We start from the raw sequence: 281,897 nt of genomic DNA, 5'->3' as shown, positions 1-281,897 counted from the left end.
TCTTACCAAAGCTAAATTACCTAGCATCATTTGCAGATTATTTTTTTTTGCAAGTCATTTCAATAACTGTTTCAATATATTTTATCTTAATGTGACGATTAAGGTAAAATATCTTGAAAAATATCTTGAAATAAGATACATTTTACGTTTCAAATAATTTAATATATCAGTTTTCATACAAAGAGACTGTATCAAGAGATAAAAAAAACACTGGATGATACTAAAGGAAATCATACTTTAGTAAACAGTCATTTTGTATGATGTCTTATATGGAACAGCTAGTCATATATGGAACAGCTAGTCGTATATGGAACAGCGAGTCGTATATTGAACAGCTAGTCGTATATGGAACAGCTAGTCGTATATGGAACAGCTAGTCGTATATGGAACAGCTATTTGTATATGGAACAGCTAGTCGTATATGGAACAGCTAGTTGTATATGAAACAGCTAGTCGTATATGGAACAGCTAGTCATATATGGAACAGCTAGTCGTATATGGATTTTGTCATTCTCTACAATATCAGCACAGGGCTTGTTGCTAATGCAGCATTTTCCGGGCCCAGTTTTTTAGTTATCTAATCGGATTTCAGCAATCAGATAGGATTAAATGCATAGAAATAAAATGAATATACCTTGGCATCATTCTCTTGAATGGGAACTCTGGTTCTTTTCATTTTATTTCTATGAATTTAATCCTATCCGAATGCCAAAATCTGATCAGATAACTTTTGAGAAACTGGGCACTGTTGATTGAAGATTGAATACCACAAAATAACTGTAGTTAGAAGCATGACTTCTCTGATTAATCACTGTTTTACTGTTTAAATGGCTATTATCATACGGTTTTACTGTTTAAATGGCTATTATCATACTGTTTTACTGTTTAAATGGCTATTATCATAGGGTTTTACTGTTTAAATGGCTATTATCATACGGTTTTACTGTTTAAATGGCTATTATCATACGGTTTTACTGTTTAAAAGGCTATTATCATACTGTTTTACTGTTTAAATGGCTATTATCATACTGTTTTACTGTTTAAATGACTTATCATAGGGTTTTACTGTTTAAATGGCTATTATCATACTGTTTTACTGTTTAAATGGCTATTATCATTCTGTTTTACTGTTTACATGGCTATTATCATAGGGTTTTACTGTTTACATGGCTATTATCATAGGGTTTTACTGTTTAAATGGCTATTATCATACAGTTTTACTGTTTAAATGACTATTATCATACGGTTTTACTGTTTAAATGGCTATTATCATAGGGTTTTACTGTTTAAATGGCGATTATCATAGGGTTTTACTGTTTAAATGGCTATTATCATAGGGTTTTACTGTTTAAATGACTATTATCATTCGGTTTTACTGTTTAAATGGCTATTATCATACTGTTTTACTGTTTAAATGGCTATTATCATACTGTTTTACTGTTTAAATGGCTATTATCATAGGGTTTTACTGTTTAAATGACTATTATCATTCTGTTTTACTGTTTAAATGGCTATTATCATAGGGTTTTACTGTTTAAATGGCTATTATCATAGGGTTTTACTGTTTAAATGGCTATTATCATACTGTTTTACTGTTTAAATGGCTATTATCATACTGTTTTACTGTTTAAATGGCTATTATCATAGGGTCTTACTGTTTAAATGGCTATTATCATACTGTTTTACTGTTTAAATGACTATTATCATACGGTTTTACTGTTTAAATGACTACTGTCATACTGTTTTACTGTTTAAATTGCCATTATCACAAGGTTATTCCTCATCACTGTCACGTTCGTCGTAAGGATGGGACCAAGGCGCAGCGGGAATGTGTGAACTCATCTTCTTTTATTGAAGGAACGTGAACACAAAACAAAATAACAAACAATGACGACGAAGACAGTCCTGTCAGGCTAAACACTAAACATGGAACAACTACCCACAAAAACCCATGAAAAAACACCCCTACTAAATAGGACCTTCAATTAGAGGCAGTGAGAAACAGCTGCCTCCAATTGAAGGTCAAACCAATAAACTAAGCATAGAAATAGATAAACTAGACACAGACACAGAAATACACTAACATAGAACATTGCCCAACAAACCCCGAAAACATTAAACAAACACCCCCTGCCACGTCCTGACCAAACTACAATAACAAATAGCCTCTTTACTGGTCAGGACGTGACAATCACTGTTTTACTGTTTAAATGGCTATTATCAGAAGGTTATTCCTCATCACTGTTTTACTGTTTAAATGGCTATTATCACAAGGTTATTCCTAATCACTGGTTTACTGTTTAAATGGCTATGATCACAAGGTTATTCCTAATCACTGGTTTACTGTTTAAATGGCTATGATCACAAGGTTATTCCTAATCACTGGTTTACTGTTTAAATGGCTATGATCACAAGGTTATTCCTAATCACTGGTTTACTGTTTAAATGGCTATTATCACAAGGTTATTCCTAATCACTGGTTTACTGTTTAAATGGCTATGATCACAAGGTTATTCCTAATCACTGGTTTACTGTTTAAATGGCTATGATCACAAGGCTCCTCGTTATGATCCCTTCCCTTCAATATGCCAATATCCAGATTGCACCAAGGATTGCAAAACCACCCAAATTGCAGGTTATCTCGCAGCTGTGTCCCAAATGGCAACCCTATTCCCCTATATAGCGGATAGCGGAATTGGAATTGCAGAATAGCAGAATTGACCAGGGCCCACTGCACTAGGCCTATAGGCCATTTGAATTGGGATGTAGCCAAGTGCTGTACATTTGAATTGATGTACTACTACATAAAGACACCTCTCCCGTGGCAATGGATCAGCCTCCCCAGTCTCCCACAGAGTCTAGCCTCACCATCTCTAATTAAAGCTACTTTTCATTCCGGGCACAGTGGAAGCGCAGGTCCCCATAACAATTAAGGGCAGGCTTCCTCCTCTAGTCCTCTGTGAGAAGAAAGGGGCCATCCAGAGCACTGATTATCCCTCCACTCTCCCCATTATTGGATTCACTTCTCTGACTGAATAGAATCCCATATATCGAGCACCAGCAGGGAGAGAGAGGCTGGCAGACCCACACACAACCAAGCATATATCAGACACAAGGAGATAGAGAGGACAAACACATACAGTGCCTTGCAAAAGTATTCATCCCCCTTGGCGTTTTAACAATTTTGTTGCATTACAACCTGTAATTTAAATGCATTTTTATTTGGATTTCATGTAATGGACATATACAAAATAGTCCAAATTGGTGAAGTGAAATTTAAAAAAATGACTTGTTTAAAACAATTTTAAAAAAAAGTAAAACGGAAAAGTGGTGCGTGCATATGTATTCACCCCTTTTGCTATGAAGCCCCTAAATAAGATCTGGTGCAACCAATTACCTTCAGAAGTCACACAATTAGTTAAATAAAGTCCACCTGTGTGCAATCTAAGTGTCACATGATCTGTTACATGATCTCAGTATATATACACCTGTTCTGAAAGGCCCCAGAGTCTGTAACACCACTAAGTAAGGGGCACCACCAGGCATGCGGCACCATGAAGACCAAGGATCTCTCCAAACAGGTCAGGGACAAAGTGTGGAGAAGTACAGATCAGGGTTGGCTTATAAAAAAATATCCGAAACTTTGAATATCCCATGGAGCACTATTAAATCCATTATTAAAAAAATGGAAAGTATATGGCACCACAACAAACCTGCCAAGAGAGGGCCGCCCACCAAAACTCATGGACCAGGCAAGGAGGGCATTAATCAGAGAGGCAACAAAGAGACCAAAGATAACCCTGAAGGATCTGCAAAGCTCCACAGCGGAGATTGGAGTATCTGTCCATAGGACCACTTTAATCCGTACACTCCACAGAGGTGGGCTTCACAGAAGAGTGGCCAGAAAAAAAGCCATTGCTTTTAGAAAACGATAAGCAAACACATTTGGTGTTTGCCAAAAGGCGTGTGGGAGACTACCCAAACATATGTAAGAAGGTACTCTGGTCAGACGAGAGTAAAGGGAAACGCTATGTCTGGTGCAAACCCAACACCTCTCATCACCCCGAGAACCCTATCCCCACAGTGAAGCATGGTGGTGGCAGCATTATGCTGTTGGGATGTTTTTCATCGGCAGGGACTGGAAAACTGGTCAGAATTGAAGGAATGATGGATGGCGCTAACTACAGGGAAACCTGTTTCAGTCTTCCAGAGATTTGAGACTGGGACGGAGGTTCACCTTCTAGCAGGACAATGACCCTAAGCATACTGCTAAAGCAACACTTGAGTGTTTTAATGGGAAACATTTAAATGTCTTGGAATGGCCTAGTTAAAGCCCAGACCTCAATCCAATTGAGAATCTGTGGTATGAATTAAAGATTGCTGTACACCAGCAGAACCCATCCTACTTGAAGGAGCTGGAGCATTTTTGCCTTGAAGAATGGGCTAAAATCCCAGCGGCTAGATGTGCCAAGCTTATAGAGACATACCCCAAGAGACTTGCAGCTGTAATTGCAAAAGGTGGCTCTACAAAGTATTGACTTGGGTGGTGAATAGTTATGCACGCTCAAGTTTTCTGTTTCTTTGGTCTTATTTCTTGTTTGTTTCACAATAAAAAATATTTTGCATCTTCAAAGTGTTAGGCATGTTGTGTAAATCAAATGATACAACCCCCCCCCTCAAAAAAAAAATCTATTTTAATTCCATGGTTATAAGGGGGAAAAAAAGGAAGAATGCCAAGGGTGGTGAATACTTTCGCAAGCCACTGTATTGGACTGTGGCCTTCCTCCCATGCATTAAATCGTGAGGATGTTTTTGTCTTACCATACAGTAGTCATTACACCCACTTGATACTCGGAAGAAAAGAAAATGAATCATGTGAATAGCGGCACGTGTTATAAAAAGAAGCAAGCATCTAGTTATTTATATGTGGGAAAGGGGATGGTGAATGTAGTAGTCAAGTGCTGTAGTAGCTAATACACTGCCCTTTCTTCGTACCCCTGCACATTGACTCGGTACTGGTACATACTTCCTGTACTGTATATACCCATGTTATTTTTAATCGTTATTTTTTTTCCTTATTCAATGTGTATTTATTCCTTGTGTCACTATTTCTTATTTTTTTTCTTTATCTCTGCATTGTTGGAAAAGGACCCGTAAGTAAGCATTTCATAGTTCGTCTACACCTGTTGTTTACGAAGCATGTGACAAATAACATTTGATTTGATTTTGATATGATTCAGGACACTGGATGTGAAATGTCTCTATAATCACAACCACGGAAGCTGGTGTATAACGGTCCATGAATCGTGTGAGTATTGAGGCTTTTCCAAAGCAGGTATGTCAGAATTGCACTCCTTTCTGTGTTACAGTGTGTCCCTGATGGTACAGGAGACAAACAGAAAAAGCGTTAAATCCATGGCTGTCTCCATGGTGAGGGGCACTGATCATGCAGTGGCTCCCGAGTGGTGCAGCGGTCTAAGGCACTGCATCTCAGTGCTAGAGGCATCATTACAGACCCTGGTTTGATCCCGGGCTGTATCATAACTGGTTGTGATCGCGAGTCCCATAAGGCGGTGCACAATTGGTCCGGGTTAGGGGAGGGTTTGGCCGGGGGTAGGCCATCATTGTAAAATAAGAATTTGTTCTTAACTGACTTGCCTAGTTAAATTAAGGTGAAATGAAAAATGCTCTACCTCTTAGAGCCACAGCAAGCCCAGTTAGATAACGTCTCCATTAGGCCATTATTTTAAACCATCTCACCCTGTAATGGACTGGCAGCCCTGGTCCCTGTGTGGCTATCTTATCCCCATATGTCCAGATCTGTCTGTCCAGGCCCTGCAACTGCTCAAAGGTGTGAGCCTGGCTGATTGCTGCTGGCTTAGTGTGCCTGCCTCAGAGTGCCTTGCTGCCTACCGCTGTGCAGAGGTGCTGAAGTGTTGCTCAGCCTAACTCAGATTGGGCCCCATGAGGAGTCGTTAATTACACTGGAGTGGTTGCCTTGGAGAGGTTTACAAATGTTTTTTTTTTTTTAACTCCCCTTCTCTGCTGTGGGCGGGGAAAATATAAATTATACAGTAAAGCAATTAAGTTATGGCATCGAAATGTTACGTTCAAATTGTGCAAATGGCCTTTGAGACAGTTATACAGCCATGTACGGCCTCTATAAACCAAATTAGTGTGAAATTGTTTGTTGTCAAGAGATTTGTTGTCCCGGCCCCATTCTTATCTGGACTTCGTCCATAGCCTAACCCCTAGCCCTGACCTAACACCTACAGTATAATGAGCCTATTACTGAGCCATGGTTAAAAGTGCTGCCAGCTTCCTAGTAGCAGATATTAGGGTTGAGTCCCAAATGGCACCCTATTCCCTATATAGTGCACTACTTTTGACCAGGACCTAGATTCCTATGGGCCCTGGTCAAATGTGGTGCACTATATAGGGAATAGGGTGCCATTTTGGATGCATTACCAGTAGATTAGAGATAAGAAGGAAGACACACTGGGGCCTTAAAAGTTTCAACAGAAAGGTTTAATCAACAACAAATGTATTGTTGTTCACAGTTTTATTCGTACGTACCATCACCAGTAACAAAATGCGTGATTCCATCTAGCCTTTTTTTAAACATTTTTTATTACAAAAATGTACAAACAGGTTACATACATCACTTTAGACCAATAAATGCACAGTGTAACAGTTCAAAGTTGAAACAATCTATAATACATTCCTATTGTAGTACCATGCACATAAATATAACCTACAGTAGGTCAAAATATAAACAATAAATATATATGAAGTTCATTCAATTCGAGTCTGAATGCCAAACAAACAATAGGCATAGATATGACAGTGTTCAAGCATTGATATAGTTTCAATATAAAAACAAATGAAAGAGTACTATCTCCCTCATGTACAGTGATGTCCATTAGGTCATTTGTGGGTTTGTGTTGATGGGAGAGCTGATGAACCTCATAAACCCCAAGAAAGCATTAACAGTGTTTCATTGATATTTCTGAACAGCGCAGAGCAATGCCTTAAAATACATAACCATGCCACGTTTTACATTTCAATGGGGCTTTGAAGTTTTACAGCATCTTAGAAAAATAATTGGTTCTGTACGTACAGTTACTATGACGATTGACAGCGTTAGTTATTTACACTACACGTCAGCTGATCCAGTTCGACAGTCCATTGAAGAACAAATAGTTGTTCCACTTTCTTAAAGGAGCTAACATGTTGACCAGATCAAGCCATTTTGAGTGCATCCCAAATGGCACCCTATTACCTATATAGTGCACTACTATGAGACCTGGCCAATAGTAGTGTGATATATAGGGAATAGGGTACAATTTAGGATACGTGTTTGACTGATGATCAAAACGGTACAGTAAAGTGGTTAAATAATATGATGAGTTTATATTCCATTATACTGTTGACATCGTTCATATTGATTTATTCACTAATGCTCGATGTTTCGGGGAGATTTTTAGACTAAATATTACTCATTTTCACAATAGCTTAATTCAATCAACTAGAAACTTGATATTCAGTCAACATTCTAAAAGAATTCACTACCTTTATATGTCTACGGATCCTTTTTGCTTTATGTTTAGATCGGGCAAAACATTTGTCATAAAGTATCGTGCTAATGATGAGTAAACTATGATAATAGTTGATGTATACGTGATGAACATGATGTATACGTTTAAGGAAACCTTAAAACAGACAAATGTATCCCAAATAAAATAGAACAAATAAATAATCCAACGTTTTGGGGAGTTAACAATGATACAGTGCAGTAGAAATATTTAGGAAAGAAATGATTTACATGTAAAAATGGTCAAAACAAATAACTGCATTCTGTGATAAATACTCCGGTTGACTTTCTGAGGCAAAGCAAACTGATTTTCTTGGCAGCTACATGCATCCGTACATGAGTTCTGTATCACCGCCAATCTTTTGAGTTTTTTCATCCTCTTAATGTACTCATCAACAACAACAAGGCATGTGCACAGATAGGGGTCTACCTATGTCAGACCCCCTGGGACTTTGCCCTTCAACTCAATATTGGGTGGTCACTCATTCTTTTTTTTGTATACAGTTCTTGTTGTTCTGAACCCACTGCCCCCAGGTTTCGCCACCCCCCACCCATCCGTTGGTCTGCCCTGTACGGAGCTCATGTGTCCCTGGTTGTGCATTTTACCCAGTCTACCCTGTACGGATATTGCGCACGCCCGGTATCCAAACATGCATGGCTTGTGATGCGGGTCACCAGTCGAGTGTGTGTGTAGCAAGCTATCTAGTTTAAATATCAACAGTACTGCCACACCATAGCAGCATGACATTTGATTAACACTTGATTTACATCATCATCAATATTCGGTCTGGTTGGCTGATATGCAGCAGCACTTCATTTATTTCCTTATAGAATCATAGCCACGGGAAGGGTGCTGGAGGTGCTGCAGGACACCTGATAAATTGAAATACATTTGGCAAAATTATAGAATTACTGCTGTCTGTTCAGAAATAAATGAAATAATTCAGAATAGCCTACTGCACCAAGAGTAGGCCTATAATTTAGCCACAAAGGATCAATAGCAAAAAAAAATGAAATTGCTTAGCTGTGGATTGTGTGTAACAAAAGTTGTTTTGTCGAGATCACGAGAAGGCATAGTCTACAGTCAGGAAAGCGCTGCAAATCTGTCTGTGAACAGCATATACAATTGCAGGAAACACAGGCTGGAAAGCAAATGGCTCCTGCTGAATAGAGAAGACTCGACTCTATCTGCTGTAGGCTACCACAACATTTTATTAACTTGCAAATAGGCCATTTGAGCGAACATTATTTACAAGAGAGAGATCAGCTTTTGGCACGAGTGCATCAGCCATCGCCGGTGAGTGAGTGGCGCATCATTGGGTGAGTCAGTGAAACTGGAAAGCTTTTTTAGGACTATAATGTCCTCCTCATATTGTAAATATGTGTGTCTCCACACACCTAGGCCCAGGCTATTGATGGATTCAAGACAAAGTTGTTTTTATTGAGCTCAGATTCACAGTTTGTCAGTGTCAAAGTAGCCTGCCATTTTGGTCATTTGTGCGGTATTAAAAAATATTCTGCCAAAGTCTCCAGTCATGTAAATTTACGTAGAGTTGCATGACATGCATTTATAAAAAGGCCCAAAATGTTCCCCACGTGTACAACTTCTGTAAGCACCTCTACTCTACTGCTCTATGCCACTAGGGAAATGTCCAGAGAGGACATATGAATAAAAAAACAATTCCCTCGTTATGTCGAGAGCTCAACTTATTTATCTCATGATCACTACATAACAAAAATCGTTTTTTCGAGATCACAAGATCATTTTCTCATGATCACGTCATAACAAAAGTTGTTTTGTCGAGATCACGAGAAACTTTGTAAATAGGAGTGGACGTATTGATGATAGATTGACAGTATGGCTGAGGCGTCAGAGCCCACGGTGGATCAGCGCATATGTTTTTATTGATTGCTACACTAAGGGATGGTACAATTCATGTTAACATCACGCTTTCATTTGTGTTTGGAGCTCATTATAAGTTTATAAGTTGGAATGCTAGTAAGCTCAATGTCCCTTACCTTGAGCTAAGCCCTCGTGGGGCATTTATGCCCTGAATGATGCCTGACAGGCAGCCCAGACCACTGCCAATCGCATGCAAGCAACAACGCTAATCTTGTGAGCGAGCTAGCTAGCTAGCTAGGTAGTGTTGTTAACTATGCTGGTTGTGAGTTTTCATAATTGATGTGTGTATATTTGTAAGGGACACGTATGGATAATATAGAAATGTACAGAGTGGATGAGCTCCATTCCTGACAGGCAATCAGATTCAATAGGCTGTTTCATCGGTAAAGCTCCTTGCAGGCAGATTAACAGTCAGTCCGTTATATATATGATTAAGAGCTTTGACAGCTAATCTGCCTGCACAAAGGCTTAACTATAAAACAGCCTACAAGGCAGCATTCTGATTTACCAGCCTCTGAAGCTGAATTATCTGGTCAGCCTGTCAGGAATGGAGCTCACCCACTGTTAATTGTAAAATTAAGTGACCCTTATAATTATATACATATCAGTTATGCAAGCTAACAACCAGCATAGATAACAAGCTAGCTTGCTAGCCAACAAGACTACCTAGCTAGCTCACAATTACTAGCCAAGTTAGCTGCGTTGGTCCTTGCATGCGATTGGCTGTGGCACACAGCCTAGGAGACAGTGCTGCCTGTCAGGCATCGTTCAGGGCTTAAATGCGATCAATGCAGCCATAGGGCTCCTTGGTGAGTTGGTTATTGTTTACAGTGGCACTGCCATGGGGTGGCCAGGGGGGACCACGGCCACCCTGATACAATTGCTGGCCCCCCAACTTGTCCCCCCTCGCGAGTCGCATATGCATAATATGCTTCTTTGTATGCATAATATGCTTCTATCTGATATTTTACATTAGGTACAATTCATATAAATCAATAATGTATATTTTTCATAATAGTTCATGTGAAAGAAAATAAATGCATAGCCAGTCAGCCGCTTTTGACCGTCCGTCACTGCGTCACACTTCGACCCCTGTCCCCCCTCCCAGGCCTCCTGCTGCACAGTGCACTGCCAGAAGACAGTCTGCCTCATGGACAGCAGCATCGGAGCTCAGCCTCGTGTCTCTGGTGGCATCATCACAAGCTAGCCTAGCTGGCAGCTGCCTGCAGAATTGAGTTGAGACCACCAGACTGCTAACGGGTAAGTAAGTCATACAATACTACTTATAGTAAAAATAAATTATGTATTCAGTAAACTGTTAGTTTTTTGACAGTGTCGAATTACCTTGCTAGCTTACATTAGTTAGTTAGCTAGCTAAGTTAGCTAGTTAAATTAGGTATTGGGGGGGTCTTAGCTAGCTAGTTTATACGTTAAGGTTACTCTGCAGCATAGAGAGAGAGTATTAACTCTATAGTTAGAGTTATCGTAGCTTTCTAGAATGATTTTCAAACCACTTGATGAACTTAGGACTGCCAGAGCATCTAGCTAGCTGACGTTATGGGCTGGTATAGCGTTAGCTACAGTGACTAATCGTAGCTTGTAAGCTATGTAAATTTGCAAACAATGAAAAAGTCCACAGATATCCCTTCTTTCTTTAAGAAGAAGAGTAGTACAGGGGAGACTCAGCCGACAGGGGAGCAGCAGCAGAGGGTTAACGTTAGTGAGGATGCAGTCGAAGATGATGATAACATCATTGAGCAAGCCAATGAACAGGCAGAGACAGCAAGAGAGCATGACAGAACAGAGGCAGAACATGACAGCGACGAACAGGCACAGGCAGCATCAGTGACAGAGCACAGTGAAGAACAACAGATAGCAGCATGGCATGAAAGTGCAGAACAGGCAGCAACAACAGTCACAGAGGTTGACAACCAAGCGAGGCAGGACTCAGCGAGAGCTATTCAACCCATTCCTGGACCAACAGGTGAAGTTTTGACGGTGTGACAGTGTCCCTGATAATGAAATGGATGGCTAGAGAGTAACGTTATCTGGATAAATGTATGGTTATAGCATTTCTACATTGAGTTATGAGTCATGACAATCACATAAAGCCTTCTGATTCATGTTTATTGGTAGTTGAGATGGAATAACCTGAATAGAATTGTCTATAGGCCGATATTACAAATGTAATCGGTAATTACTATGGAGAGGGGCTAGCTACTCATGTTATTATTATTTTAAAATCAGAATAACTGATTTTGCCTCTTGTTTCATCCTAGATATATCCCAGTCAAGAGCAGAGGGCCACATCTGAAGATTTTCCCTCGAACCCTTCAGGGGGATAGAAGATGGGGCTTCATGAAAGAGTGGTACAGTAAGCATACAGTGCCTTGAGAAAGTATTCACCACCCTTGGCATTTTTCCTATTTTGTTGCCTTACAACTTGTAATATAAATTGATTTTTGGGGGGTTTGTATCATTTGATTTACACAACAGGTCTACCACTTTGAAGATGCAAGATATTTTTGATTGTGAAACAAACAAGAAATAGGACAAAAAAAAATGAAAACTTGAGTGTGCATAACTATTCACCCCCCCCCCCAAGTCAATACTTTGTAGAGCCACCTTTTGCAATTACAGCTGCAAGTCTCTTGGGGTATGTCTCTATAAGCTTGGCACATCTAGCCGCTGGGATTTTTGCCCATTCTTCAAGGCAAAACTGCTCCAGCTCCTTCAAGTAGGATGGGTTCTGCTGGTGTACAGCAATCTTTAATTCATACCACAGATTCTCAATTGGATTGAGGTCTGGGCTTTAACTAGGCCATTCCAAGACATTTAAATGTTTCCCATTAAAACACTCAAGTGTTGCTTTAGCAGTATGCTTAGGGTCATTGTCCTGCTAGAAGGTGAACCTCCGTCCCAGTCTCAAATCTCTGGAAGACTGAAACAGGTTTCCCTGTAGTTAGCGCCATCCATCATTCCTTCAATTCTGACCAGTTTTCCAGTCCCTGCCGATGAAAAACATCCCATCAGCATAATGCTGCCACCACCATGCTTCACTGTGGGGATAGGGTTCTCGGGGTGATGAGAGGTGTTGGGTTTGCACCAGACATAGCGTTTCCCTTTACTCTCGTCTGACCAGAGTACCTTCTTACATATGTTTGGGTAGTCTCCCACACGCCTTTTGGCAAACACCAAATGTGTTTGCTTATCGTTTTCTTAAAGCAATGGCTTTTTTTCTGGCCACTCTTCTGTGAAGCCCACCTCTGTGGAGTGTACGGATTAAAGTGGTCCTATGGACAGATACTCCAATCTCCGCTGTGGAGCTTTGCAGATCCTTCAGGGTTATCTTTGGTCTCTTTGTTGCCTCTCTGATTAATGCCCTCCTTGCCTGGTCCATGAGTTTTGGTGGGTGGCCCTCTATTGGCAGGTTCATTGTGGTGCCATATTCTTTCAATCTTTTAATAATGGATTTAATAGTGCTCCGTGGGATGTTCAAAGTTTCAGATATTTTTTTTATAACCCAACCCTGATCTGTACTTCTCCACACTTTGTCCCTGACCTGTTTGGAGAGCTCCTTGGTCTTCATGGTGCCCCTTGCTTAGTGGTGTTACAGACTCTGGGGCCTTTCAGAACAGGTGTATATATATACTGAGATCATGTGACACATCATGTGACACTTAAATAAAGTCCACCTGTGTGCAATCTAACTAACTATGTGACTTCTGAAGGTAATTGGTTGCACCAGATCTTATTTAGGGGCTTCATAGCAAAGGGGGTGAATACATATGCACGCACCACTTTTCCGTTTTATATTTAGAATTTTTTGAAACAGGTTATTTTTTTCATTTCACTTTACCAATTTGGACTATTTTATGTATGTCCATTACATGAAATCCAAATAAAAATGCATTTAAAATACAGGTTGTAATGCAACAAAATAGTTAAAACACCAAGGGGGATGAATACTTTTGCAAGGCACTATAAATGGCTGAAATACTCTCAGAGTAAAGACTGTCTACTGCTCTGCCTGCCGGCACTTCAGTCTCCCCTCCTCAGGTGATTCAGTGTTTACATCTGAAGAGGGGTTAAGAAATTGGAAAAAAGCAACTTACAAAGATGGGGGATTTGTAGGCCATGCCAAATCAAAATCACATACTAATGCCATGTTAGCATGGGCAAAATATGAAAAGCCGACTGCAAGCAAATGCTCTCTCTCAGCCTCCTTAAATACAGAATATAATAAATTAGTGAGGGAAAATAGAGAGTACATAAAAACTGTTGGAGAAACCCTGTTCCTCACAGCTATGCAAAACTTGACCCAGAGAGCACACAAAGAAACGGAAGGTCAGAATAAAGGACATTCCCTCTCTATTATGGAACTGCTAGCCAAGCATGATCACACAGTCAAAAGAAAAATGAAAAGTCAAAGAAATGCAACATACTTTGGGCATAGTACACAAAACAAAATCATTGATTGCCTGGCTGAAATGGTCTGCACCTCAATAATTAGTGAAGTTGCACAAAGTGAGGCTTTCAGCAGTATGATTGATAAGACCAAAGACATTAGCAAGAAGGAACAATGGGTCAATATTACAATGGGTCAATATGTGAAAGTTTTCTCACCTTTGAAGCAGCAGAGCGCCTGGAGGCTGCAGCACTTTCACAGAAAATTTTACAAATACTGCAGAATGATGGCTTTGACTACAGAAACCACCTAGTAGGGCAAGCATATGATGGTGCCTCTGTCATGAGCGGAAACAACACAGGTGTGCCAGCACCCATTAAATCAATGGCCCCATGAGCTTTTTATGTTCACTGCACATTGCTTAACTGTAGTATTAGTTGACAGTGTGAAATGCATCCCTGAAGCATATTGTTTCTTTTCTCTTTTGCAGAAACTGTATGTCTTTGGGTCAGGATCATATGTGCACCAAATGTGGCAAGAGGTACAGAGGGAGATGTTTCAGGGGGCCCCGAGAGTTACAAAAGGCTGATAGAGACACGGTGGGCATGTAGGTACGATGCTTGCAAGACAGTGAGGGACTGACTACCAGCCATCATACGTCTACTGAATGAAAGAAATATCTGAAGAGAGAAATGGTGACAGAGCTGTAGAGGCAAGAGGTCTATTAGCCCAAATATATCTAGTTTGTTGGCCTCCTTGTAACATTCACCAATGTTTTTGGTGAGATTAAACATATGTCAGATATTTTACAGTCCCCACAACTCAATTTGGGCACGGCTGTTACCCTTGTTGATTCTCTTGTTGACACATTGAAACAACATCGGATGTTGCACATCCAGGGCGTCAGGTCACACCAAGCTCTAGGCTTGAAGGGTATTACATTTCAACTCCAATGGTTCAAAGACAGGTCAACACAGATAAGGAGTCATTGTTGATGTGCTTCTCTCTGAGGTGAAGAGAAGATTTTCTAAAGAAAATTGTGTCATAATGCAAGGGATACAAGCCTTGAAATCCCTGCAGTCCTACATTTTGTGAGAAAAATTGAGTGTTTCCATTTGCCTCACAATACACTGAGGATCTAGAATATGAGATCCCTCAGCTTAAGCGAATTCTTGATAGGAAGCAAACTAGTGGTATGGAAACACCAACCAGTTTAATAGAGCTCACAGTCTTCCTTGAGCCATATAGGGAGGTGTTCCACGAGATGTTTAAACTTAGCAAAATTACACTTGCATTACCTGTGAGCACTGTAGCATGTGAGCACAGTTTTTCAAGACTCTCTTGAGAAATACAATGAGTGACGAGCGATTGAGCAATTTGGCGGTGTTAAGTGCAGAGTCAAGAAGGGCTAGGGCCAAAAATCTTGAGGATTTTGTGGATGTGTTTGCCAAAAGACATAGCAACAGGTGAATAAAGATGTATGGAAAAGAATGTAGCCTAATAAAGCAGGGATATGAATAAGTTGTGAGTAGGCTATAGTAAAATGTATATTGTTGTCCACGATTATGCTTTTTTGTTTTGTTTTTCATTTTTGGACATATATAATATATTTTTGTTTATAACAAGACACAGCAACAGCTAAATAAAGCTGTATTGAAAATAATTGTAGGCGTCTGTGTGGTGTTTTTAAACTTGAGTAGGCTTGTTCCCAGTAAATGTTTCGTTCCTTACAATCAATGTACTAATTAAAATGAAAGCTGTATATTTGTCTTTTTAAGGAAAAGGACAACTAGCCTATTTGGAGAACAATGAATCGCCTAACACATGTATATACAGATACATAATACATTAAAACAGGATTGTTGTGGAACTCAAAATGTTAACTGAACCGGTATTAGTCTATGAACATCAGATAATTAGTAACAGTAACTGTAAAATAAGAAACCAAAGTATATCAGTATGCGATTCCTTAACTCAGGGTTCCTGCGGCTATGGAACCCTGACCTGTTCACCGGACGTGCTTGTTGCACCCTCGACAACTACTATGATTATAATTATTTGACCATGCTGGTCATTTATGAACATTTTAACATCTTGACCATGTTCTGTTATAATATCCACCCGGCACAGCCAGAAGAGGACTGGCCACCTCTCATAGCCTGGTTCCTCTCTAGGTTTCTTCCTAGGTTTTGGCCTTTCTAGGGAGTTTTTCCTAGGGAGTTTTTCCTAGCCACCGTGCTTCTTTCACATGCATTGCTTGCTGTTTGGGGTTTTAGGCTGGGTTTCTGTACAGCACTTTGAGATATCAGCTGATGTACGAAGGGCTATATAAATAAATTTGAACTCTTATATTGACATAGCTTTCAACTAGCCTATATACTACAACAGCATAATAGAATTCCTGAAATTCAGTTATGGCTTTTGGTTTTGGTGTACCACCCCAAGATTGTCAGTGGCCCCATCCGGCCACCCCTATGAACAATTTCTGGGGGCACCACTGATTGTGCATCTGAACAAATGAATGGGTGATGCGTGGTACTTCTGATTATCTCGTGATCTCGACAAATCAACTTTTGTTACATAGTGATCGTGAGATAAATAAGTTGTGATCGCGACATAACGAGGGAATTCTTTATATTTTTATTAGTATGTCCTCTCTTGACTTCCGTAATGCTATGCTTTACTATAAAGGTGATTTTTCTTCTCTCATGAGTTCCGGTACATCAGAGCTCCACTGTTCACCCCTCTCTCTCGCACTCACTTTTGCTCCGGCACCTCCAGATTTACAAATTAAGCACTGAACACAGGTAGTATAGAATCTGGCTAACCACCATATAGTAAAATATCCACACAAACCATCAGCCAGCCAGCCATACACTGAGTGTAGAAAACATTAGGAACACCTGTTCGTTCCATGACATAGACTGACCAGGTGAATCCAGATGAAAGCTATGATCCCTTATCGAGGTCACTTGTTAAATCCACCATCAGTGTAGATGAAGGGAAGGAGACAAGTTAAAGAAGGATTTTTAAGCCTTGAGACAATTGAGACATGGATTGTGTATGTGTGCCATTCAGAGGGTGAATGGGAAAGACAAAATATTTAAGTGCCTTTAAACGTGGAATGGTAGTAGGTGCCAGGCGCACCGGTTTGAGTGTGTCAAGAACTGCAACGCTGCTGTTTTTTTTTCACACTCAACAGTTTCCTGAGTGTGTCAAGAATGGTCCACCACCCAAAGGACATCCAGCCAACTCGACACAACTGTGGGAAGCATTGGAGTCAAAACGGGCCAGCATCCGTGTGGAACGCTTTCGGCACCATGTAGAGTCCATGCCCTGATGAATTGAGGCAAAAGGGGTGCAACTCAATATTAGTAAGGTGTTCCTAATATTTTGTACACTCAGTGTATATCATGAGTTAGATTATAAATATTATATTATGAAGTTATTATTTAAGAGCATGGAAGATAAATCACAAATCAGTAAAAAAAATGATTGAGTTCGCTAACTAGCAGATTTACAGCCATCATCAACATCCCTCTTTTCCCGATGTCAATCATGTCTTTTAGGAGGCACTGTAGCTAACTAGCTCGCTTACAATTTGTGATGAATGAGTGTGTTGTTGCAGAAATAAATAGGCCTATGCTCAAAAATGTATATTATGAATTTCGAGATCTGAATTGCGAAAGTCTTATTTTTGGGGTGAGAGGGGGTCGAGGGGGGGGGGCAGTGGGTGCCCTTTTTTCATTTTTAGCACCCGCTGAAACGTCTGTCCCCGGCCCTGACAACAACCCTTACCCTTAGACCCTTCATCCTCAGATTTACTGGTGGTTCCGACATAGATATGAATTGGGGGTGTACAATATCATAGAACAGAATAATCAACCTTGCAGGGTTGCACTTTAAACAAAACACTTATGTACAGAGCCAGAGTAGATCGTCTATGAGGCCCCACAGACGCATACCAAAACGCTCTGTCTAGGAAATGCTATCCTGCTATTGGTGCTTCTGCTGTACTAAAGTCTGAACTCTGACCTCACACATGACGACCCTGAGAGCCATCAGACATATACAGTATCACTGATTCCAGCTTCCTCCATGTGTAAAAGTGTTAGTCACTGTCACTACAGACCCGCCCAGATGATTCAACCATACAGAGAGCTCTGGCTGAGAGTGTGCCGGTCAACCTCTAGGCAACCACTTTGTGTAATATTGACTGAATGGGAGGAGCAGCATCTCAGATAAAGACCTTGCAGAGCCTCCGAAGCCCCATAATAAAATACTACAGGCTGCTGCCTGCCTGCTTCTTCCCCACCCGCGAGTGCTGAAGGAGGCAGGAACACGTGCATGACAAAAAACACCTGGTGGAGCGAGGTGAGGGAGTGGCCAGTTTAGGTGAGGGCGAGGCTGGCCGGTGTGGTGGTGAGTGAATGTGGAGGTCCTACTCCTGGGTCAGATCAGAGCGTCAGTGTCATGTTGCGGAGGAGCCACTGCTGGGAGCGGCTGCCTGTGCAGTCTCCCAGGGTGGGCACCATCTTGTCCTCCTCAGTAGGCATGTCCAGACATTGGTTACTGTTGACATGCAGCAAGGTCAGCCGCTGGGGAGAGAGGCGCAGGCAGACAGGCAGAAACAGGCACACACACGCACAGACACGCACACACACACACACGGGTGAATGAATATTACGCACTAAACACATGGCCACTGCAAAATGTGAGCCGAGATTCTGGCCTCTGCTCCACCTGCAGCCAGAGAGATGGTTTCTGGGTAGATTAGATTACAGATGAGCACCACTTCAACATATTTTAAAATGGATGTTTTCCACCCACTCATACAGATTTTGCAGTAATCTTCCCCAGCAGCTTGTATGTGGATTACATTTAATTTACAGAAACGTCATCATTGGGTATTGAAATGATGCTGACTTATGGTCGGCTAAATAAGTGTCAAACCTTTCAAAATAAATGTTGTGATAAAAAAATACGAATGCACCTGAATGTACCCGAGGACTTTCACCTCAGGAGGATTAGTTTGGTAGTAATCAATCTTTTGAGTGCCGTCACAACGATGGCTGTATTCCCCATGTCAATACCTAAGCCCCAAAACGAATGGCAAGGAGAGGAGACATAAAAGCTCTTAATTAACCACTTATGGCCACTCTCTCTCTCTCTCTCTCTCTCTCTCTCTCTCTCTCTCTCTCTCTCTCAGAGGTAATGTACTTAGCCAGTTTATACCTCCGTTGGCGGTCGTTACTCTTGTCATAATGACCATACAGAGTGCAGATGGCAGAATCCAATTCTTACCGTTATGGCCGTGTTTCACTTCTTAAGGAAGGAAAATGCAATTCTCTTTCAAGAGAGCCATGACATACATTGTAAAACGACATCAAAAAAGTATGTAGGTCTGTGGGGGGAAACAGCCCAGCCAGTAGTGTAACCTGTCAGAACAGATTTCCCCATTATGAATCTCCAGCTCATTGTGTGTTGTGTTTTCTTCTTGTTATCACCATTTCAATTAAATTCAGGTCAATTTCTCTCATGAGATGACCTATTGGTAACAGAGAGGGATTCCCCCCATTCACACCTTGTGTTCTGGCCTGTAAGCCCGTGGTATATGAGGCTGATTCTCTTGTTCTTCTCACATACTCAATTTCACACGGGCAGATTCTGTGAAAGGGGCTATTGATTTGAAAATCAATAGGTAGGCTACTGAGAGGAGATGGGAGGAAATGGTTGGGAATCAGACCGACTTTAACGGTGTCAAGGTGCTGCAGGTGTGTGTGTGTGTTAATGTGATACAGCTCTGTGTGCGTTGGGGACACCAGTCATCATGCAGAGCCATTGTAGAAGTACAGTACAGAATGCTCAACCTGCAATCTGTCCCTCCTTGTGTACCGTACAGTAGAATAGCAATCAGATGAGCTCGCAACTTTAAGGTAATAGAGTGTTTGGCATTAATAGCTACACTTTTAATATATATTATATAAATTGCAGAGGAAGACAGACTATTATATGTTCTTTTGGCACATCATTCACACATCCCAGAGGTGTTTTCCAAAACAATGTGTGACTGGTACACACTAAATCCAAGTGACACCTCAGACCAATGAGGATTGATTTTGTATTATAGGTTGACAGAATGCTAGAATCGTTATTCCCCATTCCTATTGCTTAAGGGTTTGATTAAATGCAATGCGTTTCCTTCTAGGCAGTTTTTCCTGGCCATTGTGCTCTCACCTCTGCTGTGCTCTTTGGGGTCTAGGCTGGGTTACTGTAAAGCACTGTGTGAAAACTTCTGATGTAAAAAGGGCTTTATAAAATCAATTTAATTCATTAATTAATACATTTTCCTGCAGTGTAACTTAGAGGCATAAGCATTGTTACCGTCAAGTTAAATGAAAAATCATTAGTAATATGAGGTTTTAGTAATAAATCAATAAATTAAACACAGCACATGACTAAGAACACACTGATTCAACAATAGAAAATGGTCCATATGTAGACTTTGCAGCAATGGATTGTCTTTGACTTTGAGGCAGTAGCAGTGTGTGGGTAAAATCACCAGGGAAGCTAATCCAGAAAAAAAGCCATATTAAAACCTGTGTGTTGTGATAACTGTGTTGTTTGCTCTATAATCTGTTAGTTCCTATACCTTAACACCGTGATATATATGCCGTAGGCCGAAACAATAAGAAGACGCAGTGGCAGAATAAATTCTAATAATACACATTTGTTTCATTACAAAAACTGGAGAGCAACATTTATCTGGTGAAGTCCACAAAACACATACAGCTCTTTGCCACCTTCTCCTCCCTCCTGAATCCTCCTCCCTGTCCCCCCCCTCTCTGCGGATGACTTCGTCAACCATTTTGAAAAGAAGGTTGACGACATCCGATCCTCGTTTGTTAAGTCAAACGACACCGCTGGTCCTGCTCACATTGCCCTACCCTATGCTTTGACCTCTTTCTCCCATCTCTCTCCAGATGAAATCTTGCGACTTGTGACGGCCGGCCGCCCAACAACCTGCCCGCTTGACCCTATCCCCTCCTCTCTTCTCCAGACCATTTCCGGAGACCTTCTCCCCTACCTCACCTCACTCATCAACTCATCCTTGACCGCTGGCTACGTCCCTTCCGTCTTCAAGAGAGCGAGAGTTGCACCCCTTCTCAAAAAACCTACACTCGATCCCTCCGATGTCAACAACTACAGACCAGTATCCCTTCTTTCTTTTCTCTCCAAAACTCTTGAGCGTGCCGTCCTTGGCCAGCTCTCTTGCTATCTCTCTCAGAATGACCTTCTTGATCCAAATCAGTCAGGTTTCAAGACTGGTCATTCAACTGAGACTGCTCTTCTCTGTGTCACGGAGGCTCTCCGCACTGCTAAAGCTAACTCTCTCTCCTCTGCTCTCATCCTTCTAGACCTATCTGCTGCCTTTGATACTGTGAACCATCAGATCCTCCTCTCCACCCTCTCCGAGTTGGGCATCTCCAGCGCGGCTCACTCTTGGCTTGCGTCCTACCTGACAGGTCGCTCCTACCAGGTGGCGTGGCGAAAATCCATCTCCGCACCACATGCTCTCACCACTGGTGTCCCCCAGGGCTCAGTTCTAGGCCCTCTCCTATTCTCGCTATACACCAAGTCACTTGGCTCTGTCATATCCTCACCTGGTCTCTCCTATCATTGCTACGCAGACGACACACAATTAATCTTCTCCTTTCCCCCTTCTGATAACCAGGTGGCGAATCGCATCTCTGCATGTCTGGCAGACATATCAGTGTGGATGACGGATCACCACCTCAAGCTGAACCTCGGCAAGACGGAGCTGCTCTTCCTCCCGGGGAAGGACTGCCCATTCCATGATCTCGCCATCACGGTTGACAACTCCATTGTGTCCTCCTCCCAGAGTGCTAAGAGCCTTGGCGTGACACTGGACAACACCCTGTCGTTCTCCGCTAACATCTAGGCGGTGACCTGATCCTGTAGATTCATGCTCTACAACATTCGCAGAGTACGACCTTGCCTTACACAGGAAGCGGCGCAGGTCCTAATCCAGGCACTTGTCATCTCCCGTCTGGATTACTGCAACTCGCTGTTAGCGGGGCTCCCTGCCTGTGCCGTTAAACCCCTACAACTCATCCACAACGCCGCAGCCCGTCTGGTGTTCAACCTTCCCAAGTTCTCTCACGTCACCCCGCTCCTCCGCACACCCACTGGCTTCCAGTTGAAGCTCGCATCTGCTACAAGACCATGGTGCTTGCCTATGGAGCTGTGAGGGGAACGGCACCTCCGTACCTTCAGGCTCTGATCAGTCCCTACACCCAAAGAAGGGCACTGCGTTCATCCACCTCTGGCCTGCTCGCATCCCTACCTCTGCGGAAGCACAGTTCCCACTCAGCCCAGTCAAAACTGTTCGCTGCTCTGGCACCCCAATGGTGGAACAAGCTCCCTCACGACACCAGGACAGCGGAGTCAATCACCACCTTCCGTAGACACCTGAAACCCCACCTCTTTAAGGAATACCTGGGATAAAGTAATCCTTCTAACCCCCCCCCCCCCCAAAAAAAAGATATAGATGTACTATTGTAAAGTGGTTGTTCCACTTGATATCATAATTTGTAAGTCGCTCTGGATAAGAGCGTCTGCTAAATGACGTAAATGTAAATTGCATGTAAAAAACAGTTACATGTCCTACAGCATTAAGCAAGTTAATGATTCCGCCATTTTCAGACTACTCAACAGCTATTGAGTTAGAGTTTACGGCTAGTTGCAAAGAAAACAGGAGCTGCCTCCACTACTCCAGCACCATTTTAACTTCAACATCATCGAATCACAGATGCTTAGTCTAATACAGTGACGACTAAAAGATACCAAAAACTATTCAGTCCAATCAACATAAGCTAAATATGATATGGCTGTCCATGGTACTGATTTTTGTGTGTGTGTGAGTGTGAGTGTGTGTTGTGTGTGTGTGCATGCAAGTAGAAAAAACATGTTGACTCACAGAGAAACGGCAATGCCATCCTCCTCTTTCATGTTGCCTAAACAGTCTATGACTCTGTCATACAGTACACGCTTTTAGTTTATGTTGTCCTAAGCTACCAGGCTAAAATACTTGCTCCCTAGCCTAACTTCCTTTCATGGTCAACGATACGCCAGGCCAGCTAGTTAACATTAGCCTACTACATCTAACTTCCATCTTCTCTGGCCAGGGGCACAATGTATTAATTTATGGTTGGATCAGAATTGCCATCATAATCATTGGCAGTATGAAGAATTAAGTAAAACCACAAGTCTCTATCTACAACGGTGGAGGAAAGGGATGATTTTAGTTAGCTAGCTAGCCACCAGAGGACAACAACACAACAAGATGTAACAATTTTTTTCTGTCAATAATGACGTTTGGCTTGTGATGTGATTGGTCTTAAACCAAATCCAAACTGGCTTCCCTTGACACTTTTTTTTTGGTGCACCAGGACCACACACAGCTGAACTCATGTAGTTTATCTCAATGTTGATTGGCTATTATTTTATATATTTTTATCAAGTGAGGCCAAATGCTCGCTGGCTTCCCTTGCATTCAATGCTACGGGTGGCAACAATGTCATACACTTTCTGACCAGACAGACATGCTACACATACTGAGACAGAGGGGTGCTGTTTCGTTCGATCGAATGCTTTCTCCAGTGAGATACATAGAGCCTCTTGTGAATTGAAGAACATTTATGAAAGACAGAGAAAGCCCAATTATTTTTTTAATACTTTTTGGGGGGTAGCCCGGCTTCCCTTGGTATCCATGAATACATCGCCACTGCTTTGAGGTAAGGTTGTCCTGAAGCTGTATAGGACATTTTCAGATCCATATACAGCCCTTATGTTTTGAATGGGTAGCACAAACCAAGATGGTTTGTATGTGATTGTGCATATTTGAGCTTGTGCTTCCTTCAATGCAAAAATACACAGAAGAGTCTCGCATTTACTCTACCTACAGTGCCTTTGGAAAGTATTCACACCCCTTGACTTTTCCAACATTTTGTTGTACACACAATACCCCATAATGTCAAAGTGGAATTATGTTTTTAGAAATGTTTACAAAAAAGCTGAAATGTCTTGAGTCAATAAGTATTCAACCCCTTTTTTATGGCAAGCCTAAATAAGCTCAAGTGTAAAATGTGCTTAACAAGTCACATAATAAGCTGCATGGACTCACTCTGTGCGCAACAATAGCTTAACATGAGTTTTGAATGACTACCTAATTTCTGAACCTCACACATACAGTTAAATGTAAGGTCCCTCAGTCGAGCAGTTCATTTGAAACACAGATTCAACCACAAAGACCAGGGAGTTTTTCCAATACCTAGCAAAGTATGGCACCTACTAGTAAGGTAAAAGGAGAAAAGGCAGACATTGAATATCCCTTTGAGCATGGTGAAGTTATTAATTACACTTTGGAAGATGTATCAATATACCCAGTCACTACAAAGATACAGGCGTCCTTCCATACTCAGTTACCAGAGAGGAAGGAAAACGCTTAGAGATTTAACCATGAGGCCAATGGTGACTTTAAAACAGTTACACAGTTTAATGGCTGTGATAAGACAAAACTGAGGATGGATCAACAACATTGTAGTTACTCCACAATACTAACCTAAATGACAGAGTGAAAAGAAGGAAGCTTGTACAGAATAAAATATTCCAAAACATGCATCCTGTTCGCAATAAGGCACTAAAGTAAAACTGCAAAAAATGTGGCATAGAAATTAACTTTTAAAACTAAAACCGCACTCAACGAGCTGTATACGGCTATAAGCAAACAAGAACATGCTCATCCAGAAGATCAGATCAGATCAGCTTGGCAAATGGTTGACAGATAGCCATACCCTACTCTCTCCCGCAGGAGAGGAGAGGGGGGCTGAGCCGGTTTTATGACACCTCACGCCAATTGTAAATCTTATTCAGCAGAGAACCCTCGCCTGCTCTTCAGTATCAACCAAAGGAATGCCTTTGTCTAGAGAGACTGTTACCCGCTCAAAAAGTGAATATTGGAACAATATTTCTAAGATAGGAATGTTAGGAATGGCCAGTGGGGATCTAAAGAATAATCATGTCATATTGTTGTTTATTTTGTGATGTCATTAAAAAACTGTATAACGTAAATACTGTAACTTGAAGAGCTTTCACACTGTGTATGTCAGGTTTACATCCTTTACGTTGTGTAGGAAATAAGAAGAACAATGAAACTGTTTTTGTTAAGATAGGAATGTGATTTTTGTTTTTTAACGAGATCATAGTTTTCATGTGTCTTGCACATTAACCAAGCCACGCCCCCGAATGAGGTCCAAAAAGCGTGTCAGTGTGATGGAAACGCCCTTTTTGACTAGAGTGCTTAAAAGGACTCGCTAAGAATTAACATATCAGACCAGCAGACGTGAAGTGTGAGCTAAACGTTACAAATGCTTGAAACTCCCAGACTAGAAAGTGTGCAGCTGTGGCTACACATTGAAATTGTTGGAAAGTCAAACTCAACACGAGGTGTAGAAGAGAAATTCACTTTACACGCAGCTGTGCACAAGGTGTGGGGGGGGTATACAGCCCTATTTGGTAAAAGACCAAGTCCATATTATGGCAAGAACATCTCAAATAGGCAAAGAAAAACAACAGTCCATCATTACTTTAAGGCATGAAGGTCAGTCAATGCTGAACATTTCAAGAACTTTGAAAGTTTCTTCAAGTGCAGTCGCAAAAACCATCAAGCGCTATGATGAAACTGGCTCTCATGAGTACCGCCACAAGAATGGAAGACCCAGAGTTACCTCTGCTGCAGAGGATAAGTTCATTAGAGTTACCAGCCTCAGAAATCACAGCCCAAATAACTGCTTCACAGAGTTCAAGTAACAGATACATCTCAACATCAACTGTTCAGAGGAGACTGTGAATCAGGCCTCATGGTCGAATTGCTGCAAAGAAACCACTACTAAAGGACACCAATAAGAAGAAGATACTTGCTTGAGCCAACAAAAATTCAAGCAATGGACATTAGACCTGTGGAAATGTGTCCTTTGGTCTGGAGTCCAAATTTCAGATATTTGGTTCCAACCGCCGTGTCTTTGTGAAACGCAGTGTGGGTGAATAGATGATCTCCTCCACATGTGTATTTCCCACCGTAAAGCATGGAGGAGGAGGTGTTATGGTGTGGGGGTGCTTTGCTGGTGACACTGTTGGTGATTTATTTAGAATTCAAGGCACACTTAACCAGCATAGCTACAGTACCACAGCATTCTGCAGCAATACAACATCCCATCTGGTTTGGGCTTAGTGGGACTGTCATTTGTTTTTCAACAGGACAATGACCCAACACACCTCCAAGCTGTGTAAGGGCTATTTTACCAAGAAGGAGAGTGATGGAGTGCTGCATCAGATGACCTGGCCTCCACAATCCCCCAACCTCAACCAAATTGAGATGGTTTAGGATGAGTCGGACCGCAGAGTGAAGGGAAACAAGTGCTCAGCATATGTGGGAACTCCTTCAAGACTGTTGGAAAAGCATTCCAGGTGAAGATGGTTAAGAGAATGCCATGAGTGTGCAAAGCTGTCATCAAGGCAAAGGGTGTCTATTTGAAGAATATAAAATATAGAATAAAAAATATTCATCAAATATCATCCAACTAGGAATTGTATATCCGGAACTCGGGCCACTTTCTAGAGCTACAACCTGAAGATCAATGACATCATCATGATTAGACCTTGTTTTTTTTCCAGAGTTCCCAGTTGTCTTGAAAGCACCAAAAATCCAGAGAATGCCAGACTTTGACAAAATTTGCCCACGAATGACCGCCGTGCCACCTTCCTGTTCAAGTGAGCACATCACAACAAGGTGAGTCCAAAAATGTATTGTATGCTGCTGCATAAATTATGTAATATGCCAGGGAGATATATATATATATATATACATACTGTAGCTAAGAAAGTAATAGTATGTTGTGTAGTAAGCTGTTAGTAAACCATGTGACTCACCCTAATAATTTGGTCTATTTACCCCTCTTAATTTCGCCTACTGTTCTGACTACTGTTCTGACTGTTCTGACTTGGTTGTGCACATGTAGCCAATAACCTGTTTTATAAATGTAATCATCGAACTTTGTAAGAGCTTTCATTGTCTGCTTATATGCACCCTTTATTTATCCAACGGTTCTGACTTGGTGTACAGGGAGAACACTGTAAGAAGGGTCCATGTTCTGAATTCTGTCACTGTACATTTCAAAGGTTCTTAACAAATAGTTACATTGACTACGTCCGCCGTCGCTCGCTCATTAATGTCTTAATCAAAATTTCGGATGGCCTCTTATAGTCCCCTTATGCCATAGTTTGTACATCTCAATTGTCAATAGAAACCACATTTGTTTAAGCAAGTCAGCCATATCAGCTATGTTTATTTTAAAGGCAGGAAATTAGGTTGAATGAACTGTTTCACTGCCAGACAATGCTTCGCTGATAGCATCTTACCGCTGGTAGCAGCGGTAAGATGTTGGGACTGTTGTTGGGACAGCTTTATGTAGGCCCTAACAGTTTGTGGGCACCGTTTGTCATCATTATAGTGCAATTAATGTATTGTTTAGTGTTGTGTAGTGGCTTTGCCGGAATGCATCCCACTTTTTTTTCTTTTTTTTGCCCCACCAAGATTTACATGCTAAAATTTCCACTGCCTTGGAGTGAGGGTAAACGGTAGGCATTTTCTCTGCTATCCACTTTATGTTTTAATTATTATTTTGGGTATAGGGGAGGGTCACTTGTTTGTTTTTTTCAAATGTTCAGGGAAGGTCGGTAAAAATGTATTTTACTGAAGGGAGGGCCACCCATTTTAATTTCAGAGAGGTAGGATTTTCTCCAGGTACAGTATCCCTCATTATAAATAACGTACAGTCCCTTATCCAGAAAGACTCACAGCTGTAATCACTGCCAAAGGTGATTCTAACATGTATTGACTCAGGGGTGTGAGTACTTATGTACACTGTAGGGGAAAAAGTATTTGATCCCCTGTTGATTTTGTACGTTTGCCCTCTGACAAAGAAATGATCAGTCTATAATTTTAATGGTAGGTTTATTTGAACAGTGAGAGACAGAATAACAATAAAAAAATCCTGAAAAACACATGTCAAAAATGTTATAAATTGATTTGCATTTTAATGCCCCAGGCATTTTTCTGTAAAGATTAGAAAATAAATTGTAAAAAAAAAAAAAATACAATTCCATGTACAGATAAATAGTTAAGCAGTTAGATTAAACAACTCTTTTGTAAGATAAATGTTTTAAAATGAAACGTGTATGGAAACAGGTGAATTAACCCTCCTCAGTTACCAGGCTCAATGTATTTCATTTTTAATACATTTTCAAAAATGTCTATGTTTTCACTTTGTCATTATGGGGTATTTGTGTGTAGATGGGTGAGAAAAAAAATATTTAATCAATTTTGAAATCGGGCTGTAACACAAAAAAAAGTTGGAATAAGTCAAGGCGGTATCAATACTTTTTAAAGGCATCACACAGAGCATCCCTCTCTCTCTCTCACCATTACTTCACTGGAGGGGGAGATGACCTGAGCATACTGTAAAACCAACCACTTAGGCAGGTTTTGGTGCAAAGGTTTAAAAAAGTAAATGTTCTGCTTTTAAAATGTATTAAACAAATTCATGTATTGATGTCCTCAAACCTGTCCAAATAGTATTACATTATCAAGCCAAAATTGTAGTATCTGCCATTATAGTACTGTACCTGTAAATAGGCCTATGAACCTCCATTACACTAAAGCCTATTTATTAATCATAAGAACATGTCTGGGGCAATAATGGAGATGCTATTTTTGCCAGCCCTGAAAGATCCCACCATACTTCAGTGCAGAAAAGTCAGCACGAAGAAAATATAAGAGAGGAGGAAAACCAATCCATATTTAATGAAAATATTAGACATGTGAGGGACGTGTCCTCTCTGCTCATAATTATTTCATTGCTCCTCAGTGGCAGTAAAAACTCCCATTACAGCTGTTGCAGTCCCAGAGAGTGGCTCATGAGCTCTGTGCCGTGTGTGTGCACAGCTGAGACCTGCTAATTAAATGAAGATGGTTTCCAAGAGCCTGCCCAGGGTGAAGAACATTTATCCCCTATGTCTCAAAGAGGAGTCGGCAACCCGACTTTCTGACAGATGTAGGATTCCTTTTAAATGTGTGTTTGTGCTGACACTAACAACGCTTAAAAACAGTCTGGCGTGTTTGTTACACGCCAGAGACTGGCGTGTAACAAAAAAATCTACACCGTACCAACAGATTCAATAGAAATGTGTTTCTTGGCATTCTGCCATTGGAGGGAGCCACGGCGGTTAGATAGTGTGGCTGTTCAGTACGGATTGGCCAAGTGTGTATCCCAAATGGCACCCTTATTGCCTTTATAGTGCTCAACTGTCAATCAGGGCCCATAGGGCTTTGGTAAAAAAAGGTTATGCACTATAAAGGGAATAGCGTGCCATTTGGGACACACCCGCTGTCTAATTGTGGTCCCAATATTGTCTGTTCAGAGAGCGTCGTGCAGTGTTAATCTCAAGGACAGAGACCACGGTAGGAACAGAACAGGGAATAAGGCCATCTGACAGCAGGCTGCTCTAGCACCGTCATGTTTACAAAGAACAATAACCCTGAACGCAACTCACCCAATTTAACGAACAGTAGTCCAAAAAGGAGAGCACACAGCAATGAATATGTTCTTTACCAGGCAGACGTCAACTGCTTAACAGACAAATAAATGCCAATGAATTACAGGAGGTACTGTAAAGAGGTAACTGGCTAAAGTGAAGGGAATGACAAATAGAAATACAGTCCATATATCAAACAGAAGCCGGTAGCTACTTGCAGCGAGCATCCAGACTAGATTTAGTAGATGTATATAGGTAAAATGGAAATGAGTGGCGATTGAAATTCAACCCTCAGACACTGAGAACACGCTGTGTGCTGAACACAGCTGTTATGAGGCCATAGGAGTGTGTTCAAAATGCAGCCCTCACTTTCCCAAGGCCAGAGCCGTGAAAGCACAGCTCACAATGAGGGATCACTTCAAAAGAGCTTGTAAACAAAGGCGAGCCAATTTCAATTTGCCCATCGCATAGATAATCAGCTAAACATAGAACCACCTCGTCTCCTCAGCTCCCATCCAATGAGGGCCTCCAGTGAATTTTCGCATCCAAATCAAATATTGATGTAGGAAAATAAATGTAAAATGAGATCTAATTTGGTGCGGAGGAAGGCTGGATACATTTCTTGCAGATAGCGTCGTGTATACAGCACCATCTGAAGCTGTCGATGGACGTTTATTATTGCCTTGTGTGCCTCTGTGTTCCTGTCGTTATGCATTCATGTCAAAAGGTCAGTGGTAATCGCTACTGAAACTTCTTTGCATGGCACACATTTACTAACGTTGGAAAAGTCCAGCATCGCAACACGCTGAAGCTCGAAAAACATCTCAATGCGGAGGTAAAAGAAACGAACACAAATATACTGTGAGGTAAGAAGCTACTTACTAAAGCAACGTGACAGCCTATTCCACCACAGTCATACAACTCCAGCTCTACAGACTAGACACTACACACTAGACGATTACACACTAGCCAACTACACCATTGGTTGCTGGTGAGCAGAGATATAGCAGGACGGGATCATTTTAAAGGCTGGAATTCCATTACAATAACCCCTTCCTCCGATATCTCCGACCACCAGCCACCACTGGACTACACACTAGACAACATACTACACACTAGACTACTAGACACTAGACTACTACACACTAGAACACTACACACTAGGACCTCCACAAGGTCTGGTTGTACAGTAAGTTACTGACCTGTGGTGGCCCATGCAGGAAGACAGCCCCTACAGAAAGTAATCAGTGGGGCTGTAGTACAGCTTCCTAAACACCTCCAGCCGGGTGAAGTTCCTCAGGACCCAGGCTTGCAAGGGGCTACTATTACAGTACTCCACCGTGGGGCGCCAGCTGCCGTCCTCCAGCCTGCTGATGGTCAGACACAACTGTGTGATGATGTGGAGGAACGTGTGCTTCTGTGGATGGACATCCGGATGGAGGATGTCATGCATGGACATGAGGAGATGGGAGTGGTGAGTGAGAAACGCTAGGACAGAGCCAGACTCAGGCCAGACAGGCCCAACAACAAGATCACCAACAGTACTGTATACTTATATTCCAAAAAAACACAATGCCACACAACCCATCTAAAGGGTAAATGGACTATGTTGGAGTGTTGCTCAGAATGGAACCACCTTTGCCTACAATCAGAAAATCTTCAACCAGATTTCGTAGTTTGATAAAAGTGGATGGGACTTGGTGGGATGATGGCACTGATATTCTATATCAGCACTGATATTCTATATCAGCACTGATATTCTATATCAGCACTGATATTCTATATCAGCACTGATATTCTATATCAGCACTGATATTCTATATCAGCACTGATATTCTATAGTCCTATGAAAGGATGAGCAGGGAGGGATTCAGAATAGGAGGTGAGTAGAGAGATTGCTCTGACCAGTGCTTGAATTGGACTGTTACACACTGGTACTGAATACCGGCACCTCGAATTTATTACTGCTTGAGTGCCAGTACCTCTTGAAGAAAATTGGCAGAAAAATATCGCAAAGTACCGGCACCTAAATATAAATGGGTACCCAAAATGACTACCGACAGCTATTTCAGTCCACTTCAAACCCAGGCTCTGACCACCTGGAATATGGAGATGATGTCAAAGTCAGGTATTTCTCTCTGTCTCTCAGATGCTGAAAATGATGGCCATATGAAATGTTAATGGTAGGGCTGGGATCAGCAGTATCGCCTGTCACACTGTTCCTAAAAATAATCAGGCCGTTGACAGTGGCATTGAAACCCCACCGCCGTATACGTCAGGGACATTTCCTAATGCATGAATTATTCACATTTTCATATTACATATTTAACTAAAGCACAAACTGTAATACCTAGATCTCTCCCAGGGTTTGTACAGGAATAGATGAGCCTGGGGGCTTTTTAAAGTTGACAGTGACATGAGTGATCTTAAATCAATGACAGGTGACACCATACTGGAGCAGATAGCAGGGGGCGCAATCGGCCATTTGCGTGGCTGAATTGTAAAGAACATTTTAGAGGCCCTCGTAGAGATATATATTTTTTCATGCCAATTTCCTGCAATTCTACACATTTTTCCGGTTTTAAAGCAAATTCCCTGCAGTTCTACACATTTTGCTATTAAGCTGAGAGAGAATGTTCCAGTTTCAAAGACAATTGAATGCGATTCGACATATTCTGCAATGGAGCTGAGAGAAAATGTTGCAGTTTTAAAGCAAATTTTCTGCAATTCTATGTATTTTGCCATGGCTAATTGTAATGAACACGAGGGGAGACAGAGAGCTGGTTTCAAGCGCAGGGCACAGCAGTTGTTTATTTGTAAAGGACCGCAGGAGGAGGCAGGTAGCTGGGTCCAGGGGCAGGGGCAGGCAGAAGGTCATACACAGGAGGAGGCAGGTAGCTGGGTCCAGGGGCAGGCAGAAGGTCATACACAGGGGTCCAAAAGTGCAACAGTACAGGCAGGGAAAAGGCTAGTAACATAGTTCGGGAGAGCAGGCAATAGGTAGATAACAGAAAATCCGATAGGCTAAAGTACAGGCAGGGAATAGGCAAAAACTATCATACACGAGAGGAGTAAATCATGGGAAAAACAGAGCTCTGAAAGACGTGTCACAAAACAAACAATACCTCACAGTGATGGGATGCACAGAACTGAATTAAATAGTGCATGATAATGACATACAGGTGTGTGAACAGGTAATTATAATTCAGGTGATTGGGATCTGGAGAGTGAGCTGCGTTCAGGGGATGTAGGTGTTTGAAAGTGTGAGCTGGAAAGTGGGCTGGAAAGTGAGCTGCGTTCAAGGGATCTACGTGTTTGAGAGTGTGAGCTGGAAAGTGGGCTAGAAAGTGAGCTGCGTTCAGGGGATCTACGTGTTTGAGAGTGTGAGCTGGAAAGTGGGCTGGAAAGTGAGCTGCGTTCAGGGGCTCTATGAGTTTGAGGGTGTGAGTTGGAAGCAGATGTTACACTAATGCAGTGTTATTTAGTAGTATATATTTTGTTATTATGCAAAGTTAATTGTTGTTGAATTTTAAATTCTCCCTGACTGTCTAGTTTTTATTTTGGTGATTGATATTTCTCAAAGACGATATTATAAAAAAATATATAGCATCATTTTTTACATTGTTTATATCTGGTTTTAGTTGTTTAATTTTACTCTGAAAGCGTTTTTCCATCACAAATTTTTGGGGAAAAAACGCTTAGACGTCCCGCCCAAGGACTCAAACATATGAATAGGTCCCAGTGGAAGAAATATAACGATATGAATTGTTAATATTAAGGCTGCTTTGAGAATACACAATTGTTGTATGCTACAGTTTCCCTGTGGGAATGTATATGCTTTATTGTATTTGCTGTGATAGTATCCTGTGATAGTATGCTGTGATAGTATGCTGTGATAGTATGCTGTGATAGTATGCTGTGATAGTATGCTGTGATAGTATGCTGTGATAGTATCCTGTGATAGTATGCTGTGATAGTATGCTGTGATAGTATCCTGTGATAGTATGCTGTGATAGTATGCTGTGATAGTATGCTGTGATAGTATGCTGTCATAGTATCCTGTGATAGTATCCTGTGATAGTATGCTGTGATAGTATGCTGTGATAGTATGCTGTGATAGTATGCTGTGATAGTATGCTGTGATAGTATGCTGTCATAGTATGCTGTCATAGTATCCTGTGATAGTATGCTGTGATAGTATGCTGTGATAGTATGCTGTGATAGTATGCTGTGATAGTATCCTGTGATAGTATGCTGTGATAGTATGCTGTGATAGTATGCTGTGATAGTATGCTGTGATAGTATGCTGTGCTTGTTTCAAAGTCTGATGCACTTTAAAATGGCACTTGTACTGGCATAGATGATTTGCATGATATAAATATTATGGAGATATCTAGAAGTGTACTCAATTCATCAAGTCCTGGATCACTGAAATGAAAACAAATCTGTTGTAATATCATGGACCATTCAGTAGTGTCTAATATGCTTGCAAAATTCCAGCAAACTTTCCATTAATCTTCCACCCAGGGAATTTTTGGAAAGTTACTGGAATTTTGCAACTCTATGTCTGAGTCGACATAGTGCAATGTGGGACACACGTCATTAGGCTCATAACTGGACAGTGGAGTCTGTTCAGTCCACAGGTCTGGCTAACGAGTCACATTCCCCAGAGCATTAACCTAAACTCTTCTATAAACTACTAACACAATTTCACAGAGGACTTTGTAGACTACTGGGGGAAAAAAACATACAGGCCTTACCACCACTAAGAACAAGATACTACTACCTACCAAAGACAGGACTTATACATTGTCTACATCGACTAGATGACAACATTCACGAGCACCAGGTCAGAAAGCTTATCTCAAAATCATATTCCCACTTGCCAACATACTACATGAGAGAAGAACATTTTAATAAATGGGGAATATTATGGGCTGCAATGTGCACTGAGCTACAGAATGATGGCTACTGTACAGGATTTGACAGGAAGCCTGACACCTGACATGTAGCACCATCTGGTGGCTTAAAATAATCCTACAATTTTTGAAGATTTATAGATGTATTTGTACAGGTGTGTCATTATACACATGAAATATCTTCCTATGTAATAGTGCAGAAATGACTCTGGACAATCAGTGTGTGGCATAGGTGTGTGGGCTCCCGAGTGGCGCAGCGGTCAAAAGGTGTCACTGCAGTCCCTGATTAGATTCCAGTCTGTATCACATCCGGCCATGATTGGGAGTTCCATAGGCCGTCATTGTAAATAAGAATGTGTTCTTAACTGACTTGCCTAGTTAAATAAAGGTTAAATAAAATAATCTAAAAAAAATCATAATCACAAGTTATCACACTCCTGTCATGACTCACACAGTACAGGAGGAGTCTTGAATTTGATCTTACCTCTGCATCATACTCAAACATCTGATTCCCCTTCATTTGATGACACTTCAGCATGACCACAGGGCCATGGGGACGAGACACGTCCAGACACAGGTCATCCGTCCGGATCTCCTTATCAGCTGTGTAGGAAAACACCTAGCAGAGAGAACAAGACATTTACTGTATCTACTAGTCCATAGCTCTCTCCTTGGGTTGCAAAAGTTTGGTAATTTTTTCAAAATCCTGGCTGGAGGATTCTGGATTTCCTGCTAATTCTCTCCATTCCAACCAGGATTTCTGGAAAACCTAGGAAATACGGGAAAGGTATTTTGCAACCAAGTTCATAGCTCTCTGCTCTTTCTGCTCTCTACTGCAGTCTCCTTACCTGGTTCCCACCCATGCCATGGCAGTTGAAGAAGCCAACTTTCTCGTTCTCCTTTCTGCCCATGTTGTCCACACACTGGTTCGTTTCAACATTTCTGATCTAGGGGTAGAAAGGAATAAAATGAGAGATTCAACATTGGATTCATACTTACTCATAATTACCATCCTTCAATCCAACTTGGCATATTTACAGCTAACAAAAGCTACTGCTTATAGAGGTGGAAGAAATTAAATCCCTCTCATCTAACACTGGCACATCATTTCCAGGTGACAAAATCTGTTGCCCAGATGTCAAATCGAATTCAATATTTACTATTCAATAAAACTAGCAATCTAAACTCATTACCTCACCGGTGATGTAACTCATAATGCGGGACCTTGCTTAGCAACGCAAATGACTGCATAAATCAGACCTGTTGTGATCCATGTTCCCAACCCAAATTCCTATTTAATGATTCCATAATCCAATGAGCCATCTAATGTCTAACTAATATACTCCTAGAGGCATGCTCTATGTGCTAGGTGTTGTATAACGTGCTTACTGTGCAGGAATGGTAGCGTTCATAATGAAATGATATAAAAGCTAATGACTGGAGCTGTTAAAAGTGGGATGTGTGCGGTGTGCTGTGGAGTGAGTTAATCATGGAACAGACGGGAGGCCAGGAAAGGGAAGACTGAGGGTACTGCTGCAGTTCCCTGCCATAGGCAGCTTTTACCGCAGTACATTGGATGTAGGCTGTAAAATCATGGCGCCTCAGCAGAATTAAACTTGGGGATTACAACCTCCTCTCCAAACTCTCCAACCCGTCACATAATTTAACATGCTCTCTATCAATCATGGCCTTCCTCTTTTATTGGCATATGTTATTAAGAACATTCCCATCTTTGCCTCATGCTAACCTGTTATCTAGAATGTTGTTAGCTAACTCTAGCCTATGCTTGGGTTTGGGTCAACAACTAAACCGATGAGTAGGGCAAATGGCACCCTATTCACTATGGGCCCTTGTTAGAGGTAGTACACTATATAGGGAATAGAGTACCATTCGGCCTGCATACACAGTCATGAGAGGTACATTGGGCTGTAGTATCTGAAATACTTCATACTTCACCAAGTGAGTAATATCGCCTGGGGATCTGAGAGTCGGGGTAGATGTTCTCCAGGTACCAGGAGAAGGGTTTGCACTGCAGAGCTTCACGCAAGGCCTTACGAGAGGACACATCTCCATAGCCCACCCGGGCCACACCTGCAACACAAACCAAGACCACGGAGACATGTGTATCGAGCATGTCAGACTAGTAGTGGATCAGTTTTTAAGCTAGGATCAGTTTTTACATTTGAGATTATGATGCATGGACAGAGGGGACCTGATCCTAGATAAGCCCGTTACTTTAAGATGATTGATACATACAGCACCTGGTGCAAGTACAGGGACACATGCATTGAAATATCAGCTAAAGACAACAAGAGCCCTTACTGCTTACAAGAAACAACATTTGGTTGGTGGGTGTGGCAGCTGTGGCTGAAACACCAATGACTTAGTACTCTGGCATCTATTGTCTGACTGCACTGCCAAAGCTGTACACTAGAGGGACCTATCCATCATTACATATTTAATGGCTGCCTCTAGTCTACACCACTGGAGGCTCCTCAGAGGAAGAAGGAGAGGATCATCCTCTTCTGTGAAATTTCATAAAAATAAAAATAGTGAAACATTAAAATGTTTTTTTTAGATAAAACTATACTAAATATATTAATGTCATCAAATAATTGATTAAAACACACTGTTTTGCAATAAAGGTCTATAGAAACTTCAACAACACTCTAGCTTCTGTCCTCCTCTTGGTACATTGACTTCAATACAAAACCTAGGAGGCTCGTAGGCCTCACCCCCTTCCATTGACCTACATGGTAATTATGACCACTTCTGGAAGACGACCTCCAACCAATCAAAGCTTTTGCAATATGAACTGACATGTTGTCCATCCAATCATAAGTTTAGGATCGGAGAATGAACCGAGTGTGTTGTATTGGAATTGTGCACCAGAGCATTATCAGGGGTTCTGTGTGTTGAGAAGCTTAGTTAGTTGGTGACATTAATGGATAGAGACTGAGAGTGAAAAGTGAGAGTTGAGCATTTTTAGGATATTATTCAATTCAAATTAGTTTCTTCAAATTACAGGAGACGGAGGAAGTAGATTATAAATACTTTTATATAAATAGTTTTCTTCTTTTCTTTCTTTTCTTGGCTTTATTTTTGTGTCCAGTTAGTCCAATTCATTTCAATTTGCCTTGCTAAATTCAGTAGCAAGTGGCAGTAGCTAGCTAGCCAACAACGTGAGTATGCAGTTCTCGCCGCCAGAATGGTAGAATGGTAGAATTTTGTTGACTTTTTGTTGAAGAACCCCTTTCATTCTCTGGGGTACACAGAAAAGGTTGGAATTAAAACCAAGGGTTGACCTCTGCCTGAGATCAGTTTCATGAAGAAGGATGAAAAGGTGAGGGCGTTCAATACCAACTGGTATCAAAAGGGTAGCTGGTTAACAGGGAGCCTTTCATCAAGCCACCTATATTGCTGGCCTTGCCTGCTTTTTGGAAAGTCTGAGTACAGTGACCTGAAGAACATCGATCTTTTAGCTAAACAGCAAAACAAAAGCTGGGAGCATATACAGTTCATTCTGAAAGTATTTAGACCCATTGAATTTTCCACCTTTTGTTACGTTCCAGCCTTATTCTAAAATGGATTAAATTAAATGTCTTCCTCATCAATCTACACACAATACCCCATAATGACAAAGTGAAAAAAGGTTTTTTGAATTTTTCGTAAATGTATTAAAAAAAAACAGAAATACCTTATTTATATAAGTATTCAGACCCTTTGCTATGAGAAATTGAGCTCAGGTGCATCCTGTTTCTATTGATCATCCTTGAGATGTATCTCCAACTTGATTGGAGTCCACCTGTGGTAAATTCAATTGATTGGATATGATTTGGAAAGCCACACACCTGTCTATATAAGGTCCCACAGTTGACAGTGCATGTCAGAGCAAAAACCAAGCCATGCGGTCGAGGGAACTGTCCGTAGAGCTCCGAGACAGGATTGGTCGAGGCATAGAAAATGTCTGCAGCATTGAAGGTCCCCAAGAACACAGTGGCCTCCATCATTCTTAAATGGAAGAAGTTTGGAACCACCAAGACTCTTCCTAGTGCTTTCCGCCCAGCCAAACTGAGCAATCGGGGGAGAAGGGCCTTGGTCAGGGAGGTGACCAAGAACCCCACAATCACTCTGACAGAGCTCCAGAGTTCCTCTGTGGAGTTGGGAGAACCTTCCAGAAGGACAACCATCTCTGCAGCACTCCATCAATCCGGCCTTTATGGTAGTGGCCAGACGGAAGCCACTCCTCAGTAAAAGGCACATGACAGCCCACTTGGACTTTGCCAAAAGGCACCTAAAAGGACTCTCAGACCATGAGAAACAATATTCTCTGGTCTGATGAAATCAAGATGGAACTCTTTGGCCTGAATGCCAAGCATCACATCTGGAGGAAACCTGGCACCATACCTATGGTGAAACATGGTGGGGGCAGCATCATGCTCTGGGGATGCTTTTCGGTGGCAGGGACTGGAAGACTAGTCAGGATCAAGGGAAAGATGAACGGAGCAAAGTACAGAGAGATCCTTGATGAAAACCTGCTCCAGAGCGCTCAGGACCTCAGACTAAGGGCGAAAGTTCACCTTCCAACAGGACAACGACCCTAAGCACACAGCCAAGACAACGCAGGAGTGGCTTCGGGACAAGTCTCTGAATGTCCTTGAGTGGCCCAGCCAGAGCCTGTACTAACATCTCTGGAGAAACCTGAAAATAGCTGTGCAGTGATGCTCCCCATCCAACCTGACAGAGCTTGAGAGCAAAGAAGAATGGGAGAAACTACCCAAATACAGGTGTGCCAAGCTTGTAGCGTCATACCCAAGAAGACTCGAGACTGTAATTGTTGCCAAGGGTGATTCAGCAAAGTACTAAGTAAAGGTTCTGACTACTTATGTAAATGTGATATTTCAGTTTGTGTTTTTGCATAATGTTCTAAAAATCTGTTTTTGCTTTGTCATTATGGGGTATTGTGTGTAGACTCACGAGGGGGAATGGGGGGACAATTTAATCCATTTTAGAATAAGGCTGTAACAAAACAAAATGTTGAGGGGGGGGACACAATTTAATCAATTTTAAAATACGGAGGGGGGGACAATTTAATCCATTTTAGAATAAGGCTGTAATAAAACAAGGGGTCTGAATACTTTCCCGAATGCACGGTAAATGCCCACATCAGATTCAAGCTTCTGGGAAAAAGCTGCTTCGATAATGCAACGGACGAAGATCTGCGTCTTCAAGTGAGAAAGTAAGAAAAACAGGGATGTTCTCAAGTGGTTTATCGACACCACTGTATTTTAGGGCATGCAAGAATTGGTTTTTAGAGGACACGACAAGAGGGAAAATTCTGCTAACAAGGAAAACTACAAGGAGCTTGCAGAGGTAATTGCACATCACGATGCTTTACTTGCTGAACATATGGAACTTTCGACTGTCTTTACTGGGATGTCGAAATCAATTCAGAATGATTTAATAGCTTCCATCGCATCATCCATTAAAAGTGAGATTACAGAGAGGTTGAGGCAACACATCTTTTCTCACGCGCTCAAGTAGGCTTTCCACATTCCTTCTGTATTTATTTAGCAAAGATGATAACACATAATCACTCCAAACAGACACAAGCAACAACTCATTGCATACAGTTGAAGTCGGACGTTTACATACACCTTAGCCAAATACATTTAAACTCTGTTTTTCACAATTCCTGACATTTAAAACTAGTAAATATTCCCTGTCTTAGGTCAGTTAGGATCACCACTTTATTTTAAGAATGTGACATGTCAGAATAATAGTAGAGAGAATGATTTATTTAAGCTTTTATTTCTTTCATCACATTCCCAGTGGGTCAGAAGTTTACATACACTCAATTAGTATTTAAATTGTTTAACTTGGGTCAAATGTTTCGGATACCCTTCCACAAGCTTCCCACAATAAGTTGGGTGAATTTTGGCCCATTCCTCCTGACAGAGCTGGTGTAACTGACTCAGGTTTGTAGGCCTCCTTGCTCGCACACACTTTTTCAGTTCTGCCCACAAATGTTCTATAGGATTGAGGTCAGGGCTTTGTGATGGCCACTCCAATACCTTGACTTTGTTGTCCTTAAGTCATTTTGCCACAACTTCGGAAGTATGCTTGGGGTCATTGTCCATTTGGAAGACCCATTTGCGACCAAGCTTTAACTTCCTGACTGATTTTCTTTCCTCATGATGCCATCTACTTTGTGAAGTGCACTAGTCCCTCCTGCAGCAAAGTACCCCCACAACATGATGCTGCCACCTCCGTGCTTCATGGATGGGATGGTGTTCTTCGGCTTATAAGCCTCCCCCTTTTTCCTCCAAACATAACAACGGTCATTATGGCCAAACAGTTCTATTGTTGTTTCATCCGACCAGAGGACATTTCTCCAAAAAGTACGATCTTTGTCCCCATGTGCAGTTACAAATCGTAGTCTGGCTTTTTTATGGCAGTTTTGGAGCAGTGGCTTCTTCCTTGCTGAGCGGCCTTTCAAGTTATGTCGATATAGGACTCGTTTTACTGTGGGTATAGATACTTTTGTACCCGTTTCCTCCAGCATCTTCACAAGGTCCAGCATCTTCACAAGGTCCTTTGCTGTTGTTCTGAGATTGAGTTGCACTTTTCGCACCAAAGTACGTTCATCTCTAGGAGACAGAATGAGTCTCCTTCCTGAGCGGTATGACAGCTGCATGGTCCCATGATGTTTATAGAGATTAACGTGGTACCTTCAGGCATTTGGAAATTGTCCCCAAGGATGAACCAGACTTGTGGAGGTCTACAATTTTTTTCTGAGGTCTTGGCTGATTTCTATTGATTTCTATTGAGTTTGAAGGTAGGCCTCAGATGATGTCAATTAGGCCTATCAGAAGCTTCTAGCTTCTACACACAGGAAACTGTTGACCGTGAAAAACCCAGGAGCGTTGCAGTTCTTGACACACTCAAACCGGTGCGCCTGGCATCTAGTAACATACCCCGTTCAAAGGCACTTAAATATTTTGTCTTGCCCATTTACCCTCTGAATGGCACACATACACAATCCATGTCTCAATTGTCTCAAGGCTTAAAAATACTTCTGATTGAAGTGGATTTAACAAGTGATATCAAACCAAATTGTATTTGTCACATGCTCCGAATACAACAGATGTAGACCTTACTGTGAAATTCTTACTTACAAGCCCTTAACTCTTTTTCTTGAACTGCATTGTTGGTTAAGAAAATATTTACTAAATAAACTAAGTAAAAAAGTAAAAAAAATTATAAAAAGAAGAAAATTATATAACAATAAGGCTATATACAGGGGGTACCGGTACCGAGTCAATGTGTAGGTAGGGGTAAAGTGACTATGCATAGATAATAAACAGCGAGTAGCAGCAGTGTAAAAACAAAGGGGGGGGTGTCAATGTAAATAGTCCGGGTGGCCATGTGATTAATTGTTCAGCAGTCTTATGGCTTGGGGGTAGAAGCTGTTAAGGAGCCTTTAGGACCTAGACTTGGCGCTCCGGTACCACTTGCCGTGCGGTAGCAGAGAGAACAGTCTATGACTAGGGTGACTGGAGTCTTTGACAATTTGTGGGGCCTTCCTCTGACACGCCTAGTATAGGGGTCCTGGATTGCAGAAAGCTTGGCCCCAGTGATGTACTGGGCCGTACTCACTATCCTCTGTAGTGCCTTTCGGTCAGATACAGAGCAGTTGCCATACCAGGCAGTGATGCAACCGGTCAGGATGCTCTCGATGGTGCAGCTGTAGAACTTTTTGAGAATCTGGGGACTCATGCCAAATCTTTTCAGTCTCCTGAGGGGGAAAAGGTGTTGTAGTGCATTCTTCACAACTGTCTTGGTGTGTTTGGACCATGATAGTTTGTTGGTGATGTTGACACCAAGGAACTTGAAACTCTCGACCCGCTCCTCTACAGCCCAGTTGATGTTAATGGGGGCCTGTTCGGCCCACCTTTTCCTGTAGTCCACAACCAGCTCCTTTGTCTTGCTCACATTGAGGGAGAGGTTGTTGTCCTGGCACCACACTGCCGGGTTTCTGACCTATTGCCAGTTGGTCCATGCATGCTTTGAGTACACGTCCTTGTGGCCTTGTGAATGTTGACCTGTTTTAAGGTCTTGCTTACATCAGCCATGGAGAGCGTGATGACACAGTCGTCCAGAACACCATGAAGTTAGCTCGTCTGGTAGGCTCGCGTCTCTGGGAAGCTTGCAGCTGGGTTTCCCTTTGTAATCCGTAATAGTTTGCAAGCCCTGCCACATCCGACGAGCGTCAGTAGGATTCAATCTTAGTCCTGTATTGACACTTTGCCTGTTTGATGGTTCGTCTGAGGGCATAGCGGGATTACTTTTGACCGTCCGGATTAGTGCTCTAGCCTTTAGCTCGGTGCGGATGTTGCCTGTCATCCATGACTTCTGGTTGGGATATGTACATACAGTCACTGTGGGGACGACGTCGTCGATGCACTTGTTGATGTAGCCGGTGACTGAGGTGGTATACTCCTCAATGCCATTGTATGAACCCTGGAACTTATTCCAGTCTGTGCTAGCAAAACAGTCCTGTAGTGTAGCATTGAGCGAGTTACTGCTACTTCCTGCTTTAGTTTTTGCTTGTAAGCAGGAATCAGGAGGATAGAATTATAGTCAGATTTGCCAAATGGAGGACGAGGGAAAGCTTTGCATGCGTCTCTGTGTGTGGAGTAAAGGTGGTCTACAGTTTTTTTTCCTCTGGTTGCACATGTGACATGCTGGTAGAAATTAGGTAAAACAGCTTTAATTTTCCCTGCATTAAAGTCCCAGGCCACTAGGAGCATCGCTTCTGGATGAACATTTTCTTGTTTTCTTATGGCCTTATACAATTCGTTGAGTGTATGTCAATAACGGATCATAGCTTTCACCTCGTTTGTCTGTCATTGAAAGAGCAGGTGTTCCTAATGTTTTGTGCACTCAGTGTACAGTATAGTCTTGTGAGCTTGCATAGAGTCAGTGCAAGATAGGGTCAGTGCAGATAGTTAATTAAATGGTTACCCGGACTATTTAGCAGTCTTATGGCTTGTGGGTAGAAGCTGTCTCGGAGCCTTTTGGTCCAAGAGCCGATGCTCCGGTACCGTTTGCTAGACGGCAGCAGAGTGAACAGTCTACGGCTTGGGTGGCTGGAGAATTTAGCAATTTCTCAGGCCTTCTTCTGACACCGCCTAATATAGAGGTCCTGGATGGTAGAGAGCTCGGCCCCAGTGATGTACTGGGCTGTCCGCACCACCATCTGTAGCACTTTGCGGTCGAGGGCGGTGCATTTGCCATACCAAGAGGTGATACAGCCAGTCAAGATGCTCTCGATGGTGCAGCTGTATAATTTTTTGAGGATCCTAGAACATTACTTGGCTCAGGCAGCCAAATTAATACTGAGCTGTGGTGACAGCATTGTTCCGAGTCTCCCGTGAGATCCTCAACCCATGTCAAACAACGTCTCGCATGAATATGTGAACGCAAGTTCAGAAAAGCACCAGTCTTGAAAGATACCTACAGTAGTACAACGCTTTCTAATGAATAAAAGATCAAATGCCTTGTTCTGCACATCAAGAGCAACATCAAAACTCAATGGAAGACGAATGCAAAGAACAGTAGAGTGAAGACATGAGACTCAGTGAGACAATGTACAGGTTGCTTCCCTTTGAAACCAATTTGTTACATATAATCTAGTTACAGAGCTCATGGCATACAGTACAGTCCAGAGGAGAAATGACCATATCCTGAAGAACATACAGTAATGAGGAAATGACTGTGGAATGAAGAATCTGGAGGATATTCCTATAAGACATAATGATAGGTCTTATGTTGACTTACACGCATAGTATTGGCATAGGAGGCTACACTAGCCAATATAGGCAAATATTTTGTATTCTGTGTGTGTAAGCAGGGGAATTAGTCATGTGGTGAATGCAAAACGGCATGAGCAGTCTCGTTTCAGAACCCACATAAATACGTGGGTATAATCATTTCCTTTAAAATTAAAGTAAAAAAAACAGTGTCAATAAACTATGTCTAAACAACTCAAAATGTTAAAATGGCTTAATGATTCCAAAATAAACAAGAAAAATATTTTGACTCATTATTTAGAGACTTGTGTCTTTAAATCATTGATCATATTCTTGCATTTCAAATGAAATACAATTTCCTTGTATAATGATGATAACTAAGTGTCTCACTATTACATTTTGGGTATGATTCACAGTAATTTCACTAAACCTAGATAAAAATAATATTTTTTCCCTTGCATTTGTTGGCGTCACCCCATAGGACATTATGTCATGCCGATGGACAATACACAACAGGCAGTCAAATTTTACTGTTAAAACATAATCAATGACACTTTCAGAAGTTTCTGACTAAAAATGCATCTAAACATTAGTTCTAAACATCAGCCTCATTAAAGTATTTTAAGTGTACTCCTTTTAATTACACAAACTTGAAATGTCCTGTATTATTATTTTTTAATCCCAGCCCCCGTCCCCACAGAAGGCCTTTTGCCTTTTGGTAGGCCATCATTGTAAACTGACTTGCCTCGTTAAATAATGGTTAAACAAAAAATACAGAATTTTTCAACACTATGAAATAACACATATGGAATCATGTAGTAACCAAAAAAGTGTTAAACAAATATTTTATATTTGAGATTCTTCAAAGTAGCCACCCTTTATGACAGCTTGCCACACTCTTGGCATTCTCTCAACCAGCTCCATGAAATAGGCACCTGGAATGCATTTCAAATAATTAACAGGTGTGCCTTGCTAAAAGTTAATTTGTGGAATTTCTTTCCTTCTTAATGCGTTCGAGCCAATCAGTTTGTGTGGTGACAAGGTATGGGTGGTATACAGAAGTTAGCCCTATTTGATAAAAGACCAAGTCCATATTATGGAAAAAGCAGCACAAATAAGAAAAGAGAAATGACAGTCCATCATTACTTTAAGACATGGTCAGTAAATCCGGATTATTACAATAACTTGCAAGTGCAGTCGCAAAAACCATCAAGCGCTATTAAGAAATGGCTCTCATGAGGACCGCCACAGGAAAGGAAGACCCAGAGTTACCTCTGCTGCAGAGGATAAGTTCATTAGAGTTACCAGCCTCATAAATTGCAGCCCAAATAAATGCTTCACAGAGTTCAAGTAACAGACACATCTCAGCATCAGCTGTTCAGAGGAGACTGCGTGAATCAGGCTTTCATGGTTGAATTGCTGCAAAGAAACCACAACTAAAGGAGAGAAATAATAAGAAGAGACATGCTTGGGCCAAGAAACACGAGCAATGGACATTAGACCTGTGGAAATCTGTCCTTTGGTCCAAATTTGAGATTTTTGGTTCCAACCGCCGTGTCTTTGTGAGACACAGAGTAGGTGAACGGATGATCTCTGGATGTGTGGTTCCCAGCATGAAGCATGGAGGAGGAGGTGTGATGGTGCTTTGCTGGTGACACTGTTGGTGATTTATTTATTTATTTACCTCGGCAAGACGGAGCTGCTCTTCCTCCCGGGGAAGGACTGCCCGTTCCATGATCTCGCCATCACGGTTGACAACTCCCTTGTGTCCTCCTCCCAGAGTGCTAAGAACCTTGGCGTGATCCTGGACAACACCCTGTCATTCTCCACTAACATCAAGGCGGTGACCCGATCCTGTAGGTTCATGCTCTACAACATTCGCAGAGTACGACCCTGCCTCACACAGGAAGCGGCGCAGGTCCTTATCCAGGCACTTGTTATCTCCCGTCTGGATTACTGCAACTCGCTGTTGGCTGGGCTCCCTGCCTGTGCCATTAAACCCCTACAACTCATCCAGAACGCCGCAGCCCGTCTGGTGTTCAACCTTCCCAAGTTCTCTCACGTCACCCCGCTCCTCCGCTCTCTCCACTGGCTTCCAGTAGAAGCTCGCATCCGCTACAAGACCATGGTGATTGCCTACGGAGCTGTGAAGGGAACGGCACCTCCATACCTTCAGGCTCTGATCAGGCCCTACACCCAAACAAGGGCACTGCGTTCATCCACCTCTGGCCTGCTGGCCCCCCTACCTCTGAGGAAGCACAGTTCCCGCTCAGCCCAGTCAAAACTGTTCGCTGCTCTGGCACCCCAATGGTGGAACAAGCTCCCTCACGACGCCAGGACAGCGGAGTCAATCACCACCTTCCGGAGACACCTGAAACCCCACCTCTTTAAGGAATACCTAGGATAGGATAAAGTAATCCTTCTAACCCCCCCCCCCTTAAAAGATTTAGATGCACTATTTTAAAGTGGTTGTTCCACTGGATATCATAAGGTGAATGCACCAATTTGTAAGTCGCTCTGGATAAGAGCGTCTGCTAAATGACTTAAATGTAAATGTAAATGTATTTAGAATTCAAGGCATACTTAGCCAGCATGGCAACCACAGAATTCTGTATTGATACGCCATCCCATCTGGTTTGCGCTTAGTGGAACTATCATTTGTTTTTCAATAGGACAATGACCCAACACACCTCCAGGCTGTGTAAGGGCTATTTGACCAAGAAGGAGAGTGATGGAGTGCTGCATCAGATTACCTGGCCTCCACATTCACCCAATCTCAACCTAATTGAGATGGTTTGGGATGAGTTGGACCGCAGAGTGAAGCAAAAGCACCCAACAAGTGCTCAGCATATGTGGGAATTCCTTCAAGACAATTGTAAAAGCATTCCAGGTGAAGCTGGTTGAGAGAATGCCAAGAGTGTACAAAGCTGTCATCAACGCAAAGGGTGGCTACTTAGAAGAATCTAAAATATATTTTCATTTGTTTAACGCTTTTTTGGTTACTACAAGATACCATGTATGTTATTTCATAGATATGTCTTCACTATAATTTAAATGTAGAAAATAGTAAAAAATTAAGAAAAACCCTTGAATGAGTAGGTGTGTCCAAACTTTTTACTGGTACTCTGGTGTGACACATCATGTCACACCAAGGGAAAAACGCTGTCACAGCATTGGAAATCTCAGGCAGTATGCTCCAATATGGGCCTCATTGTTAACAGTAAACATATATGATTTCACCACAACATGTTTTCATTGCTTTTTCTACTTTATAAGAAAAAATATATATGGATAAACAGTGCCTTCGGAAAGTATTGAGACCCCTTGACTTTTCCACATTCTGTTATGTTACAGCCTTATTCTAAAATGAACTTAATATTATTTTATTCTCAGCAATCTAAACACAATACCCCATAATAACAAAGCGAAAATCTGATTTTTTGAATTTTTAGCAAATGTATTAAAAATAAATCAACAGAAATACATTATTTACATAAGTATTCAGAACCTTTGCTATGAGACACAAAATTGAGCTCAGGTGCATCCTGTTTCCATTGATAATCCTTGAGATGTTTCTACAACTTGACTGGAGTCCACCTGTGGTAAATTCAATTTATTAGATATGATTTGGAAAGCCACACACTTGTCTATATAAGGTCCCACAGTTGACAGTGCATGTCAGAGCAAAAACCAAGCCATGAGGTCAAAGGAATTGTCTGTAGATCTCCGAGATTAGGATTGTGTTGAGGCAGGGGTACCAAAAAATGTCTGCAGCAGTGAAGGTCCCCAAGAACACAGTGGCCTCCATCATTCTTAAATGGAGGCAAAGATGAACGGAGCAAGGTACAGAGAGATACTTGATGAAAACCTGCTCCAGAGCGCTCAGGAATTCAGACTGGGGCGAAGGTTCACTTTCCAACAGGACAACGACCCTAAGAACACAGCCAAGACAATGCAGGAGTGGCTTCGGGACAAGTCTCTGAATGTCCATGAGTAGTCCAGCCAGAGCCCAGACTTGAACCCGATCTAACATCTCTGGGGAGACCTGAAAATAGCTGTACAGGACAACGCTCCCCATCCAACCTGACAGAGCTTGAGAGGATATGCAGAAAGGAATGGGAGAAACTCCACACATACAGGTTTGCCAAGCTTGTAGCGTTATATCCAAGACTCCAGGCAGTAATCTCTGCTTCAACAAAGTACTGAGTAAAGGGTCTGAATACTTATGTGAATATGATATTTCAGTTTTGCATTTTTAATACATTTGCAAAAATGTCTACAAACCTGTTTTTTCTTTTGTCATTATGGGGTATTGTGTGTAGATTGATGAGGGGGAAAAAAACAATTTAATCAATTTTAGAATAAGGCTGTAACGTAACAACATTTTGAAAATGTCAAGGGTTCTGAATACTTTCCGAGAGGCACTGTATACATTCAAAAGGCGTCACACCAAAGGACTAAGAAACTGACCCCATTTACGACAATGGCAGAGGTGCAATATATTGATAAAAAAATTCTGATAACGCTTACAATCTGTTCAGGCCATGTGCTCATTTCAAGAGAACCCTCCCCAGTGCCATGGTGCCCAAATGCTGGCTTGTTGTTTAATCACAGAATTATGTCACACCAAGTGGACATTGCTTTTAGGGACAACATGTAATCAATCAGAACTATTCGGAAATATCATTAATAGAATTGGGGACTATTGTTTCTTGAAATAAACTTCTGTGTTATAACTAAAAGAGTAGGCAAATGGAATTTTGTTCATTTGTTCATTAAATCACTTAAGTTCAAAGTTCCACAACCTTACCTGGGACAGTCACACCACTGGACAATTGCCACGTTTGGTTCAAAATCGTAAGAAAACAAATTATACACTGCATGAATTTACTCAAAAGATTTGACTATTATATCACAATTTTAGCCAATTTAAGGGAAGTTATATTTGTGTTAGACATCATGGACAAAAAACAGGGGCCTCACGTCAACTACCCACATGCCACTTATACCCAACATGATAGGCATGGACTGATTCCACACTTAAAGTACATCCTTTGAACTCAGCGATTTACACTGAGGCCATAGGCATTGCCACTCCATCAGATGTGTTGAACTACTATTTTAAATCTTTTAAATCCCTTTACCGTTTGCTTTAGTCTGCATGGAGTTCTATTGCATGGAGTTCTAATTCTATTGGTTCCATTGCGCCAAGAAACTCCATCAAACCCAGCTTTTGAAATGATTTCAAATAGTATTTGAACCCAGGTCTGCATTCCCAGACCAGTCCATATGCATTCCCACCCGCTGAGAGACAACAACAGATTAAAATGGAGGCGTGATAGCGTACCTGGTGATATGATATAGAAGAAGTCTTTGAAGCCGTCCATCCACACCTCGGCCAATCGCCTGTTGTTCTTGTTGATGACTTGACCCGTGCCACCAGGGAAGCTGTAAGGGGTGGCCTTTCGGAACACGTGACCCACATGGGAACAAGTGATAATCTCCAGAGAGCCGCCACACTGCCAGATCTGCACACACAACAGCAAGAGGTCACACACACACACACACACAACACACACAAACAAACATGCATGCAAGTACGCACACATGCACGCACAAACACACGCCACATTCATTGTGATAATAACCAAGCAGAGCTCAGCCCTCTATTATCAATCACTCACCCTGAAAGACATCTCCAAGTTCTCTCCGCCCCAAATGTCCATCCCTGGATCGTATGTGCCTATTTCTTCAAAATATGTCCGGTCAATAGAGAATAACCCTCCAGCCATAGTAGGGGTTCTGTAGGAGAAAAATGATGAGTGTGGATAAAGAAACACATCTTGCAAGAGACACATATCTTACAGTGAGAAACATGTCAGCTTGCAAATAATCAATAGCTATGGCATACAGTAATATTATATTAATATCATAATTTCTGGGGGGGAGGAGCTATGTTTTGATTAGCAAGGCCTGATTAATCACCTTGCTGCACAATTGTTTAAATGTTTTCATCAAACGAATGGGCAGTTTGGAAACTACTCTTTCACACGAACAAGCCTGACCTAGACTGGCCCATTTAAAAGACATGGATGCCATAGAACTGACAATCTCAGTGCAAAACTACTCATTGTTTGAACCACTCTCTGCCATTTTCATTCTGCTAAAGAAAAGCAAACAGACACAGCTAGGTCTTGGAGATAATCCTATCATTTAATGATAATAGAAATCAGATTTATGAAGAAGCATTGAGTGACACCATCATAACACCATGTTGTTGCTCTGTCCAATATAATATGATTGATGGAGCACTTTGTCAATATTTTGCAGCACCAGCTCCATTTAAGTCCTTCTTTAGTATTTTCGTATTTGAAAATGAAACTAGTTGCAACATGAAACCACAAATACAACTGTTGTATCAAATAATAAAACTAAAACAAATAGACAGAAATGCAAATGAAAAGTGCAGCTTTGATGGCTATCAGAAGAAAAGGCTTCTAAAGAAATCCACATCAATGATGTCAACTCTGCAGCTTCCCAGGCATTTCAAACAACCTATTCTCAGCTGAAATGACAACGCTAGAGCTAACATTTGTTTTGTCTGATGAGATTTTCAATAAACTGTTCTTTAATGTTACTGTCCTCTCCTTGCTGACAGTGATCCACCAGCCCCTGGCTTGGCTGCACTGTGATAACAAAGTATGCATCCCAAATGGTACCCGAATCCCTATATACTGTAGTGCACGACTTTTACAAAAGTAGTGCACTATAAAGTCAATAGGGTGCCATTTGGGACGTAGACAAATTCTTTCAGTACAAAGAAACACATTTCAACACGGGCACAGATAAAGGTATGTGTCTTGTGTGCACCTGAGAGGGAGTGTCCTGTCCCCTTTGCGCCTGTCCATCTCTCTCTGAGGCACGGGGTACCAACGGAAATTCAGCTTCCAGTTAAATCCTCCATAGGTCATGTCTGAGCCTGCCATATATTCAAACGTCTCGTCGCTGATCACATCGATTATAGGACACACCACCGATCTCCTAAACAACCATGGAGACCATAAGGCTTTCATTTAACAAGAAACACAGTGAGAGACTAAACAACCATGTAGAAATCAGAAGCGTTCGTTTTACAGGAAATAGTGGAAGAAAGCCCTTTGTAGAACTCTTATGCACTCTCCAAAATGTATTCCCTTTGTTCCCTTAAACCCTAAAACTTTGTGTTATTTCCGTTAATAACATTCCACATCTTATTATATTAAACCGATTGGCTGGCAGAGCCAACAGCATCCAAGCAATGAATAATAAATGAATAAATAATTTACAAAGGTAATGGTCCCATAACCGTTGTTTCTTCAGGTGAGCGCAGAGGAAAATGAAAGTAGCTAGCTAACTGCTGACCACACATTTCTACAGTGGTGGCATTATTCGTGGCTTCATTATGAGATTTTTTACCATTTTACATTTTAGCAGACGCTCTTATCCAGAGCGACTTACAGTAGTGAATGCATACATTTCATACATTTTTTTCTCCGTACTGGTCCCCCTGTGGGAATCGAACCCACAACCCAGGCGTTGCAAACACCATGCTCTACCAACTGAGCCACACGGGACCACGAGATGATTTCAATATTAGCCCATCATTGGCTGGTCCATACGCATTATAAACATATCCATTAGGTTAATAACAATGACCAGAGGTAACATATTGCATTAGTGAGAAGCTACTTACAGTCAAAGGAAATTGAAAATATCCATGTAGATTATGTTGACAATGACAATGTATGAATAACTGTCACGCCCTGATCTGTTTCACCTGTCTTTGTGATTGTCTCTACCCCCTTCCAGGTGTCGCCCATCTTCCTTGTTATCCTCTGCGTATTTATACCTGTGTTCTCTGTTTGTCTGTTGCCAGTTCGATAACCAGCGTTTTGTCTCAGCTCCTGCTTTTCCCCAGTTTCTCTTTTTCTCGCCCTCCTGGTTTGGACCGTTGCCTGTCCTGACTCTGAGCCCGCCTGCCTGACCACTCTGCCGGTCCCTGACCTTGAGTCTGCCTGCCGTCCTGTGCCTTTGCCCCACTACTCTGGATTACCGACCTCTGCCTGACCTGACCCTGAGCCTGCCTGCCGTCCTGTACCCTTGCCCCACTACTCTGGATTATCGACCTCTGCCTGTCTTGACCTTTCGTTTTGCCTGCCCCTGTAATAAACACTGTTACTTCAACACAGTCTGTATTTGGGTCTTACCTGAAACGTGATAGATAACCCTAAATTTGCATCCCAAATGGCACCCTATTTCCTAGTACACTACTTTTGACAAGGCCAATATAAGGTACTGCAGGGTGTCTGTGGCCAGATCCCAAAATATATATACAGTATGTTTTAAACTTAGTGTTTTTGTTTACATTACATTTTTTCAATGAATATAACTAACAACAGATTAAACACATTTTGGCCAAGGGATATGTGGTATAAGTTTAGAGGGTGTAATACAATAAAATGATATTAATCTACAATATTTTTTTTACATAAATGCACTGTCAATGCAGGATATTATCTTTAAAGCTGCAACAACAAGAAATCTCTCTGCCCCATGACAAAATGTGTTGAATTGCAGGAAATAAGCTTGAAAACTGCAACATTTTCTCTCCAATGCGCTTCCTTCCCAGGGCCGAGACTTGGTTCGTTCGGGCCATGCACTCCCGAAGTCATACTAAAACTCCTTGTAAACTATTTTTATCTCATTCGAGTTGTGTTCTGATTATGAAGGGGTCCCTGATGAATTTACTATCACAAAAGGGGTGATAGCAACAGTCCAAACCAGGCCCCAAAAGTTTTGATAACCCCTGACGTAGGGAATAGGGTGCCATTTGGGAGGCTCTATGTGCTGCAGGCAATTCATTCAACACATCCCCCTCACTCAGCATCCACTTTACTTCCTGGTCTAAATCAAATCAGTCTCCGTGCACTTTTATGCTCCTGCACATCCTTTTACACATCAATAAACGTGCAGGGGGCATAAAAGTGTAATGGCTCTATAATATAATCTCCTTGGTATTACAATATGAATTTCTGCCTGGCACCTGAGGCAAAATTAGTGAATGTCTGACCCCAGTTTTCAGAGATAATGGGGGAGAGGGTGCACTCATCTTTAGTCATCACCTGCAATTTCTCCCTTTTCTGTAGAAGGAACCCTTCACCCACCGAACAAGCAAGTGCAATCCTGAAACAGGATTAGAATTACCCCACCATTACAGGATAACAATTACCACAGATACCAGATAATAGATTTTAAACCCTGCGGTCACTTAAAATAGCCATCATTAAGTTATTCAGTGCAATCACATTCCACTGTATCTCCTACGGTATAAAGACATGACAGACAGCATCGTGACAAAACAAGCTGCAACATCTCCCATTCAGCTATGGCTGCCTTTGAAAAGGGGACACACAGCTGTCACTGGCATTGGTGTCGCTGTTTGCTATAAAGTCTAGCTAGCGTCTACCATTTCAGGAGAATTGTCCTATTTCTGAAGTAAATCTCGATTTTTGATGTTTATAGCATGTTATACAGTAGAAGGGTCTAGACACGTTTTTTTTTTGTAATTTGTCTTATTTTTGAGAAACATACTGTACCCCAATTTACCCCAGTCACTTTCTCATTGCTCGTTGTGCAGTATCAGGGCGTGCAAAATGCATGAACAAAATCTCCAAAAACACCCAAATACGTCCTTTTAGAAACAGAAACGCTGTCAGTATAGTGATGTAGGTCTTTAGATGTTGTACACATGAAATCTTGTCATTCCGAACGAGCCGTTTCTTTCACCGGCCATGCTGCGCGGGCTGTGTCCGTGTAGGGACACGCTTGGCCTGCAAAGCTGATTGGGGGAAACAGCGCGACTCGACCAACATGGATTATAACGTTGCAGATAAAGTTCTCAAAACCAAGCCAAATCACACAAAAAATGTTTGGACCCTTCTATAACATGCCGGCTTACATCAAAAATACATTTTTTTATTATTTTCCCTTTAACATCAGATCAGTTTTCAGATGACACAGAAAAATCGCATCCCACTGAGGCAGCAAGAGCAGAACAGAGCGGAGATGATTTGCGACAAGCATCAGCACCGCCATGTCTCTCCATTGCTGCCGGTTCCATTTACATTGAGGGGTGGTAGTGAAACGGAACTCCTTACCGGTCCTCTTTGATCCTGGCCAGCAGAGGCTCCAGCCAGCCCATGGTGCACTCACAGTGGGCATCCAGGAAGGTGATGACCTGCCCCCGTGTGGCCGCAGCTCCCCTCAGCCTGGCCCGGATCAGCCCCTGTCCGCTGCTCCATCCGCAGGACCCGCACGGGAACCTCCAGGGTCCGACCATAGTTCTCCAGCTTCTTTCCCAAGAAGTCTGACAGAAGAGGAGAGGACATGCTTCAAACTCCTGAAGAACTTCATTATTTGGTTATATTATGAACCAATACTAAGATCTACATGAACTCATCCTAGATTGCCCCTTTAAACCCAGTAAAGCTAGTGAGTTGATGGGTTTATTTTATTTATTTAACACTTATTTAACCTTTATTTTACTAGGTAAGTTGACTGAGAACACATTCTAATTTACAGCAATGACCTGTGGAATAGTTACAGAGGAGAGGAGGGGGGATGAATGAGCCAATTGGAAGCTGGAGATGATTAGGAGGCCATAACGAGGGCCAGATTGGGAATTTAGCCAGAACACCAGGGTTAACACCCCTACTCTTACGATGAATGCTATGGGATCTTTTAGCGACCACAGAGAGTCAGGAAACCCGTCTTAACGTCCCATCCGAAAGGTTTAAGTTTAGGCTGGACCCAGCTACAGTACCTCTCTCACTGGCGTCGTCCACCAGCAGGATCTCCTGCAGTAGGTGGCGTGGCGAGCGGTTGATGACACTGTGGACGGTGCGGAGCAGGGTGCTCCACGCCTCGTTGTGGAACACAATCACTATACTGGTGTTTGGGGAGATCGTCCGTGTACACCTTGGTCTTGCAACTGATGGACAGAGAACGAGAGCTCTGGTTAGGAGATCAAATGTGCTGCTATTCCTGATGCTTGTCTACAGTGGAATTCGATCAAGACTGAGCATAGTTGTGTGATATTTCTGTACATACAGTATAGCCTACTATACGTGGTTGAACATTAGAGCACCGGAACAAAACAAACCGCTTCGAAAAACAAAACCAACATTGACAAGACTTTATATGGTGTGCTCATCGGCATGCTGCTCCGCACACACAGGGTATATCCCAAATGGCACCCTATTCCTTCCATAGTGCACTACTTTTGACCAGGGATCATATAGGGAACTTCAGACAACAACCTTATATTCAATAGAATAAAACAAAAATAACAGGTGTCAGAATAAAAATTCCCAATAACAACAATACCGTCAACGACGTCAACAATAACAAAAAGCTCATTTGAGCATGATCCCTCCAAAATAAATAAGTTAAAAACACAACAAATATACAGAGCCGCAACAACCTCTTTGACTACAGTGAGATAAATGACATTCCTGAAATGGTGGAGCGGGAAAGCAGGGTTATCCCGTTCGCCCCACTACGGGTGACAGGACAGACTGACAGAATGGGGGCACCAGGGTAGCTAGCAACTACACACTAAACAAACCTCTTATTTCTCTCCACAACTGGTTACTACACCACACGGCACTCTCTCACAGAAGTTCACATTTTTGCAACGCCAAGCTTATTTTTTTTTTTTATAACATTCCAAGGGGTACTGGCGAGTCGTTTGAGGAAAATGTAGAGATGCAATTAGTACAATTATGCTGCATTGCACTTTTGGGGTGAAATAAAATCCCTATTTAGATCTACAGTATTCTTTGTTTGCTCTCCATTTTGTACAAATTCTTCAATATGGGACTCTAGTTTCATTTACGGGGAATTTGTAATTAGATATGACTAAAAGCATTATGCTTAGCACAATCCTGGTAGATGTGTGAAATGGAGTGCATGCAGTGTTTTACATGTGTCTTTATTAACTCAATTTTAAACCAATGTAAAAACCCATGGTGGACAGTCATACAATTGAGTGTCAAGGCAGAAGGCACCAATATACATTCAATATAATAACAATATAGACAATGTTGACAGCATTGGCATATGTTTATATTCTCTGCATCGTTATTTATATTGTTGTATTGAAAATGTTCCTATATTCCTCCAACATGAGAGACCTTGGACTGCACCGCAGAGAGAGCACTTTGTAAAGAACATTTGATAAGAAATGTTCTGTAGAAATACATAAACATGAATCACGGCGATGTCGCCCGGAGAGACTGCCTCTAGATCAGCTGCTCAAGATGAACGCGGGTCATGTTTCACACAAATTGCTCTTTGGATTTTCATTATCCAGCTCTAGTAGGTCTTGGGTGACAGTAAACAAAGCCCTTCTCCCATTCAGACTGTCACGGCTGATGTAAACCCTCGAAGATGGTGATGGATACAACACTGCTAAAGAGTAACTCTAATATTCTTCAATTAGAGCAGTGGTGGCTGGTGGCACTTTAAAATCAGAGGACGAGCTCATAGTAAATCGCTGGAACGGAACGAATGGCACGGTATGAAAAACATCAAACACATGATTTCCCTGAGTTAGATGCTGTTCCATTCATTCCATTCCGGGGCAAAACTATGGCCCTCGTCCCCCTCACCAGCCATCATTGAATTAGAGCATGTTACATCATGGAATGAATCCTGAGGAATCCGAGGACTTAAAAGGGGTTTTTCATCAAAGTCAACAAATTGGTTGGTTCTGGACTATATCAAAATGTTCTGTTGGATCTTAGTTATTTGGTAGATAGTCTCTTATTGCTGTTAATACTCTGCTTGCGGCTGCTCCTAACGTTAAAAGGAACCCCATGCTGTTATTGTCAACATTGTGCTGTCAGCTGTGCTTTCTTGAATTCATTGAATTTAGCTGAAGTCTCTAGACTAAAACAACAACGAGTAAAAAAAGGCAGAAAGTAGATCCAAAATGGCAGCCCTTTGATAACAGGAATATGTTGCCATGTGAAGTGGACAGAGTTGATGACTCAAGTCACATGACATGGACTCGAGTCAAAATTTGATGACCTGAGACTTGATTGAAAATAAAATAACTTCAGACTTGACTTGGAGCCTCAAGACTCGGGACTCGACTTTGGCTTGAAACTGATAACGAAATGATCTGGCCAGGTTCTGTCACTCATTTTGTGGCACATGCCGCGTTTACGTGCTAGTCTGAACTGTCATAGGAAACTGACATTTCTGACTTGCTAACTGGTTGTAGTTATACACATGCCACTGTCAACTAATTAGCAAGTCTGAAATGTCAGACTTTCCTAGTTACGACTAGTTACGACTAGCACGTGAACACGGCAACAGACTAGAGTCTCCCTGGATTACTCTCCACGCAGCCCAAGATGGTAACCGCAGCCTTGCCCTTGCAAAAAAACAAACATGCAACAGATTGCTGATTTGCTGTAGAATCAGGTGCAGAGCAAATGTCAAATTGTAGGGAGAGAAGATTGCCATAATAAATAAATATGCAGATCCAAACAATGTTTTGGTGATCAAGAATATTAACTGTTTACTTTGCAAGCTCACCAGCAAGGGGGCATCAAACAGCAACTACTATCATGGTCTTTGCTATGTGAAAAATGTATTATTACTCTGGTGAAGACGCACCATAGGCGCCATCTTGTTGAAATGTTTGCTGTTGATTTGTATTTATTTATTTAACCTTTATTTAACTAGGCAAGTCAGTTAAGAACAAATTCTTTCACTCGTTTAAATGCATATGTGGTAAATCTATATTCCATCTTACAATAATTGGTAGCATTCCATCCCCATGGGGGCAGCAGGTAGCCAAGTGGTTAGAGCGTTGGGCCAGTAACAGAAAGGTTGCTGGATCGAATCCCCGGACTGACAAGGTAAAAATCTGTCGTTCTGCCACCGAGCAAGGCAGTTAACCCACTGTTCCCCGGGCGCCGTGGATGTTGATTAAGTCAACCCCCCGCACCTCTCTGATTAATTTGGATTAAATGCAGAAGACACATTTCAGTTGTACAACGGACTAGGTATTCCCCTTTCCATACTGTTTATTGCAACACTTCGAAATGTCTGTTTCATACAATACATTTAAAAAAAATGTATCCTCTGAGTGGTAAGTAAGCCTTGCATGAGCCTTCAAAACTACTTTTCCCAGTCGAAGCTCGTTTTGTTCCGAGTTCCCAGTTGTCTTGAACGCACTGAAATCGGAAGTCTGAGATTTCAGAGTTCCCAGTTGTTTTGAACGCGGCATGTGTCCTATGGTTCTATCATTTTGTTTGTGCGTAATAGGAGTGTGTGCGCCTCAGTGCACATAGAAATAGGCTACGTGGCCTGTGCGCCACGCTTTCTGACTCAGTACGTTGAATAAGAGAAAATGATTGTTCCGAGTATGAATGGTGAGGAAATATCATTAATAATCATTAAGTCTGATTAAGACGAATGTATCAATGGTTGTGGAAAATGCCTTTTACATTATAGAACCAGTTTATTGGTTGTAATTGCCAGTTGGGTAATGGGTAATTGTATGGTCCTGGGAGGGGCCAAGTGCTAATACATGCATGTACCTGTTTGAGGTCCTGCTAGACAGATTTGATTTGGTTTCTCCAGCAGATGCTGTTCAGTTGTGCCCTCTACCTGTATTCATTCAGTTAGGACAGGTTAACCCTGATAACGAGGCTATATCCATTGGGCTATTGGCGGTGTATATTTGGTAAATATACTCATATTTTGTATGGTATTTCGCTTTCACCATTGGACCGCCAAGACCTGTAAATAAATCTACACTGAGCATGTCAACCTGCCTTGCCTTTTGCTGATTTCATTCCCTTACTACTACTGCAAGGTACCTATTTTACAATTACATAACCAAAATGTGTTGTAGACAAAATAATGAAAAGGACTGTGTGGTTGCCTCAAAAAATAGACAGAGATTTGTAGTTGAACAAGTCATGTATGGATTTTTTTGTTTTACTTATCTTGAGACTTGACTTGGAAAAAACTTGTGACTCAACTTGTCTCGACTTGCTCTTAGAATACGCGACTCGAGACACGACCCGTTCTACTTGGGACTCAACTTGAGACTCAGACCTCATGACTTGCTTATGACTAGAATAACAGTGATTTGGTCTCACCGGTATCAAAGCTTCTGAGAGGCAGTGGTGGAAGGTTACAGCGTTGTTAAAGTGGGTGGTGCGTGCCGTGCCGAGTAAAGAGGTCAGTAGTGCGATTCACAGTGTGTGTCTGGGAAAAGGTCACGCTCACTCACCCGTCCAGTCTCACATCCGGCAGACTCCTGTTGAGCGCAATCATGTCGCTGGCCATCAGATTGAACTGGTTAATCTTAAAGAGCTCCTTCATTTTCTCCTGCTCGTCCTTTGCGATAACCACCGCCTTCCCCATCTCCCCTGGGCCCTCGTGGGTCCGCGATATGACCGCTGCAATACAACGGGGAGAAATGTTACATATTTAATACTCACTATGTGATTTCACAGTTATTTCAATGGGAGCGGGAGGTCACACATACAATTCCAGCTACCGAATAAGATGAAAGAAATCTGTTAAATGCAGCTAGATCTATTTTATTGTATCTATTAATAAAGGTACAGTACTGTGGAAAGTCCATGAACTTAAAATGAACCGTGAGCAAATGAACCATGGTATAGTGTGTGTCTAAGAGAGAAAGACTGGTCTCAGACCAGTGGGAGATTATGGCCACATTATCAGGCTTTGAATGCTGAGGCCATTAAAATGTCCCAAACAGCAAATGAAATGCTGATCAGTCAGACACTGATTCAGCTTCCCCAAGTATTCTGGATCCATTAACCATGCTACTATTCTCAGGGCCGGATTACCGAACAGGCACACAGGGCATGTGCCCCGGGGCCCCCGACCTCCAGTGGGCACCCAAGCAATTACATTTTTTAAGGTTATGGGCCCCCTGGAGGAAATTTGCTTTAAAACTGCTAAATTCTCTCTGAGCCTCATGGCAAAATGTGTAGAATAGCAGGAAATGAGCTTAAAATCTGAAAATGTTCTCGTAACCTCATAACAAAATGTGTAGAATAGCATTATAAAACTGTACTTTTTATCAACACAAAATGTGTTGAAATGCCCGGGGCCCCAAATGCGGTAGTCCGACCCCGACTACTCTTGCCATACAGTCATGCCCCCTGCCCTCCATCCTCCTGATTTTTTTTTTTTTTACATAACATTTCCATTTCCTACTAGCACAGACTTTGATGATAACACCTTCATTTAGGAAAAATGTACTTACGATGACTCTGATATGTGGTTGTCTCACCTAGCTGACTTAAGATGAATGCACTAACTGTAAATCGCTGAGGAGAAGGTCTGCTCAAAGACTAGAATGTCAAGTATCATCTAGGCCTGTTGGAAAATCCCATATTTGTCCAGAGACTTAGGGCTAGCCCTCCTCTCTGTCATTGATGAATGAGGAAGGAGTGAGAGAGCATGCCCTCCGCTGTTAAGAAATATCAGATCATATAACTGATCACTCAGCGTTACTAAGGATCCATTAAAGCTTTGAGAACAGCGGCACCATCCCAAGCTGCATCTGTTGCATACCGCTCTACACCGCTTCACAATGATCCAAAAGGTAAATAAACTCTGTTGATTTATGCTCCGCTCTCCAATAATCTCAAGCAGAGTGATTTCCATGGGGGACAATTCAGAAAGAGAGAGAGAATATTCAGGTAAATGTCTTGTGATTTCTAAACAAAAACATGTACAGTATCCTCACAAGTTCAAGTGAATGGAGGGGTATACTACAAAACAGAATTAATGAGTTAGCCAGCTTACTTTGATAAACAACAAAAAATATCTACAGATTTTCAGGTTCATTAAGAAAGCTAAAATGTAATGTGTTTTTGGTTGTTGAGTCAATTACATGGCCATTTCCAGCTTTTCTTTGTAAAAAATGTTAAGTTATTTCAGAATATTATGCAAGTTAGCTGGCTACTGTAACTTATTGATTCTGCTTTGTAGCATACCCCTCTGTTCAATAGTATCCTCGGGCTTAGAAATAACAAGACCTCGGTATCTGCCCTTTCTCTGGCTCTTCAGCCCAACAAACACATCACTGACCCCCTGACATGAGCCATGACAACAGTAACTCTATTCTAAGGCCAAAAGGTTTTATGCCCTAGTCCTATCCAGTGACTTTGTCTGAAATTATATTATAGGGTCTTCACCCTCATAATATAATGGGTCTGCAGAGACATGGTCAATAGCGTTGAGCTAAAACAAGTGTGCTCTATTATTTCAATCCTGTTTCCTGTGAACCATATCTTTACAGTTTTGGGGGGGGCATAAATAATGGAGATCAATTAGTCTAACTTTTGTGAGTTTTTAAATATGTATTTTTAATTGAAAAAAAAAACATGAATTAGGGGCGTGAACTAATGTTTAGAAAAACCTAATTAAAATCATAGTGCAGTTGTCACAAAACATTATTTTCCATTTTATAGCCCAAGTAGACTATATGGCTATAAAGGCCATGGGAAAGTTGTGTTATTTAAATAAACCAGAGAGGAAGAGGAAAACTGTAGGCTTCTTTGGTGAATTTGCGAGGCATGCAAGACAATTTAAGGCATTGCAGATGACCAAGACGTACAGTATGCGCATGGTTCTGCCTGCCTGCTCTTTCTCTTCGCTAATGACGCAAGTTGCGAATAGAATATCCTAGTTGGGCTATTCATGGAACCGATGTTGCCGGGATACAGAGGTATCTTCGGGCCAGTCTTGCGAGCAAGGGTTTGCTTAATAATATGAAATTACAAAAAGCTACCGGTATAGCCTGTATCGATTGCCCTTTTCAGATATAACGCTATGTGGCCCCTTGAAAGCGCCTCAGCTACACCGTGTCATTATTTTACAGTAGGCTACACTACGGCTTTGAAAGCATGACACGAACCTTCTCTGGAGACATGAATGGCATTTTACTTGTCTGTAAAGTAATGCCGCTTCTGAACCGGGAATAACTTCTATCACTACAAGGCGACCATTACTGTCAATTATAGCCTGTCTGCCTGCGCGCAGACTACCACTCTCCTAAAAAAAAGTACTTGAAAAAGTACTTTGTTAAATATCGCGACCAAGACATTTAGTAGAACGAAAGCAAATCTTGCCACCCTACCACAAACAAACCACGATAAACAACATGGCAGGACATCAATCAGCAACGTGTATTTGTTGTCAGGGAAACAATTGAACATTGTATGCCGGAGCAGAATTCTACTGTCTGAAAAGGTACATACGCGTCTAATGCAGCACTTTTTTTTTAAATTGTCTAAAAAGTAATGTTACTGTAGCTGTCTGAAAGGGTCGCAGTAGACACAACTTCATTGCCAGGCCCTAGCGGTGATTCACAGGTAGGACCATTATTCTGCATTGTGAATTGATGTAGAATTTTAGGATTTTTAAAAATCGTTTTAACGGAAAACGGATTTTTTTTAAATGCTGTTTACGTTACGAAATGTTTTCAATTTGTCACATTCCTAGCATGAATACAGTATTGTAATCCACAGTGCTAAGAGCTTATTGCAACTGCTGCTATGTAAATTATCATTTTAGATTTAGTTTTCCATTTCAAAAGAACTGTACTCTTTGGTTTTCATTAACAGTTCCCAGTGTGATTTTCAGACTCAAATTTGACCCATTGATTCTCTAAAGAAAGGCAGGGAAGCCTGGTTATAAAGAGTGAGCAAAAACTCAATCCAGGTGGGAGATCACATTGATCTGCAGCCGGGTCTGATTATATTATCTGATTATTTTAGTTTAGTTCCCCACATCCTCAAGCCATTTCTATGCTTAATTTACTTTGCAGAAGAGAGTGGAAGGGGAGTTTGGCCTGTTCAGGGTTGGTGAGTTAGAGACTGGGTGCATCTCAAATGGCACCCTAGTCCCTATATATAGTGCACTACTTTTCACTACGGACCATAGGGCTCTGGCCAAAAGTAGTGCACAATATAAAGGGAATAGGCTTCCATTTCGGTCATACACTGAGTATAAAAACACGAACCCCCCAAAAAACATCCTCATTTCTTCAGGCCATGGACTCTACAAGGTGTTGGATGCAGGCCCATGTTGACTCCAAAGCTTCCCACAGTTGTGCCACATTGGCTTGATGCCCTTTGGGTGGTGGACCATTTTTGATACACAAAGGAAACTGTTGAGTGTGAAAAACCCAGCATCGTTGCAGTTCTTGACACAAACCGGTGCGCTTGGCACCTACCATACTCAAAGGCACTTACATTTTTTCTCTTCTCCATTCACCCTCTGAATGGCCTACATACACAATCCATGTCTCAAGGCTTAAAAATCCTTCTTTAACCTGTCTCCTCCCTTTCATCTACACTCATTGAAGAGGATTTAACAAGTGACATCAATAAGGGATCATAGACTGACCAGGTGAATCCAGGTGGAAGCTATGTCATGGAAAGAGCAGGTGTTCATAATGTTTTTGACACTCAATGTAGATGCTGTGTTTTGGGGGCAGCGCCCCTCCTCCTCCTGTCCTTCCTCTCTCTCCCTTGCCTCCTGCTTCCCCGTTTGACCCAGTTGGCAGGACATATATTCGTGCAGATCCTACTGGGCAGGGGATCACAGAAGCCCAAGCCCAAATCCACTGCATTACTGTACAACAATGCACTTCTACTGTTTGTTTCAGGGATAGATAGCACTTACAGTGAACTCACTCTCAATTGGTGTCAAACTCAATTCCTGGAGGGCCAAGTGTCTGTGGGTTTGCGCTCCTCCCTTGTACTTGATTGATGAAATAAGGTCATTGATTAGTTAGGAACTCCCCTTACTTGGTTGTTAGGTTTTAATTGGTCACGAATTGAAAGAAACAAAAGCCAGTACCCACACGGCCCTCCAGGAATTTAGTTTGACACCGCTGGCTTAGTGCTTACACTGCTTTACGCCCTGCTTACACTTTCTCAACAAAGCTCATCCTACAGTTGAAGTCAGAGGTTTACATACACCTTAGCCAAATACATTTAAACTCAGTTTTTCAAAACTCCTGACATTTAATCCTTGTAAAAATTCCGTCTTAGGTCAGTTAGGATCACCACTTTATTTTAAGAATGTGAAATGTCAGAATAATAGTAGTGATTTATTTCAGCTTTTATTTCTTTCATCACATTCCCAGTGGGTCAGGAGCTTACATACACTCAATTAGTATTTGGTAAAATTGCCTTTAAATTGTTTAACTTGGGTCTAACGTTTTGGGTAGCCTTCCATTTTGCCACAACTTTGGAAGTATGCTTGGGGTCATTGTCCATTTGGAAGACACATTTGCGACCAAGCTTTAACTTCCTGACTGATGTCTTGAGATGTTGCTTCAATATATCCACATGATTTCCCTCCCTCATGATGCCATCTATTTTGTTAAGTGCACCAGTCCCTCCTGCAGCAAAGCAACCCCCACAACATGATGCTGCCACCCCCGTGCTTCACAGTTGGGATGGTGTTCTTTGGCTTGCAAACCTCCCCCTTTTCCTCCAAACTTAACGATGGTCATTATGGCCAAACAGTTCTATTTTTGTTTCATCAGACCAGAGGACATTTCTCCATGGCAGTTTTGGAGCAGTGGCATCTTCACAAGGTGCTTTGCTGTTGTTCTGAGATTGATTTGCACTTTTCGCACCAAAGTACTGTTGTGTCTTTGGGGTACCATTAAACTGAAGACATGTTTATCAATTAACTCCCTGTAATTATTATCACGCGATTAAACTGATTAATCGTTTAATTGTAATTAACTAGGAGATCGGGGCACCAAGGAAAATATTCAGATTACAAAGTTATAATTTTCCTAATATAACTTTCCTACATTATAACATTATATATTATATTCTATTATAGTATAGGCCGATTATCTTCTGGTTTAAATGGTGTATTTTACCTCGCGTCCAGTCTCATTCCAAACGTCGTAAATTGTTGTATCTGCACAAACCCAGTCTTTACTAAGAGTCATCCATACATCAATTGTCTTAAAATCATTTATTTACTAAACTAATTAATTCACAGAAAGTATACAAACAGTAATTATCATCACAAAGAATTGGTAGAGTAATGTGCCCTAGTGGTCTAAACAGGCGTGGCTGGTGTCTTGTAGAACAATGGATCATAAAATGTTCAGCTGAGGAGGTACACAGAGTTCATCAATATTAACAATTGACAATTGAACGCTCACAATATATATTTACGCTCAGTGTGTCGTCGGGATCCTTGTTGGAGCGTCGCCCCGTTGGAGAGTTTTGTCCGCGTTCTCTCTCTCTCTCTCTCTCTCTCTCACTCTGTTAGAATGGATCTTTCAAAGCGACATTCATTAATGTCGTCATAGAATGGATGTCTTGTTGGTCTTCGCGTTCAATGATATAATTTACTTAGCTGCAGACTAATAATTAATATCAAAGACTTGTTCTTATTCTGTCGGTATCAATAGTCTAAAAGTTAACCACGTGGTATGGTTCACTTTCAGTAGAGTACTTGGATGGTCAAACCTATTGGCCAACTCGCAATGGAGTGGAGGCCGGGGTCTGTTAGACTAGTAAGTCAGGGGGGGTTTTATAGTGAACATAGAACATGACGCCTGGTCCTGTCTGTGTCCCTGGGGGCGTGCCGGTGACTGAGTTAAGCTTGGTACAGGAATACAACTCCATCACATTAACATCAGTCAATAGCATCTCAATGTATTACAAAAGCTTTATCCTTATTAATACATTCTATACAACCATGTGGATGCAATTCTCATCACTGAGGCTATTATATAAACCGTTTTATGGTAATATGGCTATATTGTCTCTTCTGAGTATCACAAAATTGTACCAAGCGGACCAGTTCGTAGCTGGATTCTTCACCAATCTTCCATACCTTCTCCAGAACACAAAGGTCGCTTGGCTCCCCAATTCTGTGAGTTGGAAGAATTTCCTGTGTCTCTCTATGGGCCATGTGGCTCTTAGAGTTTTTACAACCCTTTCACACAGGGCCTGGGTGGGGGAAGGTAGGTTGGGGGATGGTGCAAGGGGGGAGGGGGTCAACTGTCCTCCCTGTACTCAAAGAGGCCAACGTCATGACAGTACGTTCATCTCTAGGAGACAGAACGTGTCTCCTTCCTGAGCGGTATGACGGCTGCGTGGTCCCATGGTGTTTATACTTGCGTACTATTGTTTGTACAGATGAACGTGGTACCTTCAGAAATGTGGAAACTTTTTTTTATGAGGTCTTGGCTGATTTCTTTTGATTTTCCCATGATGTCAAGCAAAGAGGCACTGAGTTTGAACGTAGGCATTGAAATACATCCACAGGTACACCTCCAATTGACTCAAATGATGTCATTTAGCCTATCAGAAGCTTCTAAAGCCATGACATCATTTTCTGTAATTTTCCAAGCTGTTTAAAGGCACAGTCAACTTAGAGTATGTAAACTTCTGACCCACTGGAATTGTGATACAGTGAATTATAAGTGAAATAATCTGCCTGTAAATAATTGTTGGAAAAATGACTTGTCATGCACAAAGTAGATGTCCTAACCGACTTGCCAAAACGATAGTTTATTTTTTTAAATTAAATTACATTTATTTATATTTTTTTACCCCTTTTTGCTCCGCAATTTCGTGGTATCCAATTGGTAGTAGTTACAGTCTAGTCTCATCACTACAACTCCCGTACGGACTTGGGAGAGGCGAAGGTCAAGAGCCATGCATCCTCCGAAACACAACCCAACCAAGCCGCACTGTTTCTTGACACAATGCACATCCAACCCGGAAGCCAGCCGCAGCAATGTGTCGGAGGAAACACCGTACACCTTGCGACCTGGTCAGCATGCACTGCGCCCCGCCCGCCACAGGAGTCGCTAGTGTGCGATGAGACAAGGATATCCCTGCCTGCCAAACCCTCCCTAACCCAGACGACGCTGGGCCAATTGTGCGCCGCCCCATGGGCCTCCCGGTCGTGGCCGGCTGCGACAGAGCCTGGGCTCGAACCCAGAATCTCTGCGATACAGTGCCTTAGACCACTGCGCCACCCGGGAGGCCCCCAAACTATAGTTTGTCAACAAGAAATTTGTGGAGTGGTTGAAAAACGAGTTTTAATGACTCCAACCTAAGTGTATGTAAACTTCCGACTTCAACTGTACATAATTGATTAATAAAATCAGTTATCTATTTGTTTAGTGAGAAGGAGATTTTGGTAACTACTGTATACTTCTGATATCTGTTACAATGGCTTACCCATTACCAACGCTTACCCTCTTGCACAGCTTTCATTGAATCCCATGCGCAATGGAAACTTTGATGTTGTGTTTGAAAGAATGGCGCTGCTTTGGAAAGCGGACGTTTTATGGGCTCCTGACTAGGGTTGCACATTTTGGAGAATATTCAGAGGTGGAAACTTTCAGTGGTAATTAACGGGAATATATGGGAATTAATGGAAATATATGCAAATTAATATTAATACCATTTAAATGTATATGTTTTTTGCATTGGTTATATTTACCATATCATATGGAGACAGAAACATAAACCTTTTACCTTATCATGAGTGGACATAATTGCAAATTATTAAATCCTTTCAATATAAATTTAAAAAACAATTTAGTTATGACTTTAACTTGAATTAATTGAGTTGACTCTTCACATAGGATGATTTCACTGAACAACAAAAGAAAGGGAATATTGAATGATCGCCAATGATCCATTGCATCTCCCAAAAACGTTTTCAACATACATCTGTAAAATGATAGTCTAGAAACTAAAGCTTTTGTTGTCTTTCTCCCAGGCTTCCATGTCTTCTCCCTGGACCTCCTCAATGTCCACCTCTTGAACATCAGACTCTGAGGCCTCATCTTCACTGTCACTTTCCAACCTTATTGAGGATGACTCATTGTCAGGCTCAAAAAGCCTCAAATTTGCCAGGATGGCCACCAATTTTTCAACCCTTGTATTGGTCAGCCTGTTGCGTGCTTTGGTGTGTGTGTTCCCAAAGATGGACCAGTTACGTTCTGAAGTGGCTGATGTTGGTGGGATTTGCAGGATGATGAAGGCAACAGGGGAAAGAGCCTTATATCCACAAAGTCCCTTCCACCGGGTGGCTGATGAGATATGTTGGCACGACTGCCATATTGCATCTCCATCCCAAAGCCCTTGCTTGTAAGTGTACTTCGCCAGACAGCCAAGAATCTTGCCCTCATCCAGGCCAAGGTGGCGAGACACGGTAGTGATGACACCATAGGCCTTGTTGATCTCTGCACCAGACAGGATGCTCTTGCCAGCATACTTGGGGTCGAACATGTAGAAGTCTTCACACTTTTGGAATTATTTCAGAACTGCAGTTTCCTCTGCTTGGAGCAACAGTGAAGTGGGCAGGGGAGTACAGATTTCTTCTCTTACATCTGCAAGCAGAGTCTGAACATTAGACAGGATGGCATTGTCTCCCTCAATCCGTGCAATGGCTACTGCTATAGAATTCAGGCTGCTTACCACTCTCTCCCAAAATACATCATCCAGGAGGATCCTCTTGATGGGGCTGTCCATATCGGCAGACTGTGGTATGGCCATTTCTTGGATAGACTCCTTCTCCTCCAGGAGACTGTCAAACATGATGACAACACCACCCCAACGGGTGTTGCTGGGCAGCTTCAATGTGGTGCTCTTATTCTTCTCACTTTGCTTGGTGAGGTAGATTGTTGCAATAACCCTTCACATACCTAACTATTTCCTTGGCTCTCTTGTAGAGTGTATCCATTGTTTTCAGTGCCATGATGTCCTTGGGGAGCAGATTCAATGCATGAGCAGCACAGCCAATAGGTGTGATGTGAGGGTAGGACTCCTCCACTTTAGACCAAGCAGCCTTCATGTTCACAGCATTGTCTGTCACCAGTGTATATACCTTCTGTGGTCCAAGGTCATTGATGACTGCCTTCAGCTCATCTGCAATGTAGAGACCGGTGTGTCTGTTGTCCCTTGTGTCAGAGCTCTTGTAGAATACTGGCTGAGGGGTGGAGATGATGTAGTTAATTATTCCTTGCCCACGAACATTCGACCATCAATCAGAGATGATTGCAATACAGTCTGCTTTCTCTATGATTTGCTTGACCTCCACTTGAACTCTGTTGAACTCTGCATCCAGCAAATTAGTAGATAAAGCATTTCTGGTTGGAGGGGTGTATGGTGGGTCAAAGAACATTCAGAAATCTCTTCCAATACACATTGCCTGTGAGCATCAGAGGTGAACCAGGTGTATACACAGCTCGAGCAAGACATTCATCAGCATTTCTCTGACTACGTTCCTCCATTGAGTCAAATCAGATTCCAGTAGGACCATGAGCTGTTGCTATCGATAAGCTGTCTGATTCATAATTTTCACCTCAAATAGAAGTAGAGGGACTTTTGTCAGAGGTTGCTTGTTGTGAGCGCTGAGGAAACTTTATGCACTTGGCCAGATGATTCTGAATCTTTGTTGCATTCTTCACATATGATTTGGCACAGTATTTGCAAATGTACACAGCTTTTCCTTCTACATTAACTGCAGTGAAATGTCTCCACACATCAGATACAGTGAGGGAAAAAGTATTTGATCCCCTGCTGATTTTGTACGTTTGCCCACTGACAAAGAAATGATCAGTCTATCATTTTAATGGTAGGTTTATTTGAACAGTGAGAGACAGAATAACAACAACAACAACGTTATAAATTGATTTGCATTTTAATGAGGGAAATAAGTATTTGACCCCCTCTCAATCTGAAAGATTTCTGGCTCCAAGGTGTCTTTTATACAGGTAACGAACTGAGATTAGGAGCACACTCCTAATCTTAGTTTGTTATCTGTATAAAAGACACCTGTCCACAGAAGCAATCAATCAATCAGATTCCAAACTCTCCACCATGGCCAAGACCAAAGTGCTCTCCAAGAATGTCAGGGACAAGATTGTAGACCTACACAAGGCTGGAATGGGCTACAAGACCATCGCCAAGCAGCTTGGTGAGAAGGTGACAACAGTTGGTGCGATTATTCGCAAATGGAAGAAACACAAAAGAACTGTCAATCTCCCTCGGCCTGGGGCTCCATGCAAGATCTCACCTCATGGAGTTGCAATGATCATGAGAACGGTGAGGAATCAGCCCAGAACTACACGGGAGGATCTTGTCAATGATCTCAAGGCAGCTGGGACCATAGTCACCAAGAAAACAATTGGTAACACACTACGCCGTGAAGGACTGAAATCCTGCAGCCCCCTCAAGGTCCCCCTGCTCAAGAAAGCACATATACATGCCCGTCTGAAGTTTGCCAATGAACATCTGAATGATTCAGAGGACAACTGGGTGAAAGTGTTGTGGTCAGATGAGACCAAAATGGAGCTCTTTGGCATCAACTCAACTTGCCGTGTTTGGAGGAGGAATGCTGCCTATGACCCCAAGAATACCATCCCCACCATCAAACATGGAGGTGGAAACATTATTCTTTGGGGGTGTTTTTCTGCTAAGGGGACAGGACAACTTCACCGCATCAAAGGGACGATGGTCGGGGCCATGTACCGTCAAATATTGGGTGAGAACCTCCTTCCCTCAGCCAGGGCATTGAAAATGGGTTGTGGATGGGTATTACAGCATGACAATGACCCAAAACACACAGCCAAGGCAACAAAGGAGTGGCTCAAGAAGAAGCACATTAAGGTCCTGGAGTGGCCTAGCCAGTCTCCAGACCTTAATCCCATAGAAAATCTGTGGAGGGAGCTGAAGGTTCGAGTTGCCAAATGTCAGCCTCGAAACCTTAATGACTTGGAAAAGATCTGCAAAGAGGAGTGGGACAAAATCCCTCTTGAGATGTGTGCAAACCTGGTGGCCAACTACAAGAAACGTCTGACCTCTGTGATTGCCAACAAGGATTTTGCCACCAAGTACTAAGTCATGTTTTGCAGAGGGGTCAAATACTTATTTCCCTCATTAAAATGCAAATCAATTTATAACATTTTTGACATGCGTTTTTCTGGATTTTTTTGTGGTTATTCTGTCTCTCACTGTTCAAATAAACCTACCATTAAAATTGTAGACTGATCATTTCTTTGTCAGTGGGCAAACATACAAAATCAGCAGGGGATCAAATACTTTTTTCCCTCACTGTAGTGCCCCAGGCATTTTTCTGTAAAGATTAGAAAATAAATTGTAAAAAAAAAATATATACAATTCCATGTACAGATAAATAGTTAAGCAGTTAGATTAAACAACTCTTTTGTAAGATAAATGTTTTAAAATGAAACGTGTATGGAAACAGGTGAATTAACCCTCCTCAGTTACCAGGCTCAAGCAAGCTAAAACCCACATGGTAGCAAAAACTAACTAGCAGAAATTGTTAACAAGTTAGAAATGATTTAAACACACTTTGATGCAGGCTACTATTTACTAGTTAACAAAAAATCATGTATGTCGTATAAAATAGAAAGCATGTAGTCCTTGGCTCAGACAGTGTAGTAGTGTGGGCTCAATGGCATCTCATTAGTGTGCAAGATCTTGAGAATCAGCTGTAGATGTGATGGAAGAATGCACTTTGCGTGCAGAGGGTTGCAATTCCATTGAATTGGGGATAGTTAAACCAAAATATGCCACAAGACCTAGAATTGCCTTATGTGTATCCCACAAAAAAGGTTCACTGTTAGAAGCCAACTTTTTTGATGAATTTAAGCAAAATTCCCCAAATTCCAGGGCTTAACTTACCGTGGGAAATTCTGGAAATTTACCGGAACGTTTCCAACCCTTTGCAACCCTACTCCTGACCAATTGTGCTATTTTGTGTATTATTATTATTTTTGTACATAATGTTTCCGCCATCGTTTTATATGACCGAAAAGAGCATCAAAACAGCTAACACTAACCTCGATTTGGACGATGACTTCTACTTCAATAAGTCGGAGGCGAAACACATATTGATTATCCCGGACCAGGCCCAAATCCCCAACACTCGTAGAAGGAGAAGACGAATCTATAGAGGCCGGTGCGCAGGCACCTTGATGAGACCGACTACGGTAGCGGATGGGAATAAATCGCCTCTACCATCTGTTCTAATGGCGAATATGCAATCGCTGGAGAATAAACTGGACAAGATCCAATCGAGACTATCTTATAAATGGAACATTAAGAACTGTAACATACAGGAATGCAAACTAGTCACTTTTCGGCGAAACTCGCTGTTTTGAATCCAAAATAGGTGACCTACGTAAACCTCTAGCCATCATGCCCATAGGAACCAAATCTCTGGCCTCGTTTGCCAAACCTGCCTGTGCGCCTGGGACAACAGGTCCCTGCCCAACGGGAGTTTCCACGGTTCCCCGACCTAAAATGCGAATGATCTCTGCAAACCAAGGCTGCTTGGGTCAATGGGGAGCCACAAGAATCCATGGTAAGCCCTCCCGGGCCACCGGTGCTCCAGAGTGTAGATTCCTAATGGGGCATTCAGGTCCCTCATCGAGAAAAATAAACGACACTGAGCATTTTCTTGCAATGCGTAAATATCTACGTTGGCACTAATGCAAATGGCCCATACCTGGGAGATTCTCCACTCCAGAGAGAGAGGGTCCCATCTTGATAAAATATATGCACCTGAGTTGAGGCAACCAGGGACATGCTTACCCTAAAGCGAAAGCATGTGCGCACTGGTCCCCAGCAATAGAGCCCCACAGTGGCGGTGTGATAATACCCATAAAACCTAGCGATCAAACAGGGAAATGGTTCCAATCCTTTTTCCACCATTTATTTTTCACATAGCGGATTATTTTACCAGGTAAGTCAACTGAGAACACATTCTTGTTTACAGCAACAACCTGGGGAATAATAAAAAGGGGAGAGGAGATGAATGAGCTAATTGTAAACTGGGGATGATTAGGTGACCGTAATGGTATGAGGGCCAGATTGGGAATTTAGCCAGGACACCAGGGTTAACACCCCTACTCTTACAATAAGTGCCATGGGCTCTTTAGTGACCACAGAGAGTCAGGACACCCATTTAACATCCCATGCAAAAGACAGCAGCCTACACAGGGCAATGTCCTGGAGGAAAGAGTGCCTCCTACTGATCCTCCAACACTAGCTAGCTACAAAGTTGCTTTGTATCATGACAAGGTGTAGTACTGAAACTATCGAGGTTACCTAGCCAGCTACACGTTCAAAGTCAACAACGCAGCCACTGCTAGCTAGCCTACTCCACCAGCCAGCAGTACTGTATCATTTTAGTCAATAAGATTTTTGCAACGTAAGCTTAACTTTCTGAACATTCGAGACGTGTAGTCCACTTGTCAGTCTAATCTCCTTTGCATTAGCGTAGCCTCTTCTGTAGCTTGTCTACTATGTGTCTGTCTATCCCTGTTCTCTCCCCTCTGCACAGGCCATACAAACGCTCCACACCGCATGGCCGCTGCCACTCTAACCTGGTGGTCCCAGCGCGCACAACCCACGTGGAGTTCCAGGTCTCCGGCAGCCTCTGGAACTGCCGGTCTGCGGCCAACAAGGCTGAGTTCATCTCAGCCTATGCTACCCTCCAGTCCCTAGACTTCCTGGCGCTGACGGAAACATGGATTACCACAGATAACACTGCTACTCCTACTGCTCTCTCCTCGTCTGACTACGTGTTCTCGCATACCCCTAGAGCATCGAGCCAGCGGAGTGGTGGCACTGGAATCCTCATCTCTCCCAAGTGGACATTCTCTCTTTCTCCCCTGACCCATCTGTCTATCTCCTCATTTGAATTCCATGCTGTCACAGTTACCAGCCCTTTCAAGCTTAACATCCTTATCATTTATCGCCCTCCAGGTTCCCTTGGAGAGTTCATCAATGAGCTTGACGCCTTGATAAGTTCCTTTCCTGAGGATGGCTCACCTCTCACAGTTCTGGGTGACTTTAACCTCCCCACGTCTACCTTCGACTCATTCCTCTCTGCCTCCTTCTTTCCACTCCTCTCCTCTTTCAACCTCACCCTCTCACCTTCCCCCCCTACTCACAAGGAAGGCAATACGCTTGACCTCATCTTTACTAGATGCTGTTCTTCCACTAATCTCATTGCAACTCCCCTCCAAGTCTCCGACCACTACCTTGTATCCTTTTCCCTCTCGCTCTCATCCAACACTTCTCACTCTGCCCCTACTCGGATGGTATTGCGCCGTCCCAACCTTCGCTCTCTCTCTCCCGCTACTCTCTCCTCTTCCATCCTATCATCTCTTCCCTCTGCTCAAACCTTCTCCAACCTATCTCCTGATTCTGCCTCCTCAACCCTCCTCTCCTCCCTCTCTGCATCCTTTGATTTCCTCTCTCCCCTATCCTCCAGGCCGGCTCGGTCCTCCCCTCCTGCTCCGTGGCTCGACGACTCACTGCGAGCTCACAGAACAGGGCTCCGGGCAGCCGAGCGGAAATGGAGGAAAACTCGCCTCCCTGCGGACCTGGCATCCTTTCACTCCCTCCTCTCTACATTTTCCTCTTCTGTCTCTGCTGCTAAAGCCACTTTCTACCACTCTAAACTCCAAGCATCTGCCTCTAACCCTAGGAAGCTCTTTGCTACCTTCTCCTCCCTCCTGAATCCTCCTCCCCCCCCTCCTCCCTCTCTGCGGATGACTTCGTCAACCATTTTGAAAAGAAGGTTGACGACATCCGATCCTCGTTTGCTAAGTCAAACGACACCGCTGGTCCTGCTCACACTGCCCTACCCTGTGCTTTGACCTCTTTCTCCCCTCTCTCTCCAGATGAAATCTCGCGTCTTGTGACGGCCGGCCGCCCAACAACCTGCCCACTTGACCCTATCCCCTCCTCTCTTCTCCAGACCATTTCCGGAGACCTTCTCCCCTACCTCACCTCGCTCATCAATTCATCCTTGACCGCTGGCTACGTCCCTTCCGTCTTCAAGAGAGCGAGAGTTGCACCCCTTCTGAAAAAACCTACACTTGATCCCTCCGATGTCAACAACTACAGACCAGTATCCCTTCTTTCCTTTCTCTCCAAAACTCTTGAACGTGCCGTCCTTGGCCAGCTCTATTGCTATCTCTCTCAGAATGACCTTCTTGATCTTAATCAGTCAGGTTTCAAGACTGGGCATTCAACTGAGACTGCTCTTCTCTGTGTCACGGAGGCTCTCCGCACTGCTAAAGCTAACTCTCTCTCCTCTGCTCTCATCCTTCTAGACCTATCTGCTGCCTTTGATACCGTGAACCATCAGATCCTCCTCTCCACCCTCTCCGAGCTGGGCATCTCCGGCGCGGCCCACGCTTGGATTGCGTCCTACCTGACAGGTCGCTCCTACCAGGTGGCGTGGCGAGAATCTGTCTCCGCACCACGTGCTCTCACCACTGGTGTCCCCCAGGGCTCTGTTCTAGGCCCACTCCTATTCTCGCTATACACCAAGTCACTTGGCTCTGTCATATCCTCACATGGTCTCTCATATCATTGCTATGCAGATGACACACAATTAATCTTCTCCTTTCCCCCTTCTGACAACCAGGTGGCGAATCGCATCTCTGCATGTCTGGCAGACATATCAGTGTGGATGACGGATCACCACCTCAAGCTGAACCTCGGCAAGACGGAGCTGCTCTTCCTCCCGGGGAAGGATTGCCCGTTCCATGATCTCGCCATCACGGTTGACAACTCCCTTGTGTCCTCCTCCCAGAGTGCTAAGAGCCTCGGCGTGACCCTGGACAACACCCTGTCGTTCTCCACTAACATCAAGGCGGTGACCCGATCCTGTAGGTTCATGCTCTACAACATTCGCAGAGTACGACCCTGCCTCACACAGGAAGCGGCGCAGGTCCTAATCCAGGCACTTGTCATCTCCCGTCTGGATTACTGCAACTCGTTGTTGGCTGGGCTCCCTGCCTGTGCCATTAAACCCCTCCAACTCATCCAGAACGCCGCAGCCCGTCTGGTGTTCAACCTTCCCAAGTTCTCTCACGTCACCCCGCTCCTCCGCTCTCTCCACTGGCTTCCAGTCGAAGCTCGCATCCGCTACAAGACCATGGTGCTTGCCTACGGAGCTGTGAGGGGAACGGCACCTCCGTACCTTCAGCCTCTGATCAGGCCCTACACTCAAACAAGGGCACTGCGTTCATCCACCTCTGGCCTGCTCGCCTCCCTACCTCTGAGGAAGCACAGTTCCCGCTCAGCCCAGTCAAAACTGTTCGCTGCTCTGGCACCCCAATGGTGGAACAAGCTCCCTCACGACGCCAGGACAGCGGAGTCAATCACCACCTTCCGGAGACACCTGAAACCCCACCTCTTTAAGGAATACCTAGGATAGGATAAAGTAATCCTTCTAACCCCCCCCTTAAAAGATTTAGATGCACTATTGTAAAGTGGTTGTTCCACTGGATATTATAAGGTGAATGCACCAATTTGTAAGTCGCTCTGGATAAGAGCGTCTGCTAAATGACTTAAATGTAAATGTACTTCCAGCAGCATCTGGTCTCCCATCCCGGGACCAACCAGTACCAACTCTGCTTAGCTTCAGAAGAAAGCCAGCAGTGAGATGCAGGGTGGTATGCTGCTGTCCTAACTGACACTTTTGCTAACAAGTGTTCATTTAAAACTTGCACAAGACAGTTCACAGAATTGTCAATTTAAAGAAATGTACCCAATTTATTAATTACTACATTTCACTAACATTAACAGCACAAGCGGGCCCAACAAAAACAGGGGGAAGCGCCTGAGCGCCAGATACTCCTGGTAATTGACATTCAGTGCGCGCCGCACCAGTGTCCATACCCCCAAATCGAGGTGCCTTCGTACAGCGCACCCCGCCCATGGGGGGATGCGGCTGTCGTGATCACTTTGCGGGATACAACTCATTCCATGGGTGCCCCCTGACAATAGCAGAGGGTCCCAACACTGGGCCATGGCCCGTAGCCCTAACAGGGACACCCGAAGCAACCGGCTTAGGCTGTGAGATGCGTTCAGGTAAGCAGCTACCACTCAGCGCTGGAAGGGCCGTATCAACAATAGCCCCACAGGAACAACTTCCATCACAGAAGCCATCATCCCCAGTAGGCATAGGCACTGGCAAAAAAGCACTTTGTGACCCAGACAAATTTTGTCTAAGCAGAGCTGGAACCCGGACACGCTCCGTGGGGATAGAAAAGTGTGATATGCGAGTGAGTTGATTTGAGTCTAGCTCGAGACCCAGAAACAGAATGCGCTGATATGGAGTCAGACAGCTCTTTTTCTTGTTTCTTATGAAGTCTGGAGCAAGATGGCACCGACAGAGAGGGTCGCCTCGCTTCTAGTCCTTAGGAAGCTATGCAGTATTTAGTTTTTTTATGTATTAATTTTTACATTGTTAGCCCAGAAAATCTTAAGTGTTATTACATACAGCTAGGAAGAACTATTGGATATCAGAGCGACATCAACTTACCAGCACTACGACCAGGAATACGACTTTCCCGAAGTGGATCCTTTGTTTGAACCACCCAATGCATTCAAACTATTTCCAGAGGCTGAACCAAAACAATGTCGCCACAGGAGAGGTAGACGAAGCGGCCTTCTGGTCAGACTTCAGAGGTGCGTACACCACCCACCGCTTCCGAGTATTTTACTCGCTAATGTCCAGTCTCTAGATAACAAGGTAGACGAAATTAGGGCTAGGGTTGCTTTCCAGACAGACATCCGGGATTGTAACATACTCTGTTTCACGGAAACATGGCTCTCTGGGAACATGCTGTCGCAGTTGGTACAGCCACTGAGATTCTTTGTGCGTCGCACCAATGGGAATAAACATCTCTCAGAGAAGAAGGGTGGGGGTGTATTTTTCATGATTAACGACTCATGGTGTAATTGTAACAACATACAGGAACTCAAGTCCTGTTCACCGGACCTAGAATACCTCACAATCAAATGTCGTCCGTATTATCTCCCACGAGAATTCTCGTCAGTTATTGTCACTGTGGTGTATATCCCCCCCCCCCCAAGCCGACACCACGACGGCCCTCAAGGAACTCCACCGCTCTATGCAAACTGGAAACCATATATCCGGAGGCTGCCTTTATTGTAGCTGGGGATTTTAACAAAGCAAATTTGAGAACAAGGCTACCTAAATTCTATCAGTATATCGATTGTAGTACCCGGGCTGGCAAAACACTGGATCATTGCTACTCTAACTTCCGAGATGCATACAAGGCCCTCCGTCACCCTCCGTTCGGCAAATCTGACCACGACTCCATTTTGCTTCTCCCCTCCTATAGGTAGAAACTCAAACAGGATGTACCCATGACAAGGACCGTTCAACGCTGGTCTGACCAATCGGAATCCATGCTTCAAGATTGTTTTGATCACGCGAACTGGGACATGGTCCGGCTAACCTCAGAGAATAATATAGATTTATACACTGATTCAGTGAGTGAGTTTATAAGGAAGTGCATAGGAGATGTTGTTCCCACTGTGACTATTAAAACCAACCCTAGGGTTCCCAAGTGGAGCAGCAGTCTAAGGCACTGCATCTCAGTGCAAGAGGCGTCACTGCAGTCCCTGGTTCGAATCCAGGCTGCATCACATCTGGCTGTGATTGGGAGTCCCATAGGGTGGCGCACAATTGTCTCAGCGTTGTCTGGGTTTGGCCGGGGTAGGCCGTCATTGTAAATAAGAATTTGTTCTTAACTGACTTGCCTAGTTAAATAAAGGTTAAATAAATAACCAGAAACTGTGGATAGATGGTGGCATTTGCGCAAAACTGAAACTGCAAACCAACGCATTTAACCATGGAAAGATGACTGGGAATATGGCCGAATACAAACAGTGTAGTTATTCCCTCCGCAAGACAATCAAACAAGTGAAATGTCAGTATAGGGACAAAGTGTAGTTGCAATTCAACGGCTCAGACACGAGACGTATGTGGCAGGGTCTACAGGCAATCACGGACTACATCACGGACACCGAAATCTTGCTTCCAGACAAACTAAACATCTTCTTTGGCCGCTTTGAGGATAATACAGTGCCACCGACGCGGCCCGCAACCAAGGACTCCCCTCTCCTTCTCCGTGGCGCCGACGTGAGTAAGACATATAAACGTGTTAACCCTCGCAAGGCTGCCGGCCCAGACAGCATCCTAGCCACATCCTTAGAACATGCGCAGACGAGGTGGCTGGTGTGTTCACGGACATATTCAATCTCTCCCTATCCCAGTCTGCTGTCCCCACATGCTTCAAGATGGCCACCATTGTTCCTGTACCCAAGAAGGCAAAGGTAACTGGAGTGAATGACTATCACCCCGTAGCACTCACTTCTGTCATCATGAAGTGCTTTGAGAGACTAATCAAGGATCATATCACCACCTTACGTGTCACCCTAGACCCACTGCAATTTGCATACCGCCCCAATAGGTCCACAGACGATGCAATCGCCATCACACTGCACACCTCTCTATCCCATCTGGACAGGAAGAATACCTATGTAAAAATGCTGTTCATTGACTAAAGCTTAACATTCAACACCATAGTACCCTCCAAACTCATCATTAAGCTTGAGGCCCTGGGTCTCAACACCGCCCTGTGCGATTGGGTCATGGACTTCCTGATGGGCCGCCCCCAGGTGGTGAAGGTAGGAAACAACCTCTCCACTTCGCTGATCCTCAACACTGGGGCCCCACAAGGGTGCGTGCTCAGCCCCCTCCTGTACTCCCTGTTCACCCATGACTTCGTGGCCATGCACGCCTCCAACTCAATCATCAAGTTTGCAGACGACACAAAAGTAGTAGGCTTGATCACCAACAATGACGAGACAGCCTATAGGGAGGAGGTGAGGGCATTTCGGAGTGTGGTGTCAGGAAAACAACCTCTCACTCAACGTCAACAATATAAAGGAGATTATCGTGGACTTCAGGAAACAGCAGAGGGAGCACCCCCCTATCCACATCGACGGGACAGCAGTGGAGAAGGTGGAAAGTTTCAAGTTCCTCTACGTACACATCACGGACAAACTGAAATGGTCCAACCACACAGACAGTGTAGTGAAGAAATTTGGCTTGTCACCTAAAACCCTCACAAACTTCTACAGATGCACAATTGAGAGCACCCTGTCGGGCTGTATCACCGCCTGGTACGGCAACTGCACCGCCCACAACTGCAGGGCTCTCCAGATGGTGGTGCAGTGTGCACAACGCATCAACGGGGGCAAACTACCTGCCCTCCAGGACACCTACAGCACCCGATGTCACAGGAAGGCCAAAAAGATAATCAAAGACAACAACCACCCAAGCCACTGCCTGTTCACCCCACTACCATTCAGAAGGTCAGTACAGGTGCATCAAAGCTGGGACCGAGAGACAGAAGATATTTTTCAGTCTCAAGGCCATCAGACTTAAACAGCTATCACTAACACAGTGAGGCTGCTGCCTACATACAGACTTGAAATCATTGGCCACTCTAACAAATGGATCACTAGTCACTTTATTAATGACACTTTAATAATGATGTTTACATATCTTGCACTACTCATCCCAGACGTGTATATACTGTATTTTATACCATCTATTGCATCTCGTCTATGCCAGTCGGTCATAGCCCATCTATATATTTATATGTACATATTCTTATTCCATCCCTTTACTTAAATGTGTGTGTATTAGGTAGTTGTTGTGGAATTGTTAGATTACTTGTTAGATATTGCTGCACTGTTGGAAGTAGAAGCACAAGCATTTCGCTACAGTCACAATAACATCTGCTAACCATGTGTATATGACCAATAAAATTGTATTTGATATTTGACTGAATATGGGGCAGTAGCATGGATGTGTGTAACACTGCTTGCCCCCTCAACGACTCCTCCACCAGCCAATTGCTGTAATAAACAGCAGCTCATGAGCATTCTGAGTTTGTAGACTCTGAGGTGCTTGCTGAGGGGACATAGGTCTAGAATGGGATGCAAAGTCCTGTCCCTTTTTGTAACAAGGAATACCGACTGTACCAGCAGTCGTGGATCTTTGACATAGGGACCAATCAGATTGCCTGCTTCTTGAGACGGCAGATACACTATACATACAAAAGTATGTGGACACACCTTCAAATTAGTGGATTCGGGTATTTCAGCCACACCCGTTGCTGACAGGTGAATAAAATCGAGCACACAGCCATGCAATCACCATAGACAAACATTGGCAGTAAAACGGCCTTACTGAAAAGCTCAGTCACTTTCAATGTGGCACCGTCATAGGATTCCAACTTGTCAGATTGTAAAATGTCTGCCATGCGAGAGCTGCCCTGGTCAACTGTAAGTGCTGTTATTGTGAAGTGGAAGCATCTAGGAGCAAAAACGGCTCAGGCGCAAAGTGGTAGGCCACAGAAGCTCGCAGAACGGGACCGCCAAGTGTCCTCGGTTGCAACACTCACTACTGAGTTCCAAACTGCCTCTGGAAGTAACATCAGCACAATAACTGTTCATCGGGAGCTTCATGAAATGGGTTTCCATGGCCGAGCAGCCGCACACAAGCCAAAGATCACCATGGGCAATGCCAAGCGTCGGCTGGAGTGGTGTAAAGCTCATCGCCATTGGACTCTGGAGCAGTGGATACGTGTGCTCTGGAGTGATGAATTATGCTTCACCATCTGACAGTCCGACTGACGAATCTGGGTTTGGCGGATGCCAGGGGAAAGCTACCTGCCCAAATTCATAATGCCAACTGTAAGGTTTGGTGGAGGAGGAATAATGGTCTGGGGCTGTTTTTCATGGTTCGGGCTAGGCCCCTTAGTTCCAGTAAAGTACAATGACATTCTAGACGATTCTGTGCTTCCAACTTTGTGGTAACAGTTTGGGGAAGGCCCCCATGCACAAAGTGAGGTCCATACAGAAATGGTTTGTCGAGATCAGTGTGAAAGAACTTGACTGGCCTGCACAGAGCCCTGACCTCAACCCCATCGAACACCTTTGGGATGAATTGGAACGCCAACTGCGAGCCAGGGAATTTATTTTTAACATGGAGGTTACCCCGCCGACCAGTCATAGGTACTGGCGATAAAGCACCTTGTAACCTAGCTGGGAATGGGACAGACAGCTCTGAAAAATGGACCCCGTCTCTTTGAAATTGTATCTAATTCCTAGGAATGAAAAGTATTGAGCTGGCAGACAGCTCATTTGGGTGCTCATATGAACCAGAGAGACTACATGTAGGATAATAGCGTGGTGATGTCTAACCCTGCTCGTTCCCTCGACTCCGCTTCCAACAACTAATCGTCCATAACCTGTATCACATAGGGAGGGACTAGTGAGGTACAGGCAGGAATCAGCAATGAATCCCAGTAATGAGCCACCTATGCGGGAGGTGCACGCCCTTGTGGACAGTGACCCAACTTGTTACGCTCACCCTGGGGAGATTGATATACCCCTTGAACCCTGTGAACACTGGAAAAAGGGTAACTGTAGAGCCTGCATGAAGCCCTCCTCCTTTATGGGCACAGGGGGCTCTGGCAATGGCTGATGTAGTACCCCGTTTAACAAACGTGGAGACACTGTTGTCACAGTACTGTTTTTGCGGAAGGGAGCACTGGTCACTCAGACCCGTGCCAAGGCCCCTCGCTCCGGGGGTTACTCCAGCCAGGTGCACGCAAACCCTGCGCACCTCGAGTAGCCTCCCGTAACTGGCGACAGAGCGCACAGGAGCCAGGCAGCCACCGCATACCCCACGCCCAGGCAGCCACCGCATACCCCACGCAGCCACCGCAAACCCCACACCCAGGCAGCCACCGCATACCCCACGCCCAGGCAGCCACCGCATACCCCACGCCCAGGCAGCCACCGCATACCCCACGCCCAGGCAGCCACCGCATACCCCACGCCCAGGCAGCCACCGCATACCCCACGCCCAGGCAGCCACCGCATACCCCACGCCCAGGCAGCCACAGCATACCCCACGCCCACACCCAGGCAGCCACCGCATACCCCACACCCAGGCAGACAAGGCATTTGCTCCGACCACCCAATCCATCTCCGCTTCCTGCACATCGGTCCCAGCTGAGTTACCGGCATCCGGGAAAGGAAAGACATTTTTAGTGTCCTCTGTGTCTCTGCAAATGCATGACTACATATACCGTATTGTTTCTTGTTATTGTGTTAGGATGTTCTGTGACTGCTCTCAGGGGACTGATAGAAGGAAAGAAAGAAGGGAACACATTGTTACTTTGGCCCAACGCCTAGAAACTGCGTGTGCAAGGTCATGATCAGCCTATTGCACCCTGAGAGCAAAGAAGCCTAGTTTGTGCATGAGTATAAAGAGTGCTGAAGGGAGAGCATCCCTTCAAAGCTTCTGGCAGACTTGTACTTTGAGTATTAAGTTTATTGTAATCTCTCCGACCGTGATAATAAAGATCTGTTCATTTAACTTTGACTTGGAGTCCGTAGTGGTAATTTCCACGACAACCGATGACTGGGGGCATGATCTCGACCCCGAACCCGGCTTAGACATCGTCGTCTTGGTCGTTTTCTTAGACATCTTACTCATTGCAACAGCAAATTGAAGAATAACTAATTGTTTGTGATTTAGAAAATGTATGAGAACAAGTACAACCTTTAGCACAACGTCCAGAGGGTGAGCACGCTCTACCACTATGGGACAGTTTAGTTGGCACAACCTAAGACAGTCTCGTTTTCCAATTGTTTGTTTTAGTAGCGTGAATCATTCCTGTTCACACTGAGGGGAAGAGCGGAATAATTGAAGGAATTAATCAGAGCCTCGCGCTTATCAACTTTGGAAGGCGGGGCTTCCAGCGAGGTGCGGATTTCATTGGCCTTGTCAGGCATCATTGTAGATCTTTCAACCAAAGTCGCGAGAGTGCGACTCCCCATAGTATGTTGTACTAAAGTTGACTGACTGAAATTGAACAACTTTTGTTATCCCGTGATCATGAGATAAATAAGTTGTGATCTCAACATAATGAGGGAATAACAAATATACAATACTACACAAACTGTAGTATTTCAATCTACTAGTCATAAGTGTACTGGGTTAAAGGGATTCAATCAAATTACAAAATTACATATTGGTGAACTATCCCTTTAAGAATGGCAAAAAACGCCTAAGCTAAATAAAATTAACATTGTGATAAAAGGATCAAAGACCATTAGCCAACCAAATCAATTTGACGATGTTCATTGGAGATTCTTAAAGCAACAGTGAATCAGAGAATGGGTGACAGATTGCCAAAGGACTAAGCCATCCATTCCCCCAAAAGCTTACACTGATATATTTAGAGTCTGAAAAGAACTCAATGCCGAGCACATGTATCAAATCGGCTAACACCATTTAAATTAAACTAAGAGCATAAGTAAATCGTATGTAACGTCAGGCACTGTTGTGATGGAAATTAGTCTGGAGTCCAGAAGGCCACATAGATTTATAGCTTCTTTCTGGAGTTTCTCTCCCCATTCTAACCTTGAAAGCAGCTTAGTGGGCCACTTGTAAAATTGCTTACTGGAAAGGGCATGTAAGGAAATGCTGGGCCAAAGAAGGAAAGGACACTCCTGTGGATAAGGTTGATTAACTAGGGCAGTGCTGTTTCTAGGCACAAGTGACATAAACATACACGTAAGGCACCGCTGCCACTAGGGAACCCCAACCAGGAAGTAAGGGCCTCAACTTACTGTTAGTTAGGATAGTAGAATACACAAGGAGCAATTTCAAAATTTGGTAGTGCATCATCAGTTTTCCTCTTGTTATGTCAGGTACTGACAGTCACTCAATTAGTCCATGTCAGCTAACATTTTATAAGTTAGTCTACCCAGCTATCTAAACCTTGTAATAATCATGGCCCAAATTACATGCAAGGCACCTGCCCAAGGGCCTTGACCTCCAGGGGGCCCCCAAAGATTTTGTTAGTTACTCTCACTCAGATATCATATGAACATGGCATAAGTCATGGCAAAATGTGTAGAATGGCAGAACATTTACTTTAGAACTGAAAAAATTCCACTCCATCCCATGTCAAAATGTGTAGAACTGCAGGAAATTAGCTCAAAAAATGCTAGAAACGGCCCTGAACCAGGGATTTGAGACTTAACCATGGTTTTCACTCACAAGGGAAAAAAGGTATCTTAAGCACTCAGTCTGAGATTCAACAAGTAACTCCATTGCTTTTCTTTGAAGTTTACTGTGGTATTTGTTCTCCAAACTTTCCCCAAAAGTAATAGCAATGTAATAACACAAGAATAGTGTTAATTTGTATTGGAATACTGTGTGGAGTTGGCAAATTTGTCATGGTGACTGCTTCACAGGGCCACCAACCCATATCTACAGAGGAAAGTCTATTCTATTGAATCCATTGGCTTCTATAGAAGTTATGAGTTGTGCTTGTTTCACCAGCCATCAGTGCTCTGTCTGTGCGTGTCTGAAGTATGCATTGTTGTTGTTGTGTCTTGCTGGTGACAAATCCAATTTCCCCCTGTGGGATTAATAAAGTTTATTCAATTCAGGGCTCACCTCTCAGAGCAGGCAGCATTGAGCGATCCTTCCTGTCGTCACATTTGTTACATTCACTGAAGTAGAGCAACAGGAAGACATCCACCAGCACCCAGACCAGCGAAGTGGTCAGCACCACCTTACAGTAGACAAAGCGCCGCATCGCCCTCTACGTGACGTGGTGTCGGGGAGGAATCAGCAGGCGGGCCCCTGACAGAGAGCAGGAACTCAAACCAGCGGAGGGGAGATTGAGCGTGGGGCACACAGGGCCATCATCCCGCTACATAGAGATGAGAGCAAAACCAAAAAACATGGTTAGATAGAGAACTTTAACAACTGTACTAAAATAAACTTCACTTATGGAATGTTAAGATTGAACATTGGGACAATGACACTGAAGAGAACAAGACTGTTGAATTAAGTGATTCCACCATACAGCTTCCAGCGCTTACTTCCTTTGAACATGTACAGGTAACTGCCAAAATAAAGGAAACACCAACATAAAGTGTTTTAATAGGGTGTTGAGCAAGAACAGCTTCGGTGCACCTTGGCATAGATTCTACAAGTGGCTGGAACTCTATTGGAGGGATGTGGCACCATTCTTCCAGAGAAATTCCATCGTTTGGTGTTTTGTTGATGGTGGTAGAAAACGCTGTCTCAGGCACTGCTCCAGAATCTCCCATAAGTGTTCAGTTGGGCTGAGATCTGGTGACTGAGACAGCCAGGGCATATGGTTTACATGGTTTGCTCATCAAACCATTCAGTGACCACTCGTGCCCTGGGGATGGGGGCATTGTTATCCTATGGGGGCATAGCCATGGTAGCCCAAATAATGGCCTGTACAGCATTTTTATACATGACCCTAAGCCTCAGGAGCCACACCTGTGTGGAAGTGTAACGAGTGCGCTGGGTAGCAAGTTCAGGGAGTGCATAATTTAATAAACAAATGAACAAAACAAGAAACACAGACAGGAAATAGAAACAATAAAGCCTGGGAAAGGAACCAAAGGGAGTGACATATATAGGGCAGGTAATCAAGGAGGTGATGGGGTCCAGGTGAGTCTGATGATGCGCAGGTGCGTGTAACGATGGTGACAGGTGTGCGCCATAATGAGCAGCCTGGTGACCTAGAGGAGGGAGAGGGAGCACACGTGACAGGAAGCAACTGCTTTCAATATACACTGCTCAAAAAAATAAAGGGAACACTTAAACAACACAATGTAACTCCAAGTCAATCACACTTCTGTGAAATCAAACTGTCCACTTAGGAAGCAACACTGATTGACAATACATTTCACATGCTGTTGTGCAAATGGAATAGACAACAGGTGGAAATTATAGGCAATTAGCAAGACACCCCCAATAAAGGAGTGGTTCTGCAGGTGGGGACCACAGACCACTTCTCAGTTCCTATGCTTCCTGGCTGATGTTTTGGTCACTTTTGAATACTGGCGGTGCTTTCACTCTAGTGGTGACATGAGACGGAGTCCACAACCCACACAAGTGGCTCAGGTAGTGCAGCTCATCCAGGATGGCACATCAATGCGAGCTGTGGCAAGAAGGTTTGCTGTGTCTGTCAGTGTAGTGTCCAGAGCATGGAGGCGCTACCAGGAGACAGGCCAGTACATCAGGAGACGTGGAGGAGGCCGTAGGAGGGCAACAACCCAGCAGCAGGACCGCTACCTCCGCCTTTGTGCAAGGAGGAGCAGGAGGAGCACTGCCAGAGCCCTGCAAAATGACCTCCAGCAGGCCACAAATGTGCATGTGTCTGCTCAAACGGTCAGAAACAGACTCCATGAGGGTGGTATGAGGGCCCGACGTCCACAGGTGGCGGTTGTGCTTACAGTCCAACACCGTGCAGGACGTTTGGCATTTGCCAGAGAACACCAAGATTGGCAAATTCGCCACTGGCGCCCTGTGCTCTTCACAGATGAAAGCAGGTTCACACTGAGCACATGACCGACGTGACAGAGTCTGGAGACGCCGTGGAGAACGTTCTGCTGCCTGCAACATCCTCCAGCATGACCGGTTTGGTGGTGGGTCAGTCATGGTGTGGGGTGGCATTTCTTTGGGGGGCCGCACAGCCCTCCATGTGCTCGCCAGAGGTAGCCTGACTGCCATTAGGTACCGAGATGAGATCCTCAGATCCCTTGTGAGACCATATGCTGGTGCGGTTGGCCCTGGGTTCCTCCTAATGCAAGACAATGCTAGACCTCATGTGGCTGGAGTGTGTCAGCAGTTCCTGCAAGAGGAAGGCATTGATGCTATGGACTGGCCCGCCCGTTCCCCAGACCTGAATCCAATTGAGCACATCTGGGACATCATGTTTCGCTCCATCCACCAACGCCACGTTGCACCACAGACTGTCCAGGAGTTGGCGGATGCTTTAGTCCAGGTCTGGGAGGAGATCCCTCAGGAGACCATCCGCCACCTCATCAGGAGCATGCACAGGCATTGTAGGGAGGTCATACAGGCACGTGGAGGCCACACACACTACTGAGCCTCATTTTGACTTGTTTTAAGGACATTACATCAAAGTTGGATCAGCCTGTAGTGTGGTTTTCCACTTTAATTTTGAATGTGACTCCAAATCCAGACCTCCATGGGTTGATAAATTGGATTTTCATTGATTATTTTTGTGTGATTTTGTTGTCAGCACATTCAACTATGTAAAGAAAAAAGTATTTAATAAGATTATTTATTTCATTCAGATCTAGGATGTGTTGTTTCAGTGTTCCCTTTATTTTTTTGAGCAGTATACTTTGTATCCCTCATTTACTCAAGTGTTTCCATTATTTGGGCAGTTACCTGTACATTTTGTATGGAACATAGTTGTTGACGATGACTTGGTATTTTTCCAGTTCAGAGGAAAGCAGCAAGCTAATTCCTCCCTCAGAGAGTCTGCATATCCTCTCTGGTGTTATTGGCTGCTTTGCCTGGACCAGGCAGATAGATTTCAGTCCAATGAGAATGTTTGTGGGGAACAGAAATCTCAATGGAATTAAATTAATGCCTCACTAGTATTCAACATGAAAAACCCCATTTCCTCTGGAATATGACTTTCTCTGACTGGGCTTATAGTCAGAGGCAACAAGCTGCATTCAATTCAGCCTGGATGAAACCGTGTGCATGTAAAATTACAAAGGAGCTTCCAGACAAGACAGTTCTATAAAAGCAGCTGTCAGTCAGAAGACAACAAAATGGAGACATTACTCATAATATGAACCATTACATAGCTACCTGACAACAACTCCGGCAAGATAGTGATTGATTAGATCACAACTCAAATAAAGCATGCTATATTTTCCTTCTAAAAATGTCAATCTCTAATCCAATTTAATGATGTACAGTAAGGCTCGTGTGACTCAAACATTTGCATTATTGTAAAGAAATAATATCTATGAAGTCTTACATTTTTATTTTGGTGATGCAAGGAGGCCATAATGACATAATAGACTATCAAATATTTTAGATATTTTCCACACAAATCTAGTATTGGACTGTTCTGTGATGCATTAAGTTTCTATAAACTCGATCATCTAACCACACAAAAAGAATACATGTAAACAAAAACCCCCTCTGTGTGTGTGTGTGTTTTTGCATGTGTGTTTGTGCGTGCGTGCGTGTCATTGCGTTTTTGTTTACCCACATTCTCCAATATGCCCAAGGCCCCGTGCCAATGGGTGATTCTTGTAACACCCTTCTAGGCTCCTCCTCACAACATCTGACTGATCTCATGTCCGTATCATTCTCCTGCAGCATAGGGCAGTGTAGTGTTGTCTTTGTACTACCAGCATCATCTCTGCTCTCTGTCTATGTCCATCACAGTAGATGACTAGCCTGCCCTGGGCTAAATGTTGCCTCATCCAAAAACAAGCCAGGGTGTCCATATCTACATTATTAAAAAAAGTAAATGTTGTTTTTACAGGAACTTACTGGCAGCAGGTTACCTGTAAGTTACCGTAAACAAAAACAAAAGTACAGTATGTTACTGAAAATGTCAAAGTAACTTTTGGTTGAACTGTCATAAGTAGGCCTACAAAGCTTAACCAGATGTGTAGCCTATCTAAGGTTGGACACTACCCACAAATGGTTTCGAGAATGACAGTCCAATAAAAGAAAGACTCCCTTGTGTGCAATGTTGTCATCAGTCGCAAAGGACTTTCCCAAACCATACAAATGTATACCCATGTATAGATTTGGGTGATAAGGTATTCAGATCTAAATCTAATCATGTATTTCAAAAACTCCATGACTCTGCTTGATGTCCAAGACACCAACACCTAGTAACACTGGGCATGGAACCTTACTTACACTACTTTCACCATATTTAATTTGATGGTAATTTCTGCTAACAAAAAATCTGATCATGTCTGCTGCGTCTCTGCTCGACCATCTGCTTGGTACTGTTGAGTGTTATGTTTGGGTCTGGTGCCACCAACTATGCTGGAGGCGACGCTAGCGGTCCCCTCTGAAGCGTCTGGGTCATTAGTCCAACCATCTGCACAGATTAATATTTCCTGTCTGTTGAGCAGTGCACTGCAACAAGGTCTCTCCTTCATGACAGGAGTGTGCGGCTCTCCTTTCATTTTTGAAGTGTTCTACGCCGCTAGCCAGCACCTCGCCTAAATAGGCGTGCGTTTCTTTCGCCGCGAGACTCTCCCTTCATTACAGCACACAATTCAGCTGAAACACTTGTCTAAACAACATCAAACATTGTTGACCTCACCAGAGCTTTGGTGCTTTACCCACGGGGCCAAAAGTGTTACATCGGTTGACACCTCAGGCTCTGTGACAGTTACAGTATTCATAGGCTTCTACTCATCAAGCAAGGGTGCTCAAACAATGGCAATTGACCCTTCGCTAAGCCTTGCCCCAGAATTTTGGGCAACCAATCACAGATCTTGAATGGATAGCAACTGTCATCAAGTCCAAAACCTCAGACAAGTTTACGTTTGAATCACATCAAAGCCACTGAGGCATTACAAAATCAAAGAGTTTTCATCCAAAAACAAGTTGTTTAAATGACTAAATAATTGAACAGTGCAACAGGGGTACTTGCTACTGTGATTCCTGAAATGCAGAGCCTGTTGATTTAGTATTTTTAGAATCCAAAAGTATACTTTTGTTACACTGTTTGCTAGCTCAGCTAGTTAGCTAGCTAGTTCTCAGTCTTATTGACCACCCAACATTGCTAACGCTAGCTAGCCAGTTAATATAACTCGTTTTTTCTAAATGTATGTTAGAATGTTATGAAAACAACATTAATCTGCTGTCGACATCAGGATATGATTTAAGAGCACTACTTAGCTCCAAAAGTGGTTAGTATCTTTGGCTGCATGCTGACAGTGCATTCAGAGCCATCCAGTGGCTAGCCACACTGCAACCTTAATTTTACCAGGTTCCTGTGAAGCAACTATAATGACACTCCACCACAACATACCAGGGGTAGTCTGTTTTTAATTTCATTGTGTATTAAAAACACAGTTTGGGATCATTGTAAGGGGATTTCGCCAGTGGTTAGAAGGGGGAATTGGGCTTCCTGGGAAAATGTTGTCTGATGTTGCAACAGTAACCAAGGGGGCAGGGCTTAGCGAAGGGTCAATTAATGTCTAATGTTCTCTACCATTTCTGACTGGTTTATTCTTAGATCACAAACACAGTTATCTGAAGTACTTGAGTACAATCCAGAAGCCGACTGAACTTCTCTCGCTGACCTGATGTCAGCAATTATGACAGAGAGCACTTTGAGCCCAATCTTTCTCAATTTTCAGAATATGAGAAATCAGCACAAATCATCCAGCGTTGGGCCTTCAGGATACAGGAAATTATTATCAGGATGAACTATAGGGCTGATACTCTTAAATCTGTCCATCACTCCAATCCAATGGGTTGCTGTGATAGCTTAAATAACAAAGGGAAGAGGTGTGCTGTGCTACTAAAGTACATGAGGGAAAACTTTAGTGTCATATCTATTGGAAACACTTCTTTAGTGTATGCAGGGCTGCCAAAACCTCATCCTGGAGATCTACTGTCCTGTAGGTTCAGTCAAACCCTAACCCAACATACCTGATTCAGCTAGTTAAAGCTGAGATCGGCAAAAGGTGAAACAGCGCCACTGGTCGCCCCAGGTGCATTTGTAATTGTTTTTGTTTTGTTGACTAAACGGAGGTGAGCAGCGTGATAAAAAATAATTGCAGTATATTTTGCTGTTCTATCGCACATCTGCATCCTGATCTGGTGAGCGTATATATACACTGAACAAAAATATAAATGCAACATGTGAAGTGTTGGTCCCATGTTTCGTGAGCTGAAACAAAATATCCCCGAAATTGTATATACTCACAAAAAGCTTATTTCTCTCAAATGTATTGCATAAATTTGTTTACATCCCTGTTAAGTGAGCATTCCTTCTTTGCCAAGATAATCCATAATCAATTGACTGATTTCCTTATACGAACTGTAACTCAGTAAAACAGTTGAAATTGTAGCGAAAGACATTTATGTAATCTCGCGAGATCAGCATGGTCATACAAGGCTATGCTTTATTAGAGTTGAACTTAAAACTTACAGGACGGTAAATCTCTAGGAAGAGGGTTGGTCAACCCTGGTGTAACGTAAATATAGTATCACTCTATTGATTAAGACCATTATAAAGTGAGAGACAACCCACAGGGTGTGATATGGTGGAAAGCCAAGGACACACTCCTTTCACTCAGCAACTAACAGATAGAGGCTAGAGGGAACATATTGATTCTCATCTGTTGTTTTATACATCTGAACTGATCTAAAGACACCTTGTCCATAACAAATAGGCTAAGTGAGACGTAACTTGTTGACCTATTTTAGAACCAACCCACTGTAGGCTACTACTCCTTAGGGCCGGCGTTATGGGTGGGCATTAGGAGGCCTGGCCCACCCTACTGTACCTCCCTGCCTGCCCAAATAAAATACGGAAATATTGATAATTTATTTGACAGAGACGGGCGCCGACAGAAAGCATTGGAGCGAGCGAAACAGCACCCCTCTGTCTCAGTATTTGTAGACCATGTATCTGATGCTGTCTGGACAAAAAAAAGTATGGCATGTCATACTTTTTCTGGCCAGACAGCATCAGATACATGGGCTACATAATATACTATAAGACAGAGGGGCGCTGTTTCGTAAAATCTGTCCAGACTGAGCCCAATGCGTTTCTATGGGCATAAGATATATGTACACCAGTGGAGGCTGCTGAGGGGAGAATGGCTCATAATAATGGACGGAACACAGAAAATGGAATGGCATTATATAGGCCTACAGATCTCTGGGTTCAGGCAAAATTATATAATTACTCCTGTCTAAATAAAATCATTAAAAATACTTCACCAGAGAGCATGACTTAGCCATGGAGGATCATTAGCTTCTTATATAGCTGTGGGGCCTCCCGAGTGGCGCAGCGGTCTAAGGCGTCACTACAGACCAGGGTTCAATCCTGGGCTGTATCACAACCAACCAGTGATCAGGAGTCTCATAGGGAGGTGCATGATCCGCCCAGCATCGTCTGGGTAAGGGGAGGGTTTTGCCGGGTGGGCTTTACTTGGCTCATTGCGCTCTAGCGACTCCTTGTGGTGGGCTGGGGACCTGCAGGCTGACCTCAGTCGTCAGGTGAATGGTGCTTCCGCCGACAGATTGGTGCAGATTGGCGGGTGTTAAGAAGCGCGGTTTGGCAGGTCATGTTTCAGAGAACGCATGACTTGACCTTCACCTATTGGGGAGTTACAAGAGTTGAGGCAAGATCAAAATTGGAGAGACATTTTTTTTTTAAATACAAACGTTTTTTTTTGCTATCTATTGTTTCAAACCACAAGTGCATAGGTCTATACCTATTTGGGAAGCCTGCAATTTGGGCAGTGTGCGTGGCAATATGGCTAGCTGATTACTGAGTTGCTGCTGTCAGTGAAAAGCATCTCTAATGTGAGAAGACAATGTGTCTTGAGTTTAATTTAAAATGTTGAGACAAGAAGGGGAGGGGTATGTAAAGAAGACATGGCCTGTCTCTCTCCAGATTGCATGCACTCAGCTCTCAAGAATTGGCTCAGCTGTCTCCCACCAATTCTTGAGCATTCATTGTGTGAATTGTTTGCCCCTTGATTGTTTATTTTTGATCAATTCCCCATTACATATGTCACCAGTAGGCTTACTAAATGTACCATTCAACTCCATCATTTGGTTCCACTAATTTATGTTAATACATGTATTAATGACAATCATTTAATGTTACCATTCTCATTCTCGGAGTGGAAATGTTGTTTGAAGGGTTCGCAACCTGCTACACTTGTGAGACACAAGTTTTGGTTTATTTCATAACCATCATTTACGAGTTTTGATTTGGTTTCTGATTGCCTTAATTAACTCACCACGTCCATAACTAATAAGCTTTGCTTCTCATGGATGTTTTCTTCAACTCACACAGTAAGTCAATGAAGTCTCTTTATATTCAGTGGAACGTCATAAAAAATAAAATAAAAAACAGCTGTCTGTCCCGAGCTCACTGGCTCGGGAAAACTCTGAGGGACAAAAATTGGCTGGTTGATACAATGTAGCACTTCACATAGCGCTAGCTCAAGAAAACAGGCAGAAAGGGAGGCAGACAGGCGGATGTAGAGAGATTAATGCGATTGAAAGAACCTTAATTTTCATCAGGATATTTTCTACTGTTTTTATTTGTCTGCTTTAGGCCTATGTATTTTACTTAGTCGACTATGTAAGGTATAGGCCTACTGCTGTATTGGCCTGGGCTATAGGCTATCTCTGAGTTCCATGCGCTCATTTATTTTGTCGCCAATGGACCAGGGTGTATCAATATGGTAGAGGCTGGTGCTCTTGCATTAGTGGAATTTTAACCTTCAGATTTGTAGAATTTGAATTCATATTTTTATGATCAACCACGTGACAATGATTTTGAGAAAGGAAAACGTTATTAATGAAATGAAACTGTTCCACAAAAATGCGCATATGAATATAATCATAACTTGCATGCAGATAAGTATAAATGGTAGGATAAATTGTAAGCTTCCCCAAACTTGAAACTCAAGAGCCGCTTTGAGTCTTTACTATAACACCCATAAAAAAAATGTGCAAGACCCATACATAAGAGGTCACTTGAAAAATACATGTCTGCCTATAGAAATCAAATGTCCATCCAACTGATTCGTTCTGGCGCCAGCCCTGCAACTCATTTACTGTTACCAATGCCTCACTGAAGGGTTTGGTTCAATTTTAATACAAGGCAGTCTATTCAGGAAGTAAACTGAAATTCCAATGAAATAATTGAAGGCCATCTACTTTCAATTACTGTTCAATAAGCTCAAAAAGAGAAGCGCTGTATGTTCAAGATTTTTCCATTTTCGGATGTAAAATTCAAATCACTTCTTGAATTGCCTGACTTCGAATTGACCCCAACCCTAAGTCACACCTATATCTCTAAAGGTAAATTACTACCATGTTGTATGACTACATTGTATCCATGATATCTGACCTCCACGATAATCCAGTCATTATGATGGATGAGTAAGCTATTGACTTCAAAAAGCTGCAGAAGTAAAGGTGTAGCCTATATCCAGGCTACAACTTTGCCCTGCTTTCTGTTACAACAAATATTGCAATATGTATTAGTATTCAATCAAACAAGAATACCCACATGTCTTGTAATATCTAATTGACAGTCTAGACTTAATATATAAATGGAACACTGGGCTATATTCCAAACGAGCATTTCTTCTGTAGCCGCCTTATGACATTGTCTGAATGCTGAAAGATGAAAACACGTCATTCATAAAATGTAATTTTGTAGGCTACAGTCAAAATAACAAAACTTCAATACTTACAGAAAATACGTATTCTGTGAATCAATAAATGCAACGATGAAGTCTCTACTGCCAACAACATGTTGCATTGGGTTAACAACACTAATAGTCTAATTCACAAATCATTTTTGATTGCTTGAAATGGTAGGCCTATTAGGCTACCTCGATATTATTCTATTTAAATCAAAGAATCAATCCAAAGGTCCCGCAGACAGGAAACCAAGATATGAATGAAGAGCATAATTTCACGTCCCTATGATGTTGCTGGTTGGCAACCGTTATTGCTTGATACCTATTAACGTTACTCCTTGTCCCTCTTCAGAATGCACTGCAGTAGTCACGACCCGACCCGTACCGATACATTGTAAACGAGTTCCCTTTCATTCTATTTGATATGCAGCGCAAATGATGTATTTGGATCCACCTATTCTCCGAAAGAATCATATATAGCCGGGTAACCGCAGACGATCAAGCGATACGTTCTGGTACAATCTAACATGAAAGCAGCACTGGCAAATGTAAATTTTCTCATCCGTGGTTGGCTGTAAGTCTTGTCGATCATAAAGCCATGCTCATAGCACCAAGGGCGTCTGGTAAATGTATTTCTCTCCGTGTCCATCACATGGGAAATAGCCTACGCACAATACTCAAATACTGTACATACACCTTCCTAATGTTGAGTTTAATATGAATGATACGTTGGTTATATGAGAATGTAAGTACTGTAGTTTATACACAGTTAATTATTTGTAAAAATGTAGGCTGTGTAAATCATGAATAAATAGTTAGAACTCGTTGGTTGAAATTGTGTGACTGTAGTTTGGTGCTTCCTGAGTAATGGATCAATTTAGCCTATATGAATAATAATAATAATAATAATTATATGCCAGTTAAACCTAGATAAATATAACACATTTTGTACATTACAAACCAATATTACGCAGAATAATTAAGAAGTTCTCATTCTGGCCTTGATTATGATCACAACAAAACTGATTTGATACACAGATAATGTGTTGAGTATGCCAGCTTTGCAACCTAGACTTTCTTGGCACAGCTCTGTTGTCAAACACCGGTGGCACTTTTCTACATCAAATAGTATAAAACACTGCCATCTGCTGATAATTTACCGGTAGTTGCGAACCAGGGATGGCCAGAGGTGTACTCTAAAATATGCCTAATATTGTTCAAGTGTCTATTATCCCAATAACGGAACATTCAGTCATCTTTCAGCTTCTGAAACTCATTACATTTATAAGTATTTTAAAAGTCAGGCATTCATATCAATACAGCAAATGTACAGTAGGCTAGGTCTTAGAGCTATAGTTCTGTCCAAACATTGGGCATAATAATAATTTAAAAGATATGCATAGTTCAGACAAGAATTGTCCCTTTGCCCAAGAAAACCAAGGTAACCTGCCTAAATGGCTGCTGACCCGTAGCACTCACGTCTGTAGCCATGAAGTGCTTTGAAAGGCTGGTCAACACCATTATCCCAGAAACCCTAGACCTCCTCCAATTTGCATACCACCCCAACAGATTCACAGATGACGCAATCTCTATTGCACTCCACACTGCACTTTCCCACCTGGACAAAAGGAACACCTACTTGAGAATTCTATTCATTGACTACAGCTCAGCGTTCAACACCATAGTGCCCTCAAAGCTCATCACTAAGCTAAGGACCCTGGGACTAAACACCTCCCTCAGCAACTGGATCCTGGACTTCCTGACGGACCGCCCCCAGGTGATAAGTGTAGGTAACAACACATCCGCCACGCTGTTCCTCAACATGGGGGCCCCTCAGGGGTGCGTGCTCAGTCCCCTCCTGTACTCCCTGTTCACCCATGCCTGCATGGCCACGCACGACTCCAACACCATCATTAAGTTTGCAGATGACACAACAGTGGTAGGCCTGATCACCAACAACAATGAGACAGCCTATAGGGAGGAGGTCAGAGATCTGGCAGTGTGGTGCCAGGATAACAACCTCTCCCTCAACGTGATCAAGACAAATGAGATGATCGTGGACTACAGGAAAAGGAGGGCAGAGCGCGCCCCCATTCTCAGCGACGGGGCTGTAGTGGAGCAGGTTGTGAGCTTCAAGTTCCTTGGTGTCCACATCACCAGCGAACTATCATGGTCCAAACACACCAAGACAGTCGTGAATTGGGCAAGACAAAGCCTATTCCCCCTCAGCAGACTGAAAAGATTTGGCATGGGATGGTAGTGGTACGGCCCAGTACATCACTGGGGCCAAGCTTCCTGCCATCCAGGACCTCTATACCAGGCGATGTCAGAGGAAGGCCCTAAAAATTGCCAAAGACTCCAGCCACCCTAGTCATAGACTGTTCTCTCTGCTACCGCATGGCAAGTGGTACCGGAGTGCCAAGTCTAGGTCCAAAAGGCTTCTTAACAGCTTCTGCCCCCCACAGGACTCCTGAACAGCTGGTCAGGTGGCTGCCCGGACTATCTGCCCCCCCCCCCCCCCCCCATTTTTACACTGCTTCTACTCTGTTTATTATCTATGCATAGTAACCTTACCTACATGTACGTGTTGCCTCAATTGCCTCGACTGGTCTGTGCCCCCGCACATTGACTCTGTGACAGTGCCCACTGTATATGTCCTCTTTACTGTTATTTTATTGTTGCTCTTTAATTATTTGTTATTTTTCTATTTGCTTCTTTTTTTATTATTATTATTCATTTTTTATTAATTTTTTACTTCAGTTTATTTTAGTAAGTCATTTCTTAACACTTATTTTTCTTAAAAACTGCATTGTTGGTTAAGGGCTTGTAAGTAAGAATTTCACTGTAAGGTCTATACCCCTCTACACCTGTTGTATTCGGCGCATGTGACAAATAGCACTTGATTAATTTGATTTGATTTGAATTGATGCGTTTGGATGTAATTGGAAAACGAAAATGCATGCATGTAATCCTTAAATGATGTATAAATAATTGACATTTATACATTAAATGAATGAATGAATTAATGTTAGATATCCTACATGACATCCACTAGATGTCAATAAAAGTATTGATTTTAACGTGCACTTGATTTAGCTTGCCAGAAGTGCAGGGACGACAGAGTTTGGCCTTCACGTCCATTAGGACCAATGGAATGATTCCGAAATAAAAGCAACAACCCTGACTACCCGACCCGTCGTGCGAGCTAGATCAAGCACATCTGCCCACATCTGCCCACATCTGAAATTAGAGTTTAAGAATGCGTGTTCGACAGTGGTAAAGACTGTGATGGTAGGCTACAATAAATATTTGCTCAAGTACATTATACAAAATCATAGCGCTATTGGAAATGTAATCCAAAGTTTCACGTTTTCACCAAATTGCATGTCTTTTTCCCATTAATGGAATGGATGGAATGGGCAGACTCATGGGCTCCCGAGTGGAGCAGTGGCCTAAGGCACTGCATCTCAGTGGAGTCACTACAGACTCTGGTTCGAATCCAGACTGTATCATATCCAGCCGTGATTGGGCGGCACACAGTTGGCCCAGCGTCGTCCGGGTTTGGCCGGAACAGGCCGTCATAGTAAATAAGAATTTGTTCTTAACAGACTTGCCTAGTTAATTTTTTTTTAAATAAATGGTTTTCAGCCATACAATTACGCACGGTACATGCTCATGGCGGCGCTATTGCTGTATGCTCTTGGAAAACAGCAGTCTCCTGTGCTTTCTGAAATGGTTTCACCCAACCAGGTATAATAACCACGGGTTGCTGTAAGTAACATCATAAATGCACTGAGGCTGTGAAGAGGGAACTTGGAAACGTCTAGTAATGCGACGCCAAAGCAGACTGATAGACACCAGAACAAATATAGTCCTACCTGATTTAAAGGTGTTTACTCAATAAAGCATCTTTTTCTGCAGTTGTGGGGAATTTCTCTGGAATTTTTTATCAAGTGCTCTTTTGGCTCTTTTTTGTTGTGCCAACTGAAAATTGAAAAGTGGAGATGAATTCTACCGCTTTCAATCAAACGGACAGTGCAGGACTTTTCAATAAGACTGAAGATATATTTTGCTGTAACTTTTCATCAGTGGTGACTGATAATGGCTTCGTGGCGGCGACTCCGGATGAGAGAAGTCTCTTTCTCATGAGAGTTGTCCAGATAGCAGTTATGTGCGTGTTATCGCTCACGGTGGTTTTCGGTATATTCTTTTTGGGCTGCAATCTTCTCATCAAGTCAGAGGGAATGATCAACTTTTTGGTGACGGACAGAAGACCATCCAAAGAGGTAGAAGCAGTCATTGTTGGTGCATATTAGTAGCCGCCTAAAGGGCTCTTTGGGAGACTTTGTCAATGAATCCACTTTTCACCAACAGCAGAGACAGAGACAGAGATACATGAATGGTCAAGTATCCACATAAGAACCCGTTTCTATTGTTCTGTTCTCGACAGTTGGCGAAAATGTAGGACAGAACAGGCCTATACTTAGACACTGTAGACACGCACATCTCCAATAATTAGCCCGAAATTAGCTCTCACTTTTTGACAAACACTCATGTCATTTAATATCTAGACGCTCTCTAATTGTTATAGCCTTTTTGTCAAAGTGACAATCGTTTTTTATTTTTTACTTCAAATACCGTCTCATATTGCTAAAGCAATGGGGATGAATGAATGTTTGAAAAATGCATATTGTATGTTTTTTTTGCATACATGCAAGACAGGATAATGATTTAATCAATGTGCCTAACGCGTTTCCTATTGAACATTTGTAGATAATGAGTGGTTAAATGCATGAACGTTGGAGACATAACGATACAGCAACAACACTAGCTTTGTTTATTGGAATAAATTAATCCCCTAATTATGTTCCAGTTTTTTTCCTTTTGATTGATTCAGCATTTCCATCAATCTGTTCTCAGTGTTAATTTGAGAAAATCATAGCTACAGTAGGCCTAGTTGGTAGAGCGCGGTGCTTGTAATGCCAAGGTAGTGGGTTCGGTTCCCGGGACCACCTATTCGTAAAATGTATGCATGCATGGCTAAGTTGGATAAAAGCATCTGCTAAATGTTATTGTATTGAGGTCATTCTTATTACAAAGCCTTTCAAAATATAACAATTCTTCAACACCAATATATAAAACTTGTATTATTTATGATTCTCATATCGCGAAACTAAACAAATTTATATATTCTATTCAAAGTGTGCAAATGGCATTCATTTGACAGGGCATATTGAAAGAGAATGTGTGACATTTGCACCTTGTTGTCTTGCAGCCTAATGGTGGACCACTGAAACCAATGTGATGATAAGGGTTGGTTTTTCCACAATTGATGTGTGACGTCCTGGTCCCATTGATCATTCTGGGTTTTAATGGAAACCTGCCTGACTGTGTTTGTTCCATATCAGATGCTCAGGAAATATATACACTCTAAATGCTAGGTTAAAAAACAACCCGACTATTCATAGGGTGTAGGATATGCATTATGCCCAAAATTAGAATTTAGACCACGATTTGACTGGGGACCATAAACATGATCAGCTGACAAATGTATGGCGTTAATCCGCTAGGACCTATCATGCTTTGGTCAATTCATTCCCTCTGAAGTGATGGACTGATGTTTTTTTTTATTACAGTCTTACTGTCTTAGACATAGGCATATATGCACATTATTTACATTCATTATATAAACATACCTTTTTTTGTGTGGTTTAGATGGTTTAAAATACGTGTCCTTTTACGCACACTATTATTTATTGCACTGCAGTGACTGACATTTTCTCATTTTCTGTCTGCATTATAAAGTTGTTCTTGTATAGACCATTGTGCGGCTTCTCTCCCCTCAGTGAAAGCATCTGTTGTTCTGCTCCTGGCTCACCTCATCTGGGCATCAGCACCACCCCCAGCTCCCCAGGGGGAACCAAACAGCACCTCCACAAAATGATTTGTCTTGTCAACCCAGACCAAGGAGGATGAAGCCACAGCACAATCTGCTGCATTCTGATAGGCCACCTGTGTCCCTGTGCTCCATGGACAGAGTTAAAACTAAAAAGCGACTACAGTCGTTTTACTTCCTCCAAAATCATGCTTCCTGCCTGCCTGGTGGTTGAGGACAAATCAATCTGGCGACCCATCAGAGTTAACTGAATTGCATTTGACATGGCCCATTATGATGTGTTATGATTGATGGACGGCAGCATAGCCTAACGGGGTGCGTCTCCGGCCAAAGTCCCCAGCCACTATCTCACATATTAATTACAAATAGGACATTTTGTTTGTTAAATGGTCTTTAAAAATAATAATATGTCATTAAGCTATTTATGAGCAGTCATTACAGAGAAATTCATGATATTGCCATTTTCCCTAGATAAAGTCCTCTAAGCACAACAATATTAATAGTATCTCATACATAAAGTGTCAATTTGGTTGAATGTGAGTATACATTCAACACTATACTCTGAGTAACTCAATGAAGTTGAGTTAACTCAATGAAGTGTTACCCATTAGTTGAAATGGTCAGCCAGTAGTCATATAGATATGGATGATTAGATTACCCTGAATACATTTGTGGTAGACTATGAGTTGTGAAAACTGACCTAACCTAAACTATGTTTAGCATCATCCAGTTATTAAAGCAGATTTAAGATTGTATAATTTTTGTTACTTTCATCGAAGCATTTTCTCTCTTCCTGTATTTAATTGTATTGTGTTCTAATCATTTATTGCATTATTAAACATTTATTTCATTGATTTGAATGATTGCAATACTTGGTAATTTCCTTTATAAATTGGGGCGTATGCATCTGTAACTTGTAGGGCTGAGAATAGGTAAGGTACTATCTCAACAGACAGGGTTGATTAAAGAAAAGGCAGCTGTAGTAAGCCACACCTATTTATAACGGCCTTTGAAAGTGTGGTGTGTGTGTGTGTGTGTGTGTGTGTGTGTGTGTAAAGCTCCCACTGAATAACTAATTGGTGAGGAGCCACATACAAATTATAGATCATGAGTCATGAGAAAAAATATAATTAATGGGAAAGCGGCAATTACCGGCAGAAGTGGAACGTATTATCAAAAGAAATGGACTACCTTGCCGGATTCAATCGAATAGTGCCCCTGCTACACTTGACTTTCCACTAAAGAAACTAAAAGCACACCTAGATGTTTACTTACTTGCTTAAGGTAGTTCATTTCTTTTGATAATATGTTCCATTTCTGCCTATTGAGGAGTCTTAGTGTGGCTTTATAGTCCAATCCTTGAATTAACTGCATCTCACACAGGCATCCGTGCACACTGTCTCACACACACACACACACACGCACGCGTGCGCACACACACACACTTCAGTCCCAATCAAAATCCTATTTTCCCTAACCCTTAACCTACCCCTAAACTTAACCCTAAACTTAAGCCTAGCTCCTAACCCTAAAACTAACCCTAACTCCTAACCCTAATTCTAATCTTAACCCCCATAGAAAATAGCATATGACCTTGTGGGGACTAACAAAATGTCCCCAGTTGATCACATTTGTTTGTTTACTATAATAGTGTAGTTAAACACATCCACACACACACGCGCGCGCGCACACACGCACACCATTTTAGAGGATCCTCATTCCTCCAACAAAAAACAATCATGCAGCGACTTTGTTGAGAAGTCTAATACAGATCACAATAGCAGGCTGTATGTTTTTCTGGACATAATACTGAGCCTCCCCTTCAGCGCAGTGTGATTGTTTCATTAACGAGTTGCTGTGAATCGCTCGCAGGAGAATGTTGTGGAAGCACTTTAATATCCAGCAGAGAACAATTGTCAGTCTGCTGAAGCACCACTGTAATGATGTCACTGAGCTAGTGGGGGGGGGATCTCACTCTGTGATGCAGACGGTCTGTAGTACTATACTTTTGCCGACGCGTTTGATGATTTCATTCACAAGGACGGATTCAGGCTAGAAATGCAACTCATAATTGTAATGTGTTCGGTGACAATTCATAATTATAGGGTGGTGATGATCATCATTAACAGGAGGATAGTAGCTACAGATAATCGTACTGAGCATTGGCTGTCTTCTAGATCATGATTTGATGAAATGACATGTTGAATTGTTACAGCTATACTCTGGAGTACAGCAACATTCTCAGTACAGCAATACTCTGGAGCATGGCGTGAGAGCGTCCCATCTCATCCTGAATCGCTGACAGTTTTCTGTTTCAAGATAGTGGTTTATGGAGGATCTGATGGTATACACAGAGCAAAATGTCGAATCCATGCACATTAAGGATTCTTGCTTCACGGCCTGGCTGTCTGTCAAAAAAAACATTGCCATGAGGAATTGCAGCAATATGAATCAATGACTGACGCCTTTACACCCAGAAACAGTGAATCCCCAGTCTGGTTTCAGAGAGCTATTTATAGCCCATGGTGTTGTACATCAAATCACCAAAGTGCCCCTCCCAGGCCCTAATGTGCAGCTGCTGCTGCTGCTGTATGTGTCCCAAATGGCACCATATTCCCTACTGTACATACTGGGCCCTGTACAGTGTACAGTATAGGGCAGGGGTATTCAACTCTTAACCTACGATGTCTGGAGCCAGCTGTAATCTCTGTGCTACCCGATAATTAATTGCGCCCAACTGGTGTCCCACGTCTAAACCAGTCCCTGATGAGAGGTGAACAATGAAAAAAAGCAGTGGAACTGGCTTCGAGGTTCAGAGTTACATTTGAGGGGAATAGGGAGCCATTTGGGACGCAGGCAATGACTAGTGTTGAGGGACAGGGCATCTCCAGGGTGTTGATTATGGCTAAAAAAAGGCCTCAGGTCTGAGCCTGCAATAGACCTGCTGATTGGTGCAGAGCTCTGATGATTGGTGGAGGTAGTCAATGATCTCGATCGCCACTGACAGCTCCAAATTGCGGCAAGACAGACACAATCATCTCCCCTGTTCACTCCCTCCACCTAATTGGCACTGGATCCCCTTCTCCCACTACTCCAAAAGGCCATATCATGAGTCTGAGTCAAAGAGAGAAACACACAGAGACTGCTGTCACACGGAGACAAGGTAGTGAGTCTAAAATAAGCACTGGGTAATGTCTCCTTGCCTCCGTGCGTAATGATTCACCAACATCAGTAATTGTGGGATTCAAGCGACGGTGACAAATCCCTTTGGACTGGTTTTGGGGCAATTCCATTATATCTCATCTCAGCTGGGTGCCAGCGATGGGAGGATTGTTTCCCACTGAAATATCAAAGGGATTTAGGTGTGTAACTTCTTGGTCTTAGGTGTCACAAAATTAGAAAAATGAAATTGACTAGTGTAGAATATTGAAAATAATGCATTTCACCCATGGAAGCATTCAAAAGAAAAATACTGTAGCCTACTGAAGTTTATAGATACAACGTGATTGCACTTCATGTAGGTTTTTGCTGAGCTATACAGATACCCTTTTCAAGTCAGTTTCACAGACACAGATCAAGCCTAGTCCTCATAGACTCAAAATCATTTCCAATGGACTTAATCTGTGTCCGGGAAACCGCCTTCAAGCATAGCCACGGGAAGTAAGGGTGCTGCAGCACCCCCTGAAAAATCAGCACCCTCCAAAACATTCTCAGCACCCACCCTCCCCTCCAATTTACAGTGAGTACTATGCAGTACACCACCCATTCCTCACTAAATCACACACAGCAATCAGTGCATGTTGCTTTAAAAGTCTGTTCTATTATGTCAATGTGATATTGATCTTGAAATCCATTTCAATTCTAGAGTAAGAGTGTTTGTGGGTGTATCGATCTCATGATGATCATCCAACTCTCACTTTTATCATAAACTCATCACAGAGAAATGAACTATTGCTATATTATACTACTCTTGCTTTGAGATAAACACTTCTACATAGTAATTACTTTTCCGGACACAGCTTAAAGTAATTCCTTTTCCGGACATAACTTTGAGCACAGCTGGCAGTTTGAGAGGACCTACAGCCTCTTCGCTTGCTGATCTTCAGCTAAACTTTCAACTTTTTGAACGCTACAACGAGGCCACCCAGTTGATTGAATGCATAGCAGTGTTTATTCTGTCTAAACACTAACGTGTTTATAGTTCATCGTTTTTAGGGAACACCGGAGCACTGTTTACGCATAGTCTACTTCTACAGATTTTCCATGACGTTCATAATACTTCTCGAAAATCCTCCAGTCCTCCCCATTTTAAAGTGAAAGACCTTAACCTACACAAAACATCCTCTCTCGTGATTACATCAACTCTCATTCACAGTAACATGTATACTGTGGTCGCTATTATACATGTTTTATTTAAACATTTTAATCATTTTACAGATCTAGAGTTACACAACAAAACAATGATTGAACAGAAAAGCTTCAGTTTGCAATCCCTTTTGGGGTTTTGCCAACAGTAGCGGCGGCATCAATAATAAATAGTGTGACTGAGGGAATCCTCATCAAACAACAAGGTGTTTAATAGAAATGTGCATTATTTATCCATGGCTTGTTTCAGTGCACGTGATCTTCGTCTTTCTACTGTTTATACATTCGCTCATTTATATTTGATCACTAGTGTTGTCCAACACCTAAGAAGCGTAGTGGGTCCAACATTATTGGCGCCCTTGATAAAGATAAGTAAAAAATCATGTATAAAATTAATAATACAAATACTGAGCTATGTTTTTATTTTGTAATTTTTTAGGGGGTAAATCAGCTTTAATATTGTAGATAGATTGTAGTTTCCGTCAATGTAATTGTCTACATAACTTCTAATCCCCCATATATTTTTTTGCAAATATATATACATACATACATACATACACACACATACACATATATATATATATGTATATATATACACACACACACACACACACACAAATATATATACATACACATATAAATACATCATTTGAGTCAACTGGAGGTGTACCTGTGGATGTATTTCAAGGCCTACCTTGAAACTCAGTGCCTCTTCGCTTGACATCATAGGAAAATCAAAAGAAATCAGCCGAGACTTCAGGATTTTTTTTTTTTTTTAGACCTCCACAATTCTGGTTCATCCTTGGGAGCAATTTCCAAACACCTGAAGGTACTACATTCATCTGTACAAACAATAGTACGCAAGTATAAACACCATGGGACCACGAAGCCGTCATACCCCTCAGTAAGGAGACGCGTTCTGTCTCCTAGAAATGAACGTACTTTGGTGCGAAAAGTGCAACTCAATCCCAGAACAACAGCAAAGGACCTTGTGAAGTTGCTGGAGGAAACGGGTACAAAAGTATCTATATCCACAGTAAAACGAATCCTAAATCGACATAACCTGAAAAGACGCTCCGCAAGGAAGAAGCCACTGCTCCAAAACCGCCATAAAAATGCCAGACTACGGTTTGCAACTGCACATGGGGACAAAGATCGTACTTTTTGGAGAAATGTCCACTGGTCTGATGAAACAAAAATAGAACTGTTTGGCCTTAATGACCATTGTTGACCAAGCCGAAGAACACCATCCCAACCGTAAAGCACGGCGGTGGCAGCATCATTTTGTGAGGGTGCTTTGCTGCAGGAGGGACTGGTGCACTTCACAAAATAGATGGCATCATGAGGCGGGAAAATTATGTCGATATATTGAAGCAACATCTCAAGACATCAGTCTGGAAGTTAAAGCTTGGTCGCAAATTGGTCTTCCAAATGGACAATGACCCCAAGCATAATTCCAAAGTTGTGGAAAAATGGCTTAAGCACAACAAAGTCAAGGAATTGGAGTGGCCATCACAAAGCCCTGACCTCAATCCTATAGAAAATTTGTAGACAGAACTGAAAAAGCATGTGCGAGCAAGGAGGCCTACAAACCTGAGTTAGTTAAACCAGCTCTGTCAGGAGAAATGGGCCAAAATTCACCCAGCTTATTGTGGGAAGCTTGTGGAAGGCTACCCGAAACATTTGACCCAAGTTAAACAATTTAAAGGCATTGCTACCAAATACTAATTGAGTGTATGTAAACTTCTGACCCACTGGGAATGTGATGAAAGAAATAAAAGCTGAAATAAATAATTCTCTCTACTATTATTCAGACATTTCACATTATTAAAATAAAGTGGCGATCCTAACGGACCTAAAACAGTGAATATTTACTAGGATTAAATGTTAGGAATTGTGGAAAAACTGAGATTAAAGGTATTTGGCTAAGGTGTATGTAAAACTTCCGACTTCAACTGTAAATAACATTCTATTGGTTGCAAGAAATTTGTATAATAAGTTTTGAATCCATGGTCATTTTGCATATCAGTTTATAAACAATGTGCCATGGAAATGGTACTGTATGTCAAAATCTCTTCCCAACAATTTTTTTGAGCTATATTGTACGCAACATTTTTTGGGACAAATATATAATTTTTTACTAATACATTTGCTTCCTCAAATTGTCCCACATACAGGTTTGCGTTGTTGGGGGCAAAAGGGGAGCATTTGTAACTTGAGTCTGATAATTATCTCTACAAAACAGTTCATCTGATAATACTTGTGTAATATAAAAATACTTGCTTGATATACATTTTCCAGTTTCTGGAAATACTTTGCAAATGCAACTTATTTCTATGTGAAAACTGAAATGTTTTCTTTCATTCCTTTGAGTAGACACTCTTACACAGAGCAACTTACAGTGCAAGTACATACATTTAATACTTCTTCATACTGGTCCCCCATGGGATTCGAACCCATAAACCTAGCGTTGCAAGCACCATGTGCTACCAACTGAGCCACATCATCACATCACATCATCACACACCACTTGATGTCTCAATGTACTCAGTTACTGTATTGCACATTGTTTTCCTTTATGCTGATGGAGAGTCTACAGGTACAAACCTAGATGACCAGCCTATGTACAATACAGTAATGTACATTTATATTAAGTGGTTTGTAAGGTTGGCACATTAATATTGCACAAAAAGTTGTTGTTTTTGCATGTTTGTATTTGATCAAGAAAAATATTGAATTTGATTTGGATGTTTTGGGTCTTTGACCATAACTTTGCACCTTTTGATGTAAATGTTTGAGGACAGGGTTTTGTTCTTTCTGGATTCCATTAGAATGAAGATCACAGAGAAAAGGACAGGGCAACAACTCTTACAATTCCACCTATTGAATCCTGCAAGATACTGTTCTTAACTATACAAGTACCTTTCCTGCCAAAGCAGCAAACATTTTTATACTTGTGTTGTCTGGTTCCCGAGTGGGGGAGCGGTCTAAGGCACTGCATCTCAGTGCTAGAGGGGTCACTACAGACCCTGGTTTGATTCCAGGCTGTATCACAACCAGCTGTGATTGGGAGTCCCATAGGGCGGCGCACAATTGGCCCAGTGTTGTCTGAGTTTGGTCAGGGTAGGCCGTCATTGTAAATAAGAATCTGTTCTTAACTGACTTGCCTAGTTAAATAAATAAATTGGTCTGCTAATAAAAGTCCAGTGCACTACATTTGTGAAAAAATGTATTCCCCCCCAAATGTTTTTATTAATATTTGTGTTTTATTACGATTTTTCAGGGGGTGCTGCAGTACCCTCGGCACCCGTACTTCCCACGGCTATGGAGGCAACCAGGTGTGTAGCTAAAATGCCCTGGTACTGGGTAAAGTTTATGATGCCTTCAATCTTAATAAGGGCCCCAGGAGGCATTGAAAGGTATTGAAAACAAGGGTGCCAATAATTTTGACCCCTATCTTTTTGAGAAGAACTATTATTACTTGCTAAACAACATTTCTTTCTCCGAGCAATTGTATTAGGATAAAATCATAGAATTGTGCATTTTCTTTTTTTAAATACAATATAGCTCAGAATTTTTTCATGCAGACTTTTTTGCTCATCTTTATCAAGGGTGGCAATAATTTTGGACCTGACAGTATAATTAACCTGTTGTGTTGGTGGGGGTATACTGCAGACCCAGTAGCAGGACTTCAGGTATTCTATTCTCTCTCGGGAGAGGGATTCGATGGAAAGCAATCCCTTCTCTGACCCAGACCTGTGCTAGCACGTACTCCAACACATTCCGGTGCATAAACTTTACAACTGGGAGCTGTTAAAATACATTTTGTTCCAATACAGTAGTTATTTTTTTTTACAAACTATGGTCAGGCCGAGATGACTGTTACTTGGGCAGCCTGAAGTCCCTCCCTCCTCTTTCTTTCTATCCTTACCTCCCCGTCTCTCTCTCTCTCTCTCTCTCATCGACTTCCGAGCTGTCACCATGATGCAAGTGTGTTGGAACATGGATTTTTTTTAGCAAACGGTTCAAAAGGTTCTGCTCTGAGATGGTACTGGTAGTGCCTGGAGCTCACTCTGTGCCGAGCGCAGTGGTGCTCTGACAGGCCATCTCAGTCTGGGTGGCAGTGATGAGGCCCCTCCAGGAGACCTTCATTCTTCTACAGGTGCATCGTGGCATCCGAAATGCAGAACTCACTCACGCACCACATGCCATCCATCCAGCCCCTGTCTAGACAGAAGGAAAATGTTTTTTCTAGCAAAAGATACTCAGATCAGTTCAGCGTAAGGTGAAACGTTACTAAAGATGCTGCAGGTCCTAGAATACATTAGTCCTTTCACAGAAGCATCTCTTTCAGGTAAAATACACACTGTGCCTAGACATTATATTACCTATAAGGTATTGTAGATTACCATTGTTATTCCATGCTGTCCATCTAATATTCTAAATGTTGTTTTGATTCTTGCTCATGGATATGTTATATTTGTAACTGAAAGAACAATGTACAAAGGATAGCGCTATGAGCCAGCCAGCTGTGTGTAATAATGTATAAGGTCTTCTGTATAGCGCATAGTATAATGCAAAGCGCATTACTGTATAAATCTCTCAGCACAGTGTAACAGCCCATGGCATATAACAACCTGCACTTATTATGAACAAACAAGTCAACAGAAACAGAAACAAAGTTTAATAAACATTAGTAACAGCTTGATTCCAAAAAATACTAAAATGTCACATTTCCACACATCCCCGCCAATGAACTCAAGGATGAACAATGTTACAATAACGAATTGTGTTCTGCTCAGACCTCGCCTTGGAAATCTCTAGTGACAGATCGGACCTGGCTGAAAACCGATGGTGTCCTGGCTGGCTCTTCAGTGCACTCCAGTGGTCCCCAGCTGTCAGCTGCACTCAGCACACTGTACAAGTAATATGCAACCTTTGGTAAAAACCTAACCTCCTAAGAGGACAACAGTTGGACTCCGAACCTTTAAAAACATGCCAGACTCACTGCTTTCAGTACCCTATATTGGGTGAACAGTTTATTTATTTGACCTTAATTTAACCAGGTAGGCCAGTTGAGAACAAGTTAGGTCAATTTGGCAAATAGCTAGACGGCTGGATCGGTTTACAGTTCAGATTCAGTCAGGAGATTGTAGTCTCAATTGATATGGTTGGTGTCATGCTGCACACAAATAATAACTATTTCCATGTTAGTATAAGGGAGAAAATAATTGCAAAAGATGATACGTAGTCATAAAGTACGTTGTAAAGCATTATACATATGTACTTCATAGGAAGTATTACCCATAATACTTATAGGGCTCCAGTAGGGCGTGGCTACAGGCTCAACAGGGGCAAAAATAAGAAATTGTCAATGTACAGTGTCTTCGGAAAGTGTTCAGACCCGTTGACTTTTCCCACATTTTGTGAGGTTACAGCCGTATTCTTAAATTGATGAAATCGTTTTTTCCCTCATCAATCTACACACAATTACCACATAATTCGTTTTTTTGAAATTGTTGCTAATTTATTAAAAATAAAATCAGAAATATCACATTTACATAAGCATTCAGACTACTTTTTTGAAGCACCTTTGGCAGCGATTACAGCCTTGAGTCTTCTTGGGTATGACGCTATAAGCAAGCGAGTTTCTCATATTCTTCTCTGCATGGGGAGCGTTGCTGCTCAGCTATTTTCAGGTCTCTCCAGAGATGTTCGATCGGGTTCAAGTCCCGAAGCCACTGCTGCATTGTCTTGGCTGTGTGCTTAGGGTCATTGTCCTGTTGGAAGGTGAACCTTCGCCCCAGTCTAAGGTCCTGAACGCTTTGGAGCAGGTTTTCATCAAGGATCTCTCTGTACTTTGCTCCATTCATATTTGTCTCAAACCTGCCGCTGAAAAACAGCCCCACAGCATGATGCTGCCACCACCATGCTTCACTGTAGGGATGGTGCCAGGTTTCCATCAGATGTTGCACTTGGCATTCAGGCCAAAGAGTTCAATCTTGGTTTTATCAGACAAGATAATCTTGTTTCTCATGGTCTGAGAGTCTTTAGGTGCCTTTTGGCAAACTCCAAGTGTGCTGTCATGTGCCTTTTACTGAGGACTGGCTTCTGTTTGGCCACTCTACCATAAAGGCCTGATTGGTGGAGTGCTGCAGAGATGGATGTCCTTTTGGAAGATTCTCCCATCTCCACAGAGGAACTCTAAAGCTCTGTCAGAGTGACCATTGGGTTCTTGGTCACCTCCCTGACCAAGGCCCTTCTTCCCCGATTGCTCAGTTTGGCCGGGCGGCCAGCTCTAGGAAGGGTCTTGGTGGTTCCAAACTTCTTCCATTTAAGAATGATGGAGGCAACTGTGTTCCTGGGGACCTTCAGTGCTGCAGAAATGTTTTGGTACCCTTCCCCAGATCTGTTCCTAAACACAATCCTGTCTCGGAGCTCTACAGACAATTCCTTCGACCTCATGGCTTGGTTTTTGCTCTGACATGCACTGTCAACTGTGGGACCTTATATAGACAGGTGTGTGCCTTTCCAAATCATGTCAATCAATTTAATTTACCACAGGTGGACTCCAATCAAGTTGTAGAAACATCTCAAGGACGATCAACGGAGAAAGGACGCACCTGAGCTCAATTTCGAGTCTCATAGCAAAGGGTCTGAATACTTATGTAAATACGATATTCCTGGTTTTTGTTTTTAACACATTTGCATTTCTAAAAACCTGTTTTCGCTTTGTCATCATGGGGTATTGTGTGTAGATTGCTGGGGAAATTGTTTTATTTAATCCCTTTTAGAATAAGGCTGTAACGTAACAAAATGTGTGAAAAGTCATGGGGTCTGAATACTTTCCGAAGGCACTGCACACCATGCCAACAGTACAAAGGCTATAGCATAGACACTTTGATTTGCCAATTGAGCAAAGTGTCTTGTGTTTAAGAGCTCCAGGGTAGCGCTCCTATTTTGGGAATTCCATGCTTAATGGGCCCCTGCCTAGATCTGCTTTATGATAAAACATCTACAGGTAATGACTTATTGAACTTCCTCAAATTGCTTCTCACTGTGCCAGAAGCAGTCCCCATTGTGGGCTGGCCTAGGATCCATTATCGCCTGGGTCTGGAGGAGCACCACCATCACAACATCAATGTCTGCTTCCATTAAAGCAGCTGCTTACATCCAGAAGAGGTTATTAAGGCAGCAAGGCTGCTGGTCCATGATAAACCCTCATCACACTAGATGAAACAAGCAGGTGCAGAGCAAAGATAGGGGTTGCAAAGTTCAAATTGCCAGGTTTTCTAGAAATCCTGTTTCGAAGATGAAGTAGGATTTCTGAAAAACCTGGGAATTTTGGGAAAGTAGGCAGAATATGCAACCCTAGAGCAGACACAGAGACGCTGGATGTGGTAATAACGAGGGTAAACAGAACAGGGAGAGAATATATTTAGCTCAAAAAGGACATAACGACAAATACACTGCATTCGGAAAGTATTCAGACCTCTTGACTTTTTTCCACATTTTGTTAAGTTACAGCCTTATTCTAAAATGTATTAAATCGTTTTTTTCCACCCTTATCAAGGGTCTGAACACTTTCCGAAAGGCACAGAATATGCTCCTTTGGAGAGAAACCATCAAGTTTTGGGATATGGAGACAATGTATCAATACACAATAGAGTCCATTAAAAGCCAATAGAAGAGATCATGAGAAGAATGAGACGCGTGATGCTGTTGCGCTCCACATGTTGGCATGACATTGACTGTGGTTCGGAATACGATGAAGTGTGTCAACCCTATTTTGAAAGGTGTATATGACAACAATTGAGAAACAGTCTATTTACTGTACAGGTACATTTTGTTTACCTTCGAAGGAAGATGCCTTCATGGGAACAAACCACCGTGTAGGAGGAGAACAATAAGTTATCCCGGCGGATGACATTTATCAGCACGCCGTTTGAGAAAGGAAGGAAGAGGGACGGATGAATCTGCTGGCCTTTGCAAATGATATAATCTGAGGAGACAGAAAGAGGCTCAATCACTCACAGACTGAGTCACAGTCACAATCAGCCTCTTCATATGCTGCATGCGGGCTAGTTAACATGACAAACAGCAAGCTCAGAAACCACTGGTAAAACAAGATAAACTACTGCAAGTCTTGTCTATGTCAATACAGCCAATACACTTCTTGTCCTGAAAATGGTGTGTTTTTCAAAATATTCAAATAGATCTTACACTAAATGGGTTATATTCGTTTTTATATTAGTTTGATCTGGGGCCTGTTGCCGGGTCCGTTGCCGTGTCGACAGACGGGTGCCCACAGTGAGTAAGAGGCAGGGAGTGTGAAGCGACAGGCAGCCGCAGCACTGCCACACCTTCAAACGTGCACCAGCTGCCACAGAAGATCAGCGTCCGCTGCACAGAGGGAGCAGCTCTCCAAAAGAGCACTGTTGTTCTGTTGTCCCGTACGTTTATCGTTACAAATGAAAGGTCACCACGCAATAGAATGCTGCCAGACTCTCCCTCCCTCTGACAGTTTAAAATAGTCTCTACGCAGTTATTGTGCTGGCCAAATGCGCATTATTCACATTATTCATATTCGATACAGAAATATTCAACAAAAAAAAAATGGTTTGTCTATCCCTTTTAAAACCGCCTGACATTGTATTATCTGTTGTCAACAGAGCAGCCATCTGGGCGGGTATACAGATCAAAGCTGTATTCTGGGAGTGTTGCACCTGGCTGAGGTCAATTTGAGCCTTTGATCTGTATTCCAATTGTTTTCTCCCTTTGTAACCATTATAGTAACCAGTATACTCCTCTCCCAGTGAAAGGGCCAAAGATTCAATTGATCAGTACTTAAAAAGGGATGTCACAGCCGAGCAGACGGTAGTCGGAAACAGCTTTCTTCCAGTGCTGCTCGAGCACCGAGGTGACGAGGGGGCAAAGTGGTTGTGACAGAGCAGTTGGGTGTTAAGGTGCTGACAGGTAAGTCTGGAGGACACAGCGCTGTGCCACTGCCTCAGCCATTAATCTCAGCTCGCAGTCGGATTCCAACTCGTCTGCAGCTGGAGCCACAGCTCGGGTCTTAGTGGTGTGACCCCTCCGATGACCTATGTCTGGCTCTGCTCAGGGAGACGGTCATCTCGTCGCTATAGGCAACAGGGAAACATCTGAACAGAGCACCTCTTACTGCTGTACACTCTCCTGTCTGTGTTACCCTGGTCTCTGACATGATAGCCCACCTCCTGGTGATGGCCATTTGATATGTCAGAATACTGAGGTTGTCCTAATATGGACACCGTATCAAATAACTTACGTACGGTATACTTTTTGGATAGAGATGGATAAGAGATGCAACAAAATGTAACATTGTGCAAATGCAACGCTGCGTGCATACACGACACAGTGCTCTGGACACATGAAAAACCATATGCTTCCACCTCAAAGATGATATATTAGCCAATGTCAGACCCGCTCCTCAAATCAGCTGGACCTCATACACTCCAGTGCCATCCCAGCCTTGGTTTGCCTGCTAAACAGCTGACAGCTTTTGACTTCAAATTCCCTAGAAAGTTGTAATAATTTGTATCTAATAAAGTCATTATAAGTTGGACATGTAATTCAGCTTGTTGCGGTCATTGTACAACGTTCGTTAAATAGTCAAAGTTACATATATTACCATTAGCGTGTCATCGGAGCATCTGATCAAACCCAGCGATGACCAACGCATAGTGTCATTAGTGGTCAGTCTGATTGTCTTTTTTTTGCATCATTTAAACTCACATCGCTAAGTAGAGGAAATATCCAATGCATCCTGCTGCTAATATCAGTCACCAGTATTCATCCCTGTGGGTTTCAATTCTGAAATAATGTGTTTGAGGAACAATTTCTTTCAACTCGGGAAGGTAAAATGACAATGTGTACTGATGAAACAGATGTCTAACTTGTCTTTGAGGGAAACTTTGTGACAGAGAGAGAGAGGATGTGAGGGACATTAGTCGGGGGAGGATGTGAACAGACTGTCATGACCAGTTCGGCATCAACTTTGTCAGCTGACAGCCAATAGGGAGCAGCGTAGCAGCGAGCTGGGCCCTGTGAGAGAGCCCCAAGGGCGGAGGAAAACAGCACCACTCTATAGCACTCCCCACTTCCATCTCCTGCCTGCCACCATCGTCACGCAACCCCACAACGAACATCTGAACAGCCCAATACTGGCAGCCACGGCAGGGGGCTCCTCTCACATGGCAGCCAGGGACATTATGTTGTCTGGGCATTTGAGAGATTATCGGAGAACTAAATTGCTTTCCAAAGGTTTCCCAAAATAGCTCGCTCAATAGTATTCTATCCATGTAGCCTGGGGTTTTGGAGCTTTAATGCGCTTTCAGATTGTCATTAGCCAACCTATTAGATTAGTTTGTTATAAAACAGAATAGCAATAACCCTTTACATTGCACAAGGTAGCCTGTCTTAAAGAACAGAGACGCCACATCAATCAATACGGCTCTCCAAGGGTTTGAGAAACCCTCCATTGTTCCCAGGCTAGGATCTTACACATTCCTGTAGGACTAATGTCCTCTGACAGCTAAGTGACAGCTGTGACTCTTATAGCCCTGAGCATCGTGTGCATTAAGGGTAGTGATGTGGGCGACACTTCTTCCCCACACAATGAAGATGGTACAGGGATAGGGGGAGGCTTTTACAGGACTCCTGGTGGCCTGGTACTGTGACAATCTGTCACTGTTGCACAATGCCTTTCTGCCACCCGCCATCACAGGAGGTTGGTTGCACCTTAATTGGGGAGGACGGGCTCGTGGTAATGGCTGTATCAAATACATCAAACACATGGTTTCCATGGTTTCCAGGTGTTTGATGCCATTCCATTCACTCCATTCCAGCCGTTATTATGAGCCATCCTCCCCTCAGCAGCCTCCACTGCCCTCCGTGTACCATAAAATAAGGCAGGTTTGCTGGTAGGTTGCTGCTGGCCACTGATTGGACCTCGGTACATGCTGGGTTATGTCAGAGAGCGTTTCTCAGGCTTTTAGGAGCAAGAGCGAGCACACAATTACAGGTGACATTTAGAAAATTGCTAGAAGGGGAACATTTAACATGAAATGGCAACAATCTCTTTGTTATTTTTCTAGGTGTGAAAATACCTTACGCAAGCCTGATTTTTGGAGCAGTGAGGTTTGATTAGTTCTCTCCCTATATCTAAAAAGGCACAGAAAGCAGAAAACATAAACTCACAAATAATAATGCCACCAAGACGGTAGCAGACCTACTATCTTATTTGGTATTTCAAATTGTGGCGTTATATCGAAGAGTTGCAGTTTATTCCACAGAAAAGTTTGGCAAGTTTTATTATGAACGCTTTGTACTTGTTCCTTTGTTTCTCATGTACATATTAATATTGCTTGGGGAAGATAGAACTCTGAAAACAAGTCTGAAAAGTATGCATCCTCATTGTGACTGGCAGAGCCATAGAGATCCTATAACTCTATAACCTATAGCTATTACCCCAGCAGATGCATTCACCTCAGTCGATCTAAAAACACGTAACACCTATTAGCTATGCAATTAGCCGCTACACATTAACTCAGCACCAGGGTTTAAAAACGATACATACAGAGTGTTCTGTTAGCAGAAAAAGTATTTTATTAACAAAAGGTAAACAAATACACTTTCTTTAGAGTTTTTTTGTTGTTGTACAGTTTTGCAGCTAATTTCCTTCAATGCTACACATTTTGCCATGACTTATGCCATGTTAATATGATATCTGAGAGTGACTAACAAAAACCAATGGGGGCCCCCTGGAGGTCAGGGCCCCTGGGCACATGCCGGTCGGTAATTGGGCAATGATTACTAGTTTAGATAGCTGGCCAAAAAATTGCAACTGACATGGGACAATAGAGGGACTGTCAGTGACTGACATACCAATAGTAAAACTGACATGGGACAATAGAGGGACTGTCATTGACTGACATACCAATAGTAAAACTGCTGGTGTATAACCGAGTTTTGAAATTGCACCTTACATATTTTACTATTCTAACTCTCAACAGTAAGTTGAAACCACGACTAAGTCCCTCCCCCAATTGTTTTTTAAATGTATTTTAATGTTGTATTATTGTTGTCTTCATTCGCAGAACAAAGCAGCTGGGAAACCATAGCATTAAATAAACATTGCCTTCAATGCCTTTGTGCGCTTCCATCTGAAGTCCAGCTTCCCTGAAAAGCAGAATCTCTCTCTCTCTCTGGTCTTCAATGTCCCTCTGCTTGCTTTCAGCCTGCATTTGGTAACAGTTTACTGTCACAGTGCATCAGCTGCATCTAGACTACAGCAGGGTTCCTCTGCCCTCTCTCGGGTCCTTAAATACCAATTTCACACAGACCAGGGCCGCAGTCGCCGTGTACGTCCCAAATGGCATCCTATTCCCTACAAAGTACACTACTTTTGAACATCGCCCTAGGGGCTGGGTCAAACGCAGTGCACTAAATAGGGAATAGGGTGCAATTTAGGGCACACATATCCTCACCCTTTTACTATATCACAGCAGCCAGATTCAGTTCCACTTACTGTTACCAATGGCCTTATGACTCCCTCCTGATCGGAACATAAATTGAACTCTAATAATACCCATAAATGTGATCATGTATTTACTCAAGAATAACAGGACTGTACACTAAGACAGAGACTGGCCATTCACTTAGCAATGTACAGTACACAGCAACAAGACTTGCTCGAGAAAACGCAAAACAGAACAACAAAATTAAATGGTGTGTTTTATTCTGTTAAGCATTCAAAAGCACATCATCAGTCACTAGTCAGTTTACCCCTATCTATATGTACAAATTACCTCGACTAACCTGTACCCACGCACATTGACTCGGTACCGGTACCCCCTGTATATAGCCTCGTTATTGTTATTTTATTGTGTTACTTTTTATTATTGTTTACTTTAGTTTATTTGATAAATATTTTCTTAACTCTTTATTGAACTGCATTGTTGGTTAAGCGCTTGTAAGTAAGCATTTCACTGTAAGGTCTACACCTGTCGTATTCGGCGCATGTACAAATAAAGTTTGATTTGATTTAGGAAGAGCTGACTTTTATCAATATATGCGCCTGTATTTACCTCCCAAAAGGTAAATACTAATTAGCTGCTCATGTAAAGAACTACAAATTCCATGATGATCTGGACGAGACGGCCGACTCGAGGATAAGGTAAGAATCTCTGGATTAACTATCGAATGCTAGCTAAATGTAGTGATGAATAAATTGGCAAAATGTGGTGCACGAGTTCCCGACATGACGTGAACACAGCATTACCCCCGGGGGTAAGCCAGTCCCACCACAGGGCTGTCACAGCTTCAACGTTTCTCACTTGATTTCCAGGTGTCCTCCATGGTCCCCCGAGAAGACCATCCCATAATGAGTCCTTGGTGGGGCCTGAGGTGCTGATAGGGCTAGTGGGGATTTGCAGGAAAAACAGGCGCCTGTCCAAATATAGACACCATACGCCTGAGAGAGAAGCAGCTAAGGGACATGTGTCTCTGCAAAATATGTTAATGAGCCCAAATACAGAGAATAACGAATCCCAACTTTATAAAAAAAGCGTTGCGGGGGTGACTGTAGGAAAATGACCTACATTAGCCTCCCACTCTGAGTGAAAGAGCAGCTGTGTTGTGGAAGTTGAATCCGATTGAAACTAATGACTAAACCCACAGTAATAGGCAGTCCCCAGATTGTTTTAGCAAGGCGTTAGAGGTGCAGTGGCGACCTGTAATTTAGCTGTTTTGAGCACCACCTGTTTAGCAAAAAAATATTTTGTTTTTTTATTTTGTTGTTGCCTGTTTTGCATTTTGGAATTAATACGTATCACATATCAGTTTGCAAACAATGTAAAAAAAATATTTTCTGAAGACGCATACAAACATGGTCTCTTTTTTGCTTTCTTGAGAAAGGCAGCTCCAAAATGCAGGTGTTTCAGCCTAGATTAGAGCTTTCTGTGGTGGTGGTGGGGCAGCCAGCGGAAAATAAAGTACGTAAGGGTTGGTAATCTTCTCTAGTTGTACCATGATTGGCTCAGTGTTCTGTCACTCATGAGGACACTGCTTCACCTCAAAATCTACAGGGAGAGCTAGAAAGTTCAAGGCCCCTTGGGTACTGCCATAGATTTACATTAAAAGTGCCTTTCCAAGAAAGCTCAAGGTCATTGGCCACAGATAAAATGATGTCAAATTAAGTTATATCTACCGAAGATTTGACTAGACTGATCCTGTCAACATCATACTTTCAAAATCTTAGCTAGCAAGCTAGACATGCAATCATCATCCTGAATCAAGCCGACAATCTACTGGCAAATCCTTTTCAATCCTTGTCATATGAAGATAAAATTATAGATAAAACTTATAAGGTGCTCATCAGCCATTGGACATAAACATTACACAAGTTGGAGATCGCAAATTCATCAATGAGTGGTTTGGAAGGAATCCATGGCTAACTACAAGCGTTGCAGAGCAATCCCAATTTTTGCTTCCCCTGCTACTCGGTGGAGAGGGTTTGTGGTCCAAGTCCGGGTTTAAAACCTCTACGGGGTCGGTGTCCCTAAACCGGGATGGTTATTGCTCAATATGCAATAATGTGACTACAATGCATTGTATACAACAGCCAACTTTCCGGGTCATAGACATGTCTTATATGGGCAGAAAGCTTATATTCTTGTTCATCTAACTATAGTGTCCAATTTGCAGTAGCTAATTACAGAAAACAATGCCATGCTATTGTTTGAGGATAATGCACAAGAACAAAACACAACTGGTTTGATACATTCACCTCTGAAGGTAAATCATGTACTTACATTCAGTAATCTTCTTCTGATTTGTCATCCTGAGGGTCCCAGAGATAAAATGTAGTGTAGTTTTGTTTCATAAAATAGATTTTCATATTCAAATGTAGGAACTGGGTTCTACAGTTTGACCCCAATGCTGTACCAAAAATATGCATAACCTTGCTTCAGGTCCTGAGCTACAGGCAGTTAGATTAGGGTATGTCCTTTTTTTTTTTAAAAGGGTCCGATCTGTAAAAGGTTTGCAAGTCAGCCATATCAGATATGTTTTTTTTTTAAAAGGCAGTAAACGAGGCTAAATAAACTGTTGATAGCCATGTGTAACAGTGGTAAGGATTCACTCCGTGGTGTTGAAAAGAACGCTCTGCTGTTGGGACAGCTTTATGTAGGCCTTAACAGTTTGTGGGTACCATTTCTCACTGTTATAGTGCAATTAATGTATTGTTTAGTGTTGTGTAGTGGCTTTGCTGGTATACATTAAAAAAAGAAGGTTGAGTTTGCCCCACCAAGATTTCCATGTTAATATAATCAACAAAGTATGCCACCACATAGTTATTTTTTCATTTTAAAGAATGCTGGAAATAGCTTTGAGTAGCTTTTGAGTATTTGGCTAGATGAATATGGACAGGACGAGCCACAGCATGGGTGAGACGACTGTCACATGACGTTACACTCCAGTAGCTGGTTCGGATTACTGGCAGGTTGGGCAGATTTGACAGAAGGCGACTGACACTAAAATCCCTTTTGGAGTAGGACACCGCAATGGAATCTGAGGGGAATTGATTAAATATTAATTTGCCCTCACTCTCATCTTGTTTGTGATGTGGTTTAACCCACACATGCAGGGACAACATATGTCGTCTTATTCATCTATTGAAATATGAAGGAATAAAATTGTCTGTTTTCACACAATTACCATTTTTGCATACAAAATATGACATATGGAGCCGTATCAAATTTGAGGCAAAGTGTCTTGGATATTTAGGCAGCTCTAGCTCCTGTTATCTGTTTAGATCTAGATGAGATAGACATGCACTTCATATACTGTACAGGATCTAAACAGCAGAGTACGGTATAAGCCAGCATATGACTTGAGATGCCAAACAGCGTTATACTGTATATTTATTCAATTATAATATGAAGCAACTATAACTGGAGTCTCACATGGGTTGTCAGAAGATGCAATAAGTCATTCTAATAAGGAACTGCTGCCACTCATGACTGAAGCAAATAAATGAGTGTCACACTGCATGACTGACTGTGTCCCAAATGGCACCATATTCCATATATATATAAATAAAATATTCCCTATATATCCACACCGTATTCCACAGAGGGTTCAGAGGAACCAAAAAAGGGTTCTTCTATGGGGAGCCAAAGAACCCTTTTGGAACCCTTTTTCCCAAGAGTGTAGTACACTACTTTTGACCAGAGCCCTAAAGGGTGCCATTGTGGACGTAACCCAGCTCTATCAGATCTTATGCGGGGTATGAAATACACCATAATAAAATATTAAGACTAATAAATGGCAATCAATAAACGGTAAAAACAAATAACTACAGTAGATCACCAAAACTGTAAAGTACTTTATTTGATTGGATTTCAGATTCTTATCCATAATATTTGCCTCCATAACCAGGAAGCAAGCTTAGTGATTCATAACAAAACCAGGTATGTATCGTGTCATTCACCACAGTGGACTTTATGACGTGTATTTGACTGTTTGTTTCCTACCTACCACCTGTCTCTGTACTTTTATTTGTCTCTAATGGATTTGAGTCGATGGCATAGCACAGCTAGTATTAAATTATTATGTCTGACAGTCTACTATCCTAGGAACCACTGCTGTGCTGATGAAGTGCTGAAATAGACCCAGATTTTATATGGAAATGGTTCGAAAAGGGGAACACTGCAGTTGCATCCGAGATATGATGCAACATAGGGTCAATAGAGAAACGGCTAAATCAATCTTGCGCTGCAAACAGAGTTGATACATCATACCAAGATAGCCTTTTTTTTTATGGATGTTCATTGAAGAGGTGAAGTGAAAATAATTTATGCTAACTTATTTTACATCCCAAATAGCACCCTATATTCCTTATGGGCTCTGGTCAAACATAGTGCACTATATAGAGATGTGGATGCCATTTGGTACTCAGACTTAGAGTATGCAGTAAGTCGCATTTTGTACAGTGTTTTGTTCTCCACGATCCAGAAGCCAAAGCATTGAAAGGCACATGAATATAAATGGTATTGTCTGTCGGCTGTAAACATGTGCAATTGTGTTTATTTCTTGCTGCTGTTTGAACGCAAATTAATACTGACAGACTGTCACCAGCAATTAAACTACAGATCTTTGAGAAACTGCAGGAGGACCCTGCATGCCCGAAGAAAAAGAGGGAGATATCAAACCAGTGATGAATCCAAGTTGACAAGAAAAAAAATTGTCAAGGTATAAAAATTGATAGGCCTTCAAAATGTGTTTCTGACATCTGAGACCAGGTTTAGTGTTTGTTTGTTTGCTCAGTACGCACATTTATTCTAGGGGAAGAGTGTGCATCCCCTGTTGAGTGAGAGTTATTTTATCTAAATGGGATTGTACTGAAGAAGAGACATCATTCCATTCATTACTAACTGTCTTTCAAGATAAGACGCACAGATTTCTCTTGTGTTGTCGAAAATAATGCATGTTAGGCTGGTTTGAGGCAGGCTGCAAATAATGAATGTAATCTCCTCCTATTCAATCAGATCACTGTCTGCCTGGCACCCAGCCACTGCAGAACTGCAGGAAAAAAGCTCTAAATCAATCATCCAAATGAGCAAAGTATATGAAATCCATGTGCAGTATGATTACTGTCAACATAGAATAGTATGAAATATGAATATGTACAAGTCACTGTGCTGCATAAAAGACCACCCTAATTTCACCTCCAATTACTTTGTTTATCTGTATTCATGTTCACCTGACATTTATTATTAAACATTTGATTTAAAAAAATAAATAAAAATATGTCCCCTCAAATACCCCTTACCCAATCAAAGGGGTCGTGCTGCAGCTTAAAATCTCAGACAGTGGAAAACAACTCAGCGACAGCCTGCTAATTATAGTCTATTTCAAGTCTGACTAGGCAGACCTGCAATATTGGAGCCTTGGAGAAATAGCACAAAAGGATGTCTCCATGTGTGAAGTCAGCGGGACTGTTCCAGCCTAAATGAGAGCCGGCAGCGAGCTGGCGTCCGACCAACTGTTTCCTGGAGATAAGAGAGAACGGAGCAGTTGGTATGGGACTAATTTAATAAGTCCAGGAGATAGCATGTTAACTGTCACTATCTAATTAACAATCGGGGATCACAAGACTCAGGCATTTTGTAAAGTTCGCGAATGGATGAAAGAGTGAATTTTTCGAAATCCCAACGTCAATAGTAATTTTTTGCAGGCTTACAAAGATTTCCAATGACGGTTTACGCTGCAGCTTTACTGATGAAGCTTGAATTTGTTGTATAGTCGCAGTCATGTTTTCATCCCTCTACTATGTCTATGAGAGAGAAATTACTGTATAGTTTGCTCTATGTATTAATGGGGCAATCTGGGATTGCCTGTACATAAATGGCTATATATCATTAATATAAAACTTAAAGAAATGTATGTACCAATCCCAGGTGGCCCATGTAACCTTAGGAGAAAGTATTGGGGGAATAAACAGAAAAACAGTCGACACAGTACTGTAGATATGACCTCTATAAGAGGCGTCAATCCCTGCTGTCACTCACAGCCAGCCTTTTCAGTATATCTTCAATATAACATAATGCCCTGTGCAATTTATTGTTTGTGGTATTTCATCCAGGTATTGAAGCCTGCAATATCAGATTTCCAACTATGAAAAATGCCTCTTTACTCAAGTTTGTCATCCGGGGATATGGCGTTATCACGAAATAATGACCTTTTATTTAATCTTGAGGAATTACCTGGCAGGTTAGGAGTATATTCTAAAAAAAGGAGCCTAACAGAGTCTTGTCAGTGCCTTGTGGGAAATGGATTCATCACAGATTGAATGATTCTGAAGCTGGGCTTTAATGAATTATCAAAGGCGTATGCTTGTTAAAGTGGATGGGGAATTTAAATGGAGGCTCTTCACCTGGTCTTCACCGAGAGGTTATTATTTTTTACTTGTAGAGGAAGCGATCCCATCAGGTTTTCATCCTTTTGGGCCATGAGAGTCAAACTCCCCACGCTCATTAAAGTTTGCGAGTGAAGTTATGAGTGAAGTTATGAGTGAATATCATAATGCGATATCAGTCAGCAACTAGGTAGCCTACCCTGAAGCACACCAGGTCTACTTTACAGAATGGGTCTCTCATAAGGATAGAAATCAGACCACAGGAGGCTGGTGAGGGGAGGACAGCCCATAATAATGGCTGAAACGGAGCGAATGAAATGTCATCAAACACGTATTTGATACAATTCCACTGATTCCACTCCAGCCATTACCATGAGCCCGTTCTCCCCAATTAAGATGCCGCCAACTTCCTGTGAATCAGAGGATAAATTCCTCTCAAATAACCTCTAAATTCAAAGTAAAAATATAAGAACATAAAACACAAGATTAACTTCCTTATCACATTCACAAGTCAACGCTTATTAACCCTGTGCATCTAGCCCCGAATGAACATCCGTATGGTAGTAACAATGAAAATACTTGTCAATCTTGATTCATAATTGCAATCTCATGGTGCAAATCACTCATGAGCACTTCACTTTTTGAACAGCCAATGAACTAAGAGAATAAATATTGTTTCCGGTTTTGAAACCTGTGGTTATGGCTCCTTGCCTGTGAGATGGATCATTTCAGATGTTACTATGACAGATTTAGCTAATGGTTTTGCTTGTGTAACAGATGGTCAAAGGCCACGCTCATTGCGCACTGTGGTGAGTGTTCTCTCTGCTGCATTTAGGACCCAGTAAGGGGCAATGAACCTGCTGATCCAGCTTCAATTTACAGTGGGTCTGTGTGCAAAATGGCACACTATTCCCTTTATAGTGCACAACCTTTGACGAGAGCCCTAAAGAGAAAAGGGTGCCATTTGGGATGCATCCTGGGTTCTTCAAGGCACATTCAGCATCTGATCTCAACCTCTCCCAAAATAAGGATATTTTCCAGGGATGGTTTACATTTACATTTTAGTCATTTAGCAAACACTCTTATCCAGAGCGACTTACAGTAGTGAATGCATACATTTCATACATTTTTTCTCCGTACTGGTCCCCCGTGGGAATCGAACCCACAACCCTGGCGTTGCAAACACTTTGCAAACACCATGCTCTACCAACTGAGCCACACGGGACATGTCAATCAAGTATCAAATTGTCAATTTGTTCCTGTGCACATCTAAATGTGCATCTTTGAATAATTTGTATTCTCATTATTTGAAAAATATTTGGTAACACTTTCTATAAAGCATTATACATACTGTATGTACTTCCTAGAAAGGGATATAAATGGGTTCATTCATGTCAGTGTAGTGGCTGGCAGGGTCCATTTGTCTAAATAACGGTGTTGTGAGCCATCTGCTCCATATACCAGCGTATACAGATTGATATTGTTTGATTGACAATCAGGTCATTGCACAGGAACAAATGGACAATTTGATACTTAATTGACTGTTCATTCATGTGCTGAACACAATGTTCTGGGAGCAGTAGGGACTGCATAAACATGGGACAGATTTGGCAGGGGAAGTCAATATGGTTATTGATTTAGTCTGCTTGGGCTTTCCTATGGATGGAGAAGATTGTCCATCTTATAAAGTTATTGGCGACTATTTCATCAAAGCAGTTCATATTTCAAACGGACCTATAACACTGAATTGATAGACACTTTTTAATTAAAAACTGATGAGTAGATATCACCACACAAACTGCACTCTCTCTTGGTAGACCATCATAATGTGCGCTAAGGGGCCGATTCAGACTTAGGACATGTATGCCTTTTTTAAGCGTTTTGATTTAAGCACTTACTTTATGCTTGTGTGTAACGGGCTTTCAAGGTGTGGCTCTCTTGGCAGTGAATATATTTAATTCAACTGCTGAAAACCCTCCCACTTGCTGGCCAACAGATTTTCTCATGGAGTTTTCATTCAAGGAACAAAAACGGAACGTGGAAAGAAAGTGATCCATACTGTTCTGGAACAGAACCATTATTTTAAAAACATGTGTTCCAGACATTTTTTTCTAGTCCCAGAAAAAAAAACGCAACAAAGCGCCTATTCAAACCCTCACTCTGTCACTTAGAAACATATTCCAGTGTCTGCCTGCAAGAGGAAATCTTTGGCAGTGGGTGCGTTTTGGTTACCTGCTCCTTCAAAGCATAGGCTATTGTACTGACGTTACACACCAGGCCATTACAAGCATGGTTCAGAAGATAGGGAGAGGGATTTTTAATTAGCTAGAGAAGAATGGATTTACTTTTTCAATGCTAGTTAAGGATACTATAGACCTAGTTATCATGTTTCACGTTGGATCTATTAACTACAAAAATGTAAGACATGTTTTTAATTCTGGTGCCGCTCTGCACACACAAGCTTGTTAGCTAGCTAGCTCAAGCTTGTTAGCTAGCTAGCTCAAGCTTGTTAGCTAGCTAGCTCAAGCTTGTTAGCTAGCTAGCTCAAAGGACATTCAAAGTTCCTTCATAGACGCCAACCCTCCTAGGTATAATTCTGTGGGCCTAATTCAGATAGGCCTAATGCATGTCATAACAAGATGCCCAGCGTTTCAAGCCTCCTCCTCAACCTTCTCTTGCTCTCTCCTCACCCACAAAATTTCAGTCGCATCTTGAGCCATAGGCTACACTTGTCTGTCTATCACGTATGTAAACAACTAGCTTGCCTGCTCTATCAGCACTGATTGGTGAAGTAATTTAATGAACTAAATGTAAAAAACTGTTGAATTCACAGGTTAAAAAAGGAACAGAAAGGAACGATATAATCCAGTACTTCTTCTGGGTTTGAACTGGTTCAGAACTTTCTTTTGCTGGTCAGAACAGTGGAATGACAAAAAAAATAGTGGTTCTGTTCAGAACGAAGCGATTGGAAATAATTTTGGTTACAACACTTGGTTATCAGTACATTTATCTAAAGCCATCCCTTTAAATACGGGGTACATTTAATTTGAATTTTCTCAACAGACTCACTAACAGACTCTGAAAGCCATCTAAATACACACAAATTAATTTCCTTTTCTGCACCAATTGTTAAATTAAAAAAAATACTCTGATCTTGTAGGTCAGGAAAATATTTATGAGTCATGAAAAAACTGGTCCGGAGAGCCTTTACGCACAAAATATATTTGTCAATCAAAAATACAGTGGTTTGATTCATACTGAAAGTTGCGATATTCAAATGTTCAAGCCATGAAATATTGGAAGGAGAGGAAAGTGTACAATAAGGGTTGAAGAATTGTCCTATGAATCTACCCTAATCCTCACTAATCATGGAAGTGTGATGACATTTTCTTTGACTCGTGCGCCAGGCTCCAGGTTTAAATTGCCACGTTTTGTGTGCGTTCCATAATGTTTCAAATAGGCTACATCCCAAATTATCGTACAACTTGTAATACTTTAGCCTAAAATGATCCACTATTGCTAGCGACCCCCAGCAACAACTATACAGACGTGACAGAGGAATGAAACTAATGATTTAATGGAATGAAATATAAGCTACAAATTGAAGGAAACTAACACTAAAGTGAAATGAGTATTACTCAGGGTGGCTACTGATAGTGGCCAATATTAAACATGATACGTTATATATATATATATATATATATATATATATATATATATATATATATATATATATATAAAAAATACTGAGAAAATTTGGGGCATAATAAAACACTCTAGAGTGCACAAAACAACTGGGTAGGTTCCGCTCTACTGTCATTGTTTAAGGCTTTCCATATAGGCTACAGTAGCACATTTAGCTTGTCTCCAAATTCCATCCTTGCAAATTATGAGGCCATACAATTATAATTCTGAATAACGGCACAGCTATTTTAGCCTACTTCACTGTGGAAAAGAGGCTGAAATACCTGTCATGTTAATATAATTTTCAGATTGTTTCCATATGACTGGTTTCACATTCATCTCCAGCGATCATAAGAAAAAAATGATCTAAAGCAATCGCTATGCTTTCTCAGTACTCGTATTTATCATCCACTTCTCCAAACTGATTAGACCTAATCATTTACCTTTAATAGCTCTTATTAAATTATAAAGGAAAGTGCATGGGTAATGGTAATTTTTAATAGGAGAAAAATCACAAGAGGTGTTCTACTTGCTACAGACATGCTCAGCGCTTTGTGGTTTCCTCGTGTGTAAAGGTGGCGGTATTATTAGGGAATTAAGCCAAGGTCATAATACACCATCTGTAGACACACCTCTGCCACGCCTCCGTTTCTGAGATCTCCACACAAACGTATAGCTGGCTGGCCAATGCTTTTCCCCATGCTTAAGTTCAAAGTCAGAATATGCGTAGAGAGAAAAGTGCATAAAGAGGGATACGTTCTCGGGTCTGAATCCCCCCCAATGTATAAAGTTCAAAAGGTCGTAGACTACAACACGGTTGTGTGCCTCAGAATGAGTAAGAGTAATGCACATGCCCAGTAATCCCCAGAGAACATTATGAGAAGACTGAATACATTTTGAGGTGTGGCATGTGTGAAATTATCTAGGCAAAACATTTTCATGACATTTGTTTTGCAATACAAGAGAGCTTTACCCCATTATAACCAATTATGGTGGAATCCATAATGAGCCATTAAATGGTCTGGGTTTGCTAAAGCACAACATTGACATCAGAGTTTGAAATGTTTTGATTGCTCAAAAGCTATTATGATTGTTGATCAAAGCCAAAAACGTGACAATCAATTCTCCAAAGTCGTTTGTCCCACCCATAGGTGAAACATACCAATATTTTTGTTTCGTAAAGCTATTTCAGGTATTATGACTGTGTTTTGAAAAAAAAACAGGGATGTTCAATGAGTCCTCTTATCTGAAACAGCCCAGGCACATGACACGCAAGACTATTTTTGTATACATACCTTCAGAAACCTCTTCTGAGCAGTCTACAGGTAAACGACGGTCACAATAGAATGAAAGCATACCCGAACACCTTCAGCCCAGCTTGAACAAAATAAAGAACCACAATCTCAGAAAAAAAAATCTATAATTTGAGATGAATGAAACAAAGCATAACGGGACAGTCAAAAAATAAGTATAAATCCCTCGGGATCAATTGCATATGCAAATACAGTCATTTCTCTGGCTTTTTTTTCGATGCAAAACCTTACACTTGCGTGTATGGCCAAAGAGCTCTATTTTCATGCAGTCTGACCATAGCATCAGTTCCAATCCAAGTACCAATGCCGTTTAACAAACTCCAGGTGTTTACATTTGCTGGATGACATGAAGATAGAGCTCTTTGGCCACGCACACCAGTGGTGGGTTTTGTATCGAAAGAAATATGCATATGTAGAAAAGAACCCCATACCTACTGTAAAATATGGTGGTGGATCTTTGATGTTATGGGGTATTTTGCTTCCACTAGTCCTGGGGCCCTTGTTAAGGTCAATGTCATGATGAACTTTACCCAGTACCAGGACATTTTAACCAAAATCCTGGTTGCTGCAACTTGGCCGCAAGCGGATCTTCCAGTAAGACAATAACCCCAAGCACACATCAAAATCCACAATGAAAGGGTTAACTGACTACAAAAATCAACATTTTGCACTGGTCATCTCAGTCTCTGGACTTTAACGCCATTGAAAACCTGTGGTTTTAATTGAAGAGGGCAGTCATTAGCGTAGACGAAGGATATCCTAGGTTTTTGTTTCTACATCTGCATTATTGGCTGTTTGGGGTTTTAAACTTGGTTTCTGTATAAGCACAGTGACATCTGCTGATGTAAAAAAGGGCTTTATAAATAAATTGGATTGATTGATCGAGGATCTAGAAAGATTCTGTCTGGAGGAAAGATCACTCCCAGCGTGTTCTCCAATCTCAGAAAACATTTATGAAAAAGGCTCAATGCTATTATCCTTGCAAGGTGTGAGATTATAAAAAGGTATTGAAAAAGGGGTCGAAATTATTGCCGCCCAAACATTTTTAGAAAAAAATATTACTTGTTAAACTAAGTCTCTTTCTCTGAGCAATTGTATTAGGATAAAAAAAAATATATAATTTCCCAATTTTTGGGGGATACAATATAGCTCAGTATTTGTATTATTTATTCGACACAGTCGTTTTTGTCTCTATATAAAAGGTTGGCAATAATTTTGGACCTGATTGTATCTCTTCACCCCATTGTGCATATTCATCAAAGAAATATAATTACTAGAGAATCACAATTCATGTGAATAATATGAACTCTATGACCATAGTTTAGAAGCAGTGTGTCATGTTTTCCAGGTTCTCCTTTCTTGCTACCCACTCATAGTGCTGTACCCGGGTTCTGTCGGCAGCCTCTACTTGCCCTTTGAGCATCCCCATCTAATCTACACCAGTGCCCTCCTGTCCACTGTCTGATCCTAGCCTGTCTCTTTTCCATGTAATCTGCCCTGTACAACAACCATGGCCATGGTCCTTTATTACACACAAGCTGGTGAATCTTAAACAGAATTCACCGGGTGGCCCAAAAACACAAAGCAAGCTTGAAATATCAAGATAAATAAATAGTTCCTTGCGGTTGGCATACATCATTATTTAAATTGCATAATTAAATAAATACATATGACAAGTTCTTCATTGATTGAAAGTCTAAACTAGTGGTATTCAAAGTCGGGGTTGCGACGGGGGAACTGCAGTGGGGTTGCCAAAATAAAATATTTATTTTTTTTGGGGGGGGGGGGACAAAAAATTAAGTAAATTAAAAAACCTTGAGTAAATAGATTTATTTGTTTCTTTTCATTTTGATTAGAAAGGAATTGAAGATTGTGTCATTAGATTTTGGGTGGGGTCAAATGGGGTCCCCAGAAATTCTGGCGGAAAAAAAGGGGTCCCTGCTGAAAAACCCCACTGGTCTAAATCCACTTCATCTCTCACACCACTGAAGAGCACACAAAATCCTAGATCAATTATGCAGCCCTATTGTGTCTGACAGACCTGTAGAAAGCAATCATTTTGTAGTTATCCCTGGAGGCATGAATCTGAGTTGTTGCCCTGGTTTCAGAGAGTCCCTCAGACTTGACAGCATGTGACACATCTCAATTTATTGACTGATAAACTGTCCAAAGAAGCTGTCAGTCACGTTGACTGTGACTACGACACATCCATTCTCCTTACACATACTGCTCCTCTTTTGGAAGAGCACAAGGAATATGTACCAACAGGGATAATCCTGTCGGTCACGTACATGAAATGAGATGGCAATCGTGACATGATGACAATACTGTACAATCAGGTTTAACTGAATACAGCTGCGGAGGAGGGAGGGGTGTTTACGCTCAAGTGTAAGACATCACTATAATATCCAAATGACATGGACAATGTGACAGTAATTCCTTTTGACAGAGACTGTCAGCAATGTGTACGTATCTGCCAACAGAAGAGAATCCAGTATGGGTCTTATTTCAGAAGCAAAAGAAAGATGTGGTTTGCAAACAAGGATTTGTTTCACTTGCAACATGCTTTTCAGGGGATGTCTTTGGTACAATCTTTTCTTTTTAATGCTCTTTAAGACCTACATTTACGTGGAAAGGCTTGTGTAATTTTAACCAATGCGAGAGTTAAGTCTAGATGAATCAGTTGTGCGTGTGTCAGGTTGTGTGGGGGGGGGGGGACTTTCGCGATTGATATTCATGAAATCAGGCATACTTTCAGAAGAGACTCAAAAGTGGTTGTTACTCTTCAGTAATCGGATTCTTTGCGTGAGCTCGGAATTGCAAGCAGTAAAAAAAAAAAGAAGAATGAAACGAAATAATAACTTCTCTGGATATGTGTCAAAGGTTTCCCGTGCACATACAATGCTCTTTGAAAGACTGTTAACACAACTGTAGGTAAAACCCAACATATCATTTCACAGAGTAAATCTCAAGCCTTTTCTCTCAGATGAATGGTAAAGTGGTTTCTACACTATGTAGAAAACGTATAGCATGCGTTCAAGCATATTGGCAGACGTTCACGTTACCAACATAGAGGCTACGCTTTTGGTGGGTCGATGGATCCGTATCTTGCACAGGTCAATATCTCCCCACGGGTCAAATACGCTTTTAGACGGACACACCAATTTTAAAGCAACATCTCCATGGCAGCAGCGGGACAATTATTAGGTTATTCCCCCCCGCTGTAGAGTGAACCAGAAATGTATAAGCCCTGCCCTTAAGTAATACTTTTTCAAACTGGGAGCAAGTGTTGGAACGGTTTAAGGATTTCCCATGTTATGAGGTCCTACTTAGTCCTGTGGGAAGAACCAACAGTAAAAACAGCATTCAGTGTCATTGACAAGATCTATGAACAAAGTCACACCAACTGGGACATCACCATCAAAGATAAACCAGCTTGTACATTAGAATGCTGTGAGAGTTCTTGAATGGCAAATGTGACATCGGAATCCATTAAGTTAAGCTAGTTGTTAGATAAGAGAGAGAGAGAGAGAGAGAGCGAGAGAGAGGTGCCTGCGAGGCAGGTCAGAGAGGGCATGGGAAACTCAAAGCTGTTTCGAGTCAAAAAGGCCAAGGGCAGCCATTGACCAGCTGACTGTATTGTGAATCAATCCCATATTCAGCAGTGAGGTGCACATGAACTGTGCTGGAATTCATTCATGAATAAGGGAGTCTATTATGAATACATTGTGCAAATCTTTGTACATACTTAGACATGGCAAAGTAGCTTTGTTTCATATAGAAAACAAATCTATTACCAGTTTATTACTTTAAAACTGGACAAATCCGATGGGGAACTGCCTTTGTGATGCCACTGCACACAGCGTTTGATTTGATTTTAGCTGCCAGTAATGGACAGGAGGTATGTTTTTAAATGAATTTGATCAACCTATGTAGCCTATTTATTCCTTCTTGATGAATAAATAAAACAAACATATTGTTGTTGTTTCTCTGTAATACTAGCCCCCTAGCAATTGTATGAAGCTGGCTTTCGCTAGCAAGCCAGATTGGGAACCTATCTCCCAACCTCATAACCAGCTACCAAGCCATTTCAGGCTATCAATCAAGATAGTTCGACAAGCTACACTATCTTAGCTGGCATGCCTGCTGGCAAGGATGCTAGACTTTAGAAAAGCAAGTCATTACTAAATAAGACACACATTTCACCCAGATTTTAGCAGAGATGCAGAGAAGCATATTTACTTTCTTTAAAAACAGAACCACCTGTAAGGAGGATACAGACAGCTCAAGATATTCAGAAAAATACTAACATTTAATCTGGCACCTTATGATAATATCATGATATTTGTGCTTTAATTATGCATTGATTATGATGCTCTAGATTGCATTTCAGGTGTTAGAAAAAAATGCTAAATTCTCCAATCAGCCCCCCTCCATTATCCCGTACTTTGTGCCCCCTCTAAAATAATGGTTGCATGATGACCCTGGACCACTACTCTGCTCGGAGCTTGATAAGCTAATGGATATCAAGTGTTGCAGAATCCCTTGTCATTGAACGGATCAGTCTATTGTTACCTACTTCACTTGTGGGCACATTGGTTTCAGAACAATCCTGTTGCATGCTTCAGTTACACCCCATTAGCATCCAAGAACATAAATACCATTTCCATGAAGTCCTAGTCACAGACATCTGTTACGCACAGCCATATTATTGACATCCTTTTGGAACGTTTGTGCAGGGTATGTTGGGGATGTTTCTTCACTTGAAGAGCCATGGATTTCCTTTCAAGACAGTTGGTACCCACCAAATGAAAAAAAAGATTTCTTTGTTCTCAGAAATCCATGCTTTTATCGGGTCATTTAACACATTTTCTGTCTGAACAACAAATTGCACATGGGTGAGCTGCTTGACCTTGTTTTGTGTGAAAAACTCTCCTGTGTATCGCCGACATTTCAGGATACAGGATAAACACAGCAGTTGCAGCTGAAAAATATGTTCAGTTTGTTATATAAAAGTGAGCTGCTAAATGACCATATTATGCTAATTTTAAAAGTTAGTAGCAACAATCCATTACAAAGGAGGTTTGATTACATAAATCTGCATGTGCATAATGCCATTGCTCAAGAGACATTTTATAATGTAATTCCTATGTCAATATGACATAGATGATTCACTGTGTTTTCAACACTATTCCATGCAGAAAAGTGCAAGAGAGTAGGGACCAACAACATATAAAGGGATAGATAGCCTTGTATTAGACAATTTCCCACTCCCTTTGAAACCAACTCTGCCCTGACACTGGGATTATAGGTGTAGGATGGAGCCAATTATAGGAATGTTGCTCCGTGTTCTTCAAATCATCACGTCTTGCTGCAGGTAATTCAGATGTGTCTGAACCACTGAGGTATATCTGAACTGGAGACAGCGTCCAAGATGGCTGGCCATTGTTTTCAACATAATCCACTCACATTCGCATACGGCGTTTCTTGGTAGCTGCCATCTGCTTTACAAAGCAAATAACGCCTACGCACTAGCACTCAGTGCGCACTGGAGCAAGCGCGAGCAGCGACAACGTCATCACGTCATCCAGAAGCATGGCAGACATTGGATGAAATAACATTTTAATACCTTCGGCTGTGAGTGATTGAAAAAAAATTGTCCTCGCAGAAAGTTTATTTTTGGCACAAAGGTGATAACTAGGCCTTCCGAGGGGCGCAGCGGTTTAAGGCACTGCATCACAGTGCTAGAGGTGTCACTACAGACCTGGGTTCGATCCCGGTCTGTATCACAACCGGCCATGATTGGGAGTCCCATAGGGCGGCGCACAATTGGCTCAGCGTCGTCCGGGTTAGGGGAGGGTTTGGCCGGGGGGGCTTTACTTGGCTCATCACGCTCTAGCGACTCCTTGTGGTGGGCTGGGCACCAGCAGGCTGACCCCGGTCGTCAGGTGAACAGTGTTTCCTCCGACACTTTGGTGCGGCTGGCTTCCGGGTTAAGAAGGCGGGTGTTAAGAAGCGCGGTTTGGCGGGTCATGTTTCGGAGGTCACATGACTCGACCTTCACCTCCTGAGCCCGTTGGGGAGTTGCAGCGATGAGACAAGATCGAAATTGGGGAGAAAAATGGGGTAAAATACAAAAAAATTTAATGTTTTAAATAAAGTGATAACTAAAGTTTATTTTTAGTAATTTTACAATTTCACTTCTCTATGGGGCCGTCGATAGGAATTGTCCATTTGGGCTCGACTTCAGCTAAACTGCAGTACCGAAAGTGATCACAGTGGAAAGCGTGCTTCCAGACTGGAACCCTGACCCCCTGGTCTGAACATCAACCACAATGTCATGCTTTATTTCCAGACATGGGTAGCGGTTATGATATCTAAAACATAATTTAAAAAAAACATTGCTGAATAACTCTCACACTGAAAACATATCGGTGGCTATGTGCCAAATAACAATGTGGTTGTGTATGTAAGCAGGTTACATTGGGCAGAATCATTGAAGTCTTAATTGGTGGAAAGCACACATTCATGACACTCACCCACTTTTCTGTGCCTGTCCTCGTGTGCACTGTTGTTTTAGTTACTCACAGTTTGTTTTAGCCCTGTTGTGGGGTTTTCCAATGTTTTCTCTCAGTGTCCGTCTGGGGCCTTGGGGCTTGGGCATCCATCTGCCATCTTCAGTTCAAGCAAATAGAAGTATCTCAAATAGTTTCAGACAGTGTTACATAGGGATTAATGTTAATATTAATATCAAAAGATTCTGAAAGACTTAAAGTGGCTGGCTGTCAACAAAGCTACCAGTCACATGCTATTCAGGACACTTACAATTAACAGACAGGATAGAAGATTAGACAACAGTGAATGTTTCACAGGCTAGGTCTAGTGTAGCTATACATTAAAACGGCGATATGTGAATTCTTCCATAGAATCGAGAATGAAGAAAGTAGCAGCAAGTGCAGGTTAGTTGAAAAATTGCTTCCGACCCTTTCTAGTAGCTACTATGGAAGAATTCACGTATTGGCGTTTTATAGCTAGGTCTGATGTTGGACAGTGATAGGAACACTGGCGCTACCTCGCTCTCCAACCAAGGTGCATGAATTGAGGAACAAACTGAAGAAGCAACTCTTGGAGGGCAGTAGTAGTTGACAAAACTAATGTGTTTAGTGGGAAAGGAGCCAGCATTTTTAAGGAAACAGGGGTGTATTCATTACGTGTTGCAACGGAAACCGTTTACCAAACGGAAGCAAACAGAGCAAATGGAACAAAACGAGGAGGGACCTAGCAGAGTTTTTGTTGCAAAACGTTTTCCGTTTGGAGTAAACGGTTGTTACAAAAGCTGTCACAACAGAATCGGCGTAATGTATACACCCCAGGTAGAAGTGCATTCAAACCTGCAACCAATCAGAGCAAACAAATGATTAATTAAAACGGACCAATCGATCAGCACACAGGTCACAATCACAGTTACCATAATTCACTGTATAGAGGCACCTCCACTATATGCGCCACGTAGCTTTGCCATCAGCATCGCGTCAATGTGATGTTCTACCTGCTACACAGAGCTTGTAGTTTTGAGAGCAGAGCAGAGGGGAACAGCATCTTTATTCTATGTTCCCCTACTGTACAGTATACCCTGATGAAGACAGCTTGTCTGTCGAAACATTGGATATTAGGTTATTAAATTATTGCATCTAGAGTGTACGGCTCTCCTTTATTCTTTCATGTCCCCTACGGTTATGTGTAAGTACAATAGCTGTGGTCCAGTATTTCAGAAGTACTCATTAGTACTCCTTAGTTGCTTGTGAACTAGCTAGCTAATGTTTCTGCTAGATAGTAGCTTCATTACCATATAACCAGTGGTGTATAGTTGAGGCCATATGCAACCGAAATGAACTTTATTTCTCATTATTTTAATTCACAAGATAGAATGAACGCGTGCGTCAGCCATCGAGCATTGCACCATGGCGATAATTGGACGTTTCCTTTGGACGTGACGCAACACGAGCGCAACATGGGCAGTATAGCAGCTTTCATTGATTTCAAAGGAAGCATTTCCTCAATGGCTGATGGCAATGCCGGACGCCCAATGGCTATAGTGTAGCAGGGCCGTAACATGTACAGCAGGGCTCTCCAACCCTGTTCCTGGAGAGCTACCCTCCTGTAGGTTTTCAATCCAACCCCAGTTGTAACTAATCTGATTCAGCTAATCAACCAGCTAATTATTAGAATCAGGTTGTTCTCCAGGAACAGTATGGCGATGTTGCGCCTCTGGGTTTCGAAACTCTGTGCATGTAAAGTATATCGTCTATGGAGAAAATGTACGTCAAAGGATGTTGAAGAACAATGCGCATTACATTGGGGAAACGTGTCGTTCAGTACAAACTGTCACGCAATGTAGCAAACGTTGAACAAAGATAGCACTAACGGAGAAGGCCGACATCTTACGATGTCCAACCCAACTTTGCTATTTAGTGACTTTTTTGTGTTTATTTTTACCTTTGTTGTGCAGACAGTTTATACTATTATTACATATCACCAACTACTGGACATCACATCAACAGTTACTAACCTCGATTTCGACATCAAAACTGACTTCAACTCTGACTCAGCTGTTCCCTTTTTCACACCGCACGCTTTAACTTTGTTTCATGGCCTACCAAAACACTGCAGGCATAGATGCGGTAGACAGGCTGGCATCCTTGTGAGACTCAGACATCGAGAAAATTGACAGGCACTCCCCTCTGTCTTATTGGCAAATGTCCAGTCACTTGAGAATAAGATGGATGATCTTCATTCAAGAGTCTCCAATCAGAGAGACTTAAAAAACTGCAATATTATATGCCTTACAGAAACCTGGCTAGCTCAATCTATGAACATAGAAATCAATGGTTTCTCCATGCAGCGGCACAATTGGACAACGACAGCCTTTGGTAAGTCCAAAGGGGAGGGGTATGCATTTTCATGAACAACATTTACATTTACGTCATTTAGCAGACGCTCTTATCCAGAGCGACTTACAAATTGGTGCATTCACCTTATGATATACAGTGGAACAACCACTTTACAATAGTACATCTATATCTTTTTTTTTTTGGGGGGGGGTTAGAAAGATTACTATATCCTATCCCAGGTATTCCTTAAAGAGGTGGGGTTTCAGGTGTCTACGGAAGGTGGTGATTGACTCCGCTGTCCTGGCGTCGTGAGGGAGCTTGTTCCACCATTGGGGTGCCAGAGCAGCGAACAGTTTTGACTGGGCTGAGCGGGAACTGTGCTTCCGCAGAGGTAGGGGGGCCAGCAGGCCAGAGGTGGATGAACGCAGTGCCCTTGTTTGGGTGTAGGGCCTGATCAGAGCCTGAAGGTACGGAGGTGCCGTTCCCCTCACAGCTCCGTAGGCAAGCACCATGGTCTTGTAGCAGATGCGAGCTTCAACTGGAAGCCAGTGGAGTGTGCGGAGGAGCGGGGTGACGTGAGAGAACTTGGGAAGGTTGAACACCAGACGGGCTGCGGCGTTCTGGATGAGTTGTAGGGGTTTAATGGCACAGGCAGGGAGCCCCGCCAACAGGGAGTTGCAGTAATCCAGACGGGAGATGACAAGTGCCTGGATTAGGACCTGCGCCGCTTCCTGTGTAAGGCAGGGTCGTACTCTGCGAATGTTGTATAGCATGAACCTACAGGATCGGGTCACCGCCTTGATGTTAGCGGAGAACGACAGGGTGTTGTCCACCGTGATGGCGAGATCATGGAAAGGGCAGTCCTTCCCCGGGAGGAAGAGCAGCTCCGTCTTGCCGAGGTTCAGCTTGAGGTGGTGATCCGTCATCCACACTGATATGTCTGCCAGACATGCAGAGACGCAATTCGCCACCTGGTTATCAGAAGAGGGAAAGGAGAAGATTAATTGTGTGTCGTCTGCGTAGCAATGATAGGAGAGACCATGTGAGGATATGACAGAGCCAAGTGACTTGGTGTATAGCGAGAATAGGAGAGGGCCTAGAACAGAGCCCTGGGGGACACTAGTGGTGAGAGCACGTGGTGCGGAGACGGATTCTCGCCACGGCACCTGGTAGGAGCGACCTGTCAGGTAGGACGCAATCCAAGAGTGAGCCGCGCCGGAGATACCAAACTCGGAGAGGGTGGAGAGGAGGATCTGATGGTTCACAGTATCAAAGGCAGCAGATAGGTCTAGAAGGATGAGAGCAGAGGAGAGAGAGTTAGCTTTAGCAGTGCGGAGAGCCTCCGTGACACAGAGAAGAGCAGTCTCAGCTGAATGACCAGTCTTGAAACCTGACTGATTTGGATCGAGAAGGTAATTCTGAGAGAGATAGCAGGAGAGCTGGCCAAGCACGGCACGTTCAAGAGTTTTGGAGAGAAAAGAAAGAAGGGATACTGGTCTGTAGTTGTTGACATCGGAGGGATCGAGTGTAGGTTTTTTGAGAAGGGGTGCAACTCTCGCTCTCTTGAAGACGGAAGGGAGGTAGCCAGCGGTCAAGGATGAGTTGATGAGTGAGGTGAGGTAAGGGAGAAGGTCTCCGGAAATGGTCTGGAGAAGAGAGGAGGGGATAGGGTCAAGCGGGCAGGTTGTTGGGCGGCCAGCCGTCACAAGATTTCATCTGGAGAGAGAGGGGAGAAAGAGGTCAAAGCATAGGGTAGGGCAATGTGAGCAGGACCAGCGGTGTCGTTTGACTTAACAAACGAGGATCGGATGTCGTCGACCTTCTTTTCAAAATGGTTGACGAAGTCATCCGCAGAGAGGTAGGAGGGGGGGGAGGGGGAGGAGGATTCAGGAGGGAGGAGAAGGTGGCAAAGAGCTTCCTAGTGTTAGAGGCAGATGCTTGGAAGTTAGAGTGGTAGAAAGTGGCTTTAGCAGCAGAAACAGAGGAGGAAAATGTAGAGAGGAGGGAGTGAAAAGATGCCAGGTCCGCAGTGAGGCTAGTTTTCTTCCATTTCCGCTCGGCTGCCCGGAGCCCTGTTCTGTGAGCTCGCAATGAGTCGTCCAGCCACGGAGCAGGAGGGGAGGACCGAGCCGGTCGGGAGGATAGGGGACATAGAGAGTCAAAGGATGCAGAAAGGGAGGAGAGGAGGGTTGAGGAGGCAGAATCAGGGGATAGGTTGGAGAAGGATTGAGCAGAGGGAAGAGATGATAGGATGGAAGAGGAGAGAGTAGCAGGAGAGAGAGAGCGAAGGTTGCGACGGCGCAATACCATCTGAGTAGGGGCAGAGTGAGTAGTGTTGGAGGAGAGCGAGAGGGAAAAGGATACAAGGTAGTGATCGGAGACTTGGAGTGGAGTTGCAGTGAGATTAGTAGAAGAACAGCATCTAGTGAAGATGAGGTCAAGCGTATTGCCTGCCTTGTGAGTGGGGGGGGACGGGGGGACGGTGAGAGGGTGAGGTCAAAAGAGGAGAGGAGTGGAAAGAAGGAGGCAGAGAGAAATGAGTCAAAGGCAGACGTAGGGATGTTAAAGTCACCCAGAACTGTGAGGGGTGAGCCATCCTCAGGAAAGGAACCTATCAAGGCGTCAAGCTCATTGATGAACTCTCCAAGGGAACCTGGAGGGCGATAAATGGTAAGGATGTTAAGCTTGAATGGGTTAGTGATTGTGACAGCATGGAATTCAAAGGAGTAGATAGACAGATGGGTCAGGGGAGAAAGAGAGAATGTCCACTTGGGAGAGATGAGGATTCCAGTGCCACCACCCCGCTGACCAGATGCTCTCGGGGTGTGTGAGAACACGTGGTCAGACGAGGAGAGAGCAGTAGGAGTAGCAGTGTTTTCTGTGGTAGTCCATGTTTCCGTCGGCGCCAAGAAGTCGAGGGACTGAAGGGTAGCATAGGCTGAGATGAACTCTGCCTTGTTGGCCGCAGACCGGCAGTTCCAGAGGCTGCCGGAGACCTGGAACTCCACGTGGGTCGTGCGCGCTGGGACCACCAGGTTAGAGTGGCAGCGGCCACGCGATGTGAAGCGTTTGTATGGCCTGTGCAGAGAGGAGAGAACAGAGATAGACCGACACATAGTTGATAGGCTACAGGAGAGGCTACGCTAATGCAAAGGAGATTGGCATGAAAAATTAACTAAACAACTGGGGAAGCAAGAGAGCAGTGCCTCCCTCACTAACAATTGACTGAAACACTAAAACGCTAAAATATAACTTTTCTAGCTACCACTAGAAATTTAAATTGATGTAAACTACAGTGGTTCAATGTTTCCAGGAATAGGCTATTGACAACTGGTGCACTGCTTCCAGTGTGAAGGAAATCTTAAAACCGTTCTACCTCACTTCTACCAACACATCTCCTGCACCACTAGGTGTGCTAAAACTCTAGACCACTTTTATTCTATCCATAGCAACGCATACAAGGCCCTCCCTCGCGTTCCCTTCGGCAAATCAGACCATGACTCGATTTTCCTGCTTCCTGTTTACAAACAAAATCTCAAACGCTCAATACAGAAGTGTTCGGATGAAGCAGACACGAGGCTACAAGACTGTTTTGCTAGTACAGACTGGGATTCCGATAGCATTGAGGAGTTTACCACATCAGTCAATAAGTGCATAAACGACATCATCCCTACAATGACTATAGGAACGTATCCAAACCAAAAACCATGGATTACAGGCAATATCCATGCTGGGCTAAAGGCTAGAGCTACTGCTTACAAAGGAAGGGACACGGACATGGACGCATACAACAAAGCCCGCTATGACCTCCAACGAGACATCAAACATGCAAAAGGACATATAGGTGGAATCCTATTACACCGGCTCTGACACTCACCGTATGTGACAGGGTTTGCAGACGATAACAGATTACAAAGGGAAACCCAACGATGTGATGCCCAGTGACGCAGAACTCACAAATGAGCTGTATGCCTTTTATGTTCGCTTCGCGGAAAACAACTCAGAGTCCTGCATGAAAGCCCCTGTTGTTCCGGATGACTGTGTGCTCTCGCTCTGCGTGGCCGATGTGAGCAAAACTTTTAAACAGTGTAGCAGAGTGGCCTAACCTTATGATAATGTCTAATTCATTGGGTAATTAATTATGAAATATAAAATATGGATGTATCTATATTCTACAGTGGTACCACATATGTCATTGAAGTTGATTAGGAACTTTTTTAGCAAGTAAGGATAAATGGTACGTGTCACAATTCTAATCTGAAGGTTCTGTAGAGTTCTTTCAATGACAAGTCGGATTCAAAATCTCAGAGACGGTGATATTATTTTATAACACAAAGAAGATTTATTATAAAAACAAGTTAATACTACAGTACAGGATAAATGAATCAGTGACAGATTATGGGAAAATTATGAGCAATGATGAAGTACTTAGAAAGGAAGGGAGAGGAGATAGGAGAGGATGGTTTCTTTTAACTCACAAGAATAGGAAAAGCAATAACAGGACAAGCAATAATGATTCTAAACAAGAAAGCAAGGAATTTAAGAGTGAGATAGCCTACGCAGTATTGAGGTACACACAGTTGTACACGCTCACACCAATAGGAATTAAAGGAGTGAGAAAAGGCTGCATTGAATGTGTTTACGTGGAATTCCATAGTAGCTCAATCTCTGGTTGGATTCCCAAATGTTCTTTCCAGTGTGAAAAACGGAGAAGGTCCCTGTTCAAACAGTTCCAGGGTGGTGTCTTCGTCCAACATAGATCAAAGCGAGAGCAGAAGACAATCGTTCAAATTCCAATATTGGTGTTTGGCCTCCACTCATTGAGATCAGGGTGGATCAATAAGTAAGGGTGCTTTCCAGTTACCATGTACGCTGATGTCTGAGCAGCAGAAGGATTTCGGTCAGCCGTGGCTATTATTCGCGCCACACTTTTATACACTGCATAAAAATATAAACGCAACATGCAACAATTTCAAAAAGTTACAGTTCATATAAGGAAATCTGTCAATTGAAATAAATTCATTAGGCCCTGATCTATGGATTTCACATGACTGGGAATGCAGATATGCATCTATTGGTCACAGATACCTTAAAAAAGGTAGGGCTGTCAGTATATGGTGTGACCACTATTTGCCTCATGCAGCGTGACACATCTCCTTTGCATAGAGTTGATCAGGGTGTTAATTGTGGCCTGTGGAATGTTGTCCCACTCCTCTTCAATGGCTTGGCGAAGTTGTTGGATATTGGCGGGAATTGGAACACACTGTCATACACGTCGATCCCGAGCATCCCAAACATGCTCAATTGGTGACATGTTTGGTGAGTATGCAGGCCATGGAAGAACTGGGACATTTTCAGATTCCATGTATTGTATACAGATCCTTGCGACATAGGGTTGTGCATTATCATGCTGAAACATGAGGTGATGGCGGCATATGAATTGCACGAGAATGGGCCTCAGGATCTCGTCATGGTATCTCTGTGCATTCAAATTGCCATCAATAAAATGCAATTGTGATCGTTGTTCATAGTTTATGGCTGCCCATACCATTACCCCACCGCCACCATGGGGCACTTTGTTCACAACGTTGACATCAGCAAACCTCCCACACGACGACATGCCATCTGCCCGGTACATTTGAACCTGGGATTCATCCATGAAGAGCACACTTTCCACCGTGCCAGTGGCAATCAAAGGTGAGCATTTGTCCATTGAAGTCGGTTACGACACCAAACTGCAGTCAGGTCAAGACCCTGGTGAGGACGACGAGCCCACAGATGAGCTTTCCTGAGACGTTTCTGACAGTTTGTGTAAAAATATTTGGTTGTGCAAACCCACAGTTTCATCAGCTGTCCGTGTGGCTGGTCTCAGACGATCCCCCAGGTGAAGAAGCCGGATGTGGAGGTCCTGGGATGGCATGGTTACATGTGGTCTACGGTTGTGAGGCCGTTGGGACATACTGCCAAATTCTCTAAAATGACGGAGGAGGCTTATGTGACCATCATTGATTGCCTTGCTCCTCTTGCTGTGCTCATTCAACTCCGCTGTCAGATGAGGGAGCTCCAGGCAACACCAGCCAGTCGGATAACAAAAAACGACAAGGCGGAGATGTATCCAACAAGCGCGAACGCAGTCCAGCCACCGGCGTAGAAAATGTAAACATTCCACTCTGAGTTTTCCCCAGTTTCTTATGTAGGCTGGTGACCTGCGTGATCAAGGAAGCCACCTCAAGCCTATAATCCTCGGCAAGCAAACAATTGGCGCATTGGAACTCCAAGTGATCCGGTTTGTCCTGAAACAAAGCATAGTAGATACAGCTCCTACAGTGCTGCAACCATTAATTTATTTCTCCAGACAAAGAGGACTCCATTGCAAAACTCATCTGGTACCAACTTTGTTAGCTTGATGACTAGCAGCTTCGTGTGGAAGTTCATTACTTTTTTGACTCATTACATATGCTGCTGCTATTGTTTATTATTTGTCATTTAATTCCTAGTTATATGTACTGTACATATCTACCTCAATTTCCTCGTACCCCGTGTATATAGTCAAGTTATCGTTACTCATTGTGTATGTATTATTACGTGTTTTACTTTTTTTATTATTTCTCTATTTTCTTTCTCTCTGCATTGTTGGGAAAGGGCCCATAAGTAAGCATTTCCTTGCTAGTCTAAACCTCTTGTTTACAAAGCATGTGACAAATACATTTTATTTTATTTATAGATTAACATTGAACATTCAAATATGTTCATTTTAATTAGGTTGTAGAGTCATAAAGCAACTGAGGAAAAACAAAATTGCTACATAGTATACCACTTGAATAAAGAAGAAAAATATGCAATTTGTCAACAATAAAACATCAACTCAGTCAGATTTTTGTCTAATGTCAACTCCGTGCTGAAAGATCTGATAGAACGTCTATCTTTTGGGGGGTATTGTCAAATTAATAATTTTCCATAGTTTACAAATGTTTGTATTGAACTTTTATTTTTTGAGACAAGAATGTCTGTTTTGAGTATTTGCTTGTCAACTCTGACACTGCTAATTTCGATTAAGACATTAATGAGTGAGCTAGGATGGACTTAGTCAAAACTATTTGTTCAGCACTTTTGAAATGTACAGCGACAAAATTCAGAACATGGGCCATTCTTACAGTATTCTCCCTGTACACCAAGTGAGAACCATAGGATAAAAAAGGGGGATTATAAGCAGTCATTGAAAGCTCTTACAATATTCGATGATGACATTTCTCTAAAACAGGCTATATGCTACATGTGCACCACCAAGTCTGAACAGTAGGCTAAATTATGAGGGTAAATTGACCAAATTATTAGGGTGAGGCACATGGGCTACTAACAGCTTACTACACAACATACACTTAGTATTACTTTCTTAGCTACAGTATACATATCTCCCTGGCATACTCACCTTGTTATGCTGTGCTCACTTGAACAGGAAGGTGGCGCGGCGGTCTTTCATGGGGAAATCTTGTCATCAAAGTCTGGCATTCTCTGGATTCATGGTGCTTTCAAGAAAATTGGGAACTCCGAAAAAAACAAGTTTGAATCATGAAGATGTCAGTGATCTTCAAGTCGGAGCTCTAGAAAGAGGCCCGAGTTGCCGACTTGAAATTCCGAGTTCAAAACGTATTATCCCAGTCGGAGTTCCCAGTTGTCTTGAACTCAATGAAGTCTGAGATTTCCCAGTTCCGAGTTTCCAGTTGTTTTGAACACGACAGAAGTTATGCTGGATTGACAGCATGGCCAATGTTGAATGTTTATCCTGTTAAGCTTGGAAAAGAGACCCTTAAACCCATACTTGGACCACACACCCACTCCACTGAATAGCAGGCTAGTGATTACTTTGCAATGCTTGCAGTTAGCCACTGATTCCTTCCAAACCACTCATTGTTGAATTTGCGATTTCCAACTTGTTGTGTAATGTTTATGTCCAATGGCCAATGAGCACCGATATGATTTATCTATAATTTCTCTTCATTATTTCTCTTTATATGACCAGGATTGAAAAGGATTTGCCAGTAGATTGTCGACTTGTTTCATGATGATGACGGCTAGCTAAGATTTTGAAAGTATGATGTTGACATGATCAGTCCAATAAAAGTTACTGTAGATGTAATGTGATTAGACATCATTTTATCTGTGGCCAATGACCTTGAGCCTTCTTGGCTGGCACATCTAATGTAACTCTATAGCGGCACCCAAGGGGCTTGAATTTTGTAGCTCCCCATGAGTGACAGAACACTGAGCCAATCACGGCACAACTAGAGAACATTACCTACGCTCCCGTATTTTCCGCTGGCTGCCCCACCACCACAGAAAACACTGCGCTTGGCTGAAACACCTGTATTTTAGCTGGCTTACTCAAGAAAGCAAAGAAGAGACGAGCTGTGTTTCGAATACTCATACTAACCGCACTAACCATACTATTTGTGACGTGAATTGGGTATATAGTATGCTTATAGATCATAGTATGGATATAGTTAGTATGCCAAAAGTTCCCGGAAGTCATATTAAATTCACCAAAATATGAAGTATACACACAGAGGACACTATTTCTGTACTTTGGGCCCATAATGCAATTCTTCCGGAAATGGGTGTGGCTTCACATCATTTTCAGATTTGAAGAAAATGTAGGAAAATATGCAGCCGAAGTACAAAGAGAGCGGATACAAATTCATTGCTTTAACTACTAAATGTTAAGAAAATGTTGAGCAATGTAATAAAGTAATGACTTTTCAAATAAGTTACCTTACACGTTATGTTGGCTGACAATTTGTTAGATACACTGTCCTTACGAACCACATAGCATATCATTACAGCAGTATGTAAAGGTATGTTAGCTAGCTACCTAACGTTAGTTGGATACTTATACATCAAACTTGCCAGTATATTAACTATAGGCTATCTAACTAACTACCCAACGTTTATTGACTTGTTTCCTCCTGCTTGACTGCTGTTGTAAGGTCAGAACGTTCAAATCAACCCTACTCCTCTGCCGGAGCATCCAGTGTGTGCTCCAAGAGCGAAACGCTCTGAATTTACAAACGAACAATCTGCACTCCAGATTAAATTTAAGAACACACCCAAAATCGTAAAATGTGTAACTAGTCATTTGTTATGCTAACTAGCTAGCAAGAGGTTGCATAGCAACAGCATCATCTTCCGGTAGACAGGCGAAGAGCTAGTACGCTCAATTGAAAGGATACCGAAAGGATACCGTTTGTTTACAATATGCTAAAATGAGCTAATAGTATATAGTATGTAGTATATACTCATTAAGTACACTACCGTTCAAAAGTTTGGGGTCACTTAGAAATGTCCTTGTTTTTGAAAGAAAAGCACATCTTGTGTCCATTAAAATAACATCAAATTGATCAGAAATACAGTGTAGACATTGTTAATGTTGTAAATGACTATTGTAGCTGGAAACGGCGGATTTTTATGGAATATATACATAGGCGTACAGAGGCCCATTATCAGCAACCATCACTCCTGTGTTCCAATGGCACGTTGTGTTAGCTAATCCAAGTTTATCATTTTAAAAGGCTCTTTGATCATTAGAAAACCCTTTTGCAATTATGTTAGCACAGCTGAAAACTGTTGTCCTGATTGAAGAAGCAATACAACTGGCCTTTTTTAGACTAGTTGAGTATCTGGAGCAACTCCGGGATGCTGTCCTTCTAGGCAGAGTTGCAAAGAAAAAGCCATATCTCACTGGCCAATAAAAATAAAAGATTAAGATGGGCAAAAGAACAGACACTGGACAGAGGAACTCTGCCTAGAAGGCCAGCATCCTGGAGTCGCCTCTTCACTGTTGACGTTGAGACTGGTATTTTGCGGGTACTAATTAATGAAGCTGCCAGTTGAGGACTTGTCCTCTTGCTCAGTTGTGCACCGGGGCCTCCCACTCCTCTTTCTATTCTGGGTAGAGCCAGTTTGTGCTGTTCTGTGAAGGGAGTAGTACACAGCGTTGTACGAGATCTTCAGTTTCTTGGCAATTTCTTGCATGGAATAGCCTTCATTTCTCAGAACAAGAATAGACTGATGAGTTTCAGAAGAAAGAGGACACGTACATCAGAGTGTCTAGTTTGAGAACCAGATGCCTCACAAGTCCTCAACTGGCAGCTTCATTAGATGGTACCCGCAAAACACCAGTCTCAACGACAACAGTGAAGAGGCGACTCCAGGATGCTGGCCTTCTAGGTAGTGTATGTAGTATACAGTATGTTAGTATGGGTATTCGAACACAGCTCAAGTTTGTATGCAGCTTTATTAACTCAATGATTATTATTAAAAAAAATTACATTGTTTGCAAACTGATATGTGACACGCATTTTTTTTTTTTAACTAAACAGGTGGGGCTCAAAACAGGTGGTGCTCTGCCCCACCTACCCTGAACGACGGGTTGCCACTGGAGTTTACATAAATCCAATGCATTTTATGAAGGAAAAAAAAAAGTGTTTGCTCCTTTAAATCAAATTTTATTGGTCACATACACATATTTCGAAGATGTTATTGCGGGTGTGGCGAAATGCTTGTGTTCCTAGCTCCAACAGTGCAGTAGTATCTAACAATTCACAACAATACACACAAATCTAAAAGGTAAAATAATGGAATTAAGAAATATATAAATATTAGGAAGAGCAATGTCGGAGTGGCATTGATTAAAATACAGTATATACAAATGACAGTATATACAAATGAGTAAAGCAGTATGTAAACATTATTAAAGTGACTAGTGTTCCATTATTAAATTGACTAGTGTTCCATTATTAAAGTGACCTGTGATTCCATGTGCATTCTGAAAGTATTCAGACCCATTCACATATTCCACTTTGTTACGTTACAGCCTTATTATAAAATGGATTAAATCGTTTATCCCCTCATCAATCTACATACAATACCCCATAATGACAAAGCAAAAACAGATGTATAGAATGTATAAAAAAATTCTAAAACAAAATATCACATTTACATAAGTATTCAGACCCTTTACTCAGTACCTTGTTGAAGCACCTTTGGCAGCGATTACAGGCTCAAGTCTTCTTGGGTATGACGCTACAAGCTTGGCACACCTGTATTTGGGGAGTTTCTTCCATTCTTCTCTGCAGATCCTTTCAAGCTCTGTCAGGTTGGATTGGGAGCGTTGCTGCACAGCTTTTTTCAGGTCTCTCTAGAAATGTTTGATTGGGTTCAAGTCCGGGCTCCGGTTGGGCCACTCAAGGACATTCAGAGACTTGTCCCGAAGCCACTCCTGTGTTGTCTTGGCTGTGTGCTTAGGGTCGTTGTCCTGTTGGAAGGTGAACCTTTCGCCCCAGTCTGAGGTCCTGAGCGCTCTGGAGCAGGTTTTTAATCGAGGATCTCTGTACTTTGCTCCGTTCATCTTTCCCTCGATCCTGACTAGTCTCCCAGTCCCTGCCGCTGAAAAACATCCCCACAGCATGACGCTGTCACCACCATGCTTCACCATAGAGATGGTGCCAGGTTTCCTCCAGATGTGACGCTTGGCATTCAGGCCAAGAGTTTATCTTGGGTTTATCAGACCAGAGAATCTTGTTTCTCATGGTCTGAGTCCTTTAGGTGCCTTTTGGCAAACTCCAAGCGGGGTGTTGTGTGCCTTTTACTGTAGAGTGGCTTCTGTCTGGCCACTCTACCATAAAGGCCTGATTGGTGGAGTGCTGCAGAGATGGTTGTCCTTCTAGAAGGTTCTCCCATCTCCACAGAGAAACTCTGGAGCTCTGTCAGAGTGACCATTGGGTTCTTGGTCACCTCCTTGACCACGTCCCTTCCCCCCGATTGCTCAGTTTTGACGGGCGGCCAGGTCTAGGAAGAGTCTTGGTGGTCCCATACTTCTTCCTTTTAAGAATGATGGAGGCCACTGCGTTCTTGGGGACTTTCAATGCTGCAGAAATGTTTTGGTACCCTTCCCCAGATCTGTGCCTTGACACAATCCTGTCTCAGAGCTCTACGGACAATTCCTTTGTCCCCTTGGCTTAGTTTTTGCTCTGACATGCACTGTCAACTGTGGGACCTTATATAGACAGGTGTGTGCCTTTCCAAATCATGTCTAATCAATTTAATTTACCACAGGTGGACTCCAATCAAGTTGTAGAAACCTCTCAAGGATGATCAATGGAAACAGGATGCACCTGAGCTCAATTTCCAGTCTCATAGCAAAGGGTCTGAATACTTATGTAAATAAGGTATTTCTGTTTTTGTTTTTTTTTATAAATTAGCAAAAATTTCAAAAAAAACTTTTCGCTTTGTCATTATGTGGTATTGTGTGTAGATTGATTAGGAATTTTAGAATAAGGCTGTAACATAACAAAATTAGGAAAAAGTCAAGGGGTCTGAAAATTTTCCAAATGCACTGTATTTAGGGCAGCAACTCAACTCAGGGTTGAGTAACAGGGTGGTAGCCGGCTAGTGATGGATATTTAACAGTCTGATGGCCCTGAGATAGAAGCTGTTTTTCAGTCTCGTAGTCCCAGTTTTGATGCAGCTGTACTAACCTTGCCTTATGAATGGTAGGGGGGGAACAGGCCGTTGCTCGGGTGGTCGATGTCCTTGACCATCTAAGAAAAAATCCAGCACCTAAAACCGGTAAAGGTTTGATGCTTTACATGATGTGATAGCTGATACTTTAGTTTATAAAAAAAAAATATATTTCAGATGTGATTATTATGAAGAAAACATTCAGTCGAAGAAAGATGGGGTTGTTCAGTCTTTAAATAATCCATGAGTTCCGAAAAATCAGTTGTCTACCCGACAGAATTCCAAGTTACAATCTGTGCGCAGATTGTATTGAGAAAATTTGGTTCACCTTTGCCCTTTCCTTCAGAGGCAAACTAACCAATCAGGTTGCACGTTATTGTGGAGTGGCCAGGTCTGGACGCTCACCGTGAAGTCAAAATGGTGAGTACAGTTTATTGATAATATGTCTATATTTTGAATTACTAGCTAATTTAAGTATCATACTGTATGAGGTGTTTGGCATAAACAATCATTATATGAAAGGGGATAACCAACATAGCTATATTTAATTTGCTTGGTGTGTTTCTTCAACTGTTGCTAGCTAGTTAGCGCGTAGCTAGCTAAGCCAACAGTTAACGTTACTCCGCTAGTTAGCAGCTACTTCGCTAACGTTAGCCTACTGCTGTAGGGAATCCTTATTCAGTACCTAGCAAAAGTTAGACAAGCGTTAAAGGGTTTAATGTTATTTTTGGAGGAATTACGTGTGTGAACAAATCACGTTATCCAACTAGCTAGCAATATGTTGCCGTTGACACTCCGCGAGAATAGCAGCTAGCTAGCTAGTCAATGTATTGAATAGTTCATGATAGCTATGTAGCTATGTTTGCTAGCATTGGCGGTAACTGTATTATCTAGCTAGCTTGCCTGTTATTAGCTAAATTTGGTTACAAAAAAACGGAACAGCCCGCGGGAAGTTAAGGATGTTGTAAACCGCCTAACCGTTTACTCTAGGAACCAAACAGAAGCAAGACAGGGAACAGGGATGGACACACCTGAATTTGTCTAACTGGTTTAAATTGAAAAACGTTTTCCGTTTGGAGTAGGCCTAGTACAGGACATATGTGAGCCATATTAACGTACAAGCTGTAACTGTATAAATGGGGTCTCTTGTTCATTCATGTCCAGTCTTCAGATGGTAATAATGGCCAGAGCCAAGCACCTCCTTTTGCTGGGGTCCCAACCTCAGGCATGCCACCGCCTTTTGTAAGTTGGTGTTGGAAAACACCTGAATCTTCTATGTGTTCCCAATGGCATCTCAAAATGGGGTCTCATTGAGTGTGTTGAATCTCACAGCGTGTCTCCTATATTTTCACCTGTCTAGATGGGACCACCGGGAATGCCGCCTCATTACCCACCAATGGGAATTCCACCCATGGGACAGAGGCCTCCCAACATGGCTCCCATGCCGCCTGGCATGATGCCACCTGGTATGATGCCACCGATGGGACAGGTGAGCCGACTATCAAGCTTTAAGATGTCATTATCACTTGTCGTCACAGAACGTGGGCCACACCCTTAAAGATCAATTGTTTGTAATTTGTTGGAATTTTCCAGTTTAGCTCTCAACAACCTAGTCCACCTATGCGTAGCCTCGTGTAGTGATTAGAATTGAATTAAATATAGGCCTGTTGAATTTTGCCAGAGACCCAGGAAGTACAATGTTGGAGTTGGACCAGAAGCTTAGCTTTGGTTGACTCTTTGGAGTGTGTAGCAATGGTTTTTAAGTACCACTACCTTTTCCCAAGAGTTGGCACATAAATATTCTAATCACTTAGGTTTGTACTATTTGCTGCCAATATAAACTAACACACTAACCTCTTTATGTATCTGGACAGTGATGTAAAATGTGGCTCTATACTCCAGCATTTTGGATTTAAAGGCCCAGTTCAGTAAAAAAATGTGATTCTTTATATATACTTCCACACTGAGGTTGGAATAATACTGTGAAAAGTATGATAATGGAACAGAGGTTGGGAACTCTCTTATTGGTCTATTAACTAATTTACTGCCTGATGATGTCACCAGGCAGGTGAAAATTTCAGGCGGCCTTTTCAAACAGATTTTACACTAAAAGAGCATTATCATAATTTTCACAATTTCACATTACTATTCCAACCTTATAGTGTATATGTAACAGGACAATCGCATTTTTGACTGCACTGGGCCTTTAACAAAAATAATAAGTTAAAAATCATAAATAATGAGTGAGAAAGTTGGAGGCTACAACAAAACATGCGAACATCTCACCATTACCAATAATGGGGGAGGGAAGCATTTTTTTGGGGGGGGGGGTACAATCTTTGCTTCTTTAACTCTCACTCATCATCATTCATGATTCATTCATTATTATCCATAATCATGGTAGCATCGACATTGATGTAGTAGTGTTCACAAACATTTATTTTTACTAAAAGTGAATAAAAAATGACTACATTATTCACCATTCACTTGCCATTAGGCAAAAGTCCGGAGGCCTGGTATGCCTCAAATAAAAGGTGACATTCTGTACTGTCCCCTCATATGAAACACTTGCTATCAAATCCAAAATGCTGGAGTAGAGAGCCAAATTCCAAATGTTAGCATCACTGTCCAAATGCATACGGAGGGGAGTGTGTGATCTCATTATCCAAATGAAAAAGGTGTGATCCGAGATGTGTATGATCCAGCTGCCTGCCTGAGAAACGGGGCTCAGGTGGCGGCGAGGAACTGAAGATTGGAGTGTCACTGCTTCACAGATCACAAGCTGTGGCTCCGTTCGCACTGTATAAGACTCAGTTCATCGCTCTCACCCTGCCATGGCTGCTCTCACTGTGTATTAATACCCAGCATGCACCCAGTGCGCCAGGCGGGGGGTGAAATTAACGGGTCCAATGAATATTTCATAATGCTCTTTTATTAGATACCAGGCATGATGCCACCTATGATGCCCGGGATGATGATGCCCCCTCACATGCCTGCTGCGGCAATGCAGCCAACAGGACCGGTAAACTCACTCGCCTGCCGCCTCCACTGCCTCACTGTTGTGCTTTGCACTTTTTAAAATAGAGCCCTCAGGTTGTCAGGAGTGACACCATTAGCTAAAGTGGCAAAGCGTAGGAACACTTACCAATACAGACATAGGCTACCAATATAGAGGGATTTAAATATTCAACACAACTTGAACATGTACATCCCATCTCCATAATAATTCTACACTTTTAACTTAATTAGGCAACATTTTTTTTCCCCTCATAGAACTGTACTTTTCGGCGACATTTACCGTTTTGATCTCAAAATCGGTCATCTATGTGAATTGTGTAGCTCAGTAAAACAAAAACAAAAACACTAAGGTGGAGATCCGTAGATTAGGGCTTAATATATTTATTTCAATTGACTGATTTCCTTATTTGAACTGTAACTCAGTACAGTCTTTGAAATTGTTGTGTTTATAGTTTGGTTCTGTGTGTATATACGTTTTTTTACACCATATACGAACAATAACTTAGACGCACACAAACAACGACTACATTTTATCTACCCAGACCTGCATGCTCACACACCCATCCCTACTGCCTGCTATTTCAATAATAAATCATCTATTTTTTTTCCCATTGCGTTAATGATGGTGAATTGATTAAGTTCCAAGTTTGTAGTATAACTTTTTTTCAAGATGAGTGATGAGACTCGTCCTGCACATTGGGTGCACATCTCACTACACCCTCATGATATGTCTTGAAATATGCAGACAGACGGATTAAAAGTACGCTTACATTGAATTCTACCGTGCAAATATACCGTGCGTTATATAGGGAAATAATGCACCCTCTAGAATGCCCTTCAAGCCGATCAAAAACGAGTATTCTACAATGCCAAGGCATTTTTCATAATCAAACGGAAACCAAACCGATCTCAAAAAGCACTAATTGCTCAGCACTAGAAAGTATTCAACCCCCTTGACTTTTTCTACCTTTTGTTGTTTTACAAAGTGGGATTGAAATTGATTTAAATCTGCACAAAATACTCTGTAAATTGTTTTTTTATAATGACACTAATGTATCTTGATTCGATAAGTATTCAACCCCCGGTTCAATGTTAGAATCACCTTTGGAAGCAATTCCTGCTGAGTCTTCTGGGGTAAGTCTCTAAGCTTTGCACACTATTTGCCAATTTTTATTTTAAACTCTTCAAGCTCTGTCAAGTTTGTTGTTGATCATTGTTATATAGCCATTTTCAAGACTTGCCATAGATTTTCAAGCTGATTTTATTTTTTTTTATTTATTTTTTTATATATTTTTTAAGTCGAACATTCAGTGTCGTCTTGGTAAGCAACACCAGTGTATACTTGGCCTTGTGTTTTAGGTTATAAACAGCTCTGCAAGCGTAATGTCAAAATGCGTTCGTTACTCACCAAATATGGAGTTTCCGTGAGCAACTATCGTCATTTACTGACGTCACACCCGGTATGTACTTCCAAAAAAGGTCAAAACAACATTTTACGAGCAACCGAGAGAGAGAATTTGTTTGGAAAGAATCTATGTATTGTTTCTGACCAAGTGCACATGCGTCAAATTCACCTCTTCAACACCTCCAATAAACCATGAATTACTGCCACTCGCATGTCGGCTGATCTAGCAGCAGTACAGAATCCCCAAAAAGCACTGATTTTTATCACATACAACAGTGTATGAACGTCATATCAACCTGTTTGACACGCGCTACATGGAATGTAATAATATTTCATGTAAGTAAACAATATAGGGTATGTTTTTACAGCGACCTTTCTGAAGAGGTAGATTTGGAACATGCACTGTTGGTAGAAACAATACATAGATTTCCAGACAATACATTTTTTCTGTTGCGTCTGTTTTTATTTAGACTTTTTTTTTAAGTACATACTGGGTGTGACTAGAGCTGTGGCGGTCATGAAAGTTTGTCAGCCGGTGATTGTCAAGCAAATAACTGTCGGTCTCACGGTAATTGACATGAACACATTTAGCATCTGTAGTCTATTTAGAAGAACAGGATAGTGTACTCTGAGTTGTCCTTATGTTTTGTCCTGATCTGGCTATGCCAAATGGCTGTGGGCTACACTAGTTCATTTAGCAGACAAGATTTTCTTAGAATTCCGTGGCATTATTTTATAGTATGAAGAATACAATTGAACAAAGCTGAGGAAAATAGAAAGGATATTTTCTCCAAACGATTTGAGAGAGTGCGCACATATGGCTATTCTGTGTTGAGCGGCTAACAAAGAAATAGGTACTTCTATATGCTTAATTTAGTTATTAATGTAACTTTAGTTGTTTTACAAACTTTGGGCTATATGTTGTGATTTTTAATACATTGTAAGGCTGCATGATGCAACTGTAATGATATTTTTTTTTTTTTAAGTTGCTTTGTTTTTTGTGCTGGCTGTACACACCATCAGTTTCTCATTCAAAATTTGACAAGCATCCCCTTTGTGTGGTCATAATGCACCCTAAAAAAATTTAGGCCTTTTGCAGCCAGTGGACGTTGTGCCCTTCTCCCTGAGTGCTGCGCGATCCGAAGCACCTCTCACTCACATGGTTCTCCATCACGTCATCGGGAAGACACACACACACATTTGGGACGCAACTGTGCGCGTCCTTATCCAATTCCGAGGTGCATATTGAAGATATGGGAAGAGCTGTCCTCATTTACTTTTCATCAGCCAACAACATGAGTAGACCTAACAAACAGGAAGAGCTCTAGCCTATGTCAATCTACTATCCCACTTTGTCCAAAAGTCGATCTATTCTATTCTGTGCGAGAAATACATTTTCCGAATATAGTTGTGGGATGCGATAGATCCCAAATGAATACAACCACTAGCATCAAACTGTTTTAGTCAATGTGGCTGACGTAACAGATCAGAACGTTTAGCTTAAAATGTTGATAAACTATTAGGCTATTTCTTCACTTAAGCGCAGAAATGCGCACACGGCAGTAAGCTATAAGCGCAAATGTTCCATTCGCGGGAAAACACCATTGTCAAAAGTGACCACGTGCTTTTATTATCAAGATGCACTTTTATAGTAAAGTATCTTCTCCAAACTTGAAACTCGTGGGCTGCTTATGTATGCCAGTTAGGCTCTACACCCCTTGAAAAGTGGATTAATGTGCTTAATTTTAAGAAGAACATTATCAAAACATATAGGCCTATGGGCTAGGCTACATGAGGTGTGCGACTGTGATTCGAAAAAGTTGTGAAAGGCATTGTTTCTTGCCTTACGCTGGGCTACATTCACAAGTGGTAATATATAATTAACAAGTGATAGGATAATATTGTCACCCATCAGACTATACTTGATTTATTCTTGTCTTTACATATACTAAATAATGTGTAAAATTTGTTTTGATTTATAATGGGCCATTATCATACACCTATCTCGAAACAAAAATACATGTCATCTATGCACTTAAATAGTGAATGGAGGATGCTTTTCCTGTGGTTTGTTTTCATGCCAGCCAGGTAGGCTTTACTCCTTTTGTAAAGATAAGCAATGTGCTTAATATTAGGAATATATAAATATAGTAGGCCTAGCCTATAGAACGCTGATGGGATCCTCTTTTTAATAGAGGCCATCACTTTGTTTTCTCGCACAATTGCATAGCCTATAGAAATATTGCGCAACATGAGCTCATGGGCTCTCGTGAAGTGTTTGATTTAGATTTTCAATTAGATTTGCATTGATGTCAGAGTGATTAGAGGGACAATAGAGTGCTGAGTACCAGGCAGTTAGCAAGTTTGGTAGGCTACTAATGAGCATCAGAGCTTGGAGAAGTCTAATTACCGTGACTAAACGGTCACGTGGAATTTGACTGCCTTCATGACTTGTGACCGCCGGTGTGGCGGTAATAGTCATCGCAACAGCCCTAGGTGACAGCAGTAAATTATGGTAGTTGCTTAGGGAAACTCCATATTTGGTGAGTAAGTTTACCAACCCATTCACAGGGTTGGTAAACTCTGGAGATTCCTTTGGTGTTTAGAGTTAAGCAAATCAACCTTTTAATTTCATTGCACCATTTTATGTGTGGAATGATCTACAATACACTTTAAAATTTGAAGAATTGTTGCCTCTAAAGCATTTGACTGAGGTTAGGGGACTGTTTAACTGAAGAATGTCTGTTTTTTATGGTTTGGTATGTTTTTCATATTGTTGTGTATAATACCGTGTATATAAATGTGTAGTTTATTGTAAACTCAGCAAAAAAATAAACGCCCTCTCACTGTCAACTGCGTTTATTTTCAGCAAACTTAACATGTGTAAATATTTGTATGAACATAACAAGATTCAGCAACTTAGACAAACTGAACAAGTTCCACAGACATGCGACTAACAGAAATTGAAGGTGTCCCTGAACAAAGAGGGGGTCAAAAGTAACAGTCAGTATCTGGTGTGGCCACCAGCTGCATTAAGTACTGCAGTGCATCTTCTCCTCATTGACTGCACCAGATTTGCCAGTTCTTGCTGTGAAATGTTACCCCACTCTTCCACCAAGGCACCTGCAAGTTCCTGGACATTTCTGTGGGGAATGGCCCTGGCCCTAGCCCTCACCCTCCAATCCAACAGGTCCCAGACATGCTCAATGGGATTGAGATCCGGGCTCTTCGCTGGCCATGGCAGAACACTGACATTCCTCTCTTGCAGGAAATCACGCAGAGAATGAGCAGTATGGCTGGTGGCATTGTCATGCTGGAGGGTCATGTCAGGATGAGCCTGCAGGAAGGGTACCACATGTGGGAGGAGGATGTCTTCCCTGTAACGCACAGCGTTGATTGCCTGCAATGACAACAAGCTCAGTCCGATGATGCTGTGACACACTGCCCCAGACCATGACGGACCCTCCACCTCCAATCGATCCCGCTCCAGAGTACAGGCCTTGGTGTAACGCTCATTCCTTCGACGATAAACACGAATCCGACCATCACACCTGGTGAGACAAAACCGCGACTCGTCAGTGAAGAGCACTTTTTGTCAGTCCTGTCTGGTCCAGTGCCGGTGGGTTTGTGCCCATAGGCAACGTTGTTGTCTTACAACAGGCCTACACGCCCTCAGTTCAGCCTCTCTCAGCCTATTGCGGACAGTTTGAGCACTGATGGAGGGATTGTGCGTTCCTGGTGTAACTCGGGCAGTTGTTGTTGCCATCCTGTACCTGTCCCGTAGGTGTGATGTTCGGATGTACCGATCCTGTACAGGTGTTGTTACACGTGGTCTGCCACTGTGAGGACGATCAGCTGTCCGTCCTGTCTCCCTGTAGCGCTGTCTTAGGCGTCTCACAGTACAGACATTGCATTTTATTGCCATGGCCACATCTGCAGTCCTTGTGCCTCCTTGCAGCATGCCTAAGCTACATTCACGCAGATGAGCAGGGACCCTGGGCATCTTTCTTTTGGTGTTTTTCAGAGTCAGTAGAAAGGCCTCTTTCGTGTCCTAAGTTTTCATAACTCTGACCTTAATTGCCTTAACGATCGTTCCACAGGTGCATGTTCATTAATTGTTTATGGTTCATTGAACAAGCATGGGAAACAGTGTTTAAATCCTTTACAATGAAGATCTGTGAAGCTCTTTGGATTTCTATGAATTATCTTTGAAAGACAGGGTCCTGAAAAAGGGACGTTTCTTTTTTTGCTGAGTTTTTTTAAATATGTATTGTGGTGCTATACAGGGCTTCTCCTGGAAAAGAGACTGTGGTCTCAGCATTGACTCCCTGTAAAAATAAAGGTTAAATACCAAAAACGTATGGGAAATTGAATGGTTTCTAACTGGGCTAAAGGAGATTTGTCATTTATTTTCTCCTCTGTCAAGATTCTGGTTCAGTTAACCATGTGACTTGTTACGTACATTTTTACTGCGAACCTATTTAGGCTTGCCATGACAAAGGGGTTGAATTCTTAATGGCTCAAGACATTACATCTTTTCATTTTTTTATTAATCTAAGAAATTCTCATAACAAAAATCCACTTTGACATTGAGGTAGATCAGTGACACAATCTAAAATAATCCATTTTAAATTCAGTCTGTAACACCAAAATGTGTGAAAATCAAGGTGGTTGAATACTTTCTGAAGGCACTGTTAGTTTGCTTTGGATGAATGCTATCTATAGTGGAGTAGCTCAAATTAATACAATTTGTGTCTCAGTAGACATGCAAAGTGCTTCGGGGACAAGATCATTTCAATCTTAAATTGGAAAAAAGTCAAAAGAAAACTACTTTTTTTTTTACCACTTAAAACATCTTGTTAAATGGAGCGTCACATCCTTACACTCCAGGTTTCTCCCTCCAGGAAACGGTTGAGTGATTTGTGGAAGCTACATTTCAGTCTGTGTGTTGCTTTCGACAGCAGCCAGCTGTTTAACTATATGCACTAAGAGCTGCAAGCTGTCAAATAAACCTTCCAACTGTCAACTCTGATGTATCAAGATCAGAGATTTTTGTCTTTGTGTTAGACGCTCGAGGGAACAAGCTTGTGTTGTGTTAATGATGCAAATTCAGGTCATTTTTGTTAACTAATACAATTATCTCTTCCACAGCCTGGAGTGGACACAACTGGTAAGGCTTGAATCGGTCTATGTTTTATTATTTTTTTAATTTAGAAAAAGCTTTTATGAATTCTAATTATTACTTTTTTATTTTTATTTTTTTAGTCACTGCTGCACCTGGAACAGTTGTAAGTACAGCCTAATTTCTCTGGATAAGTTCATTTCATGTAATGATCTCTAGCAGGGTCGGTCATTTAGATACTGCTATGTGTAATGTTCCACAGGGTACCACAAATGGCACGCCACAGGATGACCAACCGAAGAAGGTTCGTGAACATTTTTAAGTGGAAGCCTTTACGCTTCCTAACCACAGATGGCCCATTGTTTTCTGTGCAAAGATGTAGACTTAATTAAATTTTGTTATAGCCTGAGATGGAAGACATTTTTGGGGGATGAAAAACTGCTTGATTTAATGGTTTGAAATCTAGTACTTTCCATGCAAATGTAGAATTTGTATCACAGAGCCCTTCATTTACCTGTTGCAAGTGTTGATGAGTGGTGAAGGCAAAGTGTGGTTGTCATCCTCAGAAGTCTGTGTGGACAGAACACAAGTCTATGGATGGGAAGACCTACTACTACAACACAGAGACAAAGCAGTCTTCTTGGGAGAAGCCTGATGACTTGAAATCTCCTGCAGAAGTAAGGCCTCACAAACTGAACCCCTGTACCCATCCCTCCCCACACACTATGACTGTGTCCTAAATGGCATCCTGTTCCCTTTATAGTTCATTACTTCCCTTCATAGTGCACCTGTAGGGCTTGTAAAAAAAAAAATAGTGTGCTATGTAAGGAATAGGGTACCATTTGGAACGCAAATACTATCCCTCCCCAAATATCTTCTCGTTAACAGTAGAGGCCATTCCCAGGCTCTACCCACCGGCACAATTTGTGGAGCGTGTCTAGACCATACCTGGGTTCAAATTTCGAGTATTTGAGTATTTGTTATTTAAATACTTCTGTGTATTTTCAAATACACAGCCCAAAGCAAGTACTTTTATTCAAGTATTTGAATGGTTATTTGTAAAAACCAAATTATTTTGAAAGTATTTTCAAATGCTGTTTTCAAATATCTGAATACTTGTTTTGAAAAGTAGTTGAAATACCTGATAGTATTTGAACCCAGGTCTGGTAGAGATGCCCTATTTTTTTTTCTTTGTGCTTTGCAGCAAATGCTGTCAAAATGCCCATGGAAGGAGTATAAATCAGACAATGGGAAGGCGTACTACTACAACTCCCAGACTAAGGAGTCCCGGTGGACCAAACCCAAAGAGCTTGAAGATCTGGAAGGTGAGCCTGTGCATTAATGATCCTTTTATAATCTACTGTGAAGAACCAGGGATCGCATTTACTCATCCTTGAGACCAGTGTAAATAGCAGGGGGTCTTCAGACAAAAACAGCTACTGGTAATCATGGATCAGTCTCATCCCTTTGCATGAATTAATCTTTGCACTATTCATTCTTAGACATGAAATGTGTTCCTCAAAGTTTCCTGCGAGACATTGTTAACAGGTGTATATCCTCTCTTTTAGCCATGATAAAAGCCGAGGAGAATGGGTAAGAGCTGCTTATTGTTACCACTACTCTACAGTAGGGTTGGGCGATATTATGATAGCATCATATATCGACGATGATTGACAGCCATCGTCGATGGTGACAACATTGTGATGTCACAAACGATGGTTTAGCGTTTGAATAGGAAAGGAGTTGGGCAGCGCGCGACATGCAAAATGGCCAATTCCCTTTTTGCCATAGCCTACATTTTCAATAAATATGTGGTAGGTAGACTATTAACATATTGTAGTGCAAGAGAACATTGTAGACAACGGAGAGCACCAAAGCAGTGCAAAATGTCAGAATGTGTTTTTTTCCCCCCTTTTCCAAATGCTGTCTTTGCAGCGGACACTCCGTTATCTGGCTTATAGTTTTAAAATTCTTAATTTCACTTTTTCGCCCCAATCCCCATTCAATTTAAATGGTCAACCGTCGAATGAATGTATGGGCCTAAATAAGTTCTACATCAGAAAGTTGTTTGCGAAATAGCCTAAATAAAAATATAGTTTGTTCCCGCTCTCATTATTACTACACTAATACGTTTCTGCTTTACTTTACCAAAGTTTAGGCAAAATAGATTGTGCCGTTGGAAAATCCATCTTCACAAACCAAACAACATAGGCTTCCTACCCATACTGTCAAAGGTTGAGGTAAACATTACTTTGGTATTTTATTAGGATCCCCATTAGGGCTGGGTGATATGACGATAGAAAAACGTCTAGAAAAAAGAAACGCACACCTTTAAAGGCGAGGTGCTGGCTAGCGGAGTAGAACACTAGAAAATAAAGGAAAGCCGCACACTCTAAGAGCTCAGATGCAAAAATTTAATAACCAACATTTCGACAGCTGTCGAAACGTTGGTTATTAAATTTTTGCATCTGAGCTCTTAGAGTGTGCGGCTTTCCTTTATTTTCTAGATAGAAAAACGTCTATCATTTCATATTATGCTCTATCGTTTATTTAGTTGTGTCGCAAATCACACTTTACGGCAATATTTTTTGGTCAATTGGACGTCGCTTTGCAACACAAACAAACATGGAGGAGAGTGAACGCGACACAGAGCACGGAGACTGTACCTAAGAGGGGTTACGTTGGTCGCATGGACGTGGTTTGGGTATGAAAAGTCTGACACGGACCAGAAACCGTCCTTTGCAAAATATGCCGCAGGCCGGTCCCGACAACAGGCTCAAACACCACTAACCTCTTTTACCACCTACTCAAGAATCAAATGAAACAGTATGGAGAGAGTACGGATGAGACCACAAAAAGTAGTCGAGTGCTCAAAACAAACCCCCGACTCAGACGTTGCAAGAGGCTTTTGTCCGCGGCACACCATATGGCAAAGAATCATGAAGATGGAAGGCGATAACCGCTGCCGTTACAACTTAGCAAAGACATGGCCCCAATTTACACGGTCGAGAAATGGGGGTTTCGTGTGTTGGTGCTAACACTCGACCCAAGGTACCAAATGCAAATACCTTTTCTTTGTTGAGTGTAATTCAAAATGTAATAAGAAATAGGCCTTCACATGTGGTCATTTTACATAAACGATTTATTCATTGAATTTACAGAATTTGTATATCGTGTTCGGGATATGAAATTACCTACTGTAATTTCCGGACTATTAAGCGCACCTGAATATAAGCCGCACCTACTGAATTAAAAGTATTTTTTTATTTTGAACATAAATAAGCCGCACATGTCTATAAACCGCAGGTGCCTACCGGTACATTGAAACAAATTAACTTTACACAGGCTTTAACAAAACACGGCTTGTAACAAAAATAAATAGGCTTTAACGAAACACGGCTTGTAACAAAAAATAATAAATTTGCAGTAAGCTTTAGTTGTCTTTTTGCACTGAGTCAATTCCCTACGCTGCTTTTTCCAACGTCTTATCATCGACTCATTAAGACCAAGCTCCCGTGCAGCAGCTCTATTTCCTTTTCCAACAGCCAGATCAATCGCCTTCAACTTGAAAGCTGCATCATATGCATTTCTCTGTGTCTTTGCCATGATGAGGGTGACAAAATGACTACCGTAATCAGAATGGTGGGAAGTTTGAGAGCGCTCGATTTAATCTAAACCGTAAACAAAAAAGTTGTTTGACCTTAAACCGTTGGGCAATTTCATTGGTCTAATGAAAGCTTCATGCCGCCAAAAAACTGAGCACGTCACAGAATGTGTTTTTTTTTGGAGAGAAAAAAAATTGAAAGCGGGAAAAATCCATATATTAGCCGCGTCATTGTTTAAGCCGCGAGGTTCAAAGCCTGGGAAAAAAGTTGCGGCTTATAGTCCGGAATTTACGGTATATCAGGATATGAGATTTTGGCCATATAGCCCAGCCCCAATCCCCATTAGCTGTTGCGATAGCATCAGCTACTCTCCCTGGGGTCCATACACAACCTAAAACATGAAATAATACAGAACATTAATAGACAAGAACAGCTCAAGGTTGGAACTTTATAAATGTCAAACGTCACACACAGCCTACATATCAATAGACACACACACACACACACACACACACACACACACACACACAATATCTAGGTCAAATAGGCGAGTTGTGACATGTTGCTTTATCTGTTTTTTGAAACAAGGTTTGCTGTTCGCTTGAGCAATCTGAGATGGGAGTTCCATACAATCATGGGTTTATATAATACTGTATGTTTTTTATTGAATTTGTCCTGGATTTGGGGACTGTAAGTGGGTGTCAGTGCTGTAAGTTCATTATCCAAACAATTTTCTACACATTAATATTTATTTATAAAAAGAAGTGATGCGACCAGTCTCTGGCATGCATAGTATTGATATTAACCCTCTGATAACAGTGAGCAAGACATGCCGCTTTGTTCTGGGCCAACTGCAGTTTTTCTAGGTCCTCCTTTGCAGCACCTGACTTCGACAAGTTATACTTAGACAATATTATAAATATTTATTCATAAGTGTTTGTTAATGTCCTTGAATTGTGCAACGGGCATTACATAAGCTCTTGCAGCAGACCTTTCAATAAGCGGGAATACAAAATAAATGAATCATGAGTCGCTGTCAGTTGTCTCACAAACCATTTTGAATAGCTTAGTTAACAAATTGTGCAGTAATATCAAAGCCAACATCAATAAGATACAAAAATGACTTTATAAAACTTGAAAAGGGAATGAACTTGGCTTAGGCTAAAAATGAATAAGCCCATTATCCTTATGCCTTTTATATCAAATTGTAAAAATCCTTAATATACAAGTTACAAAATAAACAATAAGTATGAAAATAACCAAACAGTGCAAATAAGTCTGGATTTAAAAATAGGCTATATTTAAAAGTACAATGAGGAACCATTTACACTACCGTTCAAAAATTTTGGGTCACTTAGAAATGTCGTTTCTGAAAGAAAAGCTTTTTTTTTGTCCATTTTAAAAAGAAACATCAAATTGATCAGAAATACAGTGTTGACATTGTTAATGTTGTAAATGACTATTGTAGAATATCGAAGGCCAGCATCCCGGAGTCACCTCTTCACTGTTGACATTGAGACTGGTGTTTTGCAGGTACTATTTAATGAAGCTGCCAGTTAAGGACTTGTCCTCTTGCTCAGTTGTGCACCGGGGCCTCCCACTCCTCTTTCTATTCTGGGTAGAGCCAGTTTGTGCTGTTATGTGAAGGGAGTCATACACAGCGTTGTACGAGATCTTCAGTTTCTTGGCAATTTCTCGCGTGGAAAAGCATTCATTTCTCAGAACAAGAATAGACTGATAAGTTTCAGAAGAAAGTTCTTTGTTTCTGGCCATTTTGACCCTGTTATCGAACCCACAAATGCTGATGCTCCAGATACTCATCTAGTCTAAAGAAGGCCAGTTTTATTGCTTCTTTAACCAGGACAACAGTTTCAGCTGTGCTAACATAATTGCAAAACGGTTTTCTAATGATCAATTAGCCTTTTAAAATGATATACTTGGATTAGCTAACACAACGTGCCGTTGGAACACAGGAGTGATGGTTGCTGATAATGGACCTCTGTATACCTATGTAGATATTCCATAAAAAATCTGCCATTACCCACTACAATAGTCATTTACAACATTAACAATGTCTACACTGTATTTCTGATCAATTTGATGTTATTTCAATGGACAAAAAAATTGCTTTTCTTTCAAAAACAAGGACATTTCTAAGTGACTCCAAACTTTTGAACGGTAGTCTAGGTCTTTTTTTTTTTTTTTACCCTGTCTTAGGCCTACCTAAAGACTTGGGAGTAGAGTGACAATATTTCCTGCTGTACTGAAAACGCGTTCAGACGGACTGCTTGTTGCACAGCTGCATATGTATTTTGGGCGACGTTGGCCATGACTGGAAAGCGATCCTCATTTCCTCTCCAACATTCTAGGTGGGTCATCGTTTCCTCCGATGGCATCTTCAATGAGTTAGGCTGGGAGCTCTGCTTTGGACCGCTGTTGTGTACTCAGTGTGACTGAGCGCGACTTTCTTTTTACCAAGGAAAACATAACTAGTGTTTTTTTAATTCTTAACAGGGATTTAATTATATTGTTTGTGGCTTTTGTAGCTATTTAAATTGGAATAATTACATACAGCTTAGTCTAAGCACTAAATCATAACCAGTGTGTGTGGATACAGTCCAGATATTGCGTCCTTCCCGCGACTTGACCCCTCCGTCCGCCCGCCCCAGAGCTTATAACTAACTATAAGCTATGTGCCAAATAAATGAATCTCCAGCTCAGGGCTTCAGCTATGCATTTGGTTTGCTAACTTGCTAGTTAAGTGGTTTTAGCTTGCAAGATCAAACTTCTTGGTTACAGCAGAGACAGTCAATCCACCTCTGGATCAAGATCCCTGCTGCCTACAGTTTCTTTGGGGGGGGATGGAAATGGCGCCCCTTGTGCCTGTAATACCATCTACCCGGTGTGGTACAGGAACGGTATGAACATCTGGATACCGCCCAACCCTACTCTACAGACTTTATTGCCAAAGCCATTTACTTTATATAACCTAAAATAGAAAATATCTTTGTAGATGACGGAACACATTAACTTATTCAAATGATCAAAAACATTTCCTTTTGATCTGTTATTTTATAGATCTATTAGAATGGAATGGCCTAATTATTGTGACATTTGAAGAGGCACTCCTGTTATAATAAAAAGCATCATGGGGAATGCACGATCAAGGTCCTCCGTCACTAACTGAACTGATTGCAGGACATCGGAGGTAGGCGCTCCTTGCGCTGTAATCGCCCCCACCCTTCAGCCTGACAGCGCTGCTGTCATGGCGACCATGATGATGGACATGCCGGTCATGATGCCGATTACAACCGTTTCGGAGGAGCAGATGTCCCAGGTGCCCATGCATGTAGCAGAGGTCAGTGCTGAAACGCCTGTGAACTCCACAGAAGAAGCGGTCGGCGTGGAGGCCTCAGCCAGGTACTACAGACAACCCATTTACCCCCAGATAGTATAGAGAGGCCCACAGCATGGGCTAACAATGAACTCACCAGGAATATCACTCGACTCTAGTAAATGCACTGACCCTAATGTACAAACCTATGGTAAACATCAGCTTTTTCTGTCAGTGGGGCAACCTACATTATCAGAACACATACCGTCAGTGCCAGGGGCTGGTCTAGTGGTATGGGGGCATATGTGGTCCATGGGTGGCACACTACCACTAGACCAGCCCCTGGTACTGACCGTATGTGCTGTTCAACCATGCACTTTCTGTAAAGTTTCCCTTTACCTATCTCCCCATCTCATATTCTAATCTATATCTGCCAATAAAACTTCAAAATACCTTAAAAAAAAAAAAAAGAACGCACCATCGGACTACCAAAAACCTTGGTGCCGTTTTATGAGGACAGTATTAATATTTTTCTTCCTTTCTCTCTCTCCTTTTAGTAATGATGCTTCAAAGGACGAGAGGCCAGAGCTGGTGAAGAAAACGTACAAGTGGAACACGAAAGAAGAGGCAAAGCAGGCCTTTAAAGAGCTCCTGAAGGAGAAGGTGAGGATTTCATTACTCTCCTGCTGCTCAGTTGGGACTCCTGCATGAATCATCACCGTGTGTCATCCCAATGATTATTGGAATTTATAATCTGAACATTACATCTCGCTCATAAAGGCAAAGTGTGTCAATGAAGCTTGTGTGAGCTGGAACACCTCATAGGGCAGGAGCCTAGCTCCTGTTTCTGTAGTGTGAGGCAGCTTGATGTCCGGGGGTGTACTTGTACAGGACACTAGTCTATCACAGGGCCTTACCCCCAATCTATCTCCTTAATGCTGAGTGCTTAATGCTGAGTCTTTGGTATGACTCGGCCAGGGATTGAACTCACAACCTTCCAATCTTAGGGCGGACACTAACCACAAGGCCACTGAGTCGGTTGCAGCTCTCCTAGCTAGCCACCAAAATTAACCTCAACCACACACTTTTGTCTGAGAACCACTTTCATCCGGTTTGATAAGGTGCTCGTAGTGCTGTAATGACTCCTAAAGATTGTTTACCAATATGGCCCTCCTGGACTGAATCCGTCTCGCTCATCGTGAGCACTCTCAGGTTTTAGCATGATTGCTAATCCTCACCGCACCTCCTGTTGCTGTGGCAGTGGATGTGTTGTTTTTGACCGAAGAGGTGGCTCAGCACAGCTATATTTAGGTCTTTTTAATTTGGCGCACAAAGCTCTCCTCTGAGATTGCTCTCACCGTTTCCCTGCGAGATCTTAATGACTCCGTCTTTATGATTAGCGTTATTGGATGAAGGCACGGGCCCGGATTAAGACAGCGGAGAGTGGCATGCTCCACTGGGTTAGAATAACTCTGGTTGTGTCTCAAATAGCAGCCTGTTCCCTGTAGAGTGCGCTACTTTTGACAAGTGCACTTTGTAGGGAATAGGGTGCCATTTGGGACTTGGACTGTGACAAGGCAAATGCATGCCCAGAAATCATCTGTTCATAATGGATGAATGAGTCGCTCTACTGGAGAAAGGCAGGCAAAAAGGCCACTTACGTAAGCTGCCTCTCTGGAATTTCTTTAAATTATTGGTACTCAACCCCTCTTAACCCTGCATCTATTAGTAATTAAATATGCACTATGCAGAAATCGCTCTGCCGTTTCCTGGTTGCTAAAATTGTAATAGTTTGCCTAATTTCAGTTTATTTGACAAAACAAGCAAGTATAGTGTAGAAAATCATTGTACCATCTAAACCACTGAAATATACACTGCTCAAAAAAATAAAGGGAACACTTAAAAAACACAATGTAACTCCAAGTCAATCACACTTCTGTGAAATCAAACTGTCCACTTAGGAAGCAACACTGATTGACAATAAATTTCACATGCTGTTGTGCAAATGGAATAGACAACAGGTGGAAATTATAGGCAATTAGCAAGACACCCCCAATAAAGGAGTGGTTCTGCAGGTGGGGACCACAGACCACTTCTCAGTTCCTATGCTTCCTGGCTGATGTTTTGGTCACTTTTGAATGCTGGCTGTGCTTTCACTCTAGTGGTAGCATGAGATGGAGTCCACAACCCACACAAGTGGCTCTGGTAGTGCAGCTCATCCAGGATGGCACATCAATGCGAGCTGTGGCAAGAAGGTTTGCTGTGTCTGTCAGCGTAGTGACCAGAGCATGGAGGCGCTACCAGGAGACAGGCCAGTACATCAGGAGACGTGGAGGAGGCCGTAGGAGGGCAACAACCCAGCAGCAGGATCGCTACCTCCGCCTTTGTGCAAGGAGGAGCAGGAGAAGCACTGCCAGAGCCCTGCAAAATGACCTCCAGCAGGCCACAAATGTGCATGTATCTCCTCAAACGGTCAGAAACAGACTCCATGAGGGTGGTATGAGGGCCCGACATCCACAGGTGGGGGTTGTGCCTACAGCCCAACACCGTGCAGGACGTTTGGCATTTGCCAGAGAACACCAAGATTGGCAAATTCGCCACTGGCGCCCTGTGCTCTTCACAGATGAAAGCAGGTTCACACTGAGCACATGACAGACGTGACAGAGTCTGGAGACGCCGTGGAGAACGTCCGGCTGCCTGCAACATCCTCCAGCATGACCGGTTTGGCGGTGGGTCAGTCATGGTGTGGGGTGGCATTTCTTTGGGGGGGCCGCACAGCCCTCCATGTGCTCCCCAGAGGTAGCCTGACTGTCATTATGTACCGAGATGAGATCCTCAGACCACTTGTGAGACCATATGCTGGTGCGGTTGGTTCTGGGTTCCTCCTAATGCAAGACAATGCTAGACCTCATGTGGCTGGAGTGTGTCAGCAGTTCCTGCAAGAGGAAGGCATTGATGCTATGGACTGGCCCACCCGTTCCCCAGACCTGAATCCAATTGAGCACATCTGGGACATCATGTCTCGCTCCATCCACCAACGCCACGTTGCACCACAGACTGTCCAGAAGTTGGTGGATGCTTTAGTCCAGGTCTGGGAGGAGATCCCTCAGGAGACCATCCGCCACCTCATCAGGAGCATGCCCAGGCGTTGTAGGGAGGTCATACAGGCACGTGGAGGCCACACACACTACAGAGCCTCATTTTAACTTGTTTTAAGGACATTACATCAAAGTTGGATCGGCCTGTAGTGTGGTTTTCCACTTTAATTTTGAGTGTGACTCTAAATCCAGACCTCCATGGGTTGATGAATTGGATTTCCATTGATTATTTTTGTGTGATTTTGTTGTCAGCACATTCAACTATGTAAAGAAAAAAGTATTTAATAAGATTATTTCTTTCATTCAGATCTAGGATGTGTTGTTTAAGTGTTCCCTTTATTTTTTTGAGCAGTATATTTTCCATAAAAAAAAGATTGTATTTTTAGTTGTTTGAAGCTGGTGTACAAAAGTGAAAGACTATAAAAAACAAAACTTAAGAAGTGGAATCATAGATATAACACACAGAACAGACCTACCGCTTCTTAGACTTGGTTTCAATGAGAGTGACAGATCTATGACTCAGATTTCTATACGAATTTGGTTGTCTTGCCCCAAAAGTTACATATTGCAGCTTTAAGAAAATGTATGGCCTTGGCTGGAACAAGCCAGAGAATCTCAGCACCACTCCTTGTTACGTCTTTTAGACGTGCATACATGTTCCCATAAATGTCAGAACTGGGTTCAAATACATATATATTTCAGTATCTGGTTTTTAAAAAACTTTTTAAGTATTTTAAAATACACAGCCAAAAATAAGTACTTTTTATTTGCAAATTTTAATGGTTATTTGTAAAAAACAAATACTGACTCAAGTACAAATGCATACATTTAACCCAGGTATTTGAAAATACTGTCATACTTACGTATATTTCCAGATACATTAAAATATTTAACTAGTTTTAATGTGACAAGTACAGTGAAATGCCTACATTGAAAGACTACATGTCTTTTCAAATAAAATTATATTTGAATACTTCCTTTTGAATATATTTTAAAGTAATGGAGATATTTGAAATAGTATTTGAACCCAGGTCTGGTACATGAGTGCATAAATTCAATACACAGGCTACTCCCAGCACAATGTATTGTTTGCTATTGATGGAGATGTAAGCTGTCTTCATACACAGCTTTGCTACAAATGAGCTGTAATGCAGATTGTACAGCTGAGTTGATTTTGAGTGTCAACTCTTAACGCTTAATATCCTCTTTTTAAAATTTCAGGGCGTTTCATCCAATGCATCTTGGGAACAAGCCATGAAAATGATCATCAATGACCCACGCTACAGGTACCCACCCACCACCTTGCTTTTCTGATTATGCTTATGTCGTACATGAATATTCAATTACTTTTCTAACCAACTGTTTGATGTTTATTTTTTCTTCCCTTCACAATGAAGTGCCCTGCCCAAATTAAGCGAGAAAAAGCAGGCATTCAATGCTTACAAGGTGCAGACAGAGAAAGAGGAGAAGGAGGAGGCCAGACTCAAATACAAGGAGTCCAAGGAAACGTATCAGAGATTTTTGGAAAATCACGAGAAAATGACATCTACCACCAGATACAAGTGAGTGCCTTTCCTGGCGAAGTCAAGGTGTGTCCCAAATGGCACCCTATTTCTTAATAATATAGTGCACTACTTTTGACCGGGGCCAGTAAGAATAGGGTGCTGTTTAAGCCTCAGTCTTTGTACGTCATTGTTTCTGTTATTGGTATGTGGTTCCTGCAGTTGCCAATATGTGGAACTATTGAGATAATCAATGACACCACACAGACGTGATCCAAGTGAGTTACTGGCTGATGTGTGACCGGAGCACCGACAATATGCCCCCACTTAATCATCGACCTTTCTATGGTCTAGTGTTTGTGGTCAGTCCATGGCCCATATCTAGCCGTACCAGATGTATTATTTGCGGATGAGTATACACTAATACTACACATCCTGAATAAATCACAGGCAGATTGGCTTATGAACTTCCCCCAACCCTAAAATGAAACGTTGCTTCATCAGATGGATTTGGACTTCCCCTGTATTTGAATCCACCACATTCATTACCATGCAGTCTCTCGGTCTGTGTGTGTGTGTGTGTGTGTGTGTGTGTGTGTGCCCCTCTCTGTCTGTGAAAGAACTGTAAAAGTCACTGACATGGCTCAAGGGAAAGTGATCGGCTGGTGACCTTGACAACCAGCCCGTTTGGAGGCCACTGTTGTCGTGGCGACTCCATGTGTGCTGGGCTGGCCTAGAATGAACAGCTGGGGGGGGTGTGAGAGAGACATCAAGGTTGTCTGTTGCTTTTTATTGTTTTAGAACACACTCATCCTAGAAATAAATAATTCTCCGCTGGCCTCACTGCTAGTATGGAGATCATGAACTTGATTTGGTTTACCTACGTCATGAGGTATTTTAAACACACGTTTCTTCTCATGTTAAAGTTGAAAGTGAACTAGTCTTTCTTGGACAATGTGCAATTCCCGCAATCGCAGCAGTGCTTTGAGCCGGGCGAGATCAGAAGTGATGATTATAGCTTGTGTAATGCTGCCCCCTTGTGGAATGGTTATTTGCATTTGGATTCCCGATTTGTTTCAACTTATTCCCTCCTGATTCTGGGAATTTGGGGATTTTCACAACCATGTTTTATCATGCATGTCATCTTTGTTCATGACTGTGGTTGTCTCTGTGTGTGTGAACCAGGAAAGCAGAGCAGATGTTTGCAGAGCTGGATGTGTGGAGCACCGTCCCAGAGAGAGACAGACTGGAGATCTATGAAGATGTCCTATTCTACCTGGCCAAGAAGGAGAAGGTCTGTGTTACTGGCTGCCTCTCAAACGGCATCCTATTCCCTATATAGTCCACTACAGGACCTTTGCTGTTTGAAGAACATAGTAATACTATATGGATATTATGTAGAGTTGCAAAATTGCAGTAGCTGAAATTTGACAACCCTACCATTCTGTCAGTGTGTGGACCTCCGCCTAACTAACATCTGTTCCATCCTTGTCCTATGTGTGTGGTACAGGAGCAAGCCAAGCAGCTGAGGAAGAGGAACTGGGAGGCGCTGAAGAACATCCTGGACAACATGGCCAACGTGACGTACCGCACTACCTGGTCCGAGGCCCAGCAGTACCTGCTGGACAACCCCACCTTCGCAGAGGACGAGGAGCTCCAGAGTACGCAGCACACTGTCATTCATACTGGTTTGCGCCCCCAGATGGCACCCTATTCCCTACATGGGGCACTACTTCTGAGCTGCCCTCTATAGGGCTCTGGTCAAAAGTAGTGCTCTGTGTGGGGAATAGGGTGCCATTTGGGATACATCCTTACTCCGAGCTCTGCGTTCATATAACTAGAGCAGAGCCGTTACATTTCCGTCATTAAGTTTGAATGTGTGAACGACTGAACAAGCTGAGTAGCTGCAGTCGCTGACTGACTGTCCAGTCAGGTGATGTGGTTTGCACCGGTGTAGCTGTGTGGGTAAAAGAGTGACTCCGTTTGACGTGAGTGCTCTGTTGACTCTGTCTCGCTCTTCTGGCTGTCTTCTCTTCTGTCTCATCTTCTCTCTCTCTGTCTTATCTCTTCTCTCTCTTTCTCTCTCTCTGTGTGTCTTATCTCTTCTCTCTCTCTCTCATCTATCTCCATGTTCGGCTCAGACATGGACAAGGAGGATGCTCTGATCTGTTTCGAGGAGCACATCCGAGCGCTGGAGAAGGAGGAGGAGGACGAGAAGCAGAAGACTCTGCTGAGGGAGAGGAGGCGACAGCGCAAGAACAGAGAGTCCTTCCAGGTGAGAAAGACGGGCGTCCTACTCTACCCCACCGTCTAGCATTTTGGAAACATTGTGTAGACCGTAGACAATCCTGACACAAAATGGCAAGTGCAAACCGAGCCCTTTGGTGTCACCGAGAGTCACACTCTCCGAGTTGGGATATGGGAAAAAAAAAACATTTCCCAATCACACATGAGTATAATACACACGTGTGTGTGTGTGTGTGTGTGTGTGTGTGTGTGTGTGTGTGTGTGTGAGAGAAATAGGACAAATATAAGCACCCACCACTTATTATTTTATATATATCACACACTACAATAGATACAGCAGGTTTTTAAAGGTCCATATATACAGTAGTTAGCGGTTAGAGCATTGCTGGATCGAATCCAGAGCCGACAAGGTGAAAAATCGGTCGACGTGCCCTTGAGCAAGGCACTTAACCCCAATAATGGCAGATCCTGGCTGTGACCCCCCCCCGCACACACAGGGTGTGGCATATGCAAAAAACACATTTCCAGGTCACACATGCACCTACATTACACAAATACGTACGTGTGTGGTGTAATATGACAAATTACTCCTACCCCCCCAAAAATGTAACGCATAATACTAACCCAGACTGAAGAAAAAGCCGGCTACACTGTCAGGGGTTTGACTAACACTGTACTGGAAAAGTACAGGAATATAGGAGAGAATGTTTTGTGTGTAAATCCCTTTTGGGGACAAGTGAAATTGGTTATTTCAGTTGATTTGCTGAGCTCAGCCGTGTTGTTTCCCCCCCCCCAGAAATTCCTGGATGAGCTCCATGACCACGGTCAGCTCCACTCCATGTCGGCCTGGATGGAGATGTACCCCACCGTCAGCTCAGACATCCGCTTCGCCAACATGCTGGGCCAGCCAGGTAACGGCCGCGCTCTCTGCATGCGCACAGACTGACGACACTCACACGTTCTAAGCCACTGCGTTTAATAATGTCAAATCGTCCTTCTGCTGCTCTGGTTCTTTTAACTCTCTGGTGTTGTCATAACCATGTGTTGTCGGAGCTCGTCTTGAATAACATGTGCATGTTAGTTTATGGTGTCTATTCTGCAGGCTCCACTCCCCTCGATCTGTTCAAGTTCTATGTGGAAGACCTGAAGGCTCGCTACCACGACGAGAAGAGGATCATTAAGGATATCCTGAAGGTGGGAGATGTTATTTACTGCCACCTAGGGGTCGAGACTCAAATGGCACCCTATTCCCTATTTAGTGCCCTACGTTTGACCTATGTTTTGCGTTTTTCCCTGTTTAGTGTACTACTTTTGAGTACCTAGAGTAGGGTGCCTTTTGGGATGTATTTAAATCTACTTCAGTGTCTATTGTCTGGTAACCACTTTTGATTCATGTGCATTTCATGAACTTACTTTCTTGTCACTTTTTTTCCTCCCGTAGGACAAAAACTTCTTGGTGGAGGTCAACACTAGCTTTGAAGACTTTGGCTCTGTGATCAGCTCAGACAAGAGAGCCATGACGCTGGACGCAGGCAACATCAAGCTGGCCTTCAACAGTGTAAGAGTGCTGCCATTTAGACCCGGCTTGTGTCCCAAATAACACCCTAGATAGTGCATTACTTTGGACAAGACCCATATGAGCCCTGGTCAAAAAGTAATTCACCAAATAAGGTGCCATTTGGGATGCTGATCATTTCACTGACAATCAGTGACCCCGCTGTGCCTCTAATAACCCCCGTGCCCTCCCTCTCACCTCCTGTAGTTGCTGGAGAAGGCGGAGGCTCGGGAGAGGGAGCGGGAGAAGGAGGAGGCCAGGAAGATGAAGAGGAAAGAGGCTACCTTTAAGAGCATGTTGAAGCAGGCCACCCCGGCCCTGGAACCAGAGGCCACCTGGGAGGGGGTATGAAATGATATTACCCTACCCTTAAACCACAGGGGTCAAACTCATTCCATGGAGGGCCGAGTGGCCGTGGGGTTTCGCTCCTCCCTTGTACTTGATTGAATTAAGGTCACTAGTTATTATAGAACTCCTCTCACCTGGTTGTCTAGGTCTTAGTTGAAAGGAAAAACCAAAAATCTGCAGACACTAGGCCCTCCATGGAATGAGTTTGACACCGCTGCCTTAAACACACACACACGTATTGGTGTTAGGGGCTGCTGTCTGGCACATAATTTGATAATCATGCAAATAGTTGAAAGCAAACCATTTATTTTCTGACTTCCTATGGTCTCTTTGGATGTCGTAGGTTCGAGAAAGGTTCCTCAAAGAATCTGCGTTCGAAGACGTGACTCTGGAGTCTGAGAGGAAAAGGATATTCAAAGACTTCATGCATGTCTTGGAGGTAAGATTAATTTAATTTAACTTCTGTGGGGGGAAAAGTATCCAAGAATGTACAGTCATGGCCAAAAGTTTTGAATGACACAAATATTAATTTTCAAAGTCTGCTGCCTCAGTGTCTTTAGATATTTTTGTCAGATGTTACTATGGAATACTGAAGTATAATTACAAGCATTTCATAAGTGTCAAAGGCTTTTATTGACAATTACATAAAGTTGATGCGAAGAGTCAATATTTGCAGTGTTGACCCTTCTTTTTCAAGACCTCTGCAATCCACCCTGGCATGCTGTCAATTAACTTCTGGGCCACATCCTGACAGATGGCAGCCCATTCTTGCATAATCAATGCTTGGAGTTTGTCAGAATTTGTGGGTTTTTGTTTGTCCACCCACCTCTTGAGGATTGACCTCAAGTTCTCAATTGGATTAAGGTCTGGGGAGTTTCCTGGCCATGGACCCAAAATATCGATGTGTTGTTTCCCGAGCCACTTAGTTATCCCTTTTGCCTTATGGCAAGGTGCTCCATCATGCTGGAAAAGGCATTGTTCGTCACCAAACTGTTCCTGGATAGTTGGAAGAAGTTGCTCTCGGAGGATGTGTTGGTACCATTCTTTATTCATAGCTGTGTTCTTAGGCAAAATTGTCAGTGAGCCCACTCCCTTAGCTGAGAAGCAACCCCACACATGAATGGTGTCAGGATGCTTTACTGTTGGCCTGACACAGGACTGATGGTAGCGCTCACCTTGTCTTCTCCGGACAAGCTTTTTTCCGGATTCCCCAAACAATCGGAAAGGGGATTCATCAAAGAAAATGACTTTACCCCAGTCCTCAGCAGTCCAATCCCTGTACCTTTTGCAGAATATCAGTCTGTCCCTGATGTTTTTCCTGGAGAGAAGTGGCTTCTTTGCTGCCCTTGACACCAGGCCATCCTCAAAGTCTTCGCCTCACTGTGCTGTGCGTGGAGATGCACTCACACCTGCCTGCTGCCATTCCTGAGCAAGCTCTGTACTGGTGGTGCACCGATCCCGCAGCTGAATCAACTTTAGGAGACGGTCCTGGCGCTTGCTGGACTTTCTTGGGCGCCCTGAAGCCTTCTTCACAACAATTTAACTGCTCTCCTTGAAGTTCTTGATGATCCGATAAATAGTTGATTTAGGTGCAATCTTATTGGCAGCAATATCCTTGCCTGTGAAGCCCTTTTTGTGCAAAGCAATGATGACAGCACGTGTTTCCTTGCAGGTAACCATGAGGAAGAACAATGATTCCAAGCACCACCCTCCTTTTGAAGCTTCCAGTCTGTTATTCTGTTAACTCAATCAGCATGACCGTGATCTCCAGCCTTGTCCTCATCAACACTCACACCCGTGTTAACGAGAGAATCACTGACATGTCAGCTCATCCTTTTGTGGCAGGGCTGAAATGCAGTGAAAATGTTTTGGGGGGGATTCAGTTTATTTGTATGGCAGAGGGACTTTGCAATTCATCTGATCACTCTTCAAAACATTCTGGAGTATATGCAAATTGCCATCATACAAACTGAGGCAGCAGACTTTGTGAAAATTAATATTTGTCATTCTCATAACTTTTGGCCACGACTGTATGTGTGTAATCATCAGGACATACTATACACCCACCTGACTGCTGTTTCTTCTCCTCACAGCACGAGTGCCAGCATCATCACTCCAAGACCAAGAAACATTCTAAGAAGTCCAAGAAGCACCATAGGAAGCGCTCCCGCTCACGGTCTCGATCGCGATCGGTCAGTATGCCCTTTCACCGCACAGGCCAAGCCCCCTCAATGGCCCAATTCCAAATCAACACATAGACCCACCCTATACACTTGTGGAGATATTTGGTTTTGTGACCAAATGTTTCTTTATTTAGTCATTTCTTTAATTGGTGGGGGGGGGGGGGGGGTTACAGGTACAATATTCAAATTCATATAATTACATATTCAGTTTCCGAGGCCAGTATCTGTATCAGCATGGCACCTGACCAGACAAACCTCCCCTCCTAATACTCACACCCTTCTCTCTGCAGGGCTCGGAGTCTGATGGGGAAGACGATTATCACAACAAGAAGAAGAAGCGCTCACAGTCCAAGTCCCCATCCGAGCGCTCCTCCAGCGGCGAATCTGGTCAGTGGTTTTCACGGTGACAATCCTTTTACGTTTAGGCATTTTCTCATCACATTTACATGGAAGAAATGTGTGGCGGCCATTTTCTGACATCCCTGTCCGTTTGGTCAACAGAGAGAAGTTATAAGAAGTCCAAGAAGCACAAGAAGAAGGGGAAGAAGAGGCGTCACAAGTCGGTAGGTTCTCAGGACTGGACTGTATTTTTTTTTTTGGAGGAATGATTGGGCCACTCGGGGAATGAATGTGGAGCGCAATGGCTGACCATGTGCTGGTTGTGACCTTTCAGCAGTCTCCTGAATCTGAAGCCGAACGAAAAGATAAAGGAAGAGAGAGGGACAGCAAGCGTGAGAAGGACCAGGAGAAGGAGAAAGAGAGCGACAAGTCCCGGGGGAAGAGTCGCTCTGACTCCAAGCAGAAGTCGCCTAAAAGGAAGTCTACCAAGGAAGAGGTGAGTCGTCCCATTCCGGTCACTGAACCCAGCCTGGGCTTTTAAAGCTTAAAAAAATAATAATACATCATTCCAGTCAACAACACTTGTACTGCTATTGAAGTGTTTTGGCTCATCCTGGGTGCAGAGGTCATATTTTGTACTATCCCCCTAGTGCATCCCAAATGTCACACTAATCACTATGCAGACTCCCCTACATATTTATTTGGACAGTGAAGCTAAAACCTTTAATTTTGGATTAAGATGATATGTTTTATCAGGCGAAGGTACAGAATGTCACTTTTTATTTGAGGGTATTTTCCGTTTAGAAATGTAAAGCACTTTATGTATCTAGTCGCCCCCACCACCATTTGAAGGTGTCATAAGTATTTACAAATGTACTATTGTATTAACCCTTGGCTTACAATGGTCGCTCCCCTCCGGAAATCAAATTAACATAATACAAACAATCTGTCTGTTTTAAGCTAGAGATGTTTTTTTGGGGGGTCTCAATCATCACAATTGCCGATATCGCCCTTGAACATCTGTGGTGAAAGGTAGCAGAGCTAGAGCGGTGTTTGTCAGACCAAGAGACATCCAAAAAATCTATTGTCTCACGAAAACATCTGTAGTGTCCAAATGGTTTGCACACTGGCATTTACCCTTTACCCCTAGGACACCAACAAGCCTCACAAGACTTGTCTGAAGGTACCCGGAACCGGTTTTAAAAAATGATGGAAGTATATAATAGCTAAATGATCCTTGGTATGACCATCTTAAAACAATTCCATATGTTAGTTTCGAACTGCCTACCTCTCCCACAGGTTATACAGAGCTCAGACTCTAGAGGGTTAAAGTAGCCAAAGTTGTATTATTTGGTCCCATATTCCTAGCACCCAATGACTACATCAAGCTTGTGACTACAAACTCATTGGATGCATTTGCAGTTTGTTTCAGATTACGTTGTGCCCAATAGAAATGAATGGTAAATGTAGTGGTCACTTTTATTGTAAATAAATAATAATGTTACTGAACACTTCTACATGATTATGGATAGTCATGAATGAATCGTGAATAATGAGTGAGAAAGTTGGAGGCATATGTATTGTACCCCCCCTCCATAAGCATGAAAGATGAAAAGGGGAATGTAAGAAGAGCATGTAGCCTATCATTTCAATATGCTACATTTCATATTAAACAGCCTATAATAACTCTAAATAGGTCAGGAGCCAGATAAGGGAGCCTTAGAAAGAACGATAATGAATTATTTAGGCTATATTATTTTAAGGCTATAGCCTACAAAGAAATCCATTGAAGCATTTGCATGTGCGACACAATAGGCTGGTAGGAACATAAAGCGCACAGCATTTTAAACAACATTTTGTTGTATTAAATCATTATAGTGTATAAATTGTGCATATAGGCTGTGACTTAGAATTAAATACAAATGAAATTGAATAATGACTTTGAATTCATTTTTCGCAAACAAGATGGCCAGTCGAATTTGGAGCAGGCGAAGGCCGACGCTCCAGCCTTTTGGGAATCTCGCTCGGTGTTCCGTTCAAATTGGGCACGCTCTGCTCCTCGCTTCGCTCCACTCACATACGCTGGTGTGCCACGGTAGATTTTCTTAACAATAAACAGGTTCATTCTATTCAGAACCAAGGGTATGACACAATGTCATCATGTAGCTCCACATCAAACATAGTGATCATAAACTGTATATGACGTGATTTTTATGATTAGGAAATGTGAAGTGCAGATTTGGACTCACTGGTGTTTCGCTTTCTTGTATGACATCAAAGCGGTATTTATTATAACCCTCCATGTCTCATCTGTCAAAATACATAGTCCTCGTAATTTACGGCATTTCTCTCACTCAGACATAAAAACATTTGCTAAAGTTAGCCAATTACTGGGAGGGATGGAGGCCACTTTCTGTCGCGCGCAGTGCAGAACGGCTGTCAGTGAAAACCCATACAGAGCTGTGAAACGCAGAGCCAGAGCTCTGACTTTTTAAAGTTTTTTATGGAACCAGGTAGGCTAGTTGAGAACAAGTTCTCATTTACAACTGCGACCTGGCCAAGATAAAGCAAAGCAGAGCGACAAAAACATAGTTACACAAACGTACAGTCAATAACACAATAAAAAAAATCTATGTACAGTGTGTGCAAATGTAGAGGAGTAGGGAGGTAAGGGAATAAATGGGCCATAGAGGTGAAATAATTACAATTTAGCATTAACACTGGAGTGATAGATGTGCAGATTATTTGTAAGTAGAGACACTGGGGTGCAAAAGAGCAAGAGGATAAATAACAATATGGGTATGAGGTAGTTGGGTGTGCTATTTACAGATTGGCTGTGTACAGGTATAGCATGTTCCAATTTATTGCCCATATCTGATATTTTCAACCCGTATACGGGTACGAGTGAAGGTCTACTACACTTCAAATACTTATGACACCTTAAGGGGGACTAGATGCTTAGTGCTTTAATTTCTAAACAGTAAAACGGATAAATAAATAAAATGTGACATTCCATCGCCTCATAAGTATTGTTGGAAAATGTGGGTTTTGATGTCTTTCTGTAGGGTGGCTGGGACACATCAGGCAGCGAGCTGAGTGAAGGAGAGCTGGAGAAGAGGAGGAGGACTCTACTAGAACAGCTGGATGCTCCTTAATGTTCCGTTTCTCCTCATGCTCTCTTTCTTCACTTCATCCAACATGCATTCCCCCTAGTGCTTCCTTTTCAGCGTAATGCCACACATGCTTGGACAGGTGCTGCAAAATTCTGGTAAATTTCCCCAAAATCCCAGGTTTTTAGGAATTCCCATTTGGGAGATTCTCCTAATTCCTGGCAATTCTGGGGAGTTTACCAGAATTTCGCAACCCTACTTTGACTGTATGTAAACTATTTCCTGTACGTTTTGTATAATGGAAATGAATCTGCCACACTAGCACAAGAATGCTGGGTACATATTTTCTTTGTTTCCTTACATAATGGGAAGTGGTCACAGGCTGAGATGACTACTTTATCAGAGTAAGGTCTACTGTGTTGAAATGTTGCCTTTGATAATATTCTTTCTCTTTGTAATTTGTAGTCATTGGTAGAAGTTTTTCTTTGCTACTAGTTTGTTATCTAAATGGATTAAAAGCGCATCTTAACATTGCCCTGCAGTTCGCAGAACATTTTCTTAGTTTGAGTCCCAAATGCCACCCTATTCCCATTATAATGCACTACTTTTGACCAGGGACCATGGTCAAAAGTAGTGCACTATATAGGGAAATAGTTATTCACTGTTTGAAGAATCCATGTTTTATGTTCTGTACATTTTGATTTAAAAAAAACTGGTAAATGTCTCAAACAAGACATTTTTAAATTAATCTTATGTCTAGGATTGGTTCGATCAATTTTCATTGGAGGAATTGAGAAAGTCCTCATGACCTGATCTATAAATGTAATAAAATAGTTGACATGGATTTGTCTTCATGTACGATTACTGAGTCACCAGCCACAACATGTTTTTTTTCCCCCTTACAAATAGCGCTGCTCATTATTTCCTTAGATCATCCTCTGTTATGAGTACCTCTTCTCAGAACTCATTCAATAGGCTTCGTATCTGTTTCCTGTGGATCAGTGAAATGCTAGGCGGGCTGTAAGTAATGAGTGCTATTGTAAGAGGGAGGCCCAAGAACATGGTGCAGAAGAAATCAAGACTGAGCTCCAACAACATAAGCAGAGCTGGCCAGAGACTGACGAATGGAGAGCCTTGGTTGCTGCCGTGTGCCAGTCGGCAAAACGGGGATGAATGAGTAATGATTGCTACAGTATTTACATACACAAAGATGACAAGACGGACTTCTCCAGGGTTCTGTATCAGTAGACAAGCTGCTTAAACGAATGAAGATTAACGTTGAAATAAAGATGCACACAGTGTAAACAGTTTATTTGATCATATCCATTGAACTCAATCTAACAAAAGTATTTTGTAATAAGCACGTATTGCCTAAAAAAAACATTAAATTAATAACATGCCAGTATTATCCAGTCTTACGAAGCCGATGAGTGGTTAAGTTCACAGGAAATCTAGAGATGAGTGGTTTGTTGCACATGCTATAATGTGGACATTTACAGTCCCAAGACCACAGGAAGCTTCTCTGAACGTCAATGGGTTACCTATAGAGCGCTACTTTTGTCCAGTTCCTCTTGTGCTCTGGCCAAAAGAAGTACACTATATAGGGAATAGGGTGCCATTAGTGACATGACCAAAAGAAGTGCACTATACAGGGAATAGGGTGCCATTAGTGACAGACACTGATCAAATAACTCTTTACTGTCGGGCAAGTGTGACACCAGGGCATCCTGTTTCACACACTTGATTATTTTATGTTAAAGAGAAGCCAGATTTGTGTTTGTCTTAAATTAAATATACAAAATGGACCAAAAGATACGTTAAAATAACAAATTGTATATGACATGGTGTTTTAAACAATATGTACAATATTAACCTTATATGGTAATGAGTAGATTAAGAAGTATAAAACAATGCATAAATTTATCAAAATATCTGTACATTTCAAAACCTTTTTGTTGTCTCTTCTGACATGTTTTTAACATACCTAAACACTATCAAAAACAACTGCCGCTCATTGTCAAAGTGGGTCACATGAGCGATACTGAATGGAAACAGTTTTCAGTGGTTAAATACTATACATTAAACTTATAATAGTGAGTAGACAAGATTCATTAGCCGATAGCAGTTTTCAGAGTAAAAAGAATCTTGGAATCCAGTTTTCATGACAAGCTCCTCAAGTAGCCTAAAGTGCCTTACTTGCAGCCACTACACTTCACTGGAAGTATATCTGCTGAGAAGTTCTTCTTTCAGCGCCTTTCCTATTCGCTCTGAGTCAATTGTGTCTCTCGCTCTGGTCTAGTTCGGCTGTGCTCGCACAATCGTACGACCAAACAACGACCTGGACCAGAGCTATTGTGGCTCCAGGGCCCCACCAACCACTAACAGCATTGCATGTGAATGGCGCTTGAGGTCTACATGAGGAGATAATATAGTTCTATCTATTCACGGCTTGGTCCACTAACCATGTTAACACTGATAAATGAGATGTTAATACCGTCATAACCGTAATATGGAGGCCTAGCTATTTACAATTCACATTAGCCTGGTCTCGTCTTGAGAGAGCCACACCTCTCTGAGCTATATTGTCTTTGATATGATTTCTCTGTGGTCATACATTGGTGTACATATGTCTACCTCATACTTGCTTAAGTACTTTCTTTGAACATATTTGTTTTGGATCACTGCTTTATAATATACTAAAGTAAGACATGTACACTACATGACCAAAAGTATGTGGACACCTGCTCGTCAAACATCTCATTCCAAAATCATGGGCATTAATATGGAGTTGGTCCCCCCTTTGCTGCTATAACAGCCTCCACTCTTCTGGGAAGGCTTTCCACTAGATGTTGGAACATTGCTGGGGGGACTTGCTTCCATTCAGCCAGGTCGGACACTGATGTTGGGTGATTGGCTCGCAGTCATCGTTCCAATTCATCCCAAAGCTGTTCGATGGGATTGAGTTCAGGTGTTCTGTGCAAGCTAGTCAAGTTTTTCCACACCGATCTTGACAAACTATTTCTGTATAGACCTCCCTTTGTGCATGGGGGCATTGTCATGCTGAAACAGGAAATGGCCTTCCCCAAACTGTTGCCACAGTTAGAAGCACAGAATCATCTAGAATGTCATTGTATGCTGAAGCGTTAAGATTTCCCTTTACTGGAACTAAAGGGGCCTAGCCTGAACCATGAAAAACAGCCACAGACCATTATTCCTCCTCTACCAAACTTTACAGTTGGCCCTATGCATTGGTGCAAGTAGCGTTCTCCTGGCATCCGCCAAACCCAGATTTGTCCGTCGGACTGCCAGATGGTGAAGCGTGATTCATCACTCCAGAGAAAGCGTTTCAACTGCTCCAGACCAACGACAGCGAGCTTTACACCAGTCCAGCCGACACTTGGCATTGCGCATGGTGATCTTAGGGTTGTGTGCAGCTGCTCGGCCATGGAAACCCATTTCATGAAGCTCCCGACAAACAGTTATTGTGCTGACGTTGCTTCCAGAGGCAGTTTGGAACTCTAGTGAGTGTTGCAACCGAGGACAGACTTTAACCTTTAACTTGGCAAGTCGGTTAAGAACAAATTGTTATTTACAATGACTTATGCCTTCAGGACTCGGCAGTTCCGTTCTTCAAGCTTGTGTGGCCTACCACTTCGCGGCTAAGCTGTTGTTGCTCCTAGACGTTTCCACTTCACAGTAACAGCACCTACAGTCGACCAGGCCAGCTCTAGCAGAGCATAAATTTGACGAACTGACTCAATGGAAAGGGGGCATCCTATGATGGTTCCACGTTAAAAGTCACTGAGCCCTTCAGTAAGGCCATTCTACTGTTTGTCTATGGAGATTGCATGGCTGCCTGCTTGATTTTATACACCTGTCAGTAACGGGTGTGGTTGAAACAGCCGAATCCACAGATTTTAAGGGGTGTCCACATACTTTTGTATATATAGTGTATGTCCCCTTTAAGACGTACATTAGCCCTTTAGTAACAATGGAAAAGCTAATGCGTTCTTTAGAGTGCCACTCGAGCACATTGTGTAATTTCTAAGAGTGATGGCAGTAGCACCAGGAATGTAATAACATACTAGCTATGAAATACCATATTCATCCCCTGTGGCGGAATACCTTTCGACAGCTAAGGGAACCGTGACCCGTTACATTCTACACTTCTTTCAGGAATCCCTGCTACAGACGTCTGTGTCCAGTTTTACATATCAAAGGAAAATACAATTAAAGCCAGGTCAAGTTGTATTGCTTGAAGTAATAAAAAAATCACAAGACACACAAACAGGAGGCAAAACAACTGATCACAAGTAAGTTTTAGGCACTTGGCTTGTCTAAGGTTCCCTATAACTGACCTGTCAGACCCATCCATCTCTCCTTCAGTCCTTAAGAGTGAGAGGCTGCTACACTTTCCACATCACTCCCCCCTCCTCACCCTCCGCCCCTAACACATGCACTTCTCCCTCGTCAAATTACGACTTCAGAGTTGTTGACCGGCCGCAAGTTCTGGTCGTCGAAGCGTCTCCTGACGCTCCTCCTCACCGCGTCGGCTCGCCTGTAAGGCTGATTGCGAAGATCTGGAATGGAGGGAGGGAGGGGTAAAAGATGTGTCAGTCATCTTGCCAGTGCCTTCAGATGTGCCCAGAGGCTGGTTGTGTTGGCAGTCAGTCAGACAAAGCAGCTTGAGTTCTACAGAAACATTCCCCCCTCTGGACGAAAACCAAAAACAAGGCCCACAGAAAAGACCTTATTGATTTACAATCTACTATTCCTTCTGTCACTATCAATAAAAAAACAAGCTACGGATGGCCCTTTATACAAGCCTTGTCAATGGAGAAGTAGTAACATGTTTAACAAATTACAAAAAGGCATGAAAAGTCTTCCATTTTCCATGATGAGCATTTTAAATAGAATTTTGCATTGTTTGATTTCAGACATACCTACCGCTGAGGAAAAGCCCTCAGCGGTAGGTAACTTAAAGGGAATGGAGGTATAAAAAAAAAAAAAGAGATGCTTGCCAGGTCTGGGACACATCCACCACCACAGGGGTGCTATTGGAGGAATTCCTTACCCTTGAGTGGACATTGGGAAATTTAGTAATATTATTCTTCTTTAGGGCTGGATGGATGAAGAGAAGACAAAATGGAGGTTAAAGAAGCAGGGTGACCAGAGGGGTCACTCCAGTGTTTTCACAGTGTCCTTGCAGCGGTGGGAGCGCTGAGCGAGCAAAGCAGCCAATAGGGGAGCAGGGGACAGAATAAGACAGGACTAGATGTGTTAGGAGGGCCAAAGCTAAGATAGGTTGTTAACTGATTCTGCAGGCACAAAGGGAGAACAAACCAAAGCATTTGTTTTTCTGTGTCTCAAAACCCATGCTGCTTTGCAGAATGACTACCAGCATGACAAAATAGAGCTAAGCATCAAACTTTGCAATAGTTATCATGAACCCCCCCCCAAAAAAAAATTCAACATACAAGAAAAAAGTTAATATTGAATAGAACATGGACCAAAAACCAAAGAACAGCATGCATTCAGCCAGGTACATGGGGATGGGATGCAAATGAAACTGTACGGAAATACTGAGGCTTTTCCCTTGAAATCGCTAAACATTAATTCATGTATCTGGCTGTAGGTTAGTGGCACACAAAGGACACGTGACATCCTAGACCGAGAACACGTGTCAGAAAATAAAACTTCATGCAATATGTTAGAAAGGTGCCCTGGCAGACCACAGAAAGTCATGTGATCAGATTGTCCTCCATCACCAGGCAACTGAGCCAAGCACAAGGTGGGGTGGGGGAGGGGGGGGGGGGCTGTAGCTCTGGTCCAGAGCGCTACGTGTAGCTTCTAGGCTCAGCATCAGCAAGACAGATGTAACACCCTGGATCAGAGATAGGGGATCTGGGAACAGGGGACATTTTGGGTCTGAAGCAGGAGAAAGCCAGTGGCATGCAGAGACCCAAACAGCAGCAGTAATACATGATGACGACAACACTCAGTTTTCATGATAAGACAGATGGACACACAAGCAAGGTATAATGCCACAGCCATTTTAAAATGAGTCAAGATCAACACATCCTCACTTACATTACATTATAGAATTATTTTAGAATTATAGGGTACTCTGCTATGTTGACAATACTAACTATACTAACTTCATCTACTGAAGCAGAACTACAATACGCTACACCACATAACTACTGGCATGAATACTAGTCAACATAACATATGTCATGCAATATAAACGTCTTGGATGCTAGTCAGTGACAATCCGTTGGGCTACGGCCTAGGAAGCACTTCAGCTATTTTAACAGCAGAGGGCACTTACCATGCTGTCTGATTGATATACACTGAGTGTACAAAACACGAAGAACACCTTCCTACTGTTGAGATGCACCCCGTCCCGTCCTATCGGGGCATGGACTCTACAAGGTGTCGAAAAGCGTTCCACAGGGATGCTGGCCCCATGTTGACTCCAATGCTTCCCACTGTTGTGTCAAGTTATCTGGATGTCTTTTGGGTGGTGGACCATTCTTGATACATACAGGAAACGGTTCAGCAGGAAAAACCCAGCAGCGTTGCAGTTCCTGACACAAACCGGTGCGCCTGGCACCTACTACCATACCCCGTTCAGAGGCACTTAAATATTTTGTCTTGCCCATTCACCCTCTGAATAATACACATACACAACTCATGTCAATTGTCTCAATGATTAAAAATCCTTCTTTAACCTGTCTCCTCCCCTTTATCTATACTGATTGAAGTGGATTTAACAAGTGACATCAATAAGGGATCATTCACCTGGATTCACCTGGTCAGTCTATGGTCTATGTCATGGAAAGAGCAGGTGTTCATAATGTTTTGGACACTCAGTGTATGTATTACTAATACAGATAAAGAGAGATGGTTTCTTACCCATCTCCCCCTTCTCAAATATCAATGGCCTGACTGACCGACAGGAAAATGTCTGTGACATTATGGTTTGCTATGGGTGATGATACAAACGGACGAGAAAGTATATAACAGGGATGACATGCTTCATGCAGGGTAACGGAGCTGACATCAGCGACCCCCTCCCACAAAACCCCTCCCTCCTCATGCTCCCCTCATAGGAGGGGTGGAGACAGACACCCCCCCCCACACACACACACACACAAAGAAACACACACGTGACTGAAAGTGACACACCCACAGAGTGAGCGAGTGAAGAAGGAACACAGGACACACAGTGAGAGTACGGCGAAAGAGAGAGGTAGGGAAGAAAGAAGAGCAAGTGTATTTACAGCGACCTTTCAGAGAGAGAGTTCTAAGCTTTAGTAATGGCTCTCCTCATTGTGAGCCGGCTCGCAGAAGAACCGAGAGCCCCGTTTGGCTGTGCGGGCGGTAAAGGGCACTGTCTTCAGCACTGCATTGAAACAACGACAACAGCCAAGACAAGACAGTAAGGAGAAGCACACATCTACAGGGTTTTAGAACAGGTTAACACCCTACGGCATACAGCATTAGAAGACTGAAGCACAGAAACATGAACACATTCTATAGAGGGTTACAGTCTACTACAGGCCTACAAGGGCTGCAAAATTCCGCGAACTTTCACAAAACTTCCAGGTCTTCCAGAAATCCCGGTTGGAGGATTTCCCGAATTTCCCTGCTTATTGAAATCCTGGTTGGAAGATTCCCTGGAATCAGTACGGGATAAGTAGGAAATTCGGGAATCTTCCAACCGGGATTTCTGAAAACGCAGAGAGCAGATAATGATCATATACACATTTGAGACAGCTCCAAGTGTTCAGGTTAGGTTAGCTGGACTGTCAATGCATGTTTTTAACATGTGATTAAGGTTAAATAAAGCCTTAGGATTGAATCTTTGACAGTTGAAACAGTTCAATAGTTAAGAGGCAACATACTCGTGTTAATGACTGAATGAGACTGGATTAGAGCACAGGAGAGGACTTGCATGCAGAACACCCAGTGTGTGTGTGTGTGTGTGTGTGTGTGTGTGTACGTACACACGCGTACAGTATCTGTACACGCATGTGTGTGTACGTTTGCATGTGTATAAGTCATGTTGGGTGATTGTTAAACTGATGGTGATTGGCCCCTGGTCCTGTTTACCGGTGATGATGTCCTCGATGGCTCCGTCCTTGCCCTCGTAGACGTGGCGGCTGCCCGTATCCTTCACCTGCTTCTTCCTCAGCTCAGCTATCACCTCCTGCTGCTGACTCCTGCCCCTGGCGTTCTTATGGGACGGAGACTGGTGGGGAGACCACACACACACACACACACACACACACACACACACACACACACACACACACACACACACACACACACACACACACACACACACACACACACAAGGACGTGGGCACACAGTCAAATCACAGGCGCCTTTTTCGACTATTCAAACTGCATAAGGATGTCCCTGTGTGACACTTTACCGCTCTATAAAACCTAGAGCCGTAGCTGTCAGTCTAACGTGTCCATTGGAAAGGTTATACATATATTATATATACCGTCTATATTTCCTGGTTGGTTTACTAACTGTTTATGTTTACTGGTTATATATAGTGGCTTATCTTGACTTGATGGGATACACTAGGTGTCTGCAGTACTTAATATAGCTGCCCCACCCGCAGGAGGGGGAGGAGGGAGAGCAGGAGGGGGGAGAAAGATACGCTTAAATTATAGGAAGAGGATGAGGAAGGAGATGGAAAGAAAGAGGGAGAAAGGGTGAGAGGGAGGAGGGGTAGTTTATCTTATAGGAAGTGGGTGAGGAGGGAGGGAGGGAGGGAGGGAGGGAGGGAGGGAGGGAGGGAGGGAGGGAGGGAGGGAGGGAGGGAGGGAGGGAGGGAGGGAGGGAGGGAGGGAGAGATATAGATGAGGGAGGAGAGGTTACCTTCTTGTCCTCCTGGTCCATCATGGCCTCCTGTTCCAGAAGTTTCTCCATCATCATCTGCTCCGCTCTCTTCTTCTGCTCGTTGTCCTCCTCCGCTTGCTGAAAGAACACACACAGACACACACGGACACACACTTAGACTGAGCCTTAGACTGAGGCGTTTCCACAGCTGGGGGAACAGGGATGAGGGTTGGTCAGGAGCAGGTGGGGGGGGACATTAGTCTCACCCTGTAGGCCTTGACGAAGCGCACAAACACCGGGAAGAACACAGACGGGGGAGTCGTTTTGGAATTCTCGCCGAAGAATTTGACCGCCTCGTCGAAGGCATCCTGTGAGAAAAAAAGAAGCACATTTTGCATTCGAGATTTCCCTGCGACGTTCTTTAGCATCGAAACATATGTTACATATGAAACATATGCCAATCGTAAGTTAGTCCTGTCAAACATATAAGGCCAGTTTCCCAGACACAGATTAAACTTAGTCCTGAACTAAAACCTTTAATAAAGTTGCTGTATTAGTTTTGCACAAAATCAATTCAGTGAGGTGAGATTTACCTGTGCGATCTTGGCGTCGTCCTGCAGCTTTTTCAGCTTGCCCTCGTTGTGTGTGATGAAGTCTTTGAGCATAGTGTTGTGACCGTGCATGCTGTACTCTCTCTTAGTCAGGTCCATTCCCCGCTGGAGCTCCTTCACATCCAGCAGAACGTTCTCTAACGACACTGAGATAGCACGCACACACACACACACAATTGGATACTGTTCAAAGTAGGGAGGGCCATACCTCTGTGAGTTTACAGCACAGCTCTTCAGAGTAACACCCAGCATGGAAGAGTCCTCAGCAAGAGAACAACATCACAGTCCATTGTAGCACAAAACTGCAGATGACTGAAGACACAGTGCAACAGAAGTGCCTGCAGACCAAAGATAGGCTACAATCCAATGAGTTAGGTGTACGTCCCAAATGGCACCCCTATTCCACATATAGTGCACTATTTTAGACCAGGACCCATAGGGCTCTGGTCAAAAGTAGCGCACTATGTAGGGAATAGGCTGCGGCCTAGGATCTGATTTAGCGTCAGCCCTTTCACTGTAATATCACTAGGCCATGTTGTGAATCGTACCTGCTGCAGCCTTCTCCACATAATGCAGTTCGTTGTAGAACAGATTGACTTGCTGGTATTTCTCCTTCACCACGTTGGCTATGTAGTGAAGCAGTGTCATTTTCCGGTCTGTCGACTTGGTGTCTAGTAGCTGGGGAAACGAGATGATTAAAAGACGTGCGAAGATAATTACATCCCAAACGGCGCCCTATTCCTTTTGTAATGCACTACTTTCGACGTGGGCCCATAGGGCTGTGGTTCAAAGTAGTGCACTAAATAGGGAATCGGGTGCAATCTAGGATGCTGGCAATGACAATCCAGAAGCACGTTATGCACTAGCAGTACATTTAAGATGGGAGAGAGAATCTCTTACCAAATCTAAACTTTGTAGTTTAAAACCGTATACCGCTCCCCTTTTACTGCTGTTCATGTAGTTTCCGAGAGCCAAGATAATCTGTGGGGGAAACAACAGCATTGGAACATCAACACAGAAGGCACCCAGGAACAGATTGGAACACAGAAGGCACCCAGGAACAGATTGGAACACAGAAGGCACCCAGGAACAGATTGGAACACAGAAGGCACCCAGGAACAGATTGGAACACAGAAGGCACCCAGGAACAGATTGGAACACAGAAGGCACCCAGGAACAGATTGGAACACAGAAGGCACCCAGGAACAGATTGGAACACAGAAGGCACCCAGGAACAGATTGGAACACAGAAGGCACCCAGGAACAGATTGGAACACAGAAGGCACCCAGGAACAGATTGGAACACAGAAGGCACCCAGGAACAGATTGGAACACAGAAGGCACCCAGGAACAGATTGGAACACAGAAGGCACCCAGGAACAGATTGGAACACAGAAGGCACCCAGGGGAACACAGAAGGCACCCAGGAACAGATTGGAACACAGAAGGCACCCAGGAACAGATTGGAACACAGAAGGCACCCAGGAACAGATTGGAACACAGAAGGCACCCAGGAACAGATTGGAACACAGAAGGCACCCAGGAACACAGAAGGCACCCAGGAACAGATTGGAACACAGAAGGCACCCAGGAACAGATTGGAACACAGAAGGCACCCAGGAACAGATTGGAACACAGAAGGCACCCAGGAACAGATTGGAACACAGAAGGCACCCAGGAACAGATTGGAACACAGAAGGCACCCAGGAACAGATTGGAACACAGAAGGCACCCAGGAACAGATTGGAACACAGAAGGCACCCAGGAACAGATTTTCAAACAACAACAAATCAGCGCGGAATATTTTCGACCCAAAGAAATCTGTAATTGGTCGCTTACCTCTAGAATTTTCTTGAGTTTCTGTGAGGATTTTATTGACACAGACGCCGCGATGATCGCATGAAGTTGCTGTAAAAAAAAAAAAAAGAAAGAAGGAAGTAGAACAAAAGTCAGACAAGAGGAGAATAAGTCAAACTAAAGAAGGCCCTGTACACACTCAGGTTGTACAACTGATCTACAACATATTTGACAATGGTTGTGATACGACTGATATATTTATGATACGATGGAGAGTTGGTCCTAGGGCTAGGCGGTATACTGTATTTTACTATATACCGGTGTTAATGCACAGACCGGTTTGGGTTTTTACTTTACCTTCTATAACGGTATTTGAATTTTTGGTTTGTTAATTGTGATATGCCGTGTGTAACCTACATTTCTATAGTTTACACTGCTACTTGGGCCAGCATCATACCATCCTGCATCCCACTGCTGGCTTGCTTCTGAAACTAAGCAGGGTCGGTCGCTGGATGGGAGACCAGATGCTGCTGGAAGTGGTGTTGGTGGGCCAGTAGGAGGCACTCTTTCCTCTGGTCTAAAATATATCTCTCCAATGCCCCAGGACAGTTATTGGGGACGTTGCCCTTTGTAGGGTGCTGTCTTTTGGATGGGAAGTTAAATGGGTGACCTGACTTTCTGTGGTCACTAAATATCCCATGTCACTTATTTAAAGAGTAGGGGTAAATTCCCAATCTGGCCCCAGGTCGTTGCTGTAAATGAGAATGTGTTCTCGGTTAACTTACCTGGTTAAATAAATACAATTGTGTCACCTCTCTCCATGCCGCTTTCCACACAGATCTAGCCCTGTCACTCAAGGTGCGCATTTGTTGTTGCTTGACCACGAGACACTTGCGTTCAGTTTGATCAATGAAATAATGTTGTTTCCACTTTGCTTCGTAATATAAATCCACAAGCGTTCTAGAATTACAGTATTAGTTTGTGTTTCTTATATCTGCAAACAGCAAGTTTGTCTTTTCTTAGCAAGGTTTAGGTAAATTGCGTTACCGCTAATGTTAATCGCTAGTTAGCTGTCTAATAAATGTACTGAGCTAGCTAGCTACAGTATACAGACTGATACCAGTGATGGTATAGGCATATTGTTTTTGCAACATTATCTTCTAAATCAAAGAGAAATAGGCGAAGGAAGCATGAATATGTTGGCTACATGAAGAAACATTTAACGTAGCTAAACATTATAGGGTCCCCTAAGAAACACTGACCAACACTTTGGTTCCTACCCTGTCACAATAACTCCTCCCTGGCATTTTCATTCGTTGTCATGTCAAACAACACTGCATTCAAAATACATTTATATAGAATTAGAATAATCATTCTATTTCCATGATTCCAACACTTCACCCAAGTGTTTTGATCTAAATCGGAAGTCAAATCACAACTGCAACATTTGGTTAAAAATATGGCCTTTTTTTGCCCAAATCGTGCAGCCCTACTTGGCAGTGTGGAAATTACCTCAAATGAGTGCTGGAAATGCAGAAATGAATGAAAATGCAGGAAATTATTTTTGGTATGTGTTGCAACCACTACTCATAAAGCAAAGTTAGAACTTTTACTATTCTAAAACATAAAATACTGTCAAAAATGTGATATGATATTTTGGACATATCGCCCAGCCCTAGTTGGTGTGCACAAAAATGTTCACACAATACTTGTGTAATTCCTTTGTGTGCAGAAACACCCCGTTGTATCACAGAACCCAAAAGCGTTGTACATCAGTTGCACAACTTGAGTGTATACAGGGCCGAAGACCGAATACTCCTCTCCCGTCACCTATAACCTCAATCATATCAGGTAAGCCCTAAGGCAGCCTCACCGGCGTCAGCATCTGAACGCTCTCGCAGAAGTTGCCTATGAAGGCCATGATGGTCATCTTCTGCATGAGCCGCTCGATCTTGCTGAAGTGCATCATGAAGCGGTCCTCGTCCGTCAGAGCCTCCACGGGCTTCCGCTCCTTCTCGTACTGACGCATGATCTTCACCTCGTTCTCCGTGGGCAGGAAGCGCATCAGACACTCCACGTAGTCCACCGACAGGGTGCGCAGGTCAAACCTGACGGGAGGGGGGTGGGGGGTGGACGCAGGGAATGTCGGTTATTAGACACAGAAATGCGTGCTATGCGGAGGCACAGGTAAACACGGTCTCGAGACATAGACATGCACACAGACGCTCTGCTATACAGACACACACACTAAGCAGACACACACACACACACACAAACAAACAAAACCCTCATTCGCAGTGCTACATAGATTAAGAAGACCATTAGGTCGTGTTGCGGAGGAGGAGTCCATGACGTCTTACAGCTGAATGGCCTTGCAGATCTCCTCGGGGGCCTTGCCCACTTTCCTCAGGGTGATGGCCATGTTCTTGGCCCGGTTGGCGTCCAGCAGCGCCACCTTGTTGGGACCCTTCTGGATGATCTTGGTCTTGCTCACGGCCAAGTCGATGGCCGGGCCCTGGGCTTTCGTCTTGAACATCTCCTCAAACTCATCCACGTTCAGGTCCTGAGGTTGAAAACACACTTCAAGTAAGAAGGTTTGAATCCTAAGCAACCCTGTGGTGAGTAGCCTACATATTGTTTTGAAGTACAGTAGACCAACATAGCTTTTAGAGAAGGTCAAAGTGTGAAGTGCATACACGTGGGGGTGAGCGGATGGTTCCCTACCTCCAGTATCCTCTCGTCGTCGATCTCGTTGAACACAGTGCCGTTGATTTGGTTGGGCTTCAGCGCCACCCAGTTGAACACCGGCAAACGGAACTTGGTCTTGATGGGCTTCTTAATCTTCACGGCTGCACCGGAACACAGAGGAATAAATCAGCAAACACCCCAGCTACCCGTCTCTGTCATCGCTCTCGCAAACACACAGTGCACACGTCGTGTGGCGGAGGATAGACATAGGCTCTGTGCATCCCAAATGGCGCCCTATTCACTATGTAGTTCACTACTTTTAGTGCCACAAAAGAAGTGCACTATATCAGGTGGAGCCTGGTGAGGGGAGGACGGCTCATAATAATGGCCGGAATGGAGTCAATGGAGTGGTATAGAGCAGGTGGCTTCCATGTGGCTGATACCATTCCATTGACTCCATTCCAGCCATTACTATGAGCCGTCCTCCCCTCAGCAGCCTCCACTGCAGTATATAGGAAATAGGGTGCACTATATAGGGAATATGGGTGGCATTTGGGACACACACAGTCCTATCAGTGACTGGTGGTGGTGACACACATGGATATGCCTCCCTCCGTAGATAGATAAATAGGCTGAGACTGGCCGTCGGTCTCATCTTAAGAGCCCATTTAATGAAATCCTGCCTGAGAGAGCTGGAGATGTGCTCTACAGCCACTTCTACAGCACGGCATGATGGGCTCTGGCTAGCTCTTTACTGCTAGACATAGCCACTAGTTTATTGATTTAACCTTCATTTAACCAAGACATACTGTTCAGTAGCGGGCCCAGAATAGTGCCTTGGGGGACACCAAATTGAGTTAGCTATGATATTGAATGTGCATACGGCTAGGGTTGTCATCCCTGGCACAGCGGCATATTGTGTTTATATAGACAAGGATTATGGCCATACTGAGTATATAAACCCAGATTGACTGCCTCTCCCCAGGTAACCTCTCTAGCACACAGACAGACAGAGGTACCGTGGGGCAGAGCGATAAGGATCAGGATTGGAGAGTGTGACAACCAGGGCATTCCAGGCTTGCGCAACACTCTCCTATCTTGCTATCAATACCAGCCTACCTGCAGCGGCACGTCAATGTGTTTCAGCATGCAACAACAGACACTTTCTGACATTACAATAAATCACACACAATGTAGAGTACAGTATGGAGACCGTGCAGGAGTTGGAAATGTGGCATTTTCAGTGCTTTCTCATCAGTCAAGACTAAGTAAGACAGATTGTAATGTATGTTGTCTCGTCCCATTATATTTAACAGGCTAAGGACCCCAGCAGTTCAGGATCCCAGAATGATGACAAATGACCCCAACTAGGACTCCATGTCCTGTGGTCCTTGTTTTGTGGATAGACTGTGGTTTCATACTTTGGTGGGCTCAAGCCTTCTACAGTACAGCTGTGAACAATGAAGAATATTTTTGGGGAGTCTGCAAACAGTCGTGAGAGAATTTAAAGAGAATGCATGAAACAAAGAGTCCAATTTCATGCTTGGCTAGACTGAATAAAATCATAGGGCATAAATGGCCATCTCTATGCGGACATTCCTCCTGTGTGTGTGTGTGTGTGTGTGTGTCTTGTCTTCACGTTTGCTTTTACGACTAAAAATACCATTTCCAAATACTCAGGAGAGGAGGAACAGTGAAAACACAACCACATGACAGAAAAAAACCTACAGAACAGTTTGATGGGTCCCTCTGGTTGGCAGAAAGCAAGGTAGAGAGAAAAACAACCAGAGAAAACATTAATAAGGAGAGAGAGCGAGATTAGTAAGATAATCAATCATAATAGACAATGATAGATCATACAAAACCAAAATGTGGTCGAAACAAGCTTTACAGTTGAAAGTGTACTAACGCTAGTGCTGTCATATACTGAATTAAGGCTTCAGATCAAGAGTCATATTCAAGGTGAAATTCTGGAATGATCTTGTGTCACACTGCATCGTTGTCTCAACTGGTCAAAGTCTGCAGTGTGTGCAGACCCAGTGACACACAATGAATGATAGGTTAAGGGGGAGGCCGAGTCAGTGAGTCAGAAGAGGCCTGACTAGCCGTCACATCCGCTCTGAGTCACCCATGCTATCCACACACCCTGATATCCAGGAAGTCAAGCAGCTTGAAATTGCGGTGAGTAACCAGCATCAGACACCGTGATACTGTAAATATCGGCATGGTTCAAAAGGCCCAAAGGATATCAGGAGGCTTGGCTCATGTTCTACTACTATCAGTCTGTCACACACACACACACACACACACACACACACACACACACACACACACACACACACACACACACACACACACACACACACACACACACACACACACACACACACACACAGATCAGTTGATAAGGCAACATAGTGTAGACTACAGTTGTGAATTCAGAAGCATTGGAGAGCACATGGTGTGCTTTCAGTGACATACAGTGCATTCAGAAAGTAGTCAGACCCCTTGACTTTTTTCACATTTTGTTATGTTACAGCCTTATTCTAAAATGGATTACATAGTCCCCCCCCCCTCATCAATTTACACACAACACCCCATAATGACGAAGCAAAAACAGGTTTTTAGACATTTTTGCACATTTTGAAAAACAAAAAACTGAAATATCACATTTTCATAAGTACTCAGACCCTTTACTCAGTACTTTGTTTGGCAGCGATTACAGCCTCGATGCTTCTTGGGTATGACGCTACAAGCTTGGCACACCTGTATTTGAGGAGTTTCTCCCATTCTTCTCTGCAGATCCTCTCAAGCTCTGTCAGGTTGGATGGGGAACGTCGCTGCACAGCTATTTTCAGGTCTCTCCAGAGATGTTCGATCAGGTTCAAGTCCGGGCTCTGGTTGGGCCACTCAAGGACATTCATAGACTTGTCCAGAAGCCACTCCTGCGTTGTCTTGGCTGTGTGCTTAGGATCATGGTCCTGTTGGAAGGTGAACCTTCGCCCCAGTCTGAGGTCCTGAGCGCTCTGGAGCAGGTTTTCATCAAGGATGTCTCTGTACTGTGCTCTGTTCATCTTTCCCTTGATCCTGACTAGTCTCCCAGTCCCTGCCACTGAAAAACATCCCTACAGCATGATGCTGCCACCACCATGCTTCACCGTAGGGATGGTGCCAGGTTTCCTCCAGACGTTACACTTGATATTCAGGACAAAGAATTCAATCTTGGTTTCATTAGACCAGAGAATGTTGTTTCTCATGGTCTGAGTCCTTTAGATGCCCTTTGGCAAACTCCTAACGGGCTGTTATGTGCCTTTTACGTCAATGCTGCTGACATTTTTTGGTACCCTTCCCCAGATCTGTGCCTTGACACAATCCTGTCTCGGAGCTCTACAGACAATTCCTTCGACCTCATGGATTGGTTTTTGCTCTGACATGCACTGTTAACTGGTGGACCTTATACAGACAGGTGTGTGCCTTTCCAAATCATGTCATATCAATTGAATTTACCACAGGCGGACTTCAATCACATTGTAGAAACATCAGAAGGATGACCAATGGAAACAGGATACACCTGAGCTCAATTTCGAGTCTCATAGCAAAGGGTCTGAATACCTATGTAAATAAATACAATTGCAAACATTTCTATAAACCCGTTTTTGCTTTTTCATTATGGGTTTTGTGTGTAGATTGATGAGGGAAAAAATAATTTAATCAAATTTAGAATAAGGCTGTAACGTAACAAAATGTGGAAAAAGTCAAGGGGTCTGAATACTTTCAGAATGCACTCTATCATGATAAGGGCTGATAAAATACTGCAGATGATTTACACTTGATAATGACGGTTCACAAACATATCAAAAAAGACTGCAATTGTGATCACTGATAGCCAATACCATTAACATACATTACAGTTTTCTTCAATTGCTTTGGTGCGATTTTCACAAGTATGAAAGTTCAAAACCATTAGTACAAAACTCAAACCAGATAATCGAAATGGCAGTTTTAAAACATTTTAAATTGACTAAGCACAACACACAAAAACATAGGTCATTTTTTTCACCAAACTTAAATCAGTGTTTCATCTAGAAACACGTTTCACATTGCACATGATCCCCTCCAGGCCATGGATGAGGCATGCAATGATTTGCCATGCCAAAAGGTTTTTCTCCAGGTGCATGAACAATGAGGACATTTATTGCAATATTGATGAGAACCTATGGCCAAATGCTCAAGACAGGCTTGATGCAAACTAGTGGCTGCAAAACTTTCTTTCTTTCATTAATTTAATTTGTTTCATTTTAATACAGTACACCTATGTTGTAATTACATCTGAAAAATATATTTTTGCATCAATACATTTTTTAAATAATCTCACCTTTGACCACACATGGGATAGAAATTATCGACATATTTTTATGGGTAATTTTTTTTGTTGTTTTGGGGGGGGGGGTACGTTTTTTATTTCACAGTAAACATATTTTTGGGATCAATGGTTGTTTGGTGAAAGATGTCGCCAAACAAAATGAATGCACAATAAAAAGGTTTTGAATAAGTGTTACCAGTTTGGAGTATTGTATTAACAGTTTTGAAAATTCACCACATACTTGTGAAAATAGCACCAAAGCGATAACAAAAAAACTGTAACAGAACAAAAGCGTATCGGGAAAACCCATCTTTCATTGTCTGGTACAGCGTGATTCATCCACATCCATCACAAAGGGAACAGGGTGCCATTTGAGACGCACTCAGTCTCACACGCAGGCGGTGTCTGGTTGGGATGACCTTACCTGCTAACCCTGAGTTGAAGATGACAGTGGGGGATCCACAGCCGGGCAGCGGTGGGGCCATGGGGGGTGGAGGCGGGGGTGGGGGGGCAGACACCGCCATAGGGCCAGGGGGAGGAGGGGGCGGCGGGGGAGGGGGAGGAGCGGCGAGGCCAGCCAATGGCCCATTTGGCACTGGAATAGAGGGAGCGAAATAGAGGAGAGGATGAACAAACAGGAGCAGAGGGAACAAGAGAGAGAAAGTAAGCGTGGAATTGAGATGACAGCATGCCGAGTGCTGTCTTCCATTGAGACTCAATCAACAGAGTACAAACTCCTCTCGTGTGACTGCTCTGCTCTCGCTTTCTCTCTCTGCTGGCTTCCCTAGCTCTGCCTCTGTGTCTGTTTTTGTTACAACTCAAATGCCAGAGCTGGAACAGCTTAGGCTAAAGGCATACCGGTACTTTAAATTCCACTCAAGAAAATAGGACAGTAAAAATTAAAGGGCATGTTGTGAAACTAGCAACTAGAAGTCCAGACTGCTTCGCTACCATCTGTGACTAAACAGTAAGCTAAGCCGGGATTGGTCAGAACTCGGAATTCCACCTACCAGTCCCAGGCACAGGCGGTGGGGGAGGAGGAGGGGGCGGCGCGGGCATCCCCGGGATCCCATTCGACCCCATCGGGCTGACCGCACCCCCGTTATAGCCCCCTGGTACACCCTCAAATCCGGCCACCAGTGGGCCCCCGGGGGCGGGCGACGAGGTTAGGATGGAGATGTCCCCGTCGCCCTTCTTCTGGATCTTCATGGTGCCCTGCTTCTCCAGCTCGTGGATCTTCTTCTCCAGGTTGCACTGCCTCTGGATGGCCTCGTCCTTCTCTTTCACCATCCGCCGCAGCGTGTGCACCTGCGAGTTGGCGTCCTTGTACACCTCCTGGGTTGGGGGATGGGGGGGGGAGACAGGAAACAGACAGAGGTGTTACTGCATTGCACGCAGATCAGAGGATTATCGACCTGTGTCCGTCAACCATAGAATAACATAAAAAAATAAGTTGGACACCGGCATCCTAGCAACATGACTAAAGAACCGTCCGTCTTGGTCAGGGGAACTTTACTTCTAGGATCTCCATGCGGTCAACGTTACCAACTCCTCTCCCCTACTGATTGAGGGAGTAGAGGGAGTAAAGTCTCACGTCTCACCCGGACAGCGTCGAGCTCCTTGTTGCGCGTCATCAGCTGTTTCTCCAGCTCCACGATCTTGGACATGGCCTCGTTCTCCGTGTCCTGCAGCTTCTCCGTCATCTGGGGGGAGCAAAGGTCGACAAGGGGGGGGGGGTTCCGTCAGATCACATGACACGTATAACACATAGTGAGTGTAGTGAACGTACGAATGAATAAATGCGTGTGTAAACGGATGGGTGTCAAGTCGCTGAACGAGTGATTGAGGATTCGGATAGAAGGGACGGCCGAGTGAGTTCAATAAGTCAATACGTAGGGCGGCAGAGAGTCTTCTGTAGGGAGTGGGTCAGAGTGTTATTGGATAGAGACAGTAAGTCTGTGCGTGGTTGTGGTTTCTTCTCACATGCGACATGTTCTCCTCTAGCTCCTCCACGCGCTCCAGCGCGGCGTTCTTGGTCTCGGCGTCCTCCAGCAGGGCGCCCACGTCAAACACGTTGTCCAGGTAGGCCTGGATCTGCACCTGCAGCTTGTCACTCTCTGTGTGCTTCAGCTTCTACACACAGACACGCAGACATTTACATTAGATTTACATTTAGCAGACACTTTTATCCAGAACGAGAGATAGACAGACATGCAGGCAGACCGATGGATATACAGACAAACAAACAGACAGACAGGTCTGAGGATGGACTGATTGGGCCAGTTTGCTGAACACAGGGTCGCATCTCAAAGACAAGGATTGATTTTAGCTTCTTCTTCAAGGCGAGGGTTCATAGAATTAATTTATTTTCCAAACAGAGTATTGACCTTGTTTCAGAGTCTTGAGCTGAATAACTAAGCGCATTTTTTTTTACTAGCATCTCAACATATTTCCAGTGATATATAGCAGGTGTGGGGCCAATTCCTTTTCAATTCAGTCAATTGAGTAAGTAAAAATAAATCCCAATTCCAATTCTCCTCGAGGCCTACCTAGACAAAAAAATAAAATGCTTCTGTGAGAAAAAAACCTTTGCAATTCTGTTTACTTCCTGAATTGACTGACTTGAAATGGAATTGACTCTAGGGCCTTTGCTGTGACCATATTACCACCACACTGGCAGTCATGAGCCATAACCACAGTAAAATTCCACCTCCTTTTATGCCCTCTGGACATGTGTTGGATAGTACCCAATTTTGCTATGTACCATCAGGTCCTAATGGCCTGGTACTCAGAGCTCTATTGTCCCTCTGACATCAATGCAAATGCAATCACAATTCACATCAAACACTTGTCATCAAAACAGTATTGTGCTTTCAAAAAACTCCCCTCGCTGTGATTGATCAATTTGAAGAAAGAAGTTCCACAGCAGGTTGAAACTGAGTTTAAAACATGGTCGTTGTGGATCTTGTTTCAAAGCCTAACACAATGAAATGGACTGTGCTTTCTAAGGTGATGATTCATTCAAAACAACCACACGCACACATTAGAGCTTATGCATATGAAGGTTTATGAGCCCAAGCCCCCAAAAAAAGAACTGAATTAAAATTAGGATTATTCCGTTATACAATACATAGCCTACCGCATATTACACATGGCAGAAAAACATAAAACAAAACTGATTTAAGATGTCTTTGGTACATAATTGGTCCGGTCTATACTCCAAAATTAAACAAATGAAAGTAATGGCCTTTGAGTGTGGACTGTATTATTATGCATACTGGATGGACTGGTTACCTTATGCTACGCTCCAAAATGTATATCCATGAGTCTGGGAGAGAACGTACAGCCCTAGACGATGCTATTGGTTCATTGATTGTGCAGGGCGACTTACAATGAGTGAATTTGTATTTGATTTTGAATAGCTTAGTAATAGTGATTTCTTTATATTTTCATAATGAATTGGGTGGCACATTACCTTTAACTATACAGGATATCTCACCGCCGTGCGTTTCCATCTCCCCCTCTCGCTCTCCTTTATTCCTGTCGCGTGCGTGCAGAGGGGCTGTCAACAGTTTAGTGAAATATTGTTTGTCTGCGAGAATGTCCCAAATGAAGCACTGGGTAGCTGCAAGAACGAGGTTGGAGAGCCCATGGCGTACAGAGTTTGGGTGGAATATCACCTGATTGGGCAGCGAGAGCATTCTCCTCAAACAGTGGTTGACGCGTGGAGCGAAATAAGTGTTCGTATATTTATTTCTCAGCTGCTCATATTTAAGCACATGCTCCACTATAAAAACCGAAGCAGCCCACAAAACGGACCGGCGGGAAAGCGTGGTCACTATTCGAGTGCGTACAGATGACGTGTGTTTCCCCCCTGTCCCTGTTCCTGCCCATTCGATAATGGACCATTCTAAATCAAAACTCATTTTACATATTAATAAAGACCAGATTTCATTGAGAATAGTCTGATGGGTGAAAATATGATCACTTGGTGAGAGAACAGCCTGTGCAGACTGAGGCGAGGGCCCGAGTGCAAGCTATATGTTTGGATTTCTAAGACAGTATAAGGTTTGTTTCTTTCACAACTGAAGTTGCCAAATAACTCTAAATCTAGCGTATAGGACCTGTTTCAAATGATCACTTTTATGCTCAACATAGCCACTTCATATGCACACTCTTGCCATAATGGGAAAAATATCCATTCTATTTTATTCAGCTAAGTTCTTACTATAAAATCATATCATATAATATAAAATAATGGCACAGGACTTATCAGCATATCTTGTCAGCTACATGAACAAGCCTACAGCCTATGGCATGGAGCATGGAGCATAGCCAGGTAATATACAGTAACTCATATTCTGTTCTTCGGAAATACATTTCCGTCATTTCATATTGTTTCTTTAGAGCTGACTAAAATAAATAATGGATGTATTGTGATGGTGTATATTTAATTGATTTATTCGACTTTTTTTAATTTTTTTTTTTTTACATGTTGAAGTTCCAAAGGAGCGCGTCAGCAGGCTTGTACGTGTGGAGGCCTGGAGATGCTCAACATGTTCATGTTAATTAACGGTCAATTACCGTGAGACCGGTAGGCTTTAGCGTGACAATAACCGGCTGAGAAAATGGCATGAGCGCCACAGCCTTATTTGACCCCGACTCTGGCTGGTATCCATCTACTTACATCCAGGTAGTCGTCCAGACAGAGCTTGGTGAAGTTGTACTGCAGGTGAACCCGGAAGTTCATGTCCTCTACCGAGTGGACCACGATGTTGATGAACTGCATACATGCCACCTATAGGGACCGACAAGCACAACCATCAAGGGATATTTCACTGTACTGATACTGAAGCATCCATGGAATATAGGGTGCATCCCAAATCACACTCTATTCCTATTAAGGGAAAAAGTCTTAATGTGTAAATGAGCATGAGTATGGAAATGATGTGGCTGCATTCGTCATGCTATATGGGCAGATAAAGGAAGTCACTTCAGTCCGCAATGGACCAGGGCCCATTGGGCTCTGCTCAAAAGTAGTGCACTACATAGGGAATAGGGTGCCATTTGGGACACTTCCACGGTGTTGAATGTACACAGAGGAGCGTCACTGAATCAGTGCATTCTTGTCACGCTGCTAATACTGTCTTAATGGACTTCCTTAAGAAGCTTGGAGTCAACTGGGTGAGAGATGCCAGCCCTGTCTGACAAATCTGTTTGCTTTCGTGCTCGTATCAAATGACTGGCCCTCTACCAAATGGCTCAGAACGGACTTGTGACACACAAGGCCTATTCAAACACACAGGGCATCTGGTTGGCCTCTCATGCACACACGACAGGCACGGACCAATGGGGAGCCTCAAAGCGGAGGCAGTGTGGCACATTGAGGAAAACATAGATTTTGCTGGCACACACACCATGCCGCCTCATCTAGTTCTATTAACACTTATTAGTAGGAATAGTGCGACAAAACAAACTGAGTTGCCGAGGATTCCTTATGTGTGGTTGGCTAGATATAGAAATAAATAGAAGTCAAGCAACAGGGTCTGGATATAAAATGTGATTTCAGGATATGATGTAACCCTAACATCTCATGGCTAGTCCAGTGGAAACGTTGTGTACCATAAAGTCAATGTTGTTATCCATGTCCTTGAAGTGTTCCATTAGCTTCTCGAACCTCTGTGTCTCAGCACACACCTGCAAGAAAAATCATCAATCATTTACTTTTAGTCATGGACTCAAAAGGTGATGAAAGGAATCTTTAAGTACCACTGTACTTAGAGCATCCAGATATAACGTTTTATGACTTGTTATAAATATGTATGAGTCTTAATAATTTGTTATAGCAAGGCTGTTATGTCTCTCTATGCATAACATTTTTCAGTTGTCTCAAACTGGCTGCTATTTTTTTTATTTTTTATTTAACCTTTATTTAACTAGGCAAGTCAGTTAAGAAAAAAATATTATTTACAATGACGGCCTACCGGGGAACAGTGGGTTAACAGCCTTGTTCAGGGGCAGAACGACAGATTTTTACCTTGTCAGCTTGGGGATTTGATCTAGCAACCTTTCGGTTACTGGCCCAACACTCTAACCACTAGGCTATTTACCTGAATCATTATGAAATATGTGTAAGACATTATAAACGGATCTAAGCCTCATAACTGTATCATAATGCATTATACATGGATGACTCAAGTTAAGTCTTATTGGATTTGTAATGCAGAATACTGTATTACCTTAGCGAGAGAAATGAAATGTTTCCATCATAATCTCTGCCTTATATAAAACCTAGCCCTGTACTGTCTCCTCACTCCCTCCCATCACACTGAATCCTTCCCTGATAAAACATCAAGCAGAGCGCCAGCATGGTGAAACCTCCCCTGGCATTGGGCTGGCTTTGTAACACTCATGACCTATTTTCCCCCTCTGTGATTACCATATATACACAGCACTGAAAGAGAGAGAGAGAGAAAGAGAGAAAAAAAGGAGGAAGGGAGAGAGAGGGAGAAAGAGAGAGAAAGGAGGAAGGGCGAGAGAGAGAGCGAGAGAGAGAGAAAGGGGAGAAAAGAGGGAGGGAGAGAGAGAGTGGAGAAAGGAGGACGAGAGAGGGGGGAGAGAGAGGAGCGAGAGAGAGAGGGTAGAGGGAGAAAGAGAGAGAAAGGAGGAAGGGAGAGAGAGAGAGCGAGAGAGAGAAAGGGGAGAAAAGAGGGAGGGAGAGAGAGAGAGAGTGGAGAACGAGAGAGGGGGGAGAGAGAGGAGCGAGAGAGAGAGGGGGGTAGAGAGAGAAGAGAGAGTGAGGTTGGTAGGGGGAAGAGAGAGAGACACCTCTGCAGTTCAGACATCGCTTAAAGGCAGGGAAGGGGAGACAGACAGACAGACAGACAGACAGACAGACAGACAGAAATAGAGCCGAGGAAAGAGCGAAGAGGAGTGCATAAGCACAGCCCTCCACACAATGCTCTGTGCCCCAGCCTGCACCCTGCCCCCCACTCCAAACACACTCCAAACAACCCCCTCTAACTCACAGGGTGGGGAGTCAAGAGCCCCCTAACAACAGGCTTCCCCATAGAGGGAAAGCAATGAGCACCATCTCAACTCAAGCAAGCCAAAATAACGCTTGTTTTATACATCAGTTGTATAATAGCATAAAACACGAAAGAAAAGCAGGAAAAGAAAGCGCTGTTTGTATATTACAGTTTATATGACACATACTGCCAGCCAATAACGATTGTACATTGTGACCAATAAGATGATCGAATAGTTATTTTGGAACATTGCCGTTTCAACCACATATATTGTGAAGGGTCGATCGCTGTCCATCGACTTTAATAGTGCAGCGACACACATGGCTATGTCTCTACCTTCTGTTTAAGGGGGAGCGGCTCTGAGCTTTAGAGTTGGCTAGTCCACCTGTAATAAAAGTGAAATACAATAAGAGAGTAATGCTCAATATTTTATTCTGGGTATAAATATTGCATTAACTTCAGTCAGCCCAATTTTTCTAGAGCCGGCCTGCGAATTTGGACTGTTGTACAGAGGGCCCCTCCAGAAGTCCAAATACTTTACACATACAAATGCAGACACACAGGGTCAGGGGTCGTATATGTGTATCAAGCGTCTCAGAGTAGTGCCGATCTAGGATCAGTTTTCCCTTCTAGATCATACTGAATTGAAGATGAAATTGACAGGGGGGGACCTGATCCTGGACCAGCACTCCTACTCTGCTAAACTTGGTACATACGGCCCCTGATCAGGCTGTATTACATAGGTCTCACACGGGTTATTATATCTGTGAAATGCCTGCCGGTCTGAGAGGTCAGTGAACTGCCTTTCCGGGTGAGAGACGCCGAGCAACCCGTCCTATAGCCGTTGATACAACAGGCGCTGCGTTCCAAGATGCAATCGTCCACAGGAATTGACCAACCTCGGGTCTGCTGTTGAGAACATTCCACTACTACACCACTCAATGCGGGAACTACATGGAATGACACTGTTTAGGTATAATAGCATAGCGCCATCTTCTTGCTCCGCACCGTACCTCCTTGAAGTTGTCGAACGCAGAGAGGATGATTTCGTGTCCTCCCCTGACGAGACACACGGCGGCCAGTAACTCCAACACCAGAGCTTTGGTTCTGGGAAAGCCGGAGGAAGAAAACAATGATGGGTTAACCTCGTGTGATGCCACTGCCAATGCAAACCCACAGTGATGCCTAAGAAAGAGAGGTCGCATCCTTTCTCCCACCAGGGCTGTTTCCCAAAATGGCGCCCTATTCCTTTTCTAGTGCACTACTTTTAACCAGAGGTCCATGGACCCTGACCCAAAGTAGTGCCCTATGTAGGGAATAGGGTGCCACCCGAGGTTACATAACGTGTCTTATCAGATCATGTTGCTGGATCAAACATGTCAATTCAATAGTACTATATTATAAACAGGTCTGTGGGTCTAATCCTGGGGATTAAACGAAAGGTATACAGAGCAGAGTGAATCCCTCAGCCATAATCCCTATGAGTGACAAGGTGGTGACGTGGTACCTTGTACCATTAGCTCATTCAGTCAAAGGAAGGTACCACACACACACACACACACACACACACACACACACACACACACACACACACACACACACACACACACACACACACACACACACACACACACACACACACACACAGTGTGCCAGTGGTGCCCTGATCTGCCTGCTGGGCTGTCTAGACGGCTGGCTGAATGCGTTTGCACTGGATGCTGGCTTCACACACACTTTGGACGGGGTGTTGAAAGAGCATGTGCACTGGCTCTATCAGCAGTTGACAGAGCTGGTGCAGTCTTAAGTGGAGGTAGGCCTGTAGTGCTGATATACGATCAGTTTAGCCTTTTAGATCATAATGAAATGCGATAATATATGGACTGGGAGAGCTGATCCTAGATCAGCACTACTCCTCGGAGACGCTTGAAAAATAAGCACCCAGAGGAGCTGTTTAGCACCAGCACAGCATTACCTGGGATTTTTATTGTTGAGACTTAGTGCAATTTCATTCACAGCATGCGGGTGGGACATCACCATGTTGAAGCCGTACTGGGTCATCAAAGATAGATAGAGCAAGAGAGAGAGAGAGAGAGAGAGAGGGAGAGAAAAGGAAAGACAGCTCGTTAATAAACAGGGAGTGACCCGTTTACATAATAAAGGGAAACTTGAGAAATGATCTGTTGCGAAAAACATGGCAGATGACAAATACAATTTGTCTGAGGATAGATGAGGGTGTGTGTCTATACTTCAACCCTCCATCTACGGCGGTTTCCCAATTGGCACCCTATTCGGAAAGTATTCAGACCCCTTGACTTTTTCTGCATTTTGTTACGTTACAGCCTTATTCTAAAATTGATTAAACCACCCCCCCCCATCAATCTACACACAATACCCCATAATGACAAAGCAAAAACAGGTTTTTATAAATGTTGGCACGTTTATAAAAAAATTATAATAAAGAAATCTAATTTACGTAAGTATTCAGACCCTTTACTCAGTACTTTGTTGAAGCACCTTTGGCAGCGATTACAGCCTCGATGCTTCTTGGGTATGATGCTACAAGCTTGGCACACCTGTATTTGGGGAGTTTCTACCATTCTTCTCTGCAGATCCTCTCAAACAGGTCGTACGTGCAGCATCGCTGCACAGCTATTTTCAGGTCTCTCCAGAGATGTTCGATCAGGTTCAAGTCCGGGCTCTGGCTGGGCCACTCAAGGACATTCAGAGACTTGTCGCAAAGCCACTCCTGCCTTGTTTTGGCTGTGTGCTTAGGATCGTTGTCCTGTTGGAAGGTGAACCTTCGCCCCAGTCTGAGGTCCTGAGAGCTCTGGAGCAGGTTTTCATCAAGGATCTCTCTGTACTTTGCTCCGTTCATCTTTCCCTCCATCCTGACTAGTCTCCCAGTCCCTGCTGCTGAAAAACATCCCTTACAGCATGCTGCTGCCACCACCATGCTTCACCATAGGGATGGTGCCAGGTTTCCTCCAGACATGACGCTTGGAATTCAGGCCAAGAGTTCAATCTTGGTTTCATCAGACCAGAAAATCTTGTTTCTCACAGTCAGAGTCCTTTAGGTGCCTTTTGGCAAAATCCAAGTAGGCTGTCATGTGCCTTTTACTGAGAAATGGCTTCTGTCTGGCCACTCTACCATAAAGGCCTGATTTGTGGAGTGCTGCAGAGATGGTTGTCCTTCTGGAAGGTTCTCCCATCTCCACAGAGGAGGTGTGGAGCGCTGTCAGAGAGACCATTGGGTTCTTGGTCACCTCCCTGATCAAGGCCCTTCTCCCCCGATTGCTCAGTTTGGCCGGGCGGCCAGCTCTTGGAAAAGTCTTAGTGGTTCCAAACTTCTTCCATTTAAGAATGACGGAAGCCACTGTGTTTTGGGGGACCTTGATTGCTCCAGAGCTCCAGCAATGTTTGGTGCCCTTCCCCAGATCTGTGCCTCGACACAATCCTGTCTCGGAGCTCTACAGACAATTCCTTTGATCTCATGGCTTGGTTTTTGTTCTGACATGCACTGTCAACTGTGGGACCTAATATAGACTTCTGTGTGCCTTTCCAAATCATGTCCAATCAATTGAATTTACCACAGGTGGACTCCAATCAAGTTGTAGAAACATCTCAAGGAGGATCAATGGAAACAGGATGCACCTGAGCTCAATTTCGAGTCTCATAACAAAGGGTCTGAATACTTATATATAAAAAAATGTTTTTATATATTTGCAAATATACTGCTCAAAAAAATAAAGGGAACACTTAAACAACACATCCTAGATCTGAATGAAAGAAATAATCTTATTAAATACTTTTTTCTTTACATAGTTGAATGCGCTGACAACAAAATCACACAAAAATAATCAATGGAAATCCAATTTATCAACCCATGGAGGTCTGGATTTGGAGTCACACTCAAAATTAAAGTGGAAAACCACACTACAAGCTGATCCAACTTTGATGTAATGTCCTTAAAACAAGTCAAAATGAGGCTCAGTAGTGTGTGTGGCCTCCGCGTGCCTGTATGACCTCCCTACAGCGCCTGGGCATGCTCCTGATGAGGTGGCGGATGGTCTCCTGAGGGATCTCCTCCCAGACCTGGACTAAAGCATCCGCCAACTCCTGGACACTCTGTGGTGCAACGTGGCGTTGGTGGATGGAGCGAGACATGATGTCCCAGATGTGCTCAATTGGATTCAGGTCTGGGGAACGGGTGGGCCAGTCCATAGCATCAATGCCTTCCTCTTGCAGGAACTGCTGACACACTCCAGCCACATGACGTCTAGCATTGTCTTGCATTAGGAGGAACCCAGGGCCAACTGCACCAGCATATGGTCTCACAAGGGGTCTGAGGATCTCATCTCGGTACCTAATGGCAGTCAGGCTACCTCTGGCGAGCACATGGAGGGCTGTGCGGCCCCCCAAAGAAATGCTACCCCACACCATGACTGACCCACCACCAAACCGGTCATGCTGGAGGATGTTGCAGGCAGCAGAACGTTCTCCACGGCGTCTCCAGACTCTGTCACGTCTGTCACGTGCTCAGTGTGAACCTGCTTTCATCTGTGAAGAGCAGAGGGCGCCAATGGTAATCTTGGTGTTCTCTGGCAAATGCCAAACGTCCTGCACGGTGTTGGACTGTAAGCACAACCCCCATCTGTGGACGTCGGGCCCTCATACCACCCACATGGAGTCTGTTTCTGAACGTTTGAGCAGATACATGCACATTTGTGGCCTGCTGGAGGTCATTTTGTAGGGCTCTGGCAGTGCTTCTCCTGCTCCTCCTTGCACAAAGGCGGAGGTAGCGGTCCTGCTGCTGGGTTGTTGCCCTCCTACGGCCTCCTCCACGTCTCCTGATGTACTGGCCTGTCTCCTGGTAGCGCCTCCATGCTCTGGACACTGCGCTGACAGACACAGCAAACCTTCTTGCCACAGCTCGCATTGATGTGCCATCCTGGATGAGCTGCACTACCTGAGCCACTTGTGTGGGTTGTAGACTCCGTCTCATGCGACCACTAGAGTGAAAGCACCGCCAGCATTCAAAAGTGACCAAAACATCAGCCAGGAAGCATAGGAACTGAGAAGTGGTCTGTGGTCCCCACCTGCAGAACCACTCCTTTATTGGGGGTGTCTTGCTAATTGCCTATAATTTCCACCTGTTGTCTATTCCATTTGCACAACAGCATGTGAAATTTATTGTCAATCAGTGTTGCTTCCTAAGTGGACAGTTTGATTTCACAGAAGTGTGATTGACTTGGAGTTACATTGTGTTTTTTAAGTGTTCCCTTTATTTTTTTGAGCAGTGTATATAAAAAAAAACACACACACTTTTTTTGTGTGTGTGTGTAGATTGATGAGGAAAAACAATTATTTAATACGTTTTAAAATAAGGCTGTGACGTAACAAAATGTGGAAAAAGTCAAGGGGTCTGAATACTTTCCGAGATGCACTACATTTGATGAGAGCCCTATGGGACCCAATGTTATAGTGCACTACTTTTGACCACAGCACTATGGGGCCCTGGTCAAAAGTAGTGCACCAAATAGGGAATAGGGCGCCATTTAGGAGGCAGACTATGTATTGGGTTAGCATGGGGCCTGGAGAGAGACACTCTCACCTGGTAGTTCATGATGGCTCGCAGGCACATGATGCAGACGTGGACGTCATCCTTCTTACAGACAAGCCGGGAGTTCTTCAGAGTTCTCCGGCTCGGCAACGTGTTGCAACTGAAACATACGGACACAGGAGAGTTTTCACAGCGAGCACCTTTAGTCTGAATCGACACAAACAAAGAAGCAGCGCTTGGTGAACAAGAAAACATGTCGTCTGTTAACTGTAGAAATTAAACTTGTTAGGGCACAAAGAGTTGTGTAATCTACTGCCTTACTCAGAGGCCAACGGGGAATTGAACCGCACAAAGATATCACTAGCAGCTAGTACAACGGCAGCAAGTCATTTCCATGCATGGCGGCGACCAGGCCCGGCTTCGTGGAGATAGAACGCCAAAGAGGGGAGCCTTTCCCGCTGACGCCTTTCTCACAACGAAAGGAGAGTGCTTGAGAGCGAGAGTGTGTGTGTGTGTTTGTTCCAAGTGTGTGCGTGCATGTGTGTGTGCTACTGAACACGGCCCCAGTACAGCGCAGATCAGCTCTGTCCAGCCAGGGACATAAGACGTGATATTTTCAGCGCTGTCACAAGGCTCTAACTACTAGCCGTGGTTCTGGGAAAAGGTTCCTTGAGGCTACCGATGCACACAAACACTGACTCATGTTAGCACCGATGCCTTGGGGCCAGTCTTTAGTCATGGCATTGGCAGAGTGTGTTGTATAAACAATCTAGTGAACCACAGATTGGTCTTCATGGTCAGGCACGTCTCACTGGTTACAGCGATGTGAGCGATTCAGCAAGCAGTTATGACGTCTGCGTGTAGTAAATGTAAAATAGCTAAAACAGTAAGTGGGTGTATGCGTGACTTTGTTTGTCTTTGTGTGTGTGTGTGTGTGCTCTTTGTTCTATTTAGGTGCATGTGACAGAAAAAAAAACAAGTGTCCTCGTGTAAATGAGCTCGCTTCACGAGACGGTGACAGAATTGGAACGCTGCCTCACCCAGCAGGCGACGGCGGTGTTCTTCAAGAACTAAGCTCTTGTATTCTTTCCCCTCATTACACCAGAATATCTCCAGCCCTCAGCCTGCGACCAGGCAGCGGGAACAATAGGTAGAGTAACACATTTGAGGGAAAGGATCTGTATGCTGAATGGCACCCTACTCCCTACATAGTGCACTACTTTTTTACCAGGGCTCTGGTCAAACGTAGTGCACCACATTGGGAATAGGGTGCCATTCGGGATGCCACCAGTGACTTGAGAGTACATTGTTTCTTAATCATACAGATGGAATGATGTGTGAGATGACTTGACTATGAGTAAAAGGAGACAGTCATTCACCCTGTTGCAATGTGGGCACGGTAGGCTTGCTTTGACAGGCCTGGTGGTGGCGTACCAACTTCCGCCCAATGAAAGTTCCCCAAAGGCTTCGAGCTATGCTTTTATGGGTGTTATTTCAACACTACAGCTAACTAGTCTAAGGCTGGCAGCCTATTCTTTGTACAGTGTGCTACTTTTGACCAGGGCCAAATAGTACACTACACGGGAACAGGGTGCCATTTGGGACGCACTTATACTCTAAATCACGTCTCACTACAGTACAACAACACGGTGACAAACACAACTATAAACTACAGTAGGCTAGACTGAATAAGGAGCTCTGGGAAAGAAAAACAGAAGACATACCATCGTCCTTGAGAACACTTTGGGCATTTTAAAGAGCTTGGTGTCCTTCAAGTGTGCGGTGAGGTTTTCAGAAAAATACATAGAATTCTTAATATGACATCAGAAAAGTGACAACAATGATTGACTTGGAAGGGGTGAAATTGTTACAACAAAGCTACGTTTCTGTATGTTGGAAAAATGAATAAATACTAATATTGCTAATGTTAAAGACCTTGCCTTGTCAGTCTGTGTTAGGAGGAAACTAAAGAATGTACAGAAGGGTTTGGTTTACAGCCAGTTAACAACAAGCAATATACAGAGGGGGCCAGAAACAATGCCAGTACAAACAGCCATTTGCTCTAAATGGGAACAGAAATCTAATTTCTACAGTAAGCACAATATGGTTAGTAGCAGCAGGACAAATAGGCCTAACTTCCCCTTGCTCCCCTTCACACACTGGGCCACAGCTTGGTAATGGAAGCAGGTAGTGTGTGTGTGTGTGTGTATGTGTGTGTGTCAGAGTTTCTGTTAGCTGGTAAATACCGGCTTTTGGCCAATCTTTTTATTTTTATTAGGCCGAAAAAAAAAAATTGCTGTCCAAATTGTTGTGAGAAAAAAAGAATTCCATTGTAAAATAGTGCTTTTTATTCATTGATGGAAAATACCAGTGGATGTGCTCCAACGTCAAAGTCAAATATACCTCATAGGCGAATAAATCCTCAAGCTGCTGGGACATTAGTGTCGCATGTGTTTCTGTTCTTACTCACGCAAAACAGTGGAGGTCCTCATAAGGGACTTCAGCTAAGTGAACCCTGGCTGGGCCAAATTGGTGAAGATTGTGTCGATTATCTCTGTTTCCAGCGTGCCTGCCGAGAGGTGATTCTTTCTCCAGAATGGAATGAAGACAGCCTCATGATCACGCCTTCTTAAGGACCAAGTAATGAGGCCGATGTGCGTCAAGCTGCCTCAAGGAGTTGGCTTCCCAACAGCAGCGGCTGTCTTTGAGCAGGCCAAGGTCCACCGCAAACGCAAGTAAATAAGAGGCAAATGATTGTGTTGGTCAGGCCCGGTCCTAGCAGTTCTGCTGCCGCCCTGGGCCAGATCAACATATGCCGCCCGTGTCATGTATAGTATAAAGATTTGGAATGGATTGATAGACTAGAGTAATGGTGTGTATCATGCGCAATTGGTGCACTTCAGTTTAACTTATTCAGTAGCGCTTGGAAACGAAGAAATCGTCGCCGACTTTTCACATTACAATGTTGCAATCACTAGGCAGCCAACTGCTTATAGTAGGAAACAGAGTTGTCAATAAGCCACATGTCACACATGACGAGTCTCGACCCCACAGTAGTTCAAATTACAATAAACAGAACATTTATTAACACCATCCAGTAGAACTGTAAAGAGAGTGAGGTATAATTTGAGCTTTGGAAACTAGTGCTTTTGTAAATGTACGGCGCGGGCCGAGTTTCACAGGAGCATTGTAAACTAAGCTTTCTCTCAATGAACCAGCCCGAACTAATTTTGTTTATTAATATCAAATTTGACTGTCCAACATGATCATTTCTTCATTTTGTGGCTGCCTAGAGTGTACTCTTTCCACTGCTGTGTTGCTGAATCGCGGTGGGAGTGGGGCGGGCCGGCCCGGTCATGGCTAGAAGGGATCCAGCTTGTCGAAAGTACACTGAACAAAAAATATAAATGCAAAATGTTGGATCCATGTTTTATGAGCTGAAATAAAAGACCCCAGAAATGTTCGATTGACACAAAAAGCGTACTTCTCTCAAATGTTGTGCGCAAATTTGTTTACATCCCTATTCGTGAGCATTTCTCCTTTGCCAAGATAATCCATCCACCTGACAGGTGTGGCATATCAAGAAGCTGATTAAACAGCATGGTCATTACACAGGTGCACCTTGTGCTGGGGAAAATAAAAGGCCACTTTAAAATGTGCAGTTTGTCACACAACACAATGCCACAGATGTCTCAAGTTTTGAGGGAGCGTGGAATTGGCATGCTGACAGCAGGAATGTCCACCAGAGCTGTTGCGTAGAACATAATGTACCAGTTCTTCCATGGCCTGCCCACTCACCAGACATGTCACCCACTGAGCTTGTTTGGGATGCTCAGGGTTGACGTGTACGACAGCCTGTTCCATTTCCCGCCAATATCCAACAATGTTGCACAGCCATTGAAGAGGAGTGGGACGACATTCCACAGGCCACAATAAACAGCCTGATCAACTCGAAGGAGATGTGTCGTGCTGCATGAGGCAAAATGGTGCTCACACCAGATACTGACTGTTTTCTGATCCGCGCCATAGATTAGGGCCTAATGAATTTATTTCAATAAATCTGAGTAAAATCTTTGAAATTGTTGCATGTTGCACTTATATTTTTGTTCAGTAGAGATTTCTTTTTGCTAACCTGCTATGTTAATTCTCCTATTTGAAAACAGCTGTGTTCTGTTATTTATTAATTTACAAGTTTTATACAAATAGCCTATAGGACAGGTCGTTGGCAAATTACATTATACAAATATTATATTTTGAAGTCGTGTAGGAGACTAGTTCTTCTAGGCAAATTTTTGTATTTATTTTTATTATGATATTCATTTATGATTTATAGAAGGGATGAAGACACAACGGGCAACGTTATGCTTTTCAATAAAAACTGTCATTTTGGTTTAAGAGCATCCTTCTATTTTATTTTATTACAACTTTACAGGCTATTTTCTATTCCGTTAAAATGAATTACAATAATCTAAATGTGATTTTGAGCACCGTGGGTGGACGCCGTAATGCGTTACGCACCCAATGCATATGAATGTCCGGTACATTTCTCAAATGTCCAGGTAAAATAACATCTTGCCAGTCACGTTGTCCGGCGCCAAATTTTCCTCACGGAAACCCCGGTGTGTGTGTGTGTGTGTGTGTGTGAATGCCTGTGTGCGCGTATGTGCGAGTATGTGACAGGTAGGTAGGTAGGGGAGCCAGGGGGGTTTGAGGGGGGTGGGGGTGCTGCGGGCATCTAGAACTATCAGACAGCACCATGAGCAACACCTTAAGTAGACCTGCCTGCTGCTGCTGAAGAGTGGAGCACAGAGCAGGAGACTAGAGGACGAAGGCCAGGACAGAACACCAGTCAACATCACAGCTGTCACCTTCATACAGCTCACATTCACATACAGCACATTGTTTTTTTCCCCTCATCAATCTACACACAATACACCATAATGACAAAGCAAAAACAGGTTTTTAGATTTTTTGTGTGCAAATTAATCAAATAAAATGAACAGAAATATCACATTTACATAAGTATTTAGACCCTTTACTCAGTACTTTGTTGAAGCACCTTTGGCAGCGATTACAGCCTCGAGTCTTCTTGGATATGACGCTACAAGCTTGGCACACCTGTATTTGGGGAATTTCTCCCATTCTTCAATGCAAATTATCTCAAGCTCTGTCAGGTTAGATGGGGAGCATCGCTGCACAGCTATTTTCAGGTCTCTCCAGAGATGTTTCATCGGGTTCAAGTCCGGGCTCTGGCTGGGCCACTCAAGGATATTCAGAGACTTGTCCCGAAGCCACTCCTGCGTTATCTTGACTGTGTGTTTAAGGTTGTTATCCTGTTAGAAGGTGAACCTTCACCCCAGTCTGAGGTCTTGAGCGCTCTGGAGCAGGTTTTCATCAAGGATCTCTCTGTACTTTGCTCCATTCATCTTTCCCTTGATCCTGACTAGTCTCCCAGTCCCTGCTGCTGAAAAACATCCCCACAGTATGATGCTGCCACCATCATGCTTCACTGTAGGGACGGTGCCAGATGTGACGCTTGGCATTCAGGCCAAAGAGTTCAATCTTGGTTTCATCAGATGAGATAATCTTGTTTCTCATGTTCTCAGTCCTTTAGGTACCTTCTGGGAAACTCCAAGTGGGCTGTCATGTGCCTTTTACTGAGGAGTGGCTTCCGTCTGGCCACTCTACCGTAAAGGCCTGATTGGTGGAGTGCTGCAGAGATGGTTGTCCTTCTGGAAGGTTCTCCCATCTCCAGAGGAACTCTGGAGCTCTGTCAGAGTGACTATCGGGTTCTTGGTCACCTCTCTGACCAAGGCCCTTGCTCATTTTGGCCGGGCGGCCAGCTCTAGGAAGAGTCTTGGTGGTTCCAAACGTATTCCTTTTAAGGATGATGGAGGCCACTGGGTTCTTGGGGACCTTCAATGCTGCAGAAATGTTTTGGTACCCTTCCCCAGATCTGTGCCTTGACACAAACCTGTCTCAGAGCTCTACGGACAATTCCTTTGACCGCATGGCTTGGTTTTTGCTCTGACATGCACTGTCAACTGTGGGACCTTATATAGACAGGTGTGTGCCTTTCCAAATCATGTCCAATCAATTGAATTAACCACAGGTGGACTCCAATCAGGTTGTAGAAACATCTCAAGGATGAACAATGGAAACAGGATGCACCTGAGCTCAATTTCGAGTCTCATAGCAAAGGTTCTGAATTCTTATCTAAATAAGGTATCTGCTAAAATGTCTAAAAAAACATTTTCACTGTCATTATGGGATATTGTGTGTAGATAGATGAGGAAAAAACATAATTTAATCCATTTTAGTATAAGGCTGTAATGTAACAAAATGTGGAAAAGGGGAAGGGGTCTGAATACTTTCAGAATGCACTGTATGGTGCCACTTAAATGGCACCCTAGTGCACTACTACAGAAGTAGTGCACTACATAGGTAATAGGGTGCCATTTGGGACGCAGACATAGCCTCAGTCTCCTATAGGATCTTCCATTTGATCTAAACTCTGACAGACAGGAGTTTTAACACTGTAGCCCCACAGCCCCTTGTACATACGTGCCAGCACACTGACACACTGGATGCATCCCAAATGGCACCCTATTACCTATCAAAGTTTTGCACTATACAGGGAATAGGGTGCCATTTGGGACACACACACTAGCCTAACAGAAGAAGCTCATGAGTAGTGAGTTGAGATTAATTGAAAATGAATGCAGCTTAATCCACCATATGTGAATTAGGATAGTGTTGGGATCAGCGGAGGCTGGTGGGAGGAACTATAGGAGGACGGGCTCATTGTAACGACTGGAATGGAATAAATAGAAAGAATGTTTGATACTGTTCCATCGATTCCATTCGAGCCATTACAATGAGCCCGTCCTCCTATAGCTCCACCCACCAGCCGCCTCTGGTCGGGATTGAGAAGACATGTGAAACGGTTCTCGCAAAACCTGTGAGTTACCCCACAGTCAGACAGAAGGATTAGCCGTCTATGTGAGAAGTCAATGGGAATAACACTCTGGCACATCATTGAAACGACAGCAGGGATTAACACACACAGTCAGAAATAGGCAGAATTGGATGAACCTGGTTTAACGTAAGCAGGGGGACAATTTCAATGTTCAATGTTGGCCAAATTCTAAAAAATGAGTATCATTCATATCATATTCATCACATAACATACTTGTAAAATTCCTGTGGAAAAGATATTGTTAGAAAATGGGGATTTCCGGCATGTTCAGTAGCTATGAAAACCCCATTGTCAGCAATGTGCGGTAGAGATATCATAATCCATAACATTTCATGTGATGTCTGAAAAGGCCGTTTGTTGTGGTCATGAGGCCCTGAAGGCTTTAAATGGCTTAAGACACGTTTCAGTCTGGTACAGATTGGCAGGATGGGGGGGGGGTGTTGTTTTCCATGGATATGTTCCAAATGGCACCCTATTCCTTAGATAGTGCTTTTGCCCAGAGCCCTATGGGATTCCCTGTGGGCCCTGGTCAAAAAAAGGAGTTCACCACATAGGGAATAGGGTGCCATTTGGAACGTATCCATGGAAAAACAACACCCCCCCCCCCATCCTGCCAATCTGTACCAGACTGAAACATGTCTTAAGCCATTTAAAGCCTTCAGGGCCTCATGACCACAACAAACGACCTTTTCAGACATCACATGAAATGTGTGCGCTTTCAGAACCGTCAAATACAACCGTGTGACGACCCTCCCACTCTGTCTGGCGAATTCTTTCTCTTTGCTCTTGTTTTCCTCAATAGGATGTCGGTGGGCGTAGCCGGGAGGGTCGTCGGCGAAATGGGACACACCTGGGCTCGGGTGTGTACCCAGGATAAATGCACCTCTTCCCCGTTCATTGAGGAGACTCTCTCCATGCAGACACTGATAGATATTGGTTGTGGCTGTTTTTGTTTGTTTGCGTCGGCACCTTTCAACACCCCTCATTATCACATTTATGCACGCAACCACTCCCTTACACTGCTGATTACTGACTACACACACCATTGTTAATTGTATTTACGTTACTTCAGTTAATAAATCTATTTTTGTTATTCCTTATCTCCACATTGTCTCCCTTTTTGTCACGGGCCTCGAGCCAATTCGTGACAACCACGTGAACGAACCCAGAGCATCAAATTAGGGAACCATAACAATCCAGACTAAGTGAACCACAATCATTACTTTTCAAGCCATTCCTTATCGATACCACAAGCATATCAAGTTTTAAATACAGAATTCTGACGACGTTGTCATTGCGGTGTAGCTTCTAGCCTGTAATGTAGGGTTAGAGTCCGGCAACTTTCCCAAAATCTCCAGGTTTTCCACAAATCATGGTTGGAGGAATCCGGATGTCGTGCTTTATTCCCTCTTCCTTCTAGGAAACGTCAAACTGGGATAACTGGAAAATCTGGGAGTTCTTTTTTTTATTTTTATGATGTTATCCACATTTTTCAAGCCTAGGTACGGTATTGAGGCGTGTGCTTTACCGTAGCGTGGAGTGTCGCCCGGCGCGGGAGATGCTGTTCCCGTTGACGGGGGACGGGAAGTTACTCCCCCCGTGCAGGTCCTCTATGGATCTGCTCCAGGGCTTGTCCACCAACTTCTCCGGGTTGTTCTCCACGCTGTCGCCATCAAACCTGGAGAGAAGGAACACACAGGACAGGACAGGACAGGAGACTTAGAGATCGTAATACATCGCTGTAGTCTCTGATCACAGTCCGACAACGCCTGTGTCCCAAATGGCCACTTATTCACTTTCAGTGTACTAGTTTTGACCAGGACCCATAGGTAGTAAAAGTAGTGCACTATATAGGGTATAGAGTGCCATTTGGGACACAGACCTAGTCTGTTTAACACATTATCAGTAGGTAGAAGGGTATACAAATTCTGCTTAAGGGCAACATTATGGAGATGCTCTTATTTCAGATTTCAGCAGGGCAATAATTCCCAAATAGATGTGGCTATTTTCTAATGGAAAGGCAGGGGACTAACTTGTACCAAGTGAATCAAGGTAAACACTCATTGATGGGGTAACCATTTGATACGCGTTGGACAGAATAGTAACATACGGTCCAAACGTACATTTCAGATGTAACTGTCACGTAAAAAATGCCATTGGCTCTGAATGGCAACCTTGTGATCAGGCTATCTACGAACAGAATCTACATGCCAAACAGAGCAAATGTCCACGTCCCAAATGTCATCGCTATTCCCTATGTAGTGCACCACTTTTTGACCAGGGCCCATAGGGAGTCCCATAGAGCTCTGGTCAAAAGTAGTGCACTATATAGTGAATGGGATGCAGCCAGTGTCCCGGGAGCCGTTCGGTCACCACATTCGACCGGTGACTCAGAGTTTCTGAGAACGAGGCAGCAGTAGCAGCATTGTGGAGGAAATGCATCACTGATTAGGCAGAAAAGGGCCATTGTTGCTCATTGTCTGGCCCGCGCTAGACGAGGTCCATCTATAGGGTGAACAGAGCCAGGGGGACTTACGTGACAGCGTACTGCGCAAAGGAAAGATACTCCACCAGCACATCTAGGCCTTTGTTTTCTTCGTTGAGGAATTCTCTCACCCACCTAGAAGGAGAAATAACACGCAGGGTTATTCCAAGAACAATACTAGGCTCACACAAACAGTATGTTGGACCCCGGCAGTGTGAGACACACAACAAACCTCCGACACACAGAACTGTCTGGGACTCAGCCATATGATCATTGAGATACACGTCAAGTGCTAAGGGTCTGACACATGATCTAGCTATAATAAAAAGCTTGAGATAAGTCCTGGTAGAGAGAGAGCCAGAGAGAGAGAGAGATGTTTTCGATTTCCCCCACATTTCTCTCGCTCTCTTCCCATCAGTCACTGGGAGGAATAGCGATGAGCCGGTTAGAGGACTTCAAAGCCTTGGTGGTACCGTGGAATACGGCAACACGCACGCACGCACACACACACACACACATATATAAAAGACACATAGGCAGCTCCCCTCTCTTCTCCTCTCCTCCCTACCAGGGAGGGCCTTGACAATGATCAAAAGACCATTTCCACCTTTCTCACCGCCACCAGTGCAAGAGTGGGCCACCTATTCAGAATGCTGGAGCTTTCATCTGCGCTCGACAGCGACGGAAAACAGAGACGTCTTTTTGAGAGACAATACAGCATGTTTGACTAATGACAGCCACTCCTCTCTCTCTCTCGCTCTCTCTCTCTCTCTCTCATATTTATGAGCAAAGGACTCACTCACACTCTTTCTCACACTCTTTCTTTATTAGCGACTCCACCAGCATCGTGTCTATTTGCGGGGCCAATTACTTTAACGGGCTGTGATTGCACCACGCATGACACACAGACAGGCCTTTAGAAGTACTGTGACGATCACTAACAAGGGACATGCTCGTCTGAGAGCAGGGCCCCATTCATTAGGCACTGAAGGGACGAAAACGGATTGAAACACGGAGGGCTTAAGCAGAATTGCGCCCTAATGAACGGGGCCTCTCAGTCTGACTATGGTGTGGCTGCATTCTGACTTGTGTTGCTAATACAAAAGGGCTCCTTTTAAGGGCATGGGACCCTTAATAGTAATGTACCGTAAAGGGAATAGGGTGCCATTTGGGATGCGTGGAAGGTGTGGAGGTGTGACCTGACCTTAAACGACGCACCGGGTAATCACGAGTCGTGACCACAACAGCAACAGTTAGATTCATAATAAGACAATGTAACTTGTCGACAATTGAACGAGGTGAAAACAATTGAAAGGCTGTGTTGTGCTCGGTGCTACAGAGAAAAGGGCTTTCTCCGCTATCAGTAGACGCAAGATGTGTCTTCTCTGAAAAGGACTGATTGTTATGTAGCCTACTGGTCATCACACAGATTTCTTCTGGTTTCTGCCCTCCCCCTCTTTATAACCGCCTCCCTCCCTCCCTCCCTCTCTGGGAAAAGATAATGCTTCATTATCTCATCTAGATTAGGTCGATTAATAATGTAATCTAGTTTAGCGGCATAAGGTCACTAAAACAAGGCACGAGATAATCCACGTAAACAACGCCTCCCCTCCTGGCTTTGTTTTGGGAGACAGACTTCCTCCACCGTGACTCGGTTTTGTGGTTCAGTGTGTCTGTGAGTGAGTGAGTGTGTGAGTGAGTGAGTGAGTGAGTGAGTGTGAGAGAGAGAGAGAGAGAGAGAGAGAGAGAGAAAGTGTGTGTTGTGTTGGTGTTGTTGAGATCCTGTAACTGTTGTTGTGTTATAGTGCCTGGCTAGCTGGGGTCTGTGTGTTGTGTTGTTGTGACCCTGAGATCCTGTAACTGTTGTTGTGTTATAGTGCCTGGCTAGCTGGGGTCTGTGTGTTGTGTTGTTGTGACCCTGAGATCCTGTAACTGTTGTTGTGTTATAGTGCCTGGCTAGCTGGGGTCTGTGTGTGGTGTTGTTGTGACCCTGAGATCCTGTAACTGTTGTTGTGTTATAGTGCCTGGCTAGCTGGGGTCTGTGTGTTGTGTTGTTGTGACCCTGAGATCCTGTAACTGTTGTTGTGTTATAGTGCCTGGCTAGCTGGGGTCTGTGTGTTGTGTTGTCATGGTACAGAACTGTGGCTGTCTGGTCCCCTTTCTGCGTCAGAGTCCCGAATGGAACCCCTTTCTCTATGTAGTGCCCTACTTTTGACCAGGGCCCAGGTAGGGAATAGGGTGCCATTTGGGACGCAGCCCGTGTCTTCCTGTCCCTCACAGCTGTCTGCCAGTGGTGCCTGCCGTGTCACCAGTGACCTTGGCCAGTCCCATCAGCCCCGCTGCTTCCTGCTGTCCCTTATCCTGCTGTAGTCCCTTATCCTGCCTCATCCTGACTATAGCTCCCAGCATGCACCCTGGCTTCATTACTCCCTGGGACCACAGCTGAGCTGGCATGCGTCCCAAATGGCATTCCCTTTATAGTGCACCACTTTTCAACAGGCCCATAGGGAATAGGGCGCCATTTGGGACGCATCAGTTTCACATTCACATCCACACACATATCAATTGCTACCCACCCTATGTGATTTGTCCTTAACGAAATTTCCAGTTCTCTCAGGACTTGGGTGGACTCCTGCACTCTCCGTCGGAATTTCTGGGGGCAAAAGAAAGGGAATTATTATTACCGTTTCATCACTCTGATCTAGTGGGTTATAAATCCGAAATCGTACAACAGACACCACCGCTGCCATTCCGAAAGGGAAATGTCCTGGAGAGAATGTGTGTGCTTTCTTGTCTTGAATAGGTCTGCACAATTCTGGGAACTTTCAATACATTCCCTGGTTCTCCAGAAAAGGCAGTTCCTCCTTATGGAACAATAGAATCTTCTGCGCATTCCAAATGGCACTCTATCCCTATATAGTACACTCTTTTTTTTATGGGCCCTGGTCAAAAGTAGTGCACCATATAGGGATTAGGGTGCCATTTGAAACACAGCCGTAGTGTATGGGAGGAGGGCTCCCAGATGACGGAAGTGACAGGTCCAGGTCTGTCTGTCTGTCTGTCTGTCTGTCTGTCTGTCTGTCTGTCTGTCTGTCTGTCTGTCTGTCTGTCTCAGGGTGTAAACACGTAGCACTGCGATGGCTGAAGGAAGGATTTATTACACATGGGGTGCATCCCAAATGGCACCCTATTCCCTATAGTGCCTTACTAATGGGTCCATGGAGAGACCCATAGGGCTCTGGTCAAAAGTAGTGCACTATATAGGGGATAGGGTGCCATTTGGGATGTGGCTACTGACTCCAGGGCCTGCATACAGTATGTTAGCCCTCACTCCCTTTGTTTGTCTAGCAGCCCTGACCCAAGTATGGTCGTCCTCTATCTTTATTGAAAACGTCTGTCACAATCGGACCTTAAGCGAGAGGCACCAGCTCTTTATTAAAACAGGTCTGAGCTGCTCTCAGATGAGGAAAGACATCCCTGGGCCCCCCCCCGTGTTTATTTTCACATCGAAGCGTAGGCCTGTATGGGCCGTTTAGCACATGCCCTGGTAGAGAAGAACTGTGAGAAACTGTCTGCTCCTTCTAGCGTACAGCTTATACCATGTTCCTACAGGAGTTATCGTGTCCCTTGCGGAGGTCAGCAACCTGCACCAGGGGAGAGGGGGAAAGTGAGAGAGCGGTAGGGGGTGAGAGAGAGGGGAGAATTTGAGAGAGAGGGTGAAATAGAGAGAGAGTCAGGGGAAATAGAGCGAGAGACAGGGAAAGAGAAAGCGAGAGAACGGGGGAAAGAGAGAGAGAGACGGGGAAAGAGAAAGAGAGAGAGCGGGGGAAAGAGAGAGAGATGGGGAAAGAGAAAGAGAGAGAGATGGGGAAAGAGAAAGAGAGAGAGCGGGGGAAAGAGAGAGAGATGGGGAAAGAGAGAGAGAGAGAGTTATGGTTTTACATTCCTGCTCAGCCCCCTTTTCTTCAGACTCAAACAATTGCCACTTTGTGCCTCTGTGGAGAGCCAGAGCTGGAGGTCATTGCCTCCGCTTTACATATGCAGGCCCAGTGCATTCCTCTCAGCCAATAGGCAGCCAAGGAGGAAGATTTCCATTCCAAAAAGTTCACAAGAATGTATCAGCCTTTGATTTGTTTCCAGGATGACCCCTCTGGAGCGCGCACAGCTCCCCAGTCTCTACCTCTTTCTCTCGCTTTCCCCCTGCTTTCTCTGCTCTCTCCTTTCTCTTTCCCTGCTCTATCGCTCTCTTCTCTTTCCCTCTGCTCTCTCCCCTCGCTCTCCTTTTACCCCTGCTTCCTTTCCCTGCTTTCTCTCCTCTGTTTCACCCTGCTCTCTCGCTCTCTCTCGCCTCTATATCCCCCTACTCTCTGTCCTCTCTCTCTCTCTCCTCTATATCCCCCTACTCTCTGTCCTCTCTCTCTCTCCTCTATATCCCCCTACTCTCTGTCCTCTCTCTCTCTCCTCTATATCCCCCTACTCTCTGTCCTCTCTCTCTCGCCTCTATATCCCCCTACTCTCTGTCCTCTCTCTCTCTCTCCTCTATATCCCCCTACTCTCTGTCCTCTCTCTCTCTCCTCTATATCCCCCTACTCTCTGTCCTCTCTCTCTCTCTCCTCTATATCCCCCCTACTCTCTGTCCTCTCTCTCTCTCTCCTCTATATCCCCCTACTCTCTGTCCTCTCTCTCTCTATCCTCTATATCCCCCTACTCTCTGTCCTCTCTCTCTCTATCCTCTATATCCCCCTACTCTCTGTCCTCTCTCTCTCTCTCCTCTATATCCCCCTACTCTCTGTCCTCTCTCTCTCCTCTATATCCCCCTACTCTCTGTCCTCTCTCTCTCTATCCTCTATATCCCCCTACTCTCTGTCCTCTCTCTCTCGCCTCTATATCCCCCTACTCTCTGTCCTCTCTCTCTCTCTCCTCTATATCCCCCCTACTCTCTGTCCTCTCTCTCTCTCCTCTATATCCCCCTACTCTCTGTCCTCTCTCTCTCTCCTCTATATCCCCCCTACTCTCTGTCCTCTCTCTCTCTCCTCTATATCCCCCCTACTCTCTGTCCTCTCTCTCTCTCCTCTATATCCCCCTACTCTCTGTCCTCTCTCTCTCTCCTCTATATCCCCCTACTCTCTGTCCTCTCTCTCTCGCCTCTATATCCCCCTACTCTCTGTCCTCTCTCTCTCTCCTCTATATCCCCCTACTCTCTGTCCTCTCTCTCTCTCTCATCTATATCCCCCTACTCTCTGTCCTCTCTCTCTCTCCTCTATATCCCCCCTACTCTCTGTCCTCTCTCTCTCCTCTATATCCCCCTACTCTCTGTCCTCTCTCTCTCTCCTCTATATCCCCCTACTCTCTGTCCTCTCTCTCTCTCTCCTCTATATCCCCCTACTCTCTGTCCTCTCTCTCGCTCCTCTCTTTTCCTCTCTCCTCTGCTCTCTCTGTATATGTGCTGGTAGAACAGCTGGTAGTACTTAGTGAGGAGTGGTGTGTGTGTGTATGTGTGTACGTGACTGTGTGTGTGTGTGTGTGTGGGGGGGGGGGGCATCAAGGAGTCTGCGCAGTAGCCCTCGCACTTGCTCTGCTTTCCACACAAAGGGTCTCCTCCCTAATACAATTACACTCTGTTTCTCATCTCCACATGGGCCAAACACACACACCACCGCCACCCCAGCCCAGTACTACGGGCCCAGAGAAGCCCTGGCAATGGGAACGTCCCTGTACTGCTCTCTCTCGCGCTCGCTCTCTGTGTTTCTAACACTTGCGTCTAGCTCTGTTTGCTTCCTCCCTGATAGACACAGGGTGCATCCCAAATTGCGCTCTAGTCCCAACCCTATGCACTATGGACACAGCATGGAACGGGAAGGCAAGGCCTCAGACAAACTGGGTGGATATGGATACTGGGAGCCTCCTCCTCGCTCTCTGTCATTGGTGATGCAATGATTTCACTCTCTGTCATCAGGGAGATTGTTTTCTTCCTCTGAACTAATAGTGATCAACGTTGGCCCTTCTGGGCGTTGACTATGAATGCCTGCTAGCGAGCCCCGTCCCTCACGCTTGTGCTTTTTCTATTCCTCCTCCTCCTCACAGTTGTGGCGCAACAGGCCGCAGGGCTTTTGTTTGGAGACGAGAGAGAGAGAGAGCGAGAGAGAGAGAGAGAGAGCGAGAGAGAGAGAGAGAGAGGGGGGGGGGTGAGAAAGAGAGTGGGGGGGACCGCTCCTCACAAACACTTGTGTCACGTTGTGTATTCACATGCAGGTCAGGTCATACACTTCAGTCCCCCAAGCGTTTTCTCCTGGCGGTAAAACCACGGTAACAGCACACAGGACAAGAATGGATCTACGGTCGGTGTGTGTAAAGGGCCCGGCAGCTCAAATACAAGCCAGGGACAATTTAATGAGTTGAATATATCTGCGTCCCAAATGGCACCTTATTGCCTATATAGTGCCTACTTTTGACTAGGCTCTGGTCAACAGTATAGGAAATAAGGGTGCAATTTGGGATGCCGAGCAAACCTGCCCCATCCCACAGTACACTCATCCTCATAGTCTTACATCTGCCTACAATATGAGCACTTCTCATCCACCATCTACTCTGTTCCCTGTTTCTATTCCTCTCTTCTCCTCGCCTATTTGGTTCTTCATCCTTCTTCTTCTTCCTCCCATTCTTCTTCTCCTTTATCTCCGTCTCCAGGGAGAAACGCTGATCTTTCAATCCTGTTCGGTATCATTAAAATAGTGTACTACGTATGCGTCCCAAATGGCACCTCCACGGGGATCTGGTTAAAAGCAGTGCACTAGAAAGGAAACAGGGTGCCGTTTGGGATAGACTTAGACTACACCAATAATGCAGCTAGGGATTGCAGGAGTGCCAGAATACAAGCTGCGTAACATATTCCCTTTGCCTTTTCTATCGGGGAAGGGGACGAGGGACAAACTTTCAACACTATGAAAAGTGAATGTTGTAAATAATTCAACATTAGCCTAACTCAGCTAAGCAGGGGAGAGGATAGCATAGACAGACATTCTATTTGCGTCGCTGTCGTCACATCCATCGCCAGCTACAGATCTGAACTCTCGCTCTCGTCGTGCTGCCGTGGCGTATAATGTGGCTCTGAAACTTTCACTCCAGTCAGTCAGCGTAATTCAATTATCTGGAACAATTTGCTGTTATTCTGGCAGTCATTCAGTTAATTTGTTTTTATCACAGAGAGAGACGATGCCGTCTCGGCGACCCAAATAGCGCCCTATTCCCTATATACTTCCCGATATACCCTCCCGGCCCTGGTCAACAGTAGTGCACTATAAAGGGAATAGGGTGCCATTGCGGACGCATCCCTTCTCACAGCGGCACTATCTCTCTCCGCGAGCCAAAACTCTGCCTTATTGGCAAGGCCTGAAGGTTGGCTGACACTTTAGAAAACAAACCCACACCCCAAACTCCCCTTCTGTGGCCAGAGAGTCAGCCTCAGCCAGTACAGGCTGTTTCCCTCCCCTACTGCTACCACCAGAACGTTGTGGGGATGATATCATAACACTCCTTTAAACTATGGTGAGGCTCTGCAAGGCCATGTTTAAAGGGACATTTCACTCACAAATGACATTTTGTCAGATGTTTTCAGACCTATATGCCTATTTCCCATGATGATGGTGGATTGGTTTGGGGTGGAGACATACAGTAGCTGGATCTACGCTACCGATGTCGTGTGTCGTGGTTTCATCTTGACATTACTTCAGAGGTCTGAAAACATCGGACACATTTTTTTATTTGAAAGTGCAATGTCCCTTTAACTCCAAGGGGTCCACTACTTCTCGGGGCCACTGGGCCTTCTTTCCACAGCCATAGGGCCGGTGGGATATCCTGGTGGTGTGGAGCTGGCTGAAAGGGGAAGGAAGAGGCTGAGGAACAGTTGGTTGGGAACAATCAACACACTCACCTTCCTGGTGACGGCCGGGTCCAGATAGCCCCTCAGCTTCTGGATGTATGTGTGAGGTGGGTTCTTCACACTCTCTCTCTCTCTCTCTCACTCACTCACTCACTCACTCACTCACTCACTCACTCACTCACTCACTCACTCACTCACTCACTCACTCACTCACTCACCTTCCTGGTGACGGCCGGGTCCAGATAGCCCCTCAGCTTCTGGATGTATGTGTGAGGTGGGTTCTTCACTTGGAATCGTTCCTGTGAGAGGGAGAGACAGACAGAGGGAGGAAAAGAGAGAGAGCGAGAGAGAGAGAGAGAGAGAGAGAGAGCGAGAGAGAGCGAGAGGAGTAAAGAGAGGAGAGCGAGAGAGAGGAGAGAGAGGAGTAGAAAGAGAGGAGGAGAGCGAGAGAACACACAGAAACATTCAAATACTTTAGAACACAATGTGTTTAGCAGCGGTTACGAGCCTAGCTACTTTGCTCAAACCTGCAGACTAAGAAACATCACGGTTGTTGTTATGTAACGGCACTGGAATCAAAGGCCATCAGATCATCACTCACAGGGACCCCAAAATCATAGACTCCTTTTGATTCTCTCGTCTTAATGTGAAACCAGCTGGTGGTGGATACAATAACAGCTGATCTTGAGACGGACACCCCTCTTTATATTATCGAATCACGCAAAAGCCCCATCATGAATCACCATCATCCATCCAGTCAATGCAAATCATAGGGCTTTGTTGTGTTGTGAGAGACTGGAGAGCTGGGAAGCAGTCTGTTTGAATGAGTCTGAGTCCCAGACGGCACCCTGTTCCCTATATAGTGTACTACGATCCCCAGAAAGTGCACTATATAGGGAATAGGGTGTCATTTGGGACAGGCCCTATGTCTGATTGATTCGCCACTCGCACTGGAGTGGACGTGACCAATATACCTCAGCGTGCTGTTAGCTAACACCCTGGCAGAGGTAGTCTGATGGACTCTGGTCAAAAGTAGTGCACCATATATGGAATAGGGTGCCATTCGGGACGAAAACAGTGGCCAGTCCAGAACGGTGATTAACTAATCCACACAGCTCCTGTTCCCACATAATAGCTTTGTGTCTATGCTGTATTTATTCACTGCGGTGCTGCATCTGTGCCTACTAAGAGCTCAGGAGGCAGGCTGGCTACCCCCGGCTGCACTGGCACCCCCCCCCCACCCCCCACCCCCACGGTGCTCCAGAGCTCACTACACGTCGCTAGGCAACCCAGGTCAGACATGCAGGGACGCAGACAGAGTGGTTTTTATGTTTTGGGGGTGAGCGGTTTGATCATCCTATTGCTGGCTGTGTGATGATGGCGATGGCCTCGGCCGTCACATCAACGCGCGAGTGAGTGCTGCTGCCTCTCAGTCCCAAATGGCATCCTATTCCCTTTATACTGCACTACTTTTGACCCGGGCCCATAGGGTCACCGATAGGGCTCTGGTCAAAAGTAGTGCAAGATATAGGGAATAGGGTGTTTATTTAGGCTTCACACATGGAAACCATTGTTGGTGACAGACAGGCTGCATATGTTGCTGATAAAAAAGGACAGGGAAATTAATATATGTGGCGGGCCTATAGAGTAGAGAAAGTATATGAGATTCATAGGGGCACATATAAAAGAGCTCCTGCATGGTCTATGACAGCTATAAAAGTGGTCTGAGAGAGGACATAGGAGGGTAGTGGTCTGGATTCAATCTAGACTGCAGTAGAATCCCTCCTCCTCTCGTCTGCACCTGCAGCATGGGGGCTGAGTAAGACAGGGGAGGGGGAGACTGGGAAGGTAGGGGTTAACGGAGCTGGGAGAGTAGGAAGTGGGAGACTGGGAGGGTAGGGGTTAAAGGAGATGGGAGAGTAGGAAGTGGGAGGCTGGGAGGGTAGGGGTTAAAGGAGCTGGGAGAGTAGGAAGTGGGAGGCTGGGAGGGTAGGGGTTAAAGGAGATGGGAGAGTAGGAAGTGGGAGACTGGGAGGGTAGGGGTTAAAGGAGCTGGGAGAGTAGGAAGTGGGAGGCTGGGAGGGTAGGGGTTAAAGGAGATGGGAGAGTAGGAAGTGGGAGACTGGGAGGGTAGGGGTTAAAGGAGCTGGGAGAGTAGGAAGTGGGAGGCTGGGAGGGTAGGGGTTAAAGGAGATGGGAGAGTAGGAAGTGGGAGACTGGGAGGGTAGGGGTTAAAGGAGATGGGAGAGTAGGAAGTGGGAGACTGGGAGGGTAGGGGTTAAAGGAGCTGGGAGAGTAGGAAGTGGGAGACTGGGAGGGTAGGGGCTAAAGGAGATGGGAGAGTAGGAAGTGGGAGACTGGGAGGGTAGGGGTTAAAGGAGATGGGAGAGTAGGAAGTGGGAGGCTGGGAGGGTAGGGGTTAAAGGAGCTGGGAGAGTAGGAAGTGGGAGGCTGGGAGGGTAGGGGTTAAAGGAGCTGGGAGAGTAGGAAGTGGGAGACTGGGAGGGTAGGGGTTAAAGGAGCTGGGAGAGTAGGAAGTGGGAGACTGGGAGGGTAGGGGTTAAAGGAGATGGGAGAGTAGGAAGTGGGAGACTGGGAGGGTAGGGGTTAAAGGAGCTGGGAGAGTAGGAAGTGGGAGACTGGGAGGGTAGGGGTTAAAGGAGCTGGGAGAGTAGGAAGTGGGAGGCTGGGAGGGTAGGGGTTAAAGGAGCTGGGAGAGTAGGAAGTGGGAGGCTGGGAGGGTAGGGGTTAAAGGAGCTGGGAGAGTAGGAAGTGGGAGGCTGGGAGGGTAGGGGTTAAAGGAGCTGGGAGAGTAGGAAGTGGGAGACTGGGAGGGTAGGGGTTAAAGGAGCTGGGAGAGTAGGAAGTGGGAGACTGGGAGGGTAGGGGTTAAAGGAGCTGGGAGAGTAGGAAGTGGGAGGCTGGGAGGGTAGGGGTTAAAGGAGCTGGGAGAGTAGGAAGTGGGAGGCTGGGAGGGTAGGGGTTAAAGGAGCTGGGAGAGTAGGAAGTGGGAGGCTGGGAGGGTAGGGGTTAAAGGAGCTGGGAGAGTAGGAAGTGGGAGACTGGGAGGGTAGGGGTTAAAGGAGCTGGGAGAGTAGGAAGTGGGAGACTGGGAGGGTAGGGGTTAAAGGAGCTGGGAGAGTAGGAAGTGGGAGACTGGGAGGGTAGGGGTTAAAGGAGCTGGGAGAGTAGGAAGTGGGAGGCTGGGAGGGTAGGGGTTAAAGGAGATGGGAGAGTAGGAAGTGGGAGACTGGGAGGGTAGGGGTTAAAGGAGCTGGGAGAGTAGGAAGTGGGAGACTGGGAGGGTAGGGGTTAAAGGAGCTGGGAGAGTAGGAAGTGGGAGACTGGGAGGGTAGGGGTTAAAGGAGCTGGGAGAGTAGGAAGTGGGAGACTGGGAAGGTAGGGGTTAAAGGAGCTGGGAGAGTAGGAAGTGGGAGACTGGGAGGGTAGGGGTTAAAGGAGCTGGGAGAGTAGGAAGTGGGAGGCTGGGAAGGTAGGGGTTAAAGGAGCTGGGAGAGTAGGAAGTGGGAGACTGGGAGGGTAGGGGTTAAAGGAGATGGGAGAGTAGGAAGTGGGAGGCTGGGAGGGTAGGGGTTAAAGGAGCTGGGAGAGTAGGAAGTGGGAGACTGGGAGGGTAGGGGTTAAAGGAGATGGGAGAGTAGGAAGTGGGAGGCTGGGAGGGTAGGGGTTAAAGGAGATGGGAGAGTAGGAAGTGGGAGGCTGGGAGGGTAGGGGTTAAAGGAGATGGGAGAGTAGGAAGTGGGAGGCTGGGAGGGTAGGGGTTAAAGGAGATGGGAGAGTAGGAAGTGGGAGACTGGGAGGGTAGGGGTTAAAGGAGCTGGGAGAGTAGGAAGTGGGAGACTGGGAGGGTAGGGGTTAAAGGAGATGGGAGAGTAGGAAGTGGGAGACTGGGAGGGTAGGGGTTAAAGGAGATGGGAGAGTAGGAAGTGGGAGGCTGGGAGGGTAGGGGTTAAAGGAGATGGGAGAGTAGGAAGTGGGAGACTGGGAGGGTAGGGGTTAAAGGAGCTGGGAGAGTAGGAAGTGGGAGACTGGGAGGGTAGGGGTTAAAGGAGCTGGGAGAGTAGGAAGTGGGAGGCTGGGAGGGTAGGGGTTAAAGGAGCTGGGAGAGTAGGAAGTGGGAGACTGGGAGGGTAGGGGTTAAAGGAGATGGGAGAGTAGGAAGTGGGAGACTGGGAGGGTAGGGGTTAAAGGACGCAGTGCCAGGGGCTTATGTAATATCCTGTGTGTGGAGGGAAAGAGGGGCTTGGTATAGACGCCAGATAAAGAGGAGTGGATTCCTGGTAATTACAACCGAGCCACCATTGTAAAGCCCTGAGTTAAAGACATGCTCCGGTACTTTGGCGACTAAGAAACCTCCCTCTTTAGGCTGGATGTGTCAATGTGTAGTTCATACACGCATAATCTATGAGCAGAATTACTGTCTTACCTCAATTAGCCACGAAATCCCAAGTGCGAAAGCGACTGTGTTCTTGAAGCTGTGCCGTGTAAATTTCCCTACATTTCCCCCCACGTGGGCCAGCTCGCTAGCATTTAGATTTCTTGCCAATGAGCTTCAGCCTCTTGCATTTGAGTGACAGCTAGAAAGAGGCCTGCTCAGCATTATCCAATGAGGTTGCAGGGCGGGCCAAATGGCTCACTGGACGCAGCAGAGAGAGAGAGAGCCAAGACGTGGTGTACATATCTGCACATACGTGACTTACTACGACATTTTTGGGGACCACTTTTGGTTTGTGAGGGCTACTTTCAGACTTACTGGCTAAAAAGTATACAAAAGTACCAGAGAATCTCTTTAAAATCCCAGGCAGCGCTTCTCCCCCATTCTCAGAAACAGCACTGCAGTGTGGATGAGAGGACAGGAAAAGGAGAGGAGAAGGAGAGGAGAGAAACTTCTCCCATTTCAAAGGGACAGAGAGGAATCACTGAACATGCACCATACTGGGCAGTCAGGCAGCTGATCTAGCAAATCGTTACAACACCTCTATGAATGGGGAAAGCATTCTGTGTTGCAGGAGGAACAAGTCGAGAGACACTTTGCTTCAAGGGCTTTCCCAATTCAAAGGCTGAGGATGAAGCATCATGAATAACTGGGTCGTTCCATGAAATGAGTCCCTTTTGGGTAGAGTACGTTTTATATCGCATCATTTTTACATTCTGTCATACTGAGTGGAGGTCGACTGATTAAATCGGCGTGGCCAATTAATTAGGGACGATTTCAAATTTTCATAAAAATCGGTAATCGTAATTTTTGGATGCCGATTAGATTGCACTCCACTAGGAGACTGCATGGCAGGCTGACCACCTGTTACGCGAGTGCAGCAAGAAGCCAAGGTAAGTTGCTAGCTAGCATTAAACTTAACTTATAAAGAAAATTAAAAATCTTAACATAATCATTAGTTAACTACACATGGTTGATGATATTACTAGGTTAACTAGCTTGTATATAATCAATGTGGTGCCTGTTAATTTATCATCGAATCACTTCGCCAAACGGGTGATGATTCAACCAGCGCATTCGCGAAAAAAAATCACTGTCGTTGCACCAATGTACCTAACCATAAACATCAATGCCTTTCTTAAAATCAATACACAAGTATATATTTTTAAACCTGCATATTTAGTTAATATTGCCTGCTAACATGAATTTATTTTAACTAGGGAAATTATGTCACTTCTCTTGCGTTCTGTGCAAGCAGAGTCGGGGTATATGCACAGTTTGGGCCGCCTGGCTCGTTGCGAACTGTGTGAAGACCATTTCTTCCTAACAAAGACCGTAATTAATTTGCCAGAATTTTACATCGTTATGACATAACATTGAAGGTTGTGCAATGTAACAGGAATATTTAGACTTAGGGATGCCACCCGTTCGATAAAATACGGAACGGTTCCGTATCTCACTGAAAGAATAAACGTTTTGTTTTCGAAATAATAGTTTCCGGATTTGACCATATTAATGACCTTAGGCTCGTATTTCTGTGTGTTTATTATATTATAATTAAGTTTATGATTTGATATTTGATAGAGCAGTCTGAGCGGTGGTAGGCAGCAGCAGGCTCGTAAGCATTCATTCAAACAGCACTTTCCTGCGTTTGCCAGCAGCTCTATGACTTCAAGCCTATCAACTCCTGAGATTAGGCTGGCAATACTACAGTGCCTATAAGAACATCCAATAGTCAAAGGTATATTAAATACAAATGGTAGAGAGAAATAGTCCTATAATTCCTAGAATAACTACAACATAAAACTTATTAACTGGGAATATTGAAGACTTATGTTAAAATGAACCACCAGCTTTCATATGTTCTCATGTTCTGAGCAAGGAACTTAAACGTTAGCTTTTTTACATGGCACATATTGCACTTTTACTTTCTTCTCCAACACTGTGTTTTTGCATTATTTAAACCAAATGTAACTTGTTTCATTATTTATTTGAGACTAAACTGATTTTATTGATGTATTATATTGAGTTAAAATAAAAGTGTTCATTCAGTATTGTTGTAATTGTCATTATAACAAATATAGAAAACGGGGTAAAAAAGAAAAAAGGTACAAATATCAAAAGGTACTCTTTTCGTGAAACGACCCATCTCTCAAAAACATTGCTGTATCAACATTCCATCCACATGGCATTGACAAACAGAAAAGCCATGCTCTATGTCCCAAATGGCACTCTCTTTATTTAGTTTGTTACTTAAGACCAGGGCCCATAGGTCTCTGGTCAAAAGCAGTCCACTATATAGGGAATAGGGTGCCATTTGAGACGAACCCAGGATGTAGATGTGAGAGGTCGACTGAGGGTCAGAGTAAGGCTCGTTAGGTGATACGGTCTCTGATGAGGATAATTGGACATTGATGAATTCAGCATGTCCTTTATGCGGGCCTCCTTCGAATCGTCTCCTCGCCTTGTTTTTGTTGTGAGAGCATCTTTAATATTTAATCGATCTCCTTAATTTCCCCCCAACAATTGAATAATTCAACCCCCCTGAATATTTTTTCAGGATAAATATTGTTAAAAGCTAATGTACTTATCAGCCTTGTTTCTCTGGTTACCCCATACGAACATCGCAGTTGCCACGATTATACATCAAGAAACTCGGTGTAGCTACAACGTGACATGGAAAAGCATATTATTCAAGGCTTTAACGTGGATTTGTTATTTTGATGGCAAACATGAAAACCTAGAAGTCAATTTCTTTTTAGAAAACATGATCCAACTTTGTTTGCACAAACAGTGAATAAAATACTGGATCCCGGCGTCTCACATCTCACACCAAAACTTTCCCAGGACAGAATTCCACCAGGCAATCGCTGCACCACTAATTGATCAATCTTTGTTTAGAAGAAGAATCATTCGGACGCTGTGTCCCAAAAAGCACCCTATAAGTATTCCCTATATAGTGCAAAACAACTTTTGACCAGAACCCTATGGGCCATGGTCAAAAGTAGTGCACTAAACTGGGAATAGGGTCGCATTGAGAAATGCCAGACCACCTCACACATTGACTCAAGTCAGATACAAAAACGTGACATTTTTTTTAAACGACCAGGCAGCAAATTGCAAATTCTTCCCAGTGTCGACCTCCAGCTTCATTGTGTTCAGGGTGGCTTCGTATCAATGGTAGCCTGAGCGGGTGCTTGGTGGTCCCTCTCTCACTCTCCTCTTTTCCCTCTGCTCAGGTAAGCAGAAAACACACTGGCAGAAGGGCCGAGCACTCAGTCTGCTGAACACAACACCTGCGTCGCAAATGGCACCCTATACCGTTTAAAGTGCACTACTTTTGACCAGGTTCCAATGGGCTCTGGTCTAAAGTAGTGCACCATATAGGAAACATGGTGATATATGGGATGCGGCCACAGAGTGCCCTCGCCATTGGTTAGACTTGGGAGTCACTGACACACCGGACATTAGATCCCAAACTAGGAGTTTGTGAACAGGTTATTGACAGAGCAACATCCCACCTGATCACAGATGAGCTCCCACTTCTTCTCGTTGTCGTACTGCCGCAGTAGTCGCGCTTTGTCCGGGGGAAGGTTCATCGAATTCTGAAAGAGAATCAGGGAAAACGTCACCGTTAGACACTTTCACACAGGTGCCAATAATAACATGTAAAACAATGACGAAACGTCAGACCCGAACTGTCAGAAGACAACGCAGACAGAGCGGGAGGGAAATGTCAACTGGATGCATCCCAAATGGCACCCTATTCCCTAAGTAGTGGACTACTTTTCACCAGAGCCCTATGGTTAAACGTAGGGCCCTATTTGGAGAATAGGTTGCCGTTTGCGACGCAGCCTTAATAACCGTTCCGTCCTCGTGATGGAGACTGTGATGGCTTGTGACATATAGAGGTTAAGGAGTAGCAGGGCGAGGAGAGAACTCTCTCCTAATGAGTCTGACTCTGTGGGCTGTGTCTAGGGGGGCTGAACTAACCCCTTTCTGTAGTCTGTATACAGGGGTGTGTGTGTGTGTGTGTGTGTGTCAGTGTGTCATCCATGGGATTGCACTACTGTATAATATAACCCGTCTGTAGCCTGTAGCGCTAGGAGCCATGTCTCTCTCTCTCTCTCTGAGACGAACGTCCCTTCATCATAATAAGCACCATCAAGTACAATCACTCAGCGCCATTTAATCCCTCAGGGATCCCCAGGCACAGCACCATGCGTGTGTGGTGTGTGTGTGTGTGTGTGTGTGTGTGTGTGTGTGTGTGTGTGTGTGTGTGTGTGTGTGTGTGTGTGTGTGTGTGTGTGTGTGTGTGTGTCTGTGTGTGTCTGTGTGTGTCTGTGTGTTTTGTGTGTGTGTGCAAGCGTGTCATCAATCTATGCGATTGCACTTCTGGATCCACACAAGCATGCAACCGGCGCAATACTGACAGAGTAAGATAGGAAGGCTGTCAGGGAGAGAATAGCTTGTAAGGCCTAGTCTCCCCAGTGCTACATATCCTCATTCAGGAAATATAAACTTCTTTCTGCCTTGAAATAGGTCCTCTGCAATGAGATAGGATTGTCTCACATATACAGTACGTGATAGATTTATTGTAGCGAAACCACTCTGTAAAACAAACTGTAAACATCCAACCAAACGGTTTAGCCACAAATACAACTTTCGATTCCATTTTCTTTGGTAAATGGGAAGTGGAAACAAAAAGCTGCTTTGTTATGGAGAGGATTTGAAAGTGACATGCAGCAGGCTGTGCTGTATTAGCGGCCTGCTATCTAACGCCCATACGTTGGTTCAATTCATGATACTCTATGCTTTGTTATTGTTTGAATTGCAGATTGTCCCTGCTACATGTAGTCCATTGTCCCTCTTCCCAAGAAGAGGTATCCCGTCTAAATGCCAAGGTAACCCGTCTAAATGACTATCGCCCCGTAGCACTCACATCTGTTGCCATGAAATGCTTTGAAAGGCTAGTCATGGATCACCCTGGACCCACTCCAATTCGCATACCACCTCAACACTCCACACTGCTCTTTCACCACTTGGACAAACGGAACACCTACGTGAGAATGCTGTTCATTGACTACAGCTCAACGTTCAACACCATAGTGCCCTCCAAGCTCATCACTAAGCTAAGGATCCTGGGACTGAACACCTCCCTCTGCAACTTGCAACTGGATCCCAGACTTCCTGATGGGACACCCCCAAGGGGATGAGGGCAGGCAACAACACATCTGCCATGCTGACCCTCAACACGGGGGCCTCTCTGGGGTGCGTGCTTAGTCCCCTCCTGTACTCCCTGTTCACCCACGACTGCGTGTCCGCTCACAATTTCAACACCATCAATAAGTTTGCAGATGACACGACTGTGGTAGGCCTGATCACCGACGACGATGAGCTGGCCTATCGGGAGGAGATCAGAGACCTGGCAGTGTGGTGCCAGGACAACAACCTCTCCCTCAACGTCAGCAAGACAAAGGAGCTGATCGTGGACTACAGAAAACGGAAGGCTGAGCACGCTCCCATTCACATCACCAAGGCTGTAGTGGAGCGAGTCGAGAACTTCAAGTTCCTCGGTATCCACATCACTGAGGATCTATCATGGTCCAAACACACAAACACAGTCGTGGAGAGGGCACGAAAACGCCTCTTCCCCATCAGGAGGGGATTTGGCATCCTCAAAAAGTGCTACAGCTGCACCATTGAGAGCATCTTGACTGGCTGCATCACCGCTTGGTATGGCAACTACAGAGGGTAGTGCGTACAGCCCGGTACATCACTGGGTCCGAGCTCCATGCCATCCAGGACCTCTCTACCAGGCGGTGTCAGAGGAAGGCCCTACAAATAGTCAAAGACTCCAGCCACCCAAGTCATAGATTGTTCTCTCTGCTACCACACAGCAAGCGGTACCAATGCACTAAGACTGGAACCAACAGGATCCTGAACAGCTTCCACCCCCAAGCCATAACACTACAAAATAGTTAGTTGATTAGTTAACCAAATAGCAACCCAAACTATCTGCTTTGACTAGGACTGTAACAGTACACATATTCGTACCGAACCGTTTGGTACAGGAAACTATGTTCGGTTCGCACTGTGAAAATATTTTGAAATAAGTACACCAGGCCTATAGGCTATGCTGCGTTGTATTCTTTTTATTTTACCCTTATTCGACCAGGTAAGTTGACTGAGAACACATTCTCATTTAGCAACGACCTGGGGAATAGTTACAGGGGAGAGGAGGGGGGGGATGAATGAGCCAATTGTAAGCTGGGGATGATTAGGTGGTCATGATGGTATGAGGGACAGATTTTTTACATTTTATTTAACCAGGTAGGCCAGTTGAGAACAAGTTCTCATTTACAACTGTGACCTGGCCAAGAAACAGCTAAGCGATGCGACAAAAACAACAAAACAGAGTTACACATGGGATAAACAAATGTAGCGTCAATAACACAATAGAGAAATCTATGTACAGTGTGTGCAAATATTGTAAGGTTAGGGAGGTAAGACAATAAATAGGCCATAATGGTGGAATAATTACAATTTAGCATTAACACTGGAGTGATAGAAGTGCAGATGATGATGTGAAACTAGAGATACTGTGGTGCAAAAGAGCAAAAAAAGAATAATATGGGGATGAGGTAGTGAGGTGTACTATTTACAGATGGTCTGTGTACAGGTACAGTGACCGGTAAGCTGCTCTGACAATTGATGCTTAAAGTCAGTGAGGGAGATATGTCTCCAGCTTCAGTGATTTTTGCAATTCGGTCCAGTCATTGGCAGCAGAGAACTGGAAGGAAAGGCGGCCAAAGGAGGTGTTGGCTTTGGGGATGACCAGTGAAATATACGTGCTACGGGTGGGTGTTGCTATGGTGACCAGTGAGCTGAGATAAGGCGGGGCTTTACCTAGTAAAGACTTATAGATGACCTGGAGCCAGTGGGTTTGGGAATTAAGTCAACACACCGGGGTTAACACCCCTACTCTTACGATAAGTGCCATGGGATCTTTATTGACCACATAGAGTCAGGACACCTGTTTAACATCCCATCCGAAAGACGGCACCCTACACAGGGCAATGTCCCCAATCACTGCCCTGGGTGCCTCCTACTCGCCCTCCAACACCACTTCCAGCAGCATCTGGACTAACCCTCCAGGACTAACCCTGCTTAGCTTCAGAAGCAAGCCAGCAGTAGGATGCAGGGTGGTATGCCATTGCCTCGTGAGTAAATCTGAGCTGAAAAAATATTGTAGGCTATTCCGTTAAAAATACAGCCTATGCGCCAGTTGTAATCAAGATTCTAATATTAACTGGCGAATTTCAAAGTATCTTTTTGTTAGGGGCAGCGGGGGACTCTGTGGATGGCGAGTGGTGGGATCGATAAACCAGAATTGTGGGATCCTCAATCATTGTTTAAATCTCCAGTTTGGGTACATTTTGGCTTCAGTCGTTTACAACGGCGAGGGACAGAGAGTTGTGGATAAAACATTAATATTATGTTCTCCACTGCTCAACCAGAATAGCCCAGAGTGGTGCATATAACTTGTTGTTGTTGTCGGCCAGTCACAAGTCATCAAATCGCCACTACAGTCATAAAGCCTTCAATGGAAAATGGAATTGAAATGATGGAATTAAAAGTTAAATGAGAAGTATATTGTACAACGACCAAGAGCCAACAGGTAGGTTGCTATTTAATAATCTGAATGGGGTTGCTGTTATTTGTAACTGTAGAACAGGAAGAAAGCGCATGCAGACTCAATTAGCCTGAATAGCTAGCTAATTCAGCTAGCTGGCTATCTAAGCCAATTAGCTTCTCTCAGTTTGAAGCAGTGAATACAGCTACTAAATAATCTTATTGGATGATAAATAACCTAGCTATGACAAGCTAGAAGTTAGTATTTTAGTGTGAGTTGGCTTGTTATGGTTGGTTGCTGTCTCTGTCGCTCCCTACCTCCTTGCTCCTGTCTCACTCGCTCACAGTAACACATCGCAAGGCCCCTCCTGCGCCTGTTCTCCCTCACGCTGTGTCATCTCTGGTTAATAGTCGTTTACAAACGGACTCTTCTACTGCTTCCCTCACTCGGATCCGACCATGTCTATACGCACCTGGTCGTCCTCTATATTGAAAAATATATTTATGCATATTTGTCCAGGTGGGGAAAGCTCCAGGTCCATTTCGGAAACGGCACAACTTCTTGAGAGGCCCAGTATAATAATCCCTTTCACAACAGACAATGCCAGAAACATTGTGAATGATGTCACAGAAACTGGACTTGGGTCACAAACAGGGTGCCTCTTAATTTTGCGTATTTAGCCGAATAAACAAAAATGAACTAGAGTAACTGTTGGCATTTCAATTTTGTCCGCTGTACTATAACCGAACCCCTGCACATCGAGGGTACCCCGTGTATATAGCCAAATTATCGCTACTCGTTGTATATCTATTATTACGTGTTTCCCTTCTCTAGAAATGTCTCTCTGAACTGTTGGGAAGGGCCAAACAATTGACTGTTAGTCCACACCTGTTGTTTACGCAGCCCTTTCTTTTTCGGTTCGCTTACCCTACTTAATCAACATCTGCTTTATGTAATGTCCCCCTGAAGACTGTGGTTGTCTCGTTTTGGCCCCAACCCTCACTATACCCCACCCATAAGTGCATTAGAAAATACTGAAACAATTAGCTGGTGCTTAATCGCCACCACACCCCCAAATTCATTTCCTATCCTAGTGCACACTCACTGTCAGAAAACACCATATGAACCATGAGTTTCGTTATTACTCGGAAAACAACTAAATGTGTGAGGCTAAAACACGAGGCAACTCTTCAAATAAGAAACGCAGATTATAAACAAGAACCTAGATATTCAGCATTTCATTTGTGTGATTGTCATTGTGCGAAAGTACGTTGTGAAATACAACCCAGGGCTGTGGTCCATTCTGTTACTATGACCGTTGAATATCATGTCTCTGTTATAAACACAGACTACCAGTGGTGCAGGGAGAATGTTTTCCACCGCTTAAGGAAGGAAAAAATGTGCCCATTTTACAGTCTAGTGCAGATTTGAGTTGTTTTTTTTTTTACTCTGATTCAATCGTCAGGATCATCTATCAATGTGTGTTCTGCACTGGGACTAGCTAGTCTATGGTTTTCCGCCACTGAATTTTCCAGAGCCACACGGTGAGGAGAGCTAATGGAAGACAGATGGGGGATGTCCTGCAACTCAAATCAAATCCAATCTTATCGGTCATATGTGCCGAATGCAACAGGTGTAGACTTCACAGTGAAATGCTTACTTATGAGTCCATTCCCCGCAATGCAGTTAAAAAAATAAGACACATATTTGCTAAATAAAAAGGAAATAGTAACACAATAAAAACAATAACGAAGCTGTTCTAATGTCCAGAAGCTCTTTTCAGTTATAGGAAATGATGGCGAAAACATCATGTCAAAAAAAGTTATGGTCAGCGCCAAGAAAATACACAAAATAGCATGTAAAACGGCCGCCATTCCCTCCGGCGCCATGTGTCGTTTTCCATGACTGGGTGATACCAGGAAACAGCCGGAGACGACCCCATGTCTCACATCTGTGTCTATGCAATGTGTGTTGGAAGGACCTGACCTAGACAGAGCTGGCATCAGGGTTAGGAATGAAAGGAATAACATGGCAAGTGTTGCCTGGGGGGGGAAAGCTAAATCTGATTCTCTCATTCAAAAGGCGATAAAAAGGAGATCGACCAGTGTTCTTCATAATTCCCAAAATGCATGAAACCTGATCAAAATGCATACTCCGTGATCAATCCGCCACACGGCCTCGACTTTACTGTAGGGAACAAGGAACAGGGGAGACATCAGTTGCATCTCAAATGACACCCTATTCCCTATATAGTGCTTATTCTTGACCAGAACCCTATGAGCCCTGCTCAAAAGTAGTGCACAATATAGGGAATAGGGTGCCATTTGGGACATGTGCATAGCCTAATTCCAATGACTGTCAACAGAACAGGCTACATGTAAATAAAACAAAAAAACATTGGGATCTGAATGGAATCCTGTGATAGGCAGAAAGGGCACGTCGTCCATAGGAAATAGAATACTAGAATGATATCCAATTAAAATTACTAGAAGGGATATGTCATCAACCATCAAAGTTCCAGAATGGGGTGAAAATGGCAGCCATATTGGTCTGGGAGAAATCAAAACCAGTCTAATTGGAATTAATGTCAGTGGAGGCATAATCCTGATTTTACTTATGCAGGAAAATAAAAGGCATGTGATGAATCAGAAATTGTGTAATACAATTATTGTTAAACTAAAATTGTCAAATAATTATATACATTTTCTGTATAAATAGCCTCTAAAATATGTGCAAACAGACCATAAATGTCTACATTTTTGTTTTCTTCGAATGCTGTGAGTGCTATTATATGACACAATAGCAGTACTTGTTGCATTTACAACTTGTCTATCATCAGCTGATTTCAGCCAGTGTATGGCTTTAGACTGACTGCATTGTTTGAATGGAATGTTGGCATATTGGCATTTCATTTGAAAAATGTATGTTACCATTCTTCTGAAACTGCCTAGCTAGCTAACAAACATACAGTGCAGATAAATTATTCAAATTCATTGTTTTACACAATACCTTATCACAGCACTGGCAAACCATGGTTGACCAACTCCCTGACCAAAATGGTTGACCTTGATCCCGTCATAAGAAGGTTCATGTACATTCTAGTATTCTAATCGCTAATTCTATGGGTCAGCCTTTTCGGTCAGGGAGATGGTCAACCATGGTTTGCCAGTGCTGTGATAAGATATTGTGTAAAATAACGCCTTTCAGGAATGTATCTGCATCGAATGTTAGCTAGCTGAGAAGAAACTAACGCCGGTGGGTGGATCTCTACGACATCGTCTCATGGTGCCGGATCCTGTCGGGGGGGAAGAGGCCATGTGAGGATCCATGTCTGATTCAGCACATAGAGCCTACACAACACAAGAAGCACTTATGCTCTTAATAGCACTGAACTGCCATGCACTCTCTCCCACCTCTGTAGGAAACAGAAAATGACATTAGTATTCAGGAGCGGCTCTGAAACAAGCAGCCTGCTGACTGGAGGGAATTGGAGTTCCATCGACTTGTCTGGCTAGGAACCAGACTCCTAACATCGCTAACTAGTAGCTACCCCCTTTCCGGTCCCTAAACTCATTAAAAGAGAACGCTACATGTGAGCAGCCAGTCGCAATAGAGTGACATAAGCAGTGGGCAGCGTATTATATCCACCGAGCCACTGAAACGCAACCCATATTAATCAATTGGATGACATGCTCGAATAAGGGAGGCGAAACCATTAATGGAAGTAAATTCCTCCTGCTTGCTGCCTTGTTACACTTGGAGCCCGGCAGTAGCCCTTGGCCCCCGAGACAGATGGGTCTGTGGCAGTGTCACTGACGTAGGTGCTGTTAAATGCGCAGTCCTGAGCGCGGCCTGCCTGCTCCCTCGGGCCCTGTGGGCTAGCTTTCCTGTGTTCCAACTCAAGCAGAGGCCACTTCTCGCACCTTTAATGTTCCCCCCTCCGAAGTGAGCTCTTAGAGTGCCCGGTTCGGGTTTCCCTCGCCGGAAGCAACGGGAGAAATTGTGTGTGTGTGCGTGTGCGTGTATGAATGGGGTGGCGTCGTTGACTGACGAGAGGAGTTGCCTTACACCTACACCTGACCATCTCCCGCCTACGGGAAGAATGTCCCTCCAGAGTTCAGAAACATGCCTCGTTGGAGGTCAAACCAAATCTAGAATCCAAGAAATCAGGCATGAGCTGACTTGTGGAGATCAGCCTGTAATAGCCCTGCTACAGTATGTTATGTAAGGTTTAAAGGCCTATCTATCGAGATGGCAACAACACCAATGGTTGTTTTGTGAACTGTGGGCTACGCCTATGTACTAGTTTGATGTAGCCTAGACATCTACTGATAAAGCATATAATAAACTTTTACGTGAACTTTACAGTCAAAATTAAATATGCCCAACAGGGATGTCATTGCATTTGAATATTTAATTGGCTCCCAGTGGTTTTGAAATAGCCTATCGCTGTGTACACAATCCCTGTGTACAAAAGACTGCATTAAACAAATTAAAAATAGTCTTGAACAAACTTGTTTTTAAAAAAACAACAGAGAGATGGCTAAATCAATAAATTCCGCAGAATGAAAAATGCGTGTCATCACTTGGCCTGTACGCCGTAAACAATGCTGGTCTTCCTCTTCAGCTTCTGGAAAGGTCTAACATTTTCACTAATCCTTATACAGTGCCTTCGGAAAGTATTCAGACCCCTTAACTTTTTGCACATTTTGTTACGTTACGGCCTTATTCTGAAATGGATTACACACAATACCCCATAACGACAAAGCCAATACCAGGTTTTTAGAAATTTTGCAAATGTATTAAAAACAAAGGGTCTGAAGACGTAGGTAAATAAGGTATCTGTTTTTTATTTTGGATACATTTGCAAAAAATTCAAAAAACCTGTTTTCGCTTTGTCATCATGTGGTATTGTGTGTAGATTGATGAGGGGAAAAAACAATTGAATACATTTTAGAATAAGGCTGTAACGTAACGAAATGTGGAAAGTCTGAATACTTTCCGAATGCACTGTATACACTGGAGTTGCTTACCAAGACGACACTGACTGTTCCTGAGTGGTTTAGGTACAGTTTTGACTTAAAATTGGCTTGAAAATCTATGGCAAGACTTGAAAATGGCTGTATAGCCATGATCAACTACCAACTTAAGAGCTTGAATGTTTTATATTAAATATTGTACAATCCAGGTGTGCAAAGCTCTTAGAGACTTACCCAGAAAGCCTTACAGTTGTAATCGCTGCCAAAGGTGATTCTAACATGTATTGACTCAGGGGGTTGAATACTTTTCGAATCAAGATACAGTATATTAGTGTTTCATTTTTCATATATTTTTGGGCACATAAAACACACTATGTGGACAACCTTTGTTAAATATTCATCCTCGTGTATTGCGGCAGATGAGAATTCAGTAGGCTCTGACCGCCGTGAACGAGGACCTCCATTGACTAACAACAACATAACCTTTAAATAAACTCCAGCCTCCCATTACATGAGTCATACTGGCCAGGCAGACAGACGGACAGCGCTCGACCCAACCCCTCCACCTCTACCCAGGAGATCCAAAGAAAAATGGCTTCACATAGCTAGTAAAAAAAAAACACTTCTATTTTGCTTCATTTGCTGTCGTCACAGACCAGCAGAGACCCCTCCCCAAACATGGGCTACCCTTGAACCTTGAGATAGGATACATCAATTAGCCTAGGCCTAATTTCTCTGCTTGGTAGAGGAAGTCAATAGCCTAAAAACTCAAGCTTGTATAAGGTGAAAAAGTATTCAATGGGGCTTAGGACAAAAGCACTACGGCCTAACACGTTTGCCAACTTCTGACATACAGTAGCCATGTGATTAGGCTATTAAAAGAACCAACTTGGGAACTCTGAACACCACCGTTCTGAGCACACTGGTGAATCAACGGAAAATGGCCGAGACCAATAATAATCTTGACAGTGTCTGTTTATTTCTGACGGCATTCATCCTTCAGGCGGGACAGTGACCGGTGATCTATCACCATCTGCCCACCAGCTTAAGAGTTCCACCTGCGAACCAGAAAACGTCCTACGGTAGCATACTTAGCCGAGTTCACTTCACTTTTGCAGGATTCGGGAAAATACAAAAAGTGTCTGCAATGCAGCATCTCTCCCCCGCCCACATCCTCTCAGATCTTTTAGGAGCCTTTGATTGATACGACCCAGGGGACCGTCTAGCTACAATGAGAGAGTAGAGCATGCCCCTCTCTCTTCCGCCCCCGCAACCTGTCACTGATCCAGGACCTGTCAGATGAGCGTGTGGGCCCCCCCCCTTACCCCTCTACAGTCCAGCTCCCATCCACTGCAAGCAACAGTGTCGGGAGGATCCAGGGAGGCTGTAGTATAGAACAGAATGGGAGAGTGGACTGGAGGCTTTGTTGATCTGCATGGTCTGGTGAGATGGCTGGGCTCTTTGCTCAGCTGTTGCACATACACACACAGGACTGAATCAGTGACTGGATGAGTGGGCTCCTCTTCAGCCAGCCAGCCAGCCAGCCAGCCAGTCAGTTAGCCAGGCCTCTCCGCTTGGCTTTTCACAATACTGTTTTTCCTCAGTGTTTCCTGAGCTGCGTATCCAGTCTGGCTTTCTCCAAGCCAGGACCAACATTAGATGGCTTTCCCAGGAGAGGCTAAGGCAGAGTGGGTTGGATCAGACCAGACAGCGAGGGGGAATAAAACCACAAGAGAGGAGAACGAGGACTGCAAATCAAATTGCCTTCTGTGGCATAAATATTACTATTCAAAGCAACTTTTATTCCCCCCATGCTCCTCTATCTGCCCTATATTTGTTGCCATTTTGACTAACCAGTCTGCAGGCCACAACATGCACTTTGACGTTGTAAAAAAATAGTCATTGTATAACACTACTCTAAGAGTTGCTCAATGTTCAGGAAATCACTGTGTGCACCGTGTTCTCTCAGACAGTCAGACCCACTTGGTTGCAGCAGCCGGGTCATAAATGTGCATGACAGCCAGATCCAGCCATCAGGCAGCACTTCGCTGTCCCGCCCTCAGGAGTCCCTCCACATTGGCCCTCCCTCCACTAACCCAGACTGTGTGTGTCCTGGCCAAGCACAGCCAAGCATCCTCCCCTCATTAGCACAGTGTGGATCCATAATCCTCCAGTCGGAATTATGTGGTGGCACAGGTGTCCCTCGTCTGTCCTCAGATTAGCCGTGTAATCCTGGGGACCCCCTGCCCGGCCCCTGGCCTAACCCACCATCATGACAGACTATTGTTTTTGTTTGGAGAGCTGTTCACAGGAATGTATCCTATGCCAAACAAATGTAGAGACATTTGCTGCAAGTCTCCCTTATCATAACACCATAATGTTTAATATGGTACTTGGTTGCTTAATGTTTTTTCACACCTTTACATTTTTTTTTACTCATAATTATTTATATTACATTTTTTTATTTAACTAGGCAGGTCAGTTAACAACAAATTCTTATTTACAATGACGGCCTACCCCGACCTAACCCAGACGATGCTGGGCCAATTGTGTACCGCAGTATGGGACTCCCAATCGCAGCCGGTTGTGATACAGCCTGGAATCAAACCGGGGTCTGTAGTGACGCCTATAGCACTAAGATGCAGTGCCTTAGACTGCCGTGCCACCCGGGAGTCCCTAAAGGCCAATATTCTCCTTTGTTTTTAGTAATTGAATCCCCATCTAGTATAGAAGTGTAAAACATCTCTTTCTACTTCCCAATATGGTTGCCCAGTCCATGCTCCCAGGTGAATAGGTATCTGCCAGGGTGCTATTGAAATACCATTGCCAATGAGCCTTGCACTATTCTAATACATTACATAAACTGCTCCAATCATGGATAGAGTGACTGAAAAAGGAATTACATGTTGAACATACTGGAATACCAGACACTAGGGATGTGACAAACGGGAAAATGTTCTTAACGTTTACACTTAAAAAAAAAAAATTTGGGGGGGGGGGGGTTCCATTAAAACGGTCAGCCACCAGGCAGACAGTCAGAACCGTGCACTAGGCCTATCTAAAGCTGTATCTCACAAAGGAATGCTGTATCTTGCCATTTCTTTTGCTTGCAATGTCTCGCAACTTCAGCAAAGCAGGGCCTATCATCAACGAATAGGCTAGGATATTCAACACGCTATAGAACGAAGACTGAACACACACTTGCATCCTTAGCAACGAGCAAGTGCAGGCGAGCCAGAGAGAGGAGGGGTAGGCAGAAAGAATGTCTTGGTAATCTGTATCTCGTAATGTCTTGTCTTGCATGCCTCGCAAATTCAACAATGTAGCCTCTTCCTCTCTGGGTTTATTTCAATTACACTACTTTCACCAGGCATTTACAGCCATATAGTCTAGTTAGGCTACAAGGAAAAGTATATGTTTTGTGATAACTGCACTGTGATTTTAATGTTGTTGTTCTTTTTGGGGGGGGGCAAACATTGTTTTTCGGTTAGGGATTTTTCATAACGTTAAGGATCCCAACTTCGTTTTAACGTTTAAACAATCCCACCCCTACCACACATCGTTGAATGGATTAAAGTGGTCAAAATAAAACTAAATATGCTTACATTGAGGAGGGTAGGGTCAAAGTAGGGTCAATGTCAATTCAAATGAATAGGCTAGAAGACACCATTTGTATTACAAAATATTATACTCGCTCACTTACGGTATTGTACAATGTTAAATCTACAACAAAGATTCCTCTTTGCTTGAAATTGGGGAATGCGTCTTGATGAAATCAGGATTTGTAATGCCAACCCATAATACTTAACTTGATTTGTTCTATTTTCTACGTCATCCCAAAGATGCAGCACCACACAGCACCGCATAGCATAGACTCTGATCTAATGTTGCTCCCACGTCACAAGCATTAGGCTGACTGTTTGACACTTCATGGCTATTCCTCCATGTGCTTCTGCTGTGTAGCGATTACATCAGCCGCCTCGGACATAAAGTCTGGATGGGCAAGCAGCGCGGTCACAAAGTTACTTTTATGTCAGAAGATAAAAAGTGTTCCAATTAGCCTTCCCCTGTTGGCTCATTGATTTCTGTGCAATAGTCTTCTGCAAAGCAGTCATTTTAAAGCCTGGTAATTAACTTTAATGGCCCCACTACCTCATTGGCTTTACCGGTCCTTCAAAGCCTCCTGCTCTCTCTGGTAGGAGTCATGTGAGCAGAGTAGATGTAGATGCATCTCTCTGAACTCTTGACAAAGACACACACTCATGAAACCTCCAGGAATCACAATGAAAATTGCCTCGGCACTTCATTTGCCCTCTGATTACACGCTAGGCTAGCAATTTACTTATTTAATGACTTACAATCATAATAGATGTATTTTGTATAGAGCTTTTCATACAGAATCTCAAAGTCGCTTTAATTATAATTTTTTTAAATAAAAAATACAAATAATTCACGGAGCTGGCAGCTCAAGGGAGATGCTCTTCCACAACTAGATGATGAGGCAGTTCAGTAAAGGATTAGCTTGAGTAGAGGTGCAGCCAGGGAGGGAGAACCATCAGTCAGACAGGCAGACCCTAGCTTTTCATCAGGCAACCTGTCTGAAGTTCACAGCTACTCCTCTTCTGTACTCCAGGTAGGCTGGAACATCCTCCACCGAATGTGTAGCATCGACTTGGGTGACGCTTTGGCAGCTATAAGCGCCTGAGAGACCACCACACCGCTGCAGTAATCAGTAACAGTGTCCTACAAGGCGAACCTCTGTCATCCCCTCACACCGTAGTCCGCATCTTTCCAGAAACAGGAGCAGGTAGATTAAAAAGCTGATGATGTGTTGATCAGGTGTTGGTGTATCATTCAAACTAGTTTTAACCAGCTAGCTAGCTATAGCTAGCCAAGCCAATTAAACAGACTTGCCATCGTCAGTCCTGTAATATTCTAAAGTACTAAACTGACATGAATTTCAGCCAATTAGTTTACAGTCTAATGAACTCAATAAGATGTTGGCACATTCAATGTAAGGCTGACCAAGCAGTGATGCCTGATCTTTACCAAGGAGCTTTCTGAAAAAGCTTTGTCTCATGCAGTCAGCGTCACGAACCTGAGAGGCATCCACCTCAGGCCCTGATCGCAGTGACATGATCGCCACCCTGGAACATCGAGGCAGTCTGCTTAGGCCTAAGTGGTAGTACCCAGGGGTCTGCCTCTACTTTACCACATCAGATAGGCCAGACACAGAAGTTTACTGCTGGGTAAACAGGCCCATGCTCCACAGAGCCTTGGGCTCTAAGACAGGGCCAGTCTGGGAGCCATTAAGACTCTACCTTCAAGGCTCCAAAAGGCACATCCCAGGGAGGGAGCATTCCTGACATGGTTCAAACCGTGGGTATCAAGGCTTCTAAAAGAGACATTGCTCACTCGTGGCCACAACCATTTGGGTTTCATTGGGAGAAAGTGAAGAGACTTTGTTATTGTAGCAGGGTTGTTAACCCTTTGACACATACGAACGTGATCAGTGGTCCCTGCAGCGTACCCTCAAATCGGTGTGATTAGAAAACTTATTTAGAACGTCCGGTTACGATTGACGCAACAGTCAGCGTTTGAGCTGGCCGCACTGTTTTTTCACGGAAACATTTTGCACAAACACAGTCTTTACAATGTTATGTCCTTAATGTGAGCAGTTTATTTTTGGATGCAATGTTCAGATATTCACAGAAGTAATGACAGCATAACACAATTATCATCCAAACTGGAAAATGTAAACTACATTAGTCCTAGAGCTAACTGAGGAAAGAGTGACCAAACTAGGGCTGTCCCTGGGCCGCCCAAGTGGCGCAGTGGTCTAAGGCACTGTATCACAGTGCTAGCTGTGCCACTAGAGATTCTGGGTTCGAGCCCAGGCTCTGTCGCAGCCGGCCGCAACCGGGAGACCCATGGGGCGGTGCACAACTGGCCCAGCGTTGTCCGTGTTAGGGGAGGGTTTGGCCGGCAGGGATGTCCTTGTCCCATCGCACAGTAGCGACTCCTGTGGCAGGCCGGATGCAGTGCACGCTGACACTGTCACCAGGTATACGGTGTTTCCTCTGACACATTGGTGCAGCTGGCTTCCGGGTTAAGTGGTTATTGTGTCAAGAAGCAGTGCGGCTTGGTTGAGTTGTGTTTCGGAGGACTCGCGGCTCTCGACCTTCGCCTCTCCCGAGTCCGTACGGGAATTGCCGCGATGAGACAAGACTGTAACTACCAGTTGGATACCATGAAAAAGGGGTTAAAAAAAAAAAAAAAAAAAACACTTAAAATAGGGCTGTTCCTGACAAAAAAAAATCTTTGTCGACCGAGTGTTCTGTTCTTCAGACCAATCGATTGATAGACATTTTTTTATTGTGTATTTTTCCATATATAGACACACCCTATGTGTTTTAATAAAATAAACAATATGCATTGAGATTGTCTGATGGTTTAAGCTTACGGTTTGATGAAATAAGACAAATGCCTCAAGGGCGCCAGCTATTCTGCAGATTCTGGCATTACCCTCCTGAAGTTGCCGGTAATAGGCTACACGAGGAGTCGGCAACCTTTCATGTGGAATGCCAATTTATCTTACCATTTCTATCGATCTACGTGCCAGTTATGGTTTCATATGCACATTTTCATGAAACAGTTTCATTTAATTTATAATAACGTCTTCATATCTAAAAATCATTGTCATGTGGTTAATCAAAATTCTATCCAAATCTAAATGATACAAACCTAAAAAGTAACTTCTATTGCGATTGCCAACTATGTAAAAATAGCATACAAAAAAACATTGCAGCCTGCAGTTAGAAAATATCCTGATAAAAATAAATATCCTATAAAATCACATTAGCTACGCATGACTTGTCTGCAATGAACTTGAAACATTGTATCCAACTATTAACTTGGGAAGCTTGCACTAGCGAACTTGCAACATTGTATAAAATATTCTGGGCTCTCAGAGATTCCCTGTGTAATTTTCAATGGATGTAAAAACAGACTTTGTTTGCTTGCTGTTTGAGGTGAATAAAACATTACTTTGAGAAACTCCACAGGTCATTAGTGGTGGTGCGTTAAGCCAATCAGAAATACTATCAGATCCCCAAATGGGCACATTTATATGCCTACATTTGCACGCAGGCCAGGTAGCCTACTCATTACTCAACATTGACAGGTGCGCTCCAAACAAAAGACAATGACTAAATTGACAAAACTCGTAAGTAGAATGAAATAAAGTAAAACTTGTTTCTCACAAGTGTAGCGTAGGTTGTGCACTCTGCAAACAATGTAAGACAGGAATAATAATATTGAATGCATTAACATAAATTACCGTAACCAAAGTAACAAACATTGTAGATTAGAAATTATAGGTATTAACGGTAAATGTACTTCTGGTGATATATGTAATGGGGAATTGATATAAACTAACAATCAAATGCAAACAATTCACACAATGAAGTTATGAAACAATGAATGTGCACAAATTGGAGGGAGAGAGCGCATTCTGGAGAGAGAAGTGCATTATGCATCTGGGTGCATGGTCAATCTGACGTCTGCATTGGACATGCAACATTTACGATGATACGGCCTCAGCAGAAGTCAGGGCATTCATTCTTCTTGCGCTTCGCGGAGCAGTGCAGAGCTATTGTCAAGGAAGTGAGTTAGTGTTTTCTACAGGATGTACCGCCCCCACCTGCCGTCAACCTATCATGTCAATGCAGAGCTGTACAGAGTCCTCCACATTGTTACAACATTTGGGAGGCGCATGGCAATGCAGTATGGAGCTTGATTTGACCTCTGCATGCCTCTGGAGGCTTCAGAATGGCTTCACACAGTCTATATGGCACCTCCGACCACATTTTCAGATCAGGCATAAATTGGCTTTAAGTTTAGGCCTCCGCAATGGATTAGTTCACTGAGATGGGCGCAAATATATATTTCTTACTGCTCGACTAAAACAATCTCGGTCTACCAACAGCCTAACATCCAAACAATGTAAATCATTTGGGTTAGCCCTAGACCTAACACAAACAATAATATTTTGCTAGCTCTAGGCTGACAGAAACCATAATATGAATTAGCTAATAGCAATTACTATTTACAATTCATCAGATCACAGGTGACCTCACCAGTGATCTAAATAATGTATTAAAACACGTTCTAAAAATCTAAAGTAATCCATCGACAGGTAGTTTGTGCGCGCCGCCATGTTTGTTTTTTAGAGTCAACCAAAGATAAGAGGTTACAAGATGAGTTTGGTCTGTTTGCAGTATGCATGTTGAAGGGGGAGTGTCGTCTACCATCATTCACTTCCGAAAATTTACTCGAAAGACAAGTGAACCATCTCTTCACCTCGTTTTGTTATAACATCTTTGGTCTGACACATCGTAGCATTGCCTATAAATTGTTTAACTTGGGTAAAACGTTTCAGGTAGCCTTCCACATGCTTCCCACAATAAGTTGGGTGAATTGTGGCCCATTCCACCTGACAGAGCTGGTGTAACTGAGTCAGGTTTGTAGGCCTCTTTGCTCGCACATGCTTTTTCAGTTCTGCCCACAAATTTTCTATAGGATTGAGGTCAGGGCTTTGTGATTGCCACTCCAATACCTTGACTTTGTTGTCCTTAAGCCATTTTGCCACAACTTTGGAGGTGTACTTGGGGTCACTGTCCATTTGGAAGACCAAGCTTTAACTTCCTGACTGATGTCTTGAAATGTTGCTTCAATATATCCACATAATTTTCCCGCCTCATGATGCCATCTATTTTGTGAAGTGCACCAGTCCCTCCTTCAGCAAAGCACCCCGACAACATGATGCAGCCACCCCCATGCTTCATGGTTGGGATGGTGTTCTTCGGCTTGCAAGCCTCCCCCTTTTTCCTCCAAACATAACCATGGTCATTATGGCCAAACAGTTCTATTTTTGTTTCATCAGATCCGGGAGGACATTTCTCCAAAAAGTACAATCTTTGTCCCCATGTGAAGTTGCAAACCGTAGTCTGGCTTTTTTTATGGCGGTTTTGGAGCGTGCCTTCTTCCTTGCTGAGCGGCCTTTCAGGTTATGTTGATATTGTACTCGTTTTACTGTGGATATAGATACTTTTGTACCAGTTTCCTACAGCATCTTCACAAGGTCCTTTGCTGTTGTTCTGGGATTGATTTGCACTTTTCGCACCACAGTACGTTCATCTCTAGGAGACAGAACGCGTCTCCTTCACGAGCGGTATGACAGCTGCGCGGTCCCATGGTGTTTATACTTGCGTACTATTGTTTGTACAGATGAACGTGGTACCTTCAGACATTTGGAAATTGCTCCCAAGGATGAACCAGACTTGTGGAGGTCTACAATTTTTTTTCTGAGGTCTTGGCTGATTTCTTTTGATTTTCCCATGTCAAGCAAAAAGAGGCACTGAGTTTGAAGGTAGGCCTTGAAATACATCCACAGGTACACCTCCAATTGACTCAAGTGATGTCAATTAGCCTATCAGAAGCTTCTAAAGCCATGACATCTTTTTCTGGAATTTCCCAAGCTGTTTAAAGGCACAGTCAACTCAGTGTACTTCTAACCCACTGGAATTGTGATACAGTGAATTATAAGTGAAATAATCTGTCTGTAAACAATTGTTGGAAAAATTACTTGGCTGACATTTTAGGTGTTCTTTTCAAACAGCTCTTGCACTAAAATACTTTTCACAGTATTATTTCAACCTCATAGTGTGGAAATATATATAAAACACAGAAAAATCTAGTTTTTGACTGCACTGGGGCTTTAACCTGTTAGGGCTAGGGGGCAGTATTTACACGGCCGGATAAAAAACATACCCGATTTAATCTGGTTATTACTACTGCCCAGAAACTAGAATATGCATACAATTATTGGCTTTGGATAGAAAACACCCTAAAGTTTCTAAAACTATTTGAATGGTGTCTGTGAGTATAACAGAACTCATATGGCAGGCAAAAACCTGAGAAGATTCCTTACAGGAAGTGGCCTGTCTGACAAGTTCTTGTTCTTCTTGACTCTCTTTATTGAAAACTGAGGATCTTTGCTGTAACGTGACACTTCCTACGGCTCCCATAGGCTCTCAGAACCCGGGAAAAAGCTGAATGATGTAATTCCAGCCCCTGGCTGAAAAACATTAGCGCCTTTGGTAAGTGGTCGATCAGAGGACAAAGAGACTGAGGCGCGAGGCGACCCCATGTTTTTATTTTCTCTCTCTTTGTACTAAACACAGATTCCCGGTCGGAATATTATCGCTTTTTTACGAGAAAAATTGCATAAAAATTGATTTTAAACAGCGGTTGACATGCTTCGAAGTACGGTAATGGAATATTTTGAATTATTTTGTCACGAAACGCGTCGGGCGCGTCACCCTTCTTTACCCTTTCGGATAGTGTCTTGAACGCACGAACAAAACGCTGCTATTTGGATATAACTATGGATTATTTTGAACCAAACCAACATTTGTTATTGAAGTAGAAGTCCTGGGAGTGCATTCTGACAAAGAACAGCAAAGGTAATAACATTTTTCTTATAGTAAATCTGACTTTGGTGAGGGCTAAACTTGGTGGGTGTCTAAATAGCTAGCCCTGTGATGTCGGGCTATCTACTTAGAATATTGCAAAATGTGCTTTCACCGCTAAGCTATTTTAAAATCGGACATAGCGAGTGCATAGAGGAGTTCTGTATCTATAATTCTTAAAATAATTGTTATGTTTTTTGTGAACGTTTATCGTGAGTAATTTAGTAAATTCACCGGAAGTTTGCGGGGGGGTATGCTAGTTCTGAACGTCACATGCTAATGTAAAAAGCTGGTTTTTGATATAAATATGAACTTGATTGAACAAAACATGCATGTATTGTATAACATAATGTCCTAAGATTGTCATCTGATGAAGATCATCAAAGGTTAGTGCTGCATTTAGCTGTGGTTTGGGTTTATGTGACATTATATGGGCGTCTGACTATTTCTGGCTGGGTACTCTCCTGACATAATCTAATGTTTTTCTTTCGTTGTAAAGCCTTTTTGAAATCGGACAGTGTGGTTAGATTAACGAGAGTCTTGTCTTTAAAATGGTGTAAAATAGTCATATGTTTGAGAAATTGAAGTAATAGCATTTCTAAGGTATTTGAATAACGCGCCACGGGATTCCACTGGCTGTTACGTAGGTGGGACGAAATTGTCCCACTGGCCCTAGAGAAGTTAGCCTGTCTGGGATAGGGGGCTGTATTTTCACGGCCGGATAAAAAACGTACCCGATTTAAACTGGTTACTACTCTTGCCCAGAAACGAGAATATGCATATAATTAGTAGATTTGGATAGAAAACACTCTAAAGTTTCTAAAACTGTTTGAATGGTGTCTGTGAGTATAACAGAACTCATATGGCAGGCAAAAACCTGAGAAGATTCCAAGCAGGAAGTGGCCTTTCTGCAAATTTGTAGTCCTTCTGTTGCTTGTCTATCGAAACTACAGTATCTGAGCTGTTACGTGACACTTTCTAAGGCTTCCATTGGCTCTCTAAAGCCTTCAGAAACCGGATTGACGCGTCTCCTGTCTCTGGGCAGATAACAGCAGCACAGTTTGTCAGTGGACTGCCTGGTGACAGAGAGACTGGAGATGCGCATTCACGAGACCTCGCCATTTTTTCTCTTCCTTTTTGAATGAATACAGCATTGTCCGGTTGGAATATTATCGCTATTTTACGAGAAAAATACCATCAAAATTGATTTTAAACAGCGTTTGACATGCTTCGAAGTACGGTAAAGGAACATTTTGAATTTTTTTGTCTCGAAATGCGCTCGCGCGTTACCCCTTGGATAGTGACCTGAACGCACGAACAAAACGGGGGTATTTGCACATAACTATGGATTATTTGGAACAAAAACAATATTTGTTGTGAAAGTAGCAGTCCTGGGAGTGCATTCTGATGAAGAACAGCAAAGGTAATCCAATTTTTCTAATAGTAATTCTGAGTTTAGGTTGCCTCGAACTTGGTGGGTGTCAAATTAGCTAGCCGTGATGGCTGAGCTATGTACTCAGAATATTGCAAAATGTGCTTTCGCCGAAAAGCTATTTTAAAATCTGACATAGCGATTGCATAAAGAAGTTCTGTATCTATAATTCTTAAAATAATTGTTATGTATTTTGTCAACGTTTATGATGAGTAATTTAGTAAATTCACCGGAAGTTTTGGGTGGGAATGCTAGTTCTGAACATCCCATGCTAATGTAAAAAGCTGTTTTTTGATATAAATATGAACTTGATTGAACAAAATATGCATGTATTGTAAAACGGAGTGTCATCTGATGAAGATCATCAAAGGTTAGTGCTGCATTTAGCTGTGTTTTGTGTTTTTGTGACATATGCTTGCTATAAAAATGGCTGTGTGATTATTTTTGGCTGTGTACTCTCCTAACATAATCTAATGTTTTGCTTTCGCTGAAAAGCCTTTTTGAAATCGGACAATGTGGTTGGATTAACGAGAGTCTTATCTTTCAAATGGTGTAAAATAGTCGTATGGTTGAAAATGTTTAATTATTGCATTTTTGAGGTATTTGTATTTCGCGCCACGTTCTTCCATTGGATATTTGGCGAGGCGTTCCGCTAGCGGAACGTCTAGATGCAAGAGGTTTTAAGAGTGTAATTTACAGGGGAAATGGGTCATTTCATTACATCAGTCACCTGAACACAGTTTTTGCCTGAAACTTTGTCCTAAATTTAAAATAATGAGACGGGTAAAGAACAAGCCTTTACTCAGCACATTTAGCCTATAATCTAGTAAAAAAAATATCAGTTCAGATTTAGCCACGAATCAGTTTCTTATTTAATCTGTGAAGGTTGCAAGTCAACATTATTTAGCCTATCTTCGTCCATTTCGTCTAACCAGTTGTGACACCCCTCTAAGAGGGTCTGGTTCAACTGTAGCCTTATGTCCTGACATGAAAACTGCTAAATAGTTCCCCTTTTGGGCATAAACCTAAAACATGCTGCCGACTTTCTTTTTTGTTCGCTGATGTGGAAAACACTTAAGTCAGCGTAGTCAGTTTTTCGTGGGAATCAGATGAATACCCCCCAGCACATACAGTACAGTAGCAGACGGTAGCCTCACCACCTTATTGGCCCACTTGTTTTCAAAGCTGTCAAAGCTGGTTAGGCTCTGCGTCTTGGCAGCACTGCTAACAGTTCTGACAGTGCCAGGTCCCCCAGTTCAGACAAAGGGAAAAGGATTGCAGATAAAGACCCAGGACCCATTAACCCTGTAATACTGCCACAGTGATCAAGCCAACATCTGAGACATGAATCTCTTCTACGGAGAACTCTGAGGAATTCTCTGAACAAAGAGCAGTAAGAAACTCAGACCCACCTCTCTCCGTAGCGAGATCATTGACGCTCTCTGAAGTACAGGTGCCCACTGGAAAAATACGCACCTGTATCATACACATCTATAGGTGTTGGTTTGATCGTCTTCAAATCACACGACAACTTGGGACTTTGAAAAGAGAATTTCAAAGCATAGTTATCTGAGAACTTGAGTATGATACAACAACAAAAAACGTATTGGAGAAGGCTTAGGCCTACAGGACACACGTTCTTTTACGTACACTGTGTGTATAAAACATTAAGAACACCTTCCTAATATTTGCCCTCAGCATGGACTCTACAAGGTGTTGAAAGCGTTCCACAGGGATGCTGGCCCATGATGACTCCAATGCAGTTGTGTCAAATTAGCTGGATGTCCTTTGGGTGGTGAACCATTCTTGATACACACAGGAAACTGTTTAGCGTGAAAAACCCAGCAGTGTTGCAGTTTTTGACACAAACCGGTGCACCTGGCATCTGCTACCAAACCCCATTCACAGGCAGTTAAATAATGTGTCTTGCCCATTCACTCTCTGAATGGCACACATACAGTGCCTTGTAAAAGTATTCATCCCCCTTTCCGTTTTTTCCCTATTTTGTTGCATTACAACCCGAAATTTAAACAGATTTTTACTTGGATGTCATGTAATGGACATACACAAAATAGTCCAAATTGGTGAAGTGAAATGAAAAAAAGAACTTGTTTAAAAAAATTCTAAACGGAAAAGTGGTGCGTGTATATGTATTCACCCCCTTTGGTATGATAAGATCTGGTGCAACCAATTACCTTCAGAAGTCACATAGTTAGTTAAATAAAGTCCACCTGTGTGCAATCTAAGTGTCACATGATCTGAGTATATACACACACCTGTTCTGAAAGGCCCCAGAGTCCGCAACACCACTAAGCAAAGGGGCACCACCAAACAAGCAGCACCATGAAAACCAAGGAGCTCTCCAAACAGGTCAGGGACAAAGTTGTGGAGAAGTACAGATCAGGGTTGCGTTATAAAAAAATATCAGAAACTTTGAACATCCCACAGAGCACCATCAAATCCATTATTAAAAAATGGAAAGAATGACAACACAACAAACCTGCCAAGAAAAGGCCGCCCATCAAAACTCACAGCCCAGGCAAGGAGTTAATCAGAGAGGGAACAAAGAGACCAAAGATAACCCTGAAGGAGCTAATCCACTAAGGAGCTAATCCACAGCAAAGATTGGAGTATCTGTCCATAGGACCACTTTAAGCCGTACACTCCACAGAACTGAGCTTTACGGAAGAGTGGGCAGAAAAAAGCCATTGCTTGAAGAAAAAAAAAGCAAACACATTTGGTGTTTGCCAAAAGGCAAGTGGGAGACTCCCCAAACATATGGAAGAAGGTACTCAGATAAGACTAAAATTGAGCTTTTTGGCCATCAAGGAAAATGCTATGTCTGACGCAAACCCAACACTTCTCATCACCCTGAGAACACCATCCCCATAGTGAAGCATGGTGGTGGCAGCCTCATGCTGTGGGGATGTTTTTCATCAGGGACTGGGAAACTGGTCAGAATTGAAGGAATGATGGATGGCACTAAATACAGGTAAATTCTTGAGGGAAACCTGTTTCAGTCTTCCAGAGATTTGAAACTGGGATTGAGGTTCACCTTCCAGCAGGACAATGACCCTAAGCATACTGCTAAAGCAACACCTGAGCGGTTTAAGGGGAAACATTTAAATGTCTTGGAATGGCCTAGTCAAAGCACAAACCTCAATCCAATTGAGAATCTGTGGTATGACTTAAAAAGACTGCTGTACACCAGCGGAACCCATCCAACTTGAAGGAGCTGGAGCAGTTTTGCCTTGAAGAATGGGCAAAAATGCCAGTGGTTAGATGTGCCAAGCTTATAGAGACATACCCCAAGAGACTTGCAGCTGTAATTGCTGCAAAAGGTGTGGGGGGGGGGGGTGAATAGTTATGCACGCTCAAGTTTTCTGTTTTTTTGTCTTATTTCTTGTTTGTTTCACAATAAAAAATATTTTGCATCTTCAAAGTGTTAGGCATGTTGTGTACATCAAATTATACACCACCCCCCAAAAAATCTATTTTAATTCCAGGTTGTAATGCAACAAAATAAGAAAAATGCCAAGGGGGGTGAATACTTTCGCAAGCCACTGTACACAATCCATGTCTCAATTTTCTCAAGACTTGAAAATCCTTCTTTAACCTGTCTCCTCCCCCTCATCTACACTGATTGAAGCAGATTTAACAAGTGAGATCAATAAGGGATCATAGCTTTCACCTGGTCAGTCTTTGTCATGGAAAGGGCAATAAAGAGTTTATTATGTTTTGTACACTCAGCCAACTAAAATGTGATGTTGACAGGATGTTGACGTCAGGACTTTGCCCAATGTGTGTGTATGATGTGCGAGGCCCAGGGGGAGAGGCTAGTTTTCAGCCCAAAAAACCTGGAACAATAGATTGCTGTATTGTTTCCAGCCTAAGGAGCTGTCTCTGAAGCCTATATCAAACCATGACATGAGAGTACAATCAAATGCACAAGGCAGGACCTCACATTTTCACTGCAGATGTTGCTTCTGGCAAGAGCTTACCCTACAAAACCCTCCTTTTACTCAGACGTCTTCAAAAGGCAACAAATGTCTCAAGAGAACTCCGGCTGATTGTTGCGCATCAGTCAGTACTGGGGGGAAATCCTTCTGCAGAGCTTTCTGCAAAAGCCTTAATATTTCAGCTTCAGTAGATCCGAGATCTAATTACTATGATAGACACAATGGCCTTGCACTCACAATGGAGTAGGCTTGCATTAGGAAAGGAGTAGGCTAGATACAGTCCGGCTGTAGGTTAAAAAGGCCATGGACTTCATTTACTGTAACCTGATTTATTTTGAACTCTAACTGACTTTTACTCAAAGCAGAGGTATAGAAAATGAAGGAAATATTTGTTTAAATGGGCTGAGACTATTTGAAGGAGCCAGTCACCATTCTCTGTGCTGTCAGAAGTAAACACCTTTGATAGCGCATAAGTCCTTGAAATCAAAAGGGGCAACACCAGATAACAATGCCTCTGGTGCCGGGACACAGATTCTAATTCATGACTGACCTCAGTGTAAAACATTCTCTCCCGTTTTAAAGGAACATGAAGCATGGTTTGCTTTAATCATAAAGTTGAACTTCAAATAAAACAGCTCGAACATAAAACAATTCAAAATGACAAAACAGAAAAACACCCAGACTTACGATAGTTTAAACAGTGTCTAATTTTGTGCTGTTTCAAACAGCTGTCACCTTGGGCTGTGCACAGAACCACTCCATGAGGCAGTTCACTCCAGAGGCAGAGTGCCAACAGTGACTCTTCTCTCCTATTGTTGTGGGACTGTTGTTGTGCCAGTAGGGCTGCTGCGCTGAGCCATACTGAGGACTGGCTGTAACTGGCTGCGCTCAACATAAAGGAGCAAAGCTGGACCATGTCTAACTTGCCTCACCCTACACCTGCTCATTACGCTAGGGTAGACCAACAGCTAAGAAATTACCAATACAAAAAACTGCATGGACGGTAGTGAAGGAACATACAGTGCATTCGGAAAGTATTCAGACCACTATCTGTTCCCACATTTTGTTACGTTACAGCCTTATTCTAAAATGTATTAAATTGTTTATTTTCCTTAACAATCTACACACAATACCCCATAATGACAAAGCAAAAACAGTTGTTTAAAAATGTTTGCAAAAAAACAACTGAAATGTGCCATTTACATAAGTATTTAGACCCTTTACTCAGTACTTTGTTGAAGCACCTTTGGCAGCGATTACAGCCTCGAGTCTTCTTGGGTATGACGCTACAAGCTTGGCACACCTGTATTTGGGGAGTTTCTCCCATTCTTCTCTGCAGATCCTCTCAAGCTCTGTCAGGTTGGATGGAGAGCGTTGCTGCACAGCTATTTTCAGGTCTCTCCAGAGATGTTTGATCGAGTTCAAGTCCGGGCTCTGGTTGGGCCACTCAAGGACATTCAGAGACTTGTCCCGAAGCCAATCCTGCCTTGTTTTGGCTGTGTGTTTAGGATCGTTGTCCTGTTGGAAGGTGAACCTTCACCCCAGTCTGAGGTCCTGAGCACTCTGGAGCAGGTTTTCATCAAGGATCTCTCTGTACTTTGCGCTGTTCATCTTTCCCTTGATCCTGACTAGTCTCCCAGTCCCTGCCACTGAAAAACATCCCTACAGCATGATGCTGCCACCACCATGCTTCACCGTAGGGATGGTGCCAGGTTTCCTCCGGACGTGACGCTTGATATTCAGGCCAAAGAGTTTCATCAGACTAAAGAATCTTATTTCTCATGGTCTGAGAGTCCTTTAGGTGCCTTTTGGAAAACTCCAAACGGGCTGTGCCTTTTACTGAGGAGTGGCATCCGTCTGGCCACTCTACCATAAAGGCCTAAATGGTGGAGCGCTACAGAGGTTCTCCCATCTCCACAGAGGAACTCTGGAGCTTTTTGCAAACATTTCTAAAAATCTGTTTTCTCTTTGTCATGATGGGGTATTGTCTGTAGCTTGATGAGGGAAAACATTAATTTAATCAATTTCAGAATACGGCTGCAACAGAACAAAATGTGGAAAAAGTGAACGTGTAGTGAAAGTTATAAGCTATGTTTGTGTAATGACGAATGTTCAATGACATCCTGGCATTGTGCAGATCTGTTCCATTTTTAACAGGGTTAGACTAGGCTATATATGCACTTAAACGTATGTACTACCGACTGAAGGATGCCAAGCCTGAATCCTGTTAAAATAGCTCTGTAATCATACTAGTGCATAGCCTAGCCTTCTGCTCAGTAGAGACCTCAAGTCAAAAAACTACTTGGCAGTACTGGTTAGGCCTAGAAGTTGTATGAGTGATTAGAAGAATGTATAACTGATTGAATTTACATCCATTTAAACTCCTTTCAATAGGCCTAGGCTACATGTTGTCTAACTTGGTCCATGTCACTCATGCCTAGTTACACAGTAACCCTCTAACATCCCTACAACCCACACAACAGCACTGTGGAAAATCTGCTCTCGCGAGCATCGACTGAAGAACTTACAATCACGCCTGACAAGGCCATTGAAATCAGTGTCTCGCTGGAAGCCCTGCTTTTCACAGGTGATAACACTGAGGATGGGATTCATTCCTTCAATTCAGTACTGCACTTCACCGAGCCCAGAACCGGGCAGAGCTAGGCCAAGCAGGTGTTGTACCGCGATTCCTTCCTCCAGGGAACAGTAGTTATAGTCATAACGTTACGTTCCCTTTCAGCAGGTACGCTCAGCACAACACTCCATTAAGGGGAACTACAATCCAGCCCAAAGCCGACCCCAACGGATACCAAATTAAACGGCCCATGGTAGACCACCCAGACCTCCAACCCACAAGATGCGGTAGTCTTGGTATTTCGCAAACTGCCCACTGCCTAATGACCCTCTCCTATCCCAGCTGTAAGCACACTGTGGGCCACACTGAGAGCAGTGACATCAAGCGATAAAACCTCACAACAGTGTATGGCGATGCCCAACTCGCCATCGCACAAATATCCTCTACAGTCAACCCTTTAAACCAGAGGTGTCAAACATAAGGTGTAAATATATACATTTTTGTTTCGTTTTTCCTCAGGGGAAAAAAATATCTTAATCGACATTGAAATGACTAAAACTAAATCAAAACTGTGTAGAAATGATAAGGAGCCTATATTTAGTCTCTTCCCTCTGTCCCGCTTGCTAGCAGTCATCGAAATGAAAGCTAGACAGTCAGAGAGAATTTAAAATTCTAAAAGTAATGGATATAGGACTATTTTAACCCAAATCATATAAAAAACTGATTAAACAACATCTCACAGCACAACGCGGACTGTGACGAGCCACACCCATACACCCACACACACTCAAACACACTCACTCTACACACACATTGTAATGTTGTGGATTTTATATTGTAAATTTGTAAGAGTTACACTGAGTGCACAAAAGATTAGGAACACCTTCCTAATATTGAGTTGCACACCCTTTTGCCCTCAGAACAGCCTCAAATTGTTGTGCATGGACTATAAGGTGTCAAAAGCATTCCACAGGGATGCTGGCCCATGTTGACTCCAATGCTTCCCACAGTTGTGTCAAGTTGGCTGGATGTCTTTTGAGTGGTGGACCATTCCTGATACACACAGGAAACTGTTGAGCGTGAAAAACCCAGCAGTGTTGCAGTTCTTGACACACTCAAACCTACTTCTATACCCCGTTCAAAGGAACTTAAATGTTTTACCTGTCCCATTCACCCTTTGAATGGCACACATACACAATCCATGTCTCAATTGTCTCAAGGGCGGCAGGGTAGCCTAGTGGTTAGAGCGTTGGGCTAGTAACCGAAAGGTTGCAAGTTCAAATCCCTGAGCTGACAAGGTACAAATCTGTCATTCTGCCCCTGAACAAGGCAGTTAACCCACTGTTCCTAGGCTGTCATTGAAAATAAGAATTTTATCTTAACTGACTTGCCTAGTTAAATAAAGGTAAAAAAAAAAGGCTTAATAACCCCTCTTAAACATGTCTCCTCCCCTTCAACTACACAGATTTAACAGGTGACATCAATATGGGATCATAGTATTCGCCTGGTCAGTCATTGTCATGGAAAGAGCAGGTAGTCCTAATGTTTGTACACTAACTGCATAATGTAATAATGTCTTATATATTGTTTATTTATGATGTAGGCTGTTGTGATGTAATTGTTTTAATCCTGTTTGGACCCCTGTTTGGACCCCAGCTGCTGCGTTGGTAGCAGCTAATGGGGTTCCTAATAAATACTAAGGTGCGATACATCCTCAAATCTAATTCCAACCCAGAAATGAAATGTGCTGAGATAAAGACCAACAGCTCCTTTTGGGGTCTACTATGAACCTCGGAGACTGTGTGGGACACCAGCATGTGTTCAGCACTGCTTGCCCCCTCGACTCGCTACCGCCGTTACCACACTCCCTGCACCTATGGAGCGAGCCAACGCCAGGAGAGAGAGGGACAGAGTCCCTCCTTGTCGTCAGAGCCTGGGTCCGTAGGCATGAAGGGAATACCCGAAGAACTCAATTTAGGTGGTGAGATGTCCATGTCCATGAGAGGTCCATGCATCCAGGCGACTGGCTAACACCCAACGCACGTATTAGAAATAGACCCAGGGGAAAACCAGAACTAAGTGCGTTGAGACGGAGGAAGACCGAGCATCGTGAGGTCATACCTCATAGACTGTGTGTGGGAAACAGCAAGGTTGAACTCAGCATTCCTTGTTCCGTCCACAACTCCGTAATCGACATTAAATCGCCTAGAATGTCCATAACCTGCATCACCAGACCCCATAGGGACTAGCACGCACATGCCTGGCTTGGCGATGAAATCCCAGATGAAAACCCAGTAAAAAATATAGATATTTGGGAAGGGTGACCACTTATGGGCAGAAAGCGAGTTATCCCTTCTTCCCATTCTAGGTGACAAAGTGTCTGGGTATGGAGGGTAGAAGTAAACGTGGAGGAGGATCTAAGATGGAGTGTCGCCTTGTTAAGACAGAGAGGAAGAGGCAAAGCGAGAGGTTTCACTCTTGCTCAAATCTGTCCAAAATAAGCCCATTCCATGGGCGTATTTCCCGCCTTTGGGACAACAACTCTCATTGTTAGGGCAGTGACACTAGCATCTCGTCATTATACAGAGATCTCTGTTCAACATCCAAAATCGGAAGGCTCTCTTTCCATTTCCCCTGAAAACCGGAACATCCATTTTTAGGGACCTGGCAGAGGCTAGCTTCCAACATACATTGTGCTCACGTGAGACTGTATAGCCTGCATGGAACCTGGGAACCTTTCTGGGTACCTGGGGCTCCTGCAACGGCTGATGGACCTAGTTTGGCCATAACAAAAATGGGGGCACTGTTGTTTTAATGGTGGGGAACACTGGTGACTCAGACCTGTGCCACAAGCCCCTCGCTCCGGGGGGTTACCCAAGATACAGTAGATTCCCAGGGGCTGCATCCTCACCGGAGGTGCGCACACATGCCCCACTTCCTCCACTTCCTACAACTCCAACAATTGGATATAGGGGTGGGGTTGCCATAACACTGGGAGAAAGCTAATAGTTTCATTTTCAGGTAGTTATGTATGCTAGCCGACATTAGCCATGAGGCTTTAGTCTAAGCTAAGCTAGTAGCCAGCTAGCTGGCATTCGCCCAGTGGATTAGTAGCCAAGCCTGAGCCTTGTGAAGCCTTCCTCCGGTATTGAAAATCTCTTTGACCGTAGCACTGTGAGGTGGGACCTGTCAGTTTAGAATAACCAAGCAACTGAACGCTACGTACACTAAAGAAGAGAACTACACCAGCAATTCCACCGTTGGGAAGGGAGGAATAGCTAGTAGCACGCTTTGCAGCATTTTGCTATAGCCTAGTCTCAAAAGTCTCGTAGGACTGGACCCTTCGTCAACCAATTCTGGAAAGAGATGCAAGCGGTGCTTGACCGAGGCAGGCACAGGTGGCAGGGAGTCCCCACCGAAACTGGTCGACTTCTCCCTTCGAGAGTAGTCTCCTGCAACCGGTGACAATACACACACGACCAGGTTGAGCAAGGGCAGCATCCGCATGCATCAAGCTCAGGCAAAAACAAGACATCTGATCCGACCAAAGCCCCAGCTCCCATCCCCGCCTCCCGCAACTCAGCCTCAGCCGAGGTAAAGGCATCCGGGAGAGGAAAGTCACTACCAGAAACTCAAAGCTTCCTCAAGAAGGCTACACATTTATCCAGAGACTTTGCACGCAGTCAGTGGCAGTGCGCACCCAGACTGGTTCGAGTGAGGGCAGCCTGATCGTGCGCCAAGCCGAGACAAACAAGACAACAATGGTGAGTATCTTTTAGTGCTGTAGAATAGCTGCATGACTGGGGGCATGGTCGCAAACCCGTGCCTGGATGTCAGTCTTCGTCGTGTCAAGTCGCATGTTTTGCCATCTAGCTCATTGCTATAGCCAGGCTAAGCAACTCGAAGAATACTATACTGAACAGAAATTAGGCCCTAATCTACGGATGTCACATGACTGGCCAGGGGCGCACTGGGGAGCCAGGTCCAGCCAATCAAAATGAGTTTTTCCCCACAAAAGGGCTTTATTACAGACAGAAATCCTCCTCAGTTTCATCAGCTGTCCGGGTGGCTGGTCTCAGACGATCCCGCAGGTGAAGAAGCCAGATGTGGAGGTCCTGGGCTGGCGTTGTTACACGTGGTCAACGGTTGTGAGGCCGGTTGGGCGTACTACCAAATTCTCTAAAACGATGTTGATGGTGGTTTATGGTAGAGAAATTAACATTCAATTCCCTAGCAACAGCTCTGGTGAACATTCCAAGTCAGAATGCCAATTGCACGTTCCCTCAAAACTTGAGACGTCTGTGGCATTGTGTTGTGTGACAAAACTGCACATTTTAGTGGCCTTTTAATGCCCCTAGCACAAGGTTCACCTGTATAATCATGCTGTTTAATCAGCTTCTTGATATGCCACACCTGTCAACAAAGGAGAAATACTCACTAACAGTTGCGTTTATATTTTTGTTCAGTATAATTGGTTTGTAGGAGGGAAACAACAAAAACAAAATACAAACTCTAGCACACAAGTTCGACAGTCTCGATTTCCCAATGTTTGTTTCAAGATAGCAGCGTGAATCGTTCTGCTCAGCTCGATGTGAAGACCTGAAGAATTTAAGAAATGAATCCGCGGCTCAGTGTTATCATCTGTGGAAGGCGAGGCTTGGGTTTCATTGGCCTTGTCAGGCGTGATCGTATGTTCTTCAGTCGAGCTTGCGAGAGTGCGACTCCCTATTGTGAGGTGTGGTACCGAAAGTACCGACTGAAAGGGAACCCAAACGGTTTCAACCTGACGCTCCTTGCACACAACCAAAAGGCTGGTTCCCACACAACCAGCTGATTCTATGCCAGCAGAGGGAGCGAGGCCGAAGCCTTCAAGCTCTGCTGCCTGCCTGCAGCGTATGCTTTAAAAAGCCCATCGCACACCACGGCAGCCCAAGACTTGTGATGGGTTGGACTGGCCAATGTGGTGCTGGCTAGATCACTAGGCCTACTACTTCTCTCCATTAACAGTGTTGTGTTCCTCTCTGCGACGGCTAATCAGTCTGGAAGCATCCTGGAGTTCCGACACCATGTCAACTGTTGCCTCACAATCAACCCTCTGAACAACCCAGCAGAAGCAGCCCAGGTCAGGAGCATCCCCAGACTTAGCACTATGGGACGGAGCTGGCCCCTGGACCCAGGGAGGGGGCGGCCACTAGCCTAGCTGCCTGCCGATCTAGCGTTAGTGCCAGGCTCTGCGGCACAGAGAATAGCCATTTATTCGACTCTTTTAATGAAGAGTCAGCGTGAAAAAATGCAAAGAAATGCTGGCTATTCATGTATTTTTCCTTTACCACTGTTTACATTTCTTTTCTCAAAAGATACAGGCCTACTGAGTGGGCAAGGAGAAAGGTACTTTAAAATGGCAAATATGCCAGAGACGAGCTGACAATTATTCAAACTGTGGGCCGTTTACCAAAATGTAAAAACAAATGTACAGTACCTCAGGGTAAAATAACAAGAAAAGATAACGGTACAGTAATCTTGGCTATTGAGAACTCCAGCTACGACAAAAGCTAAGCCCTCAGCCTCCATATGGTATTCAAGCAAGTCCCAATAACTGCCTCAAACTTCTCTGCCTCCCTCACAAGCCTGTGTATACAGCAAAGCCGACTACTAGCCTAAATGCCAAACTCACTTAGACCTAATGTTTTCCACCTCTGTGTTCGATGAAAAATGGAAACGTCCACATTTTTGATGAAAACAGAGCCTTAGTGTGTAATGAGCCGTTTTCATCACGCTTACAAAAACAGAGGGGCTAGACAGTGATCAATGGAGGGACTTTCAGTATGACAGTTCACTACACAACGCAAGAAACGACAGAAATGTAAGCAACTACAGCAAGGGACATAGAGTGTTGAGACCTACAGTAAAGAACAAATGAAAGCAGCGCAATTGAAGTTGAATTCACCAATGCAAGATCAGGCTGTAATTTTATAAAGTAGATAACGCAACTGTTGACTCATTTTATATTCGCTTGTTTGTCCTATTGGGTTCAAAGTCCTTGTGTTTGATACCTGTACTAGCCTATTATCCACATTATGACTGACTTGTGATCTTCGCCCTGGCTAGTTTGATTGTATTGACATTTATTTTTGTATTTATTTAACCTTTATTTAACTAGGCAAGTCAGTTAAGAACAAATTCTTATTTACAATGACGGCCTACCCTTCAATGTAAATAAGCATGACAGCTAGAATACATTGAGTATGATTAAAACTGTGAGCGTTTGTAAAATTATTGTCATAGGCCTTATTCACACGAAAATATATATTTTTTTACTGCGACAAAGTATTACCTACAAAGAACGAGTTAGGCTACCTGGTAAAAACAGCCCTTCGAGCAAAAACGTGTTAATGGAAATGAAATTACAGTCCTGCTACTTAATCAAATCTACGTAGAAGATTATAAGTCTGTATCATAGCCGAAGCTTATAATGGAAGTAGGGCTGGCACAATTACCGTAAATTCCGGACTATAAGCCGCAACTTTTTTCCCAGGCTGTGAACCTCGCGGCTTAAACAATGACGCGGCTAATATATGGATTTTTTCCGCTTTTTTCACCAAAAAAACACATTGTGACGTGCTCAGTTTTTTGGCGGCATGAAGCTTTCATTAGACCAATGAAATTGCCGAACGGGTTAAGGTCAAACAACTTTTTTGTTTACTGTTTAGATTAAATCGAGCGCTCTCAAACTTCCCATCATTCTGATTACGGTAGTCATTTTGTCACCCTCATCATGGCAAAGACACGGAGAAATGCATATGATGCAGCTTTCAAGTTGAAGGCGATTGATCTGGCTGTTGGAAAAGGAAATAGAGCTGCTGCACGGGAGCTTGGTCTTAATGAGTCGATGATAAGACGTTGGAAACAGCAGCGTGAGGAATTGACTCAGTGCAAAAAGACAACTAAAGCTTACTGCTAATTTTTTATTTTTTGTTACAAGCCATGTTTTGTTAAAGCCTATTTATTTTTGTTACAAGCCGTGTTTCGTTAAAGCCTGTGTAAAGTTCATTTGTTTCAATGTACCGGTAGGCACCTGCGGCTTATAGACATGTGCGGCTTATTTATGTTCAAAATAATATATTTTTTTAAATTCAGTGGGTGCGGCTTATATTCAGGTGCGCTTAATAGTCCGGAAATTACGGTATTGTATAACCATCAACTATGGACAATAACCATGAAAAAGTTATTTTGCTTCATAATCGTCTTAATGCATTCATTTAAGAAGAAGGGGGATTCAACTTTATATTCAATTACATATACACTACATTACCAAAAGTGTGTTGACACCTGCTCGTCGAACATCTCATTCCATAATCTTGGGCATTAATATGGAGTTGGTCCCCTCTTTGCTGCTATAACAGCCTCCATCCACTTCTGGGAAGGCTTTCCACTATATGTTGGAACATTGCTGCAGGGACGTGCTTCCATTCAGCCACAAGAGCATTAGTGATGTTGGGCACTGATGTTGAGCGATTAGGTCTGGCTCACAGCCGGGCGTTCCAATTCTTCCCAAATGTGTTCAATGGGGTTGAGGTTAGGGCTCTGTGCAGGCCAGTCAAGTTCTTCCACACTGATCTCGAAAAACCATTTCTGTATTAACCTCGCTTTGTGCACGGGGGGCATTGTCATGCTGAAACAGGAAAGGGCCTTCCCCAAACTGTTGCCACAAAGTTGGAAGCACAGAATGGTCTAGAAAGTCATTGTATGCTGTACCGTTAAGATTTCCCTTCACTGGAACTAAGGGGCCTTGCCCAAACCATGAAAAACAGCCCCAGATCATTATTCCTCTTCCACCAAACTTTACAGTTGGCATTATGCATTCGGGCAGGTAGCGTTCTCCTGGCATCCACCAAACCCAGATTAATCCGTTGGACTGCCAGATGATGATGCGTGGTTCATCACTCCAGTGAACGCGTTTCCGCTGCTACAGAGTCTAATGGCGGCAAGTTTTACACCACTCCAGCCGACACTTGGCATTGCGCATGGTGATCTTAGGCTTGTGTGCGGCTACTCAGCCATGGAAACCCATTTCATGAAGCTCCCGCGAACAGTTATTGTGCTGTCTTTGCTTCGAGAGGCAGTTTGGAACTCGGTAGTGAGTGTTGCAACCGAGGACAGACTATTCAGCACTCGGTGGTAACGTTCTGTGAACTTGTGTGGCCTACCACTTCGCGGCTGAGCCATTGTTGCTCCTAAACGTTTCCACTTCACAATAACAGCACTTACAGTTGACCGGGGCAGCTCTAGCAGGGCAGAAATTTGACGAACTGACTTGTTGGAAAGGTGGCATCCTATGATGGTGCCACGTTGAAAGTCACTGTGCGCTTCAGTAAGACCATTCTACTGTCAATGTTTGTCTATGGAGATTGCATGGCTGTGTGCTCGATTTTATACACCTGTCAGCAACGGGTGTGGCTGAAATAGCCGAATCCACTAATTTGAAGGGGTCCACATACTTTGTACATATAGCGTAGTTTACACGTTTTTTTTTTTACATGAAGTGGGTAATGTTAGTAATCATTTTAAGAGCTGAACAGCACAGTAAAGAGAAGCTTCATTTTCAAAAGTTATAAGCGGTTAAAACCATACGTTTTTTAGACAGGCGTATCACCAAAGCTGTGTTGTATTCATTAGGTATGCTGCAGCTAATTTTCAAAGATGCATTATGATGCACTACAAGTTTTAAAAAATAATTACAAAAAATTAACAATTATGACAAAAACGGATCTATTTGCATGACAATTCATCGTTACCAAAAAATGGCATAATCGTAACAGACCTAAATGGAAATTCACATTATACTATTTTCTCTCCATGGTCAAGGTCGCATCTGAAATACTTTGCCTTATCTTGGCAGAGGCCTTACATTCAAATGATGTCTAGTTTAAATATCAGCCATAGCTCTAGGGATTATTTGAGTCCCCTACAGCAGCTGTATCAATGGAAGCCAATTTGCTTTGTAAGGGGAAACAGTTAGGCTTAGTAGAATCAGCCTGGAGCAAACGTTGACTTTTACAGGCAAAGGCTACCTGAAGCGCACTAACTCTGTTCTCAATGTCTATTCTTATGATTAGAGTACAAGGACATAAAAATTCCACTATTCCACCTGCGTAATAACAACCAAATTCCCCTACTATGTAATTACAAAGTAATTAGTCTATTTATAAGCCTACGTAACAACATGTTACAATGTTGTTACTATGGTAATTACAGTGTTACGACACAGTAAACTCGGACCTCAAACAGAATAAAGCTGTAATGAGGTGCATCACATAGCCTACAAAAAGCACAGCTGTCTGCTGATCATGGACATAGAGTTGTTTTGGGTTGAACATTACAGGGTCTGTGGGGAAGTCAATGCTTTCATTTAGTAAAATCCCTCCCAACCTTGTTAAATCCACCTGGTTTCTTAATGTAGGAGCTGGCGGGGCCTTCGCAGCTACCCAGCTACCCTCTAGATCAGTGGTCACCAACCTTTTCTGAGTCAAGATCACCAGTCAAAAAGCAACATGACTTAGAAAATGTAACTAACCTATTCAAAACTGTTCTCTAGGAATGAGGTTTGTGACACAGCATATTGGCTGTATGCTTGGCCTGCCAATATTGTTCTTCTCATATTTCAAATCTCAAGCTTTGATGATAAAATAGATCAGTTCGTGTAGCACTTGCGAGGCACAGCTGAGCATAAATTGAAATAATTCGCTTTTTTGTTTTACTGGACTGATAGTACCTGCATCTGATGGTCATGGTGCTTAACTCAGAAAATTAACAAGGTCCAATCATGATGTTCGTGATCTTCAGATCAGAGCTCTAGAAAGATGCCCGAGTTTCCGACTTCGAATTCCGAGTTGGATGACCGTTTCTTTCCGAGTTCCCAGTAGTCTTGAACGCACTGAAGTCGGAAGTCAGAGATTTCCAAGTTCCCAGTTGTTTTAAACAGAAAATTAGTCTGAATGGAGGGAGGGAGAAATCAGCAGAGGGTCCGCCTCTCACGGCCCCTGCTCTCTCCTTTTCTACGGTGAGACTTTCCAGAGAGAGGGGACAGTGTTCCACCTGATGGCGAAACTCAAGTCGCACCGCATATGCCTCATGCACAAATTCATGTTGTTCCTATGACACCTACGTGAGAATGCTATTCATTTACTACAGCTCAGCGTTCAACACCATAGTACCCTCAAAGCTCATCACTAAACTAAGGATCCTGGGACTAAACACCTCCCTCTGCAACTGGATCCTGGACTTCCTGATGGCCCGCCCCCAGGTGGTGAAGGTAGGTAGCAACACATCTGCCACGCTGATCCTCAACACTGGAGCCCCCCAGGGGTGCGTGCTCAGTCCCCTCCTGTACTCCCTGTTCACCCACGACTGCATGGCCAGGCACGACTCCAACACCATCATTAAGTATACAGACGACACAACAGTGGTAGGCCTGATCACGGACAACGACGAGACAGCCTATAGTGAGGAGGTCAGAGACCTGGCTGGGTGGTGCCAGAATAACAACCTATGCCTCAACGTAACCAAGACTAAGGAGATGATTGTGGACTACAGGAAAAGGAGGACCGAGCACGCCCCCATTCTCACCGACGGGGCTATAGTGGAGCAGGTTGAGAGCTTCAAGTTCCTTGGTGTCCACATCACCAACAAACTAGCATGTTCCAAACACACCAAGACAGTCGTGAAGAGGGCTTGACAAAGCCTATTCCCCCTCAGGAAACTGAAAAGATTTGGCATGTGTCCTCAGATCCTCAAAAGGTTCTACAGCTGCAACATTGAGAGCATCCTGACTGGTTGCATCACTGCCTGGTACGGCAACTGCTCGGCTTCCAACCGCAAGGCACTACAGAGGGTAGTGCGTACGGCCCAGTACATCACTGTGGCTAAGCTGCCTGTCATCCAGGACCTATATACCAGGCGGTGTCAGAGCAAGGCCCTAAAAATTGTCAAAGACCCCAGCAACCCCAGTCATAGACTGTTCTCTCTACTACCGCATGGCAAGCGGTACCAGAGTGCCAAGTCTAGGACAAAAAGGCTTCTCAACAGTTTTTACCCCCAAGCCATAAGACTCCTGAACAGGAAGCCCCCCCCCCCAACCCTTCTTTTACAGTGCTGCTACTCTCTGTTTATCATATATGCATAGTCACTTTAACTATACATTTATGTACATACTACCTCAATTAGCTCGACCAGCCAGTGTCCCCGCACATTGGCTAACCAGGCAATCTGCATAGTTTCCCGCCACCCACCAACCCCTTTTTTACGCTACTGCTACTCTCTGTTTATCATATATGCATAGTCACTTTAACCATATCTACATGTACATACTACCTCAATCAGCCCGACTAACTGGTGCCTGTATACAGCCTCGCTACTGTATATAGCCTCGCTACTGTATATAGCCTTATTTTTCACTGTCTTTTTACTTTTTTACTTACCTGTTGTTCACTTAATACCTTCTTTTTTTGAAATTGCACTGTTGGTTAGAGCCTGCAAGTAAGCATTTCACTGTAAGGTCTACACCTGTTGTATTCGATGCACGTGACAAATAAACGTTGATTTGATTTGACCAGAGAATGTGACATTTTCCTCAATATTAAAATAGACACGTCAAGCTGCTAATAATAAAAACGCAGGCCTATTAATACACTTGGCTACTCATTCATTTCAGCTGCAGCGTGAGTGGAAGTAGGGAGAAGTGCATTTTATGTTTTGTAAAAGTGTTGAATAAAAAAAAGTGTTGACAGTGCTGAATAAAAACTTCAACATGAACTCACTCATAAAAACAGCATCTCTTTGCTGTATTCGTTGACAGTCTCTCTCTGGTCATGGTTTTAAAAGTTATGAAATGTCAAGTAGGCTAGTATAAAATGTTGCTGTGGCCAGGGTCGTGGAAGCTGTAGGCACGGTGATTTCAGCTATCCGATTAGACAGCGCAGTAGGCACACTTCATTTGGCCACAGCTCTCCCAGTTCGCCAGGTAGGCGGAGTTTTTCTTTTAGACAAATTAAATGGTTAGAAATGGGAACACTTTGCCTACCTGGGCTTCTGAATCAAGTGCACCTACCTCCAACAGCGCAACAAAAATTCAAAAGAGAGCACAAACCTTTACCATTGGGTTTTCTACAGAAATGTTTGGTGATCGACTAGGAATGCCTCGAAGATCGACCATGGTGACCACTGCTCTAGATCCCTAAGGATCAGATTAAGAGGGAGCTCTTATGTAAACATGTTGTAATTAAATCACCTCTACGGCTAAAAAGAACCATTTGGAAAAGGAACTTTAAGGCAAAAGCTAATTTCAAATTCTATAAATATAGGACTAATATACCCGGACATTATAGCATCGCAGTTTGAAAGGGATATTTTCTCAAATAATTTCATTACACACAGGCCATCCTGTTTATTATAGAAATAGACTGTTTTACATAGGCCCGATCTATGGAGATTGGAATGATTTTTCGAGTTGGCAAAGAAAGAAATTAACAGCCAAAGCGTCCAACCCGTGATACCATCAGCCTGTTGCCTGCTGCACATACTTATCAACCAGTGAGTGATGTATGGTGGTACTGATCAATGATAGAGGGGCCCAATAAATCTTTGCAATCATTAGCCTTGCAGGTTAAAGTGGCACACCAGGTTACCAGATGTACACGCTCACCGAGGCATGGGGGAGCCACCAGCCAACGGGCATGGCTGACATGCAACAGGGTTTAAATAGCATTAAATATAGCTAAGTGCTGTGATTAAGACGCTAAACTCGCCTAATGTCGCACGGTTCGCGTTCCTGCCAAGGGTAAAGACATCCTACTGGCAGAGGGAGGGAGTTCTGCTGACATGCCAACCATGCTGAAGAACATTCTAGCTGGAACTCCCTCAATGTCACATCCATCCCTCTTCGGTGAGCGTCAGTCCCAGCACTGATTACTCCTGGTGCAACCAGACCCACTCTGTTGTTTAAGCCAGTGCTTAGGGATTCAGCTAGTAGCATTTACTAATATGATCCATTTCCAACGTGACTCATTAGTCCATCAGTGATCTACACCTTTACGGAGGGAAAATAAATATGGGTAATGAGCACGCTGGGAAAAGCCAACAGACCATTAACAGTTACAATGAACTCAATGATACAGTAGCCTCAGAGTAGCGCCTTAAGGCAGTTCAAATCTGTTCCGCTGTCCTACTTTGTTCGGCCTGTTAGTTGAAAAGCAGCCTAGGTATTCGAGCCAGGCAGATCATGAGAAGCGGCCAGGTGATCCTAAAAGCAGACCGGATTAGGCAGTGTGACGTCAACCCCCGTCCCCGTCCCAAACGACACCCTTTTCCATATAAAGTCCACTACCTATGGGCTCTGGTCAAACCCTGTCTCTGTCCCAAACGACACCCTTCTCCATATAAAGTCCACTACCTATGGGCTCTGGTCAAGTGAATACTGAGCCATTTGGGATGCAGCCCATCTCTAGACAGAAGTCTGCTCCCTGCCTCCCTCTCCTCCAACACAGAATGGGATTCATCTGGCCAGGACACGCAGCAATTACGCCCCAACTAGAACACTTTGACACGCATTAGTTACTCCCACGGGAAGGAGAAAAAAACTTGCTCCATTAGGTAATAACAGGCAAAATGGCTTGGGCCAGCACAGTCAGTAAACAGAGTAACAGACTATATACCCCGAGGCAGAGAAAAAGGGGGAAACACAGAATAAAACATGTAACAGTTATTTCCTCTTTTAACCGTTCCTTATGACAAGTACAGTTGCAGGATCGCTGAAGTCACATGGCACTGCATAACCTTCTTAGTAGGTCTGTGTCAGACTAAGTGTGTTGCGGGCGCCCAGGTCCCACAACAGAGCCGTCTACCCTACGTTTAGTGGAGTATTAGGTCTGACTACAATCATGCCTGACCAGCATTTACACAACCTCACAAGGCCTTGACTGGAGGGCTGTACTGTAAAAGTGCCCCTGAAGTAGCAACACATTGCGCAGAAATGCACAATTGTCATCGCAGTTGAACGCAGAATATCTCAACAGGCTGTCGTGCATGGTATGTAAATGCAAAACAGAGGCTAATGGTTTAAGGCCATGATTTAGGATACTGAAACTTTGAGAAGGTGTATTAGTCATGTAGGCCGTATCTCATCTTCAAATACAGAAAATGGAGAGGAACGGAGCAGAATTAAATAAAGTAGCTGACTTGCTCGTGTTGTCTTTGACAGCTGTGCAGGTGGTTCTTTGAGTAAACACAGGTGGCTGCACATCACATTTACAGAAGCATGCTGTGTAGGTAAATAGCTTTATACAGGCTGAACAAACATTCTCTAACTCAACACTGTGAATGTCACACCCAGAAAGGCATTTTCGAATTTGCAAGACTACCCTTTGGTCCACGTAGAGAACCACGGGGCAAACAGCTAACTACTCAAATGTCTTGAGGTTATATTGACATTCTTATCGTTATTAAGGGAGCAAACTTGCTGAGTTCAGTTGCCATTCATAGGCTACTTGTATAACTTCACCCACTAAAATAAAGGAAATATATAAACTATTAGACTCTTTGAATTTTGTCCAACAACTAAATGTGATTATGTGTCGCAGGTCAGATCAACGGAAAAACATGTCAAGAAAAGAAAAATAAGAAAACAAAACATAGTGACTTCCATACTTATCAGCTAGCTTAACACTAACCTAACATGGCATGTGTAAAAAGACTAAAAACACAAACTTGTATATTTGTGAAATGTCCCCTCGAAGTCGAACTCAAGCCACACAAAAGATGCTTGAGTTGGGAGAATGCTGCGCTAGGTGCTGTTAGCGGTTGTGCGGTGCCAGCGCAAATGAGGCATGGCGCAAGACAAAGAATGGGAAACTTATCAGCCAGTGTTCGATAAGAAAGTATAGTGAACATACCAAAACGATTGCGAATCTCTCCTCCAATTCACCTGGCTCCGGCATAGGCAGTTTCAAAGGCATGTTATGTCCCCTGAAATCAGTTTGTTGGTCCATACTCCCTGCGTTCCCCATGTTTCTGACTTATTTTAGCTGGATCACAACTATCGTCCACACCTTCCTCCTCGACTTCAGAAATCACAGAAAGTCTACGACAAACAAACAAAACAGATATGCACCAATGCTTGTTGTTTGCTAATTTTCCCTTTTTATCCCAGCATCACCGCTTCAACATGAAACACACGTGAGGAAATGTCCACATGGTTCCAATGAGTCGAGTCCTCGTGAAGCATTATGGAATATGGGACTTGCTGGAAACTTGACTCGGAGCAACAACCGCGCAATCTCTAGAACCAAAGAAAACTCCTATCCATATCTTGCACAATTTCTGCTCCACTCCCAGTTAGATGTAATGACGATGTGCATGATTCAGGTTTAGCAATCCCCGTATGTGTAGCTAGCTAAATCTCCCCAGTGATGACCAACTAATACAGTAAAGAGTCCTGTCGACTCTACCGCATTCACAATCACATCTCTACACGTTGGAGTAATGAGCTCTTTCAGACAAGCCTACTACTTGGGCGTGCCATAAACCGTACGATGTTTTGTATGATTGCATGCTGGTATATGCAGTCTACTCGTGGTGTATAACATGTGCATAACAACCTTATTTACTTATAGTCCACAACCTTTATTACAATCTTAGTCCAGTATTTAAATCCCATATCCCCAAGAATTAGGAAAGGCCTAATTAGAAGTGCACTCTGAAAGTATTCAGACCCCTTGACTTTTTCCACATTTTGTTAAGTTACAGCCTTATTCTAAAATGGATAAAATCCTCAGCAGTCTACACACAATACCCCATAATGACAAGGCAAAAACAGGTTTTTAGACATTTTTGCAAATTTACATTAAAAACCCCCAGAAATACCTTATTTACATAAGTATTCAGACCCTTT

General features: G+C 43.3%; 4 protein-coding genes across 19 annotated transcripts; 2 read left to right on the top strand and 2 right to left on the bottom strand.

Moving 5' to 3' along the window:
* Positions 1 to 17,081: 17,081 nt before the first annotated feature.
* On the bottom strand, positions 17,082 to 96,174 carry LOC106581824 (polypeptide N-acetylgalactosaminyltransferase 13). The gene is given in 14 exon segments (XM_014164205.2): positions 17,082 to 18,503; positions 34,984 to 35,118; positions 35,348 to 35,446; positions 36,451 to 36,590; positions 49,662 to 49,842; positions 49,999 to 50,116; positions 51,185 to 51,355; positions 54,511 to 54,638; positions 54,640 to 54,719; positions 55,176 to 55,311; positions 55,313 to 55,343; positions 59,670 to 59,838; positions 85,847 to 86,105; positions 95,695 to 96,174. Coding segments are annotated over 13 exon segments (1,671 nt in total). The 5' UTR covers positions 85,989 to 86,105; positions 95,695 to 96,174; the 3' UTR covers positions 17,082 to 18,362.
* Positions 96,175 to 99,417: 3,243 nt separating this feature from the next.
* rprma (reprimo, TP53 dependent G2 arrest mediator candidate a) lies at positions 99,418 to 100,508 on the top strand. Its single transcript, XM_014164208.2, has one exon. The coding sequence runs from the start codon at positions 99,648 to 99,650 to the stop codon at positions 99,957 to 99,959; it is 312 nt and encodes a 103-aa protein (XP_014019683.2). The 5' UTR covers positions 99,418 to 99,647; the 3' UTR covers positions 99,960 to 100,508.
* A 51,036-nt stretch (positions 100,509 to 151,544) lies between these two features.
* LOC106581829 (pre-mRNA-processing factor 40 homolog A) lies at positions 151,545 to 182,976 on the top strand. 6 transcript variants are annotated; one of them, XM_014164220.2, is made up of 27 exons: positions 151,599 to 151,686; positions 152,431 to 152,508; positions 152,627 to 152,755; positions 154,205 to 154,288; positions 160,841 to 160,859; positions 160,955 to 160,977; positions 161,074 to 161,115; positions 161,378 to 161,488; positions 162,016 to 162,136; positions 162,380 to 162,404; positions 167,615 to 167,836; positions 168,308 to 168,413; positions 172,070 to 172,134; positions 172,246 to 172,410; positions 173,536 to 173,644; positions 173,861 to 174,011; positions 174,492 to 174,625; positions 175,394 to 175,508; positions 175,700 to 175,791; positions 176,039 to 176,155; positions 176,360 to 176,497; positions 176,844 to 176,939; positions 178,594 to 178,692; positions 178,974 to 179,070; positions 179,185 to 179,246; positions 179,357 to 179,518; positions 182,088 to 182,976. In XM_014164220.2, exons 1-27 carry the CDS (start codon positions 151,684 to 151,686, stop codon positions 182,175 to 182,177), a joined length of 2,655 nt encoding a protein of 884 aa, XP_014019695.1. In that variant the 5' UTR covers positions 151,599 to 151,683; the 3' UTR covers positions 182,178 to 182,976. The 6 variants fall into 6 exon arrangements, with proteins under 6 accessions (XP_014019697.1, XP_045560394.1, XP_014019695.1 ...); XM_014164219.2 differs by having other exon boundaries at positions 175,679 to 175,791; positions 179,360 to 179,518; XM_014164218.2 differs by having other exon boundaries at positions 175,679 to 175,791.
* Positions 182,977 to 183,426: 450 nt separating this feature from the next.
* LOC106581828 (formin-like protein 2) lies at positions 183,427 to 281,491 on the bottom strand. Of its 11 annotated transcripts, XR_001323177.2 has the most exons (30): positions 280,900 to 281,491; positions 238,363 to 238,446; positions 230,604 to 230,684; positions 225,083 to 225,159; positions 222,558 to 222,641; positions 221,550 to 221,699; positions 214,767 to 214,811; positions 213,094 to 213,202; positions 209,455 to 209,531; positions 208,496 to 208,589; positions 206,077 to 206,151; positions 205,142 to 205,252; positions 202,438 to 202,587; positions 202,056 to 202,157; positions 201,465 to 201,789; positions 200,879 to 201,049; positions 197,820 to 197,840; positions 196,128 to 196,252; positions 195,764 to 195,966; positions 195,277 to 195,511; positions 193,446 to 193,514; positions 192,507 to 192,587; positions 192,155 to 192,284; positions 191,589 to 191,752; positions 191,262 to 191,363; positions 191,035 to 191,133; positions 190,251 to 190,389; positions 189,425 to 189,540; positions 187,207 to 187,253; positions 186,579 to 186,712 (listed from the first exon to the last, which is right to left on the bottom strand). XR_001323177.2 is itself a non-coding variant. In XM_014164210.2 (29 exons), the coding sequence occupies exons 1-28, from the start codon at positions 281,011 to 281,013 to the stop codon at positions 189,449 to 189,451; spliced, it is 3,309 nt and encodes a 1,102-aa protein (XP_014019685.1). In that variant the 5' UTR covers positions 281,014 to 281,491; the 3' UTR covers positions 183,427 to 186,712; positions 189,425 to 189,448. The 11 variants fall into 11 exon arrangements, 9 of the variants coding, with proteins under 9 accessions (XP_014019685.1, XP_045560391.1, XP_014019684.1 ...); XR_006761170.1 differs by having other exon boundaries at positions 183,427 to 186,712; positions 187,207 to 189,540; XM_014164210.2 differs by lacking the exon at positions 187,207 to 187,253 and having other exon boundaries at positions 183,427 to 186,712.
* Positions 281,492 to 281,897: the final 406 nt, after the last annotated feature.

The sequence above is a fragment of the Salmo salar genome, chromosome ssa21 (genome assembly GCF_905237065.1).
Source record: "Salmo salar chromosome ssa21, Ssal_v3.1, whole genome shotgun sequence".
Taxonomy (NCBI): domain Eukaryota; kingdom Metazoa; phylum Chordata; class Actinopteri; order Salmoniformes; family Salmonidae; genus Salmo; species Salmo salar.
This window is presented reverse-complemented; position numbering and strand designations above follow the sequence as displayed.

Coding starts and splice junctions, on each gene's coding strand:
- rprma (XM_014164208.2), top strand. CDS start 99,648: ATGAATTCTACCGCTTTCAATCAAACGGACAGTGCAGGACTTTTCAAT.
- LOC106581829 (XM_014164218.2), top strand. Junction 167,837..168,307: donor GGCGTGGAGGCCTCAGCCAG/GTACTACAGACA, acceptor CTCTCCTTTTAG/TAATGATGCTTCAAAGGACG. Junction 168,414..172,069: donor AAGAGCTCCTGAAGGAGAAG/GTGAGGATTTCA, acceptor TTAAAATTTCAG/GGCGTTTCATCCAATGCATC.
- LOC106581828 (XM_014164209.2), bottom strand. CDS start 281,013: ATGGGGAACGCAGGGAGTATGGACCAACAAACTGATTTCAGGGGACAT. Junction 205,253..206,076: donor ATAACAACATTGACTTTATG/GTACACAACGTT, acceptor CGGTCCCTATAG/GTGGCATGTATGCAGTTCAT. Junction 192,588..193,445: donor AACTCAAGAAAATTCTAGAG/GTAAGCGACCAA, acceptor TTTCCCCCACAG/ATTATCTTGGCTCTCGGAAA.